The 288,358-nt window shown below is 43.1% G+C and overlaps 4 protein-coding genes and 1 long non-coding RNA gene across 5 annotated transcripts; 2 read left to right on the top strand and 3 right to left on the bottom strand.

Annotated features, from left to right (window-relative positions):
* Positions 1-20,150: 20,150 nt before the first annotated feature.
* snx7 (sorting nexin 7) lies at positions 20,151-54,330 on the top strand. Its single transcript, XM_076085433.1, has 9 exons — positions 20,151-20,325; positions 24,966-25,151; positions 25,446-25,556; positions 26,219-26,377; positions 26,977-27,175; positions 27,644-27,843; positions 29,796-29,882; positions 37,289-37,441; positions 53,684-54,330. The coding sequence occupies exons 1-9, from the start codon at positions 20,242-20,244 to the stop codon at positions 53,762-53,764; spliced, it is 1,260 nt and encodes a 419-aa protein (XP_075941548.1). The 5' UTR covers positions 20,151-20,241; the 3' UTR covers positions 53,765-54,330.
* On the bottom strand, positions 21,157-23,214 carry LOC142943742 (uncharacterized). The gene is made up of 2 exons (XR_012952138.1): positions 22,707-23,214; positions 21,157-22,279 (listed from the first exon to the last, which is right to left on the bottom strand). It is a non-coding gene; the product is annotated as an uncharacterized LOC142943742 (long non-coding RNA).
* A 30,126-nt stretch (positions 54,331-84,456) lies between the features above and the next one.
* Positions 84,457-159,787, bottom strand: plppr5b (phospholipid phosphatase related 5b). Its single transcript, XM_076085450.1, has 6 exons — positions 159,578-159,787; positions 133,917-134,049; positions 112,442-112,692; positions 96,395-96,571; positions 93,651-93,782; positions 84,457-84,827 (listed from the first exon to the last, which is right to left on the bottom strand). The coding sequence occupies exons 1-6, from the start codon at positions 159,779-159,781 to the stop codon at positions 84,798-84,800; spliced, it is 927 nt and encodes a 308-aa protein (XP_075941565.1). The 5' UTR covers positions 159,782-159,787; the 3' UTR covers positions 84,457-84,797.
* Positions 159,788-198,372: 38,585 nt separating this feature from the next.
* LOC142943753 (phospholipid phosphatase-related protein type 4-like) lies at positions 198,373-225,090 on the top strand. The gene is made up of 9 exons (XM_076085448.1): positions 198,373-198,444; positions 210,568-210,753; positions 217,415-217,538; positions 218,455-218,650; positions 221,364-221,421; positions 222,331-222,504; positions 223,402-224,440; positions 224,498-224,757; positions 224,812-225,090. Exons 1-9 carry the CDS (start codon positions 198,373-198,375, stop codon positions 225,088-225,090), a joined length of 2,388 nt encoding a protein of 795 aa, XP_075941563.1.
* A 33,216-nt stretch (positions 225,091-258,306) lies between these two features.
* On the bottom strand, positions 258,307-283,268 carry stk17a (serine/threonine kinase 17a). Its single transcript, XM_076085449.1, has 7 exons — positions 283,087-283,268; positions 271,917-272,129; positions 263,446-263,593; positions 262,989-263,115; positions 262,846-262,894; positions 259,546-259,725; positions 258,307-258,667 (listed from the first exon to the last, which is right to left on the bottom strand). Exons 1-7 carry the CDS (start codon positions 283,266-283,268, stop codon positions 258,307-258,309), a joined length of 1,260 nt encoding a protein of 419 aa, XP_075941564.1.
* Between the last annotated feature and the right edge of the window lie 5,090 nt (positions 283,269-288,358).

Here is a 288,358-nt window from a genome sequence, read left to right as displayed (position 1 = left end):
CACTGGAGCTTCATACTGCATGAGACACTGGAGCTTCATTCTGTATGAGACACTGGAGCTTCGTATGAGACACTGGAGCTTCATGCTGTATGAGACATTGGAGCTTCATGCTGTATGAGACACTGGAGCTTCATACTGCATGAGACACTGGAGCTTCATGCTGTATGAGACACTGGAGCTTCGTATGAGACACTGGAGCTTCATGCTGTATGAGACACTGGAGCTTCATGCTGTATGAGACACTGGAGCTTCGTATGAGACACTGGAGCTACATGCTGTATGAGACACTGGAGCTTCATGCTGTATGAGACACTGGAGCTTCATACTGTATGAGACACTGGAGCTACATGCTGTATGAGACACTGGAGCTTCATGCTGTATGAGACACTGGAGCTTCATGCTATATGAGACACTGGAGCTTCATGCTGTATGAGACACTGGAGCTTCATGCTGTATGAGACACTGGAGCTTCATGCTATATGAGACACTGGAGCTTCATGCTGTATGAGACACTGGAGTGTCATACTGTATGAGACACTGGAGCTTCATGCTGTATGAGACACTGGAGCTTCATACTGTATGAGACACTGGAGCATCATACTGTATGAGACACTGGAGCTTCATGCTGTATGAGACACTGGAGCTTCATGCTGTATGAGACACTGGAGCTTCATACTGCATGAGACACTGGAGCTTCATGCTGTATGAGACACTGGAGCTTCATGCTGTATGAGACACTGGAGCTTCATGCTGTATGAGACACTGGAGCTTCATGCTGTATGAGACACTGGAGCTTCATACTGCATGAGACACTGGAGCTTCATGCTGTATGAGACACTGGAGCTTCGTATGAGACACTGGAGCTTCATGCTGTATGAGACATTGGAGCTTCATGCTGTATGAGACACTGGAGCTTCATACTGTATGAGACACTGGAGCTACATGCTGTATGAGACACTGGAGCTTCATGCTGTATGAGACACTGGAGCTTCATGCTATATGAGACACTGGAGCTTCATGCTGTATGAGACACTGGAGCTTCATGCTGTATGAGACACTGGAGCTTCATGCTGTATGAGACACTGGAGCTTCGTATGAGACACTGGAGCTACATGCTGTATGAGACACTGGAGCTTCATGCTGTATGAGACACTGGAGCTTCATACTGTATGAGACACTGGAGCTACATGCTGTATGAGACACTGGAGCTTCATGCTGTATGAGACACTGGAGCTTCATGCTATATGAGACACTGGAGCTTCATGCTGTATGAGACACTGGAGCTTCATGCTGTATGAGACACTGGAGCTTCATGCTATATGAGACACTGGAGCTTCATGCTATATGAGACACTGGAGTGTCATACTGTATGAGACACTGGAGCTTCATGCTGTATGAGACACTGGAGCTTCATACTGTATGAGACACTGGAGCATCATACTGTATGAGACACTGGAGCTTCATGCTGTATGAGACACTGGAGCTTCATGCTGTATGAGACACTGGAGCTTCATACTGCATGAGACACTGGAGCTTCATGCTGTATGAGACACTGGAGCTTCATGCTGTATGAGACACTGGAGCTTCATGCTGTATGAGACACTGGAGCTTCATGCTGTATGAGACACTGGAGCTTCATACTGCATGAGACACTGGAGCTTCATGCTGTATGAGACACTGGAGCTTCGTATGAGACACTGGAGCTTCATGCTGTATGAGACATTGGAGCTTCATGCTGTATGAGACACTGGAGCTTCATACTGCATGAGACACTGGAGCATCATACTGTATGAGACACTGGAGCTTCATGCTGTATGAGACACTGGAGCTTCATGCTGTATGAGACACTGGAGCTTCATACTGCATGAGACACTGGAGCTTCATGCTGTATGAGACACTGGAGCTTCGTATGAGACACTGGAGCTTCATGCTGTATGAGACATTGGAGCTTCATGCTGTATGAGACACTGGAGCTTCATACTGCATGAGACACTGGAGCTTCATGCTGTATGAGACACTGGAGCTTCGTATGAGACACTGGAGCTTCATGCTGTATGAGACACTGGAGCTTCATGCTGTATGAGACACTGGAGCTTCGTATGAGACACTGGAGCTACATGCTGTATGAGACACTGGAGCTTCATGCTGTATGAGACACTGGAGCTTCATACTGTATGAGACACTGGAGCTACATGCTGTATGAGACACTGGAGCTTCATGCTGTATGAGACACTGGAGCTTCATGCTATATGAGACACTGGAGCTTCATGCTGTATGAGACACTGGAGCTTCATGCTGTATGAGACACTGGAGCTTCATGCTATATGAGACACTGGAGCTTCATGCTATATGAGACACTGGAGCTTCATGCTGTATGAGACACTGGAGCTACATGCTGTATGAGACACTGGAGCTTCATGCTATATGAGACACTGGAGCTTCATGCTGTATGAGACACTGGAGCTTCATACTGTATGAGACACTGGAGCTTCATGCTGTATGAGACACTGGAGCTTCATGCTGTATGAGACACTGGAGCTTTGTATGAGACACTAGAGCTACATGCTGTATGAGACACTGGAGCTTCGTATGAGACACTGGAGCTTCATGCTGTATGAGACACTGAGGCCAGTGTGCCGGGTGAGGTGGGATCCCGACCCCGCAGCGTCGGGGGAGGTGGAGCAGAGGTGGAGCGTGAGTGTGTACGATAGGAAAATATAAAATCTGAAAGTGAAAAATATAAGACCTCAAATATCAAAATATATATGAAAGTGAAAAATGAAAAAAAAAATGTATTCAAAAAAATTCTAGAACTGAATCAACATTATATTCAACCCAAATTTTTTTTTCATTCACTCATTTTTATTTTGAATACATTGCTGTATTTTTCAATGTTCAAGACCACTACTTGAACTTTCAGGTTCAATTTTTTTTTTCAAATGATCAAAACTTTTGACCTGGATTTAGCTCCATAGCACCATTGTGTGCATGAATGCATCAGAGCGGGGGCGTCGCAAGTCGGGGGTAGGAAGTGAGGAAGGGGTGGGGGTGTTTAGTATCTTTCCACAGCTGAAGCAACCCTGCTTATAAAAATGGGATAGTAAGATACTTTTATACATTTTTCAAGGAAGTTTAACATAGAAATTATTTTCTATTTTTCTCTCTCAGACAAGAGAGAGATTCAGTGGTGGCAGGTTGCACAGTTTCACGCTACTGACACCGGACCCCCTGGAGAGAAGACAATAAAACAAGATCTTCAATCTTTTTTCATACACTGAATCCCAGAGCTGCTTCAAATGTGCTGAAGGCCCAGCCAACTTTGAAAGAGAAAGAAACTCTTAATTCAACAAAATATGGCAAGAGACGTGGGACCAAACCGACCCAACAATGCGCGATGATGCCTGAGAGCTCCAGACGAGAATCGACTGTCCCCGTCCCTCCAGCTCAACTATAATTTACTTTGGACGTGAACTAATCAAATCTCTTATAAAACTGCAAGAAATGGGTTTTAAATGACCAAAATGATTCTGAAGGAGGCTACGAGGACCTCCACAGAATGGGACATCACTAGCTTACATGATGCATAAGAGATGGTGACCTCTGAGGAGTGTGTTTTCTGCGGCAGCAGAGCCACCGCTGAGAGCAGCTGGATGTGGACTCAGCACTTCAGCCCTGTATCTGCATTCTCATCTATCTTATTTCTAACTGATTGATTAGTAATGCCCAATTTTTTGTTTGTTGCTGCCAAACAAAGTCTTGGACTCAGTTAGATTTCACAGGTTACAGGGCAACTCTCTGAGAGGTGTTGATAATTACACCCACTAACCAGCAGGTTAAGAATTATTACGTTTGAAGGAGTGGACAACTGCAGTCACATTTATTGGAGTGTGTGTTGGCAGCAGAGACATTGGGGACATTCGGAGTAATGGTAAAAGAAAAGAAGCCTGAAGAGACTTGTACCATCTGTCCATCCCAACTCCCAAACCCACGCTCCCTTTAAATTACATTCAGGAGTGATGCTGGACAAAATACTGTTAACAATCAAATGAAATGTAATGAAAAAAATAAAAATAATGAAGAAGTCATCAGAATTTAGTTTGCGGATATAATATATTGTTCTTCTTGTCAATAAATCTCATGTACAGATGCAATCAAACAGTGAAGTGACGCTACTAACAAGTGTGTGTGTCAAAGCCTGATATATCTTCTTCCTCTGTGCCCAAAACTATTAAAAACACATCAATGAACCACACTGTTGCACTGGATGACATGTTCCTCCATCATGAACACACACACACTGTACTTTATTTTGACTAAACCCCACATACACCATCCTGCTGCCCCAACTATCACTAGAGCAATGAATGTGGATTTGTCCGCTTTTGAAAATAGTCCCCGACAAATGCAATATTTCCAACTGCTTGAGTAACGTTTTATAAAAACTACAGTGACCAGCTGTTTTAGGAAATTACTGAGCCTTTTATATTAATGAAACTGACTGTGTCTGTTTAAATATTTACATTATCTGTAGAAACCAATGGGCTTTGGGCTGAGAGCCACAGACAGGAAGTCAGAAAGTATTTAATTACAACACAACTACAGAATACAAATGCTGAAATATAGTGGAATAGTAGCACAATTGAGGATTCATAAGGTATGTCTCAGTAATGTCAGTTACACATTAAAAGGTAATGGGATTTTTCCATTTGATTTTGGATTATTGCAGAAAATAAATGTAAATACAAGTTCATGATACACGTTTGTTCAGCAGGATAATCTTTCCAAGTGAACACCACTTGTATGGTTTTTGTCTGGAGCAGTAAAACCCATTAAACAGAGAACAAGTGTTGGTTAATTGTTAGTGTTGTGTCAGCAAACTTATATGTGACTAGCGGTCAGTGCTAGAAGTGGGGGGAGAAAGTCCCATTTCTCTCTTTATTCACATGTTGCTGTGTGTATTGGCTGCTATCAGCAAATCATTATTACACCCTGAATTTCTACAGTGAATAAAAGATACTAGGATAAGTTAGGCTTGAAGGTTTTTGATTTCACATCATTTTGGACCATTATTATTACTATCGATAACGCCTATAGATACTAAATTTATCACAGCCTTTGTGTGAATATTTAATTCTGTTGGAAATGTTTGTCCTGTAAAATCTATTCGGTAAATCAAAGTCCATTGTATTTGTTAAAAATTTTTCAAAAAATAGGTTATCGCGAGCAGTTCACAAATTATTTTACAAAAAGGACTTGAACGTTATATCAATAAACAGCACCATCAACCCCACGCATTATTCCGTCGCAGCTCACAAACTAAAAACATATTCCGTAGAAGCACAAACTGGGGATTTTTGCACTAAACAGATTGCACCACTCAGTGTACATTTATGGTCACTGTTTTTGTTATTTTTACGTGTAGCCATGCTGTTAAGGGATAGCTTCAGGGATCCACGGACTTATTGGCATGTGAGCATTGCATACAGATGGACACAATATTCATTCTAATGAGATATTTTTTAGCAGAAAGTGTTCCCTGATTAATGCTCTGTGGTGAAAAAAATCATTTCAATTTGTGCAAATCTATTCCATGCCCCGACCACACTCTAACATGCAGTAAGTGGGCGGCCACACTGGCGGCTCACAGAAAGTCTCTGTTGTCTGATGGATAGACTTCTGTCTGCTGGGTTGTTGCTCAAAGTCAATGTGGTGGGCAGAGCAGAAGTACAGCGAAACAAAAACACTGATGCCCGGACAGCTGTGCTTATCGCATTGTTTGAATGAAAAGAAATGAAAGACATGCATCACACATCATAAATTAGCATGAATTAAATAAACAAGGCTAAGTGGCCCACCGAGGCTGCGATATTTATCATATAAGTTGAAGGATGGAACAAACAACAGACTCACAATTGTGCTATTCCAGAGCTCTACGGGTGCAGAGCTAAGCATGCTGCAGGAAAGAATATGGGGTCATTACATCAAATGGGTTAAGAAGGAAAACATTAATGTGCTAAGCTTTTATTACCGAGAAAGTCAGTTAGGTTGCGACATATTTTGCGTGCAAAGTTGGCATTTTTCCTTTAGGGTGGTATTTAGATTATAAAAATAAAATAATAAAAAACTAATGTTGGTGCTAAAGGAAAGGCCAGTGAGTCACCAGAAACATTAGGTTATACCCTCTGGGATCCATGCATATCACATTTAAAGGGGACAAATTATGCTCATTTAAGGTTCTTACTTGTTTTTCTACATGCTCTAATGTTCTAAAAACAAATAATTTTTTACAAACCATCTGCATGAATAAACATGTATTCACCCTCTGTCTGAAAAGCTCTGTTTTAGCTCCTGTCTCTTTAAGCCCTCGTCTGAAAAAGCCCAGTGTGCTCTGATTGGTATGCGAGACAAAATATGCACCTTTACAAAGATAGTTCAGCATTCAAGACAGAATAAGATCTGATTGTTCGAACCAACACATTTTCTGTTCTTTACATGGAAGTAGTAGACATAAATAGACTATCCTGAGAGCTCAACAGGCTGCACCTGCAAAGGTTGCAGTGGATTCATTAATACTCTGTGAGCAGAATGGAAAGCTTTGCCTTAATATAAATTAATATATATTATTATTATATACACCTGTACTCACAAGTACTCAGAGTTTCACACTGTATAAGACACTGTATGCTTCATACTGTATGAGACACTGGAGCTTCATACTGTATGAGACACTGGAGCTTCATACTGTATGAGACACTGGAGCTTCATTCTGTATGAGACACTGGAGCTTCATACTGTATGAGACACTGGAGCTTCATACTGTATGAGACACTGGAGCTTCATGCTGTATGAGACACTGGAGCTTCATACTGTATGAGACACTGGAGCTTCATACTGTATGAGACACTGGAGTTCCATGCTGTATGAGACACTGGAGCTTCATGCTGTATGAGACACTGGAGCTTCATGCTGTATGAGACACTGGAGCTTCATGCTGAATGAGACACTGGAGCTTCGTATGAGACATTGGAGCTTCATACTGTATGAGACACTGGAGCTTCATGCTGTATGAGACACTGGAGCGTCATGCTGAATGAGACACTGGAGCTTCGTATGAGACATTGGAGCTTCATACTGTATGAGACACTGGAGCTTCGTATGAGACATTGGAGCTTCATACTGTATGAGACACTGGAGCTTCATGCTGTATGAGACACTGGAGCTTCATACTGGATGAGACACTGGCGCTTCATACTGTATGAGACACTGGAGCTTCATGCTATATGAGACACTGGAGTTTCATGCTGTATGAGACACTGGAGCTTCATACTGTATGAGACACTGGAGCTTCATGCTGTATGAGACACTGGAGCTTCATGCTTTATGAGATACTGGAGTTTCATGCTGGATGAGACACTGGAGCTTCTTACTGTATGAGACACTGGAGCTTCATGCTGTATGAGACACTGGAGCTTCATACTGTATGAAACACTGGAGCTTCATACTGTATGAGACACTGGCGCTTCATACTGTATGAGACACTGGAGCTTCATGCTGAATGAGACACTGGCGCTTCATACTGTATGAGACACTGGAGCTTCATGCTGTATGAGACACTGGAGCTTCATGCTGTATGAGACACTGGAGCTTCATACTGTATGAGACACTGGAGCTTCATGCTGTATGAGACACTGGAGCTTCATGCTGTATGAGACACTGGAGCTTCATGCTGAATGAGACACTGGCGCTTCATACTGTATGAGACACTGGAGCTTCATGCTGTATGAGACACTGGAGCTTCATACTGTATGAGACACTGGAGCGTCATGCTGTATGAGACACTGGAGCTTCATGCTGTATGAGACACTGGAGCTTCATACTGTATGAGAAACTGGAGCTTCATGCTGAATGAGACACTGGCGCTTCATACTGTATGAGACACTGGAGCTTCATGCTGTATGAGACACTGTCATTCCTATCAGAATATAGACTGGTCCAAACACTGCACACCTGCTGAGAATTAAAACAAATGTCTCTCCATTTAGCAGATATATTTAGGCCTATTGTGCTAGTCCATGTCCGAATAAAACCCTATTTACCGCTGCATTATCATTATGAGGGAATGTAAGCAGAGGATGAAAAACAATGGGATAGTTAGGGGGAAAACATTAACACAAATATGAAACAATGTGCGAGGAGAAAAAAAAAGGGTTGCCCTTCAACAGAAAAGCCCCTCTGGCCTGCATGCGGTCCTAATTAGAAGGCAAAGCTTTTTGACGGTAAATTGATTTTTAATTGTTCAGTCCCTGCATTCATCCAGGTGGCCAAGTTCCCCCATTTAATCTCTTTCTGTGAAAAAAATAGCAATTCATTCAGCATTAGACACACACGATGGATGGAGAGGAGAGCGGGAGAAACATCAACTGACAAAGACAAGAGTTGTGGCGTAATTGTCTGTAATGCTTTTCTACTTTAGTCATTTTAGACGCTGTACAGGGTAAACAGTCACAGTGGATGTTTTCCATTTGCTCAGATTTTTCTTCCTTTGCAAGAAGCCACTCAGGCCTGTGTGGGCTAATGGCCGTGACAGTGTGTAAAAGCAGTTTTGACAGCAGTGATCTACGCGAGCCATTGTTGAAGCAGGCCTGGGGGTCGCTGATCTGATTATTATGCTGCTGGTGATCCTGATACTGTGCCAGTTATCTGGTGATAGGAGGACGTGGGGAGTCTATAGCAGGGTTACACCAATACATCCATTTGTCAATACTTGTCTTTTATTGAGAATCAGCTGTGGTCCAATCCAGCTCTCACATAATGAGGTTCCTCTATCATATCGACAGGTAGTCAATATGTTTATTATTGTTGTTATATGTCAGATCAAACCATCGCATCACTTTGCTGAGGAAGGCTTGTTATACACAACCCTAGAATGAAAGCTGCCTCACCCTGTCTCATATGTCACTATTGACCATAATGATTTACTTGTATATACTTAGTTGAAAGACATATATCGCTAAAAAAAATTTTTTTATTATTATTACAGCCTGACAAACTGAGCCAAATTTAAGCTTTTCCATGAAGCCAACTCGGAACTCATATGAAAAAACAGTTGCCAGACAAAACGCTGGCATTGTTTGTGAACCAAGATGAAATGATTACCTTCATATGAACCTCATTTTAGGCTTGCAGAAACACATATAGGGTTAAAGTCGGGAAATTATCGGTTTCGTCAAAAAAAACAATTTGTTCACTAAGTCTAACTAAGGTTAGAAAAAACATCAGGGTTTGTGTTAAATAATAACTTGACAATGTAATGTAACAACATAATTACGGTAAATAAACAACAATAGCCCATAGCTTACTTTCTTACGTAGCGCTAAGTAAAACAACGCTACGTAAAACAACAGTACGTAAAACAACAGTACGTAAAATAACAGTACGTAAAACAACGATACGTAAAACAAAGCTAGGTAAAACAACAGTACGTAAAACAACAGTACGTAAAACAACAGTACGTAAAACAACGATACGTAAAACAAAGCTAGGTAAAACAACGCTACGTAAAACAACGCTACGTAAAACAACAGTATGTAAAACAACAGTATGTAAAACAACAGTACGTAAAACAACAGTACGTAAAACAACAGTACGTAAAACAACGATACGTAAAACAACGATACGTAAAACGATACGTAAAACAACGCTACATAAAACAACGCTACATAAAACAATGCTACGGAAAACAATGGTACAGAAAACAGCGGTACAGAAAACAATGGTGCATAAATCAACGGTACTTAAAAGAACGATACGTAAAACAACAGTCTTGCTTCTTATACTTGTTATTATTCCACATAACTTTCATCCCATGTAATTTTCAATATGTTACGTCACTTGGTCTGCGCATTGCTCATTGTACATTACTTGCTCTGACCAAGTACAAAAACGTTGACATTAAACATGCATAAATGTACAATAACATTTTTCCATGGTGACAGGGAAAAATAATTCAAGACTAGTTGAAGTGTTTCATAATGCAAAATAACAGTCAAACAAGACGTCAAGATTCAATGTAAAATAAAAATCACCAGTATGTGCTGAAATCTAAATATGAAATATCTAAAAACTGTCTAACAATTAGCAGCAAATACCAAGCTGCACTGCAACAAATACTTCCTCACTTTTTACCGCTGCCATGCTAAAGCCAGAGCAGTGACCGACATGACGTTAGATTTCCACACCAGCTCAGATAGAGCGCACAGCGTCACGGTGAACCCGGGACAAAACCCAGCAGCCCAGCACGGCAACGAGCTCTAGTCATCATCACCATCAGAGGCACGAAAACTAGACATCTCTCTACCAGTCTAACACTCACAAAGCTCTGACAACACGCCCCCTCCACCTCCTCCCCCTCCTCTTTTCTCCCTGCTTTCACCGGGAGAGAAAAAAAAGCAGCCAGACTGAGCCTTGGAGAAGGCAAAGCTTTATTTTTTTAAATCAATCAGACAGACAAACTGGTATGAAATGGCAGAGAGATAATGCAATGGTGTGGCATGGTGACCTTTAAACACGGCCCTGGCGCTACATCCCAACCACTGAAAAACCCTGACCTTTGTGGAACCATTACAGAAGCCTCTAATCTGAAAGGTGGGGGACGGGGAGACGCACACACACACACACATACATATGTAATTTGCACAGGCACACACACCAAATACAAGCATGTCTTGCATTTGCGTCATGCACATGTACCGGACACGCACATGGCATGCACTCATGTAGATGAATATATTCACAGGTATGCACGCCTGCATGCATGCATGAAAACAATTAACACGCGCGAGGTAGAAACATGCAATAAAGCTGAATCGTGAGTGCAAACACACACACACACACACACACACACACACACACACACACACACACACACACACACACACACACACACACACACACACACACAGCAGCCTTCCTGTTGGCTGCAAAGGCCAGATGTGATAATGGCTTCCTGTATGTTAATGCTGCCGGCTGGAACGCCTCTCCCTTGCTCCTCAGTATTCCGCTCACATCGCTTTGAATTGCAAAATGCCAAAAGTGGAACGACACATTGTTTGTAATGCCATTGCCGCTGTGCATTTAGAGAAAATACAGGAAAAATATCCCGTGGAGTGTTTGAATAGATAATTATGTGCGGCGCTGTGCGTGCGTGCATATGCGAGTGTGTACGTGCGCTGAGTGCAGACTGAACAATCTGACCCAGGCAAGTAGAAGACCAGCGGTAATTGTTACTGTAGAGGAGAGAATGGGTCGATAAGTATTGATTACCTTCTGTCCATTAGGAATAATTGGTGATGTTTTGAGCCAGCGACATGATGACACATCGACGCATGTGAGCTGGGAGTAAAACATCGTCGATTCCGAGGAAAATGCACAATTTGACAGTCAGTTTAGTTGATGCATCACGACTTGATCATCCATAGCTTTGCTTTACTGCGATCAATGGGTACGAGTGGAGACTCATTGTTGGGAATTTTACCCCATAGGAATTACAGAACCAAGGATTTTCTTATTATCGTTTTTTGTTTTCTTGAGACAAGAAGCTTTTTCTGAAATTTTTAATTATTCGAGGATAATCGCTTAAAAGAGCGGTGTGTAGGATTTAGTCTATTATACACTAATGCAAACATTGTTGTGAATATTATATTCCATTTCTCTCAATAAATCCCTCAGACTGTTTCGGTAAGAACTGAAACTGCTGCCAATTTAACATATTTAAAGCTACTATGACGAACTTTCATTTTGTGTTGGTTTTGGCGGTCCCTCTGGACAAAAGTGGTATTGTTTCCAAGCACCATAATCCCTTAAGAAAACCTCTCACTTTACTGCAGCAGGCGTCTCACAGTCTTCCTGGCTTATTCCTGGTTCTGGTTCTCCTGTGCCTCCCTTCCCCAGCAATACGGCCTGGGCCTCCAGCAGCGTGGTGCCGGTGTTGGCTCCCACCGAGCACCGGCGGAGCAGCGAGGTGAAGCTGGATCTGGGTCGGTCCACGGCAGATTGCTGGAGGCCCCGCTGGAGTCTGAGCGGAAGGAGTTTCTTGTGAACCTCTAAAATTGGATTTATTTGATTTAAGAATGACTATATAGAAATAGCATCTGCTTACATCCAAATTGTTCTATTTTTTTTGCTCTGCCAAAAAAGAAAACTGACCAACATACCGTTTGGAACCACCTGAACAACAATTGTAAAAACTTCAAACATTGAGTTAGAAAGCTTTCATGTTACTTTTACAGAAAGTACACTCTATATGTACTTAATATGGAAATATCTTACTATTGATTGACTAACCAACAATAGCACATCTCATTCACTGACTTCACTGTAAATTAAGAAACGGTTAGCTGTGTTATGGAAACCCCTGCATTCACTCGAACATTTTAAAATACCGTTTACTGATATTTTCTCTATAATTCAACAGAAAAAGTAGCACATAACATAGTCCCCTCGTCCCTTATCCACTCTTACCTAATGTCTCGTCACCCCCACCCCGATGGCCAGCCAAATAAGAACTACACAAGACATAGAAGGCAATTTACAAGCACATACCATGAAGTCCAACTCAGTCCCAACTTGTTAAACACTGACGCTTGACACCTCGGTGTCTGAAACCGACATGTAGTGTCTGGATGAGACGCACAGGGCTTTTAACTAACTCCAATGTAAACTCATCCACATCATTATTAGACGCTCAGAGCAGCTCCCACCCAGGAGACCACTGTTTGTGTCCTGTGTCAAACCAACACTGACTTCTTTTACGTAGTTTTGTGACGTTACTTCCGTACTTTACTAACATCAGTTGTGTAACAAGCGTAGTTATTTTATGTAACAAACTTTCTGATTTTAACCCAAACTACAATCTCGTCCTGAGCCTAACCAAGTGGTTTTGTTTGCAGAAACTAAGCGCACCTACATTGGAAGTTTATTAAGACACTCTATGCATGCATTGAGCGGAAACTGTACGTGTCATGCGAGCACGGAAGTTTATTTTAAAAAGACAATGCGTGAAACGGGCACGCCGTCCCTGACATGTGAAGCGTCTGTATTTGAGGAGTTGGGAGTGAGAACGTGTTGACATGTCATATCCACATGGGCCTATAATGCCATAACAGCCAGAATGCTTTGTACATAGAGCAAATAATGTATGGCATATGAAATACTCCAGATAGGAGAGAGCAAATCTTCTATCACACAAGTGTTGTCTCTGCCATACTTATTGGTTACACTTATTTGTTTGTAACATACTTTGTATAGAAATATTGACACCAAAGGAAAGCAGAATGCACAAACCTAAACACATGGATGTGTGGACATCTGCAGCTGATGGTGAAATGACTTTTGCAAAACAGATTTGATTTGCTGGTTGTTGTTTTTTTTTAGTTTTATTGTCCTTATAAGGGCGTGCATGCAATAGGAGGAAATGATTTCAGAGGCGTTGGTACATCATTTTTTGCTTTTATTTTCATTTTTTACCCTCTATAATCTCTTAGATTTATTTTTCTATGAAGTTATATGGCAGGGACGAGGACAGGATGAGGGAAATGTTTACATACAGCTATGTGGTATAACCTGACAGCAGGGGCGTCGTTAGGCCTATTTTAGGGGGGCTGAAGCCCCCCTCAAATGTTCTTCAGCCCCCCCAAATAATTTGGCATTATTGGCTTTAAAAAAAAAAAGAAAAAATATATATTTTTATTTTGGTGATGTCATTAAATTAAACTATTGTTTCTCACATGGACAAGTTATTTATAACTCTAACATGCTACATATGTGCGTGCGTTCTGGTTTGTATGTTTTCTCCCCCTTCAAATTACAATCCAATAGCCTATCATCATACTTAACGATATAAAGTTGACACTGTCAGGTCCATTCTCCATCCATTGTGTGCGGTCCCTTTAAGAATTAGGATTTGGGAGTGACGCGGATATTCTTTATTTGAGAAAAGTTCATATTTGTGTTGTCAAATTTCACTATGACCCTCAAATTCTGTCTCTGGTGTTATCATATACTGAATGCAAGCAAAACTACAGAGCAAAATCACACTCTTTCTGATTGAACCAATCTATGAACTGTCTGAAACAATGGATATCCGCGGCCCCAAATGGGCCCCAAAAAAAACTGTTCGCAAACATGCCACTCCCCTTGGGGCTAAGCCCCCCCTTTCTTTGAATCCTAGAAACGCCCCTGCCTCACAGTGTGCATGTTTAAGGAACATGGAAAAGGAGATCCCAAAATGATTTATTTTCCTCGAGGGAATAAGTGAAGAAGTGAAGAATGTCTGCCTCCCTTTGGCCAGGAACAGCAATTGTTATTCAAAGAATATGTTTGACTGTTTTGCTCCTTGCTTGCTGTGGACTGACAGAATGGTGGATGTATGAGACAGCAGCTGTGCTGATGAACACTGGGTGAGAGAGAGAGAGAGAGAGAGAGAGAGAGAGAGAGAGAGAGAGCGAGAGAGAGAGAGCGAGAGAGAGAGAGAGAGAGAGAGAGAGAGCGAGAGAGAGAGAGCGAGAGAGAGAGAGAGAGCGAGAGAGAGAGGATCGATGACCAACACGCGCTGATCGGGGACGGACCGAGGAGTGACGCGCAGCTCGGCTTGTGCAACAGTGACATCTTATGGTTCCTCCTCTGCCGGTGGAGTCGAGGCCGTGTGCCGGTGCAGCCCGCCCGCCGGCCGGCCACGCCGCAGTAAATAAAGATTATGATCACATTATGCAAATGAATGCTCCGTCTGTACACGGCTCCCTCGTGTTAGCCCGCGCTCTCGCTTCTGTGTTATGACAGTTATTTAAGTCCTCGAGGCGACGGAGAGTTTGACTGTGCAGCCAAGTGTTGACAAGGCTGAAGGTGATGGAAGTCTTGCTCTGACAAATACGCATGAATACATTACTTTGTTCCAGGTGCGGTGCGCTGGCTGAGCATGAAATGAGCTCACACAGGTGAGCCCAAGCAGGCAAAAGCCCGGATTTGGACATTTAAGGATCATTTATTGTCCTTCTGCAACATGGGGTGACTTAAGCAAGTAACAAGGCCTGTTTAGACTATATAGTATATACATACTTTTGGTATTTTAAGACATTAACAGTATGAGTATTGTTCAAAAGAATAATTTAAGAATTGTTTTAAAACCAGGCTTAGCATTCCAAAACAGCTTTTCATTTGTCAGAATTCTCTCCATGAGGTTCGCTTATAGGCAGTTTCAAAAGTGAGTTCCTTGACCACAGCTGTGACCTTACACCAATCAAGATCTCTGCATGTTTTACAGATACAGCGATGACACAATGTCCACCGATTGATTGATTTTTATTGCGGAATATTTTAAAAACATCCTTGGAGGCTTTCGTCCTGTCGGCAACCTTTTCTATCCAAAGAGCCATTTTGCCGTATTTTTCACCAAATAAAATTTGTCTGGAGCCGAAAAAGCTCTTTGATATCACAGCGTATAAAGTTGTATTTATAGTTATATTGTATATACAAAAACTATAGTTTGTTGTATTGATGAAATTATAGAACAAGAATAAAGACAATTCTTGACATTTTATTTCTATTTTACCTGTTAGAACAATATCAAACTCGTATGAAGAGGAGAAAAAAACTGCTCAGTTTGCTGCAGCAGTTGAGAAATCGCTCTTTTTCATTCATCTCCAGCGTGATACTTATCAGCAAATGCTTTGTGCTTGTTCTGGAAGTGTCTTTCAACAGTACATTACAGTAAGCCAGCATCGTTGGCAGTGAAAGCAAATGAATACGTCCACGCAGAATTAAACTCTCTATTTTCCTCCGTGACTTTTCTTTTTTTGGATTTATCCATTGATAGTGTAGCCGAGGGTTATTGTTGCGCCTATACTTTATGATAATAATAAAATAATAAATATGGGGCTCCGTAATCTGCGCCAAGACGGCAACAACTTTATTCACTTCTCCCACACTTCACCAGGAGGACGGACACAAAACGAAGGACTTTCCTTTTCTTCTTATTGTTTCTTAACTATTGTGAAGTCCACACACATAAACTATAAAGGAACTAAACATTGATTGCTCTCCAGTACGACAGAGACTTCAGTCACCAGGGACAGACGTGTGTTCACCTCATTTATTAATCCATAAGTAAACTTTAATGTGTAAGTGTTAATATTAAAGTATATGTGATGTGAGAGAGAGATAGAGCAAGACCCGCAGCGTTGTAACTAAATCTGAAAAATAAAACTTTCCACGAATTGTGTCTGTTTGAGTTCATATAGGAAGATTTTAGAGAAGATCTTAAGTATCAAGCACGACCTTTCATTATTAAAGACTACTTTATTACTTATTTTTTGCAACCAATCTACTTCCTGTTTACATCGGCACCAACCCGCATGCCCAGTGTACGTGAATAGGCACGTGATATTCGTTTTCAGGCAGTCTGGACGGAGATCATTTAGAAAACGATGCTGAAATGCCGTGTGGACGGAGATCGTTTTCGTATTAGTGTGGATGTAGCCTCAGAGAGCTGCAACAGAGGGGCTGAAAAGCCGCATGCGGCTCCGGAGCCGCAGGTTGCTGACCCCTGCTTTAGTCAAACCCAGTGGCGGGCCGTGCATTTTACACCTGGGCCTTCACTGCTGTCCTGCAGCTGAAACACAGCTACAGTTATTATTTGTTTCGTGTAAAAATGAAGCCAACACCTATAGATACACTATCTGCCGAGAGTGCGTCTCCTCTTTGCTCTGACTGCAGCGCGACGCTTCTGTGGGCGGCGGCGGAGGTGCTCACGGCAGCACCCGCTGCTCGTTCACGACAGTGCAGAACGTACGTGCTTTAACGTCAAAACACCAGAAAATTCTCCAACAACACCAGAACAAGTCGCTAGATTTGTCACTAGTAGCTTTTGACAAAAAAAAGTCTCCATGAGGGTTTGGAAAGTCACCAGATTTAGCGAGAAAATCACCAAGTTGCCAACACTGGCACCTGCTAAATATGTCCCCAGAGCAACATTGGACGTAACAATGGTTCCTATCACATATTAAACCAAACAAAAATCTTCATAACAACAAGTTGTACAAATAATAATATATAAACAAGCATATTAAAGCTACTGCAGATGTAAAAACAAACGCATTTAACCAGAGCTGCTGTTCACTATTTAAAGACAAAGTCCATCCTCCTTTCTTTGTTAACAAAGAGTTTAATCTCACGGTTGGTCAGTACATCCGTGTGTTTTAGTTCCAGTAAGAAGTCCTTCTCCATTCATGGACGCTAGTGAAGACAGTCGAGCCTCCCCAGTTGTATTTCTTGAATAGGTTTTAATGTGTTTGAGGGCTGAAAATGTCCGCTCCACAGAGGCAGCAGATATTGTGATTGTCACCGCCCAACATGTCAGGCTAGCCCACTGACCAATCACGTATGGCTAAGCCAGCTAGCAGGCTCTGGCACATCAAAGAATACGCCCAACATGTCAAACTAAAGATCTGATTGGTTGAAGAATATGACAATCAACAATATCGTCCCCATTCACTTAAACTGCACATGGATGCACTTGTGAGTCTGCAGGCCTCTGCCTCTGTTCTTACCTAGAGACACAGAGGTGAACTCTGATTGGATAAAAGCTCTACTTAAAACAAGCTGCACTGGAAGCAGAGCAACTGAGGAAGACAGTAGCTGTGCAATGAGAACATAAGATAATGGGAAAAATATTTTTATAAATTATAATACATGTAGTGTATTTCAGAAAAAGTATTAAATTATAAAATAGCTATAACTTTGTGATTCTGTTTAGGCCAGCAGAGAAGGCTTTGCAGGCCCTGACGGCCCACCACTGGTCAAACCAGACGTTGGCACAGGCGGCAACCTCTGGTTCTGCCGATTGAAGCCGAAATGCTTTAACTTGCATTCTCTCTACTGACCACCAGGGGGCGACTCCTCTGGTTGTATAGAAGTCTATGAGAAAATGACTCTACTTCTCTCTTGATTTATTACCTCAGTAAACATTGTAAACATGAGTTTATGGTCTCAATCTCTAGTTTCAAGTCTTCTTCAATACAGCATGATGTTCATTTAGTACATTATGGTCCATTTAGAGGCAAACAGACCATAAAGCAGGGGATGATTTAGGGCGGGGCTACTGTGATTCACAGGTCACTATCGCCAGAGCCGTATACGGCATCACTACGTCACTCCTCCACCTGACGTCTACTTCTTGTATACAGTCTATATGCTTAGCACATGAAAGAGTAAAGTGACACTTATTTCCAAAGTTAAGACAATACATCACCATAAACATGTATGTTTAATGATGTGATGTGATGTATGTCAAATACATCACATCTAATTACGATAAATTACAATTGCAATCTTTTTACCTTGCTTTATCAAATACAAAACAAACACAGCTACCATGACCTCACACTTCCTATACTAAACTCCAGAGCTGCTGCTTAACCCTGTTATATCCCCTCCACCCTGACTGGGGCCATTCCCTTGATGGTATCATACATATGATTGAGTTTCAACTGATGTATTCTCAACACGACTGGTAGGCCTTGCTGCTGAAACTCCAGTCCCCATGTGGTTCTAGGCAAAGACTGTATCAAATATGGACTTTGTTTTAGTGACATCACCCATAGACTGTATATAAGAAGTGGAGATAGTCACGGTGATGTCACCCATTGGTTTGTGGACTGTCGTTATGAAGCATTGAGTTCAGCGATTTCTCCGTCGCCAACTTGTATTACGGCCTTCGCTATGTCGTTTTTTTTGCAACGGATGAACTGAAGTTATCATATTTGGACCGTATACAGCTCTGGTAGTGATAGCGACCTGTCAATCACAATGTAGCCCCGCCCTAAAGCATACTCTGCTTTATGGTCTGTTTGATTCTAAATGGACCATAATGTACTAAATGAACATCATGCTGTATTGAAGAAGACTTGAAACTAGAGATTGAGACCATAAACTCATGTTTACAATGTTTACTGAGGTAATAAATCAAGAGAGAAGTAGAGTCATTTTCTCATAGACTTCTATACAACCAGAGGAGTCGCCCCCTGCTGGATAGTAGAGAGAATGCAGGTTTAAGACACTTCCGCATTGGCTTCACTACACAGAACCGAAGGTTGCCGCCTGCATTAAACGTAGTTTAGAAATCAAATTAAAAAAGAAAAGAAAACACCAAGGTATGTTATGTAAACTAACTACTATATATACTGTTATTTATACATTTAATTATGCGTCTGAATTTGGAGCACTGATTTTTTTTATCCTTTATTTTACCAGAAAGGTCGTACTGAGATACAATATTTCTTCCCCTGGTCGAGATGGTCAGCGAGTAAAAAGTTTCATATACTAGTGCAGGGACAGATAACAGACTGCAATGGAAAGCTCAGTGTTTAACTCACAATTACAGCCTCCACACTGCAGTTGTAGTTCAGTTTACCTCTGAGGGCAGTAATTGTGGCCTGCATGGCAGTCTTTCACAAAAATGATTATTTAAAATAACTATCAGGTTTTTTTTTCATTATATTTGAGGCGATGTCACAGTACAGAATATCTCCATCGTGGTTATATTTCCTTTGGTTTGAGTCTTATGGAAAACTAAACAAGCCTTCAGATGTTCCTCCCTGCCAGCTGAATCGTGTGGTGATTTCCGCGTCTGCGCGCTCAACATTTCAGCTGCAGTCAAAGTACAGCACTGTACCGGAAGTACCCTGGTTGTCCGCCAAAATAAAAACCTTAAATATTTTTAAACGACTCACTTTACGATCATCGGAATCAATCGGCTGTAATGGCCAATATATGTGTATGTTAAAAAAAGAAGGAATTTGACTCCGGTTTGGACAATGGTACACAAACGTCCAGAGGAAACAGAGTCGACAATAAACATGTGTTACTTAATGTTAAAGTAAAATGAACCGTCATGTTTGCTATTCTTTCAGCTAATCCATGTCTGGAACCTTGCAAAGGCTAAGAAGAGGGGACATCTCCTTAATACTCTCTGAACCATAAAATAGGTTGTTAAAACTTTTTGTGAATGCTGAACTAATCATTATCCCTCAAGCGATGATAGTGACGGCTTTTATTTTGAAATCAGTTAAAGGAAGTCCTGTTCTCGGTTCGCTGTCGGAGTCTTTCTGCTGCTCTGAAGTTCTAGTGGAAGTTTACCTTTTCCAGGTTTGTCCCATGAGCTGAGTTCATTGTGAACGGTTCGAGAGCGAGATGAGCGTACAGAAGGTCCCCGCGGACTTCTCGGGACACATGTTGGACCTGGACGAGGACGACGACCTGGAGGTTTTCAGCAAGGTAAAGAAAAGAAGTGCCTGAGAAATGAGGCGAAAGCGTCAGACTCTCTCCAGCTCCCATTGCCTTTCTCCCTACGTGGATTTGACCCCCGGCACCAACACTCCCGCTTTAACTTTAACTTGTAAAGTACCGTAATTATTGTTAGTACGTTTTACTGCAGTCCGGTCAGAATGTCGCGACTGACCACATGCTGTAAGGAAGCCGAACGTCCTGGATCAGCTGATGAGCTGACCTCCCGACCCGCTGTACTCAGACTCACTTTAACTCCAAGTCCGTTCCGGTTTTGAATAATTAGGTGTCTATTTACTTGTTTCAAAACTTTACTCTGGATAAAAAAATACTTTTAACAGCTTTTACTTCTGTACAGCCCCCCTTGCTCCAATACAATAATGCACACTTAGTGCAGGAGCTGTTGAACTCTCAGCCTATAGGTTCACCTCTTCACCAAGCAAAGGAATCTGAACTTGACAGAAAGTTTAGCTGGCACTTAATTGGTGTCCATTGGTGGATTTTATACAAGCCAAAAAAAAAAAAAAGTCCCTCTGGAGATTTGCCAAAGGCCCATAGTTATGTTTTGCGCGTCATGTATTATGACAGATATTGAGGACACGTAATATTGTGACATTGCCATATGCAGTTTGGTGCAACATTGGTTTTGCACACGAGAAAGTTGCAATTTCTTGCACAACTTATTTCTGAATCCTATAACTGGACTTACTCTGCCCGAGCTCCAATGAGAGCTCAACACTGGAGTCAAAGATTGTAAATGTTGAAGAAGATGAATCACACAACTTTAAAAAAAAATAAGAAAAAAAGGCAGACATGGTGGGCTATAGGGAGAAGTGCTTTAGTTCATTGATACTTGAACATTTGAACAGATTTTCTATTGGTTCATAGCACCGTACAATCAAGACTAACATGTACACAATCAAACACTTCGATGTACGATGTCCACGAATGACAACGAAAGACATAATGTATTTTAACGGCGACAGCGATGTACTAAATCTACACGTAGAGTATTTACTTCAGTGTGATGTGTGAACACGGTACGGCAGCCTTACAATCATTGGAGGCTCAGGGTGAACGTGGCTGTGTTGTCTGTGTTGTCGGGCTTGATTTAGGTCAGACTGAACAAAGGGAGCTCTCAAACAGAACTGCAGCTTCAGTCGACTTAGTTGCAAATCAGCAGTAGTCAGGCTCCATGATCAGGTGCACTCTGTGGCAAACAACCGTTCTGCCATGTAGTCCACTTGTATGACGCCTCGGTCATGCAGGTGTCAGTTGAAGTCAGTGTTGATCATTGAGGTAGTTGGTGTTGTATGGACTGCATCATGTTCAGATGTGTGTCTAATAATCGGGCTCAGAGAGACGCTTTCAATTATATTTACTCAAACCTATTAATCAATGATCACAATATTTGGCAGTAGTTGAAATACCTTGCATGCTGTTGCATGTGGTTTGGGTTAAATAGCTTGTAGTTGTTTCCAGCAGTGTGCTGCCACGTTCTCATTAACACACACACACTGTTTGTTCCTGTACAAAGTGAGAGCTGCAGGGAGTGTGTGTGTGTCTGTATGTACACACACATGCATGGTAGTAGCGTTACTACCAAAACACACCTGAGACACAAACGATAGTTGGACGGTATAGTCGCCTAAACTATTACATTTTTTTTTTCTTCTTATGACTATTTGAAATATTGACAGTCATGATCCATTCCTTCTACACACTCGATGTAACGCCATGCTCAGTATAAGCTCTTTAACACTACATTCATTCATACACTGATGGGAGGGGCTACCATGCAAGGTGCCCCCTGCCCGTCAGACTATCTAACATTCACACCCACATGGCACAGCCTGGACAGTGCCTGGCACACCGACATGGACTAGAACCGCCCATCTTTTGATTGAGGGACGACCCGCTCTGCCTTCTGAGCCACAGTACGGTACTGTGGAAGAAAATAATGAAAATATAACTCTCTTGACCACATGAAAAATCTACAAGTGCCATCAAACTCAGAAATGTAAGATTATTGGATCATGAAAGAAAGGTTGAAATAGCAGTTTAATACTGCTCTCTGCTCAACAAACTGTTTCAAAGAATAATACTAAAACTAAAGCACTACGGCATAAGATGTTAAGCCTGTTAAAACAATCCGATCAAACTGTGAAGAATCAAAACGACGAGTGTAGCTCATAGTTATGCCCATAGACATATAATTATTGTTTATCAGCTGGATCCCCGTTAATCTTCCTGAGGTCCAGACAAAAGATCAAAGATAATACACACGATACATGACGTACAGCAAACAGTTAAAACAGTGCAGTCACAATATACAGACTGTAGGCGTAACTGACAACCAGCCATAAACCAACCTCCACAATGCTGAGGAGGGATTGTAATCATCTGTAAACTCGTATCTCATATTCATGGACTACTGGATTACCTTCATACAAGTCCTGTAAAGAAACAATACACGTATTAAAAGCTTTATGAAGAAACAAAGGCTGAATATCCTGTAGAGTGTAGACTATCTGATTTGGCAGCAAAATATTTACTCAAATGAAGATTTTCAAAACTTCCTGTTTCTAAAGCATGAAAAAACCTGCGGCGAATATAAACCACGCTTTACGACGTGCCTCAAACTGCCTTGTCAGGCCTTTTTTTTTTTCAATTTTGCAGCGTCACATTCAGGAAAGCTTTTTTCTTGTCCTGCAGTACCTGTTAGGAGAGAGCTGGAGGGAATAGAACGCTAAGGATGTTTTCCTCAGAGGACGATATTTTATTAAAGAAATAAATAAGTTAATAATAATTATACTGTTCAAATGACAAGCGTGGGCGGCGGTGGGTGACATCAGCTGTCACTATGAACATGAAGTCAGGTTGTAACTGGAGGGCTGGTCTGTGTGCTCTCTGCAGGAGGGTGTCTGCACTCAGCCAAAGATGGTTTATCAGCTAACGGGAGCTTCACGCTGTCTAAATGTTTGTGGACTTCTTGTTTTTGTCGTGCAGACAACTCGAGCAATACATCTAGGAATTGCGTCGCACCAATTCCACATCATCTAGTTAAACGTTCATCTATATTATATCAATAATTTAAAAGATAAGATGTGGAGGGGTTTCTGTAATATACAAAAAAGTTGCCAAAATAGTGACCTTTTCCTAAAATAGACGAAATCGATGTTCCACTGGAGATGTTGCTCCTTAGTATCGGTTGCTTGGAATGTTCCTAATCTTACCAGTTTCCCTCCATATCACTGACTCTACAGTACACTGTGTGTGTAGGGGACGGACTAAATGGGTATTAATACACTCCTTTCTTTTTCCTTTCCCCCCCGAGCATATTCAACCTCAATCATCTTCTTTCCCCACACACCATCTGGATCGGTTTGTGAATTTCTGAATGCGCCCACAGGATCCAGATGGCTCCCTCAGTTAGCAGTCAAAGATAAACTTCCATCCACAGTCTTCAACAATGACAATATGCTCCTTGAAATGTGGGCGTTGTCCTATTGTGTGTTTCCATGCAATGAAAGCACATTTTGGATGGAACCATTAGGCAGGGCTCAACATTAACGTTACTCCAGTAAACTCCAGTGCGTTTGGGCAAGTAAAAAATCCATGTGATCGTTATCAGGGGCCGATACGCAGTAAATCTGGGGTCTTTCCACAAGCACAGTCCTGCTTATAAAGGAGCTAAAGGCTAAGATCAACGGAGGCTCCATTCAGTTCCATTATGGTGGATCAGCCAGCAGGGGACAGACTTATTAATTAGACACTGCAGCCAACAGGATTTAGAACTCTTAGGGTTCTTGCTCTGATGGTGTTTACCATGACTGAGGAGGGGAAGCCTACTTATCATCAAAGCACTGTGGAAAGAATGTCACTCGACCGCTCCAAAATAAGGAAAAAGCTTCACTTGCATTGATTTCCTGCTTTTGCATCTCTTCACCACACCACTTGGTTGGCGCTGAGGACAGCCGTTGCTGAAAGACTTTATGTTTTCTGGTTGTCCGTCCGTACAACCGGTCCATTCTTGTGTGCACGGTATCTCAGGAATGGCTGACTTTCTTCAAATCTGGCACACACGTACACTTGCGCTGGTGATAACTGATAATACCGACTGTTTGGCCATAACTCGAGAACTAAAATGCACACAAAGACGTTAATGAGCCACAGGAACTAATACTAGTCTTTTTAAGGACAGTTTTTGAACGTTTGTAAGATGTAGATCAGTCTATGATTCCTCAGCTTTTCTTCTATTTCGAGCTTTGTTCAACGTGTAATAAAATGTTTTTTCTACAAACTTATTTTGCGTCCTGACAGAAAGTGCAGAACATCTCTCAATCTAGTTTAAAGGTGCCACATGTGAGCTCTGACCAGAATGTTAGTTTTAAACATTAATACACGAACAAACATTCTCACCAGACTGTGAAGAGGTTTAGACGTGATGTCAAAGATGTGTGGTGTCGCAGTGAACGAGCATGCTAACCAGCTAGGTTAGCTAGCTCGGAGCACATGGCTTGACATTGCACTTTCTAAGAACAGCGGCCACTTTGGGAAAAGTGACAGAGCTTGTAGAACTCGCATTTGCTAATAACATGACTCACAGTGGCATCCTCTCATTGGTCCAGAACACATCGCTGGCAGATGGAAGTCCCATGCCCAACTCTCCCAGCTCCATGGTCAACCAGTACAGACTGGAGGAGGAGGAGCAGCAGCAGGATGCCGACGCCCAAGACATCTTCATCACCGTCGATAACCCAGAGAGCCACGTCACTGCCATCGAAACCTTCATCATGTACAGGGTGGCGACCAAGGTGAGCAGGTCCTTATTTAGCCGGTGCCCCGTCTCTGCTGGTCTTAGGACGGGGAACCTTCCTTTGGGACCAGAGATGTTTGGGGTTTTCATCTTCATCTCACGGCTTTTGGCAACAAGAAAGTTTTTTTTAGTTATGACATAATGCAGCGCTGTTGCATAATGTGTTGTTACACCCCTTAAACGTTAATTGTTCAAAACAGTATTTTTTGTGCGTCATTTTACACAAATCAAGTAAGTAAGGGATACCAGGAATAACGCTTCATGTTGATTTGTATCCTCTCTCTCTCTCTAGACTACACGGGGCGAGTTTGACTCCAGTGAGTACGAGGTACGCCGGCGCTACCAGGACTTCCTGTGGCTCCGAAGCAAACTGGAAGAAAACCACCCGACACTCATTGTCCATGTATGTATCAGCACACCACACCAGCTGCTCGACACATCTGCAGGCTGAGATGTTTCAGCTCATTTACCAAGTCACACATTGACATCACCGCCAGCCATTTTCCAAATTTATCTTTCCATCTAGGATTCCTCTGGTTTTTCCAGAAACTTACATATTTCATTTTTGAAATAATATTTTAAAATAGACACTTTTGACATTCCTCTGACACACCTGCATAAACATATTGACAATATCCATAAACACATTTATTCACACACCTGCACACACATATATATTCACACACCTGCATAAACACATTTACTACACACTTGCATGAATGTTTATATCCACATGTGCATAAACATACATACTCACACCTGCATAAGAGTATGTATTCACATACCTGCGTATGCATTTTTAACGCATTAATCGTCTTTTGAAAACAGGCACCTCAGAAAACATTTCAATTTCATGATTAAAGACTCATTTGTGCATGCGCAGCAGAAATGCTTCCCCGGGAGGATACCTTTCCGCTCCCGGCTACTGCTATGTGCGGTCGTATCCCATGCACATGCCTGGTTTCTATGTACAAGCTTTGAGATTAATGCAACGCCATATACATGCCACACGTACGACCTATCGCACACAATAGCGGCTGAATCCTTGTCTCGCTGTGTCCTCAGCCGCTGCCAGAGAAGTTTGTGATGAAGGGCATGGTGGAGCGCTTCAACCACGACTTCATCGACACCAGGAGGAAAGCCCTGCACCGCTTCCTCAACAAGATCTCCGTGCATCCCATACTGTCTAACAGCCAGCACTTCAAAGTCTTCCTCACAGCACAGGTCTGTCTCTCTCTCATTCACTCTCACACACACTCTCACACACACACACACACACTAGAACTCCATTTCCCAAAGATCAAGAAGTTGCTTTTACTGCTAAAGCTTTACTTTGAGTGTAAAATACTCAATGTGTTTGTCAGTGAGTGTTAGAGATGTTGGTAGGGGTATTTTTGATCTTTGGACGGAGTCAGACTAGATGTTTTCCCCTTGCTTCCAGTCTTTATGCTAAGCTAGGCTAACCACGTCCAGCTCAGTTCAACTCTGAACTGATGATATCGATCTTCTCATCTCTCTCTCAGAAAGAAAACAAGTGTATCAATAAGTAACCAAGCTTGCAGAACGTTTGAGCAAAAGGTATTATTTGCCACTAAGCTACATAAATATTAGCCGTTTGATTTCTTGGAGCCAAATAGTTGCTGCTCAACAGAAATTCTCTCTTCATTCAGCTTCATTCCCCCAATCAGGCATCTTATTCATGGTCTCTATAGATCGCCTTGTATGAAATGCATTTAGACCAGTGTGAACCTTTGTGAACTCAGCGTTGATGCACAGCTTAATTAAAGCCGTGGTGTGTTTGACCCCCTTCCCCCCCCCGGCAGGAGTTGCTGTCTCACAAGAAACAGGGCCCAGGCTTCCTGAGCAGGATGGGGGAGACGGTGAGGGCCGTGGCTAACTCGGTGCGAGGCCTGAGGAGCCGGCCGGAGGAGTTCACTGTGATGCAGGACTACGTGGAGGACTTCAGTAGCAAGATCTGCTCCGTGGACAAAGTCACCCAGAGGATCATCAAGGAACAGAGAGGTACTCCAACAGACACACCGAGGAGTTCATCTACACTATGTCTGCTCCGCAGAGACTCAGAAATACTGCGTCGGAACCAAGCAGGGCCAAATGTCTTGAGGTCGGGGGGAAAAAAGGAATAACGATTAAAAATTAAGATATAAAATGAAAGATTGTACAAAAACAATTTCAAATCTGACATTTACTGATAAATAGATGAGTCAGACCCTGCTGCAGTAAAATGAGAGGTTTTCCGTAGGGACTCTGGTGCTCGGAAACACGACCACTGTAGTCCACAGCGGCCGCCAAAATCAACATTAAAGTTCCTTGTAGTAGCATTAAGAACAATACTCAAGTAAATGTTTTTAGTTACATGCCAGCCCTGGTCAGTTCCCTCTGATATTGAATAAACAAATTCCAAGTTGTGTTTTTTAACCGTTGAATCCATCCAGCTGGTTTATGTCTCAACGTCTCCTCTGTTCCCTCCAGAATATTTTGATGAGCTGAAGCTGTACAGTCCCACCTACGCCCAGTGGGCGGAGTCGGAGGAGGAGCTGGCGGCGCCCCTGAATGGCGTGGCCAGCTGTGTGGAGCGGTGCAGTAAGGAATCGGAAGAGCAGATCCAGCATCTGTCTGAAGTCCTCGTCCCCGCTCTGCACGAGTACGTCCTCTGCACTGAGACCCTGAAGGTGAGACCAGGGGCCCGTTCTAGCTCGTGTACTCAAATGTACGTGGTGAATGGAGAAAACGATAACAATGAAGCCATCGTCGATAGAGCTCTGATCAACAGGTCAAAAAGGAGCACAGCCTCCTCTACTTGGAGATAGAGATGCCCCGATAGCTTTTTCTCTGCCCATCATCAATGATCCATATCTACCCATACTCATAGCAGCTGGTATTCAAGGCTCACTTTCTTTTGCCACTGTCGCGCTAAATCCTTTCAATTGTCCTGAAGTCGGTGTAACCCGTCCAAAATTGGCAATGTTTTCTTTTACTTTGTTATTGTCATCTATAGTGATCGAATAATCAAGAAATAAATTATTGTATTTTTTTCTAAATATTTGCTTTGATTCAAAAAAAGAAGAGATGTATTTATGTATTATAAGATTTATAAGGCTGGTGCAGGGAAGTTAAACGGGTCATATTTCCCTCTCTAATATCCTTTTGATATTTATATGAATACATGTCCTTTAAACGACTGTATATTTTTAAGTTTTTCACCATAAGCTACATTTAAACACGTCATGATAGCATTTTAATTGACTTTGCCCAATATGACAGATATTTACTGAGTGGTGCTTGAACGCATCATAACATTGATCACTGCAACCTCCATTGACGTTAGCCGTTTAGCCAAGGCTATCGGCCAATAACAATGGACAGCCGATCAATCGGGGCATCTCTACTTACAGACCTCTGACTGTAACGACCCAGTGGTGAAGACTCAATTCACTGCATGGACCTTTTTAGGGATCTTACCGGTGTTCTAACCTGATGAACCAGACTCTAGATTCAGTCCCTTGGCTATGGTGTCTAGTGCCAGACACCCTAAACCCTGACCAGGAAGTTAACAGTGCTGCACTTTGGACTTTGTTTAGTCAAACCCAAAGCCACTAACACAGTGGGCCTGCCATTGGAATCAATAAGCACTGAACAGAAAGTAAAGCTGGGCCTGATGGGAATGTCATTAGTGTTGCAGGTTTTTAGTCACAAACCAAAGAGTTGGACAAATAAACATTTTGACCTGAGGATGGAAAATGTGCTGATCACCAACGTGATACCAAATCATCCTCAAGAGGGAAGACGAATGAAACGTTGCCAATCCATCTTGTGGATGTGATGATACTTTGGTATCATCTAGCGGTGAGGTTGCAGATTGCAACCGACTGAAACTTCTCCTGTTTGCCATGCGTGTAGGAGAACTGTGGGCACTGATGTGAAAGGGCCCATCTAGAGCCAGTGGTTGGTTTGTCCGTTCTTGGCTACTGTAGAAACGGTGCAACATGGCGAACTCCGTGAAGAGGACCTGCTACCTGTGTAGATATGAAGGGCTCATTGTAAGCACACAGAGATTCTTAGGTGATTATACACTAAAGAAACTACATGTTCCATTTCTGCTAACAGATCCCTCGAACTGCTACACCTTTAAATGGATAAGTGAAGAGTCAGGGATCACCACAGTCATCAGGACTCTGGGAAACTTTAATAACTGTACACAAGTTTGAGATGTCAGTTTGGACCAAAGTGGAGGACCAACGCACTGACTGACATAACCTTCATAGAGCCATCAGTATGGTGATAAACAGAGTGTGTGATTGACTCAGAGTTGTATTTCCTCTTTCCAGCTCTGCATGACTCCTTTGCATCATTAACAGCACTTGTTGTGTCACCACGTCTCCTACAAAGCCACAGTGTTTGTAGTCTGTTATGGGTGTGGTTTGCCTAATCCTTTAGATGTGGTGGGAACACAAACAAATATGCGCACAAAGACCGGTTTGTTCCTGATTTTCTCATTCCTGGGTTTATCCCATTGGGACTGTTCGGTCAACAGGGACGCGCGTTATCGTCCGTTAAGCGTATTCGCAGAACCGCTCTTCAAAACGCTCACGAGACTCATCTGTTGTGTGTAAATCTGTCCTAGGCTGTGATGAGACGGAGAGACAACATCCAGGCCGAGTTTCAAGCCAAGAACGAGGCCCTGGCGTCCAGACGGGCGGACCAAGAAGCGGTAAGTGCAACAACGCATCCACACACACTGACAGAAAATCAGGCACTCACACACACACACACACACACTCTCACACACACACCCCTCCCCTCCTCGCGTCCCTCTGAGCCGAGCGTTTGTGTGTCCCCCAGTCACCTTTCCAGAGATTAGGTGTAATAAAGTGAAGCATGGGATGGGACCTCTCCCAGGGGGGAGGGGGGGGGGTGCCACCCTCAGCTCATATTGGGGAAGAAACGGGGCTTCCTGGGAGGGATTATCTAAATATCCAGGCTCGGTGCTTGGAAGTGGTTCCTCAGCTCTGTGGGAATAAGAGCTGTCAATATTATTTCACACCGTAAGCCCGGCAGTTAATCGCGGCGTAATGAAAATTCCTACATCCTCAGTGGATGGCGACTCGCTTCAAAATGTCAGGAGACAAAGAACGGAGACGGAAAGTTTGCGAGCAAAGGACAGAGCTATTTTTAGGCACTTTTACTTGAGGTGTTTGGATCTGTGAGAACTTTGTGTGTGTGTGTGTGTGTGTGTGGGTGGGGATTTGCAGGTGTGTATCCCCCCTCACCCAGCTGATATCAAAATCCATCTGTGAGGTTTTAATTAAGAAGCAGGACCGAGATTTCCCCCCACAGACTTGTATTGTATTCCTGCTTTAATTAGGTGTGTGTGTGTGTGTGTCTGTGTCTGTGTGTGTGTGAGTGTGAGAGTGAGAGAGAGAGAGAGAGCGCTGTTATGCGTATCAGTCTGCTTCTGCCTTTAACACATCTGCACTAATGAGAAGGGAAATGTCAAAGAGATGCCTTTGTTACCGCTTTTTTTGTCAGAGAGACGACGTGGTCACACGCCGAACGAGAGCCAGGAAACACAAAGCGGCTCTCGCTCGGCCTCCATTTCATTTATTTAACGTATTAGTTAGGTGGGGAAAATGTTGATTTGAAAGGAATCCGGAAGGCCACCTATGATACCGGATAGAAACGGTATTTCTCATTAACGGTGCTCGGGGTGCAGTTTAATGGGACTGGGTTGAGTCTTCTTTGTGGTGGATACATGTGTTCTCTGCAGGCCGTATTACTGCTGCTGTATCGACGGGATCACTTCCATCAGGGAGAGTGGCACTGATACCATAGATGTTGGACGACATGCATTATGAAAAGAAGAAAATACATTTTAACATGTGCCTGCATGTGAACACGCTCTAAACATGCTCATATATTGGACATTGGACCAAAACAAATGTCTTAAACGTTTTCTAGCCTTTATTTGTTGTAAAGTTGGGACGAATCTGAAGAAAGGTCGCAAGAAATCTATACATGTTGATCATTAGGCATTATTTGAAGTCATAAAAAGCATCTTTCTTATATGAATATGAAGCATGTGTATGGACATTTACCCCTTTTGTGAATGTTGACACTAGCACCGCCAGCATTTAGCCCCTGCAGCTGCAGCGGTCTAGCAGCCCGCCGTGTGTCATTTCATTGTTTTTAGTTCACGAGCACATCAATAATATACCTGTTAGATGAAGTCAGACCAGGATCAGCAACCTTTTCAATGGCCCTGTCTAATTTACTTTAATGTTTGTATTCTTTACAATGTGCATTGATTCATGCTACGATGCTAAAATACACCTACACTAATACATAACTTGTAGCCTAATTTATTGTTGCCTTCAGGTCAAAGTATGTCGTACAGGACATAAGATAGAGAAAAAATATGTAATAATTTACAAGTCTGTTTGATTGAAAGTGTCCATAAAAGCAGTGTGGCTGCAGCGTTATCAGCACAGAGAACCGGTTTGTGGCATCTATTCAGTCATAACTGGGAGGCATATTCTATGACTGAGCTGTCATGTGACGCCTGTTGATTATCATCACTGTGGGGCGATGTGCGTCTTTAACACTGCTGTCAGATCTGCTCTACAGACTGTAGTCTTCTGACCAGTAGGATCTCTCAACTCCCAACAGCACAGAACTGAATTCCTGCCTCCTGTAAACATTATCTTGACCTTTTTATTAGAAATAAAATAGGGAGCCTTTTCTGTGAATCTACCAAAGACGGACTGAGTCTATGACACAACGCAGCCAGGAGGGGGCAGTGTTGCTCTGAAGTAGCAGCACACTCTGAGGAACCAGGTATGTTTCACCAAGGCACATTCAGTTACCTTTACTAGTTTAGATTAATTAAATTAGATTAGATTAGATTAAAATAAAATCTAGATTAGATTAGATTAAATTAGATTAATTAGATTAGATTAAAATAAAATCTAGATTAGATTAAATTAGATTAGATTAAAATAAAATATAGATTCGATTAGATCTGATCTGATCTGTAAAGCCAAAAAAAGCCACACATTTGCCTCAGAGGGCTTTACAATCAGTACACATGCGGCATCCTCTGTCCCAGAACCCTCACATCAGAGCAGGAAAAAGTTTCCCCCTCAAAAACCCGGGGTAAAGAAAAGAGGAAACCTCAGGTAGAGCAACAGAGGAGCATCCCTCTATCAGGATGGACACAAGTGTGATAGATGCCATGTGTACAGAATGAACAACATAACAACATAGTTATTCCATATGAGATAACTGATACATATGAGAGTAGTAACAATAGTAGTGGCACTAATAATAGCAGAAGTAACTGTATAAAAATGTTTACAATAACAGCAGCAGTGGATATAATGGAATGATAAAAAATATGTAATAAATAAATAATAAAAGCAGTAATAGTACTAAAAATGTGAATAATGATGATAAATGAATAATATCATTCACACTTGTGTCGTGTGGTTCAGAGTGCCGGGCTTTTACTTATTACATATTAACTTACTATTATAGTTTTTCAGTTTTGAGATTTTGGTCTATTTAGCTTCCATAACATAAGAAAATGACCACAATTGTGTTTATTTTACTACTTCTTGGATTTGTATCTGTAGGTTTCTCCTAAATTCACAAAAGTCACCATTAGATAATGAGTCATTTGCATATTTAAACATAACTTTCAGAAGTTTCATGGTGGTATCTATCTGGTGACAGCCGTTGCTCGATACACCTGCAGGGTCTTCCCTAAGGACACCGATGTGTCTGTAAGAAGGCAAAAGTCAAATACGGTCCTTTGTCTGCAGGTGTAACTGTGACCCAGCTGAGTAAATCAACTTGGTAAATTGACTACTTTATGTTCATATAGGCCAAAAAAGAAAACTCCTTTGTGTTTGTTTAGAAACAGGAGACAATAAGTGAAGTGGACTTGTGTAGAGGGAGACCTTATTCCGACACAGCCAATCAAATCCCTCATGAACTTTTATTTGCAATAAGGCTCATTTGCATAGAAAGAGGCAGATTTTGCGCATAATGTGCATATTACCGGATTTAAATACGTGCAAATAGGACAGGAACACATCGCGCTATTTAACATTGTTTCTTTTCGTCTGCAAAGGCCACCCAATCCTTTTGTGAATTGGCCCCTCAGTGTAACCTGAAGGCATTTCTACTGTACTGTCAGATTATACAGTCACTACACTGTAAGCACTGCTTCAGAGCTGAAACTCTCCCTGGCTCTCATGTTACTACTGGAAACCACACACACACACACACAGACAGATGCCATCTCTTCAGAGATCGATAGATGGATCGATATCACTGCAGTAACAAGCAGGCCACTGAGGTCTCCACAGTTTACACGAGTGTGTGTGTGTGTGCGCTCGCCCATGTTCAGCATGCATTGTTTATTGAACTTGAGTAAATGCTATTGTCAGTCTAAATGTCAGACTGCTAATCCCTGCTGAGGCTCTGTGAATGCTGCTGCATGATAACATCCTGAGGAGAGCTAATAGGATGTATACTTTAGGGTCTTCATACAGTCTCGGGTACATACTGCTCATTTATTGATGCTGACATACACCTAATAGTTATTACCAAATAACTACTAATAACTCTGGTTTACTGTGAGGCTAACTCGGCACTGGAACCAAGGCAGCTTGATAAAGTGGGTGTTTGTTCGGCGCTCCAGTAATTCTCCATTGGTTATCTTATTCTGCTCTAATGGTCTGTAGGCCACAAACCTATGAGCCATTACAATTAAACACAAAGTCCATCTCATTCGACTGCAGTGTACCAACTTTATGCATAGAGGAGGAAAACTACACAAAAGGAAAAATACTTTTATTCAAATGTTAGCAAGATTGCCAAAGTACATTTTCATACATTTAGACTCATCAGAGAATGCTTATTGCTCCATGCTGCAAATTGTTGTATGCATTCCACATTCATTTCACGTTAACGTTATTGTATAAGTATTTAGTCACAGCAGGACAAGCTGTATACACATCATTGACATATTAAAGCCTTACAATGTTGACGGACTGTAAACTAGACTGAGACTACATCGACCGTATGTAAGAAGTGCACGTGGTCACCGTCACGTCACCCATTGGTTTGTGGACCGTTTGTGTGCCTTGAGTTCAGCATTTTGGCTGTCGCCATCTTGGTTTTTTGGAGCCAGAAGTGGCCATATTGTGATGAGAGGGTGGAGCTGGGGAGGAGCGAGGCCCGCTAAGCTGCACTAGTTTGCTCAGTTAGCAAGCTGCATCCGTAGGTCACATTAACTGTGATAGTATTTGGGATGCTAATTTTTGCCAATGAAAACATGCTTAAAGCAAGAAAGACTGACTAGAAAAAATGAACAGCTGACTTCTTAGACAACGGAACTCTGAACAAAGCTGTGGTAGCAAAGCCGTAGTAGCAACCTGTCAATCACAGTGTAGCCCCGCCCTAAAGCATCCCCTGCTTTATGGTCTGTTTGACTCTAAATGGAACATAATGTACTAAATGAACATCATGCTGTATTGAAGAAGACTTGAAACTAGAGATTGAGACCATAAACTCATGTTTACAATGTTTACTGAGGTAATAAATCAAGAGAGAAGTAGAGTCATTTTCTCATAGACTTCTATACAACCAGAGGAGTCGCCCCCGATGGACATTAGAGAGAATGCAGGTTTAAGGCACTTTAGCATTGGCTTCACATTTCAGACCTGGAGGTTAATACCTGAACGTGTTTGCAGCAAACAGTTGCTTATTTCTACATCCAGCAGACCCAGAGCAACAAAAGCAATCATGTTGAATCGTATTTGTGTGCAAGGCCAATATTTACTCTTATTTCTAGCAGTAATGGCAAACGTGAAGACTTTCATAGACCACATGGTCATTTGAAAAAAAATATATATTCTAAATATATTGACTATTGCAGCTTAAAGAAAGGATTACTCATGTAGTCATGATTGATCCGGTACTTTTTATTTATATTTTACAGTATTTTTTTATTATATTGCGTGTGCTTCGTAATGTTTTGTGTGAGTTCTGTGTATGTGTGTCGAGGCCCATCTAGGACAGGCTTAACAAATTACCTTCGGCTCTAAATGCCACATACACATTAAAAATTGAACATTTGCTCTCACTTTGTTGTCCGGGTTTATTTGTCAGATTTGGTACGCTATCAGAGCAAGAGGCCAACTCGGCAATATTCTTAAAGGCTTAATGTAAAGTCATAAATAAATTAATAGAACCCAAAATACAGATTGACAGAGGAAACGATACTAAATATTCTCACTTGAAGGGCATAATGGGACTGTAAAGTGTGTGTAAAGATTTTAATTGAAATTAAATAGTTTAGTGAAGTGTGTGTGAAGTTTGCATTTAGTCTTTTCTTGTCTTTTTTTTGCCTTATCGGAAAGCTGATAGTGGAGACGGATAGGAAAGGGTAATGACTTGCAGCCATAGACTGTACATAAGAAGTGGACGGAGTTATCGTAACGCAGTGGCGGGCCGTGCATTTTATACCTGGGCCTTCACTGCTGTCCTGCAGCTGAAATACCACCTATAACCACATGATGGCGCCACCGCTATCATTCGATTTTAAGGCTGTAACTATATACGTCTTCGTATTAAACTGTTCGGTACGAGGCTTACAATACGTTTGATCAATGCTAGAGCATTTGGAAAATGAAAAAGCTTAAACTCAGGAAATTATAATGTTTTCTGCGCTCATGTTGGACAGTGGTTCTCAACTGCTCTGGCTGTGGGACCCACCATCATTCCTTAATGACAAGCCGCGACCTACAGAGATTGTCTTAAGATTTTACTTTAACAACTTGAACATTGAGCGTACTGCTCTGCAAAGTCTTTCCTCGTTTCAGTCCCCTGTGTCATGGTGTGGTACATCTCACTCAGTCAGAATGCCCATATTTGATTGGCTGAGCTGCATCACGTGATGTGATTCACTACCCGACTAAGCCTCTGCTGTTAAGTTTCGTATCACGATAGTCACGTGCTCGCCCACTGACCAATCACAGCGCACTCTGCACCTCGCGGCAGAGCTGTACATGGACACTGAGCTGCACGTAATGCTGACGTAGCTATAGGCCAGCTAGCAGGCTCTGACACGTCAATGAATACGCCCAACATGTCAAACTAAAGATCTGATTGGTTGAACACTATGACAATCAACAATATCGTCCCCATTCACTTAAACTGCACATGGATGCACTTGTGAGTCTGCAGGCCTCGGGCCTCTGTTCTTACCTAGAGACACAGAGGTGAAATCTGATTGGATAAAAGCTCTACTTAAAACAAGCTGCACTGGAAGCAGAGCAACTGAGGAAGACAGTAGCTGTGCAATGAGAAAATAGGATAATGGGAAAAATATTTTTATAAATTATAATACATGTAGTGTATTTAAGAACAATTATTAAATTATAAAATGGCTATAACTTTTTGATTCTGTTTAGGCCAGCAGAGAAGGCTTTGCAGGCCCTGACGGCCCGCCACTGTCGTAACGTCACTCATTGGTTTGTGGACTGCCGTTTAGAAGCCTCGAGTTTGGCAATTTAGCCGACGCCATCTTGGAATACCACTGTCGCCATGTTGTTTTTTTGGCAACCAATGAAAGTAAGTTACCATATTTTGAACACGGAGGAGTGACGTAGAGGCGCCAGATAATGCTCTGGTAGCGGCAGCGACCTGTCAATCACAGTAGCCCCGCCCTAAAGCATCCCCTGCTTTATGGTCTGTTTGACTCTAAATGGACCATAATGTACTAAATGAACATCATGCTGTATTGAAGAAGACTTGAAACTAGAGATTGAGACCATAAACTCATGTTTACAATGTTTACTGAGGTAATAAATCAAGAGAGAAGTAGAGTCATTGTCTCATAGACTTCTATACAACCCCTTAAACTTGGACTCAATAGCTAACAGACGGAAGTTTGACCAGCAAAACAATCAATTGCTTTCCCATTTCTGAATAACCGACAATATACTATGTTTATTCTGGTAACATTATTTTTACTAAACAGAAAATGTATTTGTTAGACTGTGACGTTTGTTCTAAAGTGTTCAGTTTTTTGGTTCATGTTTTTCACAGCTGCAGGATGAGGTGGATGGACTGGCGGACCGCGTGGAGCTGTCCAACAACGCCTTGAAGGGAGACTGGTCCCGCTGGCAGAACGGCATGAGATCTGACCTCAAATCAGCCTTTCTATCCACCGCTGAGAAGAACGTGGATTGCTACGAGCAGGTGAGCTGGCGATGGAGACCAGAGAAAACGGTTTATAGATGGAATCGCACTGTAAAACTCTGCTCTAAAACTTAAAGGGAAATGATTCAGGGTAGACCAGGCTTAATGAAGCCAAGAGTCTATTGATTTGGCACACATGAGCTGTTAGGATGGGCTCCATCTGGAGCTAATTCCTAATTATAGAAGCCCATCATCAGTCTTCACACATCAATGGAATGGTTTCTTATGAATGGGGGAAGAAAGGTGACACATCAGCATGGAGTGTTGGAGGTGCTAGAAGACTGTGTGGTACACAGCGTCTAAGTTGACAGTGATGAGTAATGCTGTGTTTCACTCAAAGTCGGACCTCGGAATTTCCCAGTTGAAATTTCCAACTTTGGACCTCCAAACGTTTCAGGTGCACGACGCCAAACGTAAACCAAAAAACAGGTGGCTGACCATGACAAAGTGCACACACAAGTGACCTCTCAGCGGTTGCAGCCTCCTTGCATATATAAACGGAACAGAGGAGGAGAAACGACACATGAATCAATATACATTCAGAACATAGACTGTATGTTAAAAGTTGATATAGTCGTCGGTACGTCACTCATTGGTTTGTGGACTGCTGTGAACCCTTGATCTGCGATTTGACCGTCGCCATCTTGGATTACTGCCGTCGCCATCTTGGCTTTCTTGCAACCAATGTTGCATTCGCAAGTGACCACTGCATGTAAAGTGATGTAGAGAAACCGTATATGGCTCTGGTAGAGACCTGTCAATCACAATGTAGCCCCGCCCTAAATCATACCCTGCTTTATGCCTATTTTTCTCTAAATGGACCATAATTTACTAAATGGACATCATGCTGTATTGAAGAAGACTTGAAACTAGCAACTTGTGTTTAAAATGTTTACTAAAGGTAATAACTCAAGTCAGAAGTAGTCATTTTGTCATAGACTTCCATACAATCTCACTTCTTTTTTCAACCAGAGGAGTCGCCCCCTGACGGCCATTAGAGAGAATGCAGGTTTAAGACACACGGTACGTCACTCATTGGTTTGTGGACTGCTGTGAAGCCTCGATCTGCGATTTGACCGTCGCCATCTTGGATTACTGCCGTCGCCATCTTGGCTTTCTTGCAACTAATGTTACAAGATTTCACTCGTCCTCAGCCTGGTACAAAACAGGTTTTCTGATTTGATTATTTTAATTAAATACAAGTAGGAGTATTTTACGTTGCCTCCTAGTTGATTTTTGAGTTGATACTCATGTAATTTGTGATTGTCATTATATTTTTTTTGTTTATTCAAGATTTGAACTCAAAGTCCACATCCTAGCTTTCCACCACATCTCATGGTCATCATCAGCTGGGGAGGTTTGCTCTGCTGTCATGGAGATCAGTTTAGTGAGTTTGTTCTCATGGAGTTCACATCCAGCACCAAAGATCATGTTTGAACAGAGGCATGAAAGACCACCCGTTAATATGGTCATGTGATGACAGCTGAGCCAACGCCATCTGCTGATGAAGACCATGAGACGCAGTGGAAAGCCCCAGAATAAGCTGCAAAGTGGACTTTGAGCAGAAGTTTGTCAAATTCTGAGAGCAAGTTGTGCTATTTCTCTGTAAACGTGTTTTTGATTGAACACTGACTGCTGGTTTTATTGGGAATCAGCACAAAATAACAGAACCAAAAACCTTCCTGGTTTCAATCTCAGAGGGAGAGGATTTACCGGAGAGAAGAGGATGGATGCATACATAGTGAAACAGGAACAAAATGTGGAAGGGACAATCCGATATCCAGATTAAGGAGCAGGCAGCCCAACAGAGACAGTTGGGGAATTAAGACGTTGAAAAATAACAATGGAGCTAGATGGAGAGCATTACAGCAGGAGGAGAATGAAACAATGAAGCTGTTACGGTACTCATCATTTACTCTTTTTTAGGTTTTGTTAGTCACGCTGGAGTCTCAGAATGCAGCGAGGACATAAATATGCTTCTGTTTGATGTATTCTGGTGGTGAAGGCCGGAGCTCTGCCAGCAGAGGGTAGCGGCGCGTTACGTTTTATTCCTCCTCAGACAGCCAGCCTGAAAAAAGGGTTGCCAGCTTTGTACAACATTGTAATTCCTGGGAAAGCTGTTAAAGGACTTTTCAAATCTGCTGATTATGAAAAACACTAATTAGACATGTGTTAATGTCTCACTATGTCCCAGAGCCCAAAGTAACATATTTATGTCTTCTTTTTTTCTGACCAACCGTCAAAAACCCAAAGACATTGAGGCCAAGACAAAATCCTTGGAAAATCCACATTGACTTAATGTTTCACCTCCTCAGACATCAACATTTAAGATGAACAGTTAGAGCTGAATCTGAATCTGAAATGGCAAAATCTAAATGACATTTTGGATGAAAGTGTGCTTGAAGAAATGTTTTACCCACTTTGTTGTGAAAGAAATTGACTGGCCTGCACAGTGACCTGACCACAACCATATCCAACCCCTTTGTGATGAACTTCATGTCTGGAATGTTCAGGTATCCACTTATACCTTGTGTGACTGTCTGTGTACTCTTGACCATGCTGTGTAAAACAGACATGTTTTGTATCTACTTTGATTCTGTGAGAGGCCAAAATAGAAGCGTTTTCGTTCAGGCAGCCTTTCTTGTTTCAGGGTTTCTAGTGCTGGTAATGCATCAGAACATAATGGCATTTGGGTAGACTTAATAATAATTTAGTGTGTGTGTGTGTGTCCTTGCCCCCAGCAAGCAAACTGGTGTGTGTGCACATGTCGGACTGTGCATGTGAAAATGCGTATATAGAAGCAGCCAGAAGGGCTCTTGGCTTCTGAATGTGAAAGCCTTTCAAATACAGGCAAAAGTATTTTGTTAGAAACTGAGCTTTGTATCATTGCCTGTGCCTGATCTATTGAACGATCATGGACATCCACAGCAATACAAACAAATGAGGCTAATGCTCTCAGCATATTTATGAGTTCTACCACAGACACGTTTAGCTCGTACTTCTGAAGATTCCAGAAATGAAATGTTAATGATTCTCAAAGGTTGGTATTTTGATCATTCAGAAGTTAAGAGCAGATATATGTGCTGCATGAATGGCTTCCCATTCTTTGATGAATAACATAATAATAATGGAAGAAAAACTATCAACTAAAAACTATTCCAAAAATGGAGTCTCTGGCCTTGCTCAGACTGCCAGCCCAAATCCGTGTTGTCCATTTTAATCTGGCCACTCTAATCTGATTTCAAGTTGTCTTTTGCGTCACTTTTTACAAACCCCGACGATGTGAAATCCAGACTGACGGAAGTGCTGAGCAGAATCCGTCCTGAGGACAACATGGAGGAGAACCACAGTCTGTGGACAGAAACCATGACTGCGAACGGAACATTGCAATGTCTACCAGCATCCTCCGTCACAGCGAGTTCGTGTGGTGTGTATTTCTACACTGTGACTTGTCAGCGCCATTGTTGAAAGGGCATAATGGTGGACCTCCATTTCTCCTGCTTCCACATTCGAAAGCCACGTCGCCAGCGTAGCTACGTAGTTACTGGCTTGGTACCGCGTTTCATCCTTTCCGTCGCCATCAATTGACTTGAGGAATCCACCAGAAACAGGATGTTATGAAAGGATGCTTGAACTCACCATGACCGGCTGTAATGGTTCAGTGCCTTTGTGCTGGTCCTGTTTGCCATTTGTTCCTCTGCATTTAGTGTGTGTGTGTGTGTGTGTGTGTGTGTGTGTGTGTGTGTGTGTGTGTGTGTGTGTGTGTGTGTGTGTGTGTGTGTGTGTGTGTGTGTGTGTGTGTGTGTGTGTGTGTGTGTGTGTGTGTGTGTGTGTGTGTGTGTGTGTGTGTGGTAACATGGCTCGACAGTAAGGGTATCATGGTTGCAATTGGCAACCAAGTCTTGGCCTTTGGTTCAGAGGCAACCACTTTTTAATATATAGAAATATGGACAGCAAACGGCAAATAGTGCACCGCACTCTCTTCCTCTGTGTGTGAGAAGGGTTTCCGTTGTCAATTGGACCAACAATCCAAGACTTCAATGCTGAAAGGCCAACTGGTCTGTGGTGGGAATCGGCATAAAGGTCCAGAAAACCAGACCAGGATGACAGCTTCTCTTCTGGTATTTTGCATAGCAGGACTTGAGGATTGGCATCTTCAAATTCTATCTAAGTATCAGATCAAACATAACCTAAGTTTGTTCAGTTACTGTAATAACGCTCTGCCAACGAGCACAGACTGTTAATCAATCCAGCCTTCAGAGAGAAAAAAAATAAAACAACCAAACAAATTAAAACACAAAGTACAGAGTCCATATTGATTATTAGATGCTTGCACCGCCAAGTCGGTACATCAGTTTGACACAGCTCGGCCACTCACTTGTAGAGAACACAGTGCTAACAAGACATTTATAATGCAGCAGTGGCCTCTGCAAGAAAACCGCTCGGACAAAGACAGAAACTCCATTACAATAATTCATGTAGGTGATAAACACTCAGCAGTTAATGGTAACATGCTAACTCCCTGCTTTGGCATTGCCTTTATAAAGGATAAATACAGAGTATGTGTAGTCCAACTGAAATTCAAATGCAGCTCAAATTATCTTGCAGACTAGATAGCTTATTAGCTGCTCAGGCTAGCTCAGCTCATTGAACAAAACTTGACCGCAATGCTAACGTCAGTCTGTTTAGAAGGTTTGGTCCTCAGCCCTCTTTCACACGTATAGACTCAAAATCTTCAGTCATGGCAGGATGCCATGCATTGTGAATACAACCTCCAAATAGCTTTGCACCACGCGCGGTGACTCCAGACTCAAAAGTGTGTTAGCCTGAGAGCCAGCTAGCTGCTGCGTTAGCACCACACAACACACACAATGGTCCTACAGTGCTGGCTAACCTTATTAAGTCAGTGGAAATGTAGCTAGCGACACAAGCCAGTGACTGTATGACCCATAGATTGTATTTATAAAGACCTTTTATATACAGTTAGTTTGTATGTATGAAGGTAATGGAAACTTGATGTTCCTACACTGCGTACATGTACACACTTAGAGCAGCTGTTAATCATGACGTCACATCCCGTTTTTAGAGCATCAAATAACTAATTAGATAAATGAAAACTTGACCATACATCGGCGTGATAAGAACTACTTTCAAATCACTTCGACGTGAGGGATTCATTTTGTGACTTCTGTTGGACTTGCATAAATGTATAAAGACAAATATTGTGTAGAAGTACGGGCAGATTTCACACCTTGTCCAAAGCAGGTCTATACCCTATTAAGGCACTGAATAGATATATTTTTGATGGGAGGTTGGCTGTTTTCATTGAGCCAATCCGTTAGCCCCTAAAATCAATGCTATTGTGCCCCATCTTTGGTGAGAACACCTTGTCATTGAGTTCTCATTCCAAGCCTTAGTCTGTATGGTTGGTAGGATGATTTTCATATTGCATATTCAATGATTTCAAATCGTGTGTGTGTGTGTGTGTGTGTGTGTGTGTGTGTGTGTGTGTGTGTGTGTGTGTGTGTGTGTGTGTGTGTGTGTGTGTGTGTGTGTGTGTGTGTGTGTGTGTGTGTGTGTGTGTGTGTGTGTGTGTGTGTGTGTGTGTGTGTGTGTGTGTGTGTGTGTGTGTGTGTGTGCGTTTTTTGGCCTTCCTTCCCCAAGTATTAATTACAGCCCCAAATACCTGCTGTTTTTTGGAACACTTGCGGGTCCTCTGGGGATTTTTTCCATCTGGATAATACCTGTTTTTTCCAAATGTATTCAGAGGTTTAGCATATGAAAAGCAGCAATTCCTGTATCGTCAACTCTATAATCAGTTTGAGTCGGTGTGGTGTGTAATGAAAGAAGATTTGGCATATCACTGTAGGCCTATACTATTTATTTTGTAGGAATGAGTAAATGGTGCGCGCAGAACTGAGAAATATGTGTCATTAACACGATTTGATTAAGTTCACCTAACCTTTGCGTACACCAAGATGGATTTTAAAATACTTGGGGCTGTTTACAGCGACGAATGAGTCCGACCTGAGGTAGCATCCCTTCTCTTTGACCAGCCGTATCTGAGATCTGCATGGATACAAGCTGCACATCTCAGCTGCATCCAAGCCGGGTATCAAATTGTAATATAACCGCTGCACGGAACGCTGCATAACTCCAACCAGAGAAATGTTAATGGTCAATGTTATCCGACTGCCAGTTCCAACAGCCTAGCTTCCTATGTCGCGGGCGGTAACATTTAATGATGAATCATTATGCATCCTGCTTCTGCAGGGTTGATGGGGGGGCTGGAGTCTGTGGAGTCCCACTGGTCGGGGGTTGAGGGTGACAGCCTCGACAAGTCCCCAATCCACTACAGGGCTAAAGCTCTAATCATACTTTCTATGTCTGCAAAGACATTAATGTGCGTATATCTGAAATGATGTCATCTGCCCATGTCCAAGAGGGTTTATTTATATGACCGCAGATACATTACATGCCGACCGCACAGTATGAATGATGTCCGTCTCTGCGGTCACCACTGTTTGTATTACAAACGGAACCATGTTAGAAGTGATTCAACAAGAGGGAACTTGCACCGACAGAGGGGAGAAGATGCAAAGGCCACACAGAAAGAATGGTTGATTCAAAACCTGCACCTTCCAGCTGTGAGGTAATGTACAATGTAAATGAATGAAGGCTCCAAACGTCTGTATGTTAGAACAAGCTGTAGTTGCCACAACAATTTGATAGCCATGAGTTACAACCAAATTGCACATGCTATTGTACAAATTGCCTACAACTATCGCCGTACACTGGCAGTAACAGCAGTTACCGCATATATTTAGCTGACTGGATTCTCTCTCCAGGCCTTAACCTGCCATATGCATCAAACATAGGACTCTTTCTCTGAGTCACATGTGTACACACAGACACACATATACACACACCTTTATATGTAAATCAGTGTGACAATTTCTGAGGGTACCTCCAATGTCTATTGCAAATTAAAAGACAGTTTCAGTTCAATTCAGTGATAGTTGCCTGAGCATCCATTGGAATTCGGTATGCTTTTTGTAGCCCACAGCTAAACCACTGACTCTGTGGCAACATTATGCTTCCTTTATAGCTCCCTAAGCATCATGGGAATGAATAAATTGCCTGATGGGGGAACGACAGTGTCAGACATCGAAAACCTGTGGTCTAAGATATGAAGTAATAAGCTGTCCTCCTATAACCCAATTAAAAAGTTGTGAGCTGAGGAATAAGATGCATCCTTTAGGTGCCATCCAAAAGTATGAGTCTAGTTACCAAGGAGCAATTCATATTTTTACACCCACACTTCAAATTTAGAATGCTCTTCCTGTCCAGATAGGACTTCAGACTGTTTTTTGAAAACAATGGATAACTACAATAATTTAGTTAATCCCAGTGACTCATTTGGCACACGGTAAACCATTTGCAATTTAAAATGCATTCAACCCTTTTATTCTCCTTAGATTTCATCGCACACAGCGAGCAAACAATAACTCTCTACTGAGAGTTGGCCAAAGGATGAGATCGCTCTTTGCTCTGTGCTCATATTGTTATTCAGGTGCAGGTGTGGGCTAGTGTAGCCATGGGGCCTGTGAATGATTTATTAGAGTAGAGCACTATAAGGGTCTAATAAGACGCCTGCACCTGGGAGGGTTTGATGCCGCCTAGGTGGACTGTAGGGGAGGACAAGAAGATAGAGAACTAGGAGATGGAGAGCAAGGATGAATGAAGGTAGATGGGGTGATCGAGGAAAATGGTAAAGTGTAGGGAGTGTTTTAAGTAGGAAAGCTGATTTGTGACCAATGTCAAGTAGACTTGAAACATTGGCTTGATCCATCTTGTGAAATGTGAGGATTTAGTAGATTTCACTCAGAATTCTTCCCTTTTCTGTCATTTTATAGACAAAATAATCAAGACATTACTGGATAATGAAAATGGTTATTTGCAGCACTTCTGTCAACAGAGAACTTCAGTCACGACATCTTGAGGGATGTAGACATTTCTCGATGCTTCAACACCACAAAAGTCATCACTTTTGACTGTTTAGTCCTTCTGACAGTTATTCCCATACGACATACATGCTCCATGAACACAGAGTGACAGGAGCAGGCAGGGGAGGACGGGGGCGAAATGAGTGACAGGACAAACTTACCGTTACCTTACACAGCCATTTTCTTTTTGTTTTGTCGTTCTTGCTTTTGCTCTGTACCACAGCACGTATGATGTGTGAAACATTAGAGCCATAGGGTTACCACTCCCCCCATTGTAGCAAACTCGTACATGGAGAGTTTTAAATCAACGCCCTGACAACGGCTTCCACTCCATCTGACCCCATTGCTTCAAACTCGACCTCCGTGCACATGAAGGCCCCTCACGCAGACCGATGTCTCAATAGTTGAGTTTTCATTCAATTGCCAAGACAATTGTAAGCAAACTTTTGAAATGTCCCAAAAAGGAAATGCCAGTTAGGCACGTTTCCATCCAGGGGTTTAGAGAGATGTAAAGCCTCTTATTTAGGTTATTTATCTATTTAGCTCGTTTACACAGATTGCCAGGTGTGTTGGTGGTCTCTGGTCAGGAAATATAAACGTCAGACTGACAACGCATTGAAACATTTTTCAGATAAGGTTATAATTAAACAAGCATTTCAGATTTTCTACACTCTAATGTGGCAGTTGATTGATTGGCTCTTATATTATTTGCCCTAAAAACATGGAACATGTGATCTAAAATCGTAGACGACGTGTACGACCAGATTATTTCACAAGTAACCAGTTTATCAGCTAATTTAAAACCATTAAAAAGCTAAATCATCGTCAGACGATAGCCGGTGGGCTCCAAGATTACATGTCTGCCAATGTGTCCCGCCTTTCTTTCTCTCCACACGGACTGTTTACCTGCATTCAACCAAAGCCTGCTATAAAGTGATTGATCAATGCTACTCGGTCTACAAACAGAAAACAGAACGCTTCCAATATCAAAAGTCTACAGATTTCTACAGAGATTTCATCCGTTCTGTCTGGTATATCGGCCCCTCAGAATCAGCAGCAGTTGATTACTCAGTGCTTTTGCTGTGCAGAGTTTGTTTTGTACCTCCACCTAGCATGAGTTGGGTGGTGGCTTCATGGGGTTGATGGCTGCCCTGTAGTCACGGGGAGATCCGATGATTCAGCGGAAACCAAAGAGCGCACCAGGATTTACAAAAGAAAGTGTTAAAGGAACACAGTGAGCTGTTTAAACTCGGCATGAACTCCCCGTGGGTGTGCGTAGATGCTATTTCAGATTCACATTTATTGCACCCCTGACCTTATAGTACCTTCAGACCTCTGCTTACCCACACACATAGTATACTGCCCTTCTTCTTACCAGTGTTGTGGCATAACGATGAGATGGCTGGAGACAGAAGGGGCCAATGAAGAAGGTCATCCAGTATTTTAGAAGAATGAACAATACACATTTTGGGAAAAAACCCTGATAAAGTTAAACATGGTGGGGAACCATGTTCACCCTGACATACTCAGTGAGCCGAGTGAGTACATTTTGAAAAATCTCTCCCAAAAAAACAGCCTTTTTATAAATGCAGATATACTACTTGTATGTAATTTGTTAGTTTCTCTAAGGGATGATTGGTTATTGATGTGTTGATCAACTTATGTGAGGATTTGCTGGTTTTCAGTCATATCAGAATCAGAAATGGCTTATTGCCAAGTACAATTTATTTTAAGTAAAATTTACAACAACAAAGAATGCATTATCAGCAGATTGACAATGAAAACTGGATATTTGCAGCCCTAGACTGCGTAGAATAAAGAATACAAATGGTGATTGACGAACAGACCTAACTGTTCCCCTCTGCTTCCTATCATTATGCTAAGCTAATTGTGTTCTAACTCACAGACATTATAGTGGTTTACATCTTCTCATCGGCAAGAAGTCAACAAGCGCGTTAACAAAAAATGTTCTTTTAAGGTGCGGTTGGTGGTATACGTCAATCTGGGCGAGACTTTAATGAAATTGCAGCGTGTGTGGAGTGTTTCTGGAGCGTTCAGTGCTGGGAGAAAGGGGAGAAAGGGGAACGGTGAATCCTCATGCATAAACCCTGATTCTCTGTCAGTCAGTGTGTTGCCATTCAGACGCTTTATTCACTGCATTAGATCATTTGAAAGGAGATCACTGATGGACGATGGAGGACAGACTCATTTAGTGGTACACCACAGACTGGAGAGGCGATTACCTTCATGTTATGTATGGATGTGACAAACCTGCTGCCTGCTTGGGAACTTTGATCTGTTAATTGAGGAATAACAACCAACTGCTGCTGTGATATATTGATAGACACCGGCCTGTACAGTATATTAGCTCTAAAACATGCAGTGATTGCTGTGTGGGCGTAGCAGAATGAGGATGCATCAATATTTTGAGGTTCTATTAACACAGCTACATGCAGTTATTCCTCTGACACAATCTGCAAATTGGTATTGTCTTAAAGTATCATTAGCATCAGAAACACACTTGACACAATGCTTGTTGTCATGCATCAAACTCAAACGTAAGTCCAGATCAACCAGCTAAATAGAGAAAATTAATTAGTTAAGTACATTATTTAGGACACCGCATAATTGATTCAAACCTTTTTAACCAAACTTAAAGTTCTCAACTGTTAGCTTCCTAAACATGTCATTGTACTGTTCCTCAAATCCAGCAGTGATTGCGGATGCAGCGATCATCATTCAGATGCAGGTTAGTGATGAGCTGAGTGCTCTGACTCTATTAGCCGTGAATAGCAGAGGCAGAGTATTGTCAGTGTTGCCATGGTTACCTCATAGCAACAGGGACTGATATAAATTTAAGGAAGTTGCTTACATATCAGGATTATTTTTACTGTCTTCATAGAATTGGAATTGCTGTTGTAGGGCAGTGTTGGTGTGTTTGGACTGATGGTGTCAACAGCTGTGCCCGTGTGTTGCAGAATGAGGATTTAGATTCTGAAGTATCTTTTAAAATTATCGACTTGTGAGATGAAAAATCCCTCCCTTCAACATTTACACAAGCATGGCACACTAAAACAAATAGCTGGATTCAACTTGAAATCTTAGTTTTTGACAGTTGTTTTAATTTATTTTTTTAGTTCGACACGCATTGTACAATTTTTCGGATAAGGTTATAATTGACAATGTATTTCTAATTGTCTTAACTCTAATGTGGCAGTTTATTGATTGGCTTTTATATTATTTGACCTTAAAAGTAACAAATGTGAAATGAAACCCAAAAAGCATTGAGGACTGATTGTGATCTGATCGGCCAGACCACCTCCAGCGGTGGTCTGGGTCCCTTTGCGACCACATTGAACGCAAGTGTAAATGCTTTTGCGTTTACAAATCCATATACAACATCTACGTAAGCGGAAATGCATTTCACGTGCGACTTTTCCAAACCAGCGAGGAAGTGGCCATGAGTCAGTGAGCGAGCTAAGCTACTGACCACAACTGAAATACAAGCAGCTGCATAAAACAGTGCCACGCCGGAGTTCCCACAGCCAGTTATTCCAAAACCCCAATAGTCCGAAATATGTACCATTGCTCCAAAAATACAAACTCTCCATGCACCAAGCCGAAGCACATGGCTAACTATTATACAGAATGACATCATCGGACCTTCTCGACCCGCCTTTCTCTGCCTCTGATTGGCTTTCCCTGATATTCTTACCCTAACCAATTTCACGTCATGCCATAACTTGACCAACCCAACCAACAAAGGCAAATGGCGACTGGCCGATCGGAGGAAGAGAAAGGCAGGTCATACCTTCACCACGGTATGAAAAACAATAGTGAAGGTAAAGACATAAAGCCGTGTTATATAATAATTAGCCATGTATTTCTGTTTGTTGAAGGGAGAGTGTGCATTCTCGGAGCAGTGAGCATTTGTTTTCAGGCTGTGGGACAAATGGGCTTTCGGACCAATGGGACTTTTTTCGGACATTTGGGGATTTCGGAACCATGGGCCGTCAGAACAATGGGCAGTCCCCCATAACACAGCATTGTCCTCTGCTCTCCTCGCATTCTTACCTCACCTCGAAAAGCAAGCAAAGGTCCATAATGATGACTACCGCCTTTTTTTTTCATTTCCTTTTCGTACAAAACATTTACGACTTTTTTTATATTTTGAAAACACGTTATGTTTTTCGTATACATGGCAGAGAAATCAATGTTCTCCAGAAGAAATCATTATAACGAAGATAGAAGACCTAGTTATAGGAAACATTGACGTCCCTCTACAGCCTGCATTAAAATACACCTTGTATCCAGATATGATTCAACCTGCTTACATTTACACCATATGTGTCCATATGTCAGTCCGATTGGTCTGTCCGGCTCAAACTACCGAATGGGTCGAGTGAGCGATTAAGTGAGGACTCTGCCGTGACCGGAGTTGCGCGTCAAGTATGTAGCTTAGACTTTTGTGTTTAAAGCAACACAATTCCTCTGTCTCACACTTTGAAGCTTCCTCCACACGTTTTTTTTTCCCTCCAAAAAAAGTGTCATGAGTCCACAAGTGCTGTTTTTTAAGGTGTTTGAAATTCTCTCTTCAGCTGATTCTTCCTGGAACTACTTTTCATGTGAACAACCAAGGGCCACCTCGTCAATGCCTTTGAGAAGAGTCTGTCTAAAAGCCTTTTCCCTGTTGGTACGATTCATTGCAGTGATACTACAAAGACACAGAGTTGACTGAGAGATCAGAGAGAGAGAGTTCACGCTGCATAGTTTGAACCCCGTAATGGTAGCTGCTTCGAGTCTGTAATGGACAAAAAGCTCACGCATAGTAGGCCTTGACTTCAAGTAAGTGACTGAATTCTGCCACTCTACTTTGTGTGTGTAAGAGAGGTGGCAGTGTGTCGCCATGCCATCTGTGTGTGTTTGGCCTGGTTCTCTGTGTTTACCTGTTGAGGATAGCAGTCAGCTGTTCAGGCCCGGCTTTCCTAATGAACCCTGTAATTAGAGGTGTGTGTGTGTGTGTGTGTGTGTGTGTGTGTGTGTGTGTGTGTGTGTGTGTGTGTGTGTGTGTGTGTGTGTGTGTGTGTGTGTGTGTGTGTGTGTGTGTGTGTGTGTGTGTGTGTGTGTGTGTGTGTGTGTGTGTGTGTGTGTGTGTGTGTGTGTGTGTGTGTGTGTGTGTGTGTGTGTGAGAGAGTGTGTGAGAGAGAGTGTGTGGCTGAATGAGCCTGGATTGTTTCACGGTTGCGTCTGTTCTGTAAATAAAGTTATTTTTGAGTACAGGCAGTTTTGTTTTGAAACACATATATTCCTGAATCAAATTACAGGACGGTGTGAGACGAGCTGCTCTATGCTGCTCTAGCTGCAGCTTCTTTAGCTCTTTATTTGCAGCGCTTAACCAGATTGCCCGGCAATAGTCAAGTTGAGACAATCCCAAGGCTTGCTTAGTGGTACTTAGTGTAAAGAAAGATTCCCCTCTCGCCAAACATGCTTGATATTTGCACTTAAATATTAGGCAGTTTAGCTAATCAAGCTACCACAACCAACGAGCTAATGGCCAAGTGTAGTTTCAAATGAAGGGAGGGGTAAGCTAGTTGTCTCAAATCACATTTGATTGGATACATGTTTATATGCCAAGAGTGCAAAATTAGTTATCAAAAATGCTCAACAGACAGAGAAATTAGATATCATTTGATGTAAAAATGCTCGGTGGGACACAAGATATGGAAAATGCATATTGCTTATCCAGAGAGCTGATTGAAATCCAGAGACTCCACCTGCCAGAGTAAACTGGAAATGAATGAATCCTTTTTACTTTTCTACCAGCACTTTCTGTTGTCACATTAATGTGCTACTGTACCGTCTCCATGTCCCTTGGCTTTCTCTGTAGTCTTCCTTAAAGAAGGCTGTACTTAGTTCCACATTCGGTCTGCTTTGTTAGAAACACTTTGTGGTAGATCTTTCTTCTCAAGCCAAAAGAACCAGTTCTGCTGCAAAGACGACAATTAACCCCTCGCTAAGTCCCGCCCCTCGGTGCAGACTGGCCAGTAACCGATCAGCGTCCGTCAATCATCCGGCTCTGCTCCATAGACTCTCATGTGATTGTATCAGGTCTTGGATGCATTTGGAGCGAGCCATGGTTAGACGTTGTGTAATAGTGATACTCGTTTACACTGTGATCCGTAGGCTTTAGATTCTATCTCTTATCTTTTAGCCGCTGAATCAGTTTCACATCCCGGATACGTCCCTCAAACACCGTTCGTAGACCCTTCTGTCTGCTTCTCTCTGGAAACCAAAATTGAATTCAAAGTTTCTTCAGGGAGTGCAGTCGGTTAGCTCCAGTCCTGTCTGGGAGCCAAAACCAACACCATGCTGTGGGAGGCCAAGGCCTGCTGGAGAAAAGGGAGGCCCAGGGGAGCCAGGACTGAGCGGTGCAGACTGTCAGACCCTGCTGTTGGTAAATGAGAGCTTCCCTAAAGGGATCGTCTGTGAACATTGTGACACCAATGTAATGTGACTTGTGTTATAACTTTAAACAGACGGAACACGTTCTAACAGGAAAAGGGAAACTTGACCGAGGTTCTGCCGGGCTCCGATCTTACTCAATTGTTATTGGAGCACAGAGCCTAAAGGGGCGCGACTCAAAGGGTCAATTGTGGATTAACTTGACCAATGAATGACATTTCTGCCTCCAGCACCAGCCTGCACTGCCACAGTGCTACCAAGGTGCTGTGGGTGCTATTGAAATAACTTGGCTGTTAAATGTTAATTACTGCCTCAAAACAAACTGCTATTACCTTTGAAAAAAAGCTGACTGTGCTTTATTGATGTGTGCTGACAGAGTGGAACCCCAGTTCATAGATCAGCTTTGGAGAGGCTCTGTGCCTGTTGGTGTGTGCTTGTTATTTTCACTTTCTGGCCGCATGACTTCCTGCCTCTGCTTTCTAGATAACTGCTTTTATGCCATAAAAATGTAATTCGCTTTGGCAAGTCTTCTGCAACACACTCACACACTCACACACGTCCACACTTGCATCCTCACAATGGGGCTCTCTTAGTGCCTCTGTCGGTGCAATAACGTGCCTTCACTGATGAGATGGCGAGGAAGGAAAGAAGAGCGAGGCAGTTCAAAAGGGAAAGGGGAGAGATGTTTGGAAAAGCTCTTCAGCTGACCGCCGTTTTAGAGCTCTGATGAGAACCATGACGTTTAAAGTGGAACGGTAGTGAAGAAGATGATTATCACGCAGATAATAGCCATGATGATTCTCACTTGTGAAAGTGTACAAAGCTTTTCATCTTCAACTTAAAATGTGATGTCAAGTAAATGCAAGACAACATATAACAAATAACTACGAACAAAGTCAACAAGCATCTTATGCTAATGAGGCTCTGGTCTAGAAGAAGAAAATCTAAATTTGACTTAAGGCCTTACGGGGACGCGACGAATAAATGACACAAAAATGCGAAATACTTGAGAATATTATACTTCGAGAGCTCTTATTGTGAAGGTTAAGAACGGAAGTTTTAGATCTGGTATGCGCTGTCTTTGTCAAGATGGAAAGGAATTATAAAGTTTACCGTCTTGGTTTTGACTACGGAGCAGGCAGTAACCTCCGGGTTCTGCCGAGTGAAGCCGATGCTGAAGTGTCTTAAAGCTGCATTCTCTCTACTGACCACCAGGGGGCGACTCCTCTGGTTGTATAGAAGTCTATGAGAAAATTACTCTACTTCTCTCTTGATTTAGTACCTCAGTAAACATTGTAAACATGAGTTTATGGTCTCAATCTCTAGTTTCAAGTCTTCTTCAATACAGCATGATGTTCATTTAGTACATTATGGTCCATTTAGAGTCACACAGACCATAAAGCAGGGGATGCTTTAGGGCGGGGCTTACTGTGATTGACAGGTCTCTACAGCTACCAGAGACGTACACGGTGTCTCTACGTCAATCCTCCACATTCCAAATATGGTCACTTCTGTTCATTGGTTAAAAAAAAAACATCAGTCCACAAACCAATGGGTGACATCATGACTACGTCCACTTATATACGATATATATGGAGCCTCTGTGTTGTTGTTTCATGATGATGGGCGCAACTTAACCCGTTCTGTACCACGTGTTTGGTTAATGCCTTTATAGAGTCTCACAACGACTCTATAGATTTCTAATATTGGTGATCCGAAAACCTCTGTGATGATGATGATGATGCTGATGATGATGATGCGTCTTCTTTTCCAGTGCCTGGCTGTGTGGGAGTCCTTCCTTCTGTCTCAGAGAGTGGAGCCCGGCGAGCAGAGAGACGGGGAAGACGCCTCTTAAAGTGTGGAGACGTCTCCACAGCAGACTCTCTGTTGTCTCTCCAACACATCCAAATATAGACTCTGAACCGATGCCCACTCACTCACACATGCATCATGTACAAAACAAGCGCTCTCTCTCTCTCTCTTTCTCTCTTTCTTTCTGTCTGTCTGGCCAAAGAAGTACATCCCAGCCCACCATTCCAGTGACGATTGTGCATCACTAAAACCAACACTGAGATCCAAATATCCACATTCTGGTGTTTACAGTCGACCGAGTGCTTTGCCAAAAGCTAAAAGAAGGCTCGCGGCTCTTCTGGCTCCACTCTGCTGCTTTGTTGTGCATTATTTTTGGTGGATACAGGAACTGTAGAAACCCAAACTAATAATGCAACCAGGTCTCCTGCTCCACTTCACTAATTGGAATTTTCTATCAGCAAGTTGTACTCAACTGACCAAGTAAGAGTGGTGAACTCTAGACCTCTAGTTGAAGGAGTATTGTCACTAATTGTATGCATTTGAACCATAGATGGAGGAATCGTAGATACAAATCATCATAAAATGCTTATTAAACATACTTAAACTGCTTATACCACTGTTTGTTTTTGCAGGGATCATAGTGTATTATATGCCCATAGTTTAAGTATTACATTATAATCATTTTCTTATGCATTTTTATAACTGTAATAATGCATTATAATGTGATTATCAGTTACTCTGAGTGGTCATTGGGTGCTCTAAAGTGGAACAACGGCCTTGTTTACAACAGTGATATGATTCTGGAGGCTTTATAACATGGTGTTCTATACTGCAACCTGCTCATGTGGGCGCATACGTCAGGAAACCACAACGGTAAGGAGGTCACCGTCCACGGCATCTTCCGACCCACCAGCCAGACCTGCAGGACCAAACACCACCGACAGTGGATTTGACCGCCCCAGGAGGAGAGTGGAGATGGTAGCTAAGCTAACCCAGCTAGGTCCTGAGGCTATTCCACTACCCAGCATGCTCCTGGCTAATGTCCAGTTGCAAGAACATAAAATGGATTAAATTAAGAATCCAGAGAAGTGGCTCCATCGTGGTGTCCCGGATCAAGCTGCGCTTGCGGGACAGAGACCAGGACCCCGGTGGGACCAGAAGAGGTGGACTCTGTTCACTTCAATGATGCTCAAATGCAGTCAAAGTTGATGGACAACGTTTCCCTGATGTTGCAATTTGAATGTGAAGATGTCGGCCATATTGACCAGAGAATATTCTATTTATATTCCTCCTGATACAAATTCAAACATGCGCTACAGGAATGCTCTTTTGTTTTTGTTTTGTCATAGTAGCAATAGTTGCTGAGCAGCAAATAGGTTTGGGCAGAACCAAAGGACGGCACTTTATAAACCATATTGGAAGAACAGAGAGGAGTCCGAGGGACAGGACACCGTCTCCCTGCTTATAGAATAGACATGAAGCAGATTCAGACAGTGACAGCATGTTTATCTAAATTCTATACTCCATTCATACCGCCATAGCAGGCAGTTAAAGGATTCAGGGATCATTTACTGTCAGATCTGTGATGACTAAAAAAGTACTTTTAACACAACTGAGTGATGAACATTTACTCTTCACCAAAAACTCTCTAAAGACCTAATTGAGACAAATGATATATAATTCCTAAAGCAATTCTCCTTTACGTGTATATTCATACAGAGCTGTAAGCTGATTATAACACATCCGTATGTTTATAACACATAGACGGTGTTGATGGTTCCAAGGTACTTATCTGTGAATGGAGTGTGAAAGTTCATTCAATAGTTTGACAACAATGGTCCTTGGAGCTCCACTAGCTAGCTGTGAGTCCTGGTAGAAGCTAGTCGGGGACCTTTGTGTGACTGTTTTCCTCTAAAGACCAGAATGCTGTGCGGCTTTAAGACTTGATCAGCAGTCAGATGGATCAAAAAATGGCGTCTTATCTCTTTTCTTAACTTTTCCTTGACCGTGGGTATTATTGACAGACAAATGGTGCGTCGCTTTAAATGTTGCCGCCTCAAGGAATTTTGGGATTTACATCATTTCATTTCCTTTGGTGAAGGATGGTCCAGTGTTCCCTGAACTGAAGGAGATAAGGGAGGAGGGATTAAAGCACCTTTCCTTGGCGTCTAGAGAGTTGGACCGGCTCTTATCACGGCTGCCACGTAGATTCTTCTGGGTCATTTCACTCATTTAGGAAAGTTCCTGAGCAAAAACGACAGACCACAGCATTGGTTTTAACAAGAGGTCAGCCGGACAATGGTCCGATCCAACAGACGTGGGCTGTTGGGAATGGAAATGATTTTCGGGCACATCTCATTTATTCGACAACTTCTACGATGTGTTCCGTGGCGTTGACAGAGTGAACCTGAAACCGCTCCTCCTGTCCATGTGACCTCCGGCTAGACACTGAACCCCAAATTGCTCCCGTCGGCGTACGGATGGGTGTAGTTGTGAAACCCTGATAACATTCAGCAACATGGAGGGCTGGATGAAGTGCAAACACCGACACAGAGCACACGTGGTGTCTTTATACCACATTGTTTTTTCTACATTGGATGTTCACGTTTTAACCAAGTCACAGCAGGAACCTCTGATCGCCTCATCTGAAGCAGTGAGCATCTCTAATATTCTGATTCTTGCACAAGTCAATGATCAAACTCTCATTCAAAATATAATAATGATGATTGAATAGACACGCCTTTGTCTGTATGTTCTCTTTTATGTACTGAAGTGGAATCAGAGTGGACAATAAAACATAAACTCATAACACAAAGTTGCTGAAGAAATGCATTGAACATGACACACAGATGTCTACATCCATCTGAAGCCACGTCCAGGCCAACATGTAAGACCAGAATGCCATGAATCACACAGGACTGGTCTCCTGTAGAGCTTTGAGCAGAGGAGCCTCAAAAGCTTCATGAAACAATAATTCAGAATGTTTGGTTGTTTGTGCCGATGAGAGATTTCACGTTGACTCGTCTGCAACGTCTCTGTAACAGAATGCTTGAATAATCTTTTTGTACTGATATCTTTTTGTCTCTTTATTGCTTTTAGCATTTTTGAATATGTGAAAGAAAAAGTATGAATAAAATGGATTTTGAGATGTTGAGATAATAAAGACGAGGCCTCTCACTATACACTGTTTCACTTCCTGTTTGTAGACTGGAGAGGGCAGCAGTGGGGATGTGTGTTTTGTTGCTCACACCGGGGAAGAACTGGATAAACAACCTGCAAAAAAGCAAATGTTTGAAGCAAAGTGTCTCACACAGCTGTGCCGGTCGGCAGGCCTAATCCTGAATGCAGCGGTTATGTTCATTGTTCCTCCTCCGTGACAGCGGATGGATTGAAACGTCTTTTTAGGAGAATGTTTTTAGAGCACACATGATTATCGCTCCAGTGCTGAACTGAAAAGGCTCGCTTTTCCTTTTTTTTTTATAAATAAAAAGGTTTAAGCCGTAAGGGGGGAAATGGTTTGAGTTTTGCTTCACACAAAAATGTAGTTTATCCTTTTCAGGTGCAGAAGAGTTGCTCCTCAGATTGAAGAGCAGTTAAGTGAAACACTTGTCATCGTGTCCTTACGTTTCCACCTCATTGTTCTTAAACTTCCAGCCTGTTTCTAAACTGAATGCAGAGTTTAAAAGTATCTCAAAAACATACAAGAGCTGAAATAGATTCAGTTTAACATCGGTTCAAAGAGTGATGAGCAACATTAGCATTCATTGTAAGTTTCTGGTCATCTGATAATTGTGAGGTGGATCAGTGCACGTGTTGGAACACATTTCCAACATGGACTCTTCAAAGTGAACTAACTTTTTTAACCCGACCCACCAGACGGTTCAGAACCCTCAGAGAAGCCGTCATTGAAAAAGGGCCGACACTTTCACAAAGTATTTAGCAGGTGATTGGATGAACCATCTGTCAATCAAAAGGGATGCTGATTGGTTCATGTTCTGTCTTAGCGTACATGAGAAATAAATGTGTTCATCACTTATCTAGTGGAGTTAAAGGTCAACTGGACTTGGATGAAGATGCTGAATCTATTTTTTGTGTCGAAAATGGCTTTATTGGCTCAAAACTCACTGTACATTTTTATTACATCTTAGCACAGTTGCATAAGTCGTGTATCATCATCATATCTTTAGGCTATCATTAAAACTCTACGTAAATATCTGTTCTTTATACCTGATTGTATTTGGTGATCAACTCATGCTCTCCTGCTGATGTATCGGCTCCTTTGGCCACATTGTGGTTGTAATGTTTTCAATGATTTCATTACTTAATGCATGTGGTTTGTCTTTCTTTTGTCAATTGTCCGTCTGTACTTGTGTTTCTATTTCTTTATTTAATCTCTTGTTTTGGATCAGTTGTGATATACGTTGGGACCCCCTCAAACACCTGATGGTACATCAAAGTCAAGTCATTGGCCAGCAAACACACACAGCTTCATTCGAGGTGGCACGAAACATGAAGCAAGCCCACATGTTGAGTGATCTTCTGTAATAAGGAGGCTCCTCACTGACAGTGATTTTGTCGGGGATACAACAACACAGCATGTTGGCTGGAGAAGCCAAGCATAACTACCCACTAACAACACATCCATTTGAGGAGAGCAATAGAGTATTGGATCAGTTTCAGTCCGAGTGTAACAAGTGCCTAACAAATGCTCTATTCCAATCAGTGCTGATGCTATAGGTCCATTGAAGCGATACATTCCTCAGTGCCTTCTTTATTTACAGTTCCCTGCCTTATGGAGCTGTGCTGGCAGTGCCTACACATCCCAGGATGCATTGCGTGCGAGCTACTGACCCCTCGCCAAAACATAGTGTGGTCTTGGTGCGTTTATTCTTATGCAGATAATACAACAAGAACACTGACGCTGACGCTCCGTAGTCTGAACCAAGACGGCAACAACTCTTTACAACGTCAACAGCTTTGAGAGTTTTACAGCTTCACTGCTTTCGTTTTCACCTTTCCACATAAAAGCACAACTTAAATACTCAACAGTTAGGTGTCAGAAATACTCAACCTTTGTTCTAAGATTCATAAGCATCATGTAAACTAGAGGAGATCCTGACCTCAACAGGAGCCAGTGTGGTCCCACCGATTGGCTTCTCTTCCTCCATGAGGACAGCTACACCACTGCAGACATATCTCCGCTGGCCAACACGTCCATCATATGGTTATGGGATGGGATGAATGCACCGCTCGATTTGCATCAGGACCCAATTCCACCATATGCCCAAATCAAATAGCAAGATTCCATTGATCATTTGTATAATAACAGCCAAAGTATGTCATTTCAGTGTTGTATTGCCTGTGGCAGTTACCTATAGAAAACAACCACAATGCCTCAGTACAGCTCCTTAACATACATGGTCTTAATGTACATGAAGTGAACTATCAGAGTCCTGAAAGCAGCCGACAGCATCGGTTGAATTGACAACAGGTGACAGTCCTGGCTGCCTCAGAACAAAACATTGAGGCAAGAAAGCTTTTAGCAATAACTGGCGAGGACTGTGCAGCTGTACATGTGCTGCCGCTAAGTAGGTTATCCTACACGCTTAATCACATAAAATATTAAAGAGCGTACTCTAAATAAAGCAGTGCCTTGAAGATGAGGCACTCCACAAGCGCTTGTTCCTAATGCAGCGGGGAATACAAGCAGCAAAGAAAGAGATGGGGGGGGGGGGGGGGGAGAACACGTGTTTCTACATGTACATACAGCAGAGGTTTACACTGATGTTAAGTGTGTTGATGACTGCTGGGTCTATTCACTGTGCCCTGCATGGAGGTCTCTGTAGAGAGAGAATCATCTTCTTTGTACGGAGTTAAATTGTGTGCACTAGTCGTTTGAGGCTTCTGCTTGTGATTAGTTGAAATGTGAACGGTCTTGTGATTTCTATGATTCGTAATGTCATCAAGTTCTTGCTGATCCAAATCAACAATGAATGTATGAAGACCAGTGGAATGCAGTGGCCACGCTCCGTGTGACTGAGCCTGGTGGGGCAACAGCTCTATCCTCTGGTTGTGTTTACAAGGAGGCCCGCGTAGCCACAAACATGTCGGATGATCTTATTTCAGTCCTCTATGATGCAGTGATGTTTGCTAAATTCCAGGCTGTTCCCACTGTTACATACTGAGGTGCATTGGTTGTCATGGAGCAAAGTGTTGACAAGACAGTTTGAACTGTGACACGACAAATAAAGCATTTGTTTGATGACAAAGAGAACCTCAACTAACTCACCGAGCATTTACGCAAGTCCTTCCCACATGTGGACACATGGATTCACAACCCATTTGAAGCTCCACACACACTAATGTTGCAAGATAGTCAAATACAAACATTTGGATAAAGCACATCCAATAACAACAATAATGACAAAAATACATTTTAATTAATAAAAGAATATAGTAACAATAACACTGATTTCTCTGTGGATGGTGGGCCCTAGGACCTACTAATAGCATTTAATGCTCCAGTGAAACATTGCAATATTACTATTACTACAAAATGTTATTTTGTAATTTCCACGGGTCTGAAATTGTGCACATAAAACAACACAAGTGAAGAAGATACACATTACAGAACCCTGCACATGTTAAACTCTCTCACTGTACAATCAGCTGACCGTCTCCATTAAAGAGCAGGTTGTTCCACAAACCACACGGCCGGTATCTTCCCTCTCTTGCCTCATCTCGTGGAGCCTTCGGGCAGCACATATGGACTCATGGAGCGTGCCTCAGGTGGAGAGAACGGTCCTTCGTGGCTCCTGGCAGAGAATGAATGTTCTATTAGCCTAGATGAAGACAGGCATGCTGGTACTGTACGACATGCTGAGTGTGATGGAGTCAATCCAAGTCTGGCAGCGCTGAGGGGCCTCCTGAGGCCCCGGAAGTGTGGTTCTCCATGTGTGTGAATGTGAACATGTCTGCATGTGTCCCTGACACCCACACACACACATTATTAATGCATTTAACCATGCATGCCCTACTTCTTCTCTCTATGCTGCCAATTCGAGCAAGGCATATAGACTGTGACAATGTGTTTTATGTTTCAGTTCAGTCCTCTCGCCTAGAAATCATGTTAATGTACTTCTGCAAGAGAAATGTTTGCTGTCCACAGTACGTCTTTATCAACATAATGAGAACAAAAGAACTCCTTCACCTGCATTCAGAGATATTTAGTATATCTATATATATATATATAGATATACTTAGTAAGACAATAGGAGAGCATGTCTTCAATAGGTTGAGAGACAATCAATTAGTTTCCCTCAGAAGGTTTAAAATCTCTCTAACATACGACATCCTCACATTGGATAAAGGACTCTATCTTTAGCTATGGTGATAAATCAAATTAGATCTGATTATTATAATATGATATGTTATTATGCATAGGCACTGAGCCAGTGAAACAACACAGCTGCCCCCGGGCCGTCGCAAATGAATGGAGGGAACATTGTGTAATCCGCGTGCAGCCATCTCGTCCTCCCCTGAACCACACAACGTGTTCTTAAAAATGAATCACCACATATTTCTGCAATATCTCATCCTCCGGACGCCGATGGCCCAGCTTGCTTCTTCTATTCCTGCCATCACGCGAGCCCTGCGTCCCACGCAGTGAGCCCCGAGGCTGACGGAGATCCAGACCCACAGTCAGCGTGACATAATACGACTTAATGGCCGCCGCCCACTGCTGATGAGGCGCAGGCATCGCCGCTTCACTGTGTTGTCTTTCTGCTTTCGTTTGGTCGGCCTGCCCTGACCCTGACCCTGACCCTGAGATGAATGCAGTTCATGTGTTAGTGTGATTGTGAAGTCTGTCCCCTCCAGCAGAGGGGCAGAGGAAATCCTGCCTCCATTTTGTCGTTTTGTGTCTTTCTTTGCCCGGCACGAAATCAAGTCTGAAATCCTTCAGCGTGTGTAGACTGGACGCGGATGATTGCAAGAGCTGCTCATTGAGATCGATATGCAGCCGTCGTGTTAATGTGCAGCGACTCATCAACCACACAGCTCAGGGGCCCAAAGGGCCTCGTTAAGAATCTGGATGAGCGGACAGAAAAGAGATCAATCCGCCTCATAATTATATTGCACAACCTATGGCCCTGTAGCAGCGGTCATATTAGAACAGAATTAGCCCTTATCCTTAATTGGGTTCAGAGGATGACTCAAATAAACAACGCTACAGTAAAACCATAAAGAAAAGCTAAGTTATTTAAATAAAACATGGAAAATATATCATTGTGTTTTTAGGTTTCTTTCACCATGTTTATCGTAGATGTAAACCATGTTTGTGATATATATATATTTTGAGACATAGGCCTATTTACCTCCTTATGTGACTGAGATGAGTTAGGTTCCGTATCTCAGCACTGGGCTGTAAGACACGAGGTTTTTAGGTGCTGTTTTAAAGCACATAAAAACGAGCTCACACCTCAAGCTGGTCTCAACACTGTGAGTATGAACCATGATTCATCACCGCAGGATCATGTGACCACACCAGCCCAAGACTGTGGCTCAGTGGGAGAGCAGGTCTTCCTTCAGTCAGAGGATCGGTGGTTCCATCCCCGGCTCCGCTAGTCCATGTCGATGTGTCCTTGGGCAAAACACTCAACCCCCAATTTCTCTCATAGGCTGTTCCTGCGGTGTATGAATGATTAGAAACTCCTGATGGGCATGGTACACATGCATAAGTAGATGAATGGGTGTGAATGGGTGAAAGTCCAGTTCCTGGAAAAGAGTTTCAGCTCTGTGAGAAACACAGTGCAAACCATGATTCTTCAGTTGGTTTATAGGTTTTTGAGGCAGCAGTATCTCACTACTGAATGAATGGACGTGTTCACAGTGGAATAGACATGCCTGTCAGGCTACTGAAAGGGGGGGGGGGGAGTGGGCTTGAAACTGGCCGGCAGAAATATAAATTTTAGCCACTTTAAAGAAAGGCCAACCTAAAGAAAATCCTTATCAGTTTAAGTGTATGCTACATTCTGATCTGTTTCACAGCTTTATCTTGCCGTCAGGGGACCTGAACTGAAAGTGACACTTATCTTTGCTCTCTTCAAAGCACTGAAACAACCCGTTGTAGATAAATATAGTGTACACTTGAACTGATTGATTTCTTAGGTGGCTAACATACCTCTTGATGCTGGCCCTGTCCACAGCCATGTATTGCTATGCTCTTGTGTCCGTACTCCTGCCAGTGTCTCTAAACTGAGGGGGTTTGAGGCACTTCCCCATCGGCTTCACCTTTCAGAACCGGAGGCTGCCGCCAGCTCACCTGGGACTAATAACCATCTTCTATCCAACTCTTTGAAAGAAAGCAGAAAAAACAAATAAATTCAAGTATTTTCCACATATTCCGTTATTGAGTAGGCAATGACTAAACCATAATCATAGAGAGAAGGACTGTGTACATTATGTTTTATTAAACATAAAGGGCCGTGTACACTTTCATGGCTTCACTGTGTTGGAAGCCCACTTAAACCGTCATAAACCACGTTCATCTGCAACCGCGGCTGAATCCCTACAAAGAAAACCTTATTTTTAGAAGATTCCCCTTGCACACGGATTGTGTTTCTTAGACTTGCATTCATTTAAGTCAACAAGTGAACAATGACAGAAATAACATGGATTCAGCCAGCTGTGTCAGTCTTCAGATAATGCCCCTGCCTGTGCTGTCAACACTTGTCCTCTGAGAAGAGAGGCTTTTGATAAGAGTACTTGATTCTCTATGTATCGCATCACAATTCTCGCCATCATAATCTGACAAGAGAAACACATTTGCCTCATTAAAAGTGTTCCCTCAGGGCTTGATTGTCAGTCATCTCCACCTGTTACATTCAGCCCAAACCCCTGCAGACGGTGCGTTCAGTGTAATTGACAGTGCAGGGGATTTAGCCTATGGTAATGTGGAACACACACTTCTAAACCCCAATCCCCTATAAAAAAAAGGATGAAAGTAGCGAACCTGGTGGGAGCCGGGACGTCTCAGGAGGTAGATTACTGACACGGCAGTAAGTAATCAACATCTCATTCAGCCCGGCAGCCGACTCATTCGTATGCACTGTGGTGGCACGGAGGGGAAGAACACAGCGCTGCTGATGTCTGCTGCATGAAAGAATGAAAACACAACTATAGAAAAGGAAAGAATGTAATATGATTACACCCCTTACCTTGACATGGGATGCCTAACAGTCAAATGCTAATTATTGTGAAGAAAATGATACGGCTTTATTCCACATGCTATACTTTAATATGGGTTCATATTTAAAACAACATTTTATCATCTGGATTATTTTGTTTAACCAGTGATGTTAATTGTAATACGTGCTTGCGCACTGGACCCCAAAGCACGACACAGAGACAGATTTACAAGGATAGTTGGATTTACTTAGTGTCCAGGCAGGGTCAAAGGTCAAAACTGGAGATCAGTCACTCAGGCAAACACATCCAACAAGGGGCAGGCAGAAAATCCGAGGTCAGAAACAGGCAGATCAGATATAGAAACAAGGATAACGCTGGAGAGCTCGGCAGTAACACACAGACAATCTGTCAGGGATCAAGTTAGGGGAGTGAGGGATGATAGGGTGTGAGTGGCAGGACCTGAAACGATTAGAGAAACAGGCAGGCAGGATGAAAACAGTCTAAGATGGATTGGAAGAGGCCTAGCCAGGAAGTGAGGCTGCTACTGTAATGTTCCTCCAAAATAAAGGTGGTACAGGTATAAGCATCACCATAGTTTGACTCAAGTAGAAGTACCAAAAACTAAATTAGAAAACAATGGTGACTTTCAGTTTAATGCGACACGAACAGCGGTCTCCTGGGTTAAAGTCCTGTTTGTTCGACCCATGCACCGCCCCTAAGTGGACTATTGCACACTTTATACTCCGCCATGCTCTGAGCGTCTAATAATGACACAGGTGGGTTTACATTGGAGTTAGTTGAAAGCCCAGTGTGTCTCATATAGGCTGCCGCTGACCACAACCACACCACACCCTAAACCTAACCGTCGTTACCAGTTGAGTGATCAACCCCAGAGAGGACAGGACTGTGACAGTTTGTTTTATGCACCAATCAATCTGTGTCAACGCCTTTTCAAACTAAGCACAGATTTTTACCCAAATCATTTGCACGTAAATTTATAAAACCTGATTTTGTGGGTTCCTGTGGATGCTTGCACACCCTGTGGAACTGCTGCATGTTTGAGTAATGAATTCCTTTGTTCCAAAATATTGCCTTAATTTTGCATAATAATTAGCCGTGGGCTCCTGTTTATTGCACCATAGGAACAATGGCAGTTTGTTTTCGGGGTGACAGATTGTCGGATAAATGGGCTTTTTTTTGGTCAAATGAGACATTTTTCGAACTATTGGTGTTTCGGAACAATGTGCAGTCCCCTTTTCATCACCCAACAAACACGGTGAAGACTACTGATTACTTTATGTATTGCGTTGTTAAAGTTGGCCCCTCAGACACTCTTTGTTTGGGAGGTTTCTCTTGTGTAAAGTGGCCACAACATTGCACTGGTGAGAAACGGCTTTAAAAAGCCTTAAATCATGGTGTCATGTCATCGTGTGAAGCTGTCCCTTCAAATAATTCATATTTTTACAATTGTTTACTTTAAATAGATTGTAGAATGCACAGTAATCCGTATAATGTTTACTTATAAAGTGTGTGTGTGTGTGTGTGTGTGTGTGTGTGTGTGTGTGTCCACTAGTCTTGGTCCATATCCAGCCTGGGCAGGACAGGATGTGACTGTACGGTGAGTGTGAGAGCTGCCACACGGTAAACGGTGGTAATGGATGCAGAGACCTTCCATTATGTGAGCTGGCAGGACAGGCGGGACGCTGAGCAGCATGTTGTTTGACAGAAACAGCTGCTGCTATCTCTAGAGGCTCATACTGCTGACAATGGAAAAGGCCAAAGTATAAGAGCTACTCGATGAATGCTATGCTAACGGCTGGCTAGATTGCCGAGAAATTCCTTCTTCTGATTTTCGAATTTCTGCCTTTTCCTCGAGTGCTCCTGATTAATGGAACGACCTTCAACACAGCGTAAAGGTCGATACCTTTCCAACAGATGCACAGTTCATAACCCTGATCCCAGCCCGCTGTATACCAACGTGGAGCTGTTCAAGCTCATCTTTGCTTTTTATTCTTTTTGTTCTTGTGTTATGGTCCCTGGTTTATCTTCATAGTTGATCTTGTTTTTGACTTCCACGTCACTCTCAACTTTTTCAGTTTAAATAAAGGTCTGAATGAATGAATGAATGTCTTGATCTTATAATGTCACTGTTAAACTAATTGACTTTTTATAAAGTTATTAAATTATTTTTAATTTCATCACAAGGTATAAATATTACCTGAATGCCTTGCTGTGAATAAAACACATGTATTGTTCTTGCCCTTTAGGAGGAAATCACGCAAAGTTGCAAAAGTGAAGCTGAATGTGCTGCGGGCAATTCATTCATTATGTATATTTCTTTAAGTAATCAGGTCATGTTTGTGTTTGCATATTAGAAGCACACAGATGGTTTGTGTTTGCAGTGGGCTTTCATCTTGTGCCAGCGTTGGTCTTTGTGTTTGGCACTCAGAACCAGGCTGCATCTACAGCAGGTACAGTGACGGTCCGTCTGCTTCATTCACTGGCCCACAAAGCGCTGCTGTTCTGATTCCTGCTGCTGCCTTCAACAGACCAGTGACGGTGCAGGGGATGTTTTGATGGAAACACAAACAGCTGGTTGGTTGTGTTACTTGGTGGCCATGATCATTAGATCAAATAACTACAAATATATATTTTTTATTTAACATTAAATGCCAAACCTCATTAGTATTTAGCTTTCAGTAATGTTGCTTCCTTTTCTACAACCATAGCAGTTTGTTTAACTTTGTTAGAGCTGATTTCACTCTAACAGGGAAAATATAAGAATGACTTTGATTATTGATTATATGTTTCTGCTTTTACGTGCAACAAAATAAGTTTCCATTCATTTCCATGTGGCATTAAAATGAAACCAGTGGTGTAATCCATCACTCAGGTCTGCATTTACTTTGGTAAAAGTGACATGGTGGTTAAGTGGTGGTGCAGTGCAGACTTTACATTACAGTGGGATTTTCAAAAAGGTGACAGAGATGCAAATCCTGGCAAAGGCTCCAATTTATGCATAAATAGATTAAAATAAAACATGTTTCCTTCTGAAAGTAAGCTACGAGTGATGGAGTTATTGGACAAACATCTTTAGAAGTAACCTCAGCATATGTTGCTTACAGCATGCGGCTAAACGTCTCCAGGACGAACTCTTGCCTTTAGCTTAGCAGAGCAGAAACACGCTGTGGTGTGTATGGGGGCATGCATTTCAATCAGGAGAGACGCTATTAGAATTGAACAATAATTCATTATACATGCATACAATTTGAATAGTGCAAAGTCTTTGGCGATTGGATTCGATCCTGAAGTAAGATAACCGAGGGGGGGGGGGGGGGGGGGGGGGGGGGGGTGATGATGAAGATGAGGAGAACATTTTTAAAGTTGATGTGATTGGCTTAAAGAAAATGTGCAGAATCTGGTTGGTTACTTTAAAGCCCACAATCAGCTCAGAGAGAGAGAGAGAGAGAGAGAGAGAGAGAGAGAGAGAGAGAGATTTTTTTGATTTTTAGAAACCTTTATTTTCTTAAAACATGAAAAAACAAAAAAGCATTGCCATGGCAATAAAATCGACACAAATCAACAAAACAAAACAAAAAAACAATCAGAACAGTTTCTCTTCATAATATTTTCAAGGAGCGTTGAATATTAGTTCATCTCCAGACACACAACATTGTGCTTCGTTGTTGCACCGTTTCTCAATGAATCCTGCATGTTGTTCATGTTCAGGTTCTGTCCCCACACAGTGTCGGCTCTCACACCCGTTCCCTGTGTGGAGGTCCAAGAGTTTAGACTGAATGATGGTCCTGAGACCCAGGCACAGAAAGACAGAGACAGACAGACAGAGAGAAAGACAGACAAAGACAGATACAGAGACAGACAGACAGAGACACAGACAGACAGAGACAGAGAGACGCAGACAGACAGAGAGTAAGACATACACAGTGACAGAGAGAGACAGACACAGAGAGAGACAGACAGAGAGAGACACATACAGACAGAGAGACAGACACAGACAGACAGACAGAGACAGACACAGAAAGAGACAGACAGAGACAGACACATAGAGAGACAGAGACAGATAGAGACACAGAGAGAGACAGACACAGAGAGACACATACAGACAGACACAGAGAGACACATACAGACAGAGACAGACACAGAAAGAGACACACAGAGACAGACAGACACAGACAGATAGAGACAGACACAGAAAGAGACAGACAGAGACACAGACAGAGACACAGACAGACAGAGATAGACAGACAGACAGACAGAGAGATACAGACAGACGCACAGAGACAGACAGAGACAGACAGAGACAGAGAGAGACACAGATAGAGAGAGACAGACAGACAGACATACACAGACAGACAGACAGAGAGAGACACAGAGACACATACAGACAGAGACAGACACAGAAAGAGACACAGAGACAGACAGATAGAGACAGACACAGAAAGAGACAGATAGAGACACAGACAGAGACACAGACAGACAGAGATAGACAGACAGACAGACAGAGAGATACAGACAGACGCACAGAGACAGACAGAGACAGACAGAGACAGAGAGAGACACAGATAGAGAGAGACAGACAGACAGACATACACATACAGACACAGAGAGAGACACAGACAGACAAAGACAGACAGGCAGAGACAGAGAGAGATAGACAGACAGACACAGAGACAGACAGATGCAGACAGACAGAGAGTAAGACAGACACAGTGACAGAGAGAGACAGACAGAGACAGACACATAGAGAGACAGAGACAAATAGAGACACAGAGAGAGACAGACACAGAGAGACAGAGAGAGACACATACAGACAGAGAGATAGACACAGACAGACAGGCAGAGAGACAGACAGAGACACAGACAGACACAGAGAGAGACACAGACAGACAAAGACAGGCAGAGACAGACAGACAGAGAGAGAGAGACAGACAGACAGCGACAGAGAGACAGACAGACAGACAGACAGACAGAGAGACAGACAGACAGAGACACAGACAGACAGACACAGAGACAGACAGATGCAGACAGACAGAGAGTAAGACAGACACAGTGACAGAGAGAGACAGATACATAGAGAGACAGAGACAAATAGAGACACAGAGAGAGACAGACACAGAGAGACACATACAGACAGAGAGATAGACACAGACAGACAGGCAGAGAGATAGACAGAGACAGACAGAGACAGACAGAGACACAGACAGACATACAGACAGAGCGAGACAGACACAGAAAGAGACAGACAGACACAGACAGAGAGGGACACATAGACAGACAGACACAGAGAGAGACACAGACAGAGACAGACAGAAAGACACAGACAGACAAAGACAGACAGGCAGAGACAGACATAGACAGACAAACACAGACACAGAGAGACACATACAGACAGAGAGATAGACACAGACAGACAGACACAGACAGAGACATACACAGACAGACGCAGAGAGACACAGACAGACAGAAAGACAGACATAGAGACAGAGACAGACAGACACAGAAAAAGACAGACAGACACAGACAGAGAGAGACACAACGAGACACATACAAACAGAGAGATAGACACAGACACAGAGACAGACACAGACAGATAGACAGAGACACAGACAGACAGACACACAGAGACAGACACAGAGAGACACAGACAGACATCGACAGAGAGACAGACACAGACAGAGAGAGAGACACAGAGACAGACACAGACAGATAGACAGAGACACAGACAGACAGACACACAGAGACAGACACAGAGAGACACAGACAGACATCGACAGAGAGACAGACACAGACAGAGAGAGACAGACACAGAAAGAGACAGGCAGAGACACAGACAGACACAGACAGAGAGACACAGACAGACAGAGAGATGGACACAGACAGACAGAAAGACAAAGACACAGATAGACAGACAGGCAGAGACAGAGAGAGACAGACACAGACAGACAGACAGGCAGAGACAGACAGACAGAGACACAGACAGACACATACAGACAGACACAGACAGACAGACAGAGAGAGACACAGACAGACAGAGAGATAGACAGACAGAGAGAGAGAGACAGACAGAGAGAGACATACACAGACAGAGAGAGACACAGACAGACAAAGAGACCGAAAGACACAGAGAGAGACAGACAAAGAGAAAGACAGACAGAGACGGACAGACACAGAGACAGACAGACACAGAGACAGACAGATACAAACAGAGACAGCATGTAGAGCAGAACTAGGCCGATACCCACTGATCATTAACATTCAAAAGAGAGCACTCACATTCTTCAATCACCTTAAATCCAGCCCCCCAGACACCCTCCACTCCAAAGCCCTCCAGAGAAGAGTCCCCTATGTCAGCTGGTGCTGAGACTAACTGCCTCCTCTCAGACCCACTGGGACCAGTCTCACAACAGCACTGCCAGACACAGAGAGACACAGACAGACAGACACAGACAGAGAGAGAGAGACACAGAAAGACAGACAGAGACACAGACAGACAGAGACACAGACAGACACATACAGACAGAGAGATAGACACAGACAGACAGACACAGAGACAGAGAGAGACACAGATAGACATAGAGATAGACAGACAGAGAGAGACACAGACAGAAAGCGACAGAGACACAGACAGACAGACAGAGAAACAGACAGAGACAAAGAGACAGACAGACAGACACAAACAGAGACAGACAGACAGAGACAGAGAGACAGACAGAGACAAAGAGAGACAGACACAGAGAGAGACAGACAGACACAGACAGAGAGAGACAGACAGACAGACAGAGAGACACAGACAGACAGAGACAGACAGAGATACCTGGGCCTTCACTGCTGTCTTGCAGCTGAAATACCACCTTATAACCACATGATGGCGCCACAGCTATTATTCGTTTCAAGGACTGTAACTATTTACGTATTCGTATTAAACAGTTCGGTACGAGGCTTACGAACCGAACAATATGTTTGAATAATACTAGTGCATTAGGAAAATGCAGAAGCTTAAATTGAGGGAAATATATTGTTTTCTGCACTCATGTAGGACAGTGGTTATCAACTGGTCTGGCTGCGGGGTCCACCATCACCCCTTAATGACAAGCCACGACCCATTCTTCTCTATTGGAGTCCGTCTTATGGTTTTACTTTCACAACTGATATGAAGAACGTATTGCTCTGCTACGTCTTTCCTCGTCTCAGCCCCCCGTGTCACGGTGTGTGTACATCTCACTGGAGTCAGGAAACTTGTCAGAATGCCCATATTTGATTGGCTGAGCTGCATCACGTGATCGTTTCACGATAGTCACGTGCTCGCCCACTGACCAATCACAGCACACGCTGTACCTCGCTGCAGAGCTGCACATGGAAACTGAGCTGCACTTAATGCTGACGTAGTTGTAGGCCAACTAGCAGGCTCTGACACGTCAAAGAATACGCCCAACATGTCAAACTAAAGATCTGATAAAAGATAAAAGTATGTAGGAAACGTGTGAATTGTGAACATATTAGATTATATTGTCATGCGTGCATCACTTATGATCTGTATCACCTAGAACTTATATAAATATATTTTTATTAGCATTTCTCAGTTTAAGCTAATGCTGGACGGTCGGGTCTATAAAGCTAACGTTAGCTAACCAAGAAAGCAGCTTTAGTTCAGATAAACTTGTTTAAACTTGGTCTCAACACTCAAAAGTCAGTCCTAGTGGATTAATATACACTGATAACTAAAATATTAGCAATGTTAGCATAAACATCGGTGTGTTCGAAAAGTCTCTATGGTAAAATACATTGAAAACAACAGTGGTTTATAAAGTGTATAAATCTCACTTCTTTCCAGCAAAAAGTTCTCAAAAACGTTGACAGTCAGTCACAAGTAGAGTTCCTGATGCAAGAATTACAGTTTGAAGGTGTTTTTACGGAGATTTCGTCGAGTGAAAGTAGAGATTTCTGCTTTCTGACCGAACGCTTGGTTCTGGATTCCGAATTTAGAACAAATGCACATTTTGGTAAACATGGTAACGACAGAATGTTCGGGTCCCTGCTGAGAACAGGTATTACCTCAGAGTCTCCATCAGGTGCTCAACAGTCCTCCGCTGCACAAACAGACATTAAATACAACCTTATGAGGAATATATCCATGTGGACATGAGCTCAAATAATAAAGCTACACATTGGCAGCATGTGGACCTGCTGGTTCACAGATTTCCTACATTGTTGTGATATATTCTTAAAGACAGGAAGGCAGATTTTCTGAATAAATTACACAAATGTCAGTCTGAAATAAAATGATGAAATATTTTCTGAGGTTTGTTTACTGGTCCACATCCTGTCTGTCTTTGGGCCATGTTGGACAAATGTCTCTCCAGAGACATTACATTGACACACCCCTGCATCACACCTGTATTACTCTCTTTCATCCCATTTTATTTTGTTAAAGTAGAAACTTGATGTTTTTAAAGGATGTAACTTTACTAATTGATATTGTGCATATTAGTGGCATGTCTGCACATGTGAAAGTACTAGTTTCCAATAATAGTGGTTGCGTTTGCAAAGGATGTGTCAACAGTTTGTAAAGCAGACGTACACGTAACAGACACGAGCCTCGAGTGCTGCCAGTGTATCCTTCTAGGTGCTAGAAACTCTTCAAAAGCAGCCTGTGATATCACAGATGGGTTCAGTACAATCAGTGTAACCACAATCACTATCCACTTCCTCTGACAAGTGTGTGGACACGTGAAGACTGACTGGCTGACTCTACCACTGCAACACACAGTGTGGTAGAAAATAGATGAATACCTAAACTCAAGTACTGTACTTCAGTACAATTGTACTTGACTTGAGTATTCTTCAACTTCTGTTGACTATATTTCAGATCGAAATATAACTTTTTACTCCACAACATATATGTGACGGCTGTTACTAGTTACTTTTGAGATAAAGCTCATGAAACTCAACACATTGGACATAGAGCGAGGTCTATGTGTGTCCAATGGATGTGGAGATGCCAAAGGGATAAACCTTTATTAAATAGATATTTACCTTTTACAGAGGTCATACACTTCACGTTGCCCTCCCACCTCCTCCTCTCCTTCTTGTGAGTGGCGCTTAAGTTACCAACCGCTTTGTTCGACTCCTTTGCGTCACTTTCTTCCACACAGGTTGGCCCAGTGAACGGTCGTTGTAAACACGTGGTTAACGTTGTGAATTCAAACAAGAACACTTGCTTAGGTTTAGACAACCAAACCACTTTGTTAGGTTGAAGAAAGACATTGTGGTTGTGCTTATTACGTAACGCAACGTAAACAACGTCGCATAAGTACGGAAGACATGTCACAAACATCACTAACGCAACTTCTAAATAACTCAACAGCAGTATCAAACACCGGTCTACTGGTTGAAAAGTCCTGTGCACCGTATCCATTTATACCTAATAAGTTGTTAGAGAACGAGCTCCGTAGGTTTGGTAAATGTTCCGGTGGATTCCAAACAGGGAGTTGGGGATGTAAGGATCCCACATGTGCGGCCTTTGAGGCGGCAGGTGTTCATGTTCTTAGACACGCCCACAAACACTGGAGGTGTCTTTCAGAGTAAAGCGCGGTGATGTTTGCCAGCTCAGGACAGTTGAAATGTATCGAGTGTGGAGATGTGAGACACAAACGCTTTGCACGTCCGCATCAACAGCCTGCGGTGGCTCACTTCTGTGAAGCCCCTTTCAAACAGGACACTGACACACTGAAGTACTATTTTACAGAAAATGTTGATGAAGCAGCTTCCACAACCGAGATGAGGCAAGAGATCAGACTGTGATCACCAGTGAAGGACAGGGTGTGTCCAATAGCCAGGTATCATGTGAAGAAGACATGAACTATGTCCCTGAGGTATCTGGTAACTGGTATCGGTTGGCGAAGCCTCTAACAGGAACTCAGATCTCTATTCTTTAGAGGATAGAAACCAGTTTCTGGATGAAACATTCAAAAGTCTATTAAAGTGAGTGATTACTTCAGTAACACTGGCAAGCTCATCAGATCTGTTGACGTACTGAAAAAAAAGTGGTACGTTTGGATGAAAGGAAAGGCATCCACCTCAAACAGCACATCACAACTCTGGGAAAGCATCAAAGGGTGAAACTGCTAAACGACAGAGTCTTTAATCTCAGCACTCTCTTCTGATGTCGTTTTTGCAGGAGACACAGAGCCATTCGAGGAGCCGTCATTGGAAACTGTTGGAAAGGGGCCGTCACTTTCGAAAAATTGTGCGTGATCTCGTGACATCACCAATATGTGCCGTTTAATTAGCCAAGTCAATTAATGCACTGGGGGCACGTGGGAGTGCAACATCTGAAGGGGAAAGTTTAAGATCGCTTTTATTGGCTGGGTTGGTTTGGTGGTTGTAAAAGCCAAATTCAATATGCCAGAATGTTACCGTTTATTTACAAAGGGTAACACAACCCCCTACTTTTGCATTTAATTCCCAACAAATAAAAGAATCACAATAGACATTCAATACATAATTGTTGCAGTTTATTACATGTTCTCAAATAATAAAGGGACATTTGTATTACATCACAAAACTCACAATGTACTGCATGTTTAGAAGAAAACTGATAAACTAATAAAATCGTTAATGAACAGCTTAACTGAACTCATTATCATCAACGGTGTAACACTGAATTAAAATAGTATCAAGAACATTGTAATAGAACTGCATCACAGTCTAGCTTGTTAACAAGTCTTATACACATTTATAGTGTGAGTTCATGCAGTTTGAACTGCATGAACTCACACGTGAATGAAAACAATAAGGAGAGAGAACACCTTAAAAGAGGACTTGACTGCAGCGTCTGGCTGGTATCCTCAATCTCTGATGACGAGTGACTGTAAAACTCACACATGTTAACATATCAATGCAAGTCTTTACAAAAAGCTAATACAACAATACCATACAGTTTAAATGAACAGACTATGTGATGAGCAGATTACGTTAGGTGAAGAAATGAAGCTAAGACAATGGACGAACGTTCAACACTAAAATGAGTTTGATCTGGTTTTAATGTTGCTCCTGGGACACAGCTAACGTTACTGTTAGCATTACCTTAACTGTTCATCTTCTTGAACACATGTCGGCGATTTCTGGTCCCCTCTCCATTTTGGTAATCGTCCTGTTTGCGGTCCTACAGTATGTTCAATAATAGTACAAGTAAACACAAGTTAGGTTACTAACGTTACATCTTAACACTGTAATTGGTGATTAACTTTATTTATGTAAACTTGACTTGCTATGCTGTTAGCTAGCTAACCTTTGTAAGGCTAATTGAGCTCGAGCTAGCTAACGTTACAGAGCTAGCTCCGTCAATATTAGCAACCTAATGTAACGAAACAGACCAAGTGAAACATTATCTGAGATGTTAACAGTTCAATATTCATGAAGACAAAACAATACTGGAGACTTTGAATTTCGGATGATTAGCGTAAGTTACCTTGGCTCCTCGCTTGATCTCCACATGGCTGTGCTCAGAAGGATGAACTGAAGCTGTTGTGTCCAAAGTCACGTTCAGGAGCAGTCAGTCATGTCTTGTCACTCAAAAATGAATTTTAGGCAATAAGCAGTTTGAATAATAAAAATATTCTATCGTCATTACAGACACATTAACCTACAATAGACAGTACGATGTAGATGGATTGTGATTCACCAGTGGCGGGCCGTGCATTTTACACCTGGGCCTTCACTGCTGTCCTGCAGCTGAAACACAGCTACAGTTATTATTTGTTTCGTGTAAAAATGAAGCCAACACCTGTAGATACACTATCTGCCGAGAGTGCGTCTCCTCTCTGCTCTGACTGCAGCGCGAGGCTTCTGTGGGCAGCGGCGGAGGTGCTCACGGCAGCACCCGCTGCTCGTTCACGACAGTGCAGAATGTACGTGCTTTAACGTCAAAGCACCAGAAAATTCTCCAATAACACCAGAACAAGTCGCTAGATTTGTCACTAGTAGCTTTTGACAAAAAAAAGTCTCCATGAGGGTTTGGAAAGTCACCAGATTTAGTGAGAAAGTCGCCAAGTTGCCAACACTGGCACCTGCTAAATATGTCCCCAGAGCAACATTGGACATAACAATGGTTCCTATCACATATAAAACCAAACAAAAATCTTCATAAAAACAAGTTGTACAAATAATAATATATCAACAAGCATATTAAAGCTACTGCAGATGTAAAAACAAACACATTTAACTTACCAGAGCTGCTGTTCACTATTTAAAGACAAAGTCCATCCTCCTTTCTTTGTTAACAAAGAGTTTAATCTCGCGGTTGTTCAGTACATCCGTGTGTTTTAGTTCCAGTAAGAAGTCCTTCTCGATTCATGGACGCCAGTGAAGACAGTCGAGCCTCCCCAGTTGTATTTCTTGAATAGGTTTTAATGCGTTTGAGGGCTGAAAATGTCCGCTCCACAGAGGCAGCAGATATTGTGATTGTCACCGCCCAACATGTCAGGCTAGCCCACTGACCAATCACGTACTTGTAAGCCAGCTAGCAGGCTCTGGCATGTCAAAGAATACGCCCAACATGTCAAACTAAAGATCTGATTGGTTGAACACTATGACAATCAACAATATCGTCCCCATTCACTTAAACTGCACATGGATGCACTTGTGAGTCTGCAGGCCTCGGGCCTCTGTTCTTACCTAGAGACACAGAGGTGAACTCTGATTGGATAAAAGCTCTACTTAAAACAAGCTGCACTGGAAGCAGAGCAACTGAGGAAGACAGTAGCTGTGCAATGAGAAAATAAGATAATGGGAAAAATATTTTTATTAATTATAATACATGTAGTGTATTTAAGAAAAATTATTAAATTATAAAATAGATATAGCTTTGTGATTCTGTTTAGGCCAGCAGAGAAGGCCTTGCAGGCCCTGACGGCCCACCACTGTGATTCACTCAACTTGTAGAGAAGTATCCACCTCTTCACAAAAAAATACTGTATTATGCTGTTAAATTACGGTGGTCTGCTGTTATTGTTAATTGACGGCATTAACTGTTAATTTACATGCGAGGGATGCACATTTAACTGTATGTTGCAGTTATTATGAAATACTGTAAGATACCGTTGAAAATCCACCGTAAATTTACAGTAATTCGTTACAGTGTAGGATGTTGTTATCATTCTTTATTGTAAGGAATACACGTAAATGACTGGATTATCTTGAGGAACAATTTGTGGATTAACCCGTCGACTAACCCGTCGATTAACCCGTTGAGATAAAGTGCGATACTTTTAGAAAGAAAGGAAGTTGTTTTCATCAACTTGTTTGAGGGAAATTGGATCAATAAAAACCTTTTTTGCTTTCACCTAGGAGTGGTGTGAGCTATGTGCATAGGACAAGAAACACGTGTCTACTTAAGGTTTACACTCTGCTTCAAGTTTTGGACACTACAGAGGTGTTTGGGGATGACTTCGACTAAAACCTGTCAAGAGAGATGTGTGAGTTGCTGAACACCAATAAAACACAAACCACCGCTTAGAACCCTCAATCTGATGGACTCAATGGTTCAGTTGCACCTTGCTCTCCATGTTAATTCTGTTCATAACAGATAATCAGACAAACGGGGTGTACTCTTGCCATATGTCACTTTGGGTTGCTGTAAAGTCATTAACTCCATAATGACAGCATTTTCTCTGGGTAAATGATCCACTTCATCTTCTGTGCCGTTGGATATGCAGTGAAGCGATTTCATCTGCAGCGATCCAGCGCTGCTCACAAGCCACAGATAAGTAGCAGGACCAGATTAAAGTCATTAATTTCACACTCTCTATATGCATGCATTCTCTTTCTTTCTCCCCGGCTCTCTCTCCCTCTCTGATCTCCTCACACATGATGATAATGAATTTCACACACGCCAGTTGCTGAGACGGGATCTTGAATCTTGAAACGTGGATGTTTGGAATTAAGGGTTGTGGTAGTGTGTTGGCCACGCTTCCGCTGCTATACGGGGAGAGATGTGGGGGCCTTGCTGCCTGCCAGTCCTCTCCTGAAGATGCTGCCTCTGCCAGGCCTCCGTCAAACCCCTACTGGGAGTGTTCCCTTAGCTGAGGCAAGGCACATCCCCAAGCATGCCCCACCATTTCTCTGCTTCAGAGGCTTTACTGAGCTCAGCCCCACTGCCTCTGCCAGCAAGCAGCATCCAGTCACTCACACTAAGAAGTCCCTTAGTATCAACCTGCATGCAAATAAGGATGACGATGAGCAGGCAGCACTCAACAATACTAAAAGGAGCAACGCACGGCTCTTTTCCAGTTTGACAGATCTGCAATCAGGGAGCCTCAGGAAAGGTGCTGGCTACTGACTACTGGTGGCACATGTGGCACCTGACATCTACATATAAGCAAAGATATTTTCAGACTTGTATTTTTGGATTGGACTTTTTATGGGTTTTTATTTTAAAACGTTTTTATATACATACTTTTAAATGATAATAAAACGGATGATTTATTTTCATTATTTTAGCCGATTGTTGTAAATGACTATAAAAGTAATAATTTGGAAAGAGTGTATTATGTTCACTTTTGTTTCAAAACCAGCAAAATCATACTTAAATAAAATGAATGAGAAACAAAAAAGTACAATGTGGTAACTCGAAGGATGTATACAGAGAACGGGTGGCTCAGGTGACTCAACTAAAATCATAAAACTGATTTATGGCAGCTGACCTGTCGTAACAACAATGGGCGTTCTCAGGAAATGTGACTCCACCTGCTCAGCAGCTTCTTGATGGGTGCCGAACGAGTGCCGCTGTTGTGACACCTGACTGACCTGACACCTGACTGATGCAAAATACAACAAATGACCCCCACATTGTCATAAATCTCCATGTATTTTAACTGCCAGTCGGGAAAATTCCCCAAGCCGTAACAAAGAAGTTATTTTAGTCCAAACCACGATAGTAACAGTTTTGGAAGGGACAGACAAATGATGTCATCAAACAGTATGCGTCTTTCCAAAGGGCATTTGGAACATTTTTCCACCGTCTTTCATGGACTCTTGGAAACAGCTTATGGAAGATCTACACTGATACTTATTATTCATATATATATATATATATAAAAAAAACAATTTTGCCGAAGCATTAGCATTATGGCCTCTCAGCAAAAGGGGCCTGGATTCTATCCGTCTGGACGGCCCTTTTTTGGGGGATTTGCATGTTCTTCCCGTGTCAGCGTGGTTTTCCCCTCAGTCCAAAGACAAGCAGCTTAGGTGAATTGATGACGCTAAAATCCCCTGTAGGTGTGAATGTGAGCGTGAATGGTTGTCCGTGTCTTTGAGCCAGCCTTGTGATAGTCTGGCGGCCTCTCCAGGGTGAATCTCGCCTTCGCCCAATGCCGGCTGATCGGCTCCAGCCCTGAGTAGGGTAAGGGTTTAGAGATGATGGATGGATGTTGGAACAAAATAGTACTAAAAAGGTTGAAAAACTGCCATTGAAACATCAAGTTAATAAGAATGTCTGTGTTATTAATTTCATTGATTCCTAAATGATAATAACAAAAGGATATTACAAACAACAACTTTTTCGATGTCTTGTTGTGTCTGAATGCAGCATTTGAACTTAATCTACTTGAATGATTCCTTTGGTTGTCCCCACATGGTTGAATGCACTTAAAGGCGTCAACTAAATGAATGTAATGTAGTGAAGTGCAGATCCAACATCATACACGGTACATTGCTTTTAATCAAAAGAATGAGACAATTTCTCCAGGCCAATGTTAAATCCCTTTCATAGTCTTTTTTATTTTTTATTCAAAGGCTGTAAATTTATTTTTTCTACAGTGTAAAAGGTCACAATTTGAACTCAAGTTGAAAAGAAGGGGATTTTCAAAAAGAAATGCGAATAATATAAAAAGAATTGTCATAGTAGAAGAGCAACAACATCCATACAGTATGTTCCACTAAGCAAAGAAATGTGTGGGGAGAGAAAGATGAAAACTACAAGTTTAGAAAATCTGTAACGTCTGTCGCAAAACAAGCTCAGTTGAGGAAGGATGTGGAATACGAAGCAGGGTCAGGAACAGAAATATCAACATAACACTATTCACAAAACAAAGTATAAAAACTGTAATTCTGAACAACAACATGAAATATACCTCATTTGAGTAAAATGACATTAAGAAGCAATAACAGCCATCGGAGGAATAAAGGGGACATTTATGGTGAACACTCACACAGTGTACAGTCATAAGAAAATAGACAGAAGTAAATTAGAATATAGAATATGACCAAAAGGATATGTATAGTTCATTATTTATATATATATATAATATATATATATATATATATATATATATATATATATATATATATATGTATATGTAATTATAATTGTTCTCTTTTTAACTGTAGTAGCTCTTGCGGTGCACATATGAGCCGATGTCATTGTTTTAGAGTCCTGAACATTCTGCGTAATGTTTGTGTTCAAGCAGCAGCGAGATGAGTGGCCCTATCATTAGCAATGAGTTACAGCTTGATTCAAAGTGCTGCTTCTTGCATGTTCCTGTCTGGAGTCCTTATTCATAAGTGCTTCAGTGATTCTTACAAAAATAGACATTTGAAGGGGCAACAGAATTATAGCTTCGATGCGTTCCTATCCTGCCTCCTGATGGGAAAGAAAGCCTGACATGTTATTGCTACAAAGAAGAATGACACAAACGAGGGACGGGACTCTGATACAATGCAAATATACAATATACAGTACAGTCACCAGCATTGGTGTTAGTCACTGCTTAAAACAGTCAGTCAGTTAATGGACAGTAAATCTATCAATTGATGAACAAGTTAAAGCTGCACTCGTCCATTTTTGGCCACTAGGGGGCAGAAAAGAAAACCAACACCATATTCAGATATTCTCTCTCCTTTAAGCTCCACCAATATATCTATATCTATATCTATAACTGTGTATAGTTAACTGTGACATTGTGAACATAGAGCACAATTTTCACAAACTGGGATTTCTGGCCAAAAATATGAATTAATGCAGGTCATCTGTCAAATGTTAACTGTTAGCGAGTCCAATGTGAATAGTCATAGCTTCTCATTTTTCACATTATTGCAATGTGTTTGTTGAGTTACCCAGAACAACATGAATGTTGATAGCATCGCTGTGTGTCCAGTACAGAGACAGCTACATCATAAGAGGGAAAAGTACTAATTCAAACCAATCTAAAGCTCTATTACGTATCCTTACATCTTGTACTGAACATACAAAAAACATTTGGGCGATGTGACTACGGACAATATTTAAAAAAGAGAAATCATAATTCTGATCCCTCTGCTTTAAGCCTTTGTGCTAAGCTAGGCTAACTTCATCCTGTGCTGTACACACAGAGATAAAACTGAAATAAAACGTCTCGTGAATCTGAGGAAGACCATAAACAAGAAGATTTACTCAAATATTAACACGTTCCATTAAATGTGACTGTTTCATGCCCAGGTGTTTTGTGTGAAGTTGTAAAAGTCACTCCAGACAGTAATAGGTTCAGGCCTTCAAAAAGACAACTAATATAATAAGAACATGACTCAATAATACAAAACATGTATACATTAAAACAATCAGCATTATATCTGTATGAGGGATAGTAATTGATGATTAAATGTAACCAAGAAAGCGGACCAGATTGCTGTAAACTTCTCCGCTCGTGTTTAATGAAGTACACTACTAATTTTAGAGGAACAAATAGTGCAACAACAAGACTTGTAGCCAAGTCGATGATCAAAGACTTTCATGTCCTGATTGGCTGTGAGATGGAACTACAACGACGGCCTCCCTGCAGCGTGAGGCCGGACCAGCATGTCTCCGCCTCCGTTTGATACCGAAGACACGGGCCATGAAGAAATCTTTTCTCCGAGACAAGACAGTAGATTTTCTTACATCACTGTAACCATCAGAAGTGAGACGAGAGGAGAACTATGTACGTCTAATAAATGCATACCATAAAAAATCTCAGTTTTGGCCTGTGAGTCAGGCTGACCTTTGTATTTTTTAGCTTTCACATGAATCAAAGAAAGCAAACAGCATTGGTTTGACAGTGGGTTGCAGAGACTGCGTGCTCTTTTCACCAAGTCCATTCCTCATGTGCACTGTTGGATTGCTAGACCTGCATCCACTCACCCACGACCTGTTCTTAACGACAAGAAGGAGAAGATAAAAAGGAAAGAGAGGGAGGCGGAGATTGTCTGATGCGGCTTGACGTTTTTGTTAGAATAAAGAGTGTATAGTGTGGAGTTGACTGCATACACTGTATACTGCACACACACATACACACACACATATACACTCTTGTGCACACACCCTAAACCCTCATAGAGATGTCAGGAGCGTAAATGACACATGAATACAAAGACAAAGTTTTGCAGTTTTCCTAATTTGCTACTTTGACCTGAGCCCATATTTATCAAAGTTCCAAGAATCATGTTTTAAGTTGTACGCATTTGACCTTTCCTAAGTCCCGCCCCACTCAGTGCTCCAATAACAATCGAGCAGGCTTGGAACCTGGTGGAACCATGGGTCAGCTCTCATCCTGTCATGCTACGTCTGTGTGAAGCTGCTATGTTAATCACATTACATTGTGAACATAATACTGTAGTCCTCGCTGTCAGCTTCTTGAAGCTATCCAGAAACTATCTCATACACACAACATGTTTCTTTTTGTCAAGCTCGTCCGACATAGCAGCAGTAACATCCGGGGGCGGGACTTAGGATCGGCCTGTTGATATAAAGTATTGCACTTCCAGACTGGCAAGAGACACATTGCAAGAGATCCTCGCCATCCAAGTCTTTCTTTACAACCCGACTTTGCAAAACAAGTTCTTCAGAGTTGACTCGACAAAGCTCCTCCAAAAGTGCATCGCCACAGCAGTTTTACACTAGCATGTATAGATCTGTGTCTGTCCTCATCAGTCTACTAAATTAGTTGGTTGGCTGGTTAAAAAAACATGTTAATATAGTCCAAATCGTACAAGTATGAAAAAACAGTGATGTGAATGACTCCGTGTTGCAGTCTGAACAACAAGCATTCTCCAACAAATTAGCGAGCTAGCTCAGTCGCTAACGAGACCAAAAGTATTCTGAAAACTGCTGAGAAGACGTAACTTCCCGTCTCATGACCGACTGCAAACCGTGCTTCTCAAGTGGAGTTTTAATCCAGTTTGGAGGGAGATTCTGTATCGGTGAAGTAATTTTATCAGTCGGCCTTCTGTGACATCATCCACCGCATGGGTCAGAGGTCATAACCCCTAAACCCTCGAGAATGTTGTTGTAAAAGTTAAGCAGCCAAATTCACAATTTGAGAGCATTAATAGATGAAAAGCCACGTCAATGATAAATAAAGTATGGCTGAACAATATATATTTGCCAACCTCCAGGCATCATAGCCGAAAATGATGCTTATTAATTAGCCTGAGTGCACTTAAAAGATTGAAACAGGCCAAATATGAAAACAACCAATTTCTGTTTGATGAAATGGATTCCTGAGATGACACACGCGGTTATAGCTGCACGAACAGAAACATGAATTAGTTTGGTCATATGTGTAATTAAGTCAATTGTTGTGAGAGCAGCAATGACTTTATTCTATTCGTTCCTTGCAGTCTCTAGCTGGAGCGATGATGTCACAATTACACACTGCAGATGCACTGCTTACATAATGTGCAACCAGCAGCAGACTGTTGTAAAATAACCACACAGCCCCGACCGTGCTATGTGCAAATCAAACATGTGGTTTTCAACAATTATCCGACAGAGTTTATGGACTGAATAAAGTTCACACAGATCCACGAAGAGTTGTGAATCACTTAAACCGTCTCGCTCCGTGTTCAACTCCATCAGGACAGGCAGCAGCTTGTTGCGGGTTCAAGTATCCTCCATCTAAGTTTTTGATCCTGTTGTCATATCATTTCCAGTTTTATATTTGTAGGCTCTTTATTCTAAACAATAAAATGCAAAATAGCGCATGCATGTTAAAGTTATCAGAAGTACATGCTTTAGAAATAGAATGTGTGGCGTGAGAGCGCGGGACAAAGTGTCAAATGCATCTGATGATCAATGCGGGCACTTGCTTTGCTTCCACCAGTTAAAGTACGATTCAACCCAAGATCTCGCTGGGTGGACCTCATCATCTACTACTATTATAGCTACTGCTTCAGTCTGGAGCTCTCATAAATTGAAAGGTATTTATAGTCAAATGGCATTTAATAGATGGCTTTCATTCTTATGCGTGTGAGTCCAAAAGTTCACATTAATCAGTTTGATAAATACGGGTCCAGCAGTCAATGTCATATTCTGATATTCACAGCGGTCCTCTGAATGTCATGAAGGTGATGTGTGGACAGTAAAAACTCAACTTTAGCAACATAGAGAAACGTATTTCTCTGTTAAAGACTTACAGCCATCTTAACGGAACATTGCTTTTTTCCATAATCACACCATGACAACATATTTGACCTTGGCAGAGTTGAGATGGTGCCATCCAGTTCTTCACTTGTTCTTCTAGTGTCCCACAATGTTTAGACCAGTCTGCTCCGGTTTGCATCACAACACGCTTCATTTGAGAGGCCAAAGTCAAACAAGGATTCAGAAGAAGTGCATAGATGGAGAAAGCAGAAGCAACCTGTTCTCGTCTGGGTCACTGACTCTTCCTTCTTCTCTTTTTTTCCTTGAATACGAGAAGCTGCAAATGACAACAGGGGCCTGATAAAGACAACATAGAACAACATACCAGCAGACCAGACACACACACAGAGCGGGTTTAGCGCTGCGCTCCGGTTAATTGGATTGGACAGTGCAGAGCGTGGACGTCCAATGGGTCTGCCAGACGGCCGACTCCACGTCATGTGACCTCAGCGAAGGCGATGTGATTCTGCAGGGAGGAAGGAAAAATAATACGAATAAAATCAGGACAAAGGAGACAAGGTATTCTGGACACGTTTATTTGGACGGATTCCTCAAAAGTAATTTCAGGCTGCTCTTGGTCAGAGTTTTTTTATGGACATTCCAGCCATCGTCAGCCAAAAGAGAAAATACGTTCAGCCACAAATTAATCTATGAGGGAAAAGCTCCAAATAACAGAATCATTAAAGGTTGTTTTCACAACAGAAAAAAAAAAAATCAGAAAACCAGAAAGAAAGATGTTATGATTCTGAGATGGTTTAAAGGAACAATCTGGTATATTTCCACCTGACGAAGCTGTAGGAGACTCACACAGCTTGCCCTAATATCTGTTGCTACACAAGTCTTTGTTTCCCTAATCTCTACAACCGGGCTGAAAAGTGCAAAGTTAGCACAACACAAAGAGTCACAAAGATCTGTAAGAACATGAGGGTACTGAGGATTCATTGGCACCACAAGGACACAAGGAGGCAACCCACCAAGCAGGAGAGGAGCCATCAATAACTACGTGGAGGAGGCAGAGAAAGCATCTCCATGGCTCTGGCCGAAAAGAGGTGCCCACTGGGGCCAGTAGAGAGACACTTGGTCGGGTCGCCTGGAGTTGTCAGTTGTAAGCCTCTAAACACCCAACAACTCCAGGATACAAACCTGGTCATGTGTCCAAGTATGTGTATTAGAGGGTATACTTAAGAATGGAAATACACCAGGTTGGAATATACCAAATTGCCCTTTAAACCAAGAACCTCAATATGTCCAAAACACAGCATCAGAGCAAGTTCTAAACATATCTCAGAGCAGTTCAAACAGAACTAGACTTAGCCCCGAGGAGCAACCATCACAACATGCAAGACTGGCAGAACAATGCCAGTAAGACGCAGCAGCGGCAGGGGATGGTTGTTCATGCAGACTAGAGCCTTTGATTCTCTAATCCAACCTCAGAGTGCGTTTGGCTGTGGAGCGAGAAGAGGAGGAGGGAGGGGTTAAAGACTGCTTTTCTCGCTACCTCCTCAAGGAGCTATACTGCTGCTATACTAAGCTCACTGCTGAGAGAGGAGGTCCTATTCATGAAACATGACAGCACTGATTGTTTATTCTAACGAACTCTGTTTATGGTTTCACTAGTGGTTGAGTAGAGGTCAGTCAATGTTTCATTTTAGTATGGGGATTTATTTGTACAGTAGTATTTTTTTTAAATGTATTGTACAGTATAATAAGTATTCTGCCAAGTTGTACAAATATGCCAGCGGATAATAGGCCCTTTGGTACCACGTACCAGAAGAATAGAAGAACTCTAAAGGGACAGCATTGGACCAATAGGGTGCCAGTCTTGTTTTAGTGTCATATGCCACTTTGATTGGTGGTACGTTGCTATGTGTCTAATGGCGTATGCATGGTATCTCACTGGTGTTCATGATATACTGTTGGGAATTGGTGTGTGCCTGCATTTTTTTTCTGGCCATCTGTGGAGTTGCAATTGGAAATGTTTGATTTAAATTTTCAGCAATAAATCAATAAATAAAAGCAGCGGTAACATACCACTAGTCAAAGTGGCGTACCACTTAGAGTCGGCATATAAAACAAGACGATACCAAGCATACTAACCAAAACGATTGGCCATACCGCAGATATGACAGTAGACCATGAGTGACATGAGACAGAAAACAGTAGCAGGACACAAGTAATCAACAGTGACATACCACTCAGACTCAGCTCCTGACATGTCACCCGTCCCTACTTCTTAATCTGTACATCTGATCAACGATGAAGATGTAAAATCAACATCAAATAACTGACCTCGCCTCCTGTTATAAAACACACACACCCTCTGATGTTGATGACTGATCCAGTAGTCTGTTGAGGCTGCAAGTTCGAGCCAATGATTTGTCTCGCTTTTCATCATTTTAGAGTTTTCATTTGAATAAGGAGAGATATTAGCATTTATATTGGCGAAAACATCTCTCACATGGCAGTTTTCCCCTGTTGTGTTTCTGGTAAAAAGCAATAACTCACCCTCCAAACGAGAACGTGATGTGTGTTTTGATCTGATTTCTACAAAGCAGATTTGGTGCAAAATCTGATCAAATCATTAGCCTGTTTCATTTATCTTTCAGGGAAACTTTACTTATAAATGTACGGCTATGGCGTCTTCCAGCTGGATTCTGCATTCCATTCCACAAAAGAAGAAAGAAATAGAATAAAAGCGTGGGATACATTTTTTTCCTTCCTGCCCTGACATTTTGTTCACTGTGGCTTGTTTAGCTTTCAGGCATCTTTACACTGAGCTATTTATAGAGCAGTCAATTTTCCGTCGTAGCCGAGGTGAGAGGGTGAGATTTTCTATTCTTTACAAGCAACTGAGTGGCAGGCTCTCTCAGCAGGAAGCTGTGAATTGAATCATCAGATAGGAGTCGTGTATTCTCCACGTTCAGATGCTAAATGTGTATCGTGTTAGAGGAAGCGAGAAGACAACACAGCAGGCTGGAGTAAATAGGAGCACGCCTCTGTTACATCTGGCATCATGAATTCTGAAGATGTAAAAAGAGGGATTTCACTCAGACACAAAGAGAAAGGAAGAAAAGCACTTCAACCTCACATTCCAAATACTCTGGACAGTGCTGAGTGTGGCTGAATTTTGCCTCTTCCTCTCTTTCATTTCATTGGATACAAACTGGTTTGATCGCTATGGACCAAGATGGCCACCAGCCCAACAGATGGGTAGTCAGTGGGCCAAAGGACCATGTTTGGACCAATTGATTTGTTCAAAGGAAATTCCACGCTGGCTCTTATTTTTGTAGTTTTGTCCATGACTTCTATCAGAGGTAAAAACACTGCAATAGCTGAGATCTGGGAACATGGTGACATCACTATAAGTAGGTCAGACAGGGCCAACAACAACCAGTTTAATCCAGTTTACCAGATTATCTAAACCGCTTTATTTGGAGCTCAAACTGAAAGTCTGAACACCTTAAATGTGGGGAAACCCTCATTGTAAAGAGAATTCAGACGATATCTTAACCTTCTGGACAGATTAAAAAACCATCAACAAACATTTAGCTCAGTTTATATTCTTGTCTGTACTGGACTGGGATGATATTATTTTTTTTGCATCAAAGAGCTGTGAGATTCATACAAGGTGACTGTAAACTGAGACCTGCACACTATACTCTATATTTCTAACACCTAGCAAGTGAAACAGCCCATGTATCTCTTCTGCAGTGAACTCAGTGCCTTAGATCTCAGCATTGGAGGTTCCCAAATTCAAAGCTAACTCTTCGTAAACTTACAATTGTTAGATCTGAGACCAGATCTTTTACCAGACCTTTATCACATATATTTTTATTAAAGTAGTCAGGTAGCCAAATGGCCATTTGTTCACAACCTGTCTGATCTTCTGACTGCTCGTGTTGAGCGTTCACCGTGTTGCCAGATCTCGCCAATTAACGTGGTGAATATGATTTTATTGGAACTACTAGAAATGATGGGCAAAACTACGAAATATTGCTACTTAATATATGCTGCTATTAAAATAGAAAAATATCCTATATTGTTGTCTTTTTCTGGTACAGCATCTATCTTAGCTGTTAAATGGATGAATACAATCTGAAAAATAAGACCCAAGCTGTAATAAACCAGAGTTACCCTTAGATGTGAAACCACTGGAGAATATTGTGTGCTGTTATTAGTCAGTCACTGAAAGCAAGACCGCAGCATTAATAACTACATGTTACAAACTTACCAAGTAAAAACAGGAAACTTGTCTGATAGCAGACAGAATCTTCAGTCTGACACTGCCTCCAGTAGGCTAACGTAGCCGCCTCAATCTAATGGCACTTTAAGTCGTTATTGATTTGCCAGGTTTTTAAGAGTGGAGCGCAGCGTACAAAACACGCTGTCTTCAACGCACAGGTTGAAAACGCCTCACAATAGCTTGACATTAGCGTCTGTCCCGCACATAATGATTATTGGCTAATCGGTAGTCCTGCCATTGGTCAATTCATTTTTAACCGAGAAGCTGCTGTTTCTTGTCCCCATCCCAGACGAATCAGTCTGGGACTCGGTGGAGTGGGCGGATTGATCAAAAGGTCTCAACCATAGACTGTATATAAGAAGCGCATTTAGTGACATAATCCAATGATTTGTGAACTGCGTTAGGAAGCCTTGAGTTTGGCAATTTGGCCTTCGCCATCTTGCCTTTTTGCAACCGGTGAACCGAAGTGACCATATTTATACGGCTTTGGTAGCGGCAGTAACCTGTCAATCACAGTACTCCCGCCCTAAAGCATACCCTGCTTCATTTTTGGTCAGACTTCTATACAATCGGACTTCGATACAACTGGACGAGTCGCCCCCTGCTGGTCAGTAGATAGAATGCAGGTTTTAAGACACTTCAACATGAACTTCACTCGGCAGAACCAGAGGATGCCGCCTGGTCTGGACCTGAAAAAGGAAATCACCTCTTTACAGACAGCCAATGGGCATGTGAGTATAGTATTAGGACAGTCTTTAAAAAAAATAACACTATCCTGCATGACCAGCCAATTTACATTTACAACTTTATCTTACACCCAAAACCAACACATTCTCACTCCCAACTAGTCAGATACCGCCGCTTGGTCAGTGGCCCTACGCTTTCAACTTTGACGTGTCCTTTCCACTTGTCTTTTCAAAATAAACTTCTATGTTCACAGGAAACGTACACTTTCCGCTTGCTACATGCAAAGTGTCTTTTCAAAATAGACTTCCGTGTTCTTAGAGTTTCTGCTTGTTGCATGCATACAGTATGTTTTTTAAAATAAACTTCCAATGTAGGTTTACTTGATTTTCAGGTTTACTTGGTTAAGTTCAGTCAAGAAAAGTACTGAGTCAGGCTGAGAAAAAGGATTGTTGTTAAATAAGTTTGTGCAAGAAATAAAAATGCTTGTTACATTACTTATGTATGTTAGTTATTTAAGTGCATAAGTGAACCAAAGTTACATAACAAAAGTAAGGAAAAATAAGTCAATGTTTCACATGAGACATGGACAGCAGTCTCCTGGATGAAAGTCCTGTGTCCTGTGACCCATCCAAGACTCTTTCTCATTCTCTATACAACGTCAGTTGCTCTGACTGTCTAATAATGACATGGTTTGTTTTATATTGGTGTTATAAAGCGCGGTGCGTCTCATACAGACGCTAAAGGGAGCCTCTATGCCTCGGTATTAGACGGCGAGGGGCACTGATCAAGCGTCTTCATTTGACGAGTTGGGAGTGAACAAGTTGCCAAAGCACACCCAGCACTCATGGGTTCAGTTTGGCATTAACCAGCGTGAGTTAACCAGCCAGATCAGAGTTCCAGTGCCTGCTCTGCTTCTTCATAATTGAGCTGAGAGTAAATCTCACAGGAATACACAACAAACACACATTTGGCTATTTCTGAATCCCATCCCCTTAGAGACACATACATATTCAATACTACAACCATCAGTGTTCTCACTGTTGATGTTGTCGTTCACTAATTCGTGTCCACTGTTGTTGTCATTTTTAAAATATAAACACTTTGGTAGGGATGATGATGAAAAGTTGGAAAAGTGTGTAATCCTGGTATTATTTCTTGAAGAATAAAGCTTTTGAATGCACTTAGAGTGAACACTTCTTGTATGTGTGTATTATCCTCAACCATGTGGTACTTAATCCTGCATGTCTGTGGCCTCATACTGCTCTAACACTAAGACAAATCACCATAAGTCCCTCTAATGACGGCATATGTCTCAGTAGGATGCAGTCCAGGAAGAAGAACACATACATCTTCTCGTTCAATCCTGTGAGCCCCCAAACAAATCCAGTACAGCCCTAAGTAACATACAACGCAGCTTGTTTCTATTTTCTGAGCGAGCTGTGAGCGTTTTGAGTGTAGCGGCACGAAATCTGAGTTGAGCGGGAGAGCGGGAGAGCGGAGGAAGTGAGCCGCTCTGTGAGCGTTGAGGGGAAATTCCCTCCGCTCACCCGTCCTGGTCCAACGTGCTCTAGGCACTGTGGGTGTCTGATGCTCTCTGTGACTTTTCCTGTGACTTTTCCTCCCCCTGACCAAATCACCCGCCAGAAACTCATGTGCCTCACAAACACACTCAATAAAATATAGGTATTCTGAGGCATTAAAAATGTAAGATTATGAATAAACCACTGGCATTTCTTGGGGGTGCTCTGGCTATCCTAGTGGAAACTTCAGCAACTGCAAGCCCTTGATGCACTGAAAGTATCTCATCTATTCAAACTATGATTAATCTGCAACCATAACATAGTAACATATTAATATGGTGCAAAATCAAAAAAATGTAAAAATAGGTCATTTTGGAAGGCAATGTGGAATTAGATATTTCCTTAGTGAAGGGGATTTGTTGGTCTAGCTAAGTGGTTCCAAACCTGGGGCTACCCTGAGGGCCCCCCAGCGGTTGAACATTATTGAAGTGATGCTAAGGTTGAATAGACTTTTTCACAGCAGACATTTTAACCTTGGAAATATATGTCGGCAATAACACCATTAGCTGTGGCATTACCTTGCAATAATTGCTGAACAAAGTCATGGTTATTTGTGGTAGTTCCACCTGTGCTTTTCCTATTATGACAGGTCAAAACATCTGCTGTGGAAACGGTGAGTGAATCTGATTCAGATGGGAGAACGAGGAGTGCTCTGATGCAAGAAATCAAGATCGTCGCCTAATCAGAAGGTCGGTGGTTCGATCCCTGTTCAAAGTGTCCCGGGGCAAGATACTGAAACTTGCTGTGAGTTTGTGTGTGTGTGTGTGTGTGTGTGTGTGTGTGTGTGTGTGTGTGTGTGTGTGAATGCTGGCTTGGGTTGAAAAGCGCGTTGAGCGGTCGCTAAGAATAGAGAAGTGCTACATGAAGGCAGTTCATTAATTGACACAAACATCATGTAAAGTACAGGTGAACAGATTTCTTCAGAGAGAAAAAAGATGATTCTCACCTCAACTCTTAATTGCAATATTTCATATAGAGCCAACCATTGATTTCCGGAAATTGAGGGGCAAATTTGAGAGGAGCAGAACTGTTGAGATTGTGTGTATTTGATTTAGATTCATCTGTCCTGGCAGGACACATACTTAATAAAATTTTTGCTAACGTATGATTGTATCCCCTAGTTACCTCGGTGTAGTAGCTCTTAGACCAGACAGGACAGATGCTGGACCAGGTCTACAGAACAATATCAGCCAGTCTAATTCATAAGTGAAAAGGTATAGATATGTCCAGAGATTTGAGAGAGCTGGAGTTTGAAACCACGTCACGGTTTGTTGCCTTTTGTTCCTGAGACACTGGAACCATTCGAGACCCTGCAGCCAGTGCAGGAAGGCCAGGAGGCGCTCCTTAATGTAGCAAGACTCTTCATCTTCATCATCCGTCTCCTACAGCAGTGTGTGTGTAGGTGTGTCGTTAAAAGTCAGACACTGCTACCTGTACCCTTTATTAGGTCTAATGGCTAATGGTATTAAGCCCAAAAAGAACAAGAACTGTAGCAATGAACAAATGCTAACATTACGAAACAGTTTATGCACACATGATGTAAATTCAGAAATAAACCAGGGTTAGACCAATATGGGTATATTATCAACATACTGTATATCTAAGCAATAAAAGAAGTGTCCTAGTTAGTCATTGGCACTCGTTTATGAAAAGATGGGAACAAAGTTACAGCTTTCATTTCCAAAAAGAGCGGCAAATTCCCACATTTGTGAAGCTGGAAGTAGCATATGTTAACACTATTAATGTGTTAACAATTCATTCCAATCCAACAAGGAATCTAATAGTTTCACTAATTCATTGCACTTGCTGATATCTTTTTACTATTAAGACTGCCATGAGTAAATCAACTGATGTAACCAATTATTTGAAGACTAAAAGGAAGTATATCAAAACAGTGGCATGATCTTACTTGGCAGGTGAAACCACGTACAATATATCGGGCTGAGAACACTGACTCCAGTGTCGTGTGTAATATACTGCTGAGTGATTGTAGCTGACACCTGTCACTTCACATCTACCTTGATTTAACCTCTCCAGGTGTGCTGCCAAATCAACTGTCCAGACTTTTGGTGTCTGTGGATTATTTATTATGTAACTAAAAGGTTGCTAAATATAGTTTGTAGGGTTTCGACACCGGAGATCGGGGTCACGTCCTTCATCCCACCTGCGAATGATTGACTGTCATCAAGTCATCGTGACATGATGACCAAGAAGTTATTTCGCCCTAATCAAACAATAGTCAACGTATACTCATACATTTTTCTTTGTGTTTTCCTACAATAGTCTTTCCAAAACAAACTTCCATCCTCACAGAAAACTATTTAGTTGGGGTAAGGCAACAAAGCTGCTTGGTATGTGCGTCACACGTGTCTAATCTAATCGCATCTTTCCATTGACTTTGTCAGCAAAATTGTCTTTGCGTTGCTAACACTGTTCTGTAAGTTGACTTGCAAAAACATCTACGGCTGCATCGACCTCAACAAAACCTCTACACAGGAACGCTCTAGCACAGGAATAGGACCTCCCAACTTCTAAAAAGCTCTGCTTGCTCAGGTTTTCCAACACCTTTGCTATTTGAATCACTGAAGCGGGCATCCAGAGGTATTCGGCTACTACAATTTGGAAGAAAAACTGAACCTCTGTGTTTAACGAAACATAATAGTGTTCAAAGAGCCATATTGGTCTACAGCTGATGTTCACTGTGAGTTTGCTTCATACAGACATGCATTACTCCAGCATGAAAACGTGAGCATAAGAAGGTGTGTGGTGCTGTACTGACCTGTGAGGCGATGTACTTCTCCAGAGGACTCTCCATCCGGCCCATGTTCAGCATGGCTGTGTTGGACCGCTCCTCTGGTGAGTCCTCGCTCAGCAGTAACTTGCCTTTGAAGTTATGGACCACACACACCACCTATATCTCACACACACACACACACACACACACACACACACACACACACACACACACACACACACACACACACACACACACACACACACACACACACACACACACACAGCAGAGGACAGAGATGGGTGTGTAACTGAATTCCAAGGACTGATAGAGACTCCTGATAAAGAGAGTAACCCAAGAATGTAGGTCACATGTGTGTGTATGGACTTTTTCCTGTGGGCATTACTGAAGCTATGTGATGGATGTGGGTGCTCCTCTAATAAGGAGAAAAATGTGGCTTTGAGGTTCAAAATGAAATAACCAATTTCAAGTTGGCTGAGCAGAGAAGACATACAGAAACTCTTCAGGGCTGCAGTCCATTATATCCTACAGAGCAGTGCAACCTGGGAACTTTGTATGGAGGGTCATGAAGCTTAGCAGCAAAACTTGAGAAACATCTTTAACCATAAACAACCAATCAGGTGTCCAGTCTGGTGCTTATCAGGCTCTGCCCTCCTGGACCAGAGCTCTTCCCCAGGCCACAAACTCAGCTATGTGACTATAGCTGATCAGATGAAACTCTTTGTGCATTAAATTACATTACCGTCATTTAGTAGACGCTTTTATCCAAAGCGACTTACAATAAGTGTATTCAACATAGGTATTCCAAGTGCCTTCTGCTTCACTTACAGTTACTGAGGCTGTATTGTCAGGCAGTTTTACTACAAAAGGAGAGTAGGCTAACTGAGGCATGATAGACTTGTTGGCCACTTGGGGGCAGTGGAAACATGCCGTGAACACAACGTTGGCATATCATCACGTATTAAGTTTATATGGTAAGTTGGGTATTGACACAGTTACTGAAACGCATCCTGCGTAGAAACTAATTAAAGTCCAATATTCTCTCTTTTAGCTCGGTTTTTGATCTCCACTAACTCTTGAGGAAAAAGACGTGTCTTTTAGCTGCTGTTTGGTCCTGAGCAGGTAACAAATAGTTCTAAGAGCTTTTTCTCTGTTACGAGCTGACTGCTGCTGCAATAAAAAGACAGAAAAAGATAAAGGTAGTAACATCTAATGGAGCTTCACCAGACCTAATATTAGAAGTAAATGAAGACCCAGGTAGCTCCAACTTGTATATTGACATATTTGGTGTGTTTTAAGGCTTAGGTTCCTAAATGTTGGTATATTTATTCATATTAATCTTTAATTTAACCTTATTTCTTTTTTTAATTAGAAGGCCCCATTCATGAGTTTAATTCCCAAGACCTAAAACCGTGTTGCTATGCACCACAACCCATCTGCAGGCTCTTTAAAGGCTTTATTGCTCCCAATATATATCAGCAGTCTCTTGTGGAGATAATTTGCACATATAAAATAGCATCCCTGCCAAACCAGGCCAGTCTGCTGTTTGAGTTACTGTTCTCTGTGATAATGAGAGCTATTTGTTTGACGCAGCCATGCTAGAATGAGAGCAGGAGGAGGAGAGGGGAGAGGGGGGGGGGGGGGGAGCAGAGGGTGGAAGAGATGAAGGATGAGGAGTTTCTCTGGTATTAAAAGAAATAGTGTTGTCTTTGTATTTTTTCCTATCTACATCCATCACTAATGGAACGGTAATGTTTTCAACCAGGGCCAACATTAATGGATCTCTGTGTGAAGAGGCTGAGCCTTGAGCCAGGCCTTATCACAGACTCTCTCTCTCTCCCTCTCTCCCTCCCTCTCCAAGCCCGTGAGCCACAGCAAAGAATGTGCCGGCCTTTCTCCGTCCCATGTCAGAGCAAGAAAGAGGATGGGGGGGGGGGGGGGGGGGATTATCTTTTGCTACTGCTGCTAGGAAACATGCTGTATCTAGGGCCCACTCATCATCACTGTGTGTGCGTTTCATGATAGTGTGCAGCACAGCTGCAATGCTCTTTCACCCTGATGGATGTTGTACGTGTGAACTCTTTCTTCATCTTTGGCTAATGGCTAACTTTTTAAAGTTAGCCATTACAATCAATTGTTGTTCTGGTACTCAAACCAGTATCAGCCTAAAATGCTGGAACAGGTACCTGCGAGTACACAGGAACAACAAACAACACGAGTCACTCGCTACCCAATCCGCACATCCTGCCCCTCCTCCCACGGCGAGAGAGAGTCAAACAAACACAGGACTTTCAACCAGGAGACCGATGTTTGTGTCCCAATGTGTTGTTGAGTTATTGTGAAGTTAAGTTTGTGAAGTGTTTATGTATTTTACTTAGTTTGCATAATTATGGCAACCATGAGGTTTTTCCTAAACCTAACTATGTGGTTTTGTTGCCTGAACCTTCTGTTAGACTGTTTCCTTAAGATGTCGTGGTGATTACACGTACTTCTGTGAATCTGTGTTGTTAAAAACATGGAGGAGGGTCAAACAAACACACAGGACTTGAGACTCAGGGGGCCACCGGGTCGGATTCTGGTGAAATCAGATGAAATCATGCAGGTTCACCAGAAACTCCTTCAGCTCAGACTCCAGCAGAGACCAGTCCACCGTGGACAGACCCAGATCCGGCTTTATACCTGTGTCTAGATGTTGGTGGGATAACATCATCCAACAATCATCCCTCTACACCTCTATACCATATGACCTCTGTTGGGTTGAGTCTCACCAGGAAAGCGGCGATGGCGGTGCCGATGATGAAGCCGGCGATGACGTCCGACCAGTGGTTGCGGTATTCAGCCACGCGGTTCAGACCGGTGAGGAAGGCCAGACACATGAGCCCGAGAGACAGCACCGGCTTGGCCAGACGGGTGCCTTTCGCATGCACCGTGCACGTCACGTACATCTGCCAGGGAGGAGAGGTGACGGGGTTACTGGAGATCATCTGAATGTTTAAACATCTTGTAAAATCACTGGTTCCATCACATGACTTATTCAGATAGGAGACATTGTAAAACTCCTCCTTCTTTGCAAAACGATTCTGAGAAAGTCGTCCACGCTCAAATAATACGCCACTACTGTAACAGCTTACTCACCTGCTTTAGACAGTCTGCAACTAACACTAGTCCAGAAGCCTGCAGCGAGGCTCACAGTAGAACCCACATTACAGCAGTATTAGCCTTCACAGGCTCCATATAAACTTTATTAACAGCAGTTAAATACAAAGCAAGGCATTAGGCCATCGTTTTACCTGTATTTATGTCACTATTAGAACTCATTTGAATCCACATGAATTCACTCACAAAACCTGCAAACATTAATGAGGTACCTCACATTTTTTGTCATAAAAGTCATTGTATAGTATTTCATAAAAAAGGAAATGTTATAGTATAATATGTCATAAAACTGTCATAACAAATTAAAATAGTTGAGTATGATATTTAAAAAGTCTTTAAAATGTATATGTCATTTTAAAAATCCTAAAAAGTTATAGAATTGTATGTCATAAAAAGTCATAAACAATCTTTACAAGTTAATGTATAGTAAAGAGTGCCATAAAGAGTTATAGTATATACCATTAAATGTACTTTTTCTGACCCCTAACCGTGGCAAATGATAAATGGTGCTCATCAGCTGCAGCAGGGAAGCAGAGCTTAAGAGAGGGAATCTGAGGAACACATAACTGCTAATATTGCTCTGTGTCTGCTGCATACTGGCATTTTGAATTGTTTTCTATCACCATGTCATTAAAGTAAATGGGAAATATGTCAGGTGTTATGTGTATGTGTGTGTGTGTGTGTGTGTGTGTGTGTGTGTGTGTGCGCGTGATAGTGTGTGTGGTGGGGGGGGGCAATCTCTGAGTGGTGACGTAACCTTTCATAACGTACATTAGTCCTAACCGGTCCACAATGTCATTGACCTTGCAAGGTTCAGGGCTGATTAAAGACAGTAGATGGCGTTTTGAGCCATTCTCAACCAATGAAATGCTCATTTCTATAGATTTGTAAAGAGACGTCTATATTAACAGCAGCATTGATGTATTTCACCACCATATACTTTACATTTACAGCTTCAAAAACAGGATTTAGAGTGCAGGTACTATTCAAATGATTCCTGGAGAGTTAGCACTTTGTTCCGTAGCCTAGTTGAACTAGTTTGATTTCTATTTGCTAAAATAAATGAACTGCAAACCAATAAAAGGTTCCCTGTGCTGTGTGGAGAGACTTGTCTGTCAGTTTTGTTATGCACATAACGGTTTAATTGTGTGTTTAAATGTGCGATGAAACAGGTGAAAAGTGTGTATAGGTTTGACGGCTGATGTTTGGCTCATAGAAGCCGTGTCAGTGTGTAGATGAGCAGTGATGTCAGAAAACACCACTCAACTCATACTGCATGTTTATAAGGAGGAATCTTTTTTTATCACTCAATATGCTGTCTCAATAGGAAAATGCTGAAAATCCACATTATTTTAGTTTGACTTTCAAAACTATTGTGGAAGTTGCTGTGCTCCTAATGTTTTATTAAAAGCTCTGTGGTGAAATGCCACCAGACAGCTGGGACTGTGTGTAAATAGGAGCCGATATGTTAAGTCTCTCCTCGGGGCATCTTTCTATTTTTCCACCGCTGTGTATAGAGAAGTGCTGGCAGTTCTGCCACTGGAACTGCAGGATGAAAAATATATACAGTATATATATATCAGGTTGAAGAAAAGAAGTGAAAGAAGCAGATGGAGAAGAATAGAAAGAAGAGGAGAGGAATGACAGGAGAGAAGGAAAGGAAAGGGGAGGTGGAGGATGATACCCAGAGGGAGGGAGACGTAGGAAATACATGAGGTGAAGAGAGAAGGAGAGAAGGTGAGGAGAAGGACAGAGGTGAGGAGATAAAAACTGGAGAGTAAATGAGAGAGCGGGAGAGGAGAGGAGCAGAGTATAGGAGAGGAGGAAAGAGGAGAAGAGAGGAAAGGAGCAGAGGAGAGGAGGAGCATAGTAGAGGAGAATAGATAAAATGACATGAGATGAGAAAAGAGGAGAGGAGATAAGATGAGAGGAGGAAAGAGGAGATAAAGAGAGAGGAGAGGAGAATAGAGCAGATAGGAGGAGAGGAAAGAGGAGAGGAACTAAATGACATTACGCTGTACTCCATGATAATATACTGTTTTTCAACAGGAAATGCATTTTGTGTAAAAAGCATGCTCGTAACAGAGCGAAGTGGAGCAATAGAGCCTGCAGCATCTTCCTCCTCTCCTCCTCTCCCTCTGGGCCTCAGATGAGCTGCTGTAAATAATGCATCATTATCATAAGTTCTGTCACGCTGTAGTCCAGGCGGCTCAACACTTATCACAGACGAAGCATTTCTCAAATGAAATGAACTGAATCCAGTTTCTTAAGAAACATCGTGAAAAGTGATCAGATAATACTTCACAGCATTGCATCAGGGCTAAAGCTGCACATAGACGTTGTCCTGCTTTGAATAGTTGCATGTTCATGTCTCTGATACGGTATGTTCTAGGACATCATCGCTAACAGCCAAACACACCCTCAACACTTGCTGTTCTACACATGGCTCCTAACATGACAGCAACGTTGTAATGATTAGAGTGAACATGCAGCCTGTTGGGGTAGCTTGGTCAGTGGCTGTTATTCAAAAGAAGTTTTACATATACTATATTGTAGCTCATTTTTTCATGACTTTTAAGTATTTTGTTGTCAAACAGATGTAGACCAACGAGTCAGCATGACTGGACTGATTTCTCACCAGATACAAAGCACACTCACACACGTTTCACACTTCTAGTAAGAAGGCAAACACAAATAGAAAATGTGGCATGTGCCATGATATCAGTCTTGGACAAGTTGGAGGGAGGAGGGGCAGAGTGAGAGAGAAACAGACGAATATAGACCCGAGGAAACATGTCTATGTTTGGCTCTAATCACTAATCTGTTGTGTTAACGCAGCAGACAAGGAGATTAAGCCTAATTGTATTTTTCATTAGAGTGCGCAATCTCTTCCAAGGCCAGATCAAGTGTTTCCATGTCTCTCTCTCTGCAATTCATTTACTCTGCATCTCTTAATAATTCAGGACTTAAATATATGGTGCTTTCAGGGAGCATCCATAAGGTTCTTCAGAGTTATGTACCGTTAACAGGTTAATCCTCCATTTACATGTTCAAGTCTTCAGTGATCATCCGGCTCAAAGGACACAGTTGCTGTGGTAATGGGTCACATTGCGGTCCCTTGACACATTTAGCTCTCTGTCCTTAGACTTCTGTTGTTCTGTAAACTGCTGCTCAACTGATATACCGATAGACATTCTCATTGGAGACACAAAGAGCTCTACTTCCATGGATCAAGGGATGGACTGTTTATCGCACTTAAGTGTTCTCTGCCGAGTTTTTCGTGGGCGTGCAAAATGCACTTTTATGCCGTGTTCACAGCAGACACAAAGCAAATTTTCTCATCAGTGGATTTCACCGAGTCATATTTTCAAATTCTAGCAAGCCATTAATATACCAGATATAACCAAAATAACGACTTGATAATGCAGATTTTTTAAAAGTCTGAATTCATGCTTTTTTAGGTCTGGCCGCAAGATGACAAACAACTTTTAAAATGCTTGTTTTCTGAATGGAAAGACTTGGTTGGGAAGCACAGGTGGGTCGCAGGAGATTTTTATCAGGGTCGCCAAATAAATTGGTCTTTTATTTAACATTTACATCTGCAGTTCACATGAGGGAGCCTGAATGTTGGTATTCTTCCAATAATTGTATTCTACTTTTAACATTCAATCTAATGTGAAAGGCTAATGTACAATTTGTTTGCTTTACTGATGAGAGGAAGTTAATATAATTAAACAGTCTGTTGACACAGCCTAAATGCATTTATTAGGTCCCATTTATTAAGTATTTATTATTTATTTATTTTATTTATTTGTTTATTTGGCAGGGTTAATGCACACCAATCAACAGTTAAACTGTAAGTGAGCCAGAGAGGCTAGTTTTCATCTGCTGTCCCCGGCCAGATGTTTAAAGGCAGCCTAAAATTACAAAATTTCAAATAGAAATGGAATTAAAATGTATAGATAAACAGACAGTAACGTATAGACAAAACCAATACACATATAAGCAAAAGAAAAGTGTACATAAGACACTAGAGCAGAGCAGACATAACAGGCTGCAGCATGCGTCAGGCAGAACAAACCCACCTACAGTACAAGCACACATATAACAATATGTGTGCTTGTACTGTAGGTGGGTTTGTTCTGAGGCACATAACAAGTGGAAATGTTTTCCATAACACGTGCATGAAACAAAGTCATTCATCAAACATACATCTTTTCTAGATGGCTGGTTTACCTGTTCAAGGCCATAATAGGTGTTGAGGAAATGGCAGTAAAAATAGCCGGGCATGTTCATTCACACATTTGGCTTTTTTTATTATCTTACAGATAAGGCCTGTTGGAAATTGGGTCGCGGTGGTTGGTCATTTTTAAAAAGTGATTGCCCAGGGAAACATTTTTTTTTGTTTCCCTGGGCAAGATTCCAAAGAACGTCGCTGGAGCGCCCTGACACGAGCGCGCTTGCATGGCAGCTAAGAGGGCTGCCGACTACCTTGCGTTTGGACGAAACATGATCACTTAGGCAAGACAGGTCGCAAATCTTAAGTCTTTATTGTTATTTTATAACCTCTAATAAATAAAACGATTTGATTAGACACAAAAAGTAAAGAAGATTTAAAAAACGCAGTGAGTGTGAGTGGTGAGTGGGTTGAAGAAGAGCTCTGCACTCTGTTGCACTATATTTTTCTGTCTTTGTGTGTGTGCACATGATGTGAGCTGACCTTAGTCACTCTGTAAGAGATTCTCTCAGCAGTTGTTGGATAAACTGCTCACAACAGGCTTTGTTTTCTTTTATTCTCGATTGGTTTAATTCATCTGATAATCGGAGCAGAGGGCACTACCGGAGGTTATGTTGGTGTGGCCAGTGTGTGTCTGTGTGTGGCCTGCAGCCAGCATCCCTAAACTAATCTGTGCTGTCATGATTCATATTACACTGACAACTGTTATCAGGTTGGATCGGTCTTGTATATGATGTGTGTGTGTGTAGTTTTGTATCACAGAGAAATGTTTAAATATTGATAACATTTAAGTTAAATTATCCATTTATTCAAGAAACAAAGAACGTCTTTGTAAAAGAGTGGGAACATACAGCTCCACTGCAGTGTATGGAGGTAGACAACATTCAAAGATGCAAGTCCCCTCTTGGAAATTAATTTAAAAAAGAAATAAAAAGGACATTTGTAGTAATATTTAAGACTTTAAAAGTAAATTTACTATTCCAGTTTTCTTTTTGTTTTTTTTTAAATGACCAGAAACAGAAGTCCACATTTGGTTAGAGTAGCATGACAGTCCACTGTTGGTAATGTAGGAATATATATGTGTGTGTGTCCGTCCTTCACCGGGTCAAGGATCTTTCTCCCTGTGAGCCTCGTATGAGCTGTCACATGCTATCAATGCCATCACTCCTAGTTGACTTCCATAAAACATACATGTTGTATTATAATGTTTCCCTGCTGGACATCATTTGACCTGAGACTCTTCAGGTCAAATTGATTTGTCTTTACAGGCTTTTTCGAGCGGTTCATAGCCGTGTGCGCGCTCCAACCTATCTCGCATTAGCAGCTGTCGGCTCGCTCACTATATCACAGGCTTGTCGGCTGAACCGAGAGGGGGACATGACAAATTCAACCTCCGCTCGATGCCGCTTCAGACATCAATATCTCCGTCTTGCCAAGTTCAAATGGTGTCCTGTTGGTGTGGCTGAGGGGGACCTGTTCAGCCTGTGTTCATATATCAGGCTGATTTAAAAGGCGATATCAGCAAGATATGTCACCTCATATTTCAAATGGTAACAGGTCCAGTCAGAGTGGTCCAACACTGATAAGTTGGACACAATGTATTTTTCCTGAAAACATATTTATTGTAGTTGTGTAGCTGTTATTCGGAAAGATTTCACTAGAAGCGTATTTTGTGATGGCAAAAGAAATTGAAAGAAAGAGTGAACAAATCTTTTGCTTTGCTTCCACGTTTCACTCTGCAGTCTACTTTAAACAAATGTAAAGAGAATGTAATTATATGTCTACATTTGGAGCTAAATTTGAAATTATTTCCATGCAAAATTTGCAAATTAGGTGAGAATTGTTTCTATATGACGGGGTTGCTATGTAGCTCGTGATGATGGAGCATGCTTTTTAGATCATGTTGGTTAGCGCAAGACATTTAGTAAGGTTGCTCATAATGTTACTGAGGCACAGAAAGACCCTGTGGATGTGTTGCTTCTCTATATTTGCAGACGTTTGGTGCCAGGATATGTAAGCAACCTTCATTGAAATGAATGTGGAACCCTCTTGGTATCTAGTTCTCTTAATAGATCCATGCATTCAAACCCTCAGAAAGCGCTCACACATGCTGTCACATGCATGTGTGACTGTCTGGTCTTCCCTTAAGAGAAATCCCATGGTGCATAGGAAGACATATTCCCAGCTTTGTTTTGAGTAAACAGAGAAATAGCTCAGCAGTGATACAATACCCAACATGGCTGAACACACATCAAAAACACATCAAACAACACTGCCTTTAGAAAGTCAAACTTAAGAAGGCATTGTGGAGATGTCACAGTACAGTGCTGCACCGCCCACACTGTCGGAGTCAAAATACCACGGCAACAAACAAACCAAAGCTGGGGACTAAAACACAAGCTGGGGCTCACAGCTGGATAGAAGTCCTCCAGACAAACAGTCAAAACAGGCTCTGTGTGCCTCTGTAAGTCTATAAATGCCACATTGTATAATCAATACCTGACAATGGGCATGCACGCTCTCCCTGCATGGCGCAATCACCACTATCCACCACAGGCATGCCCACATGTTTTGGGGGAAGCCGACATTTGAAAGAGTGGACATGCTTAATGGAATTATGTGAAGTTAGAATGTTTGGATTTGTAGCAGACAAACCTAAGCTTCACCTAGAAACCTTTAAACATGAATCAGCATCCATCAACACTATTTAAAAGGAGACATATAATGCTAAATGCACTTCTTCATGGCTTTCCAGGATGATGTGTCTGCAGACCCCCTACACATTATCTGCTCCATCAGATAATGTGTAGCAACGAGCTAGTCAGATAGGATGTCCACCTTCTGAATCAACCTCACCGTCCTCCAATGTAATGCCCTCGCTATAGCAGACTTGGTAACATGGTACAAGCAAAGCAAGCTACGTATTCTGTTGTTGGCTGCAGGAACCAACAGAAGGTTCTTCACGTAGTCCCATCATCTGAGGATGTGAAGACCCAGTGGATTACCTTTCTTAATGAGGACCTGTACAAAGCAGCATTCACTTCCAAACTGAAGCTCAGTATGGATCAATACCGGCTGTCTGTGACCCATCTTCAAACTTGGAGCATTAAGTTTTGTTGTTTTTATCTTGTTTTAGTGTTTAGTTTGCAGGTTAGCATGTTGAAGTTAGCGTTAGTTTTTCAGCACTGGAGGTTGCCGCTACGTAGAAACCCAAATTAAAAGGTATAATACGTCTTCTTTAAAGGAGTATCAACATTACCATTTGAAGGAAAAACATTTATTCATTCATGTTGAGAATAAGGAGGATGAATATTGTGATATCAGCCTCATGTACAGATTAAACAAAGCTATAGAGGTTGGGAGATGTATTTTTGGACTTAAGACAGGACCAAGTTAGTCATCAGGGCTTTCTGCCAGAAGGGATTCATTCTTACCCAAACTCTGATCTTTTCCTAAACCTAACTAAGAAAGTTTGTTTCCTGAACACAAACGTCTCCCAGAGCACTAATGAAGCAGCAAACAACTATTAGCTCTGCAAAGATGTAGTGCAGTAATGTCAACCTGAGCCGAGAATGAAGTCGCTCTCCCTCTGTGTGTGTTGTAATCAAAGCTTTTCTGTGATCTGTCCAAGTAGCTGGGCCACCCGCCCTTACTTTTAGTGCATGTGAGTCTCTGTTGTTCCCCTACTGGCTAGCTAATCGCCGCCGGTCTGCACTGCTTTCATAAATTGGTTACAGCCGATAACGCCATCCCGACCAACATCTGTAATGCTACATTTCTACTTGTTGTGAAGGAAACGATCATAAGCTTGCATCATGCCTGCACACATATCCTCTTGTTCTCTTGTTCACATGTGCTGTGCCTCAAGGATAAAACCTATACATCTGTGTGTCTGTTGTTACACAGATAAAGCACTTCTTTTACTTCTTTAACTGCTGTGGCCTGCACGGCCTGAAACAGGATGCTCCAGTACACAGGCCCCCGCCCTTGATCACTCTCTTTATAACTCGCTGTGATCACTTCTACAGACTCTTTGTGACTCTGTGTAACTGTGCCTCTTCTTGCAAGAATAAATACTTTTAAAAGACAAGTTCTGTTTGACGATATTCTATGTTTCAGTTTAAAAAGACTCAACAGCGGGTAAAATCATTTTCCACCACAAATCATCGTCGTCGTGGAAGCGTAGCGCAAACCCCCCTAAAGTAGTAATTGGTATTTCTTTAATGAATGAATATGTCTCTTCTGAGAATCCTGTGGCATTCTGAACAGCTCGAAGGGGTTTCATCTGGAATCAAAGCAGAAACGTTGCAGGTACCTCTGATACTCCCTCTCTTCTTAATCTCAATGTTTGGGCTTGCTGGCTGAGTGGAAACCTGGAGGGGACATGAATACTTAAGAGGAAGCAGAGGCAGGTGCTGTATCACAGACCAGTATCCCAGAGATTAATGTTCATATTGTATGATGGAGCACCTCATGTTTCAAATTTATTGTATTTCCTCAAATGTTCATAAAAACAATTCAATGCACCTCGTGTGTCTTAAAGGCAGGGTTTGTAATCTTTAAAAACATTTGATGATATTTTTGTGCAAATTCTGATTACGTCCCAACGGGCTTATTACGGACCTGCAACTGTAATAAGCCCGTAATGTCAGAATGTCATGATTGGACGGGCTACCTGCCTGTCAACCTACCTACCTTTCTCATAGACTGTATATAAGAAGTCATTGTGACGTCACCCATTGGCTTGTGGACTAGTGTTATGAAGCCTCGATTTTGGCGATCTTGCCGTCGCCATGTTGTTTTATTTACCATATTTGGAATGCGAAATTGGGACTTCCTAATTCAAATGAATCAGAAGGTAGTTCTGCAATGCAATTCATATTTACTGTCCACATTATATTTAATGATGCTGTGCTTTTCATTTCAGTGGCAAAATGGACTGGGCAGAATACACCGTTTTATAACCAATAGGAATGAAGTTAATATAGGTTGTTGAAAAAAAACACGCAGGGACATTTTCTGGACCAAATGATTCATACATTGCAGCTAAAATAACACAACGTTACAGTGTAGATTCAGGCCAAAATATTAGCATATGAAATCGGAGGTCTCTGCATGGCAGTTATATTGCCATTGAATGGGGTAATTACAGCCTCATTTCGATAAATCCTCGGGTGCGGCGGATGCTGGATGGCTGTGTTCGGCCCTGGCATTGCTGTAATGACCGAGACAATGAGAGTTTGAGGAGGAGTAAGCATCATCTCCTCAGAGCTGTGTGTGTGTGTGTGTGTGTGTGTGTGTGTGTGTGTGTGCGTCCTTGTGCCACTTGTATAAGTGTCTTTGTGCAAACTGCATGTAACGTCCTAAACACCGAGCTGTACACAGACAATGGCCTTTGCTAAATGACCTAGATAACAGAGGCAATCTGCTCTCCCCATCGCGCTCAGAGTCACTGATGGTCCAAAGCCGTGCTTCCAACGCTCATGGGCACTCAGAGATTCAGGTATTCCATAAACACATTACACTAATTTGATCAGAAAATATAGCCATTTGTGTGTTTGCATTAGCACGTCCAGCATGCATGTGTGCTTGTTTGCATTGGCCTTCACATGTCCATTGGAATTAGCGTTGTTTCAAAGCCACGTCTTCTGTGAGCGTTTGGGTGAAGATGACCTATTTGGAGCTTCTTTCAAAGCTCCGTCTTCTGAGAAACTTCTCACTGCAACTTGTTTCGATTTCACAGGAAGTGGGAGAATGTTATCTTAACTAACACAGTTTTTTTTATATTTCTGAATCATAATGGGTATCTTTCAAAAGTCATGAATCCAAAGCCTATTTAATTGTTTGTATTCAGACTTTAGATGATGCTGCTTGCCTGTGTTAACATATAGATACATGAGTATAGAATATCTAACATCTGATCCGTCCTCAAGTTTCAGTATTCTCAAATCTGATATCTGTTAGGGAGACCGTCACCCCCTCAAATGAATTCTGGGAAGCGTCCCTGTCTCACTGACACTTTCTGTGATCTATAACTGGGCAATAAGACAATCGAGTGAGAAATGAATCGGGGACTTAACTGTGATAATCTTATTAGATATCAGAGAGATTAGATGCAAGGTCACACACACTATGGAAGGGAAGAGTGCAAACACTTTGACATGACGTGGTTCAGAGGAGAGGAAGGACCTGGTGCACGAAACCTAGCTCTGCAATAATAATCCTTCCAACAGGAGCTACTTGGGGTTCAGATCGATCTCTATCTGCGTATGAACAATTTGCCCATGCCTCATAGAAGAAAACTCAAACATCTAACTCCCAGAATGCTCTACTGTAGATCAAGGTTTGGTTTCTTCACGTGAAAGACATACAGTCACACATCCACTAACTCCAACTTAGGTTTTTAGCAGATTTTGATAGCAACACTCACTGAAAATAAAGTGAAAACTGAGGGGAAGCTGAGACTCCTGGGATTTTGCCCCTTTTTTATAACTATATAACTGTATCTGAAGCCGGTGGGTCAACAGTTGAACCAGCTGCTTTAAAACTGATGGTGCAGCATTCTGTGTGCAAAATCATTTTGGGCTGAATATTATTTGCATAAATATAGAACTAACATTCTCAAACATACAAGAAAGAGTCATTTGGGAGAGAGAACTGGAATTGCAAAACACTCTCTTGGTCTGATTTCCTGCATAAACTGTTTTGGCAGCCGTGCAATAACAAGAAAATAGAATAACTTCAAGATAGGATTGTTTTACTCGCCTCTCAAGACATTATCTGAATGACATTCAGCACCTACGTATATTACCTAAACATTCCTTCAATACTGTGAATCTGCTCGTGTTTGCATTAATCCAATCTTTTTTAAAAAATAAGTTTCTGTTTCTCTTCAGTTCTTCCTGAATGTCAGTGGCAGTAAAGAAGTGGGCATAGTTACCATGAGCTCATCCATTGCTTTGTGGACTGCAGATTTGTAGCCTTGAGTTCTGCATTTTGGCCGTCGCCATCTTGTTTTTTTGCAACCAGAATGTAACGGGTTGTATATGGACAAACCCTGGTGGGTTTACCGGGAGTCAGGCAAGGCGGGTAGAACAGGGGCAGGCAGGGTCGGTAACAGGCGATCAATCCGTGGGAGCGTGCTGGAGAGTCTGGCATGGAAAACCGAAGAACAATCTGGCAAATGTGTCTGGGAGGCAGGAGTCTATATAGGGGCTTGATTACTGATCAGAGGCAGGTGAGTGAACAGGTGAAGGGAGTTTAGACTGATGAAGAGGGAGTGACTGACAAGAAGAGTGAGGAGGGTGTGGAGCTGAACTGTGACAGAACCCCCCCTTTAAGGGACGGCTCCCGACGTCCCAAAAACCACCACAACCAAGCCGGGTGGGCGGAGGGGGCCTGGAGGAGGGCTAATATTCCTCCGACATCTCCATCCTCTCCTCATCATCATCGGTGGGTGAGTTGTCCTGGCCAGAAGACGGCTCCTCTTCATCCTCCCTAACATCTGAAGCTACAGATGGAAGAGAGGGAACAGAGTCTAGCTGGGTAGCCACAGTGGGCACAGGACCCTTGGAGGGTTGGTCAGGATGGCGGCGGTGAAACTCCCTGATGAGAGGGGCATCCAAAACGTGTCGAGCTGGGACCCAGGATCTTTCTTCTGGACCGTAGCCCTCCCAGTCGACCAGGTATTGCAGACCTCTCCCACGGTGGCGGGAACGAAGCAGGCGGCGAACCGTGTAGGTAAGACCTCCATCGATGAATCGAGGTGGTGGCGGAGGCTGTACAGCAGGAACCAGTGGGCACTCTCGAACCGGCTTCAACTTGGAGACGTGGAATGACGGGTGGACCCGCATGGTTCGGGGCAGCTTGAGCCTCACTGCTGCTGGATTGATGACCTTCAGGATCTCGAATGGCCCAATGAACCTGGGTGCCAACTTCTTAGACTCTACCCGCAAGGGTAGGTCCTGGGTCGATAGCCACACTTTCTGACCAGCCTGGTAGATGGGGGCTTTGGAGCGACGCCGGTTGGCCGCTGTGGAGTACCGGTTGTCTGATCGGAGGAGCGCAACTCTGGCCTCGGCCCAGGTACGGCGGCAGCGGCGGACGAAGGCCTGGGCAGAAGGGCAGGAAACCTCCTTCTCCAGGGCTGAAAACAGTGGCGGTTGAAAACCATAGGCACACTGAAACGGGGACATTCCAGTGGCAGAGCTGGTCAGGGTGTTGTGGGCGTACTCCACCCACAGGAGCTGCTGGGACCAGGACGATGGATGCTTGGAGACCAAGCACCGTAGAGCCATCTCCATCTCCTGGTTCTTGCGCTCAGTCTGGCCGTTAGATTGCGGGTGGTATCCAGATGACAGGCTGGCTGTGGCCCCGATGAGTGTGCAGAACTCCCTCCAGAACACTGACGTAAACTGAGGTCCCCGGTCAGAAACCACGTCAGTGGGGAGACCATGGAGCCGGAAGACATGCAGCAGGACCAGCTCAGCAGTCTCTTTAGCCGAGGGGAGCTTGGGCAAGGGTACAAAGTGGGCCATCTTGCTGAACCGATCTACCACTGTCAGGATGGTGGTATGTTTGTTGGACAGTGGTAGACCGGTAACAAAGTCCAAGGAGATGTGGGACCAGGGCCGATGGGGCACAGACAGAGGTTGCAGGAAACCAGCGGGAGCCTGGTGGGATGGCTTGTGCTGGTTGCAGACAGGACAGGCGTTGACGAACTCCCGGGTGTCTTTCTCCAGAGTAGCCCACCAGAACCTCTGCCGCAGAGCATCCCTGGTACGCTGGCTCCCGGGGTGGCAAGTGAGTTTGGAGCTGTGGGCCCACTGGAGAACGTCGGACCTCAGGGTCTGAGGGACGAACAGGCGGTCGGGAGGGCAGGAGCTAGGACCGGGCTGGTCCTCCAGTGCGGCCTTGACTCTCTCCTCTTCCTCCCAGGTGACTGAAGCAACCAAGACAGGGGCAGAAAGGATATTGTCATTGCAAGGGGTGGAATCCCCCTTATCAACAAACTGGCGGGACAGGGCGTCAGGCTTGACGTTGCGGGTACCGGGCCGGTAACAGAGGGAAAAGTTGAATCGGGTAAAAAACAGGGACCATCTGGCTTGCCGAGAGTTCAGTCTCTTGGCAGACTGAATGTACTCGAGGTTCTTGTGATCAGTCCATACCAAAAAGGGCAGACTGGTCCTCTCAAGCCAGTGACGCCACTCCTCAAGGGCCAGTTTAACAGCTAGCAGCTCTCGGTTACCAATGTCATAGTTCCTTTCAGCAGGTGAGAGCCGCCTAGAAAAGAAGGCACAGGGGTGGAGTTTCTGGTCGCTGGCAGCCCGCTGGGATAGGATGGCCCCCACCCCAACATCGGAGGCATCCACCTCCACAACAAACTCTCAAAGTCTCTCTGGGTCAGGGGCTTGGAGGATAGGGGCAGAGGTAAACCGGGCATTAAGGTTCTGGAAGGCCTCCTCAGCCGAGGGTGACCACTGGAACAGCACTCTGGATGAGGTAAGGGCCATGAGTGGGGCAGCCACGGTGCTATAGCCACGGATGAACATCCGGTAGAAGTTAGCAAACCCCAGGAATCGTTGCAGCTGTTTACGTGAGTCAGGGACGGGCCAAGACATAACAGCTGACACCTTGGCTGGATCCATCTGCATGATCCCCTGTCCCACGATGTACCCCAGGAAGGAGACAGATGAGGCGTGGAATTCACACTTCTCTGCCTTAACGAACAGAGAATTCTTTAGGAGGCGTTGAAGGACTGCTTGGACATGGTGAATGTGCTCCTCTCGGGACCTGGAGAAAATCAGAATGTCGTCAAGGTAGACGAACACCTGTTTGTTTAACATGTCTCTCAGCACATCATTCACCAGGGCCTGGAAGACAGCTGGGGCATTGGTGAGACCGAAGGGCATGACCAGGTATTCATAATGTCCAGTGGGGGTGTTGAAAGCCGTCTTCCACTCGTCACCCTCTCGGATCCGGACCAAATGATAGGCGTTACGCAGGTCTAGCTTGGTGAAGATGGTAGCCCCCCGCAGCAACTCAAAGGCAGAGGAGATGAGTGGGAGTGGGTAGCGGTTCTTAATGGTAATGTCATTGAGGCCCCTGTAGTCAATGCAAGGCCTCAGTGACTTGTCCTTCTTTCCCACGAAGAAGAACCCCGCACCAGCAGGTGAAGAAGAGGGACGGATGATCCCAGCAGCTGGAGAGGAATTTATGTACGCCTCCATGGTCTCTCTTTCAGGTGCAGATAAGGAATACAGGCGACCCCTGGATGGAGTGGTACCTGGTTGCAGGTCAATGGCGCAATCGTAGGGGCGATGTGGAGGCAGAGATGAGGCCCTGACCTTACTGAATACCTCCCGATAGTCATGGTATTCAGTAGGCACCCCTGACAGGTCCGAAGCAGAGTTGGAACAGACTGACTGCCGGGGTGCAGCAGCTTGTTTCAGGCAAATCAGGCCCTAAAGCATACTCTGCTTTATGGTCTGTGTGACTCTAAATGGACCATAATGTACTAAATGAACATCATGCTGTATTGAAGAAGACTTGAAACTAGAGATTGAGACCATAAACTCATGTTTACAATGTTTACTGAGGTAATAAATCAAGAGAGAAGTAGAGTCATTTTCTCATAGACTTCTATACAACCAGAGGAGCCGCCCCCTGATGGACATTAGAGAGAATGCAGGTTTCAGGCACTTTCTCATAGGCTTCACTTTTCAGAGGTTGCCGCCTTGCATGAGAAGACATATCCATGTGGTTTACCACCACTGGCCTTCATCCAGGAATTCACAGAACCATAGTTACATTTGTGACTTATGTTAGCTTAGCTTCATACAAAATACCCATCCCTTTTCAAAGGCAATTGAAATAAGTAGTTCCACATTTTTGCGAAATATTCTTATTTTCTTTTTTTTCCTGAAAGTTAAATGTTCAAATTGATCACTCTCATATCTAAATATGGAGCTATACCCAGGAAGCAATCAACTTAGCTTAGCATAAAGACTGGAAGCAGGGGGAACAGTTAGCCTTCCTCTTATCTCTAGCTCTTTATTGTTAGAGCCAAGACTTACATCATTCATAATGATGTTCACCGCATTTGACTACCTGCTTACAAGCTGTCAGATGATCAGAAATAGTAAAAACAAGTTTGTCCAGATTACCCTAAACTGCTTATTTGGGGGTCAAACTGTGAAAAGTGCAAGTGAAATATTTCTAATTCTCTCTTATTGCGTAGGAAAACTCAACTTCAGTGAGTACAGATGAAAGATGGGGCAGAGAGTGGCTCTTCTAAGCTGCTTACAATGGACAGTTTGGGTCATAATTTTATCGTCCCCCTGTTTTCTCTTCCACATAAGTTTGGCCAACCCATCTGATCAGCTGACTGACATTCCCAGATGTATGAAGAAGAATAACTCACAGCCAGGTAGAGTGCAGCGTAGACACTGAGGGCGGCCTCCTTGGATGGGAAGGTCTTGCGGGCACGCAGGATGTCGTCCTGGTTCCCGGTGCAGGCCTCCTGGTGGCTGATGTAGCGCAGGGCCTGCTGGCAGCCCAGTGCCGTGTAGTTGGGCTTACAGACCGTCAGGAAGTAGGGCGCCAGGTTTCCTGTCACTACCTGGCCCGCATTGACAAAGATATCAACGGTGAAGAGGCCGAAGGTGTAGACTCCTGGGAAGAAAAGAAGATGTTAAGAGGGATGCATGGCACAGATGGAGCTAGCATCAGCAGCAACGTTTGTGAGTAGTAGTAGTTCACTACTGAGATCCATCAGTATATTTCATATGATGTCATATTAAGGTACTTTCAGACAGCAAGGGGGACCAGGTCACTGTTTTTGTCCTCGTGTAATGAAATCTTCCCTGGTTAGATAACCTACATCATACTTAACATCACTATTGGCTCTAACCGGTTAATCAAACTTTGAAACTGATTTTGCTCCAATGCCGTTTTTGTTAATTGATCTGTTCTGTTTCCTGCAGATGTAAGCATGTTTGATCCAGTGAACCAGTAGAATGAGCTCATGAGTTGTCTTCCTATCGAGGTTTCTATGACTGCCATTGTTACAGGGTGAGTCACAATCACCTGAGACAGCGCTGTCAAGATAGCCATGCACGTTAATGAGAGCGGCAGCATCCTCTCTCTCTCTCCCGGCTGCTGCCTCTGACCTCAGTGGGGTCATGAAGGCAGACGCAGCTACTGACATACCTTCATAGAGACTACATGTCTGTGCATCCCAGAGCTTCTACATAGAACCAAGAACAAAGGTCACCAAATCTCTTGGAATTCTGGGAAAAATAAGCTAAACTAAAAGAAAAGATTTTGTACAAAATGCATGTCTCTTAACATTATATTATAGTATCCATTTTTAACATTGTAAAATAGCATGGGTCAGTACTTTTGTTATTCTTATGTTCACTTATCTGCACAAAATATTGTTGCTAGACAAACCTTTTATTAGATTATTTTCATATTTTTCTTCCGAAGCTGTTCCACCATGAACGACTACAACAATCTTCAAACCTGTACGTTTCTCTCTGATGTGAGATAAATAACACAGATTTACCTCTTTAGTTTTAGATATCATTTTGTTAACAATCTCCCAACCACACAGGCTGGGAATCCTCATCGTGCTTTGTATGAAACATCCTGTGGTCAGTTTTCTATTAAATCTCCAAGAGTTATCTTGTGGAATGAATAAGTACATTTAATGGATTCCTCTGTGTCATTGTCTATGCACATACAAACACTTATAAATGCTCTGCTGACTAAAATAACAAATGAAAAACAGATGTGAAATGTTCCATTCTGTAACAGAAGCCTCTGAGACAGTGCATCCTCTGTCCGTATGTCCCTCCTCTCACCAGTCTCCAAAAAAAAGACACATCGTGTTGAGACACTGGCAAAGTGCTTCATAGAACATCAACGGTGGGACATAAATTACTCAAGCAGTTTGTCTTAGATTCCCTCCAACACCAGACGGAGCCCGTTCATCCCACAGCAGAGACCTGCTGATCCTCACACCTGATGCCGCATAAAACGGGTACCAGGAACTCAATCCCTGCTCCTCACCCGTACCAAACACACACACACACACTGTGTGTAACAGTCACCCAGGTGCCACCGTCCATTCTCCGTGCTCTGAACCAAAGCAGCCAGGCTTTACGTCTCAGTGATTGAAGGGCTTTAACAGGAATAATTGCTTCCCTCCTACGAGAGCCCGGCCCTCTGTCACACTAAATTACCAAACGGCCGCTTAGTCAGACAACTCTATCGTACACACACAGTGAGAGGGTTTCACCACAAACACACACGCATACACTTCCAGGCTGCATTATGTGCTGGTGCAACAATAGCAGCTTTTTCCAATCACTGTCAAGTGTTTGTGCTGCTGCAAACTAATTTAACCCGAGCTTTGAAGCGCCTTTTAGCTGCGAGACACTCGTGAAAATGGGCGGCCAGGCGTCACGGCTGTGGAGCAAGGCAAGCCTTTTCATCTTCTCTCGCACGAGTTCTTGTTTTTTAATGTCTTAAGTCTTCGCCACCACTCGCTCGCCTCCCGTCAGCCACAGGGAGGCTCCAGATGCTGACAGGTCCATTTTCCTAACAAGCATCAAAATGGTTTTGTCCAGGCGTTGTGTGATTTGCTCGCCGCATGGCGCACGGTTCCGGCGCTGTCCCACTTTCTGCACTCCGCCCTCCCTCCATCCTGTCTGGCTTTGGGAGCACATAGAAGGACGACTGAATGTGCTTATTAGAGCATGAATATAATCCAGTTTGTCTGCTTCAAACAACACCATGATCTGCTGCAGAGCCACGCTGTAGCCGTGTAGCCACGCATGCTTGTTGGATGTATTTCATCCTCCTGTCTTGGTGTGTGTGTGTGTGTGTGTGTGTGTTGGAGGGTGAGCAGGGTTGAAGCAATGCACCTCTTCTTTGATCTGGTGCCAACATCTCCACAGTGCTGCAGTGGGATGAACGGCCCAGTCAGTCAGGAAGTTATCACAGCATCTCACACTCCTTGTGTGCTGTCACTCACTCTCACAGACACACACACACACACACACACACACACACACACGAGTGTGCGCTGGAGAGAGAGAGACAGTGGATGTGCTCAGAGCAGACAGGTGTTTTCAGAAATCAGCATTAAAGTAGAGTGGTAGTAAAAGTACAATGTAGGTTTCATTTTGTATATGAATAAACTCTGCTCAGTAAAAGTCCTGTGTCTTGCTTCCCAGCTGCCAGCGGTGGACGTTCAAAAAGTGAACTAACATCATCCCCAGAATGAGGCTACAGATCTGACATTATGACAAAGACGTCTGTGTACTGTGTTAGAGATATCTCCGGAAAGAAGCATGCTAACAGCTAGCCTGTGCTGAAGCAGGAAGGGTTAACACAGAGTAAGATGGTGTCGAAAATGTATTCCATTTATGTTTTGCATAAGAGCAACATGTGAGGCTATGGGCACAATGTTCATATTGTGATGAAGCGGTCTGGTCAGAGTAACCTGTCAAACGTGCATTGACATTTGTATGTTTCTTGGCAGAAAGCCATGTTTCTTTGTTGTCTGTTTCTAATCCACAGTAATACCAGCTGCAGGTATTGAGGTACTGTCAGATTATACACATATTTGAATCGGTATCTAACCTGTTCAAATATGTTTTGCTCAACTGCAACTGAAATCACACCAATCTAAAATCTCTCCAAGGATCTAGGCTCTTTTTTATTCACTGTTCTCTTTTAGAGAGCCACTTTATGTTTTTTACAGCTGCACCATGAGAGCAGCCTTCTTACCCGTCACAATGGTCATCAGTGCAGCGATGGGCCTTCCAGTATTGATGGGATTGAATCAGAGCAGTTTACAAACTGCAAACACCCACTGAACACACCAAGCATCAGTAGGATGAACATGTCTCAGTCACAATACAATCATCACTTATTAATATAGAAGTGATTCATATTATTTCAGCGTTTCTTTATATCCACAACCAGCTGCTATGTTTAAAGTGTCACTTTACTGCTTTTGTCTGAGTACGACGGAAAAGACACTGGACGTGTGTGTGTGTGGGGGGGGGGGGGGGCAGACGCCTGTCACTGTGACTGCCCAGGGATGTGTGAAGACACGTGGATACAGTGTTGGAGGTGGGGCCCGTTCATTCCTCAGTGGCGCATGAAGTAAGTGCAGCTGAGTAAAGAGTTACCGGGATCCTCCGACAATCGTCCACATATGAAGCGCATCAGCATTTCCTTTAACCCGCCTCCCAACCCATGGGTCCAGCCTCAGTCTCGGGTTCATTCACAAAAACTGAGGAAAGAAAATAACTCAAGATTCGCATATGAGGGAATTTTACAAGTCGTAAAGAATAAGTGTGCTTCCACACCTTGTTTGGTTCCGGTTAAAATGAACTCAGGTCCATTTGCCCCGTTAGTACGGTTCCCTTTGGGCTTGTGGTTCAATCGAAACCCTGGTGATCAACAGCAGAAGTGAGGCCGCCTGTTTGTGGTGTGAAAGCAACCGAACCAACCACAGGATTTCATGATAAATCTGCGATCCTATCGATCTGTATTTAAGACCATGTACTGTATATGAGCGCGTCAGCCCGGGTATTTTGATTAACGGCTCAAAAGCTGTTGAAACTGCTGTGCTTGTATCCGACTCTGTGCACTTTGTCAGTTCATTAAGTCCATTAAAAAGTGTGTGACAGCAATAAGCCTCATGCACGTGTCCGTGCGCAGCCCGAGGTTTCACACCACTCACCTCAGCGCTCAGAGGGGCTTCTGTACATTCCGGTCTCTACCATTATTAATCATAACATGCATTTGATTTGCAGTCTAATACTACTAATAATGTGTATATTCAGTTATCAATCAAAGAACATAAATATACACATCAGGTGGCAGCATGATGGATTGTAAATACATTCGCTCACATTGTCATAGCAATAAGATGTACACATTACAATCCTTATTTTTAGTGTTTGCAGTATTTAAATAAATACAACAATATCGATTCATTACTTTTATCGAAACACTTGGCTCTATCAAAATTCAAAGTTCACAAAACACATTTTAATGTGCAGCTCTAACACAGGAACTGATGAATGTGTCTAGTTTGTTTGGAACAACGTGAAGTAAGATACGGATGAACACATGAGGGAGGAAAAACTGCCACGATCAAACTCAAGCTTTGAAATGCAGAAACACAGCAGCAGCAGCAATGAGCGTGGAAGATTCCCATTCTGAGAGACAGTGATTAGAACATGTTCACAGAGCGCTCATGGTGCGGAGCAACCTTGGGAGGCGGGTCAAACATCGGAGGGACGTTTCTGTGCCGAGTGGAATCACACTGTCAAGAGCGGAGCTGTGGCGCGTTCAGCCGCCATCAACACTTTGAACAGTGCAGTCCCTGGAGACGCTGCTCTTACTGGCAGAGGAGTGACAGAGATTATCAAACGTTAATGCTGAGAGCTGGAGAGGTGGAGAGGGAGGCAGGGCACTTCTGTGGGACTGTCGCGATTATGGAGGACAGCTCGGTGAACTTAGCTGCTGTCACAGACTGTTGTGCGTATAAACAACACGGGCTTTTGGTGATTCATATGTAAATCAAGAATGGAGATGGCAGTGGCAACAACATAGTCACCACAACTGCACTTTAAAATCCACCAACAAAATTGATGTTTTTTTCTTTTGGAAAATCTGATGTTTTCAGGTGGAGCTGTAGAGTTGATCGCTACGTCACGCAAGCTCTGCTTGGTTGGGGTCCAATATCTAGTCAGTAACTCAGCAAAGGAATTCATGGCTCTATGATTAATGATCAATCCATCTCAAATGACAAATGTCTGAGGGGCGAATTCACAAAGAACGGATTGCTGCGGCTGATAGCACCACGAACTGTGCATCCATTATCTGCTCCGGCTCAAGGTCCGATTCTCCAAAGAAATTACGCTGATGATGTTACAGTGTAAACGCATTAAGTTTGCAGCTGAGTGCAATTTGCCCTCTTTTGCTTCTGATTGCAATGATCCATGTGGCAAAGTAGAAATGCATTGGTTGTGAGTCGATTCTCCTCTCTTTTCTTTGTGCCCATGAACGCCTCTCTGCAGCAGAGCACACACATGCGGGGGGGTGAAATAATACATCATTAATGAGAAAATATGAATTACATTATAAGAGTCTTTTGAGACATTTTATTGAGTTTATTAAATAAGTGCAGCGATCCCACCACAGCAGAAACGATAAGTGTGTCTTCCCATTGAGAGAGACTTACACACGAGGCACAGCAGCGTCACCTTATTGATTATTTAAATCTTGTATTCTAAAAATAAATTAAATCATGTGTTCTCTCATGTATTTTTAAAGTTGACATGTAGGGAAGCTTTATTAAATTAATTTGCCATCCCAAAATAAACGAGTTTAACCAGACAGTCCATCAACTCTCATAATAATTCCACTGTAACTGCGTGGGGCTGATTTGTGGACTGTTTTGAAAGGCTGATTTGCATTCAAGGGGGCCAATTTTGTACCAGATGTCTGCATATTACCTCATTTAAATAGGTGCAAATAACACAGGAGCACCGAGGTGCTGATTGCTATGCAGAGCAGTAAGGGGTGCATTTCCCCCTTTGCGTTTCTTTTTTTCTTATTTGTGCAGGTTTATTTGCAGCAAGAGCCACAAAATTTGCCGCCGAGTGTTCATTTACACCATTCCTTTCCACACTGGTGTTATCATCTAAACACGTAGCTTCTGAAAGCTTGGGAATTACTTTTTTTGAAGATTTCTACAGAGGGGCCGATATGCAAAATGAAAAGTCTTTGTCAATACAATAGTACTGTGTAGAATAACAGTGCTTTGTGTTCCCAAAGGAATAGCCTCACATCTGCTTAATATTGATATTATGTTGACTCTTTTACATAATGCCACTGAAATAGGAGGCTGTGCATGAACTTCCTGAATCTAAAGTTCAACAAGCCTTGAAATGCATGAAGGTAAAAAAAACACAGTGTGAGGGAGCGCCACGACCCTCGGCTGTGTTCTAAATTTAATCTTCCCCAAACAGCGCAGCCTCTGTGAGTCATTATGCAAAACAACGCCAGGCCAGAGTGAAAAGGGGAGTGAGCTGTGAGAGCTGAGATGGCCGGGCTCACATGATGCCGCACTGCCCTCCGACAGATGTAAACGCTGGCAACGAGCATGTGCAAGCATCCGCTACACGATGCGCACGAAAGCACACACTTGGGCGCACACACACACACGGAATCGCATACACGCGAGCCCGAGCATGCACATGGAACGTGTCACATGTGAACACTGGCACACTCTGACATTAGCAAAGAGAGGCAAGAGAAACTCCAAAGAGAGGGTTCTGGGAGCGGCTGGGCTGAAAGAATTCAGCTTCTGCCTGACAGCTGTAGGACACAGCAAAGCACTCTGGGTGGAAGAGTAACAGCTTTGTACTAATGCTGATGCTGCTTTAGACTTCTACCTTAGATGACATTGCAGAAGGACATATTGTATATCTTCCTGCACTACATGTATTTGACAGTTGTGGTTACTTTGTATATGACAATAAAATCCTAACTTTAACTTTTCCAGATAAAGATCTTGAAATTAACTGTGAGTAAAATGAATTAAGTTATCATGAAAGCAAACAAAGAGAGGCCTCCTCTCAGCTTGAAGTGGGCAGTGATGGCACATACTAAACACAGCTGGGAGTTTCCCCCATCTGCCTCACCATCTGTGTGGATGGGATGTGTCATCTTCACTGTGAGCTTTTCACTAAATACATCCGTGGCGAGTAGATATCGTCGTCCACTCTTCACCATTGTGTCCCTTTGTTCCGGGAACACCCTTTAGCTATTTGTGCCAAATGTGTTGTTGAGGTCAGAAGGTTCCAAAGTAATACAAAAATGCATCCCATTGAAAAGTGTGAAAAAGAGGCTGTGTTCTGCTTTTTTTTAGATGGGAATGTTGGTAGTTCGGTAAAGTGTATTTGCAGGCTAACATTTGCTCATTATCACAAAACGTAAGGCACAGCTGAGGCCATTGCCTAGTTGTTGAGAGATTTCACTCCATACACAGGATGTTCCACCTCATAGCAACATTGGCGGGCGACCAGGGCGACTGTGGCTCAGTGGAGGCGAGGGTCGTCCTTCAATCAAAAGATCGGCAGTTTGATCTCCAGCTCCGCTAGTCTATGTCGATGTGTCCTTGGGCAAGACACTTAACCCCAAATTTCTCCCAAAGGCTGTGCCATCAGTGTATGAAGACTAGCCGGAAGACTAGAAAGACTAGAAAGTTAATTTACCATTGGTGTAGGTAACTCTCAGCAGCCGAGGAGGCCAAGCTTTCAAACATGGCAGAATTAGACATGTGGTAAACTGACATTCTTTTAGAAAGACAGAGATTCACGGTTTTGTCCCAGGCGTAGAACAACATTCTTGACAAAGGCGGTGAAGTGTGCATTGTTGCACTTAAGTGCATGTCGACCAGGTCTGGCACAATGGCCTAAGGGTAAAACTCAAACGGCATGAATGGGAGACTACACATATGGCTTCAGACATACCTCCAATTAAGAACCATCAGTTGTGCTCTCTAGTCAGTCTTCATCGCCGTGCACCATCAATTCATCAATACCGCAGTTATCCATTCTTGGCCCATTATTTTCCCCCCATCGTCATAGATGATGTTGTGTAATAACGTGGGAACAAAATGTTTCTCTTCGACAGGGGTCTCAAACTCCCGGCCAGCGGGCCGAATACGGCCTGCCACGTCATTTTATGTGGCCCGCGAATCCGCCAGCAAAAAAAAAAAAAAAAAGATTTAGACTTGATAATAAAAATATCCCATAGTCGGAATTATGAGATAGAAAGTCATAACTATGATAGAAAGTCATAATTCTGAGATAGAAAGTCAAAATTCTGAGATAGAAAGTCAAAATTATGAGATAGAAAGTCAAAATTATGAGATAGAAAGTCAAAATTATGAGATTGAAAGTCAAAATTATGAGATTGAAAGTCAAAATTATGAGATAGAAAGTCTAAATGATGAGATTGAAAGTCAAAATTATGAAATAGAAAGTCAAAATTATGAGATACTTAAACACAGTCATAGAAGCAGCTCTTTGGCTGGTTACTGTACATTTGACATGGAAATGTATTATGAGTACATTGAAGACTACTTTAAACTGTGAATGCAGAGAGTTATTTAACAATATGTTACGAGTAGTTACATTTACAACCGGCCCTTTGTGGGCGACCATGATGCTGATGTGGCCCGGAGTGAAAATGAGTTTGAGACCCCTGCTCTACGAGGATGATTCCACCATCTTCGCACCCATAACATCATCAAATGGTTCTGAGGCGGCAGCAAGCCATTAAAAAAGAGCTGGAAAACCTCAGAATTTGGGCTGAGGCCTGACAGATCATTTTCTAGCAAATTTAAGTCAATGATCCTATCTAGAAAGAGGAATGCATCTTGCCCTGATCTCTTCTTTGGGAAGATCCAGCTCAGCGACCAGATGGAAGCTCTAGGACTATGCATTGACAGAAAACTACAGTGGACCAACCGTCCATCTAAAATCTGTGAACGTGCAAGACAACACCTTGGAGCCTTGCAGAAGTTGGCCTACAAGCTTGATCCTAGAGGCAGAGCCAACATCTACAAAACCCAGGTCAGGAGTATTATGAAGTACTCCTGCCTTGCCTGGATGAATACCTCACAATCCACTCTCATGCAGATAGATACTATTTAGACAAAGGCACTAAAGGTCATTGGTTTCGTTGAGGACTATGCCCCAAAGGATCGTGCCAACACCAAGCTGAACGATCGTGCAGCAACTGTTCTTTTTTAAATGCATACTCCAACCTATCCAGCACACCTGAAAGCACTGCTACCCTCAAGGCTCCCAGGTGGAACCACCAGGTGGTTACCACCGCAGGGCTAACACCAAATGCCTTGACGGGAACTATCTCCACTCTGCTGTAACACCATGGGACAGCCCTCCCCCTGCTGATGTCAGACACATCCCATCAAGCAGTGTTCATGCCTTCAAGAAGAGATCGAATAAACACCTCCTCAGCATGAGACTGCAAGCCTAAAGCGAAATGACTTCAAACAGAAACAAATCCGCTCCATATATTTCTGAGTAGCTGCAGATCTCTCAGAATAGTATTCATGAAGCTTGATTCTGCCAAAGCAAAATAATAAAAACGTGTAAAGTGTCGCACCATTAGCATCAGACACTGCCCCATTTACAGAGACTTTAAAAACAGGGGAGCCCCAAAGACTTCTTGTTGTCTCTTTCCTCATTCTCATGCTTCGTTTCCTGCTCCCCTGGAACTCAGCTGGATACCCGAGCCCAACAGAAGTGCTGGAGGCCGGCCCCCAGCCAACCTTGAAAGAAAGAAACAAGGAAATCCATTCTATGTTCGAACAAAACAAAAGTGAGCGATAAGCTCAGGCCAAGCCATCACTTTTGAGGTATCGCAACTGAGAAAACTCGAGCAGTCCAAGGAGTGGTCCATGGAAGATGTGGTGCTGATCAACCCCCTTCCCCCTCTCCTCCAACAAAACTTTACCCCTGGCCATCTGAAACATCAGGTGAATCTTTACTTTTTTCCTGTGATATTTGGGTTGAAGCATAGAATAAGAGTAAGTAGGAATTTTAGGGTAGACCTAAGGTCTCCTATCAATATAGACATTTTTTTTTTACTTCACAACAATCTCTCAGCTGCTGAGTGGTGCATTAGTTCAATTTAACTGCTTAATGTTAAAGTTTTCATCTTCATGGTGGCCAAACACTGTATTCATGGATGCATTCATCATTGCATTCATTCATTCACTGGTATTTTCATTTGTTAGTCGTTGTCTGTGTAGTTGATAGTTTATTAAACCTTTCATTGATAAAGAGGTTGATTGAGAATTATTGTGAAGTATTACGGTCACTGTTTAAGAGTCGAGGGCTCGGGACTGATTGAGGCTAAATTCACTATTTGGCTGTCATTTCCCGTTTTAAAGGGTGGTGCGCGAGGTGAATTTAATACAAGTTAAATTATGTTACTCAGCATAAATACTGACTCCTTTATATTTTGTACCAATGTGTGGTTAAGCTACAATGTAGCGGTTTGATCAAATTGAAACCAAAAAGATATATGAGTCTCAAACCCTACAAAGGATAAAGGCAATCTACCGTACCGTTGGTTAGAAAACAGGCTTGTTCATAATTCAGCCCAGTTCCTCTGCATCAGTCCAGTTTATAACGGGAACACAAAATTCCACTTTGGGATTAACAAGGTTCAGGTACAACTCAGTTCAGGTCATCAACAAAAAATACTCTACTTTGGGATTTATCGGTTGTCTGCTCAATAGTTCAGAAACAAACCAAAAGAATCAACAAACCCCGAGCACTAAAAAAAAATAAGAGGAACCAGGCTTTCACCGACTCATGATACCGTGGTGAAGGCTTAGGCAGCTGCCGCTGTGTACTGAACATTTTGTCTCATTTCAAAAGACGTAATGGGCCGGACTTAGGGAGAGAGAGTGAGAACACACAACAACAAAAACACACTATAATACTTTCGTAATCATTTTGCATTATGTGGTTGTAAAGTCTTTACGGCAAATTACATTCTTACAACTTCAAGAGATTAGCCCTAAAGAAACAAACAGCAGGTCCCCAATTAATTCCAGGAGTAGCTTGCACATCACAGCCTCAGCCAATCAATCCTCTGCTGTGAATGGGAGGCACTCAGCTCCAGTGTTGCTTTACCAGCAGGTGCAGGTTGAGCCCTGCAGGGCAGGCAAGCTACTATAACATCCTCCAGGTCTAACATCTAATGCCCCCTGATCTCCCTGACACAAATCCCTCCACATGTAAGTCCAATCAACTCAGGAGGCTTTTGCCTGCAGGGTATCAGAGAGACGCTGGCGAGCGGCAGCGTTCAGCCTCACACGGGAGCTCGGCAGCGCAGGGAGACCGAATGGCTCAACACAGTGCAGCCGAGTCCTGCTGGATTCATTCATTTGTGCTCCCGCACTGTGCCAACAAGCCTGCCAAAAGTAGTTATCAATAGCCATGGATCAAATGCACCATAAAACACACAGGCAGACACACTGTATGTAATGGGATTTCCAGATTGTGTATGCTAAATTGTGCCTTGTAATTTGGGATAACTGCTGTTGCTAATGCTGCTGTAAAGAGGCACTGACAGCTCGCCACAGACCCATTAGCTGTTGGTATAGTGAAGCAAGTGCTGCACCTATTATGCAGTTTGCTTCAGTGAGTCATAAGCATTAAGTTAAAGGACAGAGGAACACTCATACCCCTCCCCGTAACATTAAAAGACAATCGCCTCCATCTCTCAGTGCATGCACAGCAACTTCTCTCAGTTGTAACTGATCTGTGGCCACAGATGGGAAAGGTGAAGTATGTCTTCAGCATCTTCCTCTAAAAATACTTTTGAAGGAAATTTTAAGTTTAAAGCTTGCATCCTATTTTTGTAGTTATGTCCATCTTACATTTCACTCCCCAAAGTAGTTGCTCTGATCAAAATTCAAGAGGTCAAGAACCACTAGCAGACAAACGATCAGACAGGTTATCAACCTACCAATTGTTTATCTACGTTATCAACACAATTTTACTTTGAGGTCAAAGTGAAAGTGAGCCCTAATGAAATGTTGTTAATAATCCCTCATTGCACAAAAGAGTTATGGGCATCTGCATTCTGTAAATGTTGGGCGTCACAGTGGCCTAGGGTTTGAAGACACAAACCTCATGACCACGTATTAGCAGTGGTGCAGCATTCCTCCTTCACTCAACCTTCCTCTGCCAGAGTATAAACACACGGTTAGTTGAAAGACAGGAATCAGTGGCATAAATATCCCTCTAGGTCTCCTGAATAAACTGTGTGAAGACCTACTGTAACAGAATGAACCCGCTTCTTCCACATCTTCCTTATGTCCGATTCGTGGCCAACCAACTAGCCCTGCTAGGAACTGTTTCAAGGCGAGGCTGTTTGAAAGTGTGTGCCTCTTTCTGCATTTGTACAATTGTCACTTTTTGCTTCTCTTTATGACAAACTCAAGCTTACCTGAGGGCTGAGCCCAGACACCCTCCACAGGAAATTCTTGTCATTCTTTTGGACTTCCTCCATATACTTTACATGGGAAATTCACAACAAGTCATAAACACGGTCATACCATGCGATATTCTGATATTAAAATGCCATTCAGTCAGAGCAACTGATTAAACTTCTCAGATAACTCCACAAAACATCTTCGAGAACGAACAATCGTTTCAATTTCATCACCGATCAAAGGCACTTAACCATTGGGGCCATTTAGTTCTCCGTTTCACAACCGTTCTTGATTGTGTTGTAGGGTAAAGTGAGACTCGATTAGCATATATTTCGGTGGGATTTTACTGCGGTGCTCCATCGCTGCTGACAGAACGCAAAGATAGAAAAAGGAACCTCGGCAGCTGAGGCACTTTATCGTCCTCCCTCTGCTTTGCAGGGACAGTACACCGCACAGCGCTCTTTAAAACCGGCATCAATTAACAGTAAGACATAAGCCTTATTCAGATACAACACTGTACCAGTGTATAATATATGATAACCAATTCCAATGAGTCTCTCTGGGATGAAAGGAGCTTTAGCCTGGAAGACAAGGCCTGTTAACATGAAGGAGTAGCGTGAATGGTATGCTGGATGTGTAAATGCGAGGGCAAAGCCGGGGCCACAAAGTGGATTCCCCCTCGGGGATCTAGGTAATAATCCTCTTCTGCAGCCTTATCTCCTGCTCGCACTTAAGCAAGAGAGAGGGCAAGGAGAGGCAAACGCTGTGCTGCAAAGTGTGCATAAGTGTGTGTGTGTGTGTGTGTTTCATCAGAAAGCAGTCAAGGCAATATTTTGGTGTTTTATCAATAACAGTGTGTGCATGTTTGCAAGTCTGTAAGCATGTTTGTGCATGTGCGAATATGTGTGTTTCATGCAGAAAAGTGTCAGGGTTTATCTCCCTACACGTACGCGTGTATCTGCATGCATCTTCAACTGGAACTGGTGGATCTGCGCGTAGCTAGATGCATGGTTACAAAAGCAAATACGATGGTGTTAACACGTGTGCAAACGTGCGTGTTTGTCTGTTACATTATCGTCATGAATTAGCACAGAAAAGAAAGGTCAAAATAAGATATCAAAAGAAATTCAGATATGAAACCTGCATAGCCATTTGCCTCATGCAAGTACAATTTCACATTATTATCTGTAACCTCACTTGTATTTTTTTAGGTTTGCTTGTACGAGTTTTATTCAGTAGATCGTCTGAACTGCACATTGTGCTGCCATAATTCACTTGTTTCATCTTGATGAATACCACCTGTGCATGAGGGCATTGGTGAGATGGAATCAAAAGCATAATACATGGCACTAAACATCTTCATAGGGCTACCTGTTGTAACTGATCTCTGGCCAGGTGTCCTTCACGAAAAGTCTTCTTTTAGAAATCCGTAGATGAAAACATCAAACATTCTGCAGTGTCAGTAGTGATATCAGGGAACCAGAGGAACATATTACTCAAGCTGTCAACACTGTGACACAACAGAGCTGAACTGTGACAGAGACGAAGAGGAATGAAGCGCTCCGTGGCTGAAACGGGAGGCAGTCGAGAGAATGTGGCAGTCGTTCTGCTTCAGTATAGGAGGACGTACTAACTGTCAAAAAAGAGAGTTGAGATCCCAGGAAAGCTGCCTTAAATAAAGGAATACAGTTCGATATGAAAGTAGGCTAAAGGGACACAAAGCATATACTTATAGTTAAAGGATGAAATATAGTAATCATTTTAAAGCAAGTGTGTATAACATAAGAATTATGAAGTGATCTAACAAATGTAAAACTGATAATAATAATGTATGTGTAACTGAGTAAAGTGAAGTCTGTGTGTGTGTGGAAAGAGCTGATGTAAGCAGGGTGGGGGCCTTAAAGGCTGAGATCATAACAGATGTTGGGGTGTTGTCCGAACACATACACGGGTGTAACCTGAAACACGCTCGAACATTGAGGAAGTGAGAGCATCCACAAGGGAAGTTAGGTGTGTCCAGCACACACACACACACACACAGAAAGTTAGGGTGTTGTTTGCAGCACACACACATAATCAATGATGTCATGTAAATCACATGCTGAGGGAGGGAGTGTTGGGGAGGAGGGGGGAGAGAGAGCCCAAAAGTGTTATAAAAAGAGAGACTTGCAAAGAGCAAGACGGGATTCAACGCGGGAGCCACCCAAGTGCTCCACGGAGGAAGAACACTGGACCTCGACAGCCGCATCGGAGGACTTCGTCTCTGTTCACGGAAAGAAGACAGCCGTTCCTGGACAAAGATTGAAAAGACGGAGATTTTCCTCTCCCCCCTGTTTGACTTTAACAACCGGACAACAGATGGACGCAGCCGCCCTAAAGACTTTGTACTGAGCCTGAGGGATCGTTGAACGGACTTCGTTGGCCGCGCAGGAGGAGCCGAAGGTCAGGCCTGGCCTTCGCTCCTAAAAACCCCAAAAGGACTTTTTGCCACATCGAGAATCCAGCTCCACCGAGCCGCCTCGGCATCGAAAATGAATGAGTATAACCTATGAAGAAATTGTAACCTGATCGAATCAAGTATAGTATTATTTTATGTGAGCTGTAGCTGTGCCCCTGCAAATATATCCTGCAATAAATATCTAATCTGCATTTAAAGTAAATTTCTCAAGAGAATTCATTTGCTGAAGTAGTAGAAGTTCCTCGTGGCAGTAAAAGGTTAAATCTATTGTATGTGTAACAACAAGAGTTCTTAATGGTTATCCTAGTGACCGGTCCACTTAAACAGTCCCTTACAGTTTTAGTTGTAATCCTAGCCGTTAAAACCTAACCTGGCAATTTACCAAGAGCCTGGATGCAGAAGAGGAAAGCTGCCATAACTGACGCGACTAGGTAGAAGCGCCCGGTCAGGGTGGCCCCTCGGCCGAGTGCACGTTACCAGTGGAAGCAGGGTAGACGTCAGGAGTAACGGTAGTTAGCAGAAGCCAGGCGAGTTTCCTCGACAGAACACCAGCTCGCCAATCTTTTAATAGAGAGCTGAGTCAGTAGGTAGCCCCGTATCGGGCCAGAGAACCCCCGGATCTAACAACACTGTGACACAACAGAGCTGAACTGTGACAGAGACGAAGAGGAATGAAGCGCTCCGTGGCTGAAACGGGAGGCAGTCGAGAGAATGTGGCAGTCGTTCTGCTTCAGTATACGAGGACGTACTAACTACAAGAAGACAGATGAATGTGACGCCTCTATCTCTTGTACATGCCACTTAAGAAGACATATGTTAGTGCGAGTGGTTCTTCATGATGCCCCGTTGTGCTGCAGGTGGCTTTACAGCAATAAGTAAAGAGTACAGTAAATCAAATGAGAAAGAATAAATGAACGTGATGTAAATTATGAATAAAGTTGGATTTGAGGATCCTTGCAAAATGATCTGAAATGGACTAGAGGCCTTACAGAGACAGCCCATCACAGAATCATCACTACATATTTACCTGTAGTGCTTTTTATCAGTCGAGATTGTCTTGGTGGGAGTTCCTGAGTGTTGAAGATATCGGCCGTAGAGATGTCTGCTTTTCTCCCTGATATGATGGCACTTTGTGGCACTCGGCTTGTGTCGCTCATTTTATCTGGAAACTATTTTCTTTCAAACATAGTTCCTACATGAAACTGCTCACACCAAGGTCTGTGAATTATGTCAAGGAAACGGGTCAAATGGGCTTTTTGGGTCATTTTGAGCATCACAAGCCAAGTGCATCTAGTTCCATTACATTTAAGAATAGGCACACATCTCAGTGACTGATGTCTCCAACACTGCAACTCACACCTGCTGCCTACAAACAGTCTAGATTGGTCGAATAGGACTACCTGTTGAAGGCTGTCTTTTTGATTTTGGGATGAACTGTCCCTTTAACAATCCACTATACAGTCTAAGGGTGGAAATAACCTTCCCAGCTAACAACTAGCTAGCGTGACACCAGCTTACTTTGTGTTACAGTAGCTGTTTCCATAGTGACAACGTTAAAGACCTCTGATGTTAAACCTATTAGTACAATAATACATTCTTCACAAACTATCACTAAAGCTGCTGATTGTTGCTTTGTTTGTCTGAATCAGCATAAATTCAAAGAAATATTTAACTATGTGACATGAGGCAAGGCAAACAGGTTTCAGGGGAGAGCCCAGACTAAGAGCGGTTCAAAACGACCCCTATGATAGTTAGCCCACGGACTTTAGCCACCTCGCCCGGACCAGGGAAACCGGGGAACCCTCCCGGAGCCAGACCCAGGAGGGGAGCTCGTAGGCGAGCGTCTGGTGGCCGGGCCTTTGCCCATGGGGCCCGGTCGGGCTCAGCCCGATAAACACCATGGAGCAGCCACCCTGTGGACCCACCACCCGCAGGGACAAGCATCGGGGTCGGGTGCTATGCAGACCGGGCGGCAGGTCTGGAGCTGGTGCAGGAGGTGGAGCGATACCAGCTAGAAATAGTTGGACTCACCTCCACACACAGCGTTGGCTCTGGAACCAAGCTCCTGGAGAGAGGTTGGACTTTGTCCTTTTCCAGAGTTGCCCAGGGTGAGAGGCGCCGGGCGGTAGTGGGGATACTCACGAGCCCCCGGCTGAGCGCCGCTGTGTTGGAGTTCTCCCCGGAGAATGAGAGGGTCGCCTCCATGCGCCTACGGGTTGCGGGGAGCAAGGCTCTGACTGTGGTTTGTGCTTATGCACCAAACAGCAGTTCGGAGTATCCGGCCTTCTTGGAGTCCGTGGGAGGGGTCCTGGAAAGGGCGCCGCCTACCGACTCCATAGTTCTCCTGGGGGACTTCAACGCTCACGTTGGCAATGACGGAGAAACCTGGCGGGGGGTGATTGGGAGGAACGGCTTGCCCGATCTGAACCCGAATGGTGTTTCGTTGTTGGACTTCTGTGCTTGCCACGGTTTGGCCATAACGAACACTATGTTCGAACATAAGGTGGCTCATAAGTGTATCTGGTACCAGAACACCTTAGGCCGGAGATCAATGATCGACTTTGTAATCGTATCATTTGATTTGCGGCCGTATGTCTTGGACACTCAGGTGAAGAGAGGAGCAGAGCTGTCAACTGATCACCACCTGGTGGTGAGTTGGATCAGATGGCAGGGGGACCGGTTGGAGAGACCCAGCAAACCCAAACGTGTAGTGAGGGTAAACTGGGAACGTCTGGCGGAGGACCCTGTCCGGGAGGTCTTTAACTCCCACCTCCGGAAGAACTTCTCACACATCCCGAGGGAGGTTGGGGACACGGAATCCGAGTGGACCATGTTCAAAGCCTCTATTGTGGACGCGGCCGCTAGGAGCTGTGGCCGGAAGGTCATCGGTGCCTGTCGTGGCGGCAACCCGAGAACCCGGTGGTGGACACCGGAGGTGAGGGAAGCCGTCAAGCTGAAGAAGGAGGCCTTCAAGGCCTGGTTGGCCCAGGGGTCTCCTGAAGCAGCTGACAGGTACCGGCAGGCCAGAAGGGCTGCAGCTGCGGTGGTCGCGAATGCTAAAACTCGGGCATGGGAGGAGTTCGGGGAGGCCATGGAGAAGGACTTTCGGTTGGCCTCAAGGAGGTTCTGGCAAACCATCCGACGGCTCAGGAAGGGAAAGTAGGGCTTACCCCAGGCTGTTCTCAGCAGGGGGGGGGAACTGCTAACCCGGACGGAGGACATCGTCGGGCGGTGGAAAGAGCACTTTGAGGAACTCCTAAACCTGACCAACATGTCCTCTGCAGAGGAGGCAGCCCCTGAGGACCTAGGGGGAGTCTCACCCATATCCCTGGCAGAGGTCGCTGAGGTAGTTAAAAAGCTCCTTGGTGGCAAGGCGCCGGGGGTGGATGAGATCCGCCCTGAGATGCTGAAGGCGCTGGACATAGTTGGGCTGTCCTGGCTGACACACCTCTTCAATGTCGCATGGGGGTCGGGATCAGTGCCCATGGAATGGCAGACCGGGGTGGTGGTTCCCATCTTCAAAAAGGGGGACCGGAGGGTGTGCTCGAATTACCGGGGTATCACACTACTCAGCCTCCCGGGAAGGCTTATGCCAGGGTGCTGGAAAGGAGGCTCCGACCGCTTGTCGAACCTCAGATTCAAGAGGAGCAGTGCGGATTCCGTCCCGGCCGTGGAACAGTGGACCAGCTCTTTACCCTCGCAAGACTACTGGAGGGGCTCTGGGAGTTTGCCCAACCAGTCTACATGTGCTTTGTGGACTTGGAGAAGGCTTTCGACCGGGTCCCTCGGGGGGTCTTGTGGGGGGTGCTGCGGGAGTATGGGGTGCCGGACCCATTACAACGGGCGATCCGGTCTCTGTACGACTGCAGTAGGAGCTGTGTCCGCATTCTCGGCAATAAGTCAGACACGTTCCCGGTGGGTGTTGGCCTCCGCCAAGGCTGCCCTTTGTCACCGGTCCTGTTCGTGATTTTCATGGACAGGATATCTAGGCACAGCCTGGGGGCGGAGAACGTCAGTTTCGGGGGTCTCGGGATTGCCTCTCTGCTGTTTGCAGGTGATGTGGTCCTGTTAGCCTCCTCGGATCATGACCTCCAGCATTCACTGGGGCGGTTTGCAGCCGAGTGGGAAGCGGCGGGGATGAGAGTTAGCACCTCCAAATCTGAGGCCATGGTTCTCTGCCGGAAACCGGTGGATTGCTCCCTCCAGGTGGGGACGGAGTGCCTACCTCAAGCGAAGGAGTTTAAGTATCTTGGGGTCTTGTTCACGAGTGAGGGTAAGATGGAGCGGGAGATCGACAGGCGGATCGTTGCGGCTGCAGCAGTAAAGCAGGTGCTGCACCGGACCGTCTTGGTGAAGAGGGAGCTGAGCCGGAAGGCAAAGCTCTCAATTTACCACTCGGTCTACGTTCCTACCCTCACCTATGGTCACGAACTCTGGGTCGTGACCGAAAGGACAAGGTCGCGGCTACAAGCGGCCGAAATGAGTTTCCTCCGTAGGGTGGCCGGGCTCAGCCTTAGAGTTAGGGTAAGGAGCTCGGTCATCAGGAGGGAGCTTGGAGTCGAGCCGCTACTCCTTCGCGTCGAAAGGAGTCAGCTGAGGTGGTTCGGGCATCTAATTAGGATGCCTCCTGGACGCCTCCCACTGGAGGTTTTCCAGGCACGTCCAACTGGGAAGAGACCCCGGGGAAGACCCAGAACACGCTGGAGAGATTACATCTCCCAGCTGGCCTGGGAACGCCTCGGGATCCCCCAGAATGAGCTGGAACATGTTGCCGGTGAGAGGGAGGTGGAGAGAGAAAATGGATGGATGGATGGACATGAGGCATATTTACTTAATAATAGATGTATTAGCTTGTTAATAGGCCCATCTCATAGAACATGTGGACTGTGTGTAACAGTGTAACTATCATATTGTTATGAACACATTATAAGACCCAACAGTGGCCATGACTACTATAACAGTAAGATGAGCAGCTGATCCTGGTGCTGTGTGGGAGAAGTGATCTGCTGCAGAAGAACGTCTCTCATTGCCCTTCTGCTCCGCCAGTCCTTCATGTTAGATGATAAAACTACTCAGATATTAGAAATAGAATCTCTCCAATCTGCTGAGCCCCATGAGGCTCCGCCCACAAATCAGGTATGAGACAGTTTGTGTATGTTATTTACTTAATGGAAGTGTCACTGTCAGCTCAGTGCGAGAGTCTCTTGTGTTTGGCTGTCACCTTTGATGCAGGTGTTTCACTGAGGACAACCACACTCACCACGCCGCTGCAAGAGCAACAAAAGCCCCGCGGGAAAAAAGCCAACAAGAGTATTTTACTCATGTGATCCGTGCAACAGATGTACCGTCGATGAAAGTAAAATACGCAACAGAAGACAGCTTTCAGGTAACTCAGGATATATCTCTGGGGCTCCGGCGTGGCTGACGGATGTCGGGGAAAAGACTTCCTCATTGTTTACAGTCCCATTCGCAACTTGAGGTGTGAGACTGTGAGAGTTGAGAGACATCGTGTACAAAAGTAGCCAGTTTACGAGCTAATTTTAAACCATTTATGAGCCAAACCATCTTCAGACGATAGCCGGTTGGTTCACAGATTGCATTTCAGCCAATGCGTTCCACCTCTTTTGCTCTCCACACAGACTGTTTGCCTGCATTCAACCACAGCCGGCTCCAACGCCATTTGTCAATAATAAAACGCAAACCAGAACACTTTCAAATACCAACATTTTGCTGCCTAAAGATTCTACATATGAATGCAGAATCTGTTTATAGAGATAACTCAGGCAAAGACTGCACCTATAAGCAACAAACACTGGAGGAAAACCGTAAAGGGAGAGAGAAATTCCCCAGAGACGGCGACAAGGCAGAGAAGACTACACAAAGGGTTTGGTATTTATATCGCTCATTAAGGAACAGCCTGGATGCTGGCAAACTTTTTTCTTGACGCAATGCAGAGCTGTCAAATTGTCAAGCATACACATCTGACTGGTTTTACTAACTTGAATGTACTTGAAGTGTGCACTGTGCAGCTCCATCTAGGTAAAACAACTGGATCGGGACATCCCTAGTTGGAGTACTTCCTTGCTGCTGAAACACACGAGGTAAATACCTCTCTATTCCAGGGATGGCATACAGTCCATACAGACAAACAACCCCTGCAGCACATTTAGAGGCTCTCTGGACTGTAGGAGGAAAAGTACAGAAAAATAGTCCACCTCCCTTTCAGTGTAGGAGAGGTGGAGGAGTGTCTGTGATCATAGTTATCAGAGAAATGCATCAGAGTGCGTCTAAGAGCACAGAACAGTACAAAATGTCGTGCAGGTTTGCAGTAATTAAGAACTACATTAGCCGGAGACTCACCGAGGAAGCGGAAGGTCCTGCGCACCAGCGGGTTGAGGTAACAGCAGTCCCCCGTGGCCACCGTCTTCTCTGAGCGGTCGAACTCTTTGGACGTGTACTGGACCAGGAACAGCACCGTCTCCGTTACTGTGATCTGGTAGAGACGAAGGCCAGAGAGAGAGACAGAGAGAGAGAGACAGAGAGACAGAGAGACAGAGAGAGAGAGAGAGAGAGAGAGAGACAGAGAGAGAGAGAGCGACACAGAGAGAGAGAGAGAGAGCGACACAGAGAGAGAGAGAGAGAGAGAGAGAGAGAGACACAGAGAGAGAGAGAGAGACACAGAGAGAGAGCGAGACAGAGAGAGAGAGAGAGAGACAGAGAGAGAGAGAGAGAGACACAGAGAGAGAGAGACAGAGAGAGAGAGGGACAGAGAGACAGAGAGAGAGAGACAGAGAGAGAGACACACAGAGAGAAACACACAGAGAGAGACACAGAGAGAGAGAGACAGAGAGAGAGAGAGGGACAGAGAGAGAGAGAGAGAGAGAGAGAGACACAGAGAGAGACACACAGAGAGAGACACACACAGAGAGAGAGAGACAGAGAGAGAGAGACAGAGAGAGAGGAAAGAGAATTAAGAAGAGCTGTGTAACGGGTTGATCTGAGTAGCAACCGCCATCATTGGCAGAGCCGTTTTCTCACACTCTGTCACACGGCCCAGAGCTCGTGAGACGCATTTCTCTCAGTGGGCTCCATCTGTACAGACACAGCTGTGGAAGACACAGGGACATATGGAAGAAAGGAGGTGAGCTCACAGTGCTGTGAGAGGAGGAGCAGAGGTGAGTGTGTGTACACAGGCTGACGTTTTTTTATTTAAATGGAATCTGTTCCATGGTTCCATGTATTACAATGATATTATTTCTTATTTTTGTTATTATCCTAGTTTCAGATTTAGAACTTTCACACAAAGGTTTATGTTTGGTGCCGGGAAGATTTCATAAGGCAATAACTACAAATAAAACAAACAGAAATATAGAAAAGAGAGTTGCACATGCATTTCTTTTTTTTACAGTGACAAGACACATCATCTAAAAGAGTCCAGATATGTGCAAGTAATGTAAATTAAATGACAAAATATATTTGAACTCGGCTGTGGTTAAAGGATAAATCTGGTGTTATTCTAATTTTTCTAACTTTCAACAAATCTCTTGTGCAGACCCAAACCAACGATGTCTTAGTGCGTCTCTCAATACATTCCGACTGCACTGCCCTGTCTGTCCAACCCACTGGTTCATACTATAGATCTTTAAAAAACACTTACAAATATATATAATTTACAAAACAGCAGGCGAGTGTAGTTTTCTGCATATGTCGGGGACTTTTTTCATCGGCGGAATAATCCACATGTGGTGCTCTTTCTGGAAGCAGGACGGTGTTTGTGGGGCATACGGTGTGTGTTCATGATAGTGAAGGAGCAGTGCTACACTGTGCCTCACTGATGTGTTTCATTTTAATTTGTATTAACAGCAGTGTAGCTCTATGGCACATAGGAAGGAGTATAGCATAAAGGTGCAGTGTGTTGTATTTTGCGGTATCTAGCGCTGAGGTGGCAGATTGCAACCGACTGAAACTTCTCCCATTTGGTTTATCTGTTCAGGATCACTGTAGAAACATGTTGGCCGGCTCTGTGAAGAAGACCCGCTCAGTATGTATAAAGGACTCGTGTAATGAAAACACAATGAGTCTTATGTCCAGGTGATTATACAACAAAGAAAACATCTCACTCCAAACACTGCAGCTCATGAAAAGTAGTCTGGATTTGCAATGCTGGAGAGCTCCTCTTGCATGTTGCAACACGCTCAAAAAGTTAAAGTTTATGTTTTCAAAAATTCTGCAAGATAAACATCGGCAACCGGACACTTCAGTGAGAATTATTATCTGTGTAAGCTTTTAAACCATCATTTGTATGCACCTGTGATACCAAAATCGCTGCAAAGTCAATATGTGACAGCTGCTGCACTTTGCTGCCAACAGCTCCACAGCTTGCCAGCCTCATAGCACCGGCAACAGTTCTCCATCACACTGCAGCCACCAGTACATTTAAACTGCTCAGCATTACCACAGCCAAAGTCCTGACAGCAGTCCCACCGGGGTTCAGCAGCTCTCTCCAGAGCAGCCACCAACGCTCACACATCTTCCCCTCATCTAAGTGACTACCTGTAATATTTACATGGAGCAGCACCGGGATCCCACGATCACATATTTATTCATGTTAAATAAATGAAAAATTGGTCCTAGTAATCCAAAACTATGTTAAGAAAGGAAACAACTGTAGTCTTTGAAATCTAAAAGGACATATTAAAGTCATGCCATTTTAGAAATGAATTGTTCAAATACATGAGACGCCTCCTAAACAAATCTGTGCAGTTTGTCTAAAACCAGGTTAAAAAAAAACAACCTGTGGTTCTGAAAAGTGAAGCCAATGCTGAAGTGCCTTAAAGCTGCATTCTCTTAACTGTCCACCAGGGGGCGACTCCTCTGTTTGTATAGAAGTCTATGAGAAAATGACTCTACTTCTCTCTTGATTTATTACCTCAGTAAACATTGTAAACATGAGTTTATCGTCTCAATCTCTAGTTTCAAGTCTTCTTCAATACAGCATGATGTTCATTTAGTACATTATGGTCCATTTAGAGTCACACAGACCATAAAGCAGGGGATGCCTTAGGGCGGGGCTACACAGTGATTGACAGGTTGCTACCAGAGCCATATACGGCGTCTCTAAGTCACTCCTCTGGTGTCCAAATATGGTCACTTCTGTTTACTAGTTGCAAAAAAACAACATGGCAACGCCCAAGACGCCGAATTCGATGTTTCTAAACTGTAGTCCACAAACCATTGGGTGACGTCAGCACTACTACTTCCAAGTCTTAGATACAGTCTATGTCTCAAACAAACTACTAGTTGTACAATTCACCTCCCTCAAATGCAACTCCCTTTGGATTGAGAAATATAAAATGATGGTGGTCACAGAATCAGAGTGTAAAAACAAGCTGCTCTGATGACGGGTAGAACCACCTCGTGCTAGTTGACCATCCCCGTCCACGGAGTAGCTGCTGAATACACCTCGCTTTCCGCCATTGTGATTTCCTCAGTATCGCTGACTTGCTAACATGGTACAAGCAAAGAACTCTACTTTTTCTGTTGTTGGCAGCAGGAACCAACAGAAAGGTCTTCATGTAGTCCAATCATCTGAGGATGTGAAGACCCAGTGGATTAACTCATTGCTGCTAATTCCTGCTTGTAGCTGTGTTTAATATTTCATATAAATTGATATTTATTAATTCAGTTTAGTTTAATTTTACTTTCAATTATTTATTTTGTTGAATTTATAATCTTCTACTATATCTGAAACCATCTGGACCCCTTCAAAGACCTTTGGTTCTTCCCTTTCAGTAAAAAAGAAAAATAATAACATGACACTTGAATCACTGAAATCACTGAGGTCTGGATCTATATTTGTTAATGCCGCAATTCAATTCAGGAGGGGAAATCTAATACTATGTCATACGCTGAATGCACGAAACAAGTGGCACTAAAAGTTCTACTGTATTCCTGCAGAGTGAACCATTTGATAAAATCACCTGATATTCAATGACTTTCTGAAAGACGGTATGTGACTGTCTGAAAATCCCTGAACACAACTACCTCTATCCAGGAATCGTACAACCACAGGGAACCCCGATATGGATTAGATCCAACTGAATAGTGCATTACATATAGCGAAAAAACAAGGACTTTCACACATGCTGAGAGAGCAGCACAGTATTAAAGGAAGAAGAAGATAAAAAACTCCTAGGAAAACCAACAGAAAGGGATCTTCAAATACTGTTTGCACTTAACGCAGCAGGCCTGCAGACGGCCTCATTTCAAATTAAATGAAAATCTATAAACTGACGGGGAACAGCGAGAGTGAAGGCCTGTTTGCTTTCTCGGTCTCATTTCTCCACCGTGCCGAGACGGGGCAGGGTCGAACCAGCGGGGCAAAACAGCAGAGCAGCTCCGAATCAACAAATGATAATAAAAGAGGTTTGGTGTTGATTCTGAGGACAATCACTCTGCAGCCGGAGAAGGCTGCATCTACTGCACGTCTGCTGAGCTTCTGCTGCTCCAACAGTGGTGAAACAACATAACTTAATAATAACATCCTCACTTATGTAACACGCTGGTGTGCCCAAGATAAATTGGAACATGGTTACATAAGAGGGAAATAAAACAAAGGCAAAATAACATGCATGCAGTAGAAAAAAGTATGCTAAACTTTTGTAAGAGATATTGGTTGCTGTTAAAACAGTTCAATGTCTTGAAATAAACAAACAGTTTTCACATGTTTGTTTAATCTCAACCTGTAGTCACACACTTAGTCAAATTAGTGCCAACCAGGAAGCTAACGAAGTAGTTTTGTTACCTAAAATGAACTTCCCGTGAAGACGAAAGATCATTTGAAAAGACGCTAACAAGGGTATAGTGACACGCGCCGCGCACAAGATGTGCAAAACTGATGCTAGAGGGGTGGGTAGAGCGTCATAGTCTGAAGCTTCTTGATACTGACCAAGCTGCATTATTTGACTCATTGGTGTTAGCTAAAAAAATTCACGGTAACAGAATCAAAGTACACGTCAAATACATTTTTTCTTAGGTAGTTCTTATCCTGCTGATGTATTTTGATGCTATAAAGAGGGGGTGTGACGTCATGACTCACAGCTGCTGAAGTGAAGTAGTGAAGCTGGAGGGTCAGTAAATATACCTAGTATAAGAACATCAAGAGGAGATGTAACTTTATCTGTCAGTCTCAAAACATAGACTGTTTATACAATAAACGATACTCATACCCAAAGTATCAGCATATCAAGATCTTTATACAGTCTATGGTTCATGCAGTCACTGACCGTGTCGCTAGCTAGCTTAGCAACATTTCCACTGACAGTAGGGTTAGCCAGCGCTGTAGGACCATCGTGCGTGCTCAGAGCAGACGCACACATATTTGAAACACGAATCACGAGTCTGTGTAGTAGAACATGTGTGAATTTGATCATGAATGTATTTCTGGAGATATTATGGTTAGTTGTTGTGTCTTTGTAGCCAAACCGCTAACGTGGTGCTAAGGCAGCAGCTGGGTGGCTCTCACGCTAACAAGCAATCCCCTCCCCGATCATTATACTGTGCAGACTCTGGCTCCAAATGTCCAAGATGGCAGCACCTGTATGCAGCTTATTTTGGTTTAATTTTGTTCAGTGGATATGTGTCGTCCATCTTTATACAGTCTATGGTTTGATGTATCAGTTGAAGTGAGCATTGAAAGTAACTGAGGTGTCACTTTAAATGTAAGCGATGAGAGAAGTTGTTTCATCAGAGTTTTAAATTGCAGTGGAAGTCAAAGTGCTGAAATCAGTTGGACTGTTGGTTGGTGTTTACTGAAAACAGATTAACTTTCATTAAATTGTATGAAATGCAAGAAGTTGAAGTATCTGAACTGCCTGGTGACGTGTGATGTCTGAAAGCATTTGAAGTGTCAATTGAGATAGAGACATGCTGCTCTCTCAGCATGTGTGAAAGTTGAAGTGGAAGCACCATTCATTTCTTAAATTGAAGTGTCAGTTGACGTGTAATAGGTGAAAGCAGGTGAAGTGTAAAGAAAAGCAATTATTATAATAATGGCTCTTTTGTTGCTTCGAAAGCCAAAGTTCAAAAAGATTTGGTCCAAACATTTAGGATCTGACATTCTGTGAGGGACAGGCTTGTCAAGGTGTTTGTGTATAAAGCGTGGTAAATGTGGAAGTCAAAAGAGCGTAAAAGAGAGCTGAAGCGCAGTAAAACCTGCTTCTCTAAATGACAGTCTTCTGCACATGAATGCTGTGTGATAGATGTCACACTAAAGCCACATTTGTTTCCATCTTCTCTTGTAATACATTTTGATATCTTCAAAGTTTAGCCCATGGATTCAAGTACAAGTTGTTGTGTCAAGCTGATCTCTCCTGGCATGGCCTTTTCGTAGCTAGGAAGCATGTTCCCTCTCGGTTTGGTGGGTTTCAGGATTCACTGCAGGTTAAGAAGACCTTTAAAGATCTGAGCTATGGTGACCAGTTACATTTAAGCGAGCCTTAAAAAGAAACAAAATACAACTTCACATACCAGCACCTTCAAAAAAAGGAAGGAGTTAGTGCAAAAAAATCTGAACTTCCATACCCAGAACCCTTTTAATGTGATAGGGTAAACTACACTTAGGGCTAGCGGACTCTTCTGGCATGCTTTAAGGAAGAAGGGAGGACAAAGGCGATAGATATGTAACCTTTACAAGCTGAGCTTTGTTCAGAAAAGGCGTTCATGTTCTGAATTATTTCACATCACATTATTATTCTCTGGGCGTGTCCTCTTCAGAGATATTCCTGTAAATACCAAGTAATATAATACAACAATCTGTAAAGTCACAGAAAGAGAAAGAATGACAGTAAAATGATCCAGCCTTCTGTTAGAGTCCACATCACCTCATCCACATCTCAAGCAATGTCATCTCCGGTCCCCTTCTTTGTTCTTGCCCTGCTCTCTCTCTCTTCCTCTTCCTCTCACTGCCTCCATGTTTCTGTAAGCTTCTCACAAAAGAGGTGATTTTACCTGAGGTCCAGTAGAGTGTGAGTGGTTAGTAGAAGAATGTGTGTTGTCAATTTCAAGTATGCTTTGCATTTTGAATAGAAGTGTTTTCCCGATGATTGCAAGAGATCTCATTCTTGAACATGTGCCTCTAATGGAAGATACAGTGTGTAGTGTTTTCTAACATGTGTGTTGCAGAATTGCTTAGAAAGTGCAAAGCAGACGATGTGTTTGTTAATGTAAGTATTCAAAAAAAGTACGGAAATGATGTAACAAATGAGTAAACGCTGACTTTTGGTTTCTCACGGGACATGAACAGCAGGCTCCTGGGTGAAAGTCCTGTGTCTTTAGACCCACCACCATCGACCTCCCTACGAGGACTTTGTCGCTCTTTGGCTCATGATTATTTAGGTAACATATACAGTATATCGGTAAGGCGGGTTATATACAAATCATAGTTCATTACTTTCCGTTACGAAGTCTAAAGATGAAAACATTGTTTCATTCACCTAGTTTGATTTCTGAAGGGAGCAGAGAATATGGAGTATCGACATAGAGCCACGATGCCACCACAGTAAGTGGCTGTATCTAGAAATGAGGTGCGTTGTTTTCTACTCCAAATGCAGGTGTGGTGCATTTACCGAGCCTTGAACATAGAGGGCTGGGCAGTTTATCATCAGCTCATGGAGGGAGTTGATAATCCCAGTGTAGTTGTGTCAGCAGGCCGTTTCTGCCGGCTCTCTGCAGAGGCAGAGCCACACAAGCATTTTCACAGCAGTGAGGCAGCGATGGCCACACTGCGGGGCTGGAGTGACACTGCTGGCTGAAAGTGGTGTTCTCAGTAAGCCGCCATGACCAGAGGCCCACAATAGGACACGATAAACACTATTGTGGCTGCTTGTCTCCAGGACGTGCCCCGTGCCCCCCGGGTCTCCTGAGCCCACAGTTGTGCTTCCAGTGCTTGGCAGATTTCACACTCAGCGCACTGACGGATTAATCTTTAATTTACAGGTTCCCCTCACCGGGATTTGGACCGACAACCCCCTGACCTTGCCCGGCCTGAATGTTTCCACCTGGCTGAACACAGACGCATGAAGTCACAGAGTACAGCGCGGTGCGTCCAAGTGTGCGTGCGACCGTGCACATGTCCAGTGTGTGTGTGCTGATGATGTGTACTGAGGCCCCGAGCTGAAACCCACAGAGCTGCCACGCACTCAGGCGCTGCCACGGTGATTTATTCGGGTCGACTGGTGAGGGGGCAGACGAGGAGGAGGAGGAGGAGAGGAAAACTGAACTGACTGAACTTGCAAATACACATCTTCTTGCCAGGAAAAAAGCCTCTGATTGGTGGACAGACTCAGCCCAAGACATCAGGAACTGAAGAGAATGCTAACAGTGCTAGTGTTGACTGACTAACCACAGAGCAGACACCCACGCCTTCATTCTGTGCAAATAGATCGACTGGAGACCATGATCAGGTCTGGCGTTACCAAGGCGCCATGCAGGTCAGATCTTGTTGGAAAACGCAGGCTGAACATGAGTTCTCTGTGTGTTACACACATTTAAGTGATCAAGTGTCTGTTGGCAGTTCAGCCTGATAGACCCGTCGGCACTGACAGCAGTCGTTTATAACTACCTGCTCCTCAGCTGCAGACTACATCCTTTTGAAAAGGAAAATTGCACAACGAATCATGATTTCCCCAACACTTGGCATCTTTCTGACAGTATATATTTGGAGTGAAAGTGTTGTGCATTACGGGAACAGAGCGAGAAGAATTACCCTTGAATGCAAACACCAGAGAGCTTGTTGCTGGCAGCTGAAAGTGTCTTTCATTTGAGCTGTAAACAGACCAGATCAGGACATGAGATGCATGTGGATTGTATCTGGATGTCAGGTTGTAACAGGGCCGTAGATCTCCAGTTCTAAACGACAATGGTCTCTCTGAGTCTCTTCAGTGTGATGAAGTGATGCCATGACAAGGTGCTTCCAGTCTATCACGTCTCTGCACCGTGTGAGTATGTACAGACATGGAATCTGGTTCCTATCTGTTAAAGTGAAGGTTCAGTCTTAGAATATGACAGGACATTACCAAAGAGCTGCAATGCTCATGAACTATATGGCATCCGGGGTCAACTTGATAAAGAAGACTTTCACTATGGCTTGGATTGAATTAGGAATATTGATATCAGATATCAGATATCAGGCCAATGTCAACGAGCTGGATCAGGTATTGGTGACAACGTGGCCGATTTACTGTATATAAATATAGCACAAAAAGTATTCGATTATTTCTTTGTTGTAACAATGCTTCTTGGCAATAAATCTTATACCGTTGGAAAGCCTGTTTATTTCCCTTTTAAATGGCGACACATTTGTAAGGAACATGCATTTGTGGGATGAGCAGCACAGCTGAGTATGTAGGTTGCGCCCATGAAGAATTTGCCAAATCTTCTCTGCCAATGCCAACAGAGCGGTTTATCAGAGACTACCTCCAGAATGTGGGAGTGGAGAGGATGGAATGGCCTACAGCAGTCCTGACCTCAACCCCATTGAATACTTGTGGGATCAGCTGATCACACTGGCTGTTCGTGCCAGAGTGACCAACACAACCATGTTGGCTGACTTGCGACAAATGCTTCTTGAAGAATGGGATGCATCCCACAGCAGTGTGTGAGCAGGCTGGTGACCAGCATGAGGAGGAGGAGCCAGGCTGTTGTGGCTGTGTATGGTTCTTCCACATGCTACTGAGGCTCCTGTTTGTTAAATGAATAAATTGTTAAATTGCCAATATGTCTTGTTTCTTCAGACTTCAATCATCCAATCCACCAAACACCACCAAACAAGAGTCAATGGCAGAATAAGCTGTTTCACAATTTATTTTTATTTGACCGAATGTGTCTTTTTTTAATTAAAATGAATATTTGAATGTATTCAATAAAGGTAAGTGCAGGTTAATTAAAGTAGTAATGCAATTGAATCACTTCAACTTATTTATGTTGATTATTTATGTTGATTATGTTGATTAAATCCACTACTACAGGTCATGTGACATCATCAGTGCTACATGGACCTGCTGAGGAAAATCCAATTTCGAGACTGTTCAGGTAGCCCGACTCATGTACTCCTCCTCTCTGCTATATACAACACAAACAGCTCAGGAAGACAAAGAAGTGATTATCATCATTATTTGTCTGGGCTGCCATGGGGCCTTGTCTACAGAGAGGGGCAAGTGGTGGAAGAGGAACAAAAGAGGCATCTTCTGCTTTCATGTGAGGGGAAACTTACTGTGTGGTTGCTATGGTTACACTGACTTTTCTTTTTAACGAGGAATCGATAAACACACGGAGGAGGACACAAGCTCAACACGTCTCTGTTTTTACTGCTTTCCACTCTCAAATGTAAAAACTCCCCCGAGGTAATGTGCACATGTGTTGTCATAGCAACCACATGATCTTGCATGAATACACATCATCTAAGATGTGTTTCTGTGAACAGTTCATCACCATCAGACGGATTCATTAGTTCATCTCTTGAATTCGTGCTGAAATGACACATCTATGATCACATGGTTATATGGTGGTGCAGGAAACGTCCTGTGCTTGTTACACGCAGACGTCTTGTTTCTGGTTTACTTACACAACGAAAGCACTCGGATACGTTTAGGAAATGGGCAGTTTAACAAAAATAAATGTTTAATTATATTATTTTATTGGCCATTTTGCCTTTAGTACAGGCAAGATCAATAGACTGGAAGAGGCAGAGGGAGAGGGGACGACATGCAAAGAGAGCCTGTCTCCACTCCTGTTTGTGGACCTTAACGGACCCATTGATCCAATGCACCAGGTAGTCTGGACCCTTTTGCCAACAGGTATTTTGCACACTGGTCAAAATAACTAATAACTGGCATTAGTAAAGTAAGGAAGTTATAACAAAAGTAAGGTAAAACAAGGCAACGTCACTTCACACGGGACACGAGCAGCTGTCTCCTGGGTGAACGTCCTGTGTTTCTTCGACCCATCCCTCCCTCCTCCACCGAATGCAAACTTTCTCTAAATACGTCACTACCTCTGACCTTCTTAAAATGATGCGGCTGCGTTTGTATTGGAGTTAGTTGACAGCCCGATGCGTGTCATACAGACTCTAGAGCACACGTGTCAAACTCAAGGCCCGCGGGCCGAATCCGGCCCGCCACGTCATTTTATGTGGCCCGCGAATCCACCAGCAAAATAAAAAAAGAAAAAAGGGTTTTTTATATTTATTTTTGAAAAACAATTAAAAGTTAGACTTGAAAATAAAAATATCCCCATGGTCGAAATTATGAGATAGAAAGTTGAAATTATGAGATAGCATGTTGTGAAGTATTATCACCGTGGCTGGACATTGATTACTTGTCCTCCTAACAGTCACTTGGTAACAACAATATGGTTAATTAGTTATTACCTTTTTTTTTAAAAACAGGTGGACAGGAGAGGCAACAGCCCGTAAAGAGGTTTTCCAAAAATTGATGCAGAGGGAAGAAGATGTAATTTAAGATGGGAAAGCGAATACATGTCGGTGCTTCAGGGAGAAAAATGGGTCTGTCTTCTGTGTTATGATGCGTGTCGGTGATGAAGGATACTATTCACGTCGGCATTTTGACATCAAACACGGAGCAAAATTTAGCCTCCAAGAAAAACATCAAATTGTCCAAGAATTAAAAGGCAGACTGCAATCACAGCAGAATATATTTACAGAAGCTACAGCCCAGTGCTGCTAAAGGTATGTGAGCAGGTGAGCTCCGATCAGATACAGACTTTTACAAATGTCAGTTTGTGAAGAAACACCATCGCAGACCGAGTTCAGGAACTAGCAGCAATCTAACAACACAGCTAGCTAAGAGACGAGATACATCATCTATCAGTGTTTGTAAGAGGCTCAAGGCAGACCTGACCTCAGTGAGGAGCTCTTGGATGTAGCTGCCATGCACGGGACGACGGCAGGGACATTAGTGATGCAGAGAGGTGACAAAAATATCTTTGAACAAAGTTAATGTAATAACTTGTGTTTGATGATATTTGTCTTTGTTATTTTCTTTAAAAGTTTGATCTTTGATAGAGTAATGTGGGTTTCTTAACCCTAAATTAAAATGATTTATGTTATAATAACAGAAATGTGCTTAAATATATTTTTACATTTATATAACTGCATGTACAATATTTTTACACTTGAATAAACAATAATCAAAAGCAGAGAGAGTTATTTAACAATATGTTAGGAGTAGTTACAGTTATACAGTCTTACAGTTACAACCGGCCCTTTGAGGGAAACCATGATGCTGATGTGGCCCGGAGTGAAAATGAGTTTGACACCCCTGGTCTAGAGGGTACCTCTGTGCGTCGGTCTCAGACACTGACCAGGCATCAGCATTTGACGAGAACAGGTTGACTGCTCAGGTTAGGTCTGACAGCACCTTTTAATTCTTTAGCATCCGGTATTAATGCAACAGTGTTAGACATGTCAAGGGTTTTATCATAAAAGTAACAACTAAATAAAGCAATCTTTCAAGCAAGTATCTCAGGGAAGTCGTGGGAAATGAAGGGGAAATTCCATGTGCCATGATCCTTTAAATGCCACTTATGGTCACAGCAGTTCCTGTAAAGTTACCATTATCCTATATTTACGAAGCGCTGTCTGTATTGGCCGCACATACTTGAGTCGGTCATTCACTTTAAAAGCCACAGCGCATTGCCTGTGATAACACTGAGAATGGCGAGAAATGGCTGAAGGGCCATCTGATCTCCAAAAGGCCTGAGCAGCACTGTGACAGCCACGGGCCATTTGTCCCACTTTCTCATCGGCTATAACAGAAGCTGACAGGGCCACGGTGACAATGTGCTGCTTGTTTAGTCCTTTAACTAGCTCCCTGCCCTCCCTCTCTCTCTCTCTCTCTCTCTCTCTCTCTCTCTCTCTCTCTCTCTCTCTCTCTCTCTCTCGCTCTCTCTCTCTCTCTCTCTCTCTCTCTCTCTCTCTCTCTCTCTCTCTCTCTCGCCCTCATTGTGGAGCTATTCCCCCGGTGGCTAAGTCAAAATGACAGAGCCAGGGTGACCCATGCTGCTTATTTACTCATCTGTTCCTCTGGTCAGGGGCGAACTTGCTCACTCCTCTCATCCTTTTCCTGAGACTCTGACTAATTTAATTTCACACCAATCTATGTAAGGACCCTAATCTATCTCCATCAGCATTGCAAGGCAGAGGAAAGACACTGACATTGAACCAATATTTGAGCAAGGCTTTGCTGGTCAGATTGCCCGCCTCCAGGTACCGCTTTCACAATAACGCTCATTGTGTCGATATGTCTCCATTTACAAGTTAATTGGACCTGCAGTGGCAACAAGATTCAACAGGAAAGTGAAACAGGGGCTTACAGCTGAACAACAGAAGAGCTTGCCAGTACAAAGAGACTCCGGGGACGGAGGGGAGCAGAGTATTTCATTTTCAGCCACTGAAGCATGAATGAAACCTCCAGCCTCCACAGCCCACAGTGATACATGGCAGTCATTTTGGGAAAAGCTATAGACAGCACCACAAACCAAGCAGCACCCACCCCAGCTGAAGGTTCAGCCAATGTACTAACTGCCTTATAATGCACTTTCTCAAAAGGCTAATAGATGCAAACTCCAAAAAACCCACCTCAGACCAAACGTGGTAGAAACGTACTTCTCTATTTAAAATGCAAAGTCACAAGTTAAGGTGTGAGTAGAGAAGATTTGGGAATTGGAGTAATTTCCAAGTCATAACTCAACTCAGTCAAATCTGAACACAGAGACGTAACGCTGGATCAAGAGCAGTTTAGGCCGAGCGCAGAGTAAGAGATTTTCACCACAATATCTTCTTCAACACAGCATGATGTTCATTTAGTCAATTATGGTCCATTTAGCAGGGTGTGTGTTTTCCGATCATGAAAGTTAATTGTAACCTTTTCGGTCACCTACAAATGTCTTATTCGGTGGAAGATGGAGACGACCAAAATACGGAACTCAGGGCTTCAAAACAGCAGTCCCCAAAAGAAAGGGTGACGTCATGGTATTTCTTTTGATCTGTATAAAACCCTCAAGTCAGCACAGAACCCACGCTGGTGCCGTCAGGATGGGTTCTCTGTAGTTCGAGAGGGGGTTTGGCATTCTGGAGCTCCCGCCACGAATGCTTTCTCAAAAGCCCCAAATCTTTAAGGTTTTTAAAATACTTTCAACTTTGTCTCTAGTCTCTCTGACGGGACCGGTGAATTATGTGTAAAATCTCTCCAGTAAGAATCTTTGTACTGTGTAAAATCCAGAAGAGAGGAGTTACTTTGTCAATGTGTGCCGCTTATTACCACCAGTCATTATGCTTTACAAGGAACAGCGAGTGATTCTCTAACTTTAGCTGCCCTTGGTTTTGCCTCTTAGGCTGCAACAGGCTGCTGCTGTAGCCTCTGAGTGGTGAAGGTTATACCTACAGCCTGAGAGGAAGACCTGCAGACACTAGCCAGGGCTATAACAACACTTCATAAAATCAAAAATATCAATGTCTGTTATTATTTATGACCAATAGGGTCCAAAAAAGATAGTAAAATAGTGTTAAACATCAGGGAGAATACAATACTCATCTATCATAATGTATCAGACGAGGACAACTTTGAAGTAGTCTTAAATAACAATAGTGCTGCAGATTACATGCAATTTTATTAGACTATTTGGAAAGCCTGATGACTAATTCCATAATATGTTTTTGCTAGATTGAAAGGGACATTTCCAACTACAATCTGGTCGTATGCCTTGCTGCTGTGTCCAAACCTACTGCAGCTGCATCAAAACCTTCCCAGAACAAAAGCAACTCAATCTGTCATGTGGGAAAGTGAATTAGTTTGTTCCATTATCTCCTCTGCCATATTGAGATCCATGGATGGATTCTTAAGAGAGGGTCACTGGGCTATTACAAATGAGGATGATAATGTGCCGAGTGTGTGATTATAATGCAGAGGTTAGAGTGGCTCGTCTCTCTTGGCTTTCAGCTAAGCCTTTAGCTCTCCCCCTGCCTCCCACTCTTCCTCTCATTGCCTTTTTTAAGCACAGCACCATGCAGCAATATTGCCGAACCCCCCCCCATAGCTGATGTGTGGACTGGACTGCTAACTACAGCGGTGAACAGAGATGGGGCATTTGAATATGCGAGGTCCTAAATTAATAAAGGTGGTTGGAATTGAAGGCTCGGGGGACTTGACCACAGCCCCATCTCTGGGCTGATGGGAGATCTTAGGGGGAATGCCTAATGCAATGTTATTGTGATCCTTTTTCAAATGTGCCATGTCAGATCAGCCTGATATTAAGTTTAGTGGACTGGATATTCTAAGTCATGTTTCAAATAGTCATCAAATGGCCTGTATACAAATAAAATCTAAATTTAAATCAGGAACTTTGACTGTAGAATGAAAGGACTCAACTCTATAGTTCCCTAATTGTTAGTTTAGAATATATTTATCCTGTTTCTTTGCTGCAATTTGTAACTCGAACCCTTTGAGGACCGACCAAAATGTGTCCATACCACCGGGTGTAAAAAGAGTTTGTCTCAGATCAAATGCAGGCTGCTTGACCACATTGATTGGTGCAGATCTTTGGGGCTGTAACCCGACAGTCAGAACTACCAGTGTTGTAGTTAAGAGCACCTAAACCGAGACCAAGTTATTATCAAGAGCAGAGTGTATCTGAGACAAGATCAAAACAGGTCAAAACCAAGACCAAGGCAGGGCGAGACCAGATCAAGATCAAACCAGTTCCACACTTCATGACACACCTTTGCTATAATGTGTCGTGCAAATCATTTGCACTACTTAAATTGATCTGATCTGTCCACATTCCACATTCCCATTAAACCACCCACAGAAAAATGAAGATTCCTCTTCATGCACCTCATTTATTGCCACATATACGGTTTATGTGTGTGTGTGTGTGTGTGTGTGTGTGTGTGTGTGTGTGTGTGTATAAATGTACCATGAGAAACGTATGTGTGGGCAGGTTCCTTTGTTTTCTATGAGTAGTCAGAGTAATGATGTTAAATAAATCAGACGATGCACCGGCAGTTTAGCGATATCCCTACAGTTGCGGTCTTGAAATGAAATCCAGCGTCCTCTTTGTCTGAGACCGAGACAAGGCCGAGTAAAGATGAGGAAAACTATCAAAAAGTGGTCTTGAGACCAAGAACCATTTCAAGCACTCTGAGAGCTACAGAAACTATTCAGGGCTGGAAGAGGCTGGCATGGTTTTCAGGTTTAAATAAATACATAATAATAATCTATATTTAATTTGACATATTTTAACAATTACAATAATCTGCTAAGACTGCTGTTTCACTCTCACGGTCACAAATGTATTCCGACATGTATCAAAGTGTAAAACTAAATTATTGGAGTTGGAGTTGTTGGGGGAAGAATTATAAAACGAATAGTAAGTGTGGTGTAGAACAACAGAATATTTTGGTATCAGTACAGAAACTAAGGCATTGTGGTGCCTGTGGTTGTAAAAGACTTCAGTTGAAACTCTGCTTCTGTATTCTGTAGACTCATTCGGCAACCAGTATTAAAAAGTCGACAACAGAGTAAAACTGTGTTTGAGCACAATCAATGACCATAAAAGAAAGAAAGAAATCCCTCAGCAATAACATTCTTGATTGGATTTCACCAGTTGGCTGAGTTCTTTCTAGTATGTTCTCTCTGTGTGGGTTCCCTCCCACAGACCAAAGATATTGAAAGGGTAGGTCAACTGAAAGCAAAGTAAGACACTTCCCGCTGACCCCCAGAACAAAACACCAGACTTTAACAAAGGAGATCACTGTTTGTTTCCCTGTGCCCGACAAACATTGGTTTCTTATATCTCTGACCAAGCCTGGTCTGGCAGCTCAAATCTGACTCAAGATTATGGTTCTTGCCCGTGAATGGCTCAGGCCCATCCTACATCCAGCACATGGTCAAAGCGTCGACCCCGGCCCCTCCACTTTGCTCTACTACTGCCGACCGGCTACTCCCTCAATACTAAGGGGACCAACCTAAGTACTCACATGGTTGAACGCACATATGCAAGTTGTTTTGTATAAACACGTCAGCTAAAGTTCCCCTAACTTTAACAATGGGTGCTTTTTAAACCTGATCTTTCCCTAAACCTAACAAAGCCTTTTTATGCCTTAACTTGTAAGTAACAGTGAAGCGCAGTAATGTCTAGCTGAGCAGAGAATGAGGTCGCTCTCCCTCTGTGTGTGTCGTGATCAGAGCTTCTATTTGCTTTGTAGACATCTATCTTGAGTGCATGTTAGTGCATGTTAGTGCATGTGAGCGCGCCCCGCTGGCCAGCTTAGGGTCGTCGCTCTGCACTGCGCCCTCACAGCAGTTACAGCTGATAAACGGCCCGGGACGGCGTTGTCTCTGTTCAGCTCTGTAAGCACTGTTGCCGTTGTTTGCACCGTGAGTGATTCCAGCACCATGGCTACCGGCTCAGCGGTGGCCATGTTGAGAGCCGTTGAGAGGCAATGGAAATGCCCATTCTCGTTCAGTGGAGTTACAAACTATATTTTGTCATTTAGTTGAGAAAACTTTATTGAATAATCCCAGGTGCAATGTTTTCCACTTCTCAAACTAATTGCAGTCACTGCAGTACAGAGACATTAATGCCACTCTGACAAATCATCAGTGAAATAACTCAATTGTAAAAACCGCAAGGCATATAGCAGACGTGATCAACTCATGATCTCATTTCTTTTATTCTCTGTTTCATCCTTCACAAAGCAAACTGTGTGTTCCTAAATCCACAGGCAGCAGATGAATCAACAAGATATCTCAGACTGTAATCAAGTGACTGATAGCACAATCAGGCCACAGTGGGTTGTGTTTTCTTGTTTTTTTCAGGACGGGATATTATCTGCTGGGAGAATTGCCTGTTTATTAAGGGAATACTCTTCTGCAAACACTTTCCAATCAATTCAGCCATCTCATTATGGAGAGCACTGTCCCAATCCAGTTAAGGCTTTCTAAGTACGTTTCTTCATTAGCATTGTATAGTCAATCTAATAGCAAACAGCCATTTCATCTCCAGTTTAGAACAAATCCACTCAGAGATTTTACTCGACGTTCGGTGCATTTCAATGCAGTGTGAGTCTTGGTCTGACTCTGCTTCATAGTTTCTCTCACCCTGCCCGTCTATTTTTACAGCAGCGGGTGATTTCCTTCGCGTTCGCCAGTGACCTTAAACACTTAGTCACAACATGACCTGTCTCACAGCTGCCTTCAAATCTTGGCAATTCCAGTATATGTGGGTGGAGAGGTGAGTATCTCCGCCTCTTCTACTAAACATTACTTCTGTCTAGTTGTTTCACGTCGGCCTCTTTTCTGAAGGACTAACACCAAAAGCTCAGGTGTATCACAGACGGTTTAGAGTGCCGAGACAGTTTCTGTACAAACATTGGACATGTTTGTACAGAGTGCTTGTCTTTGGTCATTTTGTCTCTTTTGTCATGTTACCAGCTGTTGACAAGTAATCAACCAGAATTATTTTTGGCAGAAAATAGTGAAAATAGCCGTAGGTGTGCTTCTGATGCGCAGTGGACGATGTATCCGTCAGGCTCTAGATCGCAGCACACAGAATGTCAACAGAGAAAACAAATAAACTACTGAAAAGAAACAGTATATACACCAGGGTGCTGATGGGCCTTATATAGAAACAAATAGAGAATGTGAATAAAAACAGCACTGGCAGTTTCCACCAAGCATGGCAACTATTGAAAATAAAGTCTTTACAGATGTTTATATCTTTTGAAGTGGGCATTTCTTTTGTCATGCAGGTGTTCACACTTCCAGAAGAAGCAGCTGTAAAAACAGTGAATGCATCGTTAGCTGGATTGCTGAGCTGCTCTTTTAAGCTGTGTGAACGAGTGATATAAGAGCTGACAGAAAGCAACAAAGAACCCGTGGTTGTTCATTTGTCACCGGTTTAAGTCGGGGTACTATTGAACGATTTCAGGCTCTTAACGTTAGAATTATAGAACAGCAGAAATGCACACTCCATTTGCCTGTCACTTAAACACAAGGTAAGATGGCCATGGTAGCTGAAGGTAAAGAGGTGAAGGCCGTTGATGAAGGCGTGAAGATTAAGTGGAAGTGGAGTCGGGTGGAGGAGACGGTGAAGGTCGAGGGACACACCGTCCTCTTCAGTTGCATCAGCAGGTTAACCGAGGCGGGGAAGCCTCACTGCATTGTCTGTAAACACCCAATTCATTATGGGACGAATGGCCAGACTGCACTGAAAAAATGCATTGAAGGTCCCAAGCATGCGAGACACTAAACTAAAGCAGCAGCAGAACATGCACATCGAAACCACCCCAGCTGACCACACCATCGCCTTAGCGGCGCAAAATGCAGCTGCTGATACACCAGGGCTACTATTTATGCCCAAACTCAGTGTTTTCAAGTATTTATGTCGACTCTTTTCATGGTTCCAACGGAAAACCACAAGTTCAAACTGATTCATCCATTTAAAATGAGGGACCAGATACAGGGCAACAGACAAAGGGCTCTTTTGAACAACAGCAAAACACTTCTTGTTTGTCGTCTTCACAAATAATTGTGTTACTTCCCATAATAGATTTGTTTTCATATAATGGTTCTTGTATGAGGCGTATTGTCTTTGTCTCATAATCTAAACACATGGAAAGGAAACAAAGAGAATACCAGATAGGGCCAAGCACTGTTTTTAAAGCATGTCATGAGCTTCAGAGGGATTTAGCCCTCAGCAGCAGGCTGAGGCTTTCGGACAGACTCTCTGCTGTGCAGATGAACATCCATCTTCATGGCACTTTTATTTTTGCAAAGAAAATAGTTGACTGAGAACAGTGGGAGCCAATGTTCTGTAGCACACTTCAATCTTTGCTTTTTTTCCGTCTTCACAGAGTGGAGCTGAGGAACTACATGGACACCCTGTTGTCCTCTCCACCACTCATATATTGGATGATGTGGGTAATTAGGAATTTATGGATCCGTTTGTTTGTCTCTTATTACTTAGTTTGTCCTCGAAGCTGCTGACTCAGTTATTAAGAGCACCAGGGGAATAATGCATGTTACAATTTGCTAAAATGGAGTACACCGGAGATGAGCACGATTTATTTACACGTATAACTGGGAGCAGTCCTGCAGGTTGCCTGTTTTAATCATACATGTGCTTGTTCCTAACCTGGCCATGGGCAAAAATGAGCAGCACTTGCTCTTTTATCATCATCATCATCAGTTCGGAGCATGTGGCCGTTTGGAACGGGCCAATTGCTGTAAAGCCAGGAAGCCAGAATCCTGGCTTTAAGTTAGAATCGCTGGTCACGCCAATTTGTGTTTGCACTTGGAGATCTTACGTTTGCATCTGTACCAAAAAATAGAGCCCATACATTTATTCATAAAAAACAGTGGATGGAACCCACTCCTGGCAAATAAAGCATGATTCACATTTACACTAACGTGCCAAAAGAAGAAAGAAACTTCTTATGCAGACGAGGAGGAAGGGAGAGGAGTGTATCTAGAGCACAAAACCCACCCTGGAGTATCCCTGGACATGATTTATGTGTGGCTAAGTCTGGTTGAGTCCATCAGTCATCAGAACTAAATCTCTCTAAAAGCAGGAGCGTGTTACATCACACACAGCAGTGTTAACCAAAATCTTCTGTTCTCTCTTGGAGAAACATCCAGTGAGACACGTCCATGTAAACTGGCTGGCCTGGCTTCAAACAGCAGACCTTTGAATTAATCAGCCAGTCTGGACTGGGAGAACTGACGGGTGACTTCTAACAAGCCGACTGGGTTTCCTACCCGACCTGAACAATGCGTCTCTTTATGTCTGCCTCTAAAGCAGCTCCATCTCAGCTGGGAATGCTGCTGGTTAGAGAGAATATTCAATGAGTTTCAAGCTGCCAATCATGAGCATCACTCATTTACATGTGGATTCTGAAAGAACATACGCAGACTGATGAGGGCTTTTCTGAGCCAAGGGGAACGTACAAGAACAAGGATGTGTCAAGTGTAAAAAAAAAAAAAAGCTGGTAATGACACTGGGGGCTAAAATGGGGACATCCATGTTGAGAGTAAAACTAAATCTGCAAATGCATATGGAGTATATCTTTGCTTCACTGGGTGGCTGTTTTCAGTGATAGCAAGACTTTTTCAATAAAAGGTTCCAATCGATCCGCTCAGGCAGAGGACCAACGACCAGGACCGAACTGAACCAGAGCAGCGTCTGGCACCGACTTGGTTCGGACCACAGAGCTTCCCTGCTGTTGTACACTTACAGTACGTCCCTTCCACACAACTCGATTGGTTGATGCCGTTATTTGCGGTGCCAAAGCTCCAGAAAATTGACTGATTGAGGTTAAGAAAGAATTTATAAGGCTTTTTTGCGTGTAATATTCACATTCTATGTACTTGTGTGTGAAGGCCTCACGCGATATCAAATAAAACCCCAATAAACACAGCCCAGTGTTGCCAACTCTTTTCCAATGAAAGTAGCACTAGCTCCAAAAGACGCTAAATATAGCAGGAAAGTTGCCAAGACGGCAACACTAACAGCCAGACCTGTTTGAATGAATAAACAGAAAAAGCAGGCAACAGGCAAGTAGTGAGCCGTGCTGTGACAACTCCCGTCTCCTGCACCAAAGTCACGTTCACAACAGAAAAGGAGCACTACCTCCTACATTGGTAGCAAACATGGACGTAAATCGCCAGGTGGAGGATTTTCCATTCTGATGTAATTCCTTCTGTTCACAGACAGACACACGGCTTCAGTTGAGAACTGTTCCACTGAAACCTGTCTATACTGAAGAACTGGGACACTGTTGTTATTTATTGTTGAGAACAAAACACGGTTTCAAAGAACTGATTCAACACTGTACCACCCAGCCATGAGCTTTTTTTAAGCTTGGTAACTGGATATTTATGCCAAACTGTACCTTGAGAGTTCTAGTTAACCCTCTGGAACCCGAAACCCGCCGGCGGGATCTAAACGCATTGTTTTGTTTAAACACTTGCCAAAACTACACCGTTCATTGTAGCCAGAAGCTTTGAATACTTTCATAACCGCCAGATTTTCTTCTCTCAGACGGTTCTCAAACACTTTCATCTGAAAAAGCAACCGAAACTAAGCTTGAAATTGTGATATTTCAGCAAAAACATGTTATTCTACATGTCTCATTTAAAATCTTGCCCCGAATAAACCTTTTGCTCAAAACAGATCCTGTAAAAAACGTTCAATTCTGAACTCCTCAGCGCAACTAAGAAGCCATGATTGATTGACCCGAGACCAACAGTCACGTGACAACAATGCTGTGAATCTTTGGCTGAACCTGAACCTGCTGAACACAGAGCAGAGGAGAGGTAAGAAGAATGGAAATACTTTAATGTATACGATTCGTAGAGCCTCCATTTTTTTCCAGCATTGGTAACACAAAAATGTTGTGTATTTGTAGATTCCATTGTTTGCCAATTTTTGTAAAAGAAATGATCAAAGAAATTATTTTTTATGATTTATGGCATAGAGTGAGTTATCTCTGCTTCTCTTCATGGTTGTGTTGTTTCCATAGAGGTGCAGGACTTTAAGGCCACAGAGAGAAACATGTGACGGGAGCAAACAGTGAAACTGCTTGGGCTTCAGAGGGTTAACGTCTTCCTCAATGTTTGTATGAACACAGGCTTCACTGTTTATCTTCTGCACTGATGACTGAACCGGGAGAGTTCTATGCCGATCCAAGTGATCAAACTGTGAGTCGCGGGAAAAATGAATATGATGGGATGTATGACATTCAAGGTTCCAAGGCCAGAAACGAACGGGTGAATTTTCAGCTTTGCGCTGTAGACTCTCGGCTGCTAACAACATTCTACTGTATGATGTGGTTGGTAAACTGGCATGCCGTTGAATCAATGTAATATACTGTAAACTGCTTCATCAACATTTCTATCGTCATCGTAGAAATGAAATAAACAAACCATCTGCCTCTGGCCACAGATCTGTGGCTCTGTGTGTTCATGCCAGGCCGCTCTGCACCATTCAAACAGTAATATGATTTCCTGAAGAAGCGTCTATCCGTCTGTTGAGCTGTTGTTGTCATGCTTCCCCGTTCTCAGCTGTTTTCAGAGCAATTATTAATTAGCATGTCCTCTGATTTATATTCCACTTCACACGGCAATTTAGCTTTCTGCGCTGGTTGACGTGCATGAGCCAGAACAGCAGAGAGACGTCCACACAGTCTGATTAGAACATTTTAACAAGATACTTTCTGTTGTTCTCTTCTGAGTTAGTCCCAGGAAAACAGAAGAGATGGTGTCTCACAAGCTTGGTCCACATCCATGCCCATGTTGCACCGAAGCTGCACACGTCTACATGACACGTCCAGGACCCTGTCCGTCTGAATCCCAACATCCGGACTTAATTACAGCAAGAAGTGGTACGCAGTGAAAATGCAGAGCGCCGTCAAAGACAAACTCCCAGGGCAGCAGAGGAGACAGAAGCAAACTTATGCTGTTAAATCTGCTTAAATAGAATATTGCATGCTTTGAGACTGTGTGCAGTGTGACGTGCCAGGATGCCTGTGTGCAGTGATTTCAGCTGTGTGTGTGTGTGTGTGTGTGTGTGTGTGTGTTGTCGACAGGCAGGCAGGCGAGCAGCTGAAACAGACACAGAGGCGTACAGACAGTCCTACATGCACCCAGCAGCAGGGTCACTGTGTGTGAAAGCTCAGCCTGCACTGCCGGGCTTCAGAGCAGCCACTGCAGAAGTAATCCCATTCAATGCTTTTTTCAGTTCATCCCATGAATTGTCATTTAGCGTCCTTGATTCAGCGGGCCAGGGAGTATTCATGGTGAGGTGAGGAGCTCTCTGCAGTCCGGGTTGAATCTGATCCTGATATTTCGTGATTAGAATGCAAAGCAAAGGTCAGGGTAAGAATAATAGGAATCCCATCAGGGAGCATTTAAAGCAAGTCATGTTGGATAGCTCTGCTTTGAAGACATATCGATACTGATACACAGGTAGGGTTCACATGTGATCTTTCTAACTGAGCTATCACCATGCAAGTCAGTCTCTATGCCATTCAAATGTGATCTGAGAATCACATCATGGAGCACTCACAAAGGTGAGCTTTGATCTACAGGGAAGCTCCGTCTTAACGCTGCACTGGTCTACATTTATTTATCAAAAAAGGCTCAAATGACAGACTGCTCAAACTGTGAAAGACGTGGCTCTTCTTTCACCTTCAAACTCGGCTCTCATTGAAATTATTTCTCGCTGCAGCAGGCAGCTCCGATAAAGCCACTGCACAATGCACTCCGTTAGAGACGAGCTGGAGAACACCGTGGAGCTTTTAGCAGCTAAAGAGGTGGTGGAGACCAAAAACAGAGCTAAAAGAGAGTGAATACTGGACGACTATAAATTAATATTATTGTAGCTCCGTGTCTGCTGGGTGTATAAATAGTCAACTGTTTGCAGTCACCACATCAACTGGTAGAGTTAATACTGTGTTTAACACATTTACATTAGCGGTGGGTGCTAATAAAGAAACCTTGAACCAGGGCTCCAAAACGGTTTGCATATGTGATAACTTATTGTGAGTGTGATCGAATGTCAAGTGGTGCATGATGTTCATTATCACTGGGCTCATATTATCTAATGTGCACAGGTTTTGAGATTGATTAAATGTCATGCGCGCGTACGTAGCGGCATAGAACGTTACGAAACAATCCGTTTAGCTGTTACTGTGTTCCCAAAATGAAGCGGCCGATAGCTGACTATTTAACAAAAAACTAAATGAGGAGGAGAGAGGAGGGGGCTGGTGGGTAGGGAGAGAAAACAAAGCGTTCCGACCCAGAAGACACTGATGATGAAAGTGCAGGCAGCGAGAGACCGACTGAGCCAGTGTCACTGATTAATACCATGATGGACTTTCAAAAAGACTGGACGAGTAAGAGGAAGTTAGTCTGGAAGCCCTGTAAACCTTTACAGCTTGTTACGCTGCCCCCAAGTGGCCAAAAATAATCCATGAACGTAAAGAAAGCAAGCATCATGACAGGAATCACTCAGGTTCAATATTCCTTCAGAGAGCAGCTAGAGGTCTCGTCCACTGACCAATGGCACGATCAGCGCAGTCTGTTGGACAGTATACCATGTGGCACTGATGAGACCAGAGTCACAAGTCATCTACATGGAGGCTGAATCATGCACGACATTCCCCCTGAGATAACGGCTAAAGTCATGAGATTGAGCATTGGTCAGCCCTGTTAAATCAATGCAGATACACAGTAGCTTTCACATCTGATATTGTGCACTTATCTATTGGAAGGCTGCCTGTTTATGACATTTGAAATTTCATCTTGTCATTTTAGTCCAAAAGAAGATGCTATCTTAATGAGAAAAAAAGAATAATATCAGAAGAGCTCAGGGTAATATTTAGTCGGATGACAGCTAATAACTGGCGGGGGCGTGATGTGGGTGACGTTTTAAATTAGGTTCTTGACAGTTGCATTACAGTGAGGAGCAAACGTCAAGCTAATGTCAGCAGTAATCTACGTGGGGCTGTGCCCTGAGGAAAAACATATATATTTATTCAAAATTCTAGTTTGAGTTTCTTATAATAATACAATAATCGTGAATATAATTATTTGGTCTTTACAAAAGTCAGAACATTTTGAAATGTGTCATCACAGAAGATCCTAGAAGCCAACGTGAGATCTATAAATACCTTATGAATCCCACCAACATTCCAAAAGCAAAAGATTTACAACAGAGAAAGATCACAACGCTGCAACCACAGAATGACAAATGACCTCGTGAAATGGATCAATTATTCATTGATTATATGTCAGCACTATGATCATTGTGTGGTAAAAGAGAGAGCAGAATGAATGTGGCTTCTATGAATGACATGAGATGCATGTTACATGTCTGATGAGCGTCCATCAGTGGAGCAGCGCGGGTCTGATTGGGTGAAGTTCTCTGATGAGGAGTGCACTCACCAGCAGCGTGGGCAGCCCGGCCACCAGGGCGTACAGCAGGACGGGCGGGACGGCGCTGCTGTCCTCCGGTCCCAGGTAGGGCTTGGTGTACGCCGTGTCGTAGCAGAAAAAGCCCTGCACGTGCACGCTGAAGGTGTCGGTGTACTCGAAGTAGTAGGCCAGCATGACGGTCCCGGCCATGATCACCAGCTGGAAGTACAGCATGATGCAGACAGAGAGCGAGAGACATTTAATTACAACAAAAGCCGTTCTCTCTCTTTCTCTCTTCCTCTCTCCCTCCTACCCAGCCTCCTCCTCCTCCCCGGTGCTGCCGACTCCCGGTGACCGGCTCATGACGGCTCGGCTGTACGCGATGAGCCGCTCTCTGTGATCGTGGCGGAGGCTCGCTCGCCCTGGCTTCCTCTGCTCGCTGCTGCTGCAACTACCGACTCTGTGTGTGTGTGTGTGTGTGTGTGTGAGAGAGAGAGTGAGAGAGTGAGAGAGAGAGAGAGAGAGAGGGAGGGAGGGAGAGAGGGAGAGAGGTAGAGCCTGCGGGTGTTTGAGGGTGTGCAAGCATGAAAGAGATGAAGAGGCTTGGCTAACCCCCCTCTCCTCTTATGTGTGTGTTAATGTGTGTGAGAGAGAGAGAGAGAGAGATTAGAGAGACGGGTGAGCAAATGAGAGGATTGACAGCTTCCTCCATTTTTGTGTGCAAACTGGACATAGAACCAAGACGTGCGCTGCCATGTTCAACCAATTTCAGGAGCAGAGCAGAGAAAAGCAGGAGGAGACAATGAAAGGAGAGAGCGAAGAAGAGGAGGAGGAGGAGGGAGAGAGCTACAGACGTCATATGTGTCTCTGACACCGGCAGAGGCTGAAGCTCTCTGCTCTAAATTTAGCCCATATTTCATCAGAGAAATGAGTCGATACTGTTATGGAATATTTCTTATGACTAGAGTTTGGTGTCTGCACTTTTAGGACTTACATTCTTTAAACCTTCACATGAGACTATGACATATTTTCCCATTACAATACCTCAAAGTGAATGGGCAGAAGCTGCATGATGTCACAGCCATCGATTTGGATTTAAGGTAAAATACTCGGTGAGGTGAAGCCAGGCTCTGTACGGTGTGCATAAGTAACAGGTTGCAGGTGAGGTGAAGTGCTCAGATACTCTACATTAGCTCAAATGGCTTTTACCACAAAGTAAGAATACTTAACGTGAGGCTATAGACCTTATCACACTAACGTGTGTTCACATTAACACAGAAAGCTGGATATCCGCACCGCATGATTACATGAAGCGACAATGCAAAGACAATGCAGCTACAATGTTTGATACGAACTCCATTCAGAAAAGAAGCATTTTAAAAGTTGTCTGCTTGTGGTATTGCGGACAGACTTGACAAAGCAGACGTTTTACATATCGGCATCATTATGTATTTATTGCACTTAAATCATAGCTAAATCTGTTGATTTTGGGTTCATAATAAACCAGATTAATTCAGGCAACGTGTGACTTGCTAGATACATTGAGTACGGCTCGGTGAAACAAGCTTAGTTTTCCAATGTATCTGGGACTTCCTCAACATGTCCAACGCAGCAGCAGCAGCGGTTGTTCTGGCGATGGTTGATGTAACGTCGTTGGTGTCTACGTGGAGGTAAGAACCTCCTCAAGAAAGGCTGCACGCAAGTTGCAATGCATTACGTTTTATTGCCCATATTTGTCTGAATTCTTTCCTGCGTTACCTTATTTTGTCTTCCAACCAAGTCCCCAGAAAATAATATTGGCATTGTCCATTACTGCAAACCATGGAATTCGTTGAACGTCAACGTTTCTGAACCAAATGCGTTTGATAAGCACGTTTTAGATCAGCCTCGTGTCACGCTTGCAGAAACGCACAACGCCACATGGTTGACATTGTGAAACGGTTATGTTTATGCAACAAAACTACTGGTTACGGTTAGAAAAAAGTGCATTGTTTGTGTTAATAAAGGAACAACGTAGCGTAACAATGTGGCATGACAACTTGGCACAATGATGTGGCGCAACAGTGTAGCATAGCAACATTGCATAACAACCGTAACAATGTAACTAGCGTAAATAAATAACTAACCTGGACCTTTTTATGTAGCGTTATGTAGCAGGGCGTTGAAGTCAACATTTACTTTTGGTTTCACACGTGACACAAACAGCGGTCTCCTGGGTGAAAGTCTGGTGTTTGTTTGACCACCACTCCTCCCGCCCATCTTCAGTGGATGTTCTGGCATGCGCTATACTAGTTATTAAACCACCTAACTTTCAATAACGCTCGCTCGATATGATAATAATAATAATACATTTTATTATAGAGAGCTTTACAGCAACATTAAAATCACCATAAAAAAGCTATACACTAAAAACATAGAACACACAACATTCGTCACACATGTGTACTACGTCACTTGCTCCTTGGTCCCTCGTTGTACTTCACCGTATCCTCGTTTTGCAGAAACGTACAATACCACCATTATTTCCTGGCCACTGGGTTTGTCTTCCCCACTATTTGAAGTGTTGGGTCTAATATTCCTCCCCAGAGAGTTTCAGAGAAGAGCAAACAGTAGCTCTGCACCCTGCTAGCCCCTGAACCACGACTCACTTGTAATTCTTCCCTCATTCAATATCATACACACTCCATTTTTATGTTGACTTTTTTACCATACATTCAAAAGGTACTTTTTTTTGTCTCACTGTGTTCTCCTGCTGTTTGCACTTCTTCATACCTCCTCATACATTTTTACTTCCTGACAAGCGGAAATGTTTATGTTCAATACCAACTGCTGGCTCTGTAGTCCGTAATATTCTATCTTCCTTTATCTATTTCCCTTCTGTTGCTGCAGCGACCCCATTTCCCCACATGGATCATTGGAGCCTCATCTTATTTCGTACTCCGCCCTCTGTCTGTCTGTTCCTCCAACACCGGAGATACATGGAGGTGCTTCTTTGACAAGCTGAAATCCATAAGTGAGGGCTGTCGGAGGAGACAGAGAGACGGAGATGTGGAGGGTGAATGGAGTCAGGTAGGTACACGCTGACAGCTCGGAGTAATGGCTGCCATTACTCCGCTCCCCATTTTAATACTAAATATGCCAAATCTACGTATATGCTGCTGGCTTCGTGCTCAAAAACACACCAGGGAGACGTTTAATGATGCATTTTCCACCATAAAATATCATTAAACGTGGTTAACTATAGAATGCATACACTATGAATGTAGTCTTACCAGACTGACAGCTGCATAATGAACTATTAACTCTGGTGTTCAGGACAAAATCATATTAACTTATAATACCTCACGAGGAAACATTTCCAGGATGCATTTAAAATGTAGAGGAATGTGTCAAGAATCAGCAGAAAATCTGCAAAAGAAAATGTTAATAGATGTGTGTTTCCATCCAATACAGAAATACTACAAGCTGACACTAGTGCTGCAGGAATTTAGTTCTGGACCAAAGTATTGGAAGAATTCACATTTTGACCTGATGATGGTGCTGGATGAAAAGTCAGAGGATCACCAAAGTTAAAACAATCCATCCTGAGGGGAACACAAATGCCAGAAGCATATTTTAAATGACAAACCATCCAATAGTTGAGATATTTCAGTATTTTAGCGAGTGATGTTGTTGTAATACTCAGTTTGGCCACAAGAGGCTGAAGTGTCCCTCTACCCCAGGGATTCCCAAAGTGTGGTGCGCGCACCTGCCTCTAGGGGGTTCATGAGAGGAAAAATGTAATGGTGGTCTAATGGTGTAATAATTAATATTAAATATAATTTTCACAAAATAAAAACATGAATTATAAAAATTCCCTTTGTAAAATTTGTATTTAAAATTAAAAACTTACAATTTAATAAATAAATGCACTTCAGCTCCTGCAGTCAGACTGTCTTACGTACACTAGCTAGCCTAGCTTGTGCAGCTAACGTCAGCTAACAGCTAACTTCATTCATTCAGCAACATTCATGCAAATATGATAAACTGGCTGAAATCGGGGAAACTGTCAGGTGGGACATCTGAAGCTATCAGTCATAAAAGAGGAGAGGGACAGAGAGAGAGAGAGAGAGAGAGAGAGAGAGAGAGAGAGAGAGAGAGAGAGAGAGAGAGAGAGAGAGAGAGAGAGGAATCGGAGGCGAGAGAAATGGAGAGGTGCGTTTGGGAGAGACCGGGAGAAGAAATCGAACGGGAGTCAGAGAAAGATGAGACGGAGGAGACCGAAAAGGAGGAAGGGACATCGGCCCATCGCGGAGTCAAGGTGAAAAAAGAGGAAACGAGAGTGAGCATCAGACTGGGAAAAAAGAGGAAATATGATGAAATAAGCTTCACTTGGATTGGCAATGCAGATTGCCCAAAGCCACAGTGCGTGGTGTGCAGTGAGGTTCTGGCTAACAGCTGTCTGAAGCCTTCTTATTTACGTCGCCACCTGAACACCAAGCATGCCAGTGCAAGTCAAAAGCCCCTTACATTTTTTATATCGAAATTGGAGGAGTTACAAAACAGCCCAAAACAACTGCAGTCTCATTCTATGTATGGTTAATTGTAAATTAAATGTGATGCAATCTGCCTCTGAGCCTGTGCGTGTGTCCTCGCCATCCTTATTGCTCTTTAAAAGTGACGCCTTGTGTAACTGAAAGTTATTGAAACTTTGTTGCAGTGTTTCAGGGCGTTTTCACACCTTCAGTTCGTTTGCTTTGTTCTGATTCAGGGATTAATATGATACAATGTTGCAGTTGCCCCTTTGTTCGGTTTGCGTTCACACTGCAACATTTAACAGCGGACTAAATATTGTAAACAAACGCCACGCGCGAGCAAACTGTTCTCTCATTGGTCCGATTTCTATGTTCTGTTGCTTTTTTTTGTTAAGGTGTGGGGGATTGGGGGTGCGTGAAACCGGTCGGGATGTAGAAGGGGGTGCATGGCCTAAAAAGTTTGGGAACCGCTGCTCTACCCCATGTTCTAAATAGGACTCAAGCATTCGGGCTTTCCTTAACAGCAGATTAGCGCCGATTAAAATACATTAAAGACAGGCATGACAGAACATGGGCTACTGGCGCAAATCAGCCTCTTGTGGTCAAAATGAGTATTACAAGAAGTTATAATAATTCACCCATTTTCACAGAAAAATGTTTAAAAAAGTAACTTGTAAAGATTATCCTTTCCACCGATGACAACAAAATTATGGAATTAAAAAGATAATGCTGGCAAAAGCCTTTTTCAACCTATTCTTAAACACTTTAGATCAGAGTTGATCACCAGAATGTTTTATCTCATGTGCCTCTCACGGCTTCTGCATTCAAATGTTTACTTTTTTAAATAATTTGTGCACTCTGGTTACTCTACCTACGGGCCAATCCTGTTATTTGATTTTTGGGCATATTGTGCTTGTATGATGTGATGATTGTATATTTACTTTGTAGAGTGATGCACTCTAGATGTGGTGTGGAGAATGGCATGTCTGTCCACAGATTGTTTGTAATCATTGAATTGTAAGTGCGTCTGAAGATTTCTATTTTTTTCTACTTAGGAACGATTGTAATATTGTCATGTTTGTAAAAAAAAGATTGTTACTATTTCAGTGTTACTGTTGCTGAACGGAGCTTTGACTTCAGCTGGACAAAAAGACCTTTGCAGCCTGTGACACTTCATACATCAGTCTGATGTAATCATGCTGCACATTGAACACGGTTTTAGCTCATTGTTTTTTGGACATTTGGGGCAAATTTGGGATTTCAATGGCTGCAAAGTTCCAAAAGCAGGTTTTCCTGGACGTGTGGAAACACTGCTCTATAGAAAAGTATATTTGACATCTACTGTATGTCTCCATGAGTCATACGTTATATTAAATGTGAAAGAAAACGTGTATCATATTCACTCTTTTGTAAGAGAGCAACTACCAGCGATAACAAGGTAATCATTTCTATAAATTACTATGTTCTGATTTGAATCATGATATTAATAGACTCACTTAGAAGGTGAATAGCAGCAAGCCCACACATATTTTGCACACACACACACACACACACACACACACACATACGGGACCAATCATGCAGAAAAGGGGCTCCAGATCTAGCCAATCAGGGGCCAGTTCATACAAGCAGTGATGAGTGTGTGAACACAGTGCAGTCCCAGACAAGAAGCATATTATACCATAGTATACTATATCCATACTAGGTAGAATGCTTGATTAAATGAATACAAACCACAACCCCCGTCTTTTAATCTATGCAACTGTGCACCGGCTTTTTGCAGCTAAACTGCAGTACACTGTGTAGCACTTCATGTTGCCTGTTTAATGCGTCCTCAGAACAGAAACTGTCAGTCCTGCTGTGTGTCCAGTTCCATTAGCTGTTAGCTCTGTTAGCCAATCACACGGCATTGACTCTGCACTGATTGTAGTTGTATTGGCGGATTCCAATTTCCTCTTTTCTTTTCAAAGTTCTGACCTACCAATTTTGATTTTATTTAGGAATTCTATCATTGACAGCAAGGCTTTTTTCACCACTGTCTTGAAAATAATATCAACCAACCCAATCAGTGTGTATCAAAAAAAAAATCTAAATGTCATCCTTTTCTCTCCCTAACAGTCTCTCCTTATAGCACACAGTCGCTCCCTAGCACAGAGTCTCTCCCTATAGCACAGAGTCTCTCCTTATAGCACAGAGTCTCTCCTTATGGCACAGAGTCTCTCCCTATAGCACAGTCTCTCCCTATAGCACAGAGTCTCTCCCTATAGCACAGAGTCTCCTTATAGCACAGAGTCTCTCCTTATAGCACAGTCTCTCCCGATAGCACAGAGTCTCTCTCTATAGCACAGAGTCTCTCCTTATAGCACAGAGTCTCTCCCTATAGCACAGTCTCTCCTTATAGCACAGAGTCTCTCCCTATAGCACAGAGTCTCCTTATAGCACAGAGTCTCTCCTTATAGCACAGTCTATCCTAATAGCACAGAGTCTCTCCCTATAGCACAGAGTCTCTCCCTATAGCACAGAGTCTCTCCTTATAGCACAGAGTCTCTCCCTATAGCACAGTCTCTACCTATAGCACAGAGTCTCTCCCTATAGCACAGTGTCTCCTTATAGCACAGAGTCTCTCCCTATAGCACAGAGTCTCTCCTTATAGCACAGAGTATCTCCTTATAGCACAGAGTCTCTCCCTATAGCACAGAGTCTCTCCCTATAGCACAGAGTCTCTCCTTATAGCACAGAGTCTCTCCTTATAGCAGAGTCTCTCCTTATAGCACACAGTCTCTCCCTATAGCACAGAGTCTCTCCTTATAGCACAGAGTCTCTCCCTATAGCACAGTCTCTCCCTAGCACAGAGTCTCTCCTTATAGCACAGAGTCTCTCCCTATAGCACAGAGTCTCTCCTTATAGCACAGTCTCTCCCTATAGCACAGAGTCTCTCCTTATAGCACAGAGTCTCTCCCTATAGCACAGAGTATCTCCTTATAGCACAGAGTCTCTCCTTATAGCACAGAGTCTCTCCCTATAGCACAGAGTCTCTCCTTATTGCACAGTCTATCCTTATAGCACAGTCTCTCCCTATATCACAGATTATCTCCTTATAGCACAGAGTCTCTCCCTATAGCACATAGTCTCTCCTTATAGCACAGAGTCTCTCCCTATAGCACAGAGTCTCTCCTTATAGCACAGAGTCTCTCCCTATAGCACAGAGTCTCTCCCTATAGCACAGAGTCTCTCCCTATAGCACAGAGTCTCTCCCTATAGCACAGTCTCTCCCTATAGCACAGAGTCTCTCCCTATAGCACAGAGTCTCTCCTTATAGCAAAGGGTCTCTCCTTATAGCACAGTCTATCCTTATAGCACAGAGTCTCTCCTTATAGCAGTCTATCCTTATAGCACAGAGTCTCTCCCTATAGCACAGTCTCTCCATAGCACATAGTCTCTCCTTATAGCACAGAGTCTCTCCCTATAGCACAGAGTCTCTCCTTATAGCAAAGGGTCTCTCCTTATAGCACAGTCTATCCTTATAGCACAGAGTCTCTCCTTATAGCACAGTCTATCCTTATAGCACAGAGTCTCTCCCTATAGCACAGTCTCTCCATAGCACATAGTCTCTCCTTATAGCACAGAGTCTCTCCCTATAGCACAGAGTCTCTCCCTATAGCACAGTCTCTCCATAGCACATAGTCTCTCCTTATAGCACAGAGTCTATCCTTATAGCACAGAGTCTCTCCTTATAGCACAGTCTATCCTTATAGCACAGAGTCTCTCCCTATAGCACAGTCTCTCCCTAGCACAGAGTCTCTCCTTATAGCACAGAGTCTCTCCCTATAGCACAGAGTCTCTCCTTATAGCACAGAGTCTCTCCCTATAGCACAGAGTATCTCCTTATAGCACAGAGTCTCTCCCTATAGCACAGAGTCTCTCCTTATATCACAGATTATCTCCTTATAGCACAGAGTCTCTCCCTATAGCACTGAGTATCTCCTTATAGCACAGAGTCTCTCCCTAGCACAGTCTCTCCCTATAGCACAGAGTCTCTCCTTATAGCAAATAGTCTCTCCTTATAGCACAGTCTATCCTTATAGAACAGAGTCTCTCCCTATAGCACAGAGTCTCTCCTTATAGCACAGTCTCTCCCTATAGCACAGAGTCTCTCCTTATAGCACAGAGTCTCTCCCTATAGCACAGAGTATCTCCTTATAGCACAGAGTCTCTCCTTATAGCACAGAGTCTCTCCCTATAGCACAGAGTCTCTCCTTATTGCACAGTCTATCCTTATAGCACAGTCTCTCCCTATAGCACAGAGTCTCTCCTTATAGCACAGAGTCTCTCCCTATAGCACAGAGTCTCTCCTTATAGCACAGAGTCTCTCCCTATAGCACAGAGTCTCTCCTTATAGCACAGAGTATCTCCCTATAGCACAGAGTATCTCCTTATATCACAGATTATCTCATTATAGCACAGAGTCTCTCCCTATAGCACATAGTCTCTCCTTATAGCACAGTCTCTCCCTATAGCACAGAGTCTCTCCTTATAGCACAGAGTCTCTCCTTATAGCAGTCTCTCCCGATAGCACAGAGTCTCTCCCTATAGCACAGAGTCTCTCCTTATAGCACAGAGTCTCTCCCTATAGCACAGTCTCTCCTTATAGCACAGAGTCTCTCCCTATAGCACAGAGTCTCTCCTTATAGCACAGAGTCTCTCCTTATAGCACAGTCTATCCTAATAGCACAGCGTCTCTCCCTATAGCACAGAGTCTCTCCCTATAGCACAGAGTCTCTCCTTATAGCACAGAGTCTCTCCCTATAGCACAGTCTCTCCCTATAGCACAGAGTCTCTCCCTATAGCACAGAGTCTCCTTATAGCACAGAGTCTCTCCCTGTAGCACAGAGTCTCTCCTTATAGCACAGAGTATCTCCTTATAGCACAGAGTCTCTCCCTATAGCACAGAGTCTCTCCCTATAGCACAGAGTCCCTCCTTATAGCACAGAGACTCTCCTTATAGCAGAGTCTCTCCTTATAGCACACAGTCTCTCCCTATAGCACAGAGTCTCTCCTTATAGCACAGAGTCTCTCCCGATAGCACAGTCTCTCCCTAGCACAGAGTCTCTCCTTATAGCACAGAGTCTCTCCCTATAGCACAGAGTCTCTCCTTATAGCACAGTCTCTCCCTATAGCACATAGTCTCTCCTTATAGCACAGAGTCTCACCCTATAGCACAGAGTATCTCCTTATAGCACAGAGTCTCTCCTTATAGCACAGAGTCTCTCCCTATAGCACAGAGTCTCTCCTTATAGCACAGTCTATCCTTATAGCACAGTCTCTCCCTAGCACAGAGTCTCTCCCTATAGCAGAGTCTCTCCTTATAGCACAGAGTCTCTCCCTATAGCACAGAGTCTCTCCTTATAGCACAGAGTCTCTCCTTATAGCACAGAGTCTCTCCCTATAGCACAGAGTCTCTCCTTATAGCACAGAGTATCTCCCTATAGCACAGAGTCTCTCCCTATAGCACAGAGTCTCTCCTTATAGCACACAGTCTCTCCCTATAGCACAGAGTCTCTCCTTATAGCACAGAGTCTCTACTTATAGCACACAGTCTCTCCCTATAGCACAGAGTCTCTCCTTATAGCACAGTGTCTCTCCCTATAGCACCGTCTCTCCCTAGCACAGAGTCTCTCCTTATAGCACAGAGTCTCTCCCTATAGCACAGAGTCTCTCCTTATAGCACAGTCTCTCCCTATAGCACAGAGTCTCTCCTTATAGCACAGAGTCTCTCCCTATAGCACAGAGTATCTCCTTATAGCACAGAGTCTCTCCTTATAGCACAGAGTCTCTCCCTATAGCACAGAGTCTCTCCTTATTGCACAGTCTATCCTTATAGCACAGTCTCTCCCTATAGCACAGAGTATCTCCTTATAGCACAGAGTATCTCCCTATAGCACAGAGTATCTCCTTATAGCACAGAGTCTCTCCCTATATCACAGAGTCTCTCCTTATATCACAGATTATCTCCTTATAGCACAGAGTCTCTCCCTATAGCACATAGTCTCTCCTTATAGCACAGTCTCTCCCTATAGCACAGAGTCTCTCCTTATAGCACAGAGTCTCTCCCTATAGCACAGAGTCTCTCCCTATAGCACAGAGTCTCTCCCTATAGCAAGTCTCTCCCTATAGCACAGAGTCTCTCCCTATAGCACAGAGTCTCTCCTTATAGCAAAGGGTCTCTCCTTATAGCACAGTCTATCCTTATAGCACAGAGTCTCTCCTTATAGCACAGTCTCTCCCTATAGCACAGAGTCTCTCCCTATAGCACAGTCTCTCCCTAGCACAGAGTCTCTCCTTATAGCACAGAGTCTCTCCCTATAGCACAGAGTCTCTCCTTATAGCACAGAGTCTCTCCCTATAGCACAGAGTATCTCCTTATAGCACAGAGTCTCTCCCTATAGCACAGAGTCTCTCCTTATATCACAGATTATCTCCTTATAGCACAGAGTCTCTCCCTATAGCACAGAGTATCTCCTTATAGCACAGAGTCTCTCCCTAGCACAGTCTCTCCCTATAGCACAGAGTCTCTCCTTATAGCAAAGAGTCTCTCCTTATAGCACAGTATATCCTTATAGCACAGAGTCTCTCCTTATAGCACAGTCTATCCTTATAGCACAGAGTCTCTCCCTATAGCACAGTCTCTCCCTAGCACAGAGTATCTCCTTATAGCACCGAGTCTCTCCCTATAGCACAGAGTCTCTCCTTATAGCAGTCTCTCCCTATAGCACAGAGTCTCTCCCTATAGCACAGTCTCTCCCTAGCACAGAGTCTCTCCTTATAGCACAGAGTCTCTCCCTATAGCACAGAGTCTCTCCTTATAGCACAGAGTCTCTCCCTATAGCACAGAGTCTCTCCTTATAGCACAGAGTCTCTCCCTATAGCACAGAGTATCTCCTTATAGCACAGAGTCTCTCCCTATAGCACAGAGTCTCTCCTTATATCACAGATTATCTCCTTATAGCACAGAGTCTCTCCTTATAGCACAGAGTATCTCCTTATAGCACAGAGTCTCTCCCTAGCACAGTCTCTCCTTATAGCACAGAGTATCTCCTTATAGCACAGAGTCTCTCCCTAGCACAGTATCTCCTTATAGCACAGAGTCTCTCCTTATAGCACAGAGTCTCTCCCTATAGCACAGAGTCTCTCCTTATAGCACAGAGTCTCTCCCTATAGCACAGAGTCTCTCCCTATAGCACAGAGTCTCTCCTTATAGCACAGAGTCTCTAATACATTGTGCATGCAAATCAAGAGAGTGTCACGGGGCATGATGAGGACTCAAGCGCAGACAGTCAGAGTAGGGGAAAAAAGGTCTTTAATAGCTCACAAACAAAAACAGGTAATCCAAGGACAAGACAAAAGACGAGGGGGAAAATCCGGCAGGACAAGGCAGGGCAGACAGACTGGGAAACCGGGAACAGGATGAGCAAAACGGGCGGGTAGGTAGGAAACAAACACAATGATCTGGCAGTGAGTGAGTGAAAGACAGGGGTTTAAATAGTGACTAGGCAGAGTGAACAGGTGAGAGTAATGAGCTGATGAGGTGAGTGTGACTGGCAGGTGCACTGAATGAACTGATTAGGTGAGTGAGGAGCTACAGAAAGAAACAGACACAGAACACACAGGGCAAAGCCTGATCGTGACAGTACCCCCCCTCCAAGGGACGGATTCCAGACGTCCAAAAAGAAAAAAAGAAAAACATGAACATCTTCCAAGGGAGGGCGGTGGGGGCCCGGACGAGGGTTATAACTCCTCCGAGGCCGAGAGTCAGAGTCCACAACCGGGTGGGTGGAGGGGGTCCGGAGGAGGGATGGCCGGCCTGGCAGACTGGGGAGACTGAGGGTCCGGAGGACGGAGCTCTGGAGACTGAGGGTCCGGGGGTCGGAACTCTAGAGACTGGGGGTCCGGGGGTCGGAACTCTAGAGACTGGGGGTCCGGGGGTCGGAACTCTAGAGACTGGGGGTCCGGGGGTCGTAACTCTAGAGACTGGGGTTCGGAACTCTAGAGACTGGGGTTCCGGGGGTCGGAACTCCAGAGACTGGGGTTCCGGAGGACTGAACTCTAGAGACTGGGGGTCCGGGGGTCGGAACTCTAGAGACTGGGGGTCCGGGGGTCGGAACTCTAGAGACTGGGGGTCCGGGGGTCGGAACTCTAGAGACTGGGGGTCCGGGGTTCGGAACTCTAGAGACTGGGAACCAGGAGGGGAACTGCACTCGAGAGACTGGGAACCAGGAGGGGAACTGCACTCGAGAGACTGGGAACCAGGAGGGGAACTGCACTCGAGAGACTGGGAACCAGGAGGGGAACTGCACTCGAGAGACTGGGAACCAGGAGGGGAACTGCACTCGAGAGATGGGGAACCAGGAGGGGAACTGGACTGGAGATCGGACGGGGAACCAGGAGGGGAACTGGACTGGAGATCGGACGGGGAACAGGGCTCCAGGGGCTGGAGATCAGACGGGGAACAGGGCTCCAGGGGCTGGAGATCAGACGGGGAACAGGGCTCCAGGGGCTGGAGATCAGACGGGGAACAGGGCTCCAGGGGCTGGAGATCAGACGGGGAACAGGGCTCCAGGGGCTGGAGATCAGACGGGGAACAGGGCTCCAGGGGCTGGAGATCAGACGGGGAACAGGGCTCCAGGGGCTGGAGATCAGACGGGGAACAGGGCTCCAGGGGCTGGAGATCAGACGGGGAACAGGGCTCCAGGGGCTGGAGATCAGACGGGGAACAGGGCTCCAGGGGCTGGAGATCAGACGGGGAACAGGGCTCCAGGGGCTGGAGATCAGACGGGGAACAGGGCTCCAGGGGCTGGAGATCAGACGGGGAACAGGGCTCCAGGGGCTGGAGATCAGACGGGGAACAGGGCTCCAGGGGCTGGAGATCAGACGGGGAACAGGGCTCCAGGGGCTGGAGATCAGACGGGGAACAGGGCTCCAGGGGCTGGAGATCAGACGGGGAACAGGGCTCCAGGGGCTGGAGATCAGACGGGGAACAGGGCTCCAGGGGCTGGAGATCAGACTGGGAACAGGGCTCCAGGGGCTGGAGATCAGACTGGGAACAGGGCTCCAGGGGCTGGAGATCAGACGGGGAACAGGGCTCCAGGGGCTGGAGATCAGACGGGGAACAGGGCTCCAGGGGCTGGAGATCAGACTGGGAACAGGGCTTCAGGGGCTGGAGATCAGACGGGGAACAGGTCTCCAGGGGCTGGAGATCAGACGGGGAACAGGTCTCCAGGGGCTGGAGATGAGGCTCTGGGCAACCGGAGTCCATAGACTGGGGCTCAGGGGGATAGACTGATGACCCAGCGGGGTAAATGGCTGGAGGTCGTTGCAGCGCGGAGGCGGCAGCGGCCGGGACTGGAGGTCGCTGCGGTTCGGAGACGGCGGCGGCCGGGACTGGAGGTCGGTGCGGTTCGGAGACGGCGGCGGCCGGGACTGGAGGTCGCTGCGGTTCGGAGACGGCGGCGGCCGGGACTGGAGGTCGCTGCGGTTCGGAGACGGCGGCGGCCGGGACTGGAGGTCGCTGCGGTTCGGAGACGGCGGCGGCCGGGAATGGAGGTCGCTGCGGTTCGGAGACGGCGGCGGCCGGGACTGGAGGTCGCTGCGGTTCGGAGACGGCGGCGGCCCGGACTGGAGGTCGCTGCGGTTCGGAGACGGCGGCGGCCCGGACTGGAGGTCGTTGCGGTTCGGAGACGGTGGCGGCCCGGACTGGAGGTCACTGCGGTTCGGAGACGGCGGCGGCCCGGACTGGAGGTCGCTGCGGTTCGGAGACGGCGGCGGCCCGGACTGGAGGTCGCTGCGGTTCGAAGACGGCGGCGGCCCGGACTGGGGATAGCTGCTGCTCCGAGGCGACAGCTGGAGTCGGCTTGATCGCCGACCGGACACGGGGAGGTGGAGTCGGTCGGACCGCCGACAGGACACGGGGAGCTGGAGTTAGCTGCGGCCCAGCGGGAGCGGGGAATCGCTGCGGCCCAGCGGGAGCGGGGAATCGCTGCGGCCCGGCGGGAGCGGGGGATCGCTGCGGCCCAGCGGGGATGGAAGTCTGACCCTTCTTTCTCTGTCTCCTACGAGTGTTGAGCTGGCAGTCCATCAGATCGCGGTTCGCCTTCTGGACACTCCGAGGCCCACCAAAGGCCAGGCGGGTTCCCATGAACTGCTCATACCACTCAGGGAGACGGCACTCCAACCCATGGTCTGCTGAGTCCATTGTGGGCCAGATCATTCTGTCACGGGGCATGATGAGGACTCAAGCGCAGACAGTCAGAGTAGGGGAAAAAAGGTCTTTAATAGCTCACAAACAAAAACAGGTAATCCAAGGACAAGACAAAAGACGAGGGGGAAAATCCAGCAGGACAAGGCAGGGCAGACAGACTGGGAAACCGGGAACAGGATGAGCAAAACGGGCGGGTAGGTAGGAAACAAACACAATGATCTGGCAGTGAGTGAGTGAAAGACAGGGGTTTAAATAGTGACTAGGCAGAGTGAACAGGTGAGAGTAATGAGCTGATGAGGTGAGTGTGACTGGCAGGTGCACTGAATGAACTGATTAGGTGAGTGAGGAGCTACAGAAAGAAACAGACACAGAACACACAGGGCAAAGCCTGATCGTGACAGAGAGGAACAATTCGTAATCTGTAGCAGAAAAAAACATTAGAAACTGAAGCAGTTGTTGATTACTTGCAAGCAGTCAATGGCGGTATAAAACACGAAATAAAATATGTTGTTTTCTAACAGGTCCCTGAGCATACAGTCATCAATGATGACAATAAATGACACAAACATTCACACGAACAAATTCAAATCCATAGTCACCTGTAGATGATAATAATAATAACAGTATCATATTATGTTATCCGCTATAGATACTGTCCTCACACAGTAAAACTACATGAGACGATACAAAAAGCTGCCGCAGTAAATATGACATCAGAGCCAAGTATGACAGGCCTTTTTTCTATTTCTTCTTCTCTCTCCTCCCTGAGGAGTGACTAATGAGCTTTGTTGTCTGGGGAATACAGGTGTCGCACTGCACAGCGGCAGCAATAAAGCATGAAAGGACTCAGAGCCTGACACACACACCCACCTGTTGAGAACATTAAAGTACAATCAAACACCTTCTAGACTATAACTAGTTGGAGCCAGACCAAAGCTAAATTTTGATTGTCTCTGTCTACACTGTACACAACAAAGGGACATTGATTTTCTGCAGTATGAAGGCTTTGAATACCTTTCCCTACTTAAATAGAAGTTTTTGGGGTATAAATATAAATAATGTTAAATGTGCCACCTTTAAGCATCATCTATAAGAAATGTTACCATGGTACCCTGTGTTAATGGTGTCATCTCACAGTAACACCAGCGCCACTAACGAGAGTTAACAGCATGCAAAGTAGATTTTATCAACTTAAAAAACACCTCCATTCTGCTGAAACTGACAAGGTCAAAGGGAGAAAATGAGGTAAGATCAGAGGTTTTATTATAGCTCATACAATTCCAGTCTTGTTTTTGTCGTTTCTTTATATAATGTAATGTTGAAATCACATATTTAATAGCTAAGCAATGGGAACACAGCAACAATGCACCATAAAAAGTGTGACGGGGAAAGAAAAAGAAGCAGTTAGAAGATCAGAAACGTTAAACGAAGTGGTTCTGTAAACTGCAATGGACAGCTTGGGTCATAATTATACTGCTAACATTCACTTTCTCTACCTAACAGGTTTGATTAATCTAAAGATTTGTTTACAACCAGGATCGTCTGATGGCACGTTTTTGCTGATGTCACTGTGTCCGGATTTGATCAATTACCTTGGTAGAGTACACTGTTATTATTACTGAGAGGACTGATGAACAAAATCAAAGCTGTAACACACAGAAATGATCTCAGACAGAAATCGGGCACCCCCATAACAGTAGAAGACGTTTGACACGATGCATAAAATAAATCGAATCAGTTCATCCTTAGGAAGTTTGAGCCACATCTGAAGGAATTCCTGGCGTTCCTGAGGTATCACGTTTAGGAGAATGAGACGGATGGACAAACAACATAATGCCTCCGGCCACGGCTGTTGCCAGCGTGGAGGCATACAAATGTCCTCTGTCTACGTTTTCTTGATTTAGATCTCTACAACTATGTAGAGAGGCATAAGAAGTCAGCGCAGATAGAGATGCCAGAGAAACAAGACAAAGCATATTGTCGTTTCACTTTTTGATCTGTGCATTGGATGGATGGGTGGGTGGATGGATGGATGGATGTATGGATGGATAGATACATAGATAGATGGATGGATGGGTGGATGGATGGGTGGATGGACGGATGGGTGGATGGATGGATGGGTGGGTGGGTGGATGGATGGATAGATACATAGATAGATGGATGGATGGATGGATGGATAGATACATAAATAGATGGATGGATGGATGGATGGGTGGATGGATGGATGGGTTGGTGGGTGGGTGGATGGATGGGTGGGTGGGTGCACTGAGCTTGGACTCCAACCAGACCGTACATTTACTCAACAACTGCATCAGAAACAAACTCCATCCAACAGCTCAGCCTTGCTGCTTAATCTAACTGACTCTTTTCTCACCAAGCAGAAAGAAAATTATTTATCTAAAAGCATTTAAATGAAACATAACTCAACATAAATACCAAATATACATTCATTCTTGCACTGGTATCTGATCGGTATTTGATACCCTCAGTTTGGGTATGAGGCTGCCATCAGGTTAGCCTTAGCTCTAACATGTTAATTGGCTCTTTCACATGGCAATTAAACGGACGTACAGAAGAGACATTCCTTTTTTTACTGATGAGTGAAATCTGCCTTCAATCACTCAGTTTCCCCCTGTGACATATTCAAAAGGTAACCACTCAAAATAAACAGATATGCTGCCAAGACGACATCACTCCGACTGACTGAGAATCTATTAATAGGCTTGTTGCGGTTGAGATATGAGAAATGCTTACATTGTGTTTTATTACACCATTAAGCCAAAGGCAGCAGTGCGACCCAGATACACTCAATACATCACACAACGAGGCATGCAAAAATATCTTAGCTAACAAGCGCACACATCACTTTGAAATGCATATCAATCTCTCTCTCCGTCCACACAAATTAAAACCGGCAGATGTTTTACACGCAACCAAGCAGCAGCTACGCAAGGAACATGACATGAGAGGAAAAAGGGTCGATTATCACGGTTTGGGCTTTCTGATTTCTGCATGTGAGTCAAATGTACGTAGCACACAAGATTTGATTTCATCGCGTGTGAATAAACAGCTCCTAATAAAGGCAAAGAGGCAGAGGAGAAAACTTCAAAGTAGCATGCTTCAAGCAGCCAAGGCTTATCTGGCATGTCACACTTCATAAGATATTCACGCAGTGTCTTTCGCGCGACCCGTCGATGTGAAGGCGGATCCTGCAGGCCCGTGTTCTTGAATAAAAATTAAATGTGGCAGGCATGGGAGGAAGTGGAGATTGAGGGCTGGGGTAGCTCTGCAGAAGAGAGGCAGCCAGTGCAGCTATGTGGTCTCCACACCGGAGTCACCAGATCACATCAAGGAACCAAAATCATGTACAGCATTTACTTTTCATTTAGTCTTTCATTCTTATATTTAGTAATCTTCCGTGAAGCTCACAAACTTAATTTTAGAAGAAATTCATGAATCCCAATGCAAACATTTTGCATCTATCCTAGTAGCGCTGAATTAAAACTTTTAGAGATCACCAAAGTCAGTGGGCTTGATCCTCTTTGGAACATGACTGTCTGTACAAAATTTCATGGCAATCCATTCAAGTTTTTGAACCAAAGTGGTGGACTAACCGACCGGCATTTACCTCCCTGGAGCTCTGTGGCTGGCGTGGCTAAATACTACAAATACAGTGTTTCCCATTGATTACCTAGACTGTGGTCTATTTTGTCCCGCCACAGTTTCATTATAAACCAAAAATATTTCTATTCTTCTCAACAGGCTGCCTGGCCCTCTCAAGGCATATTTCCTCTGCAGAGGTGCACAGCGACTGGCTCTAGTCCAGCGCGGAATTATGCAAATAGTATGCAAATAATATATTTAAGAATTCATTGGATTATAACTATTCATGCATAAATGTGTCTTTAATGTTACTGCTGGTGAAGACGGAGATCATTTTAATTACTTGATATACTTAGAATATATTGTGGCATCACAAGGGGACAGGTTGTGGAGGGGCGCTACATCCTCACCCAGGATCAGTGCCCACAACCCAAAATGGCCGCCGGGCTAGAGACTACACCTCCCAGACTGCCTCATCAGGCACCCAGCTGCAGGTGCTTAAGGCCCCTAATTGAGGCAGGGCTGGGAAACTGAATAAAGGGGAGAGCACCACGAGAGAAGAGTTGGGCCCGGAGTAGGAGAGAGGACGCCTACATGAAGGAACAGATACCAAGGACTTGGCAGGGTTGGATTACTTTTTGGTGAAGAAACCACTTTCTCCTCCGGGATGCATTATGTTTATTTCATGGACCTTTTTGTTTGATTTTTGAGTTAAAGGAACTGCCAGTGGGATGGACCAATAAACCTTTATTTTTGCTTATACTGTCTGATTGTGCCTGTTTTACGCTCTCTTTTGCACTGCCCCACCCTAGGGACAACCCGTGACACTACAATATACTTAATAAAAAATCATAGTTTATTAGATGATTTATATTTTGTATTAATTAATTATCTGAATCTGCAAAATAGCCTAACCAGTAACTTATATTGTCAAATAAATGTGTTGAAGTTAAAAGTACAATATTTTCCTCCGTTATGTAGTAAACTAGAAGTATAAATTTACATAAAATGGAGACACTCAATTTAGTACAAGTACCTGTAAATGGACTGTACTTGTATAGATATTTTCTCATCCTCCGACCACTCAAAGCACTTTAACACTACATGTCATCATTCACCCATTCATACACTGATGACAGGGGCTAACATGCAAGGTGCCACCTGCCCATTAGGACTATCTAACCATTCATACCCACACATACACCATTCAGGAGCAATTCTGGGGTCAAGTGTCTAGCCCAAGGACACATCGATATGGACTAGCAGAGCCGAGGATCGAACCACCGATCCTCTGATTGGAGGATGACCTGCTCCATCACTGAGCCACAGTTGTTCTAAATATGTCTAAATAATTGTAGTTGCTGTGTGCCTCTTTGTAGTGGTATTTAGTCTCTGTAGTTGTTTTGGTCTTTTTGTGTCTCTTTGTGCTTGTTTTGCCCCTTTTTAATAGTTGTGAGTCTCTTTGGAACTGGTTTGCATCTCTTTGTAGTTGTTTTAGTCTTTTAGTGTCTCTTTGTAGTCGTTTTATGTTTTTTCCTCATTTTGAGTCTCTTCCTGGTTGATACGCGTCTCTTTGATTGACATTTTGTCGGTGAAGGCCAGGGGGGGCGCTGACACTTTGGTCCCCTGGGCATGTGTCCGGTAGGCCCATTCAGTTATCCATCCATCCCGGAGGCTACGGGCTCGGTTTACGTGTGTGCCACGCGACATAGAGAGGCGACTGTTTGTTCAAAACCGAATTTTTACTTTTTTCTTCTCAATTTAAAATGAAAACAATACAATACATACAAATCTAGGACCTCATGTAGTACGTCTTCGTTTTTGCCTCTCTCTCAGGAGGAGCCTCTTTCCTGGATTGTTGAGTAGATAACTACAAAGTAGACAAAGACTCTCTCTAGAGTCGTTAGTGTTTCAATCAATGATACATACCAATAAAGCCTTCATGCCTCCTGGTCTTACGAAGCTGTTTACCTCCTCACACTATCTCAGATGTACTGCCGTCTCTGTCTGCACTATATACAAGGAACCATACAGCCTGTTCCAGTGCAATGTTTTGGACATTTTTTTCAAAAAAATTCCAGAAACTAAGTTTGTTTCATTTTTGTCATGTTTTTAACACGTATGTCTCCCATTATCATACAATTGCACTGAAAGACAATAAACAATATCAATACTCTATGGGACTTGGTGTGCCATTTTCAAAATGCCGGAATGTTCTGTGTGATGTAAAACGAAGCCCAATCTATAAATATTTAACTTTTACCCTTATATATATATAAAGGCTCAGATAAATAACGTCTAAAAGGTGTGACGGCCCAGGGCCATCAGGAAGATTGGAGGCAGCTGGCCAACGCCTTCGCCCTACAAGACCCGCCCCATCCGGAGGAGAGGGGGCCTTCTTTTCCCTGACACCTGGTGTGCTACACGCAGTGTTTTAGGGGGAGCAGTGACACCGTCTGGGAGGCTGCGAGAATGCTTTCCTGTTGTGCAATCTGAACGGTCCAGACCTTTTTCTAATAAAGGTGGTTTCTTTATTTAGCACCGTGCCTGAGTTTTCATTACGTTTTGTTGTGATTTCAGAGCGGGACCATAACAAATTGGGGGCTCGTCCGATTCGGAAACTTAAGTGGGGACGTCAGGTCCGGGGATTCCGGGATTTCTTTGCGCTCGTTATGGAAACTCTCGTAGGGAGCGATGATATGTTTTCTCATATTCTGTATTTATGGTTAATGCTATCGGCTTAAAGTTGGTCTGTTCTGCAAAAAAGGCACGGGACAAAGGAAGGTAAGTTTTGACCTCTTTGTGGCACAAATGTTATATTGACTCCCCTGTAGGAACATCGCGTTTCCCATTTGGGATTCGTTTGCGGCTAAATGTAGTGTGGGGTGAAAGCGGTTGCGAGCAGTTGTCTCGGGAGCACGTCCGTAGTGTTGGCATTGTTGCCAGCTTGCTGGTCGCTTTGTCATACTACCGGGTTTTGGTGCATAAATACCCGCCGTCAGTAGCCCTTGAAGACTAGGGTCGAGTTTATGTAGATCTGGATAGGCAGTTAGAGGGGATGCTCAATTTACTAAGTTGCTCCGACACTTTCTTTGTGCACGGGTAAGGTCAATACTGTACGTTCTTTTGATCTCCGGGGATTTTGTGCATTGGTCATTTGTGCGTCATGGCGGGGGTGGATAACTTCATTGAAGCTCCGTCCGAGGCATTGTTAGATCAGTGTACAAAGGATCAGTTAATAAAGATAGCCGACTACTATAAAATAGATGTGGGTGCTAAAAGATTAAAAGAAAATGTTAAGGCTATTTTGAGTGCAAATTTGTATGACATGGACATTTTGACACTTCCTAAACCGTCACCTACGGCCATTAATCTAACTGGGGCTGCTGTTGTTAAGGAGTCGCTCCCTGATTTAACTTTAAACTTTGAACAACAGAAAGAAATGTTGATGTTAAGAATGCAGCTGGAGAAAGAACGGGATTTGGAATTGGAAAGAGTGCGACAGCAAGCAGAGTTGGAGAAAGCGGTGGCATTGGAACAAATGCGACAGCAAACGGAAAGGGTTAAGTTGGATTTAGAAAGCGAGAGACTGAAGCTGATGGGGGAAGGTAAATTGGGTGATAATTCACGGAGTGAAGAGTCGCCCGGCGTGATGATTCACATGAGATTTTGAATAATTTACGTTTGGTGCCAAAGTTCAATGAGAGAGATGTTGAGACCTTTTTTACGATGTTTGAACGTGCTGCAGACATGAGGGACTGGTCAAATTCGGACCGCACAATATTACTGCAGTGTGTATTGACGGGGCGGGCTCAGGAAGCTTTCTCTTCTTTGACTACAGGTGACAGTTTAACCTTGTAAAGGTTAAAGCTGCGATTCTAAAGGCGTATGAATTGGTTCCTGAAGCTTACCGTCAGCGGTTTAGAAGTTGGAAAAGAGGGGACAGGTCGCATCTTGAGTTTGCCCGTGATTTGGGGACTCAATTTAGCCGTTGGTATTCTGCGTCGGATGTCAAAGATTTTGATGATCTGTGTAACCTGATGGTGCTTGAACAGTTTAAGAACTCAGTCCCAGAGGTAATTGCTATGTACATCAGTGAGCAAAAGGTGAAGACTGCAGGTGAGGCTGCTGCGTTGGCAGATGATTATGTTTTAACCCACAGAAGTAGCGGCGGGGATCCACGCGCTTATGGCTTTGCTGGTAGGGAAAGTGGTCCTGCCCGGTATTTCTCTGGCCGTTCTGGTGGAAATTTTCGTTCGGAACAGAGAGCTGACCGTGGTGTCCGTACCTCTGACGACAGTTGTCATTTCTGCCATGGAGTAGGGCACTGGAAAAGAGACTGCGCTTTGCGCAAATCGCAGAACAGGTATAATGGCGCGCAGGTGAAACCAGCCGCTCTGGCTGCGCCAGTTTCCAAGTTGGTTATTTCGGATAATGTGAGTAATCTGACATCTCTCACGGAAAAGCCCGATTTGACGTCATTTTTGCCTTTTATCACAAAAGGACATGTGTCTCTGGTGGGTACTGACAGGAAGGTGCCGGTGACCATATTGCGTGACACTGGCGCATTTGATTCATTTATCCTGGCGTCTGCTCTGCCCTTTTCTGCGGAAACTGACACGGGTTTTTTTATACCGGTATTGGGTATGGGCATGTCTGTTTTTCAGGTGCCAATACATAAACTTGTGCTCCACTCGGATCTATTTGAGGGAGAAGTCGCAATGGGGGTACGCCCTGCTCTACCTATAGATGGCGTTATGCTGGTTCTGGGTAACGACGTGGCTGGGGCACGTGTCTGGCCTGATGATCCAGCTCAACCGGTACTTGTCCCGGTACCGCTGGGTAGTAAAGGCCCTGATGAGAATGAGAAGCGGTATCCGGATGTATTCCAGGCTTGCGCCGTGATGCGCGCCATGACTGCGGCCGGTCGCGAGTGGGAAGCAGAGGTAGAATTGGACAATGCGAAAATAAAGGACCCCACAGAAGAGTATGTATTATCGCTGTCTAACACTCCATTGTCTGTCTCACAGAGTGAGTTGGCGAGCGAGCAAAGAGCTGATTCCACGCTGAGTGAGCTGTTCCAGTCTGTTCTTCCAGAAAATCAGGCAGGCGGATACTTCATTCAAAACGAGGTATTAGTTAGGAAATGGGTGCCACATGGCGAGGGTTTCATTGGAGATCCTGTTTACCAAATTGTAGTGCCCTTAAAATTCCGTGATTTGGTTTTGCGTGTCTCACATGATGAGTCAGGGCATATGGGTGTAGGAAAGACATATGATCGCATTCTGAGACATTTTTTTTGGCCCCGGATTAAGAGAAACGTGGCAACGTACATCAAGACCTGCCATACCTGTCAGTTAACGGGTAAACCAAATCAAAAAATAAAAGTGGCTCCTCTGTATCCCATTCCGGCTATAAGCCAGCCATTTGAACACCTAATCGTGGATTGTGTGGGCCCTCTTCCTCCTTCAAAGTCTGGTGCTATATATTTGTTGACAATTATGTGTCAATCGACCAGATATCCAGCTGCGTATCCATTACACACACTCATGGCGAAATCGATTGTGCACGCTTTAAGCCAGTTTATCTCAATCTTTGGGATACCAAAAACCATCCAGAGTGACCAAGGGTCAAACTTCTCCTCACAGTTGTTTGCACAGGTGTTAAAACAGCTGCATGTCAAGCATAACCAGTCCTCGGCGTACCATGCGCAAAGTCAAGGGGCGCTGGAACGTTTTCATCAGACTTTAAAATCTCTGTTACGTGCTTACTGTGTGCAGATGAAAGGTGATTGGGAGGAAGGGTTACCATGGTTGTTGCTAGCGGCAAGGGAAGTAACGCAAGCAAGTACAGGATTTTGTCCTAATGAGCTGGTTTTTGGTCATACTGTGCGTGGTCCGTTGGCTGCGTTGCAAGGGGATTGGAGACAAACAGAGCCACCTAAAAATCTGGTGGAGTATGTCAATGGGTTCCGGCATAGACTTTACGCAGCTGGTGAATTGGCAAAGTCGAAGTTGGCTAAAACACAGGATAAGATGAAACGTCTTTATGACCGTGGAGCTGAGCATCGGGTGTTCAGTACAGGCGACCAAGTTTTGGCTTTGTTGCCCATTATAAATTCGCCATTTAACGCTAAGTTTATGGGTCCCTATACTGTAGTGAAACAGATTTCGGAGCAGAACTGTCTTATTGCCACACCAGACCGTCGAAAACATCACCAACTGTGCCATGTTAATCTGTTGAAAGCATATCATGCACGTTCGTCTCAGGAGCGGAGCGTAGGGATGGATAGCGCTCACCCGGCGTGTGTAGGCAACACGACGTCATCGGGTAGGGAGCATGTTTGTGAGGATGGTTTGCCTAATCCGGATTCAGCGTTGCTAACAGGCCGATTGAAAAACTCTGAAGTTCTGCAGAGCCTAGACAGTGTCCTTGACCACTTGTCTGTTTCACAACGCACAGAGCTATCCGAGCTTATCAGGGGGTATCCAATGTTGTTTGGGGATGTTCCATCTTGTACACACATGATTGAACATGATATCGACATAGGAGATGCAAAGCCGATAAGACAGCGATTTTATCGAGTCAGTGCGGTAAAGCGTTCATTTTTAGATTCTGAAGTTGAGTATATGCTGAAGAACGGTATCGCTGAACCGTCATCCTCAAGCTGGGCGTCACCTTGTTTGCTCGTACCAAAAGCGGACAATACCCCTCGGTTTTGTTCGGATTTTAGGAAAGTCAACAGTGTCACTAAACCAGACTCTTACCCCCTACCTCGCATGGATGATTGCGTTGATCAGGTTGGTGCTGCAAAATACATCAGCAAATTTGATCTGTTAAAGGGTTATTGGCAGGTCCCGTTATCCCAAAGGGCGCGTGAAATTGCAGCGCTTATTACTCCAACTGGGCTGTATTCTTACTCTGTCATGCCTTTCGGGTTACGAAACGCACCTGCTACGTTCCAACGACTTGGTTAGAAGGCTGTGCAGTGTATATAGACGATGTCGTCGTGTACTCAGATTCGTGGTCTTCACACATGGAGCGTGTAAAAGCGTTGTTCGGTCGCTTACTTGAGGCTCGCCTGACCGTGAATCTGGCGAAGTGTGAGTTTGCTAAAGCAACCGTGACATACCTGGGTCGACAGGTCGGGCAAGGAGAGGTGCGCCCTCTGCGGGCAAAGGTGCAAGCCATGGACCGGCCATGGACCGGCGACAAAGAAAGAACTGATGACATTTTTAGGTTTGGTTGGTTATTACAGAGCTTTCTGTCGTAACTTTTCGACTGTAGTGGCGCCGCTGACAGACCTACTGAAGGGTAAGGTAGAGTATATTTGGTCCGCTGGTTGTCAAAGGGCTTTCGATGCTGTAAAGCTGATCCTTTGTGATTCTCCGGTTCTCGCTGCACCACGAATGGATAGCAGTTTTAAGCTGCAAGTTGATGCCAGTCACGTGGGTGCAGGTGGGGTGCTGATGCAAGAGGACGAATTGGGTATTGACAGACCCGTGAGTTTCTTCTCCAAGAAGTTCAACAAGCACCAGTTAAACTATTCCGTAATAGAAAAAGAAGCTTTGGCGTTGATTTGGTCGTTGCAGCAGTTTGAGGTGTATGTGGGTTCAGGGCCTGTGGTAGTTTACACGGACCACAACCCTTTAACATTTTTGAACTCGCTACACTGTCCAAATCAGAGACTCATAAGATGGTCCCTGTTTTTTCAGGCATACTCTCTAGAGATACGTCACATTAAAGGGAAGGACAATATTGTTGCTGACGCATTGTCCAGGGCCCCATGTCAGTAATTGTGCATCATGTTTCTTTCAACTTTGTTGTCTGTCTCTTTTAAAGATTGCTTCAAGGTAGCTGAGATGGGAGATGACGAAGGAATGAGATGTGGGCATGTGTGATGTCCAGGGGCCTGTGGGGACCCTGTCTTTATGGGGGGGTGTGTGACGGCCCAGGGCCATCAGGAAGATTGGAGGCAGCTGGCCAACGCCTTCGCCCTACAAGACCCGCCCCATCCGGAGGAGAGGGGGCCTTCTTTTCCCTGACACCTGGGGGAAGCAGTTGCTCAAAGATTGAGCAGTTAGGGGGAGCAGTGACACCGTCTGGGAGGCTGCGAGAATGCTTTCCTGTTGTGCAATCTGAACGGTCCAGACCTTTTTCTAATAAAGGTGGTTTCTTTATTTAGCACCGTGCCTGAGTTTTCATTACGTTTTGTTGTGATTTCAGAGCGGGACCATAACAAATGAAACATGAGGTAGAATATAGCTTGTCCCACAGCACTTTGTGAAATGAACAAACAGCGCAGACTCCATGTTTTGTTCGTGACTGAAGCTCAGAGCGTAGAGATTGGGATCACAGTTCTTTGGATGTCTGGCAGATTAGTCAATCAATATCAATATCCAAACCGACAGATGATCTGCTGAGACAGAACATTTCACCTACACTGATTGGGATTCCTCAAATCTGATACTTCTCTTTGTTTCTTTCCAACACACTCTCACTCCGAATGCTTCAAATACCTACGCTTGGTCAGTGGCCTTAAGCTTCAAACTGTGACACTCTATGTTCGTAGTGTCAGTTTTGGATGTGTCAGGGACGGCGTGGCAATTTCCAATCTCTATTGGATACAGTGTCTTTTCAAAATAAACATCCAATGTAGGTTTACCTAGTTTACGGTTTAGGTTTGGGTTAGGCAACAAAAATACTTTGTCATGTTAAGGAAAAGATCATGGTTCAAAACATTTGCCAAATCTTCTCTGCCAATGCCAAACAGCTTATTCTGCCATTGACTCTTGTTTGGTGGTGTTTGGTGGATTGGATGATTGAAGTCTGAAGAAACAAGACATATTGGCAATTTAACAATTTATTCATTTAACAAACAGGAGCCTCAGTAGCATGTGGAAGAACCATACACAGCCACAACAGCCTGGCTCCTCCTCCTCATGCTGGTCACCAGCCTGCTCACACACTGCTGTGGGATGCATCCCATTCTTCAAGAAGCATTTGTCGCAAGTCAGCCAACATGGTTGTGTTGGTCACTCTGGCACGAGCAACCAGTGTGATCAGCTGATCCCACAAGTGTTCAATGGGGTTGAGGTCAGGACTGCTGTAGGCCATTCCATCCTCTCCACTCCCACATTCTGGAGGTAGTCTCTGATAAACCGCTCTGTTGGCATTGGCAGAGAAGATTTGGCAAATTCTTCATGGGCGCAACCCACATACTCAGCTGTGCTGCTCATCCCACAAATGCATGTTCCTTACAAATGTGTCACCATTTAAAAGGGAATTAAACAGGCTTTCCAACGGTATAAGATTTATTGCCAAGAAGCATTGTTACAACAAAGAAATAATCGACCAAACACACATTGCCTTACTTTTTGTGCTACGTTTATAATAAAGGGTGAGTCAGAGTAACCGTCCTCAATACACCAGTTTGCAAACCTACTTCTTAAAGAATTTAAGCACATACGTTTATGGTATCACCTAAATCTATATTTCAAATTCAGCATCTACAATTCTACATGTTGAATGATGTTCGTTTAATTTAGTCTATAATTTTCAGGCTATCATTTTGAAGAAAAGTGTTGCTCTCCGTGCTTTTTTCTAGCTTGCTAGTTTAATAACTCTAACAAAGCAGTAGCAGACATGCAGCCGGGGCCCAAAGTCCTCTTTCAAGTGTCAGTTACAGTTTTGCAGGAGCATCTCTCTCATCTTGCTTGCGGACAGCACCGCCCTCAAGACGCAATTACACCTGGAGTGAGCCAACTCATACATATCCCGCAGGTCATTTGTCAATGCCTTCCAAAACATGAGCGTTCTTTGATCTGAGCTTGTTCGTCTGTGTCCTCTGCTACAAAAATGATTAATAAAACTGTTTTCTGATCAGTTCCACGGTGTTAGTATTATTTCTGCTCTCAGCCCAACTGGGCAGGGCAGATGATGGCTGCCTAAGGTCAGCCCCTTAAAAGGGCGTGTTGCTGTTGTCACCTCTACGTTATAGAGTAACATCTCGACCTGCTCTATGGCAAAAGTTCCCGGGACAACTTCTCTTATAATTTGACGCCACACAAATAGCTTGAATAAAATGTAATATCTCAGATATCTCAGATATAGGTTGACTGTAGGTAAATAGTGGTAATGACCAGCATGAGGCCATGTGACAGTATTCACTGTGAGAGGATGATGCAGGCCCTCCATGCCATGCAACCCATTCCTTTGATAGCTCTGGGTGTTTCAGGCCATCGATGGCACTGTGGCAAATAAATGAATAATAATAAATGAGCCTCACTGATTTATAACAGTATTTGAATTCAATATATCCACACCACCCTCACCCACCTTTAAACATGTATATAAAGCATATAAATGCACTAATGTGCTCGTATTGTTTACCCCACTGGAATAACGAGTCAAGTCGAGTCTCAAGTGAGTCATTTCCAGTGTAGACCTATTTTATTCACTTGAAGTCCCATGAAAACACTAGAGTGAAGTAACTGCATCTCAGAGATGTGCAATTTGGTTCTCTTTCCACTAGATGGTGACATGATACTACTTTTGTTGTGATGTTGTGAGCTGAGTGCTGGAGGTGTCCGGCCCCAGACTCAGAGGGTCCTGTATTTCACAGGCTGTGGGAGTCCCTGGAGACCCAGTACTTTTTGAAGCTGGTACACAGACGTATGACAGAAATGTCTGAGGACAATTGTGACTTTAAAACCAAGGCTGTGTGAACTGGGTGATCCTCTACAAGTTGCCGACTGCAGTGCATGAGACTGGATTTTGATTTGCATGACGGTGAGTAGGCCAGTTCCACTGAGGGGTTGGAGGACCCTAGGGGGCCCATCCTTTCAGGACTGCTTTACTGAAAATAGATCAGGCAGCAAATGTCCCATAGAAGTACTGATAGGTGGGACAAATGTATTGAGATATATTGTATATCTCAGTCTGGGTAACAGCGATTGACCCCTGCTTATGTTGGGAGCACAATAGGCATCAACATTACTTGGAAGGATTTACCTGGAATATCTGGCATTACACTAATATTAATGAAAAGCTTTTTGACATTTGTGTTGTTGTAAATAGTTACATGATGTTTGTTATTCATGTGTTAAAAATGTGAAAACAAAAAAGCACTCCGTTCAACAGCTCATTATGTGAAACCATGCTGATATTTTATTTAGCTGGGACAAGTGGTGCTTGGTAGTGTAGTGTTCCCTCACTTTTACCTTTTCTGAGCAGCGAGTTAAGCGTCACAATAAAGGATGAGGGCATCCATCTTTTGTATCTGTCTTTATGAATCATGTCTCACCTCGCCTGCCAGTGAGGTGTACAACTTCCTCCGCTCTTTTCTGCTGAGTGGTTTTGGAGGCATGTCGACTTCCTCTTCTCATGAGCATGAGCTGCAGGAGAAGAAAATAAGACAAGTTAGAAGAGACAGAATGTGTGACAGATGGGAATGATTGAAAACTCATTAAACCAGCTGCTCTCTGTCACAAACCGGCTCGGGGGACAAGGAGGGAGTCCACGCAAGGTTGTACTTACAACCAACCGTCATTTATTAAACTGAGGTTAACACAAAACAAACAATGGAGTGTTGAGTGCAGATCAGCTAAGTCAGTGATGGAAAGCATGTGTGGCATGTGCAAAAGCAAAAGAAGGTAATGCAGGGAGGATGTGAGCTGTAGGACGGGAGAGGAAGCAGCTCTTATACCCTGGAGGTGAGCTGAATCAAGCGGACGTCGTCAGTAACATCTTACCTGCATTTAAAAGTGTACTATGGATATAAATCATATTGTGTATTTGTCATGTTAACATACTAGTCCTATATACGATACAGAACACAAGCAGTGTCTTTGGACAGCCTGTATCCATCCTCACTACAGGAGTGTAGGCACATGACTCACTCATTCATTCATGTGCAATATCATTATCAATATGTATGTGCAATATAAATACTATGCACAATACAAACACCTTATATTTCCTCCCTCATATGTACAACAATGCGTATCCAACCACTCAATCTGAAAATATTATAATTTGAGTTTTTGTTGTTTTATACAGTTTAGTTATTTATGGTAACTTTACTGTTTGATTATTTATTGTGCTTGTTTTTTGTTTTTTGTCTGTTTTCTACTGAAGTATCCACTTTGCTGCTGTAATCCTGCAAATGTCCCCGCTGTGGGACTATCTTATCATATCTTATTTCATCTGATCTGATCTTGTGTAAAATAAGATTAAATAAATACTCCTTTAAAGCTGAAAAATTATGACAAACCACATTCTGCTGGATTTACAAGACTGCTGAAAAAAAGTAGATACAATAAAAATGTAAATTACAAAGTAACACCTTGAATACACACAACACCATAGATAAGAACAGTATCTAAAAACATTGTGATCACGCTACATGGTGAAAGCAAAGCTGTGTTGAAACCAGCAGCAGGAGAGTTAACGTTAGCCGTTAGCTGTGCACAGACCTGTTTGGCTAAATAGTGGAGCTAACAGCTAATGTAAATTATGATGCGTTCAAGCTCTTTTCCGTTAATAGGAGTATTGGGTGAAGGTGAATTATGACGTTATCATGATGCATTTAAATGTAATTTTGTAAAAAGGAGTTTTGGTGAGAAACGTGAATAAATCCAGTTGTTTGAAGGCGACGTTTTCAAAGCAATATGAAATAGATATTAGAGAGGGAATTATGAGCTGTTTAACAGTTGATGTTTTTAACACACGGAGCAGTACTTTATCAGCTGATACGCAAGTTCAGGTATTGGAGTCTGTATTGGGAAGGAGAAAATGGTAATAAATAGCATGATGTCCCCCATCAGCCTCTCTCTCTCTCTGAGGCACACACACACACACACACACACACACACACACACACACACACACACACACACACACACACACACACACACACACACACACACACACACACACACACACACACACACACACACACACACACACACACACACACACACACACACAGCTTGAACTCTGGTGACATTTATCCAGCTGAGCAGCAGTCTGCCAGCCTTCATTAACACAGCACCAACCACAGCAACTCACTGAGAGCAAGCTCCCCTGTGTGGGTCTGTTATTCCGGTCCGACACGTCGCATGTTTTTAACATCTAGCGTGCTCCGAAGCTGAAGGCAAACCAAGCCTTTTACAAAGTACACCACACTGTGTGGCTTTGTGAGGCCATCTCCAGGGTGGAATCTGCATTCAACAGCTGCAACATGACAATGTTTGCAACTTTCTGAAACGGCCACGTCACTCAGTGATTGGTCAGGAGTGTGGAGTGAAAGTGGGTGAGGTTTGAACTTTTCTCTCCGCTCTCTTTCTTCATTCGTCGCACAACTACAGCTGTCACTTTTCATGTGAACAAGTCAAATGAGTTGAGATCAGTGGAGACCCCCCGTTAGGAAGGTGGCTCAGTGAATTCATAGCACAATAGACAGACAGGGCAACGCTCAGCACAACAGTGACAAATAAAACCATCATATGCTTCAAAACATATTCAAAGCTATAAGCTAACTAGCTCAAACAATATAGCTCAACGTGAGAGAGGTTTTCAATTGAGAAAACCTAAAGATATGCACTCTTAACTAAATCGAATGCATTAGTCACAGCAGCAGTCACACATCTGAACAAAAGAGAGAAGGTTAGCACAAGCTCCACAGCCGGTGTTCACAACGGGACCAGAGCTTTCCTCTCTGATGAGCCAAGTCTGGAGACCAACAAACCCTCATTTGCTTTGTCTCCTCTGTTTCCCCGGTACGGCAACAGGTCATCTCAGCCATGGAGACTCCACACAGTTTGTTGGTGGTGGTGAAAAAGTGCTGTCCACCAAGCTGTATCATATTCTATGATAAGGCCCACTCGTTCAGTCACAATAACGACACTCTTGTATGCTTAGGCTTGTAGTTTATCTCTCATTCATCCTGACAGTCACTCCTCACACATGCTTGTGTTATCTTGCTGCAGCTCTAAAGTGCCAAAGACTTTCTGCCCAAGACGTCATAATCACATAGCTTAAGCCTATTATCTGTTATAATAAACAATTATCTTTACTGACTGACACATACTGTGATACTGAAAGGTCAATACTGTGTCGAGTGGTCTGCTTCCGGCGTAGCATCCCGACCACAAAACTGTCAAACATCTGCTAGATACAAAAGAAAGAGCAGAGCTATCACAACTCAGTACTGACAACCTCGTTAAATAACCGACTCGATCCCACCAGGAAGAGTCAAAGCAGGCCTCCAGTTCAAAGGCTCACGTCTGTGGAACTAGACATCTGTCCATCACAACGCAATCTGATGCTGAACTGGTAAAGGTAGCAATGTGTCTACCAGATAATCAGAAGAAGAAGACAGTGAAGAGGGGAGGGTGTCCGTGGAGCTGAGTGGATGTGACCATGCCTTGAGTTGATACCAGTTGAGTTTCCCACAGATCCTTACATGAAATAAAGAAGAGTCATTTCATTTGGAGATTGATAATTCTATTTTCTTAGCCTGTCTTTAAATGATGAATTTATGATTGAATATAACGACGATTTCAAAGATTACTGGTCCTTCTGTTGATTGTGAAGTGACCGCTTGTTGTGGTGCTAAAATACCAACGCAAACAATGAGCAATGACACCAACGCACTCATTGAAAGAGTTACAACATTTTCAATTATTAATCACCCAGCAGTAAGGGTTGACTGATTCCTGAGTCACACCCATATTCACTTGTTTCATGGATATTGTGACAGCAAACTCTCTGGCAGAAGAGACCACCATATTGGTTTTCAAGTGACTCTTTTTTAAGGCTCTGCTCGTGTGAGACAATAACAGTATAATGTAATGTAACAGCTCAAACATCTGTATCCTTTCAGACAGCTACCTGACATTTTGTGTTTGTATTCATTATCTGTATTATTTTAAAGGAGTACTTTAGAAATGTAGTATTGCGCGTCCATCAAGTTGGGGGACTTGTGAGAGATACATCTAAGTGGTGAAATTCAGCAGCAGAGGGTGAACGTCTGGACTTTGAATCCCTAGTATGGGTCAAATTTTAAAAAAAGGGGATCCTCCACTTGTCATGATGCAACTTGATAGCATCTCTTCATGACGTCCAGAGAGACGAGGACACGACATGACAACTGTTTTCACAGGCTGAATAGTAGCCTACTATATATAGTGAGTTAACTGACCCTGATAAATAAAATAAAAATACTATTCTGCTCTCTCCTGTGACTGGCATCAAGTTATCACACTGACCACGGGGATAATCAGCTTCCGGAAGGAGCTATGTTGGATCCTACAGCTGTGGTGTACGTGAACGCCACATGTAACGTCAGTTCACTGTAGTTGTAGAAAGTGAGTTCATTACCCTCAACGATAATCACGTCGTGTTTGCGTGTCGGTGTCGCTAGTTGCTCTGATGACTATCGCCAACCTGGAGCAGACAGCGGCTCACTAAAGCTCTCCGACTCTGTTTCACACTGCTGCACGCACTTGCTGCTGTCGCTAGCCGGGTCCGCGGTGGAGACGAGCGGCTGCACAGCTGAAGGACACCGGGGTGGGGGGGGTTCCTACCTTGGACAGCGCCAGGAGTTTGCGCAGGCTCTCTGGAGTCACAGCCCGCTAAACAACAGCAACAACAACAACACAAAAGGCACCGTTTTAACGTCCTAGCAGCAACAGAATCATCCGGGTACTACCGGCTCCGGTAGCTTCCTGCTTATCTCTTCACACTTTTTTTCCGCATCTTCGCTGTTTTAATTACCGGATGCTTGGTGGCGTGCGTGCAGGGTTTTTCGCATGCTGACACGCATGCGCGGCTCAAGTCAGCCTGTGGTGGGGCTGAGGTGAATGCTGCCTTCAAGTAATGAGTAAAGTACGGTAAAACAGAGGGATCACCCAGAGGAATAAATACACGGAATAAAATGTAACAATAAATATGGAATTTGAAAATAATAATATCATGAAATTAAGAAAAAAAAAAAAAAAGTGAGATGATTAGAAAAATAAATAATAACATATATGTGTGTGTGTGTGTGTGTGTGTGTGTGTGTGTGTGTGTGTGTGTGTGCTTTGATCAACCTGTTTCTTCTTGTGTATTCACTTTAACATTCTCTATAAAAATCACGAAGTGCAAAAGAACCTTAACCTTAAATGTTCAAATTACCTCCAGGAAAACAAATTGTCATGCAGTAGCATAGCTGTAACTTCTGGTTGCAAAAAACCAAGATGGCGACAGCCAATATGCTGAACTCGAGGCTTCAAAACGGCAGTCCATGAACCAATGGGTGAGGTCACCACGACTACGTTCTTCCTCCAAATCTGGTGTTGTGGTCTGGAACACAGTTGGATGCAGAAAACATGGCCTATGAGAGGACAGCTAAGCTGTACAGGCAGAGAAGCGTGGGTGTATGCCAAGGGTTCACCCAATGGAGGTTGGCTGGACTGTGTTTAAGAGGGGGAGCCTAAAGTAGACACTGCAGCCAGTTTCAGTCAATGTCTGTGGGTGTATTTTATTTATTGTTAAGACAGGTCAAGGGATATAATCGGGAGACGTATCTCCTAGCAGACACTCTTGCTAACTAGTAGCCATTACCAAGACTAGTAGAACCAGATAGTGATGATGGCTGCACCACTGAGCAGAACATGGCATTCATATGATGTTGCCAATAAAGCCAGTATAGGGCCAGTCACTGTAGATCAGCAGTATCTGCTCTTCGCTTGGATGAGAATAAGATTTAAAGGCAGATTAAAGGTATGTTTGGTCAGGGTTAGAGAATGGTAATTCTAATAATAACAATAAAATGTATTTGTAACTCGCTTTAAAAGATACATAAAGGCACTTCACATGGTAAGGGCTCAGTAGATGTATGAAGACACAGCCTGATACCCACTGCATGGCCTGTTGATAGATCATCATTTAACATAAATACTGAGCTTTCATAGGAATGCTTACCAAACTTATGGCATATTTTGTTATGTATTGATAAATGTTCCTTTCTGACACACAAATAGTATGTCTTTAGAAGGGGAAGGAAATCCTTGATCTTTAATTATCTCCCATTGTAACTTGACGTGTCATATCATTTGTTCATAAAGACGGTTGTATTTACAGCTTTAGCTCCCAGACTCATGTGTCTGACCTTCATAAACTTTTTTACTTTGAGTTTTTAGATGTCCGGGCTTCGAGTTTACCATGAAGGCAACGTTGCCCCTATCTGTGTCTGTTCCAGCATCACACTAACGTACTGTGGATGTGGTGTCCATTTACCAGGACAGCAGTCATGGAGCAGTGGGAAGAGACCTTGGCAGGCAGCTAGCGTGTGAAAGCTGAGATGTTAAACCTCACGCTGTACAACAGGCTCTGTGATGACAGCTTCTCTCATCACAACAACACACTGAAATGTTGACTGTTAAAAATGATAACTAACATATGATCGTTTGGTCTTTTGAAAGCAGATGCTGCTAGTTTTATATTGACATGGCATGTTATGTGTGTGGGATCTGATCAGCATTAGAATCCATTCATGTTGTAGATGTCCTCTGATCAATCAGTGCTGTAGAATAATCTCTACTGTAAAATAGTTTGCAAAAAGCACATCATATCTCTCCTATCTATCATCATTAGTTGGAAACATTTTGCTATTTAGGTATGAATGTGTGTGAATGTGTCAATCCATACCTTATTAAAAGTCTTCTTTGCACAGCCTGAGCACTAAATGACTATTTTGAGATACTAAGTGATGATTTTGGAATATTAAGTCATTATTTTGAGATACTAAGTCATTGTTTGACACACAAACTCGTAATTTTGGGATACTAAGTCATACGTTTAAGATACTAAGTCATTATTTTGAGAAACCAAGTCATTATTTGACACACAAACTCGTAATTTTGGGATACTAAGTCATACGTTTAAGATACTAAGTCATTATTTTGAGAAACCAAGTCATTATTTTGAGATACTAGGTCATTATTTTGAGATACTAAGTCATCATTTTGAGATACTAGGTCATCATTTTGAGATACCAAGTCATTATTTTGAGATACTAGGTCATTATTTTGAGATACTAGGTCATCATTTTGAGATACCAAGTCATTATTTTGAGATACCAGGTCATTATTTTGAGATACTAAGTCATCATTTTGAGATACCAAGTCATTGTTTCGAGATACCAAGTCATTGTTTTGAGATACTAGGTCATTATTTTTGAGATACTACGTTATCATTTTGAGATACCAAGTCATTGTTTTGCGATACCAAGTCATTATTTTGAGATACCAAGTCATTGTTTTGAGATACTAAGTCATTGTTTTGAGATACTAAGTCATTATTTTGAGATACCAAGTCATTATTTTGCGATACCAAGTCATTATTTTGCGATACCAAGTCATTATTTTGAGATACCAAGTCATTGTTTTGAGATACTAAGTCATCATTTTGAGATACTAGGTCATCATTTTGAGATACCAAGTCATTATTTTGAGATACTAGGTCATTATTTTGAGATACCAAGTCATTATTTTGAGATACTAGGTCATCATTTTGAGATACCAAGTCATTATTTTGAGATACTAGGTCATTATTTTGAGATACTAAGTCATCATTTTGAGATACCAAGTCATTGTTTCGAGATACCAAGTCATTATTTTGAGATACTAGGTCATCATTTTGAGATACCAAGTCATTGTTTTGAGATACTAAGTCATTATTTTGAGATACCAAGTCATTATTTTGCGATACCAAGTCATTATTTTGAGATACCAAGTCATTATTTTGAGATACTAAGTCATCATTTTGAGATACTAGGTCATCATTTTGAGATACCAAGTCATTATTTTGAGATACTAGGTCATTATTTTGAGATACCAAGTCATTATTTTGAGATACTCGGTCATCATTTTGAGATACCAAGTCATTATTTTGAGATACTAGGTCATTATTTTGAGATACTAAGTCATCATTTTGAGATACCAAGTCATTGTTTCGAGATACCAAGTCATTATTTTGAGATACTAGGTCATCATTTTGAGATACCAAGTCATTGTTTTGAGATACTAGGTCATCATTTTGAGATACCAAGTCATTGTTTTGAGATACTAAGTCATTATTTTGAGATACCAAGTCATTATTTTGCGATACCAAGTCATTATTTTGAGATACCAAGTCATTATTTTGAGATACTAAGTCATCATTTTGAGATACTAGGTCATCATTTTGAGATACCAAGTCATTATTTTGAGATACTAGGTCATTATTTTGAGATACCAAGTCATTATTTTGAGATACTAGGTCATCATTTTGAGATACCAAGTCATTATTTTGAGATACTAGGTCATTATTTTGAGATACTAAGTCATCATTTTGAGATACCAAGTCATTGTTTCGAGATACCAAGTCATTGTTTTGAGATACTAGGTCATTATTTTTGAGATACTACGTTATCATTTTGAGATACCAAGTCATTGTTTTGCGATACCAAGTCATTATTTTGAGATACCAAGTCATTGTTTTGAGATACTAAGTCATTATTTTGAGATACCAAGTCATTGTTTTGAGATACCAAGTCATTATTTTGTGATGCTAACTCATTATTTTTAAATTATCATTTTAAAATCATTTTGAAATGGTAACTCAATATTTTATATTACTATTTATGGAAATTATTTTGAAATGCTAATTCATTATTTGTATATTATTATTTTAGGTAATTTTTTTTTGAAATGCTAACTCATTGTAATGAGTTAGCATTTTTCATCCTAGTGACGAAAATGGACTTCCGCTTTGCGGCTGCATGGTGGCGCTGCTGAATGCGAGGAGAACTTAGAGACGGTACCGTGGTTTCAAATATGATCCTGCAATCACAGCAATAACCGCCCATGGAACAGTGAACACCAATCAGGTTACTTCGTGACACACGCACGTGAATATTAGAAGCTAATAAAAAATAATGTTAGCTGCACGTGCGCCTAGATGCGCTGACAGGATGTAGTGAGACAATCATATTTTGTCTTAAACGTGGGAAAAGGCTTTTTTCTTTTCTGGCAGTCTGATCCATCCATTGTCAGTGCCAGCAGCAGTCATATGCTGTCAACCACCTTCCTCCCCAGTGCGCCTGCGCTCCCTCTCCTCTCTCTCTCTCTCTCTCTCTCCCTCTCTCCCTCCCTCCCTCCCTCCGTCGGTGGCTTCGTTCTCTACCTGACAGCTCGTCGGAGGACGTGCACACAGCCGAGCCCCGGGCTCCTCGCTAGCAGTGATAAAGGGCCGCGCGGGTCTGTGTATCGGCAAGGGGGAGTCTGGGCCGGATACTGACCAGCTGTCGTCCCCGAGCATCCGGCTCCGCGCAGCGGCATGGAGCGCTCCTGATCCCGGCAGGACGCCCGGAGAGCTCAGCCATCCTTCCCCGCGTCTCATCTTGGATATTTCGAGGCCCGGCCATGTCTGCGAGAGAGAAGGGGAGCCTGACCAAAGACAGTGTCAGCCTGCTGCCCTGTTTCTATTTTGTAGAGGTGAGTTCACGCTGCATGCTTCTCATCCGGAACCGATCTGTAACCCCCCTATCAAACCATACTAGACTCCTATTATGTAGTCGTGTATAATTATCGCCAAAGATCCAATAGATGGGCTTCCTATGACGATCAGCTTATGAGTCGACTGATTCTATTTCAATATGTAGGTCACAGGGACATGCAATGTGCATATGCTGTGCGTCCAGGTGCGTTTCCTCCACTGCAAAAGCCTATAGGATGTATCACAGTATTCATCCATCACCTGCACACAGCCACCTGTTCTCACGCTGTAGACAGGCTACATCACCAATAGTGCAAAGACATGCATTGTTGCTCTTGTATTCCGTGGCGGTACGGTAACAGTTGGACCCACACACTGTATGCATTCACATAGAAGACATGACGCCCGGTGAAGGACGGGGACACGGACACACACTTCTTTGTGTCATTATTTGTTTCTCTTAAGTTTTCCAGCTGATCCAACAGAAGACCGTGATCATCAGTATTAGTCCTTGCAATCATTTGGATTCAAACATATATTGTTGATCATTCACATCATAGTTTTAACTTGAAATGGCTGCAGCCTCCACACGGGAGAATAAGCAGCCAGAGGCGTAATGCAAACATTCCCACAGTGTTAAATGTGAGTCTGTGGTGACAGGACGGGTCAGCTGCCATGCATGTGGATGATGTTGTTGTTTTTTTGCATTTTGTGTATCAGGACGATAGGTTCATCGGAAAATAATGAAAAATGAGCCGATGATGTCAAAGATCTCTGTGCAGATTGCAGTTGAGCTTTAGGTGACTGTCGCTCTTCCCCCCCCCCCTGCTGTGCTCTTTATGCACGCTCTAATTCACCGCTGGCCTGTGGCTCTGCCATCAAACCGGCCTCTCGTACATTACCAGAGTTGCCTCTAATGCTATGTGATGGATGCTGTTGGGACGGCCGCATCATCCCCGTGGATTCCTCTCGCAGCGGGTTAGGGGGTTCCCTCGATTTTGTTGTGTTGTGTTCGGAGCCTTTCATTTACATTTCAATGCGCCCTCACTACGATTACCGGGCCAGAGTCTGAGCTTATCGAAGCGCTACGGCTCCTGCTCACTGGAGGATTCTGCTGCCCTCTATTTTCTTTTTTTCGCAAACCGCAGTAAGCATTTAAACTAGGCCAATGCTAGAAGTTAATTCTACTCAGTGAACTACAGCACTTGTGCATATAATTAGGGCTCTGTCAGCCTCATTCCCTGAGTGTGTGTCAGTGGCTGGTAGGCAGAGAGCCGAGGTGGTGGCCCGCTCGGCTCCATCCCATCCTGCTCTCCTGTCAGCCGCGACTGCAATGTCCCACAATAGATGTGGAGAGGAGATCAGAGCGTGCCAGTCATGATGGATCCCACCTCCCCCGGGGAGATTTACCCTCTGCAATCAGGACTCACGGATACCTGCCTTGTGAATTCTTAATGCCCACAGCTTAGAGCCAGACAGAAGGAGATGTAATACTACACCTAAATGTAATAAGCGGTTCAAAACAATACTGTGCTTTGATGTGAGGGTTTGGGTTTTTTATTCGATTGAACAGACCTTGGTTGACATCAGGTTTTCAGGGACTTCTACATTATTAAGAACCAAGTCGACCAATTAGATTAGATTAAGAATGGAGATGTCATCTCCCCACTAAAGCTACATCCATGCACACAAACTGGCCAGTGTGGTTGTTGTGAATTCACATAGAGACGTAACACCTCTTAAAGCTAGGGTTGGTAATCTTGAGAAACTAGCAAGATTATGCTCCATAAAAAAACAAAAACAGCCCAGTGTTGCCAACTGTTCTCCAGTGAAAGTAGCTTGCAGCACTCCCAAAGCCACTCCCCCAAAATGATCACTATGAACGTCAAAAACTGACATGGCTGTCGTTAGTATTCACAGCTGTCAAGCTAGCAACTTCTGGAAGACTCGGGTGACGAGCGATGCGTGCACGTGCAAACGATGTGGTGCTCTGTAATCTCTGCTAACTGGCTCATCACAGCAGTACGACTGTTCTACACAAACACTCCCAGAGCGAAAGCTTCCTGGATCGCTTTAACAAGATGGCAATGTTAGGACAACCAACCCGAGGAACGTGCTTCTGTCAGCAGTCATTAGAATTCATCTTCTAAATGTTGCTCCCCTCATGTTAAAAGTAATGTCTGCACCGCTGCTGTTCTGGTTAATATAAGAAGGTTGTTATTCAGCCGAGTTATATTTTCTGTTTACCTTAACGGTCATGTATGAGTGAGAAAATGGCTTTAGGTAACGTTCCAGATGTTACAGTCGTTGCCCGGATGCTGATGCACTTCGCTATGACGTATGGTGATCAAATGAATGTGTCACAGCAATCCGTTTGACTTCAAGGTCCAGTATCTTTCTGATCAGGCATCCGACAAATAGGATATATTATCTTGTTACTCTGGTCAAGAGAAGATGATTGAATTCATTATTGAGATATTAATGAGACATGTTTTTGATATTTTGTGGAGTAAATTAATTGTTATATTGATCAGGAATTAAAAGAATATATTTTTTTACAATAATCTCTGATGTTGTTGTTAGAGCAGCTGTTCCTGACCTGCAGTGGAAAAAAGCAACGACTGGTACATTTTCTTCGTTTTAAACAGCCAAATGTGATTCAAATCCAAAATGTCTCTTTGGGGTTCAGCCCTAACGTTCCTCATATCAACTTCATGAAGTGAGAACATGTCACACGTGTAGGATCTGGTGTGATATTTATCAGCTGGATTGACTGGACTTTTTCCAGTTTAGTTTGAAGTGTATGTAATCAAAACAAACCAAAGTCAGTATTACCGTTCCTGGTAATAGATCGTGAGCTGGTTGTATTAGATTGAGATTCCGTACGAGGCGTTCAGGAGCAGCTGCAGATGTGATCCCTGTGCTCGACCGTAACGGACCGGCTGCTCTACTTTAGTTTGGACTGAGTGGTGAAGTGCAGCGAGGCTCCACTGTGAAGCCTCAGGCGGGTTTTCCTGCAAAGTGGAACAAATGGAAGCATGAGGAGGAGCCGAACAACTGTTATCTCCAGCAGGGCAAAAACAAAGGATGAAATCACATGTTTAATTGTAGGGAGGGCCATTAGCCCAGAGGAAGAACAAAGCCTCTGGTGCATCTGCAGCAAAGGTTAACGCTGGCTTCTGTTACCGCACGACTGTTTACTCACTGAGCTTGTGTTGATTGTAATAGGACTCACTGGACTACATGTTGAACCTTGTGTTTTACTATGACTATGTGCAAAGGCGATGAGGGCAGACGAGGCCAAAGACAGGCTTCATTCCAGCAGTAATGTCAACAGCTATGGAGTCCATAGCTTCAACTTTGGGCTCTTGTACTGAGTTTAATCAGAAACACGTTGGTTGTATAGATATGAATGGTGATGACACGGCTGACAAAGTCACACCCTCACAGCATGGGAAACAAACGGGAGCCGTGTTTCAATACAGTCCACCACGGGTGACGGTTGCTCCAAGAACAGGGGACCCCGTCCCTCCCTGCGGGGGGGGGGGGGGTACAGTGAGCTCTAAGGGCTGCTGGGGCTGCTATCAACCCGAGCCTTTCCAAGCCGACCTAGAGCGGGTCGTGGTGCGGGTGGAGCCCGGCGAGTGCCAGCTTAGAAATATTCTCGGTAAACTACTGCCAACAGAATCGGACCCGGTGGCATGTAAGAACTATATAGACACACACAGTCTGCTCACTGACAGTCAGTGTTTGTGCACTACATGTTGTGCACAAAGTGCTCTCTTTTTGCTTCAACGTGTGTGTCTGTGGCTGCAGCTGCTGTGGAGTCTTTGGAGAAGTGTAATGTTAATGCTTAGTGCTTGTTGTACCTGCCGTGCTGTCAGAGCTCTTTTTATTTATTGTTGCTAATTTTTCTTCATAATCTTTTCAGACAGATTGTGGTTAATTCTAGTGATGCTACTTTGGGGAAAGCAGTTTAATCGATATTTAAATTGAATTGCAAAGTGAATTCTTTGTTGGTATAATAATATCACAGGTATATCATGTAACATCATCATGTGTACGATTACTTATCAGTAACAGGACTTTAACTTGAGTAGACAGTAATGTTCCATCCCTGGGCGAGCTTCTCCAGCTGTCATTATGCTCTGGCTATACTTAAAAAATATATTTCCAGACACACGTACGTTTTCCTTCCACAAACCCAAACAAATCCCTGACAGGGAAATGACTGCTTAATGCAAATAAAAAGAATGATAAAATCTATCACTCACAACCAACATTAAGTTCATAAATACGCCTTTTGTTGAAATTCTATCCATTTGTGTAGACTGCAAAAAGTATAAGACAATCAGGAAAAACACAAAAACCTTAACATGGAATGTTTAACTCACTTTATATTAATCTCGTCCTGGAAAACTGTGTACGCTAGTTTGAAGTATGCGTGAGGTGCTCACAGTTTATGCGTGGGAAACGGTATATGCCTGTTTTTGTGTGAAGGCATCGTTTATACATGTGGCCCCAGGAGGCCCCGCTCACCTTTTCTTGAGCGGGAACATTTCAAGTCTTTTCAGATAACCAAATTATTACCAGACTATTTCTTGGGTAACAAGTGATTTTAGTGTGAATTTTAGTGGTGGCCTCAGAAGTAAAATAAAGTTGTCTTTTTACCAGATTTATATACAGTATATATATATTTTAACATTAGCTAAAGTACTAAAATACTTGTCAATTAACAACAGTTGCTGAAAGCCAGATATTTATATCCAATAATTGTGATTATGTCATTAAAATGAAGTAACGGACTTTTCCACTGTACATGACTTGTACGACATGCTTCAACCTCTCATGAACTTTGTTAGTACTTAAGAAAAATACCTCTAAATATTATGTGAAACAATTGGTAAATGTAACAACTTCTCTAAAGCAGGGCGCAACACTAACTTTTAAAAATGGCAACCAGGAATCAGCTTTTCTTCACCGAAACTGAACATATTGACAATGAAACGCCATATCAGATGACCCCAGAAACAGAGGGAGGACGCCGCCAGAGATCCAGGCAGCACGACGGAAAAGAGGCCGATAGTGAGATAGAACAATATGTGACACAGATAAGAGACTCTGTGCGTGCGACGGAAATGGATTGGACCGAAGGCGAGACAAAGAGGGCGAGCCGCAGAGAGCGGGCCGGCGGTGAGTGTTAGCAGATGTAGGGCAATGGAGCAACTCTGCTGAGCTGAACTCTCCCAGAGGAGCCCAGGCTTTTTTCAGAGAAAGACGCTCTGCTCTGTGATTTATCGCTCCGACCGCTCGCTTCGCCCAGTAGATTCACTCGTCGCTGTCAGTGGCATCAGCCATTTAGTGGGTGAGGCAGTCAAACAGTCCTCCGGTTAGTCAGATCAGTCACTCACCTTCAGGAGCACCTTTCTCGCAACAATTGAAGGCAGACATGTGGCATTTGTGCCTGAGGCAGAAAGATGTTCCCTCTCTGAATGCTCTACAGCTACCTTCAGTATGTCCATCTTTTGCTCTGTTGGTTTGTGTGCACCAGAACCTCCATCTTTACAGTACTGTTTACATGTAAATGCATCAATAGTAACGGTCCACTAATATCCAGGGTTTGAAAGAGTGCTAGAATGTTTCTAAGTATACTGTTACTACGAATGCATTTTACTCAAGTAAAAGTATTTTGGTAAAAATGTACATAGATGAAAGTAAGATGTAGGTCAGTTAAAATGTACTTTGAATAAACTTTACTGTGTTACATTATTAAAACAGTCAGCGTTTCAAGTTGCCTCGAGCTGTTTTTAAAAAGTGCAAGTTTACCATTTTTAAATCGCTTTTTTAACAACAGTAGAGACAGCTTTCATCAGTTGACTGTCTCCGTGTGTTGTCAGTGTGTTGTCAGAGTTCACTTCATAACCCATTCATTTATTTGATTTTGATTTTGCCTTTATTTAACAGGACATTCCTATTGACATTTAAAATCTCTTTTTCGAGTGACTTCTGGCCAAGACCGCAGCATCACAAGTTTTTCATGAAACACAACCAACAGACAAACAGCAAAAAGTTCAAAACATGTCAGAGATTTCACATAAATGAAACAAGCACCAGACTTGATACAAACAACAGATTACATCAAACAGTGCATTAGCAGTGGCATTCAGTGGTCAAATAGTCATCAGTTAACGGTGACTTAGTAGCTCACACCAAGATGAAGGTGCAAAAACCTTTAAAGCAACTTTAAAAGTGAAATTCGTCCACATGACCAAAACTTGCAGCTGCTGATAGTTTTAGGATTCAGTAGACAACATCAATAAGGAGGCAGTTTGTGCAATATGGCCGTATAAAGTCAAATGTACCAATGTCCCATTGTACCGTCTCTCACACGAACTGCAATGATGTGTGCGGAAACCCAGACAATTCACAGACAAATGCTAACGCAGCATGGCACACTGAATCAAACATTTTCAAAGAAACTGAGAGACTTGAAGCGAAACCAGTCAGACGCCTCAAATGACTGAGAAAACTCCATCGCTGTCGGTGCTGTTGGCCCAGCACAAATAACTGCCAGCCAAAGCCCACTGGAGCCTGCTTTCCCTTTTTACACATCTATTATTCAAACCCCGCTGTCTCTTCCGTAGTCACTGAGGGCCCGCCAGGAACACATGAGAGCCAGTGGAGGGATTGCTGTCAGGAAAACTGTTAGAGGAGTGTTGTATGAAGGCCGAACACTTATCCAAATGTGAACACCCAAAGAAGTAAGCGCACAAAGCAGAAAATTAAATTTATATTCCAACTGGACTTTGAAATAACCAATGACAAAAAATAAACTCATTACAGTGCAAATCCTAGCCAGGTGTGTCAGCACCGACCACACCTGTACCATGTCATTGAATGTATGCAACCCCCGTCTACACACCAATGGGCTGTAAGGCTTCGTAAAATACACTTCATTCAAACACAAAAACCAGCGGCGATGTATGCAGGCGATCAGCTTAAAGTGGCTGTGTAAGCCATTTCATACAATCTTTCCAAAAACAAAATGAAACTCTCCAAGCTGTGTGCCCGCGTAGCAGCAGCTGAGTGGTGTAGCGATACAGCAGTGTGTGTAGTGGTAGTTCTGTCTGTGGTTAGCCAAACACATCGCACAAAACAATAAAAGTGAGCCAACTAACAAATGGTGATGTACGCAACTGATGGGCTGTAAAGTGTAGAACACAGTGAAAAACAAGCAGCGATGTATGCAGGTAATGAGCTCAGATCATCTTACAATACACGTCATACAAGCTTTATAAATTAAACTCAACGAGCTGTTTGCCTGTGTAGCAGCAGCTGAGTTGCGGCGAGGTACAACAGTGTGTGTACTTTAGCTGTTAGCAATTAGCCAAACACACCATCTAAAACAAAAAAGTGAGCAACAGAGCAGCAGTGTGTGTGTTTCCTGGTAGTTCCATTAGCTGTTAGCCAAACACACCATCCAAAACACTATAAGGGAGCAAACTGTTTTCCACCACTGTGTCTCTGGGCGCAGAGTAGCGGCTGGTGGTGCCAGGGGCCGCTTGAGAGTAGTGATGAAGGAGTCAGCAGGCAGTGGCAGCAAAAAATAGGCAGTAAAAGGTGTTTTGAGCAAGTGTGTGTCACCTCAAACACAAGAGGTCCATGAGCATGCAGCCACAACTGGACACCCACAATAGTATGCAGTTTACTGTAGCAGCATGACGGACGGACACGCGAGTGATTGCATGACTCTCCTGGCAGAGAGAAAGATCACAATGAAGACCCCTAGAGCAGCAGTGATCATTAAATCATTAACAAAAAGTGTTGGGTGCAGCAAACATACTAATTATTTAGCTTTTCTTAAAGCCTGAGCGAGTACTTAGAGAGGTAAAGCTTGAAGGTAGAGGAAGAGTCATGGGGTCATTAAAAGAGTTGGCTTTCTCCACCAGGGAGCATGAATGTGCTCAGTTAATCTCCTCCAATGTGTCCATTAGGATTGGATATATGTTATGTACACCTAGTAGTATTAGCTGTGGAGGCACATATCCACACTTAATTAAAAAAGAGCTCCACATATGAATTTTGCATTAAGTCTGGAAGTCTGCCAGAAAAATTCTACAAAGAAGCCAAAAGACTCAGATCAATGATTCGGGTATCAGTTCGTGCATTGTTGGCTACAAAGCTACACAACACAATAAAGTATATCCCGAGGTAAAAAGAGTGGACAGGATTTTTCAAGAATTATTAGATGACCACTTATAATCTCCATGAACAGATTCTGCATTTATCTGTGGGCAACAGGACACGATTTTGGTAATGCAAGCTTTTCGGTTTCTGTTTGTAGTCTGAGTAGTTTTGATCAATCACGTTGCAGCAGACTTTGGTTGAATTCAGGTAAACAGTCGGTGTGGAGAGCATAAGAGGCGGAGCGTATTGGCAGAAATGTAACCTGGGAACCCACCAGCTATCGTCTGACGATGATTTAGCTTTTTAAGGGTTTAAAATTCGCTTTTAAACTGGCTACTTGTGAAACAACCCTGTCGCAGACGTCATCGCTCAACTCCAGTCTCACATCTGAAGTCGGACCGTAAACAGCGAGCAGCGCACAGAAAAGGAAGTCCTTGGCCCAGATATCCGCTATACCGGAACCCCAGAAATACAGCCCTTCTCCCCTAGAGGCTCATCTGTCATCAGACCGATAGCCGATGGGTTCTAAGGTTGTACCACTTACATATATTTATTATCTTTGGTTGTAAAAACAGGATTGTTGCATCAATGGGATGAAATATCATCTGTCAAGATTAACTCTCAAGATTAAGCCATAAAACCCCCAAAATATGTATTACACACGGACATGCGATCCGATCCAGATTTATTTGGAACAACAGGAATCATTCTTTGACAAACGGATACCTTTAGTGAGCCCCTGAGCTAAGAGTTCAAGAGGTCCAAATCAGGATGAATGTGGCTTTAGGGAGCACGAATATCCATCTTATACCTGATATCTTATTTTCTGTAGTACTGATGGTTTAATGCTGCTTACTGTGAGATGGCTTGCTCTCTGTACACTGGTCAGTTCTTACTTAAGTCACATCCAAAGGAAAGGCATCACACGCAGTATGTGTAGAGACTTTGAAGCGTATCAAATACGATTTGCCACTATTGGCCTCGGCAAATCACGCTGCACTTTAAGAATAACAGGATGTGACATAAATTATCCTGCAGAAATCTACTTTGAAGTATGGAGAGTGCAGCATTCCTCCGAGAACAGCTTCATCTGCAGAGTGAGCTGTGCGAATGCTGACAGCACTGACCTATATTTCTCATATAGCTGGACGAGAGGTGAGGGAGGCTGACGGTGAGCCAAGGGAAGCGGACCTGAGAGAGGGGGAGGGGGATGAGGCAGGAAGACAGTGTGAAGCTCGGTGGTGGGCTGCATGAGCTGGTCTTGAACATGGAGCTCTTGTACTCCTTCATGGTTTAACCACACCCTTTCATGTGCTCTTTTAGGACGTTTTATGCCGCTGTAGGTGAAGAGCTCTCTTAATATTCTTCGGTGTGAATGTAGCCTAAAAAGTCATGTAGAATGTTTTTACCCTCATCTCCTTTACTTATTTTTTTCCATAATTCCTGGCCTTTTCAAATCTCTCCAAATGTCCCAATTTACGCTGAGGTTCACCACTGATGGAACCTGACGGAATCTTAGTCATGGTAAGGAAAGGAGTAGGGATGGAAAGGAAGCGCGGAGGGAAAGACAGCAGAACTAGTGTGTTAGTGAGTAACCCCTGGCAGAACTGTGAGACAGACAAAGGGAAGGAAGCCTGCAAACAGAGGCCCTCTGTGTGGTAGTGTGTATGTGTGTACAAGTGGCTCAGATCCCAGCAGGAGTGTGTTTCCTTGAAGGGATCCCCCTGTGTTGGGCTCCTAGCGGGGCCCTCCTCCATCCCGTTGTTCTACTGGCGCCTGCCACTGTGTACCAGCGGATCAGGGTATTAAGCTGCATGATAAAGCCCATGATGCTCTAGGCCACATTCAGCTCTCACTGACGCACCTCACTGCAGTCCTCTGTGGACACTACTGCCTCCCATTACACATCAGCTTCCTGCCTACGTATGCACCTCGCTTCTGTGTGCCTGGTGGGGTAATCGGGAAGTATTTGGGAAAGAATTTTGACACAATAGAACTGCAGTGTTAGTGAGTGAAATGTGAGTTGTTGATATTGGAGTTATTTATTGTCTTGTTAAAGGTTTTCTATACAAAATTAAGAACATTACTATAGCAGCAAACAGCTACTATCTATATAAAGATAAAGTGAAGTAAGTCTATCTAAACAGTGAATGAAACAGCCTAGCCAGGCCGGCGGTGCATGCTTTTAGTACATGTTAGTGCATGTCAGCGTGCCCCACTGGCTAGCTAGCTAATGGCCGCCGGTTTGCAATGCTCTCATACAGCGATTACAGCCGTCCCAACCAATGGCATCATCGCTGAAGCGTAGCACCCACCCTCCGGTCCCCCCTCAGGTAAACACTGTTCACTCTGGCAGCATCGCTGGCAGTGTTTGCATTCGGTAACTGACGAATGAGCGGCACCGCTCTCCTGCGCATGCCTGACCAGGGTAGTGCACAGTGCAGAGTAGCAGCACAGCTAGCCAGTGGGACATGAACATAAAGGAAGTTTTAAAGGGAGTAACTCTCATGCACTCAAAGGCATGTGAGGACGGACCGACGACTTAAACAGAGAACAGAGAAGCTCAGATTACAACACACCAACATGTTCTCATTCCATCTCTTCATATACTGATGCTTTGTCAGACCCCTTGGCGTCACTTTCTAACGCACTGGGTAACCTTATAATACGTAAACAACAAGTAATAAGCATTGAAAACTAAAAGTCCTGTTTTGGTTTGACCCCCCCACCATGTGTGGGTTTTCTACGTTATCACACTTCTGGAGCATTTTCTCTGAGTGTATAATAAAGATGGTCTTACGTGGTAGTTAGTAGAAAGCCTAGTGCGTCTCATACAGATACTAAAGGGTGCCTTGTGTGGTAACAGACACGGGGCGAGTGGCGTGACAAAGCGTCAGTATTTGACACTCGGGGAATGAGAAAAGGCTGAACACAGAGAGGGAATGCAACTTTAGAAAATAGTTGTTTGCTGTTCTGAATGTCGTGTATAGCCCCAAGAGATATGCAGAGTTATTAGCAGCCTTTTTTGACTTGTATGCCTCAGTTGTGCCATTTCAGTCCATCTCTCTCCTCACTATATGATGTAGGTTCTTTTACGACAGGTTATAAAACAACAAATTTGTGTCAACATATCAGATTTGAGGGACCGTCAAGGATGGATGCCATTGCAACTAAAACAACTTGAACTTGCTTTTTGCAAAATGCTACCTGTCTTATACAAAACAAAAAGCTCTATCTGTAACAATGTTCAGGTCCCATGCATACATTATGATAGGGAAAATACAGTGTGGCCAAGTCCCCCATGCTGCCGGTTTGTCCCAGTGGCTATTTGTGGTACTACAAAACAAACTGCTGCCCAGAAAGCATTTCCCCCAAAGATCCGCATTCTAACATTTTAAAAGTTTAATATTCCTGAAATGTTTTTCAGAACCTTGTGATTTGTATGTGCTTGACATCATCCTAATGTAACTATCTTGGTGTGTCTTATATACTGGTGTGTTGTTGCTGTTGACAGGTCAGTGGTGAAATGACCTTTCAGCGTGTCTGAGAGCTGACCTCTTGCTATCTTCCATACAACACTGAAGCACTTTTGTCCAACTGAGAGATCAGCACCAGCTTTATTAGTGTAACTTTATTTCATGGCTGGTGAATGAACTGCTGCGCTATGATTGGTCTTTTACGACCTCAAACTTATAATATATGCAAACTAGCTGTTTGGCATTCTGTTTGTTCTGTTTGTTGGGATCAGGAGGATTCATACTGAAGATTTGAGTTGAGCACTTGATGTTCATGAGAGCTATACATTCCACACACCATCTGCCATCAACCCCCCCCCCACCCCCCCCCCCCCCACCCCTCAGGTCATGAAAACCATTTTCCATGCCTTCCTTACATCTCCCTTACATCTTTTCTTTCCCGTCGTGTCCGCCCCACAGCTGCCGATCCTGGTGTCGTCCGTGGTCAGCCTGTACTTCCTGGAGTGGACGGATGTGTTCAAGCCGGCAAAGTCCGGCTTCAACTGCCACGACCGCAGCCTGAGCCTTCCCTACATCGACCCCAACCGCGAGGTCATCCCCCTACTGATGCTGCTCAGCCTGGCCTTCGCCGGACCTGCCATCACGGTAAAGCTGCCTTCACATGAACGGAAACTAAAAAGCTTTTCACCGTTTCTAGGCAACAACAACTGTTGCCGCTGTTATCTCATTGGTCGAGCTTCGATTGGTCAGCAGTAAATGAGGTCAAAGTTGAAATTATTTGAACTTTGAGGGCAGCCCTCGGTGACTATTTCATCTTTTACAGCTGATCATGTGTTTAGTTAAAGTCAGCATCGTCTTAATCTGTTGCAGATATTGCTTTAAAATTATTTCCAATTTAAGCTAAAGTTGCTTTATTTTTAAGGAGGGTTTTGGTCTTTTTTACATTTAGTATTAAGTGTCCTCTGGTGTTAGAGAAATATATCATGTTCTTTCACAATGACTTTATATAGTAACACTGTTTCAACAGATGAATTAAAATACTTATTGCATAAATAGCAGTATTTAACAGAGCCAAACGTTGGGGCAATTTGGGCGTTTAGGCCTTAAAGAGACAGGCGCTAATTCAGATAGTTTCAGACAGAGGCTGAATACAGGTGCCGTGCTGCACCATTGGATATTGTGATAAAAGATAATGTTTTTTTTTAACATTTATGCTTGTAAACTTGTTCAAGTAGACATCTGGAATAAAAGCATGAACTTAAAAATGAGCACACTATGTCTCCTTTGAATTAGGGGGTAAAAGCACTCTGTATTGGTATCCTAACTACCTGAGTGTGAGTTTCAGAAAAAGCTGCATTGTTGCGCCTCTAATGGAGAAATGTGAATGAGGTTTCTATTTGTATCGGGCGACTGTGGCTAAGTGGAGAGCAGGGCCGTCCTTCAACCAGAGGGTCGGCGGTCGGATCCCCGGCTCCGCTAGTCGCGTGTCGATGTGTCCTTGAGCAAGACACTTAACCCCAAAATTGCTCCCGTAGCTGTGCCTACGGTGTGATAGAGTCTGAATTGTAAGTTGCTTTGTATAAAAGCGTCTGCTAAATGACTGTAATGTACTGTATTGTATTCTCTTATACCTGATGCCTCAGTTTTCTCTGCGTACATGGAGACCCATCTGGAGTTCAGTGTTTCCCAGCGGGTCAGGTTATGGCATCAAATACACAGATGCTTACACACAAATACACATATAAAAAAAGTCCTTTGGCATAGAGTCCCCTCTGATATTCCCCTCAGGGCCCACCAACACATACTGTATAGAGGGCCTGAGTGGAGCTGTGGGCCAGCAGGACGGGTCCCTCCAGACCAGCAGAGCTCGCTGACTGTTGATCTATTATCAGCCTATGATCCTGTCCTCCTGGCCAGACAGCATAGTCATTATGGCCAGCAAGGCATGTCATCACTTCCTTGGAGGTTTCTGAAAACAAACCCGCCTTTCACACAAAACAGTGCCGCTGAAACCCATTATTACCAGAAGAGTCGCCCCCTGATGGACACTAGAGAGAATGCAAGGGCATAGGCCATGGCAAAATATTTGACAGAGAACATAAGACTAATGCCGTGTTCACACCAAACGCGGCGTATTCGCGCCGCCGGTCTCGCCGGGGACTATTTGTGTTCATTCGCGTAAATCGCGCTGGACGCGCCGAAGAGGGGGCGTGGCTTATCGCCCTGAAAGCCGTTCAACTGTCCGCCATTAACCATGAAAAAATAACCTCTATTTCTGCTTAGTACGTGTTGTGGAAGTCACAGATATCCCGGGAAACTAAATGCCGTCATGTCTGGTTCATAACGTTGTCCAGAGGAGCTCTGTGGATTTTATGGAAGTGTATTCACTGTGTCTAGCAAGACACACGTCGCTGTTTACTACAGCTGTATGAACACAAAATAAACTGATTTGGCTGTGATTTAATGGCAATAAAGGGACAAAAAGGACTCAGAAATAACTACGCAATGATGCCAATTTGTAAAAAGTCTGAATTCATGTTTTGTTGGTTCTCGCCGCAAGACGACAAGCAAATAACTTTTAAAATACTTGTTCTTAATGGAGCTCAGATCGATCGGTGCTAGGCTAAGCTAACATGGTAGCAGCTCCATCAACACTCAGAATAAGGTCATCTAGACGTAAATACGGCAGCGTCTATTCATTGTTTGTACCATATGGTTTACACACACACATTTATACACATAAATTTGGTCTCTATTGATATGAGGTATCGTAGAGCTCTGGGTGAACACAGACGGCTACAGTATTTATTTCCTGATTCAACAACGGCAGGACGTCAGTGATGACAGGGGAGCAACTCAACGCTGATAGGCTATCGCGCCGGGGCGTAACGCGAATATTTCGCCGAAGTTGAAAAATTTCAACTCACGTGTTTGACGCGAATTCGCGTCAATCGCGCCGCGCCATCGCAAATTCGCGTCGCTCCAGTCTCATCGCGTCTGTGCATAGACTTTGTATGTAATCTACTCGCGCAAATAATTCGCGCCGCGTTTGGTGTGAACGCAGCATAAGAACATGCCGGAAGGAAAGACACGGTTATACTTTACACTGTGAATCTGCTACAGTGAGCATCAGATCAGACTGTTAGATCAGACTTTAGTCATGTTCCATCTGGACTCCAGCCGCTCCTCTGAAGCATATAGCAATGATTTCCCTTATTCAAATTGCAGGGCTTTTTCACAGTAAGTCATTTTGCTTTGTAGGAAAATCCCTAGCTCAACTTCATTTTGTGCTGACAAAGGACAGGCTGAGCTTTAAATAGTTTGTCTCCCTGATGACTAGTTCTCACAGCACAGACGCTCCATTACTGACACACAGAGTTGTGTTCTTTAAAACAAAAAACGGTGATATTAATGCAATAATATAAGTCATGCTTGTAACCAGTAATTAAGTACATTTACTCTAGTACTGTACTTGAGTTTTATTTTTTTAAGTACTTTACTTGCGTGTTTCCATTTTCAGCTACTTTTCTACTTCTACTGAAATAAAAACAAGGTTTTAAGCTCTCTTAGACATTTTATCTTAAAATATTGGAGGTTTGGAAGATTAAAATGCACATTATATTTCATGTAAGTGTATTAAACCACTGCAGTAACGCCGTTCGGACAAAGCATCAGTGGTAATAATTAGTAGGAATAAAACTGTGTGAAATGGGCTATTATGCATATGACACGTATTTCGTTATTAATACTTGTGTATTTTACTTAAAGGTATACAAGTGGCATTTTCACTCACTGTTTGTAAACACAGCATTTAAACTTTGCCTCTCCTCTCCAGCTCAACCAATGAACGAACAAGTGAAAGAGAGAGGGAGAGAGAGAGAGAGAGAGAGAGAGAGAGCGCAGCAGTGGTCAAGCAAGCTAGAGAGTGAATGAAGAGCAGCAAATCAGAAGAATAAAACGTTATTATCTGATCGTTTCCCAGCGGTTACGTTCTAAAGCACTAATAAACACACCCACACCTCCTCACAAACCTGTGGAAAGGTTCCGGATTTGCCCGAGGCACGAGGTCTGCTCTCTCTGTGCCCGTCTGTGTCTCCGCTCGGTCGAGAAGGGGCTGCACGCCCTGCTCATTGGCTGGGGGTCCAAATGCTCTTTGCTGAGGCCCAGAAACATCCGGAACACAGCAAAATAAGAAGACAACAGAAAGTACAGGTAGAGGGCCGGGTCTCTGCAGATACAGACACCGCCACACAGTTCTAGTGGAACAAAGTGAGATACCTTTTCAGTCCAGTCCTTTTCAGATCAGTCCACTTTTGTTTTAGGAAATTGTTGCATATCATACCTTTTAAATAAGTATTTCTTTCTTCTGCTAACATAGATATGAGACAACTTTTTTCATAAACTCTGAGTTTCTTGATTCCTGCAGCAGTAAACTGGTCACTGGTTTTCGTGATAAAACATACAGAAGCTGTAAAAGTGGCAGGACACAAATAGGTATTGAAAAGAAGAGATGGGCATCTTCAGTGGAAATTACACCCTTCAAAATGCACCAAAGGTCCAGAATGGAATTTAGGATATCACAATTGCGTGGTGACGGACTAGTGGAAGCCAGTGGGATGACCATACTCTCTTTGTTAGAGTGTCAGATAGCACTCAACTTCCAGCCATAACCATCCCATCGACCCTGTGCTCTCTTCCACCACAGATCACATCCTCTCTCCAACATGTTCCCGCCTTTACTGGCTCCTAAATGCCTCAAACACAAAAAGAAAGAAAGAAGCAATAAAAAGCTCCGGCTCTCTGCGTAACTCACAGGGATGCCAAACCCATTACCAGTGAATGGCTGATTCCAGAGCAAGATTTTTGCAGTGGAGACGCAAAGAGCCAACACACTTAATGTCTCCCCAAAAGCTCTCTCTCAGAAGCCAAGACAGAGAAAACCCGACTCTATTATCGATCTAAGCCACGCACACGTCACACAGCTCCCCTCACACATCAATACGATCAGACTCCTCATATCAGCTGATGTCACATTCTCCCTCAGACACCCATCTCCCAGCAACTCGTGGAGCAGAAGAAGACCTGAGGCTTGCCTGTCCTCCCGTCAGAAGGCCTCTCTCAAGCCCTTTGACTGTCACTCTGTGTGAGAGTCCAGGTTTATTTAGATCAAGTTATTATAACTCGGTTTGTGTTCCTCCTGGTGGAATCATAAGAGCAAACTGCCGGAGCTGGAAGATGTGGTTGGCTGTCGCTGTCGGAGCGGCTGCTGAAATAAAAATAGTTCCTTTTATTTTTATTTTGTCAGCATGAAATGGTACAAAGCCGACAGGAAGTTTAGTTGTTTTTTTTAGCTGGAGTATTGCACGTGTATGTGTGTCGTATTCATATATGAATAACTGACGAGAGGAATGGGTGAGGTATGTGCAAAGAGGAGAGAGAAATGAATAAATACGTGGGTAAATAAATAATACATTGTAAGTAAATATGATAAACAAGTTCAATTACTACATAAAGTAATGACAATAATATTAATAATAATAAAGACGATTAGCAAAGACAAACTTGATTCTACAACCCTTTATTTTTGAAGGCTGTAAATTCAAAATAGTTTCTCAATAATTTGAAGACATTTTGTGGAAATAACAGCTGCAGGTCATTTGGCACTGATTGTAGCCAAAGTACAGACAGTGTCCAATTATTACACACGTCATTTGTTTATTTCAGTTGGTTGCTTGTTCTGGTTAAGACATTGCAAGCCTTCATTAGTCAAAATGAACCACAACTTAGCTGCTAATGAACTGAATGAATGAGTCACTCAGTCACTGTTACAGCAGACTGATGGTCAACATGAGCCTCAGCCGAGTTACCTTCAGTTCAACAGTTTGCTCCAGTTGGTTTAAAACTTCAAAGGATTCATGTAATATCACTGCCATCTCCCACTTCCTGCCCCTCTATATCCAGCGACCTTGATCGGACCATACCCGTCTTAAAAATGTGTTTTAATCTCAACTACACACCTGAAAAGTTAGGTTTTTTTCTCTCCTCAGAAGTATAAAGAACTGGTAAAATACTTTAAACCTCCTCTGTGGTAGTTTCTGGTACAGCAGGTGTCTCCGGGACCACGTTTTGCCACGACGACTCACACGGTGAAGACAACACCGGTGTCTCTGTCACGGCTGCTTAGTAAAGACCCGTCACACCGTCTGAGAGTGAGAGCAGCTTCCAGTCTTGTTCGGATGTTCTGGTGTTAGAGCGACTCTTTGGCTTTCAGTTGAGAGTTTGAGTGTCTCAGTGGCCTTCATGTTTTTACACTAATAGTACTACACAGTCAAAACTCTCCAAAAAGAACCAAATGTGAAGGACTCTCTATAGCAATTCCTGGTCTGTAAATCAAACAACAATGGCGAGAGAGTAGCTTTCTCCTTTTGCAAGAGTACAATACGGTTTACATGCCCCAGATAAACCCTTTTTTTAGTGAGACTCATAAGTACATTGTGTCAGTTGCAGTATTATGCAGATCCCTGAAGGCCCTCCTCTAAGCACTCCTAATCCCTCTGTCTGGCCGTCACTGCTGCTGCCCTCCTTCTCTTCTCTCCAAACATGTCATGTGACGAGGGCCGTGGCACACGGACCCAAAGCATGAACGCCTGAGAGCAGAAGATATGATGTCAAGATTGGGAAAGCAAGCCGAATGTACAGGCAATGTAATTACTGACTTTTATATTAGGTCTAAAACGCCCTTCGAAACACACATTTACACTGACACTTTCCATCCTCCTCGTTCTGCAGAGATCTGTGGTTCTGGGTAGTTGCTCTGCAGATGGCCAGGTATCCCACTGCAACGCCATGTGTCACTTCTGGAGGAGTGTGTATTCGTGTGCACGAGTGTGTCACACAAGGACGGAGCCGTCTTGGCCGGCGCTCTTGGCTTAAACTGGAGCTTGGTGCCAGTGTCAAACAGCCAATCCCAGGCCAGCGAGTTACACCGCTCTGAGACCAGGATGTTACTGTTTACATCTGTGTACAAGCAAGATGGTAAAAAATATTAAGTTACACAAATAATCAAAAACACAACTAACAGACTAATAAAGGCCCAGGGTGTAGCCAGCCTCTCACCCAGTGCATGCTGGGATAAGCTGCCCCTTGTGACCCCGCACAGAGAAAGCAGGTATGGAAACTTAAAGTGTAAAAGTTGAGGGACAAAATAAGGATTTTGGAAAGTGAAGGGACTTGGAGTTCCAGTGGAGATCATGGCCTCGCTCCTTCTTCTAGATCACATGTGACAGGTGTGTTGTTGTGTCAACAGATAATGATCGGAGAGGCCATCTTGTTCTGCTGCCTGTCTCGGAGGAAGAGCGGCGCCGAGGCCAACATCAACGCCGCAGGCTGCAACTTCAACTCCTTCATACGCAGAGCTGTTCGCTTCGTCGGTAAAACAAATGTAGATGGACAATGATATCCTTCTGCTATTATTTTTTTGTTGCTGTTACTGAGTGGAGCACCTTTTGCCCCGGGCGGTGGTACTTCTGCTTTTAGTGGTCCGACTAATGTTTGCTATTGGTGGACTTTTTTATCTCTCCAGCAAAAAAAAACAAAAAAACAAAACACAGAGGAAACAATTGGTCGTTGTTTTTGTTTCGTTCTACACTCTGGCCTGAAATGATGGTGGCTGCAACCATGTCTACTAGAAAATGTGGTTCCCATACAACTAAATGGAATTCTCCATTACTTTTCAAGGGACATTTTTCCCCGGACTACTTTTTGGCACTTTTAAACACACGATTAACTTTGTAAACTGAAACAAAATTTTTTTTAAATGCAGCTACACTACTTGATTAGGTTTAGTAAAACACTGTGGTTTGGGCTTAAAATAAGTATGTTATCTAAGAAACGGACGTATATTAACACATATGTATACTCTTATGGTATCACACGGGACACAAGGAGAGGTCTCCTGGGTGAAAGTCCTGTGTTGACCCCCCCTCCAACTCAGCCTCCTCTCTACATAGAATATGATTAGAAACATTTTGAATAATGTGCGTCTATCAACTATAACAACTGTTTAAAAGGCTGACTACGATGTTTGAAACCTCTGATATTAAAGTCAATAATTACATTGCCTGCATATGTTGGCCCTGTGCAGCACACCCAATAACAATATACATTTTCTCAATCCCAACCTATCAACCCCAGTGTCTGATACAGAGCTTTAGTGTCTGTATCAGTGTCAATACAGCCAACCAAGCGTCTGTATTTGATGGGTTGGTGGTGAGAACGTGTTGTTTAAACCTCTGTCCGTACGTACAGCTGGTTTCCCAACCTTTACGCCACATCCTCTGTCCTCAGGCGTCCATGCTTTCGGTCTGTGTGCCACGGCCCTCATCACCAACATCCTCCAGCTGATGACAGGCTACCCGACACCCTACTTCCTCACTGTGTGTAAACCCAACTACACCGCGCTCAACGTCAGCTGCGAGCAGAACCCCTACATCATGGAGGATATCTGCTTGGGGTCCGACTCCGCAGCCATCATGCAGGCCAGGTGAGGAGGCGTTTCAGAAGTTAGACACTCAAGCACATTAGTGTAAATAACATTCATTCTCAAAATATTTAACGACAGACATGTACCTGAAACATGCACATAACTGAACTGAAATCTACTATTCGATTCAATGTAAGGGATAATGTGGATAGAGCATTAGCAGAGGACGTTAGCACATCATTATCTAGTGTTAGCCATGCTACGCTAGCTACTGAAAGACCTCCCCGGCTTTACAGGAACAGTGTTGTTCCTTCATTTCATTGTCATCTGTCTGGATCTCCAGGTGATGTGGTGGTTCACTTATACACTTTAGTTTCTATCTTTATCTTTTGAACCTGTTTTCACTGCTGAGTCAGTTTAACATCCTGAAATGCTTCAAAAGCATATTATAGACCCTTCTGTCTGCTTCTCTCTGAAATCACTTTTACATATAAAAAAAAGAAGCTCATATTTATTTGTGGAGTGCAGTTAGTGACAGTGTGGCTCCATGGTGACAGCTTGATGGAGTAGCAACATGGGCGGGGCTTAGCAAAGGTTCAATTGACACCAGCGTTGCTGAGTCTGTCTGTTTGCAGCCCTCTCTGTTTTAAACCTGACTCTCTCTGATTAAACCAAGCACCTAAATGGAGATTGGTTTCTGTGAGATTTAATGGAATTAGGTCTCCACGGTAGTTTTGTGTGTGTGTGTGTGTGTGTGTGTGTGTGTGTGTGTGTGTGTGTGTGTGTGTGTGTGTGTGTGTGTGTGTGTGTGTGTGTGTGTGTGTGTGTGTGTGTGTGTGTGTGTGTGTGTGTGTGTGTGTGTGTGTGTGTGTGTGTGTGTGTGTGTGACAGAAGATAGCATTGGGATGTGGGCGAAGGGCATGAATGTGGGCTTGACCTGTGCATTTGGGGACACGTCGTTTTTGGCTGCAGACAATGTGGATCTAAATACAAGCTGCTGCTCCTGGCATAAACACTGTCTTCCACCCTCTCTGTGGAAGCTTTAGCTTCAGTCTCGTTTGCGGAGCGGCATGAAAAACTGTTCTGCTGCAGTGGTTGTGCACCAGGGGTGTTATTAACCTATTTTTAACCGCAGAGGCAGAAAGACCAGCTGACTAAAAAAAAAAAAACGCCGTAGTTAAGCACCAGCTTTAGCGAGACAAAATAGTGCATTTCCACAGAAGGAGCTTTTCCAGAAGCCTTTTGAACTCAGGAACATTACCCACTGTTTATGGCTCTGCGCCGGAGACATCATTTCTTCAAATTTGGCACAAAAGTGCACTTGGACTCAAAGATGAACTGATTAGAATTTGGTGGTCATAGGTCACTATGACCTCACAAAATGTGTGGGGCCTTAAATAAAGACTTGATATGCTCAAGCTATCCTTTCAATTTGATACATTTATATTACCGTATTTTCCGCACTATAAGGCGCACTTAAAAGCCTTTAATTTTCTCAAAAAACGACAGTGCGCCTTGTAATCCGGAGCGCCTTATATATGGATCAATTGGTTAATTGGTTGATCCATACTGGTTGTACACGGCGCTCTGTCAAAATGTTTCAGTACGACTGGTAAACTACAAAGCCGCACCGCGGTAAACACCGGTACTGTGCTTACTCCTAGTCCAACACCACTTGTGTGTATAAAGACCCCAAAATGGCACCTTTCAAGAGACACGCTTACGACGCTGAGTTCAAACTCAAGGCTGTCAGCTACGCAGCCGAACATGGGAATAGAGCAGCAGCGAGAGAATTCAACATTAATGAATCAATGGTACGGAAGTGGAGGAAGCAAGAAGATGACCTGTGCCAAGTAAAGAAGACTAAAAAGAGTTTCCGAGGGAACAAAGCGAGATGGCCACAGTTAGAGGACAAACTCGAACAGTTATATTCTATGCGCCTTATAATCCGGTGCGCCCTATATATAAAAACAGTTCTAAAATAGGCCATTCATTGAAGGTGCGCCTTATAATCCGGTGCGCTTTATAGTGCGGAAAATACGGTATATATTTCTTTATATTTATTATGTTTTCATTTCTTGGTTTTAAGAAACCATAACTATAGCATTTATAACAATATATTTCTAATAGTATGTGCATAATAGAAATGAAAGTCCACATTTGTGTTGGTTATTTCAGCACTATAAGTGGGTCACATTCAGAAGCAGTGCGATCAGTTTTCATGTGCGAATGAAATTTTTATGATTCCACAGATGTTGTAAATGCGGGTTTAAGGAGGAGAGCACACAAAACTCACACACACACACACACACACACATAAATATGCACACAACTGCATGAATGCACCTAAAGACACATATTTGCACACATGCAGAGTCAGGAGTAAAGATGAGGGCTGGTTGGTGGAGTTGTCAGAAGTAGGTCATTGGGTTGGAGCTGGAGAAAGTGGGCCACAGGTTCACTTTTATTATGTCGTCGAGCTGCTGCGGCTCCGCTGCAGCATATTCATTCAGTGGCATCAGATAGTCATATCCCTGCACTGCTCTCTGACTGCCTTTGTTCAATTATTTTTCGGGGGCTCTAACGCGAAGAAAACATGAAAAGATGTGTCTAATTTGGTTCACTCTTTCAACCCATAGCATCCAAGTGTGTGTGCCGGCTGGTATGTGAGATAGCTCATTATGCTCGTGTTTTGTTGACGCCTCCTGTTGACTCACCCGTGCCGATGTGAGAACGTCAGCTGAGTCTATTTCTGTTCCTTCAACTCTTGCAGAAAATCCTTCCCGTCGCAGCACGCTACCCTCGCATCCTTCGCCGCTGTCTATGTTTCGGTGAGTAACAGTTTGAGCCCACGCAAACACTTAACTGCTCATCCGTCCGTGAGGCGCCAAATGATACATCAGAGGGCGGAACACTGAGTGGCGGATGGTGGGATTAGCCCAGATCAACTATTGCGCATGGCTCTCTCTTCTACGCTACTTTTGCTTCGCTGTGTAAAATCCACTCATCTCGGAGATGAATAAAGACTGGGTGGTGACATCAGTTTGCAGTACAGCTAGTTAATCAGTCTGTCAGCTGTGGCACAATGAACCAAAGATTGAAAGCTCAACTGCAAATGTCAACTTTGATGAGATAAGATGCTGAATGGCACCACTGCTAATAAGACACTGTTTACAGTCCTAGCAGGTTCACATTGTGATGTACACCAGACCTACACACTTATGATATGTTATTGTATCCTAAGTCTTTTCCTCCCTTTTCATTAGTAATAGAATATTAATAATAATGATTAAATATACAATTAAAAAAACTAAAATATTAACAATAGATTTAACAATCCAGTCACACAGCCTCGTACTTGTATACATGGTTATATGATCTAACAGTGTTTGGAAGTGTATGACATTGCGACTGAAATACTAAAATTGTGCAAAACTTAAATCTTGTAATTATCTTTAAAAATATCTTTTAGAGACTTATTGGTCAAAACTACGTAGAAGAAGAAGATACAAGAGGATTAATGCGGCATATGAATCTGTGGTTTGAGGTAGTGACTCACACTGTGGAACATCACAACAATCAGACGATATATGGATACTGATAACTCGTGTGCTTTGTGTCAACCTAAATGCCAAATAATGCTGCCTGTGAGGGGTTATGGAATAGTGCACTACTATAACACAAAGCAGCATCATGACATCATGAAAATAAAAATCTGAAAATGTGTCATGTGTCCACAGATGTACTTCAACAGCACTTTGACCGACTCGTCCAAGCTGCTCAAGCCCCTGCTGGTCTTCTCCTTCATTATCTGTGCCATCATTTGTGGTCTGACCCGGATTATTCAGTACAAGAACCACGCCATCGACGTCTACCTGGGCTTCCTGCTCGGAGGATCTATCGCTGTCTACCTGGTAGGGGCCAGTCCCATCAACAGCTTCCTGTCCACTGGTTTCCCTGTTTGGAGATTGTTTCTCTGAGTTCAAGAGCAGCAGTCCTCCAGAATCTTTGGACTCCTAATTTCAAATCAATTCATCAAAACATTGCTGAGCTATTTTAGTCTGGACTAAAGTAGATGACTGACCAACAGAAATTAATTTGATTAAAAAAATACGATATGTGTGTCTGCGTGTCGCAAGACTGGCTGCGCCCGGTTGAGGCATGCATTCCCCTGAGAACAAGCTGCAGCTAAAACAGCTCGCCTGTGGAAGTATTTTAGACAGAGACTTAACAATGTGGTGCTCTGTAAACTGCATATTTAAAATGGCTTATCACAGCAGGACAACTGTCGAAGGAACACGTCCGAAAGTAAAAGCTTCCAGAAGCGCTTTAACAAAGCACCACAGCATGAAATGTTAGCATTATCAACACGCGGAACATGTTTCTGCTAGTAGTCACTTAAAATAGATGTTAAAAGTCATTTCTGCACCGCTGTTGGTGAGGTGATGTTACATTAACGGCCATGTATGAGTGAGAAAAGGAGCTTTCACTAACGTTACAATCAGTTGTTACAGTCTGTTATTACAGAGAGAAAGGGTTGCCATGACACACAGTCATGAAATGAATCACATGTCACAGTAATCCTTCAGAATTTAAGCATTCAAAAAAAATTGTTTTTAAGAGAAAGTTATTGAATAAAACATTGAAATATCAATGAAACAACAAAAGAATTTTAGAATAATCTGCAAAATTGTCATTCGATTAATCGTTTTATTGAAAGAACGGTTTGAAATCGTTCAACAAAAAACTGAACAAGGTGTCAGGCAAAGTAAGCATCAAGTAAAATGATTCTCTGTCTGCTCTGTTGCCAGGGATTGTATGCAGTGGGAAACTTTCAGCCTAGTGAGGAGGCCAGTGTCAGTCCCCCTCCAATAATACACCGCCCCCCCTGCTCCTTGCCCCACATAAGCCAGGAGGCCGTACTCCACCACCTGCAGATGAAAGCCAGCATGGCCGGTGAGCCCGGCATACACATCTCCCACTCTGAGGGCCTCCTCCACCGAGGCCTTCAGCAGCCGAGGTCTGATGACAGTCTGAAGCATTCCAGTGCTGATGTGGAAGTGATCTCCCCCCGCAGCCCCCAGAGCAAAGAAGCCTATGTGACCTTTAGCCACACCCTTCCTCGGGTCCACACCCCCCAGGCCATGGCAGCGTATGAGGAAGCAGCTCGGCGTCACGCCGCCACCCTCCACCATGCCTCCATGGACTCCAGCCGCTCAAAGCAGCTTCTGTCTCAATGGAAAAGTAAGAACAACAACCACAAATGCTCCCTGCAGGTCCCAGACTCCTTCTCCACTTCCGTAGATTCCTCATCCGGCCAATCCTCCCAGCATCCGCACCACCACGGCAGTATGGAGCTCCGATCCAGCTCCGACCCATCTGCTATGGGCCTGAATGGAGGCTTTGATGCTCATGCATACATGTCCAAACTGGCCACGGGAGCTAGCACTACCCTGCCCAGTAACTGTAGCGGCATCACCGGAGGGGCCAGGATATCCATGCAATCTAGACCTGGGTCTTCACAGCTCGTCCACATACCAGAGGAGGCTCATGAGAATTACAACACCTCCTCCCCTAGGACGGGGGGAGGGGGAGGAAGTGAGGAGATGTCGACGATAAATACCACAGTTCAGGCAAACTGGCAAAGGGCAGCGGAGATGACCGCAGCCTGCAGGACTAACGAAAACGGGCACAACACCCAGCCACGAATCATGCAAGTGATTGCAATGTCCAAGCAGCAGGGTCTACTACAGACCCATTCTAAGAGCTTAGATGAGAGCGGCATCGGCACCACCGGGAGTTGCCAGGGCTCTGCACGCTACAGGGCTCTGTCTGATCAAGATCCCACCAGCATCACGGGGCCCAGCTCACTGGGTAGCACCACCAGCATTTCAGAGAGTACCGGAGCAATCGTCAGAGTAGAGGCCCACCCTGAATACAGGCCGGTGATCCAAGCTCCGTCCACAGATGGAAGCGGATCATGGAGGTGGCGGTCGCTGGATCACGGCAACGGAGCTGTCGTATTCACAGGGCCTAGTGGAGCAGGAGGGGGATCAGGAGGAGGAGGTGGGAGTTTGAGGCAGTCCTTTGACCTCAACGATCTTAACTCGGAAAGCTCAGACTCCATTCCTGATGGGTCCATTGACAGGAAACGCGGCAATCACATCGTCACCACCACCGCCACCATTAGCACCCCACCCATAGTTACTGTTCACACCCAGAACGCCGGCCAGTCAGAGCACAGGCTCCAGCCCCAGGGCCTTTCTACCATAAGGGTCACTCCGGGGGATGGTAGCGGTTGTGGATCTGGAGGAGGCGGCGGTAGAGGAGGAAGCGGGGAGAGCGCTTCGGAAACCCCCTCTGTCCCGTCCAGTCGGGAGTCCACTCTGCGGAGAAAAGGCAATAATGTCATCCTGATTCCAGAGAGAGCCAACAGCCCCGATAACGCACGGAACATTTTCTACAAGGGAACGTCGATAACTCCCGTTTTCAAGGACTAACGTGAGGAGTGCCCGGAGACTTCTGAGAAGACGGAGCTAATAATGCAAGACAGCTGAACCCCATATCTGTGACAAGTCAGTGTTACCTGCCATTGTGTATATCATGCTAACTTCAAAAGAGAAAAGGTTTTATTCCGCATGAGATTTTTGTACGTGTTTACACTAAGTCACAACCTTTTTAAGTGTTGTAGAAATAATCACTGTGTACTTTTGTGGTCACTCCTAAGGAAACCTATTGTTTTGTCGATGCTGTGCCAGTGCTTTGGGGACAGGAGAGCCTTTTGTAAAACGGTTCCATATGTTTTGGATATGAATCATCAGAGAAAAAAAGAAAGTAGCACAGTGACGTTCAAACTGTAGCAAACTACAGCAAAATAATTGTATCATAGCTGTAGAACCAGTATTTACTTCCCTGCACTGTACATAATTTGTATGTTTGAAAAGGGTGCTACACCAGAATATACTATTTACTATACGACATACTGTATCATTTGAATAGATAAAGAATGAATTATTTTAGAGTGAGCAACAACGACGTTAATACGTGACAGAGATATGTTTTGTATTCCGTCTCTTTTCTGTACAGATACCACATACTCAACAGAATACTGTTTGAACCATAAGTGTGCTTAGCATTCCTTCTGTAGCTATGAAGTCAATTATGCTGTGACTTGCACTGAAATATGCGTTTACTGTACTTTGTATATCGTAAACCCTGACCTTATCTTTATATCCTGTACTAACATTTGGATGTCCGTGCCAATCCCACATCTATAGCACAAAACAGGCAGCAACACAGTTGGATTGTTTGCTTATTTAGACCATAAGATAAATAGTGTATTTCCAAAACTCAATGCAATACTTCACCTCAAGCCACCCAACTGAAGTTGGTGGGTTTCAGTCTGCTTAAAAGCGATATTTGTAGCTTTCAAATAAACATTTTGAGAAATATACTTGCTGCTGTAAATCCCCCGACCAAATGCTAACATTAAGTCACAGAGTGGTTATTTTGGGTTTTGAGATACGTTTGAGCACTTCCAAGGGTTGTATGGGCCTAGAACTCTCCCAGTTAGAACTGCCAGACCCAACCAAAAGGAGAAAAATAGATTTCACAGAAACAAAGCAGAAATAAATCAAAGTGATGCAACAGGGTTGGTCGGGAATGTGTTTAGCACAAAGTTCTAGCTGCCTGCAGTCTTTGTGCCAAGGAGTTGTTGCAAAACAGAAGTACCACCTTATCTCATCGTCTGAGTCTACTCATGTTGCTTTGTTGTTGGAAGGCCTTTCTATTATTTCAGATAAAGGCCACCAGCCTTTCTGCTTAGCTCAACATATCAGGGACCTACTTCTGTACTGGATGCACAGAGGTGAGACTGATCCAGACAGCAAACAAACATATTTCCCAAATTTTTGAAGTGTCTATAAAATCATCTTTTTCTTTGAAAAATGTGAAATCACTTTAGATCTTTGTTCTTTATGAGCAGAAGCACTGTGCTCGCCTAGTCAAAAAATCAAACTTGATTTGTTGTACAGGTACTACATGTAGCATTTTTTTGACAAGAATATACAATATTGCTGTTGAATTGTAATACCTCAGTATAATTCTCACCATCAAATGAAACCCTTTTGGGATCTTTGGCTTTGCTGAACGGGATAAGCATGTAACGGGGGGGTTTAGCTGGGTTCAGCGCTCCCTTCACCTTCTGCCGTATGCACTGGAAGAACAGCACTTCTTCCAGTTTCTGTGCTATGAAGTCATTTCCTTTTGTGCCATAAAGCAACCAGCAGATTTTCTACCAAATCCAACCTAGTGATTCAAATTCTACGTCGAGGCAAATATAGACGGCCTCTGGGAAACCGTTTGGTTCCTCTGCGCTGACAGTAGTTGTATCAAATAAATATGTTTTTCTTTTCTTTCTTTAACATTAATAAAAGTAGGAACAGGATAGTGGCTGTTGTTTACATTATAGTGCATATCAAATAAATAGTATCTCAGTGGTTAAATAAGCACCCACTGGATGCAAATTCAATTTGATACAAACGCAGCATTGGCACCAGTTGTGCCCTGAAAATGTTTAGTCAGAGTCTATATGAGAAAATTTGCCAAAGCTAGAATTTTTCATTGAAAAGAAATATAAATCAGATGTAGTTTTCCGTATTTGTATAGCAATCCTGCATTATATTGTATATGATTTATTCTATAGCCCAGTAACATTTGCATGGTCACTTTTCTATAGTGCATATCACAATATTTTTATCATAAATGTGCAAAAAAAAAATTGAATTTACCAATGTGTTAAACAGTTTGTTCTTTATTCCTGTGTTTCATAGTGAAAGTTATATGACAATCTTTTTGATCTAAGTACTGTTGCCCCTTCAGGTCAACACCTGATACTTGTGTTCTTTTTTTCTGTTGCTTTAATTTAATTTGAATGTGTACATAATTTAACAAATGTGTGAAATAGGTTTTGATTCAAGCAAATCCTCAAAAAGAAAACACTTATTTTCCAAGTAATCCAGGTGGATTGAATATTTTAAATACATTCTTTTGTCTGATTCAAACTGTCAAATCTTTGAGTGCACTAAAGTTGCACTGCCATCACAACAATAGGTCTAACCCTGCTGTACATAGGTACAGGTCGTTACTACAGTCTGGTTGTACTAAGATGAAGCTGCCACTCACTCAATCCTGTACCTATGTCCTGTAGTTTGGACTTCCCTCAAAATGTTGCTAGAATTTGTTGAACACAATCCAATGTCGGTTTACTTTTAGCATGACGTGTATCAGGATTGTGTGATTTGTAGTCAGACAGGCTCGTCCGCTTGGCCAATAGTTCTGCTCCTCACTGTCCTACTTTGGTGCAGTCCACAGAGATGTCTTTCCTATCAATAAACACACACTTTGAGTGGCTACCATACACTAAATGCACATTTCCCCATCCACAGTCCATTTCAGTTGGTAGGGTAAGGCGGCTTAACGCTGTTTGCCAGGAGTTCATGGCCATTTGGCTGTCTTTGTAATCCTGTAAAGACAAATTGGCCTCCTCGCACAACCTCTCTTCTAAACAAACATCCACCTTGTGATCTTCTTCTTGGCAAACCAGCTAAAGGTGCACACGCCAGCAGCTGAACTGGAGGAGGGAACGGAGCTGAAGCACGTGCAGTCGGCGCGATTGCTATGCGTAGTACTGTCAGCGCAAGTTTTGGACTGCACACGTAGACATGTGGACATGTGCAGAGTATGAATTGGCCTTTACTCTGCAACTCACACTAACACAAATCAACAACGGGCCGACTATAGTGATAGCTTTTTGGTTCATGTTAACAAAATCTACAAACCGACATACAGGTGAAATAGGACTGTCTTAAAAATGACAGAAAACATACAGAAGGATATGAGCTCATTACAAGGTCTAATATCGGACTAAAGTACTTCAGACTACGAGAGTAAGTAACTAAGAGTACTTCCAATGTGCAGTACTGTACAGCTACCCACTGAGATATTATTACACCCATTTATTCAAGGATAACATTTCATCTTTACATCAAACATATCAAAAAAGACTTTGCCATTTTTACTCTCTACTAAGAGTACTTGTGAAACCAACCTGTATGTCATCATGACATCATGGCCACCTTTACAAAGTTGAGAGCAAGCTGTACCTATCATGCCATTCTGGTGTGTAAATAGGGCTTCCCTCTAAATACACTACACACGCTCTGCTAGTAAATGTGTCCCGTAGCTCTCAAAGGCTCACACTCGACACTGCTCTTCCTCTGGTCCTATGAACCGTTGTCGAGAGAATTGGAGGAAAGACATCGAGACAGAAACTCCTTACATTTTAGTTAGAAGCCTTAACGTTGTCCGTACTCCCTTCAGGACACATAGATGTAACAGAGATTCCTCCAGAGTAACATATCTAATATATAGATTGGATAAAGAGAAAAGAGATATAACTTTGATAATTCTATGGCATTGTTTTGAAACGATGTGTCTGATTTAGAGCCTTTCCCAAAGGCCTGTGAAATCAAAGGTGTGATGTGACACGTGGGTAGAAATGTAGATTCCATAAGTAGAACTGTGAACGGATGCTCTCTGCATGTGTAGCCTCTTGTGTTGATTCATGTGTTCTGATACTGTGATCAGCTGTGTGAATTCTATGCAGCAAAAAGAAGAAACAAAATGTAAAAAACAGATTTACCATCACTTGAGTCCAAAAAGGAAAGAAAGGCTCATTAGTTACGTTTTTGTGTAACGGTCAAAATATTATGGATTGCTTATAGACGAGCAATCACACTGATTATTCAGAGCACGTTGATCAGGGTAGACGAACAATTGTGCATTGTCCAAATGATTTGAATAAATATTTGCTATTGAAACTAATCAATGTACGTATGTCCTCTCATCCATGTGGTCAACTCAGATTCTGTTTGTTTTTCTCTGACTTAAAAAACAGCAATTTACTGAAGTATTTGGACATATAACTGAGTCACCAAACCTCAAGTCCATTACAAACACTACACTTATAACTGAAGAAAAGAGATGAAATGTGAATAGGTTTACAATTGACTCGTTTAAATTACAACACATCAATTATCATCAAGAATATCCTGTACAGGCTGAGTATGGAACAATTAAACTGCCAAACTTTTAAATGATCTATATTGTTTTTTGTGCTGTTTTCACCCCTGTATGCACTTCTGACCGAATTCATTTCCTGTTTAAAATTATAAAGTTACATATGATTTGATTTAAATCAAGCAAAGAAATAAAGTGAAATACAATAAACAGTGTTATGTATTTTCTCCACTGTGTTAACATCGATGTTGTGTATTCTGAGTTGGTGGAAGCAGGGCACATGTCCACCTCTGATCCTTCCAGCTTGTACACTAGAAGTTTCTGCTGTTCAACATAATCTCATCACGCAGCTAAATAGAGCGGGTTGTGATATGTGATATAAACAGTGTTATATACATACTACCAAGTTATGCTAGGTAGTAGCATGAACATTGGTTATTGTCACAGACCAGATGATTTGAAGCTGATTTTTTTAAATGACATGGAAAAGTATTGCCACAATGAAAAATGAGTAATTAAATACACACGTTTAAACGATGTCTATGTAACGCTCACTGACACAGAACACGCAAGAACCCATCACGGCTCGTTCACAGTCAGGTCAAATATCAAAGTGCTTAAAGGCTTACTCTGATAAAAAGACACTTAACCAGCACGGTCCAGGGAATCAGGCAATCAAACTCTCCTTAACCGGCTGAAGTCGAGGCGTCGGTGTGGAGGAGGGTGCTGGGCTGTGGCAACTGTTGGCTGTCCTGTGAGTCCTGTCAGGTCAGAGGTGCAGAGTAGAGGGGCACGGCCTACCGCCATGGGCGTTAATAACGACGACTGTTACTACTTGTTGTCTTGTGTGTGGGGCAAATATGATATATACATATTGAATAAAACTGAATAAAAATACTGCTACTACTACTATGATAAAATATTATGAAGTTGAATTGGTATGAAATGCTAATCCCCTAAGTGTCATGTCTAGTGGACGATCCTGCGTGAAGCACTGAAGTTGTGTCGTGCTATGTTTTAGATATCTAATCACACTGTTATGAACCAATCGAGCCGTGATGACACCATATAAATTATTGTTGTATCGGGACAAGCCAAGTCCTTCTTTGTCAGTGCCCTGCGGGTCAATGGCCTTTCACAGCTAATATTTTGCCACAATCTGACACCCCCGTCTCCTTTTCCAGTCTCTGCAATGAGCTAAGTGTGATGGAACAGAGCTGACTGAGGAGGCTGTGCGCTTCTATTTTTAGAAAAGCCAGATCAGACCCTCGCTGTACAGGGACCAGCAGGATATTTGGTGCTGTTCATAAATATGAACTGAGACTATTTCAAGAGAATCTTATTTATTAAATATGAATGAAATGAATAATGTTCTTTTCCTGCATGTTTATAATAATGATTTATTTCTACTAAAGTACTCTTGACCCTTTTCCTCTCAGTTTGGAAGGTTGAGCTTGGAACTGCGCTGCAGGTCTTGTTACGGTTGACTCTCCGTTGGCTCCTGTGAAACAGATGGGGTCACCTGCTGCATCAACGGGTCAAGTAAGAAGCACAATGAGAAACGTGGAAAGTGGAGCATCATGCTGGTTTTAAGGGTAAAGCTCTAGACACCGTGGCATGTCTGGATAGTAAATACCTACATTCAAAGTTCACCTTCACCATACCCAATTTACCATACACAGCCGTGGTACATTATGAATTAGTTGAATCAACTCAGAATATGCAAAATCCTTTACGGTGTTTTCTGTTGTAAATGTTTGGGTTGTGATGCCCTTTACTGCTCCACTCATACTGTGTCATTCTAAACATGTATTGCTGTTTGGTGTGGACCCCAAGAAGAAGGCAGTAATCTCTTGAGCTGCTAAATACAACATGTCTCACTCCCACCTCGTCAAATACCGACGCTTGATCAGTGCTCCTCAGCTTCAAACCATGAGTCTCTAGGTAACCTAGGTTTTGGATGTGACAGAGACGGTGTGTCAGTTTCCGTTCATTACATGTATAGTGTCTTTTCAAAATAATCATCCAAAATAGGTTACAAACAGTAGAGTTCATGTCTGCTTCCATTATGTGCAATACAGTACACCCTGCAGCTTTTCATTTGCTCTAAATTAGTTTAATCCCTCCAGATCTTGAAGTAGTGAATGAAGAAAATATGACTATGTCCCCTTCCTGATGTATTCAGTCCTGATATGTGGTGTTCACATGATAACACCACAGAGCTCATGTCAGAGCTGTGGACTTTGTGTTTGTATGTCCTCAATGTTTACTGGTCTCTACCACCATCCATCTTTAGGAAGAATAGTTCATTTCTCTTAATGTGAGCTGTACTGTAGAATCCCACGTTAAAACCACAGTGCATACTCGTTTCCTGTTCCGATGTGAGGGTCCTGGGACAGAGGATGTTGCATGTGTACAGATTGTAAAGCCCTCTGAGGCAAATTTGTGTTTTTGGGCTGTACAAAATAAATTGAATTGAATACTTCCTGCCAAATGTAAAGAACTAACGGTCTCATTTAAAGAGAAGGTTTACATGTTCAAAGCTTCAATAGCATTCCGAATGCATTGCAATTAACACAGAAATGATATATTTTCCTTACTGTGGACAGATCACACAAAGGTTTGGGGTTTTCGTTGAGTAACATACATCTAAAAAATACACTAAAAACGTACCATTCTGTGAGGCTTAACAGACTGCTCTCAAACCATGAAGTCATGTCAAGTTAACAGTAAATAATTCAAACCTCTGTAATCAATAATTCAAAAATACACACTGGAATTGCTAAAGTTGTCTCATTCAGAAGGATGAAGAGCTCGACAAATTATTTAAAGGTGCATTGCGCTGTGTCCTACATTGGGTCTGTGGAGATTTAATCCTGCTGTGATTGGGGAGAAGAGTACAGATGCACTGAACAGCTCCCAGTTACAGGGTTTGTGGTATGGCATGAGGTCAGCTGTTCACACTCAAAACTGTTAATCAAATCGGTATTGCATATCATGTTTCACATTTCCATTGAATCAAAGGACTACATGTGACGAGAAAGGGATGGTAGAAGTGAGGGAGGAGGTGAGAATGACAGTATCGGCTAACGGAGCACCTGGCTTCTAGTCTCTTTTTAGCTAATTATTTTGGTCCGACAGCTGCAGAGACTGTAACCTGCAGCATTACCACTCTTATCTAGCAGGAAATAATTCATAGGCAGTCATTTTTCTTGCTTGCGTTATGCTGATGACCTGGTGGCTGAGGCTCATACCGTGTAGCTGTAGTGTTCCAGCCGAGGACCTTTGTGGCACTTCACACCCCTCTTTCTGCCCATGTCTCCTGTCTGTATCTCTACGGTCACTATCAATAAATGCAAAATGGCAAAATGGCAAAATAAATAATCATAATTTAAGAAAATGAACAAAAAAGAAAACTATAGACTTTCAATGGACCCAAGAAGCAATGCCAAATTGCACCAGGAGCATTAAATGGGCAATGGCCACATTGGCCTTTATGTTGATCTCAAATACACACCTGTGAAGTTTCATGACTGATTTTTTTCAGATGAGGGTACTTCCATATTTTCAGCCCTGACTGGTGGCTGCAGATCTTTCTCTCATGTTTGTTAAATGCCAAACAAGCTTCAACAATCAGATGTAGTCTATAAGAAACTCATTGTAAAGCTCATTGTTGTAAGTGCAGAGTAATAAGTGAAGGCGAGGTAGTAGCTCCACTATTGACTGACCAAGCCCCGGCTATGTTGCTGATGTGATGTTGTGCTCAGATCAACATAAGTTGGCTGCAAAAGAATGACAGCTTAGTGAGTCTGTGATGCATTGGGGTGGTGTTGGGGTGCTGAGAAGATTCAGGGTTATCTCTGGGGTCATACAATGGGTTCATGTCACTTCTTCCAAAAAGCCACACTTGCAACTGTTCCCGCTGTGACTTTCAGCAGGGTTGGTTGGACCCAAAAGCAGATGCACAGTAAAAGGATTGAGGAAATGTGTTGCAAGAAGGGGAAGAAGGGGGAATGAGGTTGGGTTTGGGGACTGGCGGAGAGCGAAAGTTAAGGGAAGATGGCGGAGAGTGGTGGAAGGCTTAGCTGTCAGAACGGCTGGGGGAGATGGCGTGGCAGGCTGAGAACCGGTTTCTGGAGCACTGGGAAACACAATTACTCCTCAACACGAGGAAACAACACTGCAGGAACTCCACTGACTGACTCAGAGTTTGGCCAAGAGCGCATACTATCGCTGTAGCACACTGCACGACCCGGTGATAAATGACTGGAGAACTGGGGTCGATATACAGATCCTGATGAGTCAGCTCAATCAGCCAGCAACCAGAGGCAGGAGGGAGAGGGAGCACACGGGGAGACACACAAAACATGCAGAGACAGAGAGAAGGAAAGACATAGGGAAAGCACAGAGAATGATGACTGGGTTTTCTAAATCTTGTTTTTTGCTGTATATTTTTGTCACAAAGGTTAAGTTGCTGTAATTTGCTTTGTTTGATGTGTTGGACTCGCTGGCCCTGAAGTCAGACCTACCTGCATCTGTGTTACATTGCAGGCCACACAATGAAGCTGGAACCTCCAAAACGTTGTGCTCAGAAAGGTGTGATATAGCAGATCCAAAAACACATTATGAAAGGCAGTGGATGACAGTTTTAACTTCATTTATTTACAGTATGGTAACCACCTCTCAGACTGAATTGAGTTGTAAGTATCTATGTTAAAACTATGTATAAAGTACCACATTTAAGTTTTAAAACCAATGCCTCACACATTTGTCACAGGGGCTTGTTCAATGACCTTCTAGTTGTATTAAATTGCCGGACCAGACACCATGACTTACACTGATTGGCCATCTCAGTGATGAGTCACTGAGCCATTGACTCGGGATGACCTGCTGCAATAGGATACATGTGATAATAGGCAGCATTCTTCAGAGCAGCTCCGCTCCCAGCCGTCAGCAGCTAAAAGGTTACGCCTCAATTTGTTCTCTCCAATGTGTGCTTAATGGACTCAGTCAAAGGTGATCACTCGCAAACTGCAATGGAATATAGCTTTACTGTGTCCGTCAGTGAAAGCTATGTCGGCATTTAAGCTACCGACGATGGCGTGAATCCCAAATTCCTCCCTCTGTACGGTGCAGGCACACTTGTTCATAACTTCGGAGAGCCGCTGCTCCAGACTCTTGTTTATTGCTCTGGTAGTCTGGTTGCTCAGAAGCAAGCATCCCCTGCTTTATGGTCTGTGTGACTCTAAATGGACCATAATGTACTAAATGAACTTCATGCTGTATTGAAGAAGACTTGAAACTAGAGATTGAGACCATAAACTCATGTTTACAATGTTTACTGAGGTAATAAATCAAGAGAGAAGTAGAGTCATTTTCTCATAGACTTCTATACAACCAGAGCCAGCCATCCTAGCACTCACACACACTTGGCACATGTGAGAAGTTTCAGTTGGTTGCAATCTGCTACCTCACCGCTAGATGACGCCAAATCCTACTGCACCTTTAAAAAGAACCAGCGTTGTTTAGGATGTTCTTCACCATGTCGCAACCAGAAAAGCAACTCAATTACATGCAACTCCCACGGACGAATGCAGCAAGCTTACCCACAATCCGGGCTTTGCTGAAGTGCACTGTGGGAAACAAGTAAATTATGATATTGCTTTTTTTGCGGGTTTGTTAGTGTTTATTTTTCCTTTATTACAATGGGACATAGTCCTGTCGAGCTGTCCAAGGTGCTGATCCTTCTGACAAAAACAGGGACTTGAAGGGTTTACCTTGGACATTTTCACAACTGATATTTTGTAGACATTTCAGAATAAATGGAAATTAAATAAAAAACATAAACCCCTTATTTATGCCAGTCTACCGCTTCTGTCAGTGGACTGGCATTAAGGCTTCTTGGCACACTGGCATAAACAAATAATGAATTCAAAAGTAGTGTATTGCAAACAAGTGCAATAACATTTGGTTTGCAAACACTTTAAACAAATAAGGTGCAGACAGACAGACAGACGTCTGTGTATTTATCATTGTTCTGCTCCGACTCAATGTCGACTCTGTGTCCTGTATTGGGCTTTGCAGTCAGCTAAACTCTTCATCATACTCTTCCTCCAAGGAACAGACCAGCGTGTTGTATATGGACACGTTTAATATGAAGAAGTGTGAAACTACTAAATAGGCAAAAAACATACAATCGCATATTAGTTCCGATCAAACTTAAATACTGTGTATAATAATAATGGAAACATACATTGCTGTGCCATCTACATATATTCATCAGTTACCAAAACCAGGAAAAGGAATACACGCTACTTCCTGTCACATGTGCCACGCATATAGCAGGTGAACACTGCATCATCTACACTTAACACTAGGCGGCAGTATTAACAGTGTGGGCGAAAAAACGTAATACCATAACTTAACATTATTCAATTCAATTTATTTTTGTACAGCCCAAAATCACAAAATAACACTAGGCTGTAGTGATTGCTTCAAATAAAATACAAGTCATTACAATCATCATTGAGAGACACTGCAGGCAGCCACACCAAACGTGCAGCGGCCATTGCTGGAAGAGTTCAACAAGAACGTGTTTAACTTGTGTTACACACTAAATACTCCGTACAACATCTAGAAGACACGTTGTCGTTCATGTTCAGTGAACTAACACGTTTAAAATAATGCGTTTTCGTGCTGGATGGTTCAGGACTGATGAACTCTGGTCGATGCGTCACTGAAACGCTGCACAGAAGCTGCTAACTTTAACAAAACGTGGTCTTGTAACTAAGTTGAGAAGTATCTCAATAAGTGATGCAATGTACTGTCAATGCATAAAGTATCATCTATTATAAAGTACAAGTTTCAAAGTGAAGGAGCTCTAACCAGCATAGTGAGAAGTCTCACCTCGAACAGAAGCCCTGTTGATTCACTAAATCTGGGTGTCTGAGAGACAGTAACGTCTTAATTAAGTTAACTAGGATATTTAAAGTGTGCGTTTCACCCGTTGGACCCGAGAGACCCCCACGGGGGGCTGTTTTAGAGTGTGTAGCATTCAGCGTGTCGTAGAAAGCATTTTTCATAAAGAAATATGATTATTGCTCCAGACATATTAAATACCGAATTAACGGGAAAAGTCCGAGCAACATCATCATACCAGCCATTGTAAACACTGCAAACACAATTATACATGAACTAATATCATATCTGGAAGATATTTAGAAGATTTGCCACGATTTTGGCCAAAAATCGACGACCTATGCTCACTCTATGGCTCTCTCATCACGGAGCAGGATCGCACATGAACACATGCAACACATTCAAACCGTTCAGAAGTTATGGGTCACGAGAAAAAAAAATTCTGCACAGCTCTGCCCGCCATGTTGTGCTACATGTCTGTGAGTGAGATCAATGCGCTGGCGGAATGAATCACAAAATGGCAGACGATTCTGTGGGGTGGAGCAATCCATGTAGAGAGGGGGGTTCACCCTGCATTTTGCAATTTTTAGTCAGTAAACAGACCCGGATACGATCAAACACCCCCGCATGGCTCCCGTTGGACTATCCCACATCTAAAAAACTCACATGAGTAAATCGGCCTTACCAGGGTCACATAGACACACATTATGAGCCATTTATTGTTATGAATGACAGATATGACACATCATAACTGCTCAAAATTATTCAAAATGGTGTCAAACTGATTTATTAGGATTATTGAACACTCTTAGTGATAAGAAAAGTGAATATATAGTTAATATTTAGTTATATAGTATATAAAATGAGTATACAGCAATGCAACAGCTGGTTCCGAAAATCAAAATTTTGATTTTTATGACCATTTATGCTGGCCTTTCTTCACTCAATCGAAGTAAAATATGTTGTGGGGACATGTAAAACGTGTTCTATGTCTGTGGCGTATTTTTAGGCTTGCAGCTGCATTATTTAAAAAAAAAAAATGTTTAATACAAGTGCTTCTTTTCAGGCGAACCTAGAATTTTTTTTATTTGAGCTGTGCCATAAGTGTATCAGTTATTAACCAGTAACATATACACAATATTTACACAATTCAACACATCTCACAAGTGTTACCAGTATTCTAGCATCAAAATTATTAAAATAGACCTTGTAGTTAGAGCTGGGGACTCTCTTGAGTATGAGTATGAGTATGGGTATGCAATTTTCGAGCAGAGGGCTAAAAATAGGGCTAGGTACCAGAAGGCTAATTAATTAACCTGGGGGATACTGTAGTAAAAGCAGTTCATTCACCAACTCAGCGCTTCAGAGGGCCCACGCAGACAAACAGACTTACTGGTGATTAGAGAGGACCATTTATTTTTATTTATTTATTATAATATATTGATCCCGTTAAGGGGGAAATGTGTCTCTGCATTTGACCCATCCCATCCCTGTATATAGGGAGCAGTGGGCTGCCCATGACAGGCGCCCGGGGAGCCGTTGGGGGTTCAGTGTCTTGCTCAGGGACACTTCGACACGTGACACGTCCCACTTGCGGTTTCCAGACAACCCTCTTAACCCAGTGAGCCACGGTCACCCCCTTTTAATGTAATCTAGAACTTGCATTTCATCCGGCGGACACAAACACGAAGCCAAATATTGGTCATAGAATTAGCAGAACTTAAATTAGCTGAGCTATTCTTCACTAAAATAAGAAACAAGGATGTGTGTGGAGGTATGTGATCAGTTTTGATCATGTTGGTACCCTTAGTGCTGGTACACCTCCAACACATCGTTGTTTGTTGTAAAAGGTCACATTTGTTTCATTCATCTCTGGTGTGAACAGCTTGCTGAGCTGTGATGTGTGTAAGCGAGGTTCAGTGTGAGGAGAAGGACGGTCCTGTCACATCTAATGTATCCCTCCACATGCTCAGCCGGTCCTACAGTACGGCAATAACCTCCATGTACAGTTCCAGCTCAGCTCACCACACCTGTGGGTTGATGCAGTTCCAGTCAAACAGAAGTTTCTCCCGTAATCACCCTGATAACAAAAAGGAATCACACTTGGATCTCTCAGCTTCTGTGAATGAGACATTAAGTAAAAACAGTTCCCTGAAGTTCCTGTCCCCCTGTGCAGTTGGGACTGTCTTGAACTTAGTCTAAAAACTCAATTTCCACAAAACAAAAGTGCTCTCTTCTCTTTCTAGTGATGTCAGAGTGGGGTGTGTCCATTGATTGATGGACAAGCCGCTGCTACCTTGTTAAATGTAATATATAGTTAAAGGTTTGATTCATTATTCATTGGGGAGGTATGTAGAATAACTGAATCACATGTTCAGGCAAGTGACCACCCCCTGCTGGGGCGGTATGCTCCGGTTAATTACATAGTGGTGGCAAGTAATGTGTTCAAATTCAACGTATTCTCATACAAAGCCTTCTATGATACCTTATGAAGTTACTGCTCATTTTCAGTTGGTTTTCCTACGAAAGCCTGCGACACATATCAACGCAGTCTGCATAGACCTCACAGTCTGCACAAAATAATACAAGTTAAGATTGTGACTACTTACCACCTCAAACAAGGGGTAAGTAGTCAGACGGCAACAAGAGAAGGAATATGTGTGACACTCACCACCAGAACAGGGGCAAGAAGGAGTGAGGCCAAGACCACAGGTGCCTTATAAATGCTGGCACTAATTGGGGGGAGGAGCCTAGCCTGAGGGCTGTGTTCACAACACGCTTCCTTCTCTGAGGAGCGTTCCCCACTACATATGCATTTGGAAAGCGCAACGTACTCAGTTTGCCGTCACGCGTATGAATATTTTGTAAGTATGTGATTTCAAACAGCCACAGTCTTTGAAGATGAACTGATGGAAACGTTGCCAGGATCTGAAGGCCTCCTCCCACAGTTATGAGCACTGAATGTTGGAATGTCTCAAGGAAGGCCAGTGAAGCATACACAGCCAAATCTCTGAATATTCAGTATGTTCCCTGGATTCCTCTAAGGCATGCTCCGAAAAAGGAGGATGTCAACGCTGGAACCACATGGTTCACATTGTGTGTGTGTGTGTGTGTGTGTGTGTGTGTGTGTGTGTGTGTGTGTGTGTGTAGCTCCTTCTCATACCAGCTTGTCTTTAGTGGTTGACCCTCTTTCTGTACAACATGAATGAATGCACATATGAGTGAGTGTGGGAATGATTCAATGAATAGATGAATGAATGATGGGGCTGGATAAGTGGATGGATGGAGCGGCGTTTCAAATAATTCCTGCTGAACACGCATATTCAGCCATGCATCACACAACTCAGACTGTGCGTTCGGTTGCATTGTTTTTTGGGTGCAACCTACTTTTAAATTAAAAATGACTCACTGCATCACATCCAACGAGCTCCAAACTGTCGGACACAAATCATTCCATTTTGGTGATTTTATACGATTGAAAACTGTTTCGTTGTGCCAAGAAGTGACAGCAATGACATATTCGTGGATCCCTGATTCCTCATAATAAGTCCTAGAAAGAATAGCACGTTTTTGTCAGAAGGACTTTAAATGACCACGCTCATCATCACGCACTGCTGGAAATATGTTTCTGTGTGCACAGGAGTGTTAATGTGATGGCCAGAGGGTGAATATTCAGACAGTATGACAAAACAAATACGTTTTCTGAATATTAAAGTATGTAAACATGTTCTAGTAGAAACACCAAATAAAAATAAAAAAGTATGAAAATGAGCACGATAGATCCCTTTAAAACATGCAATCACTCACTTATATTTGCTGGTTTATCAAAACTATAGATATTATGGTAAAGCATAGGTTTTACATTAAACCAGATCACATGATGACATGATTGTTTGGTTTTATTGGCTTAGCAATGTAACATTATGAGTATTGATACCAACACTGCCTTTGAAACTTAAGTTAAATAGAAGCTGATGAATGACAGAGATCAGAGAATATCTTAGACAGGACTGTGGGGATCTCTGGTGTTTTCACTGCTTCTCTCTCTCTCTCTCTCTCTCTCTCTCTCTCTCTCTCTCTCTCTCTCTCTCTCTCTCTCTCTCTCTCTCTCTCTTTGCAGTCAAAGAAAGTAGGACAAGGCCAGCAGCTGTACTGTAAAACCCACAGGAGAGGAAGGGAAGTGCATTTCCTCTCCATTCATTCTTTATATGACCAGCACAATATGGTTATTCTCTGAAAATGCAATAGGATTTTATGATGCTATTGTGATGATGACCTACTGGAGCTGATCTCTTGGTGTTCATTCACCACTACATGGATAGTTAAAGGGGGCGGGGTTGTGGTTATATATTTTACATTATTTATAACTCACCTCTCCATTTTAAAGGGATCGTATATTTTCCTGCAACAATTATTCCCCAGAATCATCACATCTCTGTGTGCTTCAGCTCAAGGCACGGAGCTTTGGGTTTTTTTATTTTGGAGACAATACACACTGAGACAGGGACCCTGTTGCTATAGCAACCTTGAGGAAGAAAGATGGCTACAAAGGGGGAGAAGTAGGGCTTATTAAAATTGAGAATGCAAAGGGAAGGAATGAATGAGGGAGAATATTTGTTTCAGTCTCTCTGTCATCGTCTGTCAGCTGCTGATTCTACGGAACTTTTGATCAGAAACAGTTTCGAGGTCTGCAGACTAAAAACAACAACAACTCTAATCTGCTGGAGTGCTTTTAGGACAAAGACTGAGCTGTGACTGGTAGCACAGTCTCTGCTCTCAAAACATACACAGGTTTCTATGAGCCCACAATGTCATATAAATAGCGTGCAGACTACCTCACACACACACACACATACACACACTTTTACAGACTGCTCTCTCCCGTCTCTGCTCTGTGTCAGCTTTAATCAGGCACATGTTGGCCCCTGAGGCATTGTGGGAAACATCAGTAGACCTAGTTGTTGCATCTCAGTACCATTTGAGTATTTCTCAGCGTCCCTCTGGATGTATGACCAAAGTCACATGTTACCCTTTACTGTAGTTATCAACTGGTATTAATGTTGACATCTTTTTTGGATTTAATCTTGAGACAGATGAGCTTATTAGCTTTAGTGACATCTTTAGCCTTCATGTTAGTGGATGACAAGTTAAAACTTAGTCGCTGAATACTTTTAGTCAAAGTTCTTTGATCAATTAAAAAAAAACAAATCAAGTCTCAGTCCTGGTTCAACTGTCTTTAAAAATAAATATATATATATCTATATATAGATATATATATATCTATATATATATTAGTCAATCTTGTCAAGCCAAAACAATGTTTTTGTCATTTTAGTCAAACTTATTTCACATAAGATTTGATCTTATTATTATCTGATGGAAAACACAGGATGAATGATTAACAGTGCAGGAATGCTGCTGTAAAACCACAACTATACCTTTCTGCTTGTGGACCATTTAAAGGAACATGAACCCGTGGAGGTGTTGGTAGGAGTCAGGTTAGTTGTTCCCCCTTTTCTTTATGCTAACTTACATTAATTGCAGTTTCTTGCTACATAACTAGAGCGAACACACGATAGTGGTATCAATCTTTAATCAAACTGTCGGTAAGAAAGCGAATAAGTGTATTTCCACAAATTATGAACGAGGACTTTAATCTCTTTTTGTCTTGACCATATCAACTCCATACTACATTGTATATAATCATCAGTGTTAACAAAAACTGTAAAATAAAAATAAGAGTTGGCCACCTATTTAATGCATCAAAAATGGGACAAGAACTAAATACAGAGTAACTATGACTGAAGTGTTCCCGTTTTAGCCAACCAATAAAAATCAAATGATAATGTGAAAGACAGAAGACAGAAGGATGGACAAACAGACTCATTTTCATGCAAAGTCTTACGGCGAGCCGCCTGCATCTGAACAATCACACAGTGTAGCTCCTGATTAGTAAAACCATCTGTCTCTTGTTTAGAAGAGGATGTAGCTGTTAATAAATCAGACAGCTGTAACGATCTGTCTCTGTCAATACGGTTATCTCAATTCAATACAATTTTCAATTCAATTTTATTTGTATAGCCCAATATCACAAATCAAAAGATTTGCCTCAGAAGACTTTACAATCTGTACGTCAGATGACATCTTCTGACCTCTGACCCTCACATCAGAACAGGAAGAACTCCCCCAAAAACCCATTTAATGGGGAGAAAAAAAGGAAGAAACCTCAGAGAGAGCAACAGAGGAGGATCTGACAGAAGTACAATAGATGTCACATGTGTACAGAATAAACAGCATTACAGAGTTACATCAGAGTTAATCCATAGGACAGAATAAAAGCAGTATTAGTAGCAGTAGATATCTGGAGTTTGGGAAACAAAAGCATTGGGACAGGCGGTGTGCATCACCAGTACTGTGGCTGAAAGTCCTCTTTGTTTGACTGGCTCTATTCCACAGACTGTCATGAAACAGGTTGGAGCATAGCAGAGAACAGAGCTGCTGTCCTCTACTCTGCAACACCTGAGAGACACTGTGTGCATTTACACATGAGGAGCAGCAGTATAACATCATCACTTATTTTAGAAGTTAACTTCTGTTGATAACTTCAGCTAGTTTTGCTGCTTCAATGTCCCACAATATTTGCTGCACACTAATACAGAGGTTACACTCGCTCCTCTGGTCACGGCCGGACCTTATGTTTACCATCTACCCACTCCCTGCCAAGGTATTTGAATTGGACACGTTAGCCGGCCAGTTCCCGAAGGTATGTGGGATGGCGGGAATTTCAGGACATTTTTTCAGCAGTGCATGTCCTCAGTGTCCTTTGAAGTGGTAAATCCCCTTTGGCTCAGGGAGAATAAAGCACAGACAACTTGCTGTTTACATGTCCCTGTCAGAAATCTGTCCACATATTAGGTCCTCTGTAGACTCCATACTGCTTGTTATGCTGCGTGAGGAAGAAGACTTTAAGTGTTTGGTCCTCTTGTCAGACCTTGATAGATCTTAAAATAACTACTTACAATTAGGTTCAGGCAACAAAACAAAAGTTAGGTTTCGGCAACAAAAACACGTAACTAGTTTTAGAAAAACCATCACGAACGTAATGTTTAGACAACAAGACCATAAAACCACAACGCGCTGTCTTGATGGTCCTGTGTTTGTTGAACCCATCCACGTCCCCTCCCTCCCTCCCACCATAAACAGACTTTTTGGATATTAAATACTACGTCACTTCCTCTGACTGATTTGCGTGTCCACCACCAAAAAGGATTTTCGACTTTAAATTGCCTTGTTGCTAAAATATTCTGTATAAATCATCTTGCCTTGCCTTTAAGTATGCTGGGACTGATGTCAACAATAAACCACAATGCAGGCGGGCAGTGAACAGTTGAGCTAATGCAGCTCATAAGTTTGCTGCAGTGACTCCTACTCTTCAATCCACTGGAGGATGAGATGTGGCAGTTGTGCCTGCAGCTATGAGATACAATTAATATTATAGTGCAACCCCCAAAAGTACATGCTAAGCAGGTAGGATTTTTGAGTGTTTTTGTTGAGCAGTATGTTCACTCTAGAGCCTCACTGTTTCCAGCTACACCGCTGGAACCAAAGCACCATTTCTTACCGCACTATGCAGAATCCATGCTTCCATTTTGGTCCACTACTTCAACGTTTTTAAAGCAATCACACATTTTTCCAGCAGTGTGCAAAGAAGCTGCATAACTTCCTTGAACGTGAACAGTACTCCGGCAGAGAGACTCCAAGTTCTGCAAGCCTATCTTCAGGCAGTCTCATCGCGCAAAGTCTTCAAATGCAGCAAGCGGATGAATTTGATAGCCATTTATTCAACCCTGGCATCCAGGAAGCTGTTGAGTTCAGATGCATCCATCAGTGACACACGCTCTTACTTACGAAGGCACCAAATAGCAAAAACAGTGACATGGGGTACACCTTTTGAAAAAATTAAATGATATTGACAAAGTCATCAAATATTCATTTTGACCTTGGTTTACACTGCCTCCTTGGGTCCGGTCTGTCTTATGAAGTGGCGGGCCGTGTATTTTATAGCTGGGCCTTCAGTGCTGTCCTACTACAGTTGAACCACCTCCTAATAACCTCATTATAACGCCACAGCTACGGTTATTATTTGTTTCTAGGGGTGTAACAATACACGTATTCAAATTGAACCGTTTGGTACGAGGCTCACGGTTCGGCATGCATTATGAACTGAACAATACGTTTGAATATTACTATTGCATTTGGAAAATGCAGAAGCTTAAATTGTGGGAAATAAAATGTTCTTTCGATGGAGCCAATGCGCTCAACATGGCAACCCAACAGACAACAGTAACAGACAACGTGCTGTCTGACACTCCCACCACAGAAGAACAACATTGTACTCTGGTGAGGCGCGTGTGTTCTGGGAGGCTATGCTAAACTAGCTTAGCAGGAAAACAACAGCAGCACACACTACAAACTCTCCCCACAGAGTTTAGCTGTTTCCTACCGATTCAAACAGGGCTAAAGCAATCGCCACACAATCCCCATTTCTCCAGACCATAATTCTTGCTTTGTTAAACAAAACAAAACCCCAAAGAGAGAATCAAATGTCCAACCCTAACCCAGTGCATGACGGGATGCTTCGTCATTAACGGACAATGCATATAGTCAAAATCAATGTAATTAACACAATGACAAGAACAAACTCACAAGAACCAGTCACATATGACAACAAAGCATGACAAATCAATCCAGCAACACTGCAGCGCTAAAACAAGTATTTCACCGCACACTGAAGAGCACGAGCCATTCAAATATTATTCACATCAGAGGGAACAATATTAACCATATCATAAAAACAACACCATATCATCAAGAGTGTCAAAGTTACCAGGGTAGGAAGTAGGAACAGGAGAGAGGAAACGGTGTTGACAAGGTTACGGTTGGGCCATAGTGCACTAAACAAAACACTGAAGATGATAGAAAACACCAGACAGGGTTGTGTGAAGGATGTGGAGAAGAGGAGTCAGTTGAGCACGTACACAGTAAATTTGTCGGAGTCAATTTTACTCAAATTGAAAAAAGATTTACTCTAGAAAATATAACATTTGGTCCCAGTCTAAATAGAGTAAAATCTACTCTTGCCTCAGAGTTAACGATTGAGAGTATTTTTTATTCTATTCAGTGTTTATATTTAACTCTACATGATGATAATTTACTCTATGTAGCATAAAATGAAAACAACTCTACTGCCATTTTACTCAATTTAGAATTATGTTTTACTCTATATGAAATTATGTTTCACTCTATATAGAACTAACTTCCACTCTATATAGAACTAACTTTCACTCTATATAGAACTAACTTTCCCTCTATATAGAACTAACTTTCCCTCTTTATAGAACTAACTTTCACTCTATATAGAACTAACTTTCCCTCTATATAGAACTAACTTTCACTCTATATGGAACTAACTTTCCCTCTATATAGAACTAACTTTCACTCTATATAGAACTAACTTCCACTCTATATAGAACTAACTTTCCCTCTATATAGAACTAACTTTCACTCTATATAGAACTAACTTCCACTCTATATAGAACTAACTTTCCCTCTATATAGAACTAACTTTCCCTCTTTATAGAACTAACTTTCACTCTATATAGAACTAACTTCCACTCTATATAGAACTAACTTTCACTCTATATAGAACTAACTTCCACTCTATATAGAACTAACTTTCCCTCTATATAGAACTAACTTTCCCTCTTTATAGAACTAACTTTCACTCTATATAGAACTAACTTCCACTCTATATAGAACTAACTTCCACTCTACATAGGACTAACTTTCCCTCTTTATAGAACTAACTTTCACTCTATATAGAACTAACTTTCCCTCTATATAGAACTAACTTTCACTCTATATGGAACTAACTTTCCCTCTATATAGAACTAACTTTCACTCTATATAGAACTAACTTTCACTCTATATGGAACTAACTTTCCCTCTATATAGCACTAACTTTCACTCTATAAAGAACTAACTTTCACTCTATATAGAACTAACTTTCACTCTATATGGAACTAACTTTCCCTCTATATAGCACTAACTTTCACTCTATAAAGAACTAACTTTCACTCTATATAGAACTAACTTTCACTCTTTATAGAACTAACTTTCACTCTATATGGAACTAACTTTCCCTCTATATAGAACTAACTTTCACTCTATATAGAACTAACTTTCGCTCTATATAGAACTAACTTTCACTCTATATGGAACTAACTTTCCCTCTATATAGAACTAACTTTCACTCTATATAGAACTAACTTTCCCTCTATATAGAACTAACTTTCACTCTATATAGAACTAACTTTCACTCTATATAGAACTAACTTTCCCTCTATATAGAACTAACTTTCACTCTATATAGAACTAACTTTCCCTCTATATAGAACTAACTTTCACTCTATATAGAACTAACTTTCCCTCTATATAGAACTAACTTTCACTCTATATAGAACTAACTTCTACTCTATATAGAACTAACTTTCCCTCTATATAGAACTAACTTTCCCTCTTTATAGAACTAACTTCCACTCTATATAGAACTAACTTCCACTCTATATAGAACTAACTTTCCCTCTATATAGAACTAACTTTCACTCTATATAGAACTAACTTTCACTCTATATAGAACTAACTTCCACTCTATATAGAACTAACTTTCCCTCTTTATAGAACTAACTTTCACTCTATATAGAACTAACTTCCACTCTACATAGAACTAACTTTCCCTCTATATAGAACTAACTTCCACTCTATATAGAACTAACTTCCACTCTATATAGAACTAACTTTCCCTCTATATAGAACTAACTTTCCCTCTTTATAGAACTAACTTTCACTCTATATAGAACTAACTTTCCCTCTATATAGAACTAACTTTCTCTCTATAAGGAACTAACTTTCACTCTATATAGAACTAACTTTCCCTCTATATAGAACTAACTTTCCCTCTATATAGAACTAACTTTCACTCTATATAGAACTAACTTTCACTCTATATAGAACTAACTTTCACTCTATATGGAACTAACTTTCCCTCTATATAGAACTAACTTTCCCTCTATATAGAACTAACTTTCCCTCTATATAGAACTAACTTTCCCTCTATATAGAACGAACTTTCACTCTATATAGAACTAACTTTCACTCTATATAGAACTAAATTTCACTCTATACAGAACTAAATTTCCCTCTTTATAGAACTACAAGACTCCTTTAGGACTGAGTCAGAAGGTGAACTTCTTGCTGGCAGGTCATCAAAATGACTTGCTGCTAAATCTTCAGATGTAGATGGGCCTTCACCGGGATCAGAACAAGGTTCATGTGCTTTATTGAGATGCTTTCGAAACCCAGAAAAAGTGCCATAAACTAGTGAACAACCAGCCTGACCACATTTAAGACGAAGGGTCTTTCCTGAACAAAGTCCGTGGATCAACTTCAAGTGTTTTGTCAGGGAATTGGCGTTTGCCTGGAGGCTTTTGCATAAAACAAAACATAACTCAACTCAATGCAGCATCCGAGCCCTCAACTCTCCAAACCCTTGGATTCACCTTAGTGGTATCAACATCGATTTCATAAATCGTGGTTTGCAAGAAGTTGTACACATTTACCAGATCCTGGTTGTACGAAGTACCAAAAACAAAATGAGCTTTGAAAAGCTCATCAAAACAGGCAAGTGTGTTTGGTGACTTACAAGGTATTTCATGTTTGTCAATCACAATGAAGTATTTGTGAATCAGACTCTTCTGGGTCCCCACAGCTAGCCGGTATGGTTGAAGGCTTTCCATAATGCTCTCCAGATGCTCGTCCCAGTCTGTGACAGAAAAAATATTAATTAGTCAGCTATAAAATTAGTCACAGTTTGCAAACAGTTTAATGAAATGTCTTTCAATTACAGATATACATGATCTTACCATTATTTGACCATAATCTTAAAAAGGGGATTGAAAGGTTTAGAAAAGGGGACAGAACAGTGAAGTTTCCAGTTTAATTGAACTCTAACCTCACCTTAATGAATTTCACAAGACGGTCACTGGCTTGTCTGGCTGAGAGTTTTCCTGGTCTCTTGCGGCCATGTGGTGATGGTGGTAGAAGGTGGACAAGAACCAAAATGGACGACATGTCACTGTCCCATCCTGGAAGTAAAAATTCATAAACAAGTATTCAATACAAGCCAACAGTCAATCCATTTTTCATTCAAAAACAATTCTCTCTTCCATCAATATGATCCTTTACTTTTAGCATACCATTTTCCACGTCTGTTGTGCATTCAGCATTTTGAACCAGGTCTTGAAGATCGGCTGTCTGTGTGAGGCCACGGCTTTGTTTGAGGACTTTCTGTTTGTAGATAGTAGGCCACCTCTCCAGGAACTTTGTAGCAGCAGCATCACCAAACATTAGACCAAAGTCTTGGTCAATCTGCAGACAAGACAGAATTGGTCAAAACAGAACAGTAAACATTATGGTGTAGCACCATGGTCATGACAGATCTAACAGCCCTACCCAGGCTATTGTAGAACAGAAATAATATTGTCATGACAGTGGCAGTAGAATGTTCACATACCAGTCCTGCCATGTCCAGGAATCTTAGAAACGCTGTGAATAGTTCAGAGGACTTCACTGGGTCATGAACCATGTTTTTGCGATAGGTAAAGGTCTGCTTCATCTTCTCCTTCACCAGCTGTATGCTTCATAAGCGCAATGGCCTCGCAGCACAGGCTTTCTGTGGTTAGCCCGTTTCCCACTCTGAATGGGTCTCTTTATGCTTTTGGACCACCTGTAATAGTGGTGGAACTTTTATCAATTACTGGGCTAGTATATGATATTGTGTCCTAAGATATAAGAAACAAGGCTTGGAAAACTCTGCAAGGATGGCCATGCAGGCACTTACGTCTCCAGAAGAAAAATAGGATGTATATATTATATGATTATTCCCTCATGTATTATTAATGAGACTTCACACATACCGGTTAGTGTTTGTGACTGACTGCAGGTCTTCTTTTTTCCCTCTGATGCTTCCTTCTGAACAAATTTCAGTCTCCATGCCAGATACCCACTCCCATCTTCTGCATTGTAATAATGCTCCTAAAGTAAAAAGGGTTATTCAGTTTGATTGAACAAGTTGAAATAGTTTCATCTTTTACCTAAAACTATCATATTTCCTAGAATAGTGACGAGGCCTTTATTTCTAATGACAGTTATTTTGAAAAACGGAGGTTATTGCATTACACTGCTGGTGTTGTGTCTTGTTAATGGGCTAACCCTTGCGGTGCGAAAGTAAACTGGGCTTTAACACCGCCAGAGTTGAACTTACGGGGGAAGGCAGAGATGGTGGCCATTAGGGCTATCATCTTTTCCAAAAATTACACTCGAACTAATATTAAATGACACGCAATACGTTAGAGCGCCCTCTGTTGGGTGACAAAGTAAACTACGTTAAACAGTCAGCTGTGGATATAGACTGTCAATTTTGAATTCAAATGGGTCATTAGAGTTTGAATGTTAATTACATTCGAACGAATGTTCAAAAAGTGATAGCCCTTGTTGCCATGCAGTAATGTTTACAGATCTTTATTTGAAATAAAAACATACCCATCTGTAAAACAGCAGTTGAAATATTTGCATTACAACCTGGAATGAAACTGCTTTTTTTTTGGATTTAATGTGATGGAATTACACAAAACAGTCAAAATTGTAGAAGTGAAATAAAAATAAAAAACTTTTTGAAAAAGCGTGCATTTGTATTTGTGCCACTAAATAAGATCTGGTGATGCCAACTACCTTCAGAAGTCACATAATTAGTTAAATGAAGTCCACCTGTGTGCAATCTAAGTGTCACATGATCTAACGGAGGCCCAACCAAGCAGAGAATCATGGTACATGGACTGTACTTGCACCTTTTCTAGTCTTCCGACCACTCAGCGCTCTTTAACACTACATGTCGTCATTCACTCATTCATACACAGATGGGAGGGGCTACCATGCAAGGTGTCACCTGCCCATCAGGACTATCTAACATTCATACATTCATACACCTCTGGAACAGCCTACAGGAGCAATGAAAACATCGGCATGGACTTGGTGAGCCGGGGATCGAACCATTGATCTTGTGATTAAAGGCCAATCGTCCAGCACATAGCAAAATAAGAAGAAAAGTGATAAAACATGCAGGGGACAGAGTCTCTGTAGATAGACACCAACACAATAGGACATTGTTGCATATTACAGCTTTAAAGAAAAAAAACTTCAATAAGAAAATACGTTTGGAGTTCACCAGGAGGAATGTGGGAGACTCCAAACGCGTTTTCTTATATTTTTTTTTATGCACACACACTTCCCTGACATTGCAGATGTGTTACTGTAAATTACATTAATGAATTATTATTGGCTTATGGTGTGCGGCGATGGCTTTTTTATGCCTGGCCGCTGGAGGCGGATCACAACTGACAGACCACACGCTGCAAAGCGACTGGTACGTCAGCCCTCACCGGGTCTCACAGCTAGCATGAGTGTGTTCTTTAATCAGCGCTATAGGTCAGAGGATACGCGTGAGAGCGTGTTGATTGCTGTCATGTGGATGTGTGTGACGATGTTCAGGAGGATGGGAGAGAAGTGTCCCCCTTCCTGTTGGAGGATGTGATGGATGACATTTAAATTAATTTAGCATGGTGCCATAAAGGCTAGTGGCAGATCATACACATTTCAATGTACCATGATTTATTTGTGTGTGTGTGAAGGGGGGAGGGGTGGTCTACTACACACGTTTTCAAGAGTCACTGCTTCAGCTCCCTTCAGAGGAGCATGGTGTTTCTTCCTGCAATTTGGGGTTAAGTGTCTTGCTCAAGGACACATAAACATGGACTAGTGGAGCTGAGGATCGAACCGCTGGTTGAAGGACGACCCTGCTCTACCACTGAGCCACAGTCGCCCCTGTATGCAGAAATATTCAGATACATTTTCAGATCAGGCAAATACAACACATACGTATAACACAACACATTGTACTGCAGGCAGAAAACTGCATAGGGTTATCATAACGTGGGCATGTCTGAAAACGGGAGGCTTGTAGGTACCCATAGAACCCATCTTCAGGTGAGAGGTCAGGGGCCCCTGTGAATGGGGCTATTTCAGTTTTTCACTCGCATGAATATTTGGCGTTATTTAGCCCCCTTCCAACAAGCTAGCATTGTCATATATACATTGTCTTTATATTTTAGTTAGTTTACTGAGACAAGGACTGAACGTCGGGTCGCTCGATGTATGTGTGTATGTGTGAGAGAGAGAGAGAATGAAGCTTTGAACTATTGAGTACAGTCCTAAGAGTAAACAAGAGAGAAGGAAAAAAGCAGTGACTCCTACATTTGAGCAGACATGACTTTCAAAAGTCCATTCCTCTCTTGTTTATATCCCATTAGTCCATAAGGATATATTCCATAAGGGTTCATCAGATCAAAATAATTGGAGTGTACTGTAAGTGTTGTGAGACAGACAAAGCAGCAAAAGCACGATACAAATCAACCAATAAATAAATTAAATAAAATACATAAATAAATAGATCAAAATAAAAGTGTCCCCACCTTTCTTTGCTTACTTTTCCTGTTCAGGATGCCACTAGGAGTGTTGTCTTGCTTAACGGTCTCGAATGAATGATGAATGTGTGATATGTTCTCTGATTTTATAAGTAATATTCATACTGGTTTGAATTATAAATTGAGAGTATTTGTGTGAAAGTAATCAAAGGTTTCTCTCATATATAGGGCGGGTAGGCCGGTCTGAGTTCAGATCTGAAATGATAAAATAAACGCACAACTTATTGACTCACACCTCTCTGGGCTTTGTTGTTACTATTATAAGTGGAGTGCTGCTTCAGAGGACGAGCGGTTTCAGTAACAGAGGAGGACGGACACAAAACGGAGGACTTTCCTTTTCTTATTAATGCTTATTTTGTTCTGCACAACTATTGTGAAGTCCACACACATAAACTATACAGGAACTAAACATTGATCGCTCTCCAGTAGGACAGAGACTTCAGCCACCAGCAGAGCTACGAGTGAGAACAGAAACTGAAACCGAGGGAACAAGTGAGAGACGTGTGTTGACCACATTTATGGATCCATAATCTAGTACACTTTTATGTGTAGAAAAACTATTCTCCTTTTTTGGGGGGGAGCCCTGGAGCTCTCTCAAGGACCCCTGGTTGACAACCACAGCATCTTGTGTATGGTACTGCCAGGAATCAGACTAGTATCAATGATGCTAGGTGGTAGGCGGGGGGGCGGAGCATGCTGTGCTTTAATGTCAACAGTTCCCTTGCTGCTGTGTAACTAACCAGTAAACCTTCTGTCTCTGCTGATGGAGGAAACACAGCTTCCTGAAGCACAGAACCAATGAGAAGCGAGCTGAATGCTTCAAAGTGCCAGAGACAGAGAAATGGTGACCTCTGGTGGACAACCATTGCTGTTGCATTTGTATGGACTGTTAGGGCAAGGCCTCATGAAGGAGAGGTTCAGCAGCTTGTTTGGTAAAAGTTACATAACAAGGAGTATGTATGCATGTTCAGAATATACTGTCTTGGTTTGGCAGTTAGAGAGGGGGCATTGGGCTGCTTCCCCAGAAGAAACAGCATTTCATTGTTAGCATGCTGAAGTTAGCATTCGGCTAGCTCAAAGCACCGCTGCATAAGGACTGTGTCACAGAGCCACTTGCCGGGCTGCAGACTCTTGTTCAAATGACCTATTGTGGTCGTGTGAATAATATCTGCTGTCTGTACAGTAGCATGACGTAGCACTGCAAAAGCTCCTAGGGAGGAGGAGGTAAGGGTGGATGCTTGAGTGTACAAAGTGTCTGACATTGGAGGCTGCAGTTTGTCTCAATGTCTCCTACCAACAGTCAACTCTGACCATGAAAGGACAAAAGACATACACTCCCATTATACCAAAAAGTGTCCTGTGTATCAAAGAAGTACATCTATTTTAAAGTGACTATATGTAGCAGTTCTCTTGGACCCAAGAGATGAATTGGCTGTTTTTTCATATTTCTAACAAAATCAATAAATGGAAAAAAATCTATAATCACGTTAAATCCTTCATAGACCATATCAAACAGTCAGCAGAGTGTTTTTGCACCTATGTATTATCTACAGAGCAATGTGTATTATTTAGGGAGCTGTATTAACAGAAATTGAATTTGATATTAATGTGTAAGAATCTGAGAGTATAATAAGAATAATAGATAACAAGAATGGTTTTGAATGAGCTGTTTATATCTATATACATAGCGGGTCCTCTTCATGGAGCCAGCATGTTTCTACAGGAGCCCAGAGCGGACAAACCAAACAGTGGTTCTGGAGAGGGCCGGTCTCACGCTGATATCTATATATATATATATATATATCTACGTATATATATATATATATATATATATATCTATATCTATATATATCTACGTATATATATATATATATATCTATATCTATATATATCTACGTATATATATGCTCACCTGTAGTGTTGTTCTCTCAGTAGCTCCTGTCTGTGACTTGGTTTGTCACATTGTAGAATCAATGGTCCACAACACAAACAATAAATATGGTCACTGCATTGGAGAAATCATTTATAATATATCTAAATGGAATATATTGTCAAACTGTCCTTTTGAACTGTTTGTACAGTTGATTCCCTTGATTAGTTAGAATTGACATCTGACATGCTGACATCTATTCTATTGACTTTGCTGAATGCCATTATTAATCATTTCTTTATGGGCGATCATTAACAGAATAATTATACATAACTTACTATACATGTGTTAAAATGCAAAAACAATCAGTATTTGATTGGTGAAATGAATTTGCAACTCGAAGGAAAATCCGTTCAAACTGAACTGTGATCCCTCCACATGGCCTCTGATATGAGTGATGAACACTGCTGCCTCCATCTAGTGGTCCCTGGAGGTAATGCAGTGTGGAGGGTCTGGGTTCATTCCCTTCTGTGCGGGGTTTGTATGTTCTGCCCGTGTCAGCGTGGGTTTCCTCCGGCTTCCTTTGACCCTTTCACAGTGGAAGCTGTGAGCAGTTTAGATCTGGTGTTCACAGCCAGCTGAGGGAGGCCATGACACACAGCTGAACGCTCCTTCTAATGCCAGGTGAGTGACATTTTGTATTTCATTTCTTGGTGAAGGGCCCTGCTCTCCGTGCTCCCCCTGCTCCCCCTGCTCTCCGTGCTCCCCCTGCTCCCCCTGCTCTCCCTGCTCTCCGTGCTCCCCCTGCTCCCCCTGCTCTCCCTGCTCCCCCTGCTCTCCGTGCTCCCCCTGCTCCCCCTGCATGGGTAACTGTTTGATTTGATGGATTATTTCTGTAGCTCACTTCATTAAAGCGGCTTTAAAACAGACCTGGAATTCAGTAGCAATCCATAACACAATTATATGCTTATTTTAATCTATACAAAACTTTAAATAAACTGTAAGAACTGTGCACTTACAATAACGACTCCTTAACTTCTTGAGTATGTTTGTTAAATGCAGCTATGCAATGATTGCTGGGTAATATGTTGATCATGTGACGAGACGATACGGTACTTTCTAAATACAACAGCTCATTGGACAGTTAAGTCCAACACAAATATCTAGAATACCTCTAGTGGCGTGTGTGTGTGTGTGTGTGTGTGTGTGTGTGTGTGTGTGTGGTGTGTGTGTGTGTGTGGTGTGTGTGTGTGTGTGTGTGTGTGTGGTGTGTGTGTGTGTGTGTGTGTGTGTGTGTGTGTGTGTGTGTGTGGTGTGTGTGGTGTGTGGTGTGTGTGTGTGTGTGTGTGTGTGTGTGTGGCGTGTGTGTGTGTGTGGTGTGTGTGTGTGTGTGTGTGTGTGGTGTGTGTGTGTGTGTGTGTGTGTGGTGTGTGTGTGTGTGTGTGTGTGTGTGGTGTGTGTGTGTGTGTGTGTGTGTGTGGTGTGTGTGTGTGTGTGGTGTGTGTGTGTGGTGTGTGTGTGTGTGTGTGGTGTGTGTGTGTGTGTGGTGTGTGTGTGTGTGTGTGGTGTGTGTGTGGTGTGTGTGTGTGTGTGTGTGTGGTGTGTGTGTGTGTGTGTGGTGTGTGTGTGGTGTGTGTGTGTGTGTGTGTGGTGTGTGTGTGTGTGTGTGTGTGTGTGTGTGTGTGTGTGTGTGTGTGTGGTGTGTGTGTGTGTGTGTGTGTGTGTGTGGTGTGTGTGTGTGTGTGTGTGGTGTGTGTGTGTGTGTGTGTGTGTGGTGTGTGTGTGTGTGTGGTGTGTGTGTGTGGTGTGTGTGTGTGTGTGTGGTGTGTGTGTGTGTGTGGTGTGTGTGTGTGTGTGTGGTGTGTGTGTGGTGTGTGTGTGTGTGTGTGTGTGGTGTGTGTGTGTGTGTGTGGTGTGTGTGTGGTGTGTGTGTGTGTGTGTGTGTGGTGTGTGTGTGTGTGTGTGGTGTGTGTGTGTGTGTGTGTGTGGTGTGTGTGTGTGTGTGTGTGTGTGCTCTAGGTCCTGTTGTAACACTTACACTAACACTCGTCTCCTTTCTGTACTCTGATCCCGAATGATACCAAACTCTCTCAGCACACTTCTGAAATGTTTATTTACAGTACGGGACATTCGTGTACAAATCTGTTCCCATGGTGACGGAGCTTATTGTTTCATAAACATTCATTTACAGTACAGACCCTCTCAGTGTACAGCGCTGCTCGTCTCCATGTGCAGCTTCAGATGAGAGCTGAGTCATGGGAGGCTCACTCATGTGAAATGGCTCTTTAAACAGTACTGTTAAATAAAAATCATGTATACAGAATTATAAAACTCAGAGATTCTGTCTCAGCAATATCTGCAATATGACACAGAAACACCTGCAATTAAAAAAAAACTAAACTCATCAAATACTTTCTTCAAGCATGGAACCAAATACAGAATGAGAGGAGAAACAAACGGGCTGAATAAGAAGAGCAGCACAGACGGGAACAACAGACAGAAATCAACTAACATTTGGCTTCTGAAAAAGGAAGAACTGTGACTCCTTCGAGCTGTTTCTAACGGCGACAAACACACCGACTGCAAATCAACCCTCAGTCAGCAGTAATCACGCACATGTACGAGGACTGGAACTGTATCTTAGAATCCCTGACTCAGCCGTTTCTACGTTAGTCAGTGACGTCTGTTTTCCCAGCATGCTTTTTGGCCCGTGATCACAACATGAGGGTTCAATGACGTCATAAAGAGCACTGAGGCCAGATGAAGTGCACTAGAACCAGAGCCTGACTGAGCCCATGCCACTGAAGGCTTCTACACACCGGGATGTGACAATGAAGATGCTAAACGTTTGGTTGGGAATGTTTCGCATTAAAACTATTCATACAACAGCAAATGTGTGACAGCGGCAGCACTTTTTCAAAAAAGGTTTGAATAGATTCGCCCGGGCAGAGACCGACTACCAGGATCCTTCTGACATTCTGTCTGAGGTCGTATCGTCTAAACTACGGTGTGCTATTCTATTGAATTGACTTGTGCTCTGAGTGAACGAGAGTTCCCTCTGGTAAACAGTTACTCTACATGTCTAGGACTTTTATTGTGAAAGGTAAGAACACAAGGAGAGGATCTGGTCTGCCTTTGTCGAGGTGTAGGAGTGATAGTTTGCTGTGTCGGTTCAGACTACGGAGCCCCGTGTTGTTGTACAGTCTAGTATACGTTTCCAATATGCAACGTGATTGGTTGATGCTTTGATTTGCGAAAGCTCAGAAAAATCTATCTTTTTCTAAAAGCTTGCCGCCTAATATTCCTGTTCTGTCCTCATGTAGCATCAGTCAGGCTGAGATCAGGACATAAGTGCACACCGTACTCCGATATTTACCCTCCAGCACTAGCTGTCTGTGAGTGTCTGAGGAAGAACATGTGGACCCTCTATGTCCTGCCCCTCTGGGTTTGTGTCTTGTTCATTCCAGATGTCCTTACTGTTCTGCACGTGCACACTGAGACGCTCACTGGACACTTGCCAGAAACTTGTAGTTCAAACTTTTAAAGTCCTTTTTCTCTCACGCTGCTCGTTCTTTTTATGAGAACTGGTCAAACTGAGGAAGCTCCAGTGATATGATCGACAGCTCAGGAAGAATTACCAAATGGACCTTGTAGTAAGATTGTTTTGTCATCAAGGTTAAAAAAGAACGATCAGTGTTCACGTTTGTTATGTCTATTGGTGCTTTACATAGCACAACATGTGAGACTTGTGTTCATAGAGATACTTTGAGAGGTCACATCCATGGGCTCTGCTGGGACCTGAAGTCCTGCACCCTGACACATGTAAAGACCTGGTCCACAAGGTGCAGATTTAGATTCAGCCTCCGTCCCCGTTTGATTGTTGAAAGTTGGACTTACAAACATATCTTATTGTCACCCTGTTTACATTTGAGAGAAAAGAAAAACACAAGAGACAAACATCTACTGCAGCTGTTTCACAAGGTGGAGTGGGAGGCTGTCAAGCAAAGTGATGCATTATGGGAGAAACATTTGAGTAGGTCGGTATTAAAAAAAGCACTTAAAAACCATAAGGATCTTAGTATACACATACAGTATGTATATATATATATATATATATATGGAGGGGAACTTGTATAACCAGAGGGTTTCTTTTTGTTACCATGACAGCACTAACGTTTAATCGGAGGGCGGGGTCAGTAGATGAACTCTCCAAGGACCTCCTGCAGCGAACTGAAAGGCTCCTCGAACTTGAAGCGTTTGGAGATGGCCTTCTGCTCGGCAACCAGCGCCTCCTTCTCTGAGGAGGAGGACTGGCGGCACTGACCCAGCGTGTAGGCGGCCACCACTATCAGTTCCTCCGCCACCGGAACCCTCCCCCCATCCTCATCCTCATCCTCAGCCGTGGTGGTGCCGCTGGGAGGTTCAGGGCTACTGGTGGAGCTGGATGCCTCCTTTTCCTCCACTGGGAGGGCCTCCTCCTCCGTCTGGGGTTCCTGAAGCTCTGACATCTGAAGCCAGGGGTGTTTGAGACACTGCTCGGCTGTGGCCCGCTCCCTGCACACACACACACACACACACACACACACACACACACAGATGAATACAGCTGGATATGGTACATTCTGCTGCTTTATGTTCTGCATTGAATACGTGGTTTTATCACTTTAACGGGACATTTAGCGGTCCAGCTGTGAGGACAGTAATGCTGCGGTCACACTACCAGCGACACAACAGCACAGCAGGCTACGAGTCATGTTCAATGGAAGCCGGTGACATGAAGCAAACTGACCACATAAATCAAATAGTCGTATGTTTTGAGTTTCCTGTTCTGTTTCACCTTTCCAGTGCTACGTCATTGGTAGGTATGCCCCTCCCCCGAAACCCAGTTCTAAGCTAAAGTATTGATGCGGTCCTGAGTTAACGGTTCTGTTATATCGGTTCTTTCTTAGTTGTGGACTGAGACGTCCTCTCTCTGTCTCTCTGTCTCTCTCAGTACAGCGTGAGACTCACAGGATCAGAGAGAAGTCGTCTCAAACACAATAAAACCCTCACAAGTAGGTTTCATCACAACATGTGACCAACAAGCAGAACAGAACATCTGTTTGTGGAGCAGCCGTCAGGTAACGGTAGTGATGTCATACGTTAGTGATGTCATACAGAGTTTGATCACAAGAACAGGATCATCAATGAAATAATAACTGAGATCATTGTTTAGCTGCGACAATATTTGAAAGATTTTGGAACTTCCTGAATTGCTGCTGAAGAAAGACTATTTGTTTACATACAAGAATAATAAAGCAAGCTTAATTCATTTTCCCCCACAATTGAATCAGAAAGAACTATAAGAGCACTAGAATCCTCAGGATACCCGTCCCCCCCACCCCTCTCCCATGACCAGCCCCGGGGTGGAGTGAAGTGAGGAGTGGACTGACTGTGGCTGCTTGCGGAGCAGCGTCTGGATGAAGGACAGGGCGCTGCGGTCCAGCTGCTGCAGCTCCTCCTCGCTGTAGCTCACGTTGAGCTGGGAGATGTTGAGAAAGGTCTCCTGCTTGTTCTCGCCCAGGAACGGAGAGATTCCCGTCAGCATCACGTAGGCCAGAACACCAGCACTCCTAAACACAAGATACGTACTGCATGAATGAGACCAGATACACTGAAAGATGCACCCTTCACCCATTAGCAGCTACACATTCATAGGAAAAAATAAACAAAGTAATATATAATTAAACACGTAAAATCTGTATTTCATACTTTGTTGAGTTACATTTCCCGGCTATTTCTTTCACAATATTTGAGGTGATCCTGTGCCTTCATGGGTCATTGTGCTAACTGCGATGTCATTTATTAGTGTCCCTGAAACAGTAGAACCTAAGCTACATGGCGATGCAAGTCAATAAACCTTTATAAGTGATGGTGCCATAAATATAAAAGTGGTTTCATCAAATTTGAAGAAATAAACACACAAACATATTTTTGCTAAATGTAGATAAATTGACAAAACATGTCCCTAAACATGTCACCTAATGTGTCACAATAAGTCATGTGTAGTTCAGTAAGTACAATCATTTCTTGGGTATAATGTAAGTTAAGAGAGTTTATTATGCTTCCTATGTGTTTATGAGGAGGAAGTGTTCATTGTAGTTAAAATGTGGGGTACAGCGTTATTAATCACCAGCTACATTTGTAGGCAGTAGATCCAGTGGATCGCCAGTAGGTGTCAGTGTTGCGACATGAGCTGTAGAGCGACTGTAGACCTAAACGCATACTTTTGTATTTTGCACCAGATTGAGCCTGTGTGACATTCTGTGCAGCGCTACACTAACATTGTTTGAACTATATACAGTTGTGTGAAAAAGTGTATGCCCCCTTCCTGATTTCTTATTTTTTTGCATGTTTGTCACATTTAAATGTTTCAGATCATCAAACAAATTTAAATATTAGACAAAGATAACACAAGTAAACACAAAATGCAGTTTTTAAATGAAGGTTTTTATTATTAAGGGGGAAAAAAAATCCAAACCTACATGGCCCTGTGTGAAAAAGTGATTGCCCCCTAAACCTAATAACTGGTTGGGCCACCCTTAGCAGCAACAACTGCAATCAAGCGTTTGCGATAACTGGCAATGAGTCTTTTACAGCGCTGTAGAGGAATTTTGGCCCACTCATCTTTGCAGAATTGTTGTAATTCAGCCACATTGGAGGGTTTTCGAGCATGAACCGCCTTTTTAAGGTCATGCCACAGCATCTCAATCGGATTCAGGTCGGGACTTTGACTAGGCCACTCCAAAGTCTTCATTTTGTTTTTCTTAAGCCATTCAGAGATGGACTTGCTGGTGTGTTTTGGATCATTGTCCTGCTGCAGAACCCAAGTGCGCTTCAGCTTGAGGTCACGAACAGATGGCCGGACATTCTCCTTCAGGATTTTTTGGTAGACAGCAGAATTCATGGTTCCATTTACCACAGCAAGTCTTCCAGGTCCTGAAGCAGCAAAACAGCCCCAGACCATCACACTACCACCACCATATTTTACTGTTGGTATGATGTTCCTTTTCTGAAATGCCGTGTTACTTTTACGCCAGATGTAATGGGACATACACCTTCCAAAAAGTTCAACTTTTGTCTCGTCAGTCCACAGAGTATTTTCCCAAAAGTCTTGGGGATCATCAAGATGTTTTCTGGCAAAACTGAGACGAGCCTTTATGTTCTTTTTGCTCAGCAGTGGTTTTCGTCTTGGAACTCTGCCATGCAGGCCATTTTTGCCCAGTCTCTTTCTTATGGTGGGGTCATGAACACTGACCTTAATTGAGGCAAGTGAGGCCTGCAGTTCTTTGGATGTTGTTCTGGGGTCTTTTGTGACCTCTTGGATGAGTCGTCGCTGCGCTCTTGGGGTAATTTTGGTCGGCCGGCCACTCCTGGGAAGGTTCACCACTGTTCCATGTTTTCGCCATTTGTGGATAATGGCTCTCACTGTGGTTCGCTGGAGTCCCAAAGCTTTAGAAATGGCTTTGTAACCTTTTCCAGACTGATAGATCTCAATTACTTTGTTTCTCATTTGTTCCTGAATTTCTTTGGATCGCAGCATGATGTCTAGCTTTTGAGGATCTTTTGGTCTACCTCACTTTGTCAGGCAGGTCCTATTTAAGTGATTTCTTGATTTAGAACAGGTGTGGCAGTAATCAGGCCTGGGTGTGGCTAGAGAAATTGAACTCAGCTTTCCAAAGATGTGATAAACCACAGTTAATTTATATTTTAACAGGGGGGGGCAATCACTTTTTCACACAGGGCCATGTAGGTTTGGATTTTTTTTCCCCCTTAATAATAAAAACCTTCATTTAAAAACTGCATTTTGTGTTTACTTGTGTTATCTTTGTCTAATATTTAAATTTGTTTGATGATCTGAAACATTTAAGTGTGACAAACATGCAAAAAAATAAGAAATCAGGAAGGGGGCAAACACTTTTTCACACAACTGTACATGTTTTTTGGTGTTAATGAGCAGAGTGCAAACGTGTCCATAGTCTTGTTCTAGTACATTCTAATGTTTGGTAATGACGTCGTCACGAGCGTACATCATGATGACGGGAAAGACAGAAGCTTCAGCTTTCACAGCAAAAGAATGAATGTTCTAGTTATGATGGTTTTATTACTTGAAATGACTTGAAAGTATCAATACAATGTGGAAGCTACATTACATTAACAGACATGGTGTGTTCTCCCCACCCCCTCTCCCTCTTGTCTCTGGTGTTTATGTAGAGGTTTCCTTTTTCCTTTTGTTCTTGTAACTTTTAAAAGAAGATTTATTGACAGAGTGAATCAAAAAAATGTAGTAACTAGAGAAAAAAACTCCTCGTATCATATGAGTTGTGTTCACAATAAAGTAGATTATATTCCCAACTGGACATGAAGGCAGCAGATGAAACACATCTTCATACAATGACATGACAGTCTGTTAGTTCGGTCTGTAAATCTTCAATGGATTGTAATGGAGTGACATGCATGGTCCCCAGAGGACGAACCCTGCTGTCTTCAGTGATCCTCAGACTTCATGTCTAGTGCCAGCAGGACATACCAACCATTGGATATATATGGTTCAGACTCCTTCTGGTGATTTATTATGTCATTAAGTTCCCATCCCACTGGCTGCAGACTCTTGGTATCAGTAAACAGGACACAGTGTGTTTTTATACCACCACTGGGCGGACATTTTCATACCGCTTATGACCTTCTCTTACCACATATCTGTTGCTGTGCTTATGGGCTCATAATTTAGAATCTCAGGAGCTGGAAACAAGAACACAAACACACCCGTAAATCATTCTGAAGGAAACCTGTGCAGAAATGAGTGCAGTGTGGTGGTAGAAGTGATGCAACTCACCGACGTACTCTGGAGTCCCCATGATCTCCCTGAGCTCCTGGTGGCTGCTGACCATCCTGGACAGACCAAAGTCCACGATCTTGATGTCCCCCAGAGGAGAGCTGCTGGTCAGCAGGACGTTCTGAGGCTGAGGCACAGCACACACACACATCTGTCTCATTGTGTCCTCATACACTCTCTCCTTCATGGAGGTGAGTGTCTTCTTTGTTTCACCAATGATACATAACAATCAATATACCATCAATATATCATTTACCTATTATGACATCATGTTAGATAATAACTTGAAATCCTCTTACAGCTGATTCCAGTGTACACACTACCGGATTATTTCACTGTTCTAATGTGAATGAATGCGGTTTCATCTCAACTCACTCCTTTTAGACATCATGGAGAGATGAGAGTAGGAATGAAATACAAGAAATGCAAAAACTCAGGTGCTTCGTGGTCCACTGACCTTCAGGTCCAGGTGGACTACGTTGTTCTGGTGGAGGAAGGACACGCCCTCCAGGATCTGCCTCATGAGCCTCTTCACGTCCTCCTCGCTGAAGGCCTCGTCTTCCTCATCTGACACGCACTGGTTGAAGATCTCACCTCCAGCAGCACTGCACACGAACACACACACACACACGCACACACACACGGACAGGACAGTACATCAGATCAGGAATGTTCACTCTCCACCTTGAAATGATTCAGTGTAAAAGCACTGTAGATCATCAGGGTTTGCTAGAGTCTATGCATTCCCTCTGCTTAACCTCAGCAGGGTCAGGGTGACTGCAGCATATCCCAGCATGCACCAGGCAAGAGGCAAACACGTTGGTCAGTGATTGTAGAGTTTGTGACTGTGGGAGGAAACCCAAACTACAGTCTGTGTTCCTTGTCCACAACCTCACCAGATCCATTACGGACCGTTTGACACGCCAGGCTCTGTATGGTGGATCCCACAAGACACTGATCTGTGTGTGAATGTGTGCGTGATGACATGCTGGAGGCGGCGGCAGGAATAGCAGAGCAAACGAATTATGGTGAGCTTCACTTGAACAGGGCCGGTAGTGTTGACTGAGGAAACAGGGCTGTGGCTGTAACGTCTCCGCCCACTGCCTCCGTAAAGTAATGGTAATGTCCTCCGACCTGAGATAAACTCGGGCGGATAAACTCAATTAGACTGGGCGCATGACGGAACAGAAAAAGACAGGAGGGCAGTCAGGAATAGATGAGGCGTACCCTCGGGGGGCGATGCTGAATTAGGCTTTATCTCAGAGGAGAGGAGGTTTTTCAAGGTGAGAAGAAAAGGTCTTTAACCCAGCTAGAGAGAATGAAAACACTAGACCTGATGCATGGTACCTACAAACAGTCTCGTCAAACTTTTGAAGATAATTCTGGTTTATTAACTCCGCCTAGCAGCTGGAGGTTGTGTCTCTGGTTTGGTTTGTCAGCAGGATTATAGAATGTGTACTATGGAACTAGGTAGAAGGGTGTAGCATGGACTAAGGAAGAGCCCATTCCATTTTGGTGGTCAAAGATGTTGCCGTATTGGTGCAGTTTTGTGAGACCAACTCTGCCATGTCTTGTCTAGTCGCCCCAAGAAACACGTTAGCTTTCTAGTAAACAAACACATGTGAGACGACGAATGGTGAGCGGTTCTTGCCGAGCAATCGACCCGCTTAGAATAGGCATAAAGCGGCTACGTGTCCGCACCTGGAGATAGTGGTGCAACGGATCATTTCTCACCAACACTACTTTTTACAAGATCACATGTGAACACATCCTAACGTTATAAATTCACCTCCGTCAATACTCATCTTCACTGAACAGAGCCTGAACGCATCATAATATAACTGAAGGTAACCTTCCTCCGTTAGCCATGCTGCTAACGTTACTAGTGCTCCTACTGTAAGTTTAAACACGGATTGGTTGTTTACAACCGTTTCCATATTTGACTGAATATTGGTGGATAACGATGTCAGTAAAACTGTATCTCACACTGTGATGGTAAACGTTAAACTGTGTGATTAATCTGCGGTCCACACGCGTGCTGAACCGTGAGGGGGATCCGTACGGGTCACAGATCCAACTGTGGTCCGTTACACCACCAGTAGGATAAATATCTCTAATGTTGCCATTGTATTTAAACTGTCCTGTCTTGAAGTCAATGGGAGTTGAGAAGGCTAAATACTGACCTCATTCTCTCTTAAACACTGTGTTCAGACACCTTGCCCTCTCCCACTGCAGTGTGCTGGCTTTGTGAGAACAAACACCAGAGATTTCAAAAGGGAATCAAGGAAGTTCATATTAAGTGGTGGCGGCAACATCTGCACATTGCTGAAGCTGGAACCTGCCAGCATTTGGCATGTTTGCTTTAGAAGTGACAAAGAAACTTTGTGTACCTTTTTTAACGTCTCCATGCTTCCACTGGTAACCCCGTGTTTAACTTCACACTGCTGGAAAGAGTTCATGAAGGGCTCAAAATGTCTGCGAGAAAGACTCAAACACAGTGGGACAGAACTAAACCCTCACAGACTTTAAGGGAGCGCACCTCAAAGTCTGTGAGTGTGGAGGTTGGGATTGGGCCCAATTAACTAATTTACTAATGCCCGCTAGCAGCTATGCTAATTCATGCAGTGTAAAATGTCAAAGGCATTCAGGAGCCGCTCTGTGAAAATCCTAATATTGTAGATTAAAAAAGGCTGTTCTTTATTTTGAAATGTTGTTGAGAAGTGATCTAGAAGATGTTGATAATTCTTCGAAAGCCTCTTGTGATTTCCAGAAGTAGTTTCTGTAAGAAGCTCATTTCTCTGAGGCCGGGTGGTTTTAAGGGAAGACAGTTTTTAGAAAAGAATACACTTTTAAATAAAGACCGCAGTGACCAATGGGTCATCCACAGTACAACAAACACCCTAAAAAACCTCCATTGATACCATCTCAAACAGAAGCAGCTGGGCCTGCTGTCTGTGAGCCCAGTGATTGGCCAGTTGCTAATGCAATGAATGAAATCAGTGTTGTGGGAAAAAGATTGATTCAGTTCGGAAAAAAATATAGAAATCATCAGCTGACCTAAATACTAATAATGCTTCATATCTGACCTGCTTCAGTCATACCAAACAATGGGGGGGGGGGGCGCTTCATTATCCGAGGGGAGCCTCTAACTGAAGGACGAGGCAGATAGTAGCCGTACGGAGATGCCACAGAGATGGGACTCAGTTAAAGTCTTGTAACAGGACGGTACGGAGGCCACAGGAAGTAGTGGCAGCACAGCAACCAGAGGCAGCTATGCAGGTTATTTAATTAAACAAACCAAGTAACACAAAACAACAGAAAACGTCGCTCAGTCCAGAGCTCTGTCACAACGCTAGAAAATATAAACCATTTCAGCCGGGCCGCTAGCCGACTTACTGGTCTCAACTTTCTCAACCCTGGAGATCTTAGGGAGCCGCCTCTCCTCCTCTCGCAGCATGTTCTCTCTGATTAGCTTCCTGCTTCACCTTTATTCATCTCCCTGATGAGGAGATCAGCTCCAGGTGTGTCTCTTCCCACACCTGATCCCAATGCTCTCCTGAGGGAGTGGGTGGAGCCCTCTGGCTGGAATGTAGGTTCCTCTAACTACCCTGGACCTCAGCCCCTTACACTCTACTGGTTCTAGCACAAATAATGGAGGCACCGACAGAAGTGGATGGGTGGAGGAGAGGACTCCATCTCCACAGAGGAGAGGAGAGACAGACAACATGTGTGTGACAGAGAGAGAAGGGGGGACGGTTCAGTCAGAGCGAGGTCAAGTGAACGCCTCACAGCGGCCCTTCATCCTCAAAATGAAACTATAAATGTGTGACCCATTCTTAAGGATATCCTCAGTTCTCTACAACTCTGATCCTTTATGTACATCCACAGAAAAGTTCAATAATACAATCTATACAGGAACCACATCAACGAGTCTCTCTCTCTGGGCGAGCGGCCTTGCTTTGACTGGTCACGTGCGCTCGTGCCGCTCAACTAAACTCAATAATGACCTCCCAGCTGGAGCTCAACCAGCAACGAGGCCATGGAGCTGTCATTTGAACTGTTCTCCCCATCTCCCTTCTAGTTCTAGCACATCCCTTTCTCATCTCGCTCTCTTTCTCTTTCTGCTTTCCAGCCTCTGGCCCCTTTTCCTGTTTTCCTCACCAGTCGTTCCCCTCCCCCTCTCCCTCCCATCGTGGCATGAATAGTTTTCTATCTCAAGTTGAGCCTTATTCATAGAATATCTGAACCCTCTCTCCATCTACTCCTCCATCAGTCCTCTGTCATCACCGTTTGCCCCACTGCCCGAAATATCCGTCAGCCGTCGGCTAGATAAAAGATGGGCGATGTTGTCAACATGCCTCTAAAGAAAGAATGAAAGCATTCTGCTCCAATTCCCCTCTGATATATAGAAAATAAATTGTGTGTTCAGATGGACTGAATGGTGCAGCCACACAGGATCTCATCCCTCCATTCTTATCATTCATATCTTCAGATCATATTTTCCTTCCTTGCGATGTTTATAAAGGTGTATTAGTCTGATCAACATAACAATAAATTGAGTGTATTGAGCTCCTACTGAGCTACTTTTGTATTTAATTTGCTACAGAGGTTCAACATTTTGTAGCACGAGTCAAAAAGTATTCTAGAAGTCCACTGTAGTTCAAGACTATGAGGAGCATTTGAAAATACAGTTTCAAAAGTAATTGTTCATGAACTGCCAAAGGACTATAGTGCTGAAAAATTGCAGACATTGTTTTGATATATGTATTTATTTAATATTATACATGCACAGTCACGTGACTTGTTTAGTCCCTGGCTGGACACGTGACCACATGTGTGACTTGCTAGTCACATGAGTCAATTAAGTTAACGTTAACCAAGCACGTCTAAACCTAACAAAGTGGTTTTATTGCTTCAACCTAATTTCCTGTGAAGAGGGAAGTTTATTTTGTAAAGACACTCTACGTGTAATGAGGCTAGATTGACCTGACCTGACATTAGAGGGGAACCTAGAGTGTCTTGGGGGCCACTGAGTCAGAGCCAGTGTTTGGAGCATCTATCTGCTCTATCTCAAAGGACAACATTGAGGTAATTGAGAGGACATTTTTCAAGTGTCCCACTGACCAGAGACAGACTGTATGTAAGAAGTGGAGGTAGTTATCGTGATGTCACCCATTGGTGTGTGGACCGATGTTATGAAGCCTTGAGTCCGTGGCCATGTTATTTTTTTTTTGCAACCAATGAATGAAAGTTACCATGTTTGGAATGTGGAGGATTGACGTAGAGACGCCGTATACGGCTCTGGTAGCAATAGCGACCTGTCTGTTTGACTCTAAATGGACCATAATGTACTAAATGAACATCATGGTGTATTGAAGAAGACTTGAAACTAGAGATTGAGATCATAAACTCATGTTTACAATGTTTACTGAGGTAATAAATCAAGAGAGAAGTAGAGTCATTTTCTCATAGACTTCTATACAACCAGAGGAGTCGCCCCCTGGTGGACACTAGAGAGAATGCAGCTTTAACACTCTTCAGCATTGGCTTCACTCGGCAGAACCGGAGGTTGCCGCCTTGTCAGACAGACAGAGAAGAGAACAGCATGTTGAGTTTCATGAGGCTGGAGGATGCTGTGTGTTTACTCTTGAAGTTAAAGGAGTTACTGGACTGCTTGCTGTTCTGGTTAATGGAAGACTTCCAGTCATTCAGAAAAAAAACCCAAATATTGGATAATCCTCCATGTTTTTATCCATGTTTTTAAGGAATCCAAGGATTAAGGAAGGGTCGGTCACACACACTGTATGTTAAAATATGCAGTGCTGAGTCACATGCACAGTAAACATACTGTGCATGCACAGTAAACATACTGTGCATGTGGTGCATGTACTGTGCATACTGTGCATGTGTAGCAGACAACAGTCTGCTACACATGCCTATTAGTGAGTGAGCAATGTGGCAATTAACATTCATACAGTACAAACACATTTCCTTTACAACACACAACCAAACTGAGGTATATTTCTGTGTTAGTGTAGCTTGATCTGTGTGTGTGTGTGTGTGTGTGTGTGTGTGTGTGTCCGTGACAGCACTATCCTCATTCAGGGGAACAGTTAATTCTGGGATTATCCTTTTTACGAACAATGGCTGGGATTGGGATTATGGGCCGAGGCGGGGGAGGATCGGGCCGACTGGAGCATTTAAAGGGGCATTTATGGGATCTCCTTAACAGGACAGATTGCATTGTGTGGCATGTGCTGCTGACAGCACCTAATCCTGTAGAACACTAGGATCCTGTAGAACACAACGATCCTGTAGAACACTAGGATCCTGTAGAACACAACGATCCTGTAGAACACAAACTACGATCCTGTAGAACACAAATGACCAACCCTACCTTTAAGTGTATGCTATATCGTCACCGCTGAAGCTGTTATATCTCTCCAAAGCCACCAGACTCCTCTGACTAAAACCATCCATCGGTTAGTTTGTTTGTTGTGTGTGACGTTTGGATTGGAACTAACGTGGCGTCCTCAGCAGTAAATCAGCTCGTCTGCTCCTCCAAACTGTGAGTTACTGTAGGTCACACACTGACTAAGGGAAAAGCATTTTTGATGCTAAAACATATGCACTTCAACCAAAATTGTAATGTTTGGATTTGAATACATGAGGAACATTCCTGAAGCTATAGGATGATAAAATCCTTTCTTTAAAACACGGAGAAAAGCATTCAAAGAAAACATCGAATGGGAATTTACAGCGTACATCCAGAAGCAGCAGCTGTCTGTGACAACAGCTGTAGAATGTCCAACATGTCGCTCTGGAGAAGCTGTGTCTGAGAAGCTGTGGGCTCGGTGCGACTACCTGGCATAAGAAAGTGTCTCAGTCAGAACACTGGTGGATCATCAGCTGCCTGTGTGTGCAGAGGTCATGAAGGACAGATGACCGCTGATCCACATTGTGTCAATACCCTCTAATCTAGCAGATGCCCTCAACACAGACTCTCATCCGCCTATCTGTGTGTGTGTGTGTATGTGTGTGTGTGTGTGTGTGTGTGGGGGGGGGGGGGGTTCTGGGAGTCACAATGGTGAGGGACGCAGGCAAAATACAATATGGCATGTGGAGGGAGGGACAGGGCAGAAAGAGACAGAGAGAAGGAAAGTGAGAGAGACCTTCTTCATCAGACTGGCATGCCATGAACCGACGCACAAACGCACACACACACACACACACACACACACACACACACACACACACACACACACACACACACACACACACACTGTGGGAACCAGGTCAAGCATGGCCCAGGCATTGAGACCAGAGGGATGAGATCAACATCTACTGGTCCGGCTACTGTAGTCAATACCATGTAGTATCACACGTGTGTGTGTGTGTGTGAATCCCACATACTGGGTCAAACTAAGCTGTGCCCCAGTTGTGCATTATTCAGTACTTCTGACGGGTGGGTTTGTCCCCTTCACCTCTCAGCCATAAGCCTGGGACACAGGAAACCCAATCCACCCCTGTCCTACAGCACAATCTGTGTGTGGCTGTATGTATATATATATATATATACTGTATATATATATACATATATGCACAAAGGCGAGGCACATTGTTGGAATAGCTTGTGTTTGCTGAAGCATTAAAGTTTGTCCTGAAGCTGTGCAGGACTGAAAACAGCTGTGACACAAACGGGCCGTATTCTAAAGAAGGACCTGGACATGAAGAATATACACCACCTCAGCAACAACACAGGAAACTACAAACCAATAATCTCACACAAAGACACAAGGAACTGGTGAAAGATGGCTGTGTGAACCAATCACGACTGCAGCTTTTTACTTGTACTTACTATAGGCAGCAGTAGAGTGCTCAGGAATGAGTGCTAAAACCCAGAAATGAGTCCGCTTTCTACCAATTCTGGTTCCCTCGTCTGGAAGTCAATGGGTTTTATGAATGGCTTTCTAGTTAGAATCATGAAATAAGGTTTGTTCTACAACATTAAATACGTCAGTAAATACCCCTCTGAGGCAGAACTCTAGGCTTTCTACGTGGTCGCTAACATGTGGCTAAATGAGACTGAACACTAGTCCGCCTTTAGCTACGTGGTGGTGACGTGAAGTCATACTGCGTTTTACGCTTCAAACCATAAAAGGGGAGTTCGTTTGTGAAGGTTATCTTGATGAACAAAACGTGGAAGTATCATAAACTTTTGTTTTATACAGAGATTATTTTCTGTGCAACTCCGTGCAATGCTAAGTTTTGTGTAGGCCAAAAGAAAATACCTCATCCTTCAGTACTCTGCAGTACTTATGAATAATGAATGGCCTCACCAACCATCTCTGGGTTGAACTCAGTTTTGTGGTGCCTCATTGTAAACCCAGGTATGGATCCCCATGGTAACATGTCAGCAGCATCGTCATTCCTAAATAGCTGTGATGATTAATGGAGAGCATTCCATACATCTTTATGGATCCTGAGCATCACTTTGTCCACTCTGGGTTTCCAATGACCTGTACCTTCCCTTTAGCTTCGGCAGCATTAACAGTCCTTCTTTACCTTTAACTACTATCATTTATTAATGAGTTGGTTCATCATGAGATAAAAGACACAAATGGCAACATTTCATTTATTTTCCTCCTCACTGTAGACTTATGGGTGTGTCAAAACTGCCAACTGTATTTAAAGCACTGTATAACATAATTCCAACACTTATTTTTAACATTTGAATATTATTCCTAATGTTTGGACACCTTATTATCCTTTGATTGTCTGATTATATTGTATTTTACCTCGCCGAATATCATACTTTGTGCTTGCAATAAGTTTTCACTGTTTCATCTCATGCCTTATTGAGTCCTCCACTCATGGTTCTGTTGAAGATTTAAAGAACATTTTGAGTTGTGCAGGTTGGATACTCACAACTCCAGGACCAGCACCATCTCAGAAGCCATCTCATAGACCTGGTGGAGGTTGACCACCCGAGGGCTGGCTGTGGCCAGCTCCAGCACTGCGATCTCGTGGATGATCTCCATCCGGCAGTCTTGGCCTTTCCGTCTCTTTCTCATGAACTTGGCGGCGTACTCGTGGCCCGAGCATTTCTCCACACACTTTCTGACCACGGCAAACTTGCCCCTGGAAGAGAAGAGGACCACCAGCACTGTAAGGGATGGACCTGGGACTCCAGCTGTGCAGTAAACACCAGGGCTAGACCTTTACCCTCCTCTGATGGAGCCACCAGAGATTTCTCTTCTCAATTTGGACTGTGGTTGGTCAAATGAGTTCCTGTCACCTTAATTATTAGGAAACTACGGTTTGATCCAGACTAAAACGGAACAACAGAAAATCACCTATAAGACATACAGTGAGTCCATGAGAATTTTCCTTTTACTATGGTTTATGCACTCATTTATAAATCCCACAATGCAACGTTCTGTATTTTACAGGCGTGAAAACTCTACACCATGGATGTATGAAGAGAATTGAGATTTGGTGTGTTCAATCATTTCGTGGATGTTGCTGGCACTGTTTCTCTTCTCTCTCTCCTGGCCTGACCCACTTTTATTTCTGGCTGGAAGGTGTTCTCGTGCGACGACCCCGGCGCTGTGTGTGCACATGTGCATGCTGCCCAGGGGAAATCCTCTGAAATGTAGCCGCTGATTGAGATGACAAGCCCACATTGTGACTCCCCCTCTGGCTACTGTTGGCAGCCAACGCTCCAATAATCAGCAGCAGCAGCCTGGCTGAACCGGACCAATCCACAGCCAAGACTCACCAAGAACAGCTTTCCTTCTTCTTTTAAAGGGGTCTGGGATTAATTGTGTGACCCGACATCAATGTAGGCGGAATATAAAGAGTATTGCAAAAACCAACAACTATGTCTTAAAAGTTGTCAGAAGCACAAATGTACTTCTGATTGAACTTACTTTTACCAGATGCAGAAAGAGCAGATTTAAGAAACTACATCAGGTATGGATCCACCAAAAGAGAAATAGTGTAATTTACGTTCCAACTAATGTTAGGCTTATTAATGATCAGGGGAGTTTAATGTAGCGCAGCACAGCTGTCTGCTGGATACCAAGCCATTCTCCTGTTCCTGTCGGCCACTGCGTCCCAAATCCTCTACGATATAACACTGATATTAAGCTCACGGACATATCTGAGCAGACATTTAGCCAGCGGGAACTTTCAGAATCTTTTCTCTCCTTTACACTTTGGGCGAGAAAGTGTTAAAATTGTACCCAAGCTGTGAAAATTCACAGGGCGGAAAAGGGCAACTGATAATTGAAAAATACACTTCCAAAATATAGTTGACATGTCATCGTTAATCTAACGTTGGAAATATAGTGGTTTATTTTAATAACCTTTTGGGTTAGATGCCTGAAATGAGGTCCAAGTCTTAAAAGTAAAGTTTTGGCCTCGCACATAAGAGATGTCAGTAAATATCCCACTCATGACATGTGAAGCTTGTACATGTCTTAAACAATCCACTGGAAGCTCCTCAATGCCAGCAGACAGAGAGAGCAGCAGGAGATGGAGAGGTAAACAGTGCCTCAACTCTATCTGAAAAGTTTTATTATTCATATTTTAATAATATCATGTGAACATACAGTGGTGGAAGAACACTACTTGAGTAAAAGTAGATAAATACTACAGTGTAAAAATACCAGTAAAAGTCCAGCATTCAAAACATTACTTAAGCAAAAGTACAAAAGTATTAGCATCAAAGTATACTTAATGTACCAAAAGTAAAAGTACTCATTATTCAGAATTATATATATTATATCACCAGATTATAACCATGGATGCATTAATATGTTAATCCCTTTAATGTTGCAGCTGGTGAAGGTGGAGCTCACTATAATCCTGAAAGTATTAGTGTAGTAGAACAGTTTACGTTTTTCAATATTAAGACGTGTACTTTACTGTAAACAAGGTGCCAGAGAGCATCAAAAGCATCCGAACAGAGCTTGTTTATCACATTTAACCCCCAGATACTGAGGCCGTCACAACAGTAGTTACAGTTGTGACTAGCTGGCCTGTCTCAGATTGAGAATAATTCACATCATTCTTGCTGAGAGCAGGAAGAGAAGCCAGGATGACTAGGACTGTGTGGGTCCACTAGGACTGTGTGGGTCCATTCGGACTGTGTGGGCCCATTCGGACTGTGTAGGTCCATTAGGACTGTGTGGGTGTGCAGCATGACCAGCAGCTGTCCTGGAGCTCTAGACCGGCTGCTTCATCCTCATCTGGCCTCATGTGACAGTCATGGGGCTGCTGCAGCTGGGAGCTACACATTCAAACATTTAGACAGGTTTTCTAATGAGAGCGGATTTCTCCTTCTGCAAAATGAATTTGAATGCGTGCATTGCAATGACTACAGTCTTTGAGCTGGACCAGAGCCATGGTGGAGAGAAAAGGAATACTCCAAAGAATGGTGCTAATAAACCTTTTTGATTTCTTTATTCTTTTTGACACAGTGACCCGGCCTGTACCGTGTGGGGACGTGACGTAAAGTTCACCTCGCCTGTATCTTCTCTTCTACTACCCGACAATTCATCAGGAAACGATGAGAGGAATCCATGATGATGATATCGCATCACTTCCCATCTCTAGCAATATCAGTCACGTAAGATAACTTCCAAAAACATGACTCGACACATTAAACTCAACTCTCACAGCTTTGTAAATGTAGGTATGACATTTATGACAATTATTTGCACAGTGTAGAACTATATCAAACCATAATATGAAATATGTATCCTCATTTGCCTTGTCAGTCCAATCAGATCAAGAGAAGGTTTCTGGATTCAGACTGTTTGGGACAGCAGATCAAGTTTCTGGAATATACCTTTTTGAATTAGGTGACATTCCACCAATGATGGTAAAAGTGGAGAGGACCTCTCACAGATACTGACTGGTGACTATAGTGAGGAAAGAGAAGAGAGATGGCTGCAGACCACAGTTTGATCTGTGCGTGCCTGCATCGATCGTACACACATACAACACACTGACTGTATAACTAAATAATCTCTTGTAAATAGATTTTTCCATTCGACATTTTCCCACAAATCAATGTGTCTGCTGATGTGCCGGGACAGTCAGTAGAACATGTACTGAGGCCAGTCTGATCCGTTGTGCTGAGGTGGATAGAGCGGTCTTTCTTTCACAAGTCCTCTAACGGGTTTTAATGTTCCACTTGTCATAGTTCAGCATCCTTCTCCAGGTCACCTGACAGCGGTGTGTGTGGGTGTGGCCATGTTTTGGTTTGGGGGGTCTGGGCCTGCTCTTTAGAAACCATACTGAGCCACCACAGCCTGTTCTAAAGCAGCCTCAGCACATTTCCAAAGCCAGCCGCCCCATTCACAGACTACACCCTGAAAGAGACGGCTGTGTGTGTGGAGAAGTGCTTTAATGGATGCGGTGGTTGTCCCAGCCTGAGGCCAAGCCGTACAGTGCTCTGTGTGCACTAGCACACTAACAAGTACATGTAGAGAGCTGCTGCAGGTTGCACCAGCTGCTCCACATGAAAGACAAGATGTATGCATCAACCATTTCATCGCCACACAAACTACTACTGCTTTAAAACTGAAAATATTCCTATGCAAATATTATATGTCCAGGGCTTTTATTGTGAAAGGCTGGAAGGAGTGGACGTGGTCTGCGCTGCTTTGTCAACATTTATAAGGGTAATACAGTTTGTTGTCTTGGTTTTCTTCATGCTGTCGTTTCACAAACATAGGCGCAACTCGACCCGTTCCGCACGACGTGATTGGTTGATTCCTCGGCATATCATTTGCGTTCTGTGTATCCACAGAACGCAAAAATGTCAAAAATGACAAAAATGTACTGACGACTTAATCGCATGAAAAAAGAAGAAAGAAAGCCGCCCTGGTGTGTACCGGCCTTTATTACTCAGGTGAAGTGACTTGAGAAACGTAATCCTGCTTAGATATCATTGCACAGGTTCAAACTCTGTTCTATCAGGTTTTATGTTCCCATAAGGAGAGAGCGCCTGGAGAAAAGGTGCTGATCCAGGGTCTGTTTCTGAGCGCTGCACTTGTTTTGTGCGCCCGCTCCGAGGTTGCCGTCAGCGATATGATGATTGTGATGTAGTCAAATGCGTTTGAAGTCATATTATGGTATAACTGATATACTATGGTTGGAACAATGAAGCTGTTCCTTGTCTTCGTCTTTGATGGACAATCTGAGTGTCCCATGCTCTAGAAATGTGTTTCCAACCACAACAGCGTATGAGCTATCAGTGGTCTCAGTGAAACAGACCACACACGGTCTGCAGTCTCATAGCTGGGCATTTAATGAAATAAAGATTTCAAGTCGCACGGGGCCAAATCTACAGATTCCCCATGTGCTGTGCTGACAGTGGGCATCCTCCTGAGGTCAGGGACGATGACACACTGTAGGCTGGATGAACCCAAGGAGCTGATCAACATGGTGGCTTCTACAAGGAGGGGCCACCATATACTGCAGGTCTGCACCAGGCTGAGTGAAGCTGATGTGGAAGTGTCCTAAAACTTAAAACAAAGTCTATGAGAAAATGACTCTACGTCTCTCTTGATTTATTACCTCAGTAAACATTGTAAACATGAGTTTATGGTCTCAATCTCTAGTTTCAAGTCTTCTTCAATACAGCATGATGTTCACTTCGTACATTATGGTCCATTTAGAGTCAAATAGACCATAAAGCAGGGCATGCTTTAGGGCGGGGCTACTGTGATTGGCAGGTCGCTGCAGCTACCAGAGCCGTATACGGAGTCTCTACGTCACTCCTCTGCATTCCAAATATGGTAACTTCTGTTCATCGGTGGCAAAAAAACAACATGGCGACGGCCGTAATCCAAGATGGCGACGAAGAAATCTCTGAACTCAAGGCTTCAAAACATCAGTCCACAAACCAATGAGTGACGTCACCATGACTACGCCCACTTCTTATACAGTCTATGGTCTTCAGACAGTCTGATTCCATCACTGCCTACAGTGTACAACAACATATATACAGTGAGAGACTATACAGCTACTCAAGGAGAACATGTTTGAGACACAGCTGGATGACATCAGTATATCCATATATAAATATCGTGGTCCCAGAGTAGATATCGTCTTAGATGTCGGATACCGTAATATCGTAACATGGCATAACTGTTGTCTTTTACTGGTTGTATAGGCTGAATTACAGTAACCGGACTGTTCTAGCTGTTCTCAAAAGTATATTTGTGTATACATTATATCATCACAATATTGATATTGAGGTATTTGGTCAAATAATTGGACTGTGGAAATAGACAACGTTTAGATCTATTGAACACAGATTATGATAAAACACCCTACCTCACCAATGGGGGTGCAACCCATTTATTAATTAAATACAAACAATGTCATGAGGCCTCTCCTTTTTGTTTTATTTCTGAATATCAAGACACTCCATGTATGATCATCATTCTCATCATCATTGCTGCAGGGATGTAGTGTTTCATTGTCTAGAGTTGATTTGAGCTTTACCTCAAACCTGAAATGGAAGCAATCAGCTAATTTAGCCCAGAGAAGTAACTGCTATGTTGGCCTGGTGGCAATCACTAAAGAGCTGTGGCAGCACCATCTGGGCTAATAAGAGAGCGACCATGTCTGTCACTAAGACCCCTCATGGAAACAGCTTTGGGTCTTAACCAGATGGAATTCAATGACTTCTCCATTGTGGTAGTCTCTAAAGGAGCTTGGCTGTGGGCCATCTGGGACTCCCAGTGCAGAGACCTGGAGGGTATTACCTTAAACCTCCCCACCATCCTCAGACTACTTCAACTCCTAAATGTGAAAGGTATCCAGCTAGCGGGGGTCAAACAGCAACCGCATTCTCAACCTTTTCATCCTTTTTAGTTCATTGACAGAAAAATAGTCATCACATACTTTAACAATCAATCGTTCCATTCTTTGTTCAAGCTAAATATGGAAAAACGTTCCACGTCTCTCCGATGTGAGGACGTCCTGCTATCACTGTAGCTGAATATTGGACTCCTGGTCAGACAAAGACCTCTAAATGAGAGCGCTTCAGTAGAAAGGCATTTTGTTCAGTTGATTTTTTGTTAAAATAAGGATGAGACATTTTGGAAATTGTCCAAACATTTAGAAAAACCAATGGATTAAATGTGAGAGAGAGAGACAGACGTTTCTGAACAGTTCAGGGCATTTTAGGAGCTGTAAGGAACGTATCAGGTGTTAAACAGAAGCCCTTATTGTGAGCAGCTGACATGATGTTACGTCTCCATTGTTCTCAACGATTCCAATACATCAACTTGTGTATCGAGTACTGAGTACCTATCAAACACTCGTGTGTTAAAAACAAATACACATATCATTTAAACAGCTGTGCACTATTAGCTGTGTATGGATGTGACATAAGTGCTATCATTGTTGTCTTGCTCAGTATGTATGTTGTCTTAAACATACATAGAGCTTTCCTCTATGATCTAGTGTGATTGTTAAATGATTGACACATCTTGTCTGTCTCACTGTCTCGGTCAGACAGCACTATCATGGCTTTGACTTTTTTCTTGGATTTGGAAATTAGCCCTCTTACAGAAATGTGTGAGTTGTGACATGTTGAAGTGAATTTAATTGATAGCTGCTGTGGGTGGGAACTTGAAATGCATCCCCTCCTACAGGCTGAGGGTTTTCCTTCTTTATATTAACTGACTTCAACTCCACACAGACTCAGTTGGGTTAAATGTGTGTCCAGCAGACACTCATCAAACTGACTTCAGCCTGGAGTCTGAGACTAAGCAGTCCTTTCCCTGTACGTGTTCATGGAGCCGTCTTCACCCCAGGCCTCTGCTACAGTAAATAGCAGGAGCCCTGCTGTAAGAGCTGGTATAGACGGGCTCTCCACTCAATGGAAGGCTGTCCAGCAAAACGGACATTCAAAACGCATACAAACTAAACAATGTCCAAAGCATTCAGTATTTTTTCTTACAGTCAAAAAGAAGGGGTCTTGTCTTTACTGCTCAGAGGAAGTGAAGTCATGTGTCTGTCTGGAGCGTGAACGTGGCCCTCACTGAGTGGGTTCAGTCCACACATGCAGGGACATTCCCCCTCACACACTTTATGAGCACACGCGCTGCCAGAACGGGCAGAATGTTCTGCACGCTGGTTTCAGGATCCTGCTCCAGTTTTCACCCAAAGGCCCAATGTGACCAGATCCTCCACAGACCTGAGCATTACATTCAGCTCAACAGACGAAACACTGAGTCCTAGAGAATGAATGAGTTATGTATCTACTTTCAGACGATGATGTTTGTAGTGCAGGTGAAAACAACAAATCGGGGGGGAGGGTTTAAGGTCAAGGCTTTAATCTGAATGAATGAATGGAATTCCAGCACTGAGTTCAAGGCTCAACCGGAGTCAGCCTGGAGTAAACAAGTGGTGCGGCCCCTTCATCTGTTATTACACTGATTAGAGCACAAGGGCCTCACAACGCACCAATAGGAAGCCAGTATTCTCTATACCACTTTTTAACATTTATAAAGTAGGGACAGCAAACACTAAAACATGCAGCAAAATAAATACTTGTATTCATATTTGTAATATTCATGATATTTAACTATTTCTGTTACAGTCAGAAGCAGAACCAGAGAACTGGATTCAAGTGAAGGCCTTTACTGCCAAAGCAGGGTGGTGTGCTGTTTAAATGCATGTTTTAGAGCTGTGCCCACACTAACATCTAACTTCAGCTGTAAGTTAAAGTAGAGATGACGTCTGTGTCTCTTTAAGGGACTCACAATACAAGACCTGAACGCTGAAGGCCAACGGATCTGTGGTGGGAAACCAAACCAGGACCGCAGCTGCTCTGGTGTGTTTTGCACAGCAGGACTTGAGGGGGGGACATGTTAGTCTCAATAACATTTCAGATTAAAATTCTGTAAAGTATCAGATAAAAGATGAACTATAAATGTGTTTGTTTGGGCACAGTAATAAAGCTTTGAATCTATTATGTCACATTAAGCTGATGTTTAACTGCAAAGTATCTAAATGACCAAAACATAAGGTGACCGGGGCAAGTAGGGCTGGACTCTGTGGAATGGGGGGATGTGGGATAAATAAAAGGGTTTCCATGGGCCAGGGATCGGAAACCAAAAGAGGGAATTTTGTAACAAAAAAGCCACCTGACAAAAATTGCAAAATTAAGTCCTCTTTTAAAAGTTTCAACTTGAGACGTCCAGGATATGTGAAGCAGTCTGTCCCACTGATGTTAGCTCACGCCACTACAGTGCACAGCTCAAACCATCAACATCATCAACAGCACTCTCAGACATGATCAACCAGAAATGTGTCCACAGCTGGCCATCACCAGAGATAGATAAACCCTAATCATAATATCATCTAGAAATATTATGCAAGAGGGAGAAAGAGTTTGATCCAAGGTGACCGTGGTGCACATGAACATGTGTCAGCTGACCAGCCCACTGCAATCACACTGCTGCTGAGATTAATGCACCCTTTCATGTTGTTCTGTAGAAGCTAATCTCAGTCACAATGTCAGCTCATGCAATGCAAAGCCACACACACACACAACTGGTATAACAGGAGGTTGCTGGCTGGAATAACTTCAGTAGTGAAGTGTAAACTGAGCTCTTATCTCTGAAGCTGTACCTGAGTCAACACACACACACACACAGCTTTATTAAAGAGCTGACGGAGAACCCGTTCAATGTGACTATTAGTGGAGGTAAAAGCATGTTCTAATCAACCGGGGATTGGCCTTGTGACTCTGTTGGGGGACAGATCCCAGATCAGTTTATCCAGCAGGATGGAGGGCATTTCCTCTACTCATTACCTTTGAAGAAACCCTGTGAAACATTAGCAAAGAGTCCAGCTCCCTGCTATCAGACTATGGGCTGGATTTCACTTTACAAGTGTAAGGTTTTTGCAGAAAACAAAGGGCTGGACCCAAATGCAGCGAGACACGGGAAACGGAGGGTTGGATAATTGTGGGTTTAATTGTAACAAAAAAAGTATTCAACACAAAAACGTGTGAATCACAAGTCCATGAAAATAAAACATCCAAAGAAACAGGGAACACGGCAAAGGGGAGCAGACACGAAACGTACCGGGAGGAAATGGCAGACCGACCAGGTTACACCAAAGACGAACGAACACTGAGCCAAGGGACACACAGGGCTTAGATACACAGGGAAGGTGCAGGTGATTAGACACAGCAGGTTTCAATTAAGGGCGGGGCAGACAATCACGAGAGGAACAGACAGGGGCAGAAAGTGAAGTGAAGCAGACTGAGGAGGTGCAGGTGATTGAACGCAGCAGTGTCTAATTAGGGGAAGGGCAGACCCTCACAGGGGTACGACAGACAAAGGCAGGAAATAAAGTGCACGACACAGAACATCTCAATAAAACAATAAATAGCTAAATCAGAACATAAATCGTGACAACAAGTGTCAAAGACAAATCACCTCATTCACTCACTGTATTCATGAAGACATGTGTTCAATGACACACTGGGGAAAAGATCACAAAATGATAACGCCATAAACAGCTGAACATCAAAGTAATATCCCATCATACTGATAAGGCTTTGAACCAAAATTCAAGTTCAGTGCAACGTCATTTTGATGTGTTGCCATGACAACGTACTTTATGCCGGTGTTTTAAGAGTGGAACGAGTTAAACGAACAGAAGCCTACGATGTTGAGTGGAAAAACATTTTTTAATCTCAAATTTAAAACTACTATTCAGCAACCCAAATACTAAAGAGGGGCCATTGAGCAGTCAGAGATGTGGGGTGATTGTAGACCGTCTGTTCTGGGAGCACGAGTAGCACGTTTTACATTAGCTACTAGCTACTAGCTAAAGGGTGACTTGTGCTTGCAGAATCCACGAGGGTTACGAGTGTCTGCGAGTGACGTTACGGACACAAAGAGAAGGCTGGAAGAAGTGCTGTTCGCTATTTTTAATCGATTTAGAACAGCCTCAGTCTCCATTGTTCTTATTATTACTATTGGTTCCAGTCATATGGCTGACAGCGGCTTTAGTCCCGCCCACGGCACCGATTGGCTGACTGTTAGTACCCCTGTGGTACTAACAGTCCTACCAGCTGTGCTCAGGGGCGGAGCTACAAGTAAACAACAACAACATCATATATCAAGGGGACACACCACAACAACAGCATTGGGTTCATGCACTGGTTACTGTTGACAATAAGAAGTATAATGCTTCCAAAACATGTCGTCTGTTTGCGTCTCTAGTTTTCTCCTAAATTCACCAAAAGTTACCATTACATATTATATATGTATATAATATACAAAATAATCGTCTTAATGTCAGAGATCAACTGGTGAAGTTTCATGGTGATATCTATTAGTTAATGTTTTGACCCTGTTCACCTGTAGTGTCTTCTAAATGTCTGTAATGTAACTAAACATCTCTTTAAGGTCGTTTTCTCTGAATGAGTTTGTTCTCAGACTCTGATCCAGAAATCTCCACTTCAGCAGCTCTTACATACATGTCATTCCTCTCTATACTCTGAAGCTTTCTACAGAGGAGTTTGTTCACATATCATTCATTCATTAGACTGATTTATACATTTTATTAATAAAAACATTGAGAAAATAGATTTTTTTATGGCTGTGAACATTATTTTGATACAATGATATATCCAAAATCCCCTCAATAAAAACCATTGACTATAATGTGTATACAAAATAATTCAATGTTCAGATTTCTGTTCTGGAAATGCATGCAAATGAGCACATATTTAAAGATTTTGTCTACTTTGCATATCTAAACATACTTTTTCAACTTGGCTAAGCAAAGAAAAATCTCATTAACTTGGTAAATGTATTGACGTTAATGAATGAAGGTCATTCTGTTCTCCTATGAGCTCAATAACCTACCTACCTTATGTGGCTGAAATGATAATTGTACAACAAATAATCACGTGCAGGATTTCATAACATGGCAGTGTCATGTTGTCCAGATAAAAAATAACTCAAATAAAGTCACAATTACCAATTTTCTATGACTTTAAATGCTATGAAGTGACTTGAACCGTTTGAACAGTCGGTCCTACCTTCCGAGCTCTTTGCCGGGGATGATGGTGTAGTGGTCGCTGAAAGGCTCGCTGCTGATGCTGGTCTGGATCTCGGACAACAAGCCGCTGATTCCGCAGCCACGGCTCGGTTCCGCTGCCGGACTGTGCTGGAGGCCGGTCCGGCTCCTCGAGTCCCCGGCGCGTGGACATTCGGGGATCATGGCGTCGTTTTAACGTCAGTAAGTTAGTTAGTTAACGTTAGTTAGTTGTCAAACGTCCAGGAGGAAAGTTGAACAAACAGCAGCGCACGAACGGGGGACACGACCGACCGAACGAGCGACAACTTTAAAACATTCGCGCGACAGAAAAGTGTCACTGTATGGCGGGAAGGCAGTTCAAAGCTTCCGCATAATTTACCTTTCTATTTAATACCGTCACTGACGAGCTCATTTTGATGTGGTCCGGTCTGCTGTCGGCTGCTCGGTAGTCAGCGGTCCTCTACTCGCTCCTCACTGACACACCGCTCCGGTGCTGCGCGTTCAGTAACCATGGGAGCTCCTGCTGATTGACAGACGGGCTGACCAATGGGGTGGAGCGTGGTGCTCTTTGCGATTTCAACATTATGGAGCAATATTTAATAAGAGTGGAATTGTGAAATAGTAAATCACATGAATTAATTGTATAAAACTGCTATTAACAAATATATATTTTTTAATTATTTAAGAAATTATTAAAACAACTCATCGTGATGAGATTCAAAACGACCACAAACAGATGCAAAACTGTATAAAGAATTGTAAAACAAAAAAGAGATGTAAAACGACCACTACCAGGTGCAAAACAATACAAAGATGTTCAACGCGAACACAAACAGATGTAAAACAATATAAAGAATTGTAGAACAATATCAAGAGATGTAAAATGACCGTAAAGACAAACAAAAACGACCACAAAAAGCAAAACGATCAGAAATGAATGCAAAACTACTTTAAAAAAACAACAAATGATATAAAGAGATCTGCAAACATTCCAAAGTATAAAACGCCCACAGGGAGACATGTACGGACGCTATATGGTCCTTTCTGAGAATGCACTGATAGTGTTGTATTGTACTGTATTATATTATACCTTTTTTTCTAATATTTTGTTTACCTCAAAACTTCACAAACTAGTCATAAAATATAAAATGAAAACTACAGAATCTGCTTGACACACTGCAAATGAATAACAATTATAACATCCCACAATTATATAGATATATTATTATCATTAAACTGTATAACACATCACAGGGGTTTTATGAATCAATCGACACACAACTGTGAAGGGGGACATGGGCTCTGTTAGAAGTCCTGAGTCAATGTTCAATCCCAGTCCGCCCCGCCTGGAGTCAAACAGCTGGATTCCTTTAGATTAAAGATTACGGTTTATTAATACTTGTGTATTATTTTCACAAATTTGGCCCCCATTTAATTATAACTTTGTACTAATCAAAGCAATTGCTGAGGCCTAATGTAGATCTCCCTGACAAGTGAGCTAGTATCAGCTCATGAGTGTCACAAGATGAGGCTGAAAGCCCCAGAGTAAAATAGGTCAGTAGGTCATCTAAGATTTATTTTGCCAATGACTTTCTCCCAAAAGTAATTAGAATGGATGCTCACCTTGAGCGGATGGCCACTCAGTTACCTTGTGATGAGCTCTTGTGATCATCCATGTCTTTCCTTGGTTTCATTCAGTAGAATATATCCACACAGTAACAGCAGCAGAGTAACAAAGTGACCGTTTTTATTGAGATTCATAAACAGTTGTATGGTGTGGTGGAGCGATAGCACAGCCTGAGTATTTAGCAACCCGTTCAGATTCAGAACTGTACCTTCCAACATTATGTACATATGTGTTTAATCCACACACACAACACAGGAAACAAAAAACAATACGCATGCTTCAGTGTCACCATCCATCCATCCATCCATTCACATATTCCCTTTGTTAAATTCCCTTTCAAAAATAAATTAGACAAATAAATAGCTTGAAAAGACACAAACACCTCACCTTTGTGTAGACGCCCCACGATTCTTCACCTCTCCATAAGCGTATAGCTGCTATCAATGCACTTACATATAAGTGTTATGGTAGTGTTGGTAACCAATTATTTTCCACAATAATGTGTTCAACATTATCAACCCAATAAAAACAAGACTTCCATACACAGTCTTTACATTTTCAACAAATTACATATAAAAATCTACTATTTTTATGGACGTCACTTGTTGTCATAACTGTCTGAAACACAGAGTATTTTCTGGATACATGCAGCTCAATGACAGAGAGACATGGAAGAAAAAATCCAGAAAACATTGACAGAACCTCAATAATGAACCAGACGATGTGACCACAGAGAGTGGTGGATAGAACAGAGAAATATGAATGGCAACAGACACAGACCAGCGAGCTTAATAGATAATAGAAAAGACACGCGTATCAAAACTTAAAGGCTTCAAAAATGAAGGCAAACTCTTCTGATCATATCGTCAAACAAATAAAAGAAATAACGCAAACAAACAAAACATTCAAGGAAAGCTTCGGGACTTCCCCTTACTTATAAATACAATACAGTATAAATAACAGTACAAAAGATTGTAGAAAAAAAAAGAGAGGGAAGATGCAACATAATCACAGCCTTGTCCTCGTGGTTGTAGAGATGCGTGGATAAGGCCTCGTCACTGCCTAGGATGACTGTAGTACTACTCATCTGACTAAATATATATATATATATATATATATATATATATATATATATATATATATTTATGGTATCTCTATATACTATCTGAATATATGTATATAGTGGGTACGGAAAGTATTCAGACCCCTTTAAATTTTTCACTTTGTTTCATTGCAGCCATTTGCTAAAATCAAAAAAGTTAATTTTATTTCTCATTAATGTACACTCAGCACCCCATCTTGACAGAAAAAAACAGAAATGTAGAAATTTTTGCAAATTTATTAAAAAAGAAAAACTGAAATATCACATGGTCATAAGTATTCAGACCCTTTGCTCAGTATTGAGTAGAAGCACCCTTTTGAGCTAGTACAGCCATGAGTCTTCTTGGGAATGATGCACCAAGTTTTTCACACCTGGATTTGGGGATCCTCTGCCATTCTTCCTTGCAGATCCTCTCCAGTTCCGTCAGGTTGGATGGTGAACGTTGGTGGACAGCCATTTTCAGGTCTCTCCAGAGATGCTCAATTGGGTTTAGGTCAGGGCTCTGGCTGGGCCAGTCAAGAATGGTCACAGAGTTGTTCCGAAGCCACTCCTTTGTTATTTTAGCTGTGTGCTTAGGGTCATTGTCTTGTTGGAAGGTGAACCTTCGGCCCAGTCTGAGGTCCAGAGCACTCTGGAGGAGGTTTTCTTCCAGGATATCTCTGTACTTGGCCGCATTCATCTTTCCTTCAATTGCAACCAGTCGTCCTGTCCCTGCAGCTGAAAAACACCCCCATAGCATGATGCTGCCACCACCATGTTTCACTGTTGGGATTGTATTGGGCAGGTGATGAGCAGTGCCTGGTTTTCTCCACACATACCGCTTAGAATTAATGCCAAAAAGTTCAATCTTGGTCTCATCAGACCAGAGAATCTTATTTCTCATAGTCTGGGAGTCCTTCATGTGTTTTTTGGCAAACTCTATGCGGGCTTTCATATGTCTTGCACTGAGGAGAGGCTTCCGTCGGGCCACTCTGCCATAAAGCCCCGACTGGTGGAGGGCTGCAGTGATAGTTGACTTTGTGGAACTTTCTCCCATCTCCCTACTGCATCTCTGGAGCTCAGCCACAGTGATCTGTGGGTTCTTCTTTACCTCTCTCACCAAGGCTCTTCTTCCACGATTGCTCAGTTTGGCTGGACGGCCAGGTCTAGGAAGAGTTCTGGTCGTCCCAAACTTCTTCCATTTAAGGATTATGGAGGCCACTGTGCTCTTAGGAACCTTGAGTGCTGCAGAAATTCTTTTGTAACCTTGGCCAGATCTGTGCCTTGCCACAATTCTGTCTCTGAGCTCCTTGGGCAGTTCCTTCGACCTCATGATTCTCATTTGCTCTGACATACACTGTGAGCTGTAAGGTCTTATATAGACAGATGTGTGCCTTTCCTAATCAAGTCCAATTAGTTTAATTAAACACAGCTGGACTCCAATGAAGGAGTAGAACCATCTCAAGGAGGATCAGAAGAAATGGACAGCATGTGAGTTAAATATGAGTGTCACAGCAAAGGGTCTGAATACTTATGACCATGTGATATTTCAGTTTTTCTTTTTTAATAAATTTGCAACAATTTCTACATTCTGTCAAGATGGGGTGCTGAGTGTACATTAATGAGAAATAAAATGAACTTTTTTGATTTTAGCAAATGGCTGCAATGAAACAAAGAGTGAAAAATTTAAAGGGGTCTGAATACTTTCCGTACCCACTATATATATATATATATATATATATATATAGACTTCTGCAAGAATTTAACGGTAAAATCCTGTATTTCTGTTGCTGAGATCGCACCCCCATTGTGATAACTTCTGTAGTTCACGAGCAAATAAAGCACCATTTGGGTCTTTCAAATGAAAACAATAAAAATGTGACCTTTGAACCAGGGTCAAAGGTTCTGCTGTGGTCAAACATGTGGTCGTGTGTCAGAATCTTCAGAGGTCGCATTTATCTGTTCCCTACACCCAACTAGTCCTTCAGGGGCTGGATCCTATCCCAGCATGCATTGGGTGAATAACCTATAATATAGGTTCTCAGTGTTAAAAGAGAGATGCTTTAACCCTCTGTAATTCAGGCCCTATATACACTTGGCATTTCAAGTGTATCATATCTTGTTCATATTGGATGATTCTGTGAAACCCAATATAAGTTCAATGACAATGTTAAAAACATTTTTTTTACATCCAATGGCAACATAAAAAAAAAATTTCGTACAATATCAACGCATGGCAACTACGGTATATATAGTTAAGGTTGGGGAAAGATTGTCGTCATGGCAAATAAACTGCAGTTAGCGTTGGTTACGGTTAGGTCACCAATGAGAGTCGGGTGTGTGATGCTAGTGGTGGCTAATGTAGCCTGGAGCCTCTAAGCCTTCTTTCTAACGCTCCTTGGTTGCATGTATACTTGGCTTGTTTGAGATCAGAGAGCTATCTTCCCAAGACGCACGAGGGGGCTTCATGTAAATGGGCTAGTCTCCAATGAACCTGACTCGTGTTTGACGCACACAAACACTGGGAGAACATGCAGAGGGTTTCCAAAAAGAACCAAGGCAAAA

This window comes from Anarhichas minor, unplaced genomic scaffold, assembly GCF_050575085.1.
Source record: "Anarhichas minor isolate MPS153535 unplaced genomic scaffold, ASM5057508v1 ptg000155l, whole genome shotgun sequence".
NCBI lineage: Eukaryota > Metazoa > Chordata > Actinopteri > Perciformes > Anarhichadidae > Anarhichas > Anarhichas minor.
Note: the sequence above shows the minus strand (reverse complement) of the source record. Positions and strands in the feature narration are given on the sequence as shown.

What these genes read in the sequence shown, in the direction of transcription:
- LOC142943753 (XM_076085448.1), top strand. Translation starts at nt 198,373, where the DNA reads ATGTCTGCGAGAGAGAAGGGGAGCCTGACCAAAGACAGTGTCAGCCTG. An exon ending in CCTGTTTCTATTTTGTAGAG is followed by an intron (nt 198,445 to 210,567) that starts GTGAGTTCACGC and finishes TCCGCCCCACAG; the next exon opens with CTGCCGATCCTGGTGTCGTC. An exon ending in GATCTATCGCTGTCTACCTG is followed by an intron (nt 222,505 to 223,401) that starts GTAGGGGCCAGT and finishes CTCTGTTGCCAG; the next exon opens with GGATTGTATGCAGTGGGAAA.
- stk17a (XM_076085449.1), bottom strand. Translation starts at nt 283,268, where the DNA reads ATGATCCCCGAATGTCCACGCGCCGGGGACTCGAGGAGCCGGACCGGC. An exon ending in GGGGACTCCAGAGTACGTCG is followed by an intron (nt 262,895 to 262,988) that starts GTGAGTTGCATC and finishes TCTTGTTTCCAG; the next exon opens with CTCCTGAGATTCTAAATTAT. An exon ending in AGCACAGCAACAGATATGTG is followed by an intron (nt 259,726 to 262,845) that starts GTAAGAGAAGGT and finishes TCTTGTGTTTAG; the next exon opens with GAGTGCTGGTGTTCTGGCCT.
- plppr5b (XM_076085450.1), bottom strand. Translation starts at nt 159,781, where the DNA reads ATGCTGTACTTCCAGCTGGTGATCATGGCCGGGACCGTCATGCTGGCC. An exon ending in CCGGGCTGCCCACGCTGCTG is followed by an intron (nt 134,050 to 159,577) that starts GTGAGTGCACTC and finishes CGTCTCTACCAG; the next exon opens with ATCACAGTAACGGAGACGGT. An exon ending in CAGGACCTTCCGCTTCCTCG is followed by an intron (nt 112,693 to 133,916) that starts GTGAGTCTCCGG and finishes TTTTCTTCCCAG; the next exon opens with GAGTCTACACCTTCGGCCTC.
- snx7 (XM_076085433.1), top strand. Translation starts at nt 20,242, where the DNA reads ATGAGCGTACAGAAGGTCCCCGCGGACTTCTCGGGACACATGTTGGAC. An exon ending in GATCATCAAGGAACAGAGAG is followed by an intron (nt 27,176 to 27,643) that starts GTACTCCAACAG and finishes TGTTCCCTCCAG; the next exon opens with AATATTTTGATGAGCTGAAG. An exon ending in GACGGGCGGACCAAGAAGCG is followed by an intron (nt 29,883 to 37,288) that starts GTAAGTGCAACA and finishes TGTTTTTCACAG; the next exon opens with CTGCAGGATGAGGTGGATGG.